Source organism: Natator depressus, chromosome 25, assembly GCF_965152275.1.
Source record: "Natator depressus isolate rNatDep1 chromosome 25, rNatDep2.hap1, whole genome shotgun sequence".
Lineage (NCBI taxonomy): Eukaryota > Metazoa > Chordata > Testudines > Cheloniidae > Natator > Natator depressus.
In genome coordinates, this window is record NC_134258.1 from 3,919,311 (window position 1) to 4,200,945 (window position 281,635).

Below are 281,635 nucleotides of genomic sequence, written 5' to 3' on the forward strand. Positions count from 1 at the left end.
CCAGTTCTCCCTGCTTGTTTCCCAGGCTTCGTGCATTTGTATATAGGCACTTGAGGTAACCTGCTGATCTCCCCTCTTTCTCAGTATGAGGCAGGAGCCCTCCCCTCTCACGTGCTCCTGCTCGTGCCTCCTCCCGGAATCCCACTTCCCTCAGGGCTTTGGTCTCCTTCCCCCGGTGAACCTAGTTTAAAGCCCTCCTCACTAGATTAGCCAGCCTGCTTGCGAAGATGCTCTTCCCTCTCTTCGTTAGGTGGAGCCCATCTCTGCCTAGCACTCCTTCTTGGAACACCATCCCGTGGTCAAAGAATCCAAAGCCTTCTCTCAGACACCACCTGCGTAGCCATTCGTTGACTTCCACGATTCGACGGTCTCTACCCAGGCCTTTTCCTTCCACGGGGAGGATGGACGAGAACACCACTTGCGCCTCAAACTCCTTTATCCTTCTTCCCAGAGCCACGTAGTCCACAGTGATCCGCTCAAGGTCATTCTTGGCAGTATCATTGGTGCCCATGTGAAGAAGCAGGAAGTGGTAGCGATCCGAGGCCTTGATGAGTCTTGGCAGTCTCTCCGTCACATCATGAATCTTAGCTCCTGGCAAGCAGACTTCTTGGTTTTCCCGGTCGGGGCGGCAGATAGATGACTCAGTTCCCCTGAGGAGAGAGTCCCTGACCACCACCACCCTCCTCCTCCTCTTGGGAGCGGTGGTCGTGGAACTCCTAACCCTAGGACAGTGCATCTTATGCCTTCCAATCGGCGGAGTCTCCTTCTGCTCCCTTCCCTCAGACGTAACATCTAGTCCACTCTCCGCATTAGTACCTGTGGAGAGAACATGAAAATGGTTACTTACCTGTATCTGTGTTGCTGGTACATGGACGTTCCCCCTTCTTCTGGAGGTCACATGCTGCCAAATTTCTTCACCATCCTTCTGTCCCCAATGTGCAGCCTGCTCTGAATCTTCAGAACCTTGTGCCCGTAGAAGCCTATCCTGACATCCATCCAGGAAATCTTCAGTTTCTTTTATGCAACACAGGGTCGATACCTGTTGCTCCAGACCTTGAACCTTCTCTTCCAGTATGGAGACCAGCTTGCACTTTGTACAGACAAAGTCGCATCTGTCCTGTGGAAGAAAGACAAACATAGCACATCCAGTGCATGTCACAAAAGCTGAACACCCCCCATTCATATTACCTTCCTTCTACAAGCTTCCTCAGGAGCTGTAATAATTACTCAGAGAATCTGGCAAGATGTAAGCCTCAGTGGGCTCTCCCCCAGGCAAACTCCTTTTGTTCACTTCTCAGCTGGTGTGCAACTGACTGGCTTTTTATGCAGTCAGGCCCACTTAAGGCTCACCTGGAACAAAGCACACCCAGTTCCCGCCCTTTTCAAACAACCAATCAAGCACACAGCACACAGTCACACTGTCCTCACAACAAACACTCAGATACTCGCCAACACAGTCAGTTTAAACTCAGGCTGTTTATCCAAAAGTCCTTTCTTTGTCTGTTGGTCTCTGGAGAATCCAGTTTGGATCAGTCCATGCAGCCTCTCCAGGTGGTGGCACCTCTCTGGAGGTGTTACAACCTGAGTGAATTTGTCGAATCAACCCCCCGCCACACTCACTGTTCTTAGTTCCTGGAAGGTTGTGGTCACCCTTCCCCATGAAATTGCGTACTGTCTCTGGCCATCCATGGTACATATACTCAGTACAGTGAGATCTCCCCAAGGATATTTCAGGCAACTGCCACGGCTGTCAGGATTACTTGCATGCTTAAAATTAAGCACATGCATAAATCTTTGCAGGAGTGCTGCCTAAGGCTGAGACCGTAGTGTTGTCAGCCGTCCATTCCATTGATCCTGTGTTCAGGCCAGGATTTAGGTAAATCCTGTCTAATGCCCTTAAGCAGCAGCGGCTGTATGAGCCCATTTGGAAGCTAGAGAGTCAGCGAGAACCACAGGGTCTGTCTGCGTCTAGCTGCTCCATAGCCAACCCCTGGTGTTCCTTACAACTGAGCCCTGTCGCGTCTGTGCTGGGAGAGGCCTTGCCAAGTCCATCTCTCCAGCCCTTGGATTTTTAAATACGAATCGCCTCCATGTTAAAATGGGAGCAGTCAGGGAGCTCAAGCCTCCGTTCGGGTTTTGTAAATACAGAGTTACCAACCAGCATCAGGCGAAACACTTGTATGTATATGGGGAAAAAACCAGCCTTTGCAAGCCAAAGATTGCCGCAGAGGGTTAGTGTCTGAAAACCAGAAAGGGAAACCGACCAGGGACACAGGCAAGGAAAGTCCTTGCTGGGGTTTGAATAGGAGACTTTGACCCGCGTCCCTTGACTTCCTGGGGTCCTAGCAGCCGTGCTGGGGCCCGGTTCCCCCGGGCGGCGGCTGGATGGCTGGGAACCAGCAGATGGAGCTCCGCGTGCAAGACACCTTCCCCTGCCCGCGCCTTTGTGCTCCCGGGCCCTGCGGGGACCCCAGGCGCTGCTCCGCCAGTTCACTTCCTGCGGGGGCCGGGCTCCGGATTTGAAAATGCGGGAGTCGCGGCTGCTGCTGCACCTGGTGGTGCACGGCGCGGCCGGCCCCCCGCGGGAGATGGCCGGCCGCGGGGACGAGCCGCAGAGGGCAGCCTGGCTTCGGCAGTACTACACGCAGAGGCAGAAGAGACTGATGACGGTAAACGCCCTGGCAGGGGGACGGGGACGGGGTGTCCGGGCCCGGAGCGCGCCGCGGGCAGGGCCCCAGGAGCCGCAGGGCAGCAAAGGGAACCCAGGTGTGGAGCACCTGGCCTGGGTGGCGGGGGTCGCGCTGAGTTACGGACTGATCGCGCTGACGGGCACTAGTGGAGACCCAGGGGTGGCAGGAGAACAGGCCGGGGGATGTACAAGGATTGGGGGTTGGAAGTGGGCGGCAGAGTACAAAGATATGAGAAAGGAAATGGGGGTGCAGAGGGGGCACAAGGAGAAGGGAGGAAAATCGGGGGGCTGGGGTAATAATTTAAGACTTTTAACCCCCACCCCCCATCTAGAAAACTTGGGCTGGGGGGACGAACCGCTGGAGACAAAATCAAGCCCCTTTATTGTTCCATTCTGCTAATTCTCCGTTAATTCCCATTCATAAACTCGGCCAGGACCATGGGGCTGCATAAAGACTTTCTACCACTTTCTGTCTCCTCACAGCTTCAGGGCTTTGTTCCTCTTATACTAATGACCAAACCAGATCTCAGTTGGAATGGCCAGGTCTAATGCCGGTCGCCGTCAATGAGCAAACCAGCCCCACTACAATACCAGTCACCAACGATTGTTTTGTTTTACAATCCAATTTAACAATAATGATTCAACCTGAGTGTCAAAACAAAAATAAAATGTAAAAAATGTGGGGAAAAGTTGAAATTGGAACATTGCAATTGACCCGAAATGGGGCCCCCGAAAGTTCGTTTTCTGGGACACTTTGACTTTTCAACCCCATTCGGAATGAAATGTTTTCCAATTTTCTGCAGAAGAGAAATTCTAAGCATCACCCAGCTGTAGCGATGACATTCTGCCAGCCTAGAACTCCCTCCGTGCTCTCAGTTGGCTGCAGTGTTGTGTTTCACAGCCTGGCCTCGCCTGTGTGTATTATTGCTGTGTGCTGGCAAACAGAGTCTGTGGTGCATCCCAAAGGTGGCTGGGCTAAGGGAGGGGCGGGCTAAGGGAGTTACACAGAAAGAGAGAGAGGCATAGTATGTGTAATATCTCGTAGGCTTTTGACACTCAGTGGGTGAAAGCTGGTATAGGGCTGTAATAATATCTCACTCTTATCTAGCACTTCTTGGCCATAGATCTCAAAGCGCTTTACAAAGGAGGTCAGTATCATTGTCTTCATTTTACAGGTGGGGAAACTGAGGCACCTATAGGCAAAATGACTTGCTCAAAGTTACCCAGCAGGTCAGTGGTAGACCCAGGAATAGAACTTAGGTGTCCTGAGTCCTAGACCAGTGCACTACCCACTAGGCCAGACACTCATTCCATTCAGTATTAGCTTGGCATTCATGTAGACAGCCTGATACAGGGGGCTGGGCTGTGTGCCAGGGATGACTGAGCTCCAAAGCCAACTCAGTGACTAACTGGGTGGCCTTGGGCAAGTCACTTAATACCCTTTTGTGTCCGTTTTCCCCCTGTGTCCAGTGGGGATGGTGCTGACCCAATACCCAGGGATGCTGAGACAATTAATTGATTGTGCAGCACATTGGGTGGTTGTAGATGCAGTGCTGTAACAGTGCTGAGCATTGTGACATTGCAGTATACGTGTCTGGAAGGAAATGCTGCCTCATGCCTGGAACTGTCAAATTTCAGCTGCTGATTGCCCGCCGGAGGAGATCAAGCTGTTACTTCCACCCCCGCGCATGGCCCAGCTTCCGGAATGCTGACTGGTGGGAACGGGTGGTCCTGAAAGACTTCCAGCCACGGGACTGGCTGGAGAAATTCCGAATGTCCAAGGAGACCTTCTTCTATGTCTGCAACCAGCTGCGACCCAAGCTGTCCCACCCGAGTACCCTGCCTCTGGAGCAGCGGGTAGCTGTGGCCGTTTGGCACCTGGCCACCAACGTAGAGTACCAGATAATCAGCCCCCTCTTTGGGGTGGGTCCCTCCACAGTGCAGAACTGTGTCAAGGAGGTCAGCTATGCCATTGTGCTGCTGCTGAAGCCGCTCTACCTCCGGCTGCCCGGTGAGCAGGAGCTGGAGAACATGGTGCGGATCTTCAGTGCCCGCTGGGGATTCCCACACTGCATCGGTGCCTTGGACAGCCTCCATGTCCCCATCCACGCCCCTGCGCACCTCGGTGCCGACTACTGCAACAGCCAGGGCTGGCATTCTGTCCTCACACAGGTGACGGTGGATGGGCTGGGTCAGTTCTGGGACATCTGCGCCGGCTTCCCTGGCAGCATGGAGAACAACACAGTTCTGGAAAACTCCAGCTTGTGGGTGTTAGCCAGGGAGGGCCGCCTCTTCCCAACCCCCCCGAAACATTTCATGGGGAGGGCACAAAAATACGTCCTGTTGGGAGACGCCTCTTACCCGCTGCGGGATTGGATCCTCAAGCCTTACCCAGAAGACAGCACCCTCACACCACAGCAGCTCCAGTTCAACTATCGCCTGAAGCGAGCTCACAGCGTGATCGAGAATGCCTTCCTACGCCTCAAGGCCCGGTGGCAGTTCCTCCTGAAATGCGACGACTGCAGCCTGGACCTACTGCCCACGGTCATACTCGCCTGTTGCACCCTGCACAACGTGTGCGAGGCCCATGACAGCCCCTTCAATGATGAATGGCTGGAGGTGATAGAACCCGCTGAGTTCTCAAAGCCCTGCCAGCCTGCGCCCATGTCCATGGACGACAGCAATGCCGAGGAAGTGCGAGAGCTGATGTGCAAATACTTTGAAAGCTACGGAGAAGGCTGATTGCTACAAAGCAATGCCGCATGCTTTCCAGCTCTCAAACTTTCAGTAACTCTAGTACACCTAACATTGCCCCAGCAATCAAAGGCCACTGAATGGGTTCTGTGCGCTGTCACATACTGCAAAGCCTTTTCTGTGGAATAAAGGCGGCTTGGGGGATTGGTAAGGAGCCAGCCCTTCCCAGCTCAGCCACCAGTTCCAGTCCAGAGGAGGTCGGCTGTGTTGTGCGAAAGCAGTCTTTACCTTGGTGCTGTCGGGCAATGGGATGGATTTCATGCCTTTGTAATCTGCCAGGGTTTAGATGATCTTGTGACATGGTTTGTGAGATGTAAATAAAACAGGGGGTCTAGGTTTGGACAAAAAGAGGGGTGCATATTTTTTTACTTTCTTTAAGAATAGATCGGGCTCAGTAGCTCAGGGTGGTTGGAAAAGGGACACGAAGCCTGTCACGCCTTGGTCACTGGTATGAAGCCAGTTTAGGCTGCAGGTTGGCAGTCCATGACAGTTACCAGCTGATGAGTTCTCAGTGGCCTGTGGGAAAAGATGGGTGGATCTCAGTTCAGGAGACAGGTGACCTTCACCCAGTGCTACTATTACTGTTGGCACAGTGTCCCCTGCATGGGCAGCCTCAGCAGCAAGTGCCTAGATGCTGTGGTCATGGGTGCTCTAGAAACACATCAGCAGAAAGGCCAAAGGATGGAATAGGTACTATTGTCTGAATCACAATAGCATCTGGATGCCCCAGCTGAGGACAGGGCCCCATTGTGCTGGGTCCTGACCCAGAGATGCCAGTCCCTGCCCTGATGAGCTCACTGTCTGAACAGGCAAGATGCACCCAAGGTGGGAGGGGAAGTGAGTTGCCTGAGGCCAGCAGCAGAGCTGGGATTAGAATCCAGAAGTCAAGGATTCCCAGGCTAGCACCCTACCCACTAGACGGCACTACCTCCACGTCCCTCAGGTGGCTGAATTACCTTGCCAGCCTGAGGCTGAAGTTCCTGGCTAATGCTGAGGAACGTCGGCGGAGCACGTGGTGTCTCAGTGCTCGGTGGGTCACCAGACTGGCCCCCTTCAGGAGCACAGGAGCTGAGACAGTGGCAGTTGAGAAAAGCCCTAAGGTCATTTTAAGAAGTATGTGGTTTTCCACAGAGGTATCTGCCTGGCATGGTGGAACCTCTTCAGAGATGCTGCCTCCAGGTGAAATCACGTGATGAAGGAAAAAACAGCAAACTCAACATCGTGGGCCAGATTCAACTGGGGCTTCTGTGAGTGACTCCCATTCGCATCAGGGCTAAGTTTAGCCGCACACATCTGCTTCTGCTGACACCCGTCTCCCGTTTTGCCAGTCACGCTGCCTAGCATCATCATTCCTGGGGACACACTGATAAAATCAGTCATTTCCATACTCCCACGCTTCTGCCTGCTGTCCAGAACTCACTTGTTTTCTGGAAATCTAGTGTTTTACTCCAACAATCTGAAAACAAGAATTTGGGACTTTAGCAATATCTGAGGCCTCTCCGTGTGTCTGAAGGGCTGTGGATGTAGCAGGGGCATTAACCTGAGTATCCAGACAAATTCCAATATAGGTAACTACATTCTGCCTATCTATGGCCCTGAGCCTGCAAAGAGTTACACATATGCTTAACCCTACCTGCATGGACAGACCCACTGAGTCCAAGCCTTAAGCCTCTAGGATTGGAGTCTTTGATTTTTAAGACATGGCTGGATATTTATCTGCTCATAGACTTTAAAGTCAGAAAGAACCATCATGATCATCTAGTCTGACTCCTGCACATTGCAGGCCACAGAACCTCACCCACCCACTCCTGAAATAGACCCCTAACCTCTGGCAGAGTTACTGAAGTGCACGCTATTGGGGATGTGGTTAGCAAAGTCTGGCCATTGCATTATGTAGGGTGGAAGAATCCAGGAGTCTGACTGGTTCTTTATGAACCACATGGGTGGGAACTTACTGCCTTTGAGTCAAAGAAGCCTTGACTGGATGCCTCTCTGAAAGAGATGCTTTAGCTTAATACACGTTATTGGGTTCAATGTAGGGGTAACGGAGAATTCCATGGCCTGTGACATACAGGGGGTCAGATGAGCTAATGATCCCTTTGGACCTTTAACTCTATGAATATCTGGACTGTACAGTTCGGCGAAAACTCCAGCACTCCCTCCGCACTTTACTTCCTTCCCCAGACTCCTGGCTCTCGCACAGCAGCGATGGTTCAGCAGCTTCCACCCCCCACCTAAACCTGCCAGCCCTGCGTCAGCAGGTGAGAGGACTTCTCTTGGAGCTGGGTGAATGGCTCCCTAAAGTCTCCCCAAGGCCCTGCCTGTCCCATGAGAGCTTTAGATACACTGTGTGACAGGTTCCCCCCGGGGTGCCACCTGGAACTGGGGTACCACTGAGCCCCCTGACCCACCAGCCTGGGCTCCCTCTCACCAGCCTGGGCTCTCTCTCATTCTGCTGTGACAAGCTGCAAAGCCCTCCAGCCTGCACTTTCACCAGCATTCACACAGGTAGGGACACACCCAGCTGCAGTTACATGCAGGCTCTCTAACCACCAGCTTCCCAGCTTGGGACCCCAGAGCAGTACCATCCTGCCCTGGTCAAATCTGGCCAGTATATGGGTTTAATACCCAGTCTGCCTATCCCTCAATGTGAAGAGAACAATGCACACTTGTGGTAACCAACCAGAGATTTTCCCCAAGCACTCCAGTCAAAGCTCAAAACAAAAACAAGTTTCACTACAAAAGATAGATTTTAAGTGATTATAGGGGATAGCAAACAGAGCAAAGCAGATTACCTAGCAGATAAACAAAAAATGCAAACTAAGCTTAATATATTAGATTGGACATGAATTAGTTAGTAGATTCTCACACTAAGAGATGATACAAGCAGGTTGCTGATTCTTAAGGGGCCAGCTGCACTTACTTTACAGCTTGGAATCCCCAGGTGTTTCATACACAAGCTAGAAATCCCTTTAGCCTGAGTCTAGCACTTCCCCCAGATCAGTCTTTGTTCGTCAGGTGTTTCCAAGAGTCTTCTTGTGTGGGGAGTGAAGAACCCCAGATGATGTCAGTCCCTGCCTTATATAGCTTTTGCATATGGCAGGAACCCTTTGTTCCAAAGCTTGGTTCCCAGACCGGTCTGTGGAAAAATACTGACATCCCGAGATGGAGTCCAGCATCATGTGGCCTGGTCACATGTCCTTGTAGAGTCATAGCAGCCATCACTCACAGGCTGTCTGTATCATTCTCAAGAAGACTCACCAGGTGGGAGATAAGCTTGTGAAGGGTAACAAGAAGGGTTTCTACAGGTATGTTAGCAACAAGAAGGTCAGGGAATGTGTGGGACCCTTACTGAATGGGGGAAGCAACCTAGTGACAGATGATGTGGAAAAAGCTGAAGTACTCAATGCTTTTTTTGCCTCAGTCTAAAGAGACAAGGTGTGACGAAGCGGGACTGTTCTTAATGTTTCCTCTGAATAGTGTGGGGGTGCCTCAGTTTCCTCTAGGCACTTCTTAAGTATCTAAGTGGTGGCATAAGGGTGTATGATCATTGCAGAGCCCTAGAGGGCAGGTGTGTGCAGGGGTCTGGACACAGAGAATGGCCGACACCCTCTTTCCTGGCAACTGATGGCCTGGGCCTTCCCCCCTGCAAGGTGAGAGCTAAAGGGTTGGAGAACAAAGGAATCAGGTGACCTCCTGGCCCAGGAAAGGGACAAAGCCCAGAGGAGGAGGGGCTGGAGAGAGTTTCAGTTTGGGGCTGGCTGGGGACATGGAGTGAAGTGCAGACGTGGTTGTCTGGCTCACTGCCCTCCAAAATGGACCCAGCTGAGGGGTCCTGTTCTCTGCACCTACAAACTCTGTGTTAGACCATGTTCCTGTCGTCTAATAAACCTTCTGTTTTACTGGCTGGCTGAGGGTCACGTCTGACTGCGAAGTTGGGGGGCAGGACCCTCTGGCTTCCCCCGGAGCCCGCCTGGGCGGACTCGCTGTGGGAAGCGCACGGAGGGGCAGACGATGCTGAATGCGCCGAGGTCAGACCCAGGAAGGTGGAATTTGAGTGAGCTGTGTGTCTTGAAGACAGTCTGCTCACAGAAAGGAGACTTCCCCAGAGTCCTGACTGGCTTTGTAGGGAGCAGTTCCAGAGCATCACCCGGGGACTCCGTGACACAAGGTCAGCTCCAAGACTGCTGCACTGGGCAACACAGTATGGGGAGGAGGTGAGCAGCCCTTAGTGATGAAAGAACAGGTCAAGGGCTATTTAGAAAAGCTGGACATGCATAAGTCCATGTGGCCAGATGCAATGCATCCAGGGATGCTGGGGGACTTGGCTGATGTGATTGCAGAGCCATTGGCCATTATCTCTGAAAACTCATGGCAATCAGGGGAGATCCCAGACGATTGAAAAAAGGCAAATATAGCGCCCATTTTTTAAAAAGGGATCCATTTTGAAGCACTTGGAGGAGGGGAAGGTGATCAGGAACAGTCAACGTGGATTCACCAAGGGCAAGTCATGCCTGACCAACCTGATTGCCTTCTATGATGAGATAACTGGCTCTGTGGATATGGGGAAAGCGGTGGACATGATATACCTTGACTTTAGCAAAGCTTTTGATACGGTCTCCCACAGTATTCTTGCCAGCAAGTTAAAGAATTAGGGATTGGATGAATGGACTATTAGGTGGACAGAAACCTGGCTAGATCGTTGGGCTCAATGGATAGCGATCAACGGCTCGATGTCTAGTTGGCAGCCGGTATCAAGCGGAGTGCCCCAAGGGTCAGTCCTGGGGCCAATTTTGTTCAACATCTTCATTAATGATCTGGATGATGGGATGGATTGCACCATCAGCAAGTCCGCGGATGACACTAAACTGGGGGGAAAGGTAGATATGCTGGAGCGTAGGGATAGAGTCCAGAGTGACCTAGACAAATTGGAGGATTGGGCCAAAGGAAATCTGATTAGGTTCAACAAAGACAAGTGCAGAGTCCTGCATTTAGGCTGGAAGAATCCCATGCACCGCTACAGGCTGGGGACCGACTGGCTAAGAGGCAGTTCTCCAGAAAAGGACCTGGGGATTACAGTGGACGAGAAGCTGGATACGAGTCAGCAGTGTGCCCTTCTTGCCAAGAAGGCTAGTTGCATATTGGGCTGCATTAGTAGAAGCATTGCCAGCAGATTGAGGGAAGTGATTATTCCCCTTATTAGGCACTGGTGAGGCCACATCTGGAGTATTGCGTCCAGTTTTGATCCCCCACTACAGAAAGGATGTGGACAAATTGGAGAGAGTCCAGCGGAGGGCAACGGAAATGATTAGGGGGCTGGGGCACATGACTTACGAGGAAAGGCTGAGGGAACTGGGCTTATTTAGTCTGCAGAAGAGGAAGGGGGGATTTGATAGCTCAGTGGTTTGAGCATTGGCCTGCTAAACCCAGGGTTGTGAGTTCAATCCTTGAGGGGGCCATTTAGGGATCTGGGGCAAAAATTGGGGATTGGTCCTGCTTTGAGCAGGGGGTTGGACTAGATGACCTCCTGAGGTCCCTTCCAACCCTGATATTCTATGATAGCAGCCTTCAACAACCGGAAGGGAGGTTCCAAAGAGGATGGAGCTCAGCTGTTCTCAGTGGTGGCAGATGACAGAACAAGGAGCAATGGTCTCAAGTCACAGTGGGGGAGGTCTAGGTTGGATGTTAGGAAACACTGTTTCACTAGGAGGGTGGTGAAGCACTGGAATGCGTCACCTAGGGAGGTGGTGGAATCTCCTTCCTTAGAGGTTTTTAAGGTCAGGCTTGGCAAAGCCCTGGCTGGGATGATTTAGTTGGGGGTTGGTCCTGCTTTGAGCAGCGGGTTGGACTAGATGACCTCCTGAGGTCTCTTTCAACCCTAATCTTCTATGACTCTCTTAAGGCCTATTGTTTTCCCTAATGGCTCATTGCCCTGAAGAGGCCCTTCCCAACGAGCTATTCTGACTGAAAGCGTCTTGTCTAGTGGGCGTTACCCAGGTGCGACTACATTTGAAATACAGATACACGGTCAATATTCATAACTTCAGATACAAAAATGATCCATGCACACAAATAGGATACTCATATTCAGCAAACCATCACTTTTCCACTGACACCTCCCATGACTTGTACAAAATGCATCATCATTAAATGCATCATAAGAATATCACTGCGAAGAGCATGGGGTGCAGGGTCCTACTGTGCAGCAGCAGTTGCAAGGAGCAACTTCTGGGGCGGCGGTGGGGGAAGGGTAGCAGCCCACCAGCGCACAACACAATGGGTCTGCGGTGTGAGTTTAGCCAAGGACATTAGACAAACCTGTTAATTTTGCAAATGGTGCCAGGAGATCTCCAATGTCCAAACAGAGCAGAGAGGACCTAATTTTTTAAGGTTTCTGAAAGACACAGACACATACAGTAAATTGTGTAGAAAGAGATGGGACTGCCTCGGGAGGGATAACAGGCTTAGTCAAAGCAACGGGGATTTGAAGCTATGCTTGCAGGTAGGTTAGGTACTGTATTTCCACCTTAAGGCTGAGACTATCAAAGCATGCCTTTTACATATCACACCCACATCAGAGCATGCCACATGGATTGCAATACATTTCTGTAGTACACAGAGCTGGAGTCTGACCTCCGTTATGCTGGTGGGAATCAGGACTAATTCCACTGAAGTCAACTGTATCAATGTAAAATCAGGGTCACCAAGACCAGAATCAGGGCCTTAATGCCCAGTTGGATTGTTTCCCCACATTTTAAGCAGCTGAAGAATTCATCATATCAATAGGCCTCTGGCCCTGATCCAGCAAATACGTACGCACACATTTAAGTGGGTGAGTAGGTCAGTTGACTTCAATGGAACAATTTGTGCTTAAAGTTAAGTTTGTGCATAACAATTTGGGGTCTAGAGAGGCTCCTTTCTTCACTTCCCGTCTTAACCTGTTGTGTGGCGTTGCTGTACCAGGTGGGTGAAATGCAGTGGCAGATGATGTATGTAGCTTTGGGATCCTCCAGGAGGAAACTCCACTCTGAAACCTTTAATAAGATTGTTATTCTTTTGTTACCTTGCCTTTGTTTCACAAATGCCATTGAGTTAAACATTATAATGAAAATACATTTCTTTTCCTGTATTAATAACAACAGCTCAGAGTATTAAATCTGAAAATTAAACACTACTTTGCACTGCTTGCTGTTTATTTCCTTTTCTCTTGGCTTGGGCAATGAAAACAGATTAGTCAGTTTCACTTGGGTCTGTGGTCAGTTTTCGCTTTCAGGTTCTCAAGCAGTAAGTAGTATGAGGCTGCCTTTGGGAACCTCTAGAGCCGTGGTTTATATCCTGTGGTCCGCGGACCCCTGGGACCCACAGACTATGTCTAAGCCATCTGTCTTGGATGGTTTAGAGACAACAAATCCTGCATTTTGGCAGGGGGTTAGACTAGATGATCCTTGCGGTACCCTCTAATGCTATGATTCTGTGATACTAAGATTTCCAAAGGTTTTCGCATCCCCATTCAAACATTTTTAGGGGGCCACAAATGAAATGAGGTTGAAAACCACTAGTCTAGAGGGAAGCAGAGGAAGCTGATGACTGGGTCTAAGGAAACTGATTCTATTCCCACTTCTGCCACAGACTTGCTCTGTGATCTTGTGCAAGTCAAAGCTCACTGTCCCCAAAGTGGATACTAATTTTTAAGGCCTCACTTTCTGGGGGCCTGACTGAGGGGCACCTTAAGGCCTGCCTTTCAGAGGTGCTGAGTTCCCACTGACTTCAGCTGAAGTTTTAAGCACTCAGCTTCTCTGAAAATTAGGCCAGAGGTGTGGGCTCCAGGAGGGGCAAGGGGTTAAGGGTGCGGAGGCCCAGCGGCACTTATTGTGGCTCTGATGGACTCCATGTGCTGTCCTTGCACCCGCAGGCTCTGCCCCTGCAGCTCCCATTGGGTGTAGTTCCCGGCCAATGGGAACTGCGGGGCTGCCACTCAGGGCGGGGGCTGCAGGGACCTGGCAGCCACTTCTGGGAGCTGCAGGGAGTCCACCTTAGCCCCGGGCCCCTGCTGATCGGTCGCCAGTGTTGACAGGAGCCACGATGGTCCCTGTTCGACTGGGTGTTCCGGTCGAAAACCGGATGCCTGGCAACTCTAGCTGGGGGCAGGTCTGGGGCCAGGAATGGAACCACGGCTAGGGGCCAAGTCTGGGGGTAGAGCTGCTGGCAGTGTGCACAGGGGGTATGCTACGTGGAGTCTAACTTTGGCCTTGATCCAGTAGAGCTCAGATCAGGGACTGATTGTGCTGAGTGCTGTACAGACAGAGTAACAGAGAAGTCCTGCCTCACCGAGCTCGCAGGCTAATTCTTACTGGTTATTTGTTTGTAATAAAACTGTTTCTATTGGGATTACAGATGACAAATCAGGACATATTTCTACTGACCATAGGTTTGGCCAACAGTTTACAGACGTGCCGAGGGCACAAAAATCGCCCGGACAAGCTCAGAGCTACCAGCTCCTGCAATATCACTGTGAGGGTCGGAATATTTTAAGTTTCTCATGATCCCGATTTCCTCCATCAAACTCCATGAATTATGCATTTAGTCGAAATGGCCCGTTCCCTGTACTTTCAGTAGGCCCAAAGCCACAGCCTGCACTCAGTTAAGGTGGCTGCCATTTCCCTGTGGCAATTGCAGGGAACTTCCATCATTTCCAATGGGACAGAAGCCAGGCTGCCCTTAGAGAAAATGGCCATCCTCTGCCCTCCATGGTTAGGGAACTGGGCAGGAAAATGTAGAGAGGAAAGGGGGGCAGGGGTGACAGGTGACTGCTGTGGGCAGCAGGGAATGTCAGGGTCTGGGAATATGGGGGGCAGCCAGGAATGTCAGGGTGCGGGGGGATATGGGGGCAGCAGGGAATGTCAGGGTGCGGGGGATATGGGGGGGCAGCCGGGAATGTCAGGGTGCGGGGGGATATGGGGGTCAGCAGGGAATGTCAGGGTGTGGGGAGATATGGGGGTCAGCAGGGAATGTCAGGGTCTGGGAATATGGGGGGCAGCCAGGAATGTCAGGGTGCGGGGGGATATGGGGGCAGCAGGGAATGTCAGGGTGTGGGGGATATGGGGGGGCAGCCGGGAATGTCAGGGTGCGGGGGATATGGGGGTCAGCAGGGAATGTCAGGGTGTGGGGAGATATGGGGGTCAGCAGGGAATGTCAGGGTCTGGGAATATGGGGGGCAGCCAGGAATGTCAGGGTGCGGGGGGATATGGGGGCAGCAGGGAATGTCAGGGTGTGGGGGATATGGGGGGGCAGCCGGGAATGTCAGGGTGCGGGGGATATGGGGGTCAGCAGGGAATGTCAGGGTGTGGGGAGATATGGGGGTCAGCAGGGAATGTCAGGGTCTGGGAATATGGGGGGCAGCCAGGAATGTCAGGGTGCGGGGGGATATGGGGGCAGCAGGGAATGTCAGGGTGCGGGGGATATGGGGGGGCAGAGAGGGAGGCTGAAGGAGACGGGTGCAGGAGCAGGGCTAAGGGGGGGGTTGGGAAGGGATGGAGTGACAGCTCCCCCCATAATAAGAGCGACCCCTCTGCAGCTCGCAGGGGGACCCACGTTGTTTTCCGTGTACGTTTAAAGCAGAATTTCCGCCTTCGGCGTTGCCAGCTCCAGTGACTTGCCCGGGATATTGGGGGCCCCTCGGAAACCCCCAGCTCCTGGAGTCCTGGGATCGGCACCCCCCAGCCCGCGGGTGGCAGCCCAGGGCCAGTCACTGCGCGTGGGGATCCCAGCTGCTCGCTTGACCAAAGCTGGGGGGCTGGGGCTAGGACCCCCCGGTCCCGGCCAGGCTCACGGTCCGGACAGGCTGGAGCCTGCCCCGCACACAGGCCACGTGCTGCCGCCCGGCTCCTCCACTGCAGCCGGGGGGGGGGGGTGCGGGCCCGGCTGCCGCCCCCGGCTCGCGGCGGGGAGATGAGCCGCCCCCTGCAAAGCGCCGCCCGTGGCGCTGCTGGGGAAGAGGCGGCTCCCCCCCCCCACGGGTCGGCAGTGGTACGATCCGGCCGGGAGGAGGCGGCTCCCCCCGCACGGGTCGGCAGTGGTACGATCCGCCCGGGAATAGGCGGCTCCCCCCCGCACGGGTCGGCAGTGGTACGATCCGGCCGGGAAAGTGGCTCCCCCCCGCACGGGTCGGCAGTGGTACGATCCGCCCGGGAATAGGCGGCTCCCCCCGCACGGGTCGGCAGTGGTACGATCCGGCCGGGAAGGTGGCTCCCCCCCGCACGGGTCGGCAGTGGTACGATCCGCCCGGGAATAGGCGGCTCCCCCCGCACGGGTCGGCAGTGGTCCGATCCACCGAGCGGGTGAGTGCGGGGTCGGGCCCGGCGTGCACCGGCTGCGCCCCCAGCCCCCGCGCCGGCTGCCCCGGGAGCCCGGCGGTGCATTTCGCTCTGGGGGGCAGGGCCGTGGGGCCGTCGGGACCGGTGAGCGGCAGGGTCAGGGCCAGGCTGAGCGTCCCCCAGCGCCTACCCCGCAGCCCGGTCTCCGCGCGGCCCGAGCGGCCAGGGTGCGTGAGCTGGTCCCTGGCCCTGCTGGGGCCGCCGCGGGGGGGCACACCCGGTTCCTCCCTGGACCCAGCACGTGGCCGCACCCCAGCGTCCCGTCCCCCGGCGGGCGATGCTGGGTGGGAGCTCCCCGGCTCCTCAGGGGGCAGTAAGGGGCTGGGCTACAGCGGTAAGCCCTGGGGCACTGCACCTCCTTCCTGCAGCCCCCCTTTGCCCCTCCTGGGGCGGGAGGAGGGGCGAGAAGCCAAGGGCTGTTTGCTGACTAGGGACTAGTGAGCACGGGGGGCCTTTCATCTGGCTCCTGCTGCTCGCTGAATCCCAGAGCGGGGCAGGGATCGCTCAGTGGGGTGAGCGTTGGCCTGCTAAACCCAGGGTTGTGAGCTCAACGCTTGAGGGGGCCATCTAGGGATCGGGGGCAAAAATTGGGGATCGGCCCTGCTTTGAGCAGGGGGTTGGACTCAGTGACCTGCTGAGGTCCCTTCCAGCCCTGAGATTCTCTGATTCACTGTGACAGCAGTCAGGGGATTGAGCCAGTGACCCCTGGAGTAAAGGCATCAGCTCCCTAGCTCAGTTCTTTCTTCTGGGGAGGGCACTAATAAGGCGGACGCCAGGCTGAGCGGTTGTAAAGCGCTTTGAGATGCTTGGCTGAAAGGTGCCGTAGGGGGGCAAGACGTCCTTCACAGATACAGAGAGCATCTTTCCTCTCCAGGGGCTTCCCACGCGTAGCAGAGCCTGCCAGCGGGCCCTCTCAGCTTTGTCCAGGCCAGCACTAATGGCTATATGCACGCTTCCATTTTCAGTCTTGTTTAACACACTCACTAGCAGGATTGTAAAGTCTCATGTAGACATTCAAGGCCCGGTTATCTAAAGGGCTCCACCTGCTGGGGGCCTAACTGGGAGCTGAACATCGGGCTCCAGAGATGGACAGGGAGCACTAGAATATCTGGCCCTGAGTTCTTTGGAAATTCTGGCCCCCTGTCGCCGGCAGAGACCAGGTTTTTAAAAATGCATCGTTGGTAGGGAAGACAAGGCCCAACAGTCCGTATAATCCTTAGCCCTTGTGGTCGTGGCTGGAGCAGTGCTGGGTACTGTGTGCTGCTCTGCCTGAGTATGAAAAAAATCTCTCCCACCCGAACTGGGTATCATGGAATCATAGAATCTCAGGGTTGGAAGGGGCTGCAGGAGGTCATCTAGTCCAACCCCCTGCTCAAAGCAGGACCCATCCCCAATTTTTGCCCCCGATCCCTAAACAGCCCCCTCAAGGATTGAACTCACATCCCTGGGTTTAGCAGGCCAATGCTCACACCACTGAGCTATCCCTCCCCCATAATAATAAGTTCTCCTTCTGATTTTCCTGCATGCCTCCCCATGAACCAAACCGTGAATCTCCCATGCGGAGCTGAAGACCCCAGCTACCTCGCATTTATACGTGCTGCAGGTTTACACCTGTGCTTTCTACCTTTGCTCCCAGACTGGCACCTGCTGTCAGGTGTCTCCAAATGCCCTAGGTCTACTCTTGAATTTGAGGTTGGGCTTGAACACATGTTAACTAGCGGGATTGTAAATGGCAGAGCGGATGCTACCGAGAGGCCCCCGGGCACAAACTAGGGTTAAACATGACTAGCACAGAGCGGTTGTGTCCTGTCCACACCAGAGTTTTCAATTCTGTTAGTGAATGCGTTAAAACGTGACTGTGGAGTTTGATCTACCCCAGAGTATTGGAGACCTGACCCCTCTTTCTCATGCCCAGGTTCTTGCAGTGCCTGGTTTGTGGGAGCTGCTGGCTGTAGAGTAAGAGAAACTGCCTCTAGCTGGAGACCCCCGAGACTCTCCACCCAGGCACCATGGTGACCGAGGAGGAAGTGGAGGCCATCGGCCGGACACTGGTGGACACAATGCAGCCCCTGAAGGCTCGTTTCCGAGCCCTCTTCACCCTGCGCAATGTGGGCAGCCGTGCCGCCATTGACTGGATCAGCCGGGCTTTCGGGGATGAGTCTGCCCTTCTGAAACACGAGCTGGCGTACTGCCTGGGGCAGATGCAGGATGAGCATGCCATCCCCTGCCTGGTCCGGGTACTGCAGGACACCAGCCAGGAGCCCATGGTGCGCCATGAAGCAGGTACGAGAGCTCAGGGTGTGAGTGGGACTCTTTCCTGGTTCCATTGGCAAGGGCCTCTGTGCCAGTCCAGTCCGAAACGGGGGCTGACGTAGCCAGGCAGGGCAGGGATGGATGGAATTGTGGCTGTGAGTCACAGCGTGTTCCTGGTGGGGCAGGAACATGTGCCAACCCTTTTCTGGTGTGTCTTATTTCCAGCTCTGGGCTGGCTGGCACCTTAGGGGGCAGAGCCAATGCTCCACTCCACATTGCTGGCTCCCCCCAGTGGCTGGCGATGTGAGGAGCAAGGCGGCACCCAACTCCCCTGCACAGCCCCCCCCGATGGAGCTCAGGGCTGCTGGAGCAGACCCCACATGGTGATGCATGCACCGTGAATCCAAGCTCCAGGGGTCAATGCTAAACTCACTGGGGTGTAACGTTGCGGACATCTCCTCAACGCCAGGCCGAAGCTGCTTCCTGTCCCTGCAAAATGCCAACTCGTCTCTGCACCGGTGCCACGTGCTGCGTTTCCCTCCCCCTTTTCGTAGCTCGGCAGTCGCTCTTTAGAAGCGCCGCAGCCAGGCTTATGGCAGGGCTGTCCCCCCGTCCCCCCCGCCCCGCCTGCAACCCCGGGGAGGGGCAAGGCCTCGGTAACCGGGGCAGCAGCAGCAGTGCGATAACTTGTCTCTGCGAGCGCCGCAGAACCCCGGCCACCCACTGGCTGGCTTCGTCTCCTCCTCCGCTCTGTGTTCCAGGGGAAGCTTTGGGAGCGATTGGGAACCCCCAGGTTCTGGATGTTCTGAGATGTTATTCAGAAGACCCAGTGATCGAGGTAAAGCTTTCTCTGCATTCACCTGCCAAGGGCAGCCATCAGGACTGATCATACCGCCCAGCAGCCTGGGCCAGTGGGCAGAGCTCCACACTGGGACTGCAGAGATCTGGGCTCTATTCCCAGCCCTGCCACTCACCTGCTGAGCGACCCTGGGTAAATCCCTTCCCTGCTCCGTGCCTCAGTTTCCCCTCCCACGTTGGTCTGTTGAGACAGAGCTCTTCAGAGCAGAGACTCTCTTCCTGTTTGTCTGGTCAGCGCCTGGCCTAGCGGGAGCCTGATCTGCTGTAACGCTGGCACTGATGCAGGGGTCCCCAGGTGGCAATGAGTAGGGCAGTTGTTGGGGGTTGTTATGCTGATGGGTGCACATGCCTCTTGTCTGTGTATTTTTTCTCATGCAGATAACAGCCCTAGTCCTGCTGGCAGTGCTGCTTTCCCCCATCCTCCCCCCTGCCTGGGAGGGGCCCTGTCTTGGGGAGTCAGTCTGTGTAGCCCCATTTGATACTTGGCACGTCTGCTGCCATTGGGATTCCTGCTGACCAGGAACTGAACTGGCCCCAGTAAGGGGGTTATTTATACCCCAGAAGGCCCAGTCACCCTACACAGAAGCAGTTCCTGCCTTTATAAACCTCACTGGACAGCCGGACCCCGTGGAAGTGGAACGTCAGAGCTGCATGTCTGACCATTGGCCGCTCCCTCACTCCTTTTGGGTGAGGCTTGACAGAGCTGGGGACGAGCCCTGTTGTGCCAATGGGGAAACTGAGTCGCAGAGGAGGATGTGACTTGTTGGTGGTGTCTCAGTGTGTCGGTAGCAGAGCTGGGACTGGAGCCAGGAGCTGGGACTGCCAGTCCCATGCTCTGACCAGTAGACGCTACTGCCTGGCTGGTGGGACTGCTCTCCACAGGGGATCCCAGTGAAGGTGTCTCTGTCCCGTTCTGCTGCAGGTAGCCGAGACCTGCCAGCTGGCAGTCAAGAGGCTCGAATGGCTGCAGAAGAACAAGGAAGCACCCGGTGCCGGCCCCTACCTGTCTGTGGACCCGGCTCCCCCTGATGAGGAGAAGGACGTCGCCAAGCTCCGGGAGACCCTGCTGGATGAGTCGCGCCCGCTGTTCGATCGGTACCGCGCCATGTTCGCCCTGAGGAACGTGGGGGGCGAGGCCGCGGCGCTGGCGCTGGCTGACGGTGAGAGAGCCCCGGATTGCCAATGCTGTGGCTTCTCCTCGTCCTCTCCCCTGGTCCATACTGAGTCCAGAGATCCCCAGTCGGGGGCCCCACTGCTGTGCTGTCCCCGGGACCCATCCCCACATGAGCAGCTGGGCTCCCCAGCTGGGTTATATCCCTGCTATTCCCGGCACCCTCCACCAAGGGTCACCCTAGGGAGGGCCTCACCTTCCCCGGACACAGGGCATGGGCTCAGCAGCAACCTCCCCCCCCGAGCCTGGGCCAGGGATGGGAAGAGCAGACGTGGCCCCCTGTTTCTCCCCCATGTTTTGTAATCCACTTACCCCTGGGACTTGGCTCCACTGGAGCCTTTGTCCTATTCCGTGCCTGCTGGGTGGGTGAGCCCACAGCATAAGTCGTCCACTCCCCGAGGAACCCCTCGGGAGCCGTGTCCGAGTCCAGGATCCTCCATGGCAACGGACTGCGGCCAAGACTGGCCCTGTGCCGCTGGAATCCAGAGATGCAGCGTGGGGGTGGGGGTGCAGACGACGGAGCCCCCACCCTAGTGCCCTTGGCAGGGCCAACTCCCTGCCCCCTCGCCAGGAATCGCCAGCAAACTGTGGCATCTCGGCTCCCTGAAAGGGGGCCAGTCGCTCGTGCTCCTCCCCTTCTGATGGGCATGAGAATTCCCTGGGGCAGGCCAGAGCAGGGGCTCCCAGTGTCTGTGGGGGGACCCCCTGCCCTTCCCGTGTTGGGGTGCTCCTTACTGAGAACCACTGCTCTAGGGGGCGTGCCTCTTCTCCTCCCCTCCCCAAGCTGAGTGCGGAGCCCCCCTGAACCTGCCCCTGTCCCGGGGGGGGTGGGGGGGTTCTCTGAGCTGGCTGGTGCAATTGGAGACATTCAGAGCATTTCCAGCTGCACTCTGGGCATCCTGCTGCCCCCGCTGCTGCCACCAGAGGGGGCCGGTCACCCCCGTCCGGCTGCGGGTGAGCAAGCAAAGGCCGGATTCAGTGCTGTGGGTGGTTCTGCAGATCCAGCCCCTTGGGAGGGACCCACCCGCAGAGCCTGAGAACCCCAGGCCTGACCCAGTTAGGGATGAGCAGAGCTGTGTGGACCCTTCTGGAGCGAAATCCAGCCCCACTGCAAAGTCCGTCAGGGCTCACTGCCTGGGGTCACTTTCCCTGCCCCCCTAGGGTCCTCTGCCTTCCCGCTGGATGGGTGCTGCTGAGCTCAGAGGGCCCAGGCCTGTCTGGCAGACCGCTACGGAGCAAGGCAAGCGCATCCCCTCAGCCCTGCCTGGAGGGACCCTTATGGGGCCGTTGAGTCTCCATGGCCGACACAGCATCTGGTGGGAGGGTGCAGGCGGACCCTGGCTGACCCCCACTCATTCCCCCAGGCTGGATTTGAACTCGCCGAGGGGCCAGGCTGCACCCGCCACTATTAGCCCCCGAGCGGCTGAACCGCCAGCAAGTCGCTCCCAGCCACCCCAAGAGCAGTCGCAGCGGGAGGGTCCCCCCCTTCAGATCTGTGCGGAGGGTTGGGCCAACATCCCAGAGTGCTTTCGGTCACCACCTCCAACCCGTCTCTCCCCAGGCCTGGTGTGCAGCAGCGCCCTCTTCCGCCACGAGATTGGCTTCGTCCTGGGCCAGATGCAGCATGAGGCCTGCGTGCCCCAGCTGACGGCGGCACTGGAGAGCGTGGCGGAGAACCCCATGGTGCGGCACGAGTGTGCAGAGGCGCTGGGCTCCATCGCCAAGGCGTCCTGCCTGGAGACGCTGCGGGCGTTCGCCCAGGATGGGGAGCGGGTGGTGAGGGAGAGCTGTGAGGTGGCCCTGGACATGTACGACTACGCCAACGGCCCTGAATTCCAGTATGCCGACGGGCTGAGCAAGCTGCAGGCCTCGGGCTGAGCCGGGAGCCTGCCTCGGCCTCTGCGGGGAGCTGGGTGGCTGCCAGAGGCAGCCCCAGGGTAGGGGAGCCAGGGCCTGATTCACCCCTGCCCTGCACGACTGCTTGCACCAGGGCAGAGTGGGTGGGAAGCCAGATCCGCATAGTCCTGTGCGCTCTGTGTCCTGGGGAGGTAGCAGCATGGGCCGGCAGCAAGCCTCTAGCGCAGCTTGTTTCTTTGTGTCCCTGGGATGGGTCAGGATCTGTGCTGGGGTCCCAGGGCAGAGGTTTCCAACAGCAGCTCTCTGGGGGGGAGCCTGCCCGGGATCTAGGGTCTGGGCGTGTCGGGTGGGGCCAGAAGGGAGAGCAGGGCTCGTCTCTCAAGTCACGGGGGGTGGGTGGGTACAAGGGACTGTCACTTAGCTGCACAGACTGGGCCTGGGGCGGGACTCTCCGCCAGGGCTGGTTCTGCACAGACTGGGCCTGGGGCGGGACTCTCCGCCAGGGCTGGTTCTGCACAGACTGGGCCTGGGGCGGGACTCTCCGCCAGGGCTGGGCTCGTGCTCCAGCTCCACTGCTGCTGGGGGCCTCGTGTGCTGGGCTCTTGGCAGGCGTTTCAGGAGGCGACGCGCTGCTCGCCGCAGCTGCAGCCTTGCCAGACGCCAGCCAGAGCCTCTGCCCGTTCGGCCCCAGCACCGTGCCCCCGGGCGCGGCTCAGACAGAGCCGGAGAGCACCTGGGTTTTCAACCTGCCCCCGGGTCTTTGCAGGCCCAGCTTTGTACTCACAGTGACGTGCTGTGCGGGGGGTGGCTGCCGTGCGGTGAGGCTGGGCACCTGCTCTGGAAATCTGGCCTTCGATTTCCCTCCTGCCTGGGCAATGGCGGCAGAGAGGGAAGCTGCATTGCCCCAGAGCTCCCCTCCAGTGCCAGCCAGGGAGCAGACCTGCCAGGGCAACACAAACCCCGGCCATGGCTGCTTTCTCTGAGCCCTGGCCTGTGGCCAGAGGAGTTGGGGGCCTCTGGTGGCACTGCTATGGGGTCTCCCCCGAGCGGGTCACAGCTAGCCTGTAGCACTGTGGGCATGTAGGAGGGTGGGGATGTAGGGGCTGGAGGTGGGAGCTTTGCAGCAATGTGCCAGCGAGTTCCCAAGGTGATCTGATGGGGAGCCCTCTAGAACTGCCGTCCCCCAGCGTGTGCAGAGCGCAATGCCGAAGGCAGAGCTGGTCTAGTCTCTGCGGGGATGGGGCCGTCTTGCAGCAGATGGAGCCTGTAGGGGCTTGATGGATACAACCATTCACTTGTACTGGGGCTTGGAAAGGCTTGCGGGGAATAAATGGAATGGGGGAAAGTCTGGCATCGACCTGCCTCTTTTCAGCACTGGACCAAGGGTGCCTCTCTTCCTCCACTGGGCCTTTGCCCCCCTGCCAGCAGCCGTGCAGCCGGGCTTTCCGCTGTCTCACCTGCTGGGCCTTAGTCTCCTGCCGCTGGGCCTTAGTCTCCTGCCACCGGCCCTGCGGCCAGCGTTCCTGCTGTCTCACCCACTGGGCCTTTGCCCCCTGCAACCAGCCGTGCTGCCAGGGTTCAGATTGTCTCACCTGCTGGGCCTTAGCCCCTGGCCAGGAGCCATGTGTGACGATGTGACGCAGCAGGGAGGGGGGAGTGTTGACCTGGGAATGTGCCCTGGGGACGGGAGACCTGAGAGCCTGTCACCTGAGCCAGGAGGGGGAGGGGGAGGTGACACCTCTGCCCAGGAATGTGGACGGAGGCTGCAGCAGGGAACCTGCTCGGTGGGTTTAGTTTCAGTTTGGGGCTGGGTGGAGGAACACAGGGAACCCCAGGGCTGGGGTCTAAGCTCCCTGCTCCCCCAGAAGGACTTCACTGAGGGGTCCTGGGGGTACCCACAAGCTCTGTTTTGGACTGTGTTCCTGTTGTCCAATAAACCTTCTGTTTTACTGGCTGGCTGAGAGTCTCAGTGAATCCCAGGAAGAGGGGTGCAGGGCCTGGACTCCCCCACACTCCGTGACACCATGCGGCCAAGGTTCACTAAGCTGTTCCACCCCTGGGCACAAAGGGCCATGTGGCTCTTGGAAAGAAGGTGTGAACGCTGCCCTGGCACAGAAGGGCTCACCCTGAGGGCGGGAGCCGTGCCAGTCAGCACCGAGCTCGTATAACGATAGCACCTAGCAGCCCCAGCTGAGATCCAGGCTCTGCTGTGCTGGGCACTGATCAGCATCAGCAAGGGTCCCTGCCTTGATTTACCAGGGGGGTGGTTTATAAGGCACAAGTAGAGTGAACAGCACCAAGGGGGCAAAGGGATGTTACTGCCATGGGAGCTGGGGGGAGGGACGCAAGGAGGGAGAGTGTTGGAGCAAACCGCTGGTCGGCACAGGGCAGAGAACCGCTGGAATGAAGTGGCTGGGCACTGACTGCCAAGGTGTAAGTGGGGTGGGTGCTGGGGGAGCCCCTGGGCCCTAACCCCCCTGGGCCCTAACCCCCCTGGGCCCTGCACTTGAACACCATAGCTTGGACTCATGCAGCCGAGCCTGGTTCCCCGGTGCCTTGTGACGTCACTGGCCCCAGGGCACAGCCGGGTGGGTCACTGCCCATTGGCATGGTGCAGTTTTCACGCTGTCATCCCAGCCTGCAGGCAGCGGAGAATGGGGCTGGGCGTGGTTTGGCCATGAGTTTGCTCCAGTGGGGTGGGTTGGACACATTGCCTGGGCCCTTCGACTGCCTGTCTCTGGCGTCTGAGCTCCCCTGCCAAACACCAGCACTCACGGATTCCCAGGGCCCAGCCGGTCTGAGCTGGGCGGCACGGGCCAGAGACCTGCCCCCAAATCCCTCCTAGCGCAGAGCTTGTAGAAAAATAGCCCGTCCTGATTTAAAATGTTTGGTGACAGAATCCAGCCTGCCCCTTGGGAAATCGTCCCCATGGTTAATTACATGCACCTTTAACGTCCACCCATCTTTCTAGTGTCTGTGTCTGGCTTCGGCTTCCAGACACAGGACTGTGTCAGCCCCTCTCCGCTAGACGGAAGAGCCCAGGATTAAATACCTGTTCCGCGCGTAGATACTTGGAGTGGGAGCAAGACCCCCTTTAACCCTCCCTGGGTTAAGCTAAATGGGTTGTGCTCTGAGTCTCTTGGTACATGGCAGGTTTTCTAACCATCATCCTCATGGCTCCTCTCTGACCCTCTCCAATGATCAGCACCCTTGGACTGGGGGCACCAGGCCAGGACAGCAACTCCACAGGGCTCTCTGCTTTCAGGGCCGAGGGGCACTGGGCTGTGATGCCAGGTCACTCGTGGATGCTTGGAGCGATCCCCGGCGTGAGCCTGGTGGTTTGTGTGGCAGCAGGGCCTGGTGGCTGGGGTGGCTTCGGCCTTTCCCCTCCTTCTTTCCCGGCTGCTCCCAGGCCAGCAGCTGCGTCTGGCTTGTTCACAGATGCTTTTTCCTCAGCAAAAGCCCTGTGTGAGTCACTCTCCCTCAATCCTCTTATTTCCTAAACCCTCTAATGCGGCTGCTGCACTTCGCTGGGGTGGGAGTGGGGCAAAGACCCGCAGCCTGCCCAGCTCCTGGGAGGGGAAGCGCGTGTCCTGCCAGGGGCCAATGCACTGGGTGGGCGGGGGGGGGGCTGGGAGAGCCATGCCAATGGCATCGGATGGGCAAGAGACTGGCAAAGGAAAGTGCTGTGGCCAGGGGGGTTGCTGGGTATGGGGGGGGGCATGTATTGGGGCTGTGCTGGGTGGAGCCGGTGTCTGGTAGGGCCGGGGGTCCTGGGGTGGTCGGGAGCCGGCTGAAGGGGACAGTTCTCTGTAGTGTTGTTCCGCAGGGGGATGGGGCCGAAGCCCTTCAACTGTTTCTGCGACCCAGACTGTGCAGCTGAGCATTCTGGCTTTGGGGGGCGAGGGGAGATTCTGAGCCTCTCTCACCCTGGGGGCTGGGTCCCTGCCTGGCTGGGGAAGGCCTGGGGACTTGAACCTGGGTCACCCACATCTGGGAAACCAAGAAGTCTCCACGGATGGTTTGGGCTTCGACACAGAGCACATGCTGGCAACGTCACTTCGCTGGCAATGTTCGGCGCAGCCCTTGAGCTGGGCCAGTAGCTGACCCGCCAGCAGGGGCCGCGTGCCCCCCGGGGAGCGTTAGTGCCAGAGGCTGCTACGACTCTCGGATGGTTTAGCTCTTAGAGCTCTCGGTATCAACTGCCCTGGGAACAGCCCCAGGCCCTTTGACTGAGTTGCTCTCGTTGGGGGGGGGGGTCGCAGTTGGGTCCCTGTCAACAGCAGGACACCAGCTGGATCCAGGGCCCCAAACCCAAGGAGTCAGATTCACTGGTATCATTTGCTTGGCAGGTGGGCTGGCCCCGGAGCTGCCTCCCCAACCACCTCAAAGGAGCCCCCTGTGCCCCCCACCCCCAGCCCAATGCCAGGAACAGACATTCCCTGTGCAGGGACATCCCTTGCTGGTCTCACACCATCTGTCAAGAGATTCCAGCCTGGGAGGGATTAGCTCCGCCTGGGGGGAGCCGTCCCTCCCCAGAGCTGTGGGCACTTGGCTTTGACCCGCTAGCCCAGGGCCAGTCTGCTGACCCCAGCCGCTAAGCGCTCATCACCGGCTGTGTGAGCTCCCATAGGGTAGCAGCAGGGGCCGACGTGCCTGGCACTTGGGAGCCCTGCGGCATCTCGGCCACTCCTGGGGGTAAGATTTCCAGAGGTTTTGAGCCTGGCACAGCCAGATGCAGACGAAGTGGTTGGGGACGTGGCTCAATCCTGCCCAGCTGCTCTCAGTGCATCCAACGCAAAGCCTGGCCAGAAGCCCCGGGTCCAGCCTCCTCCTCCTCCCCCGGACGGGTGCTGGGAGCCACTGCGGGGAGCTCATCCCCTTATCCTAGGAGTGGCCTGTGGGCTGCAGGCTGGTGGGACACGCGTGGCACCCAGGAGGGAAGGGTCGGTGCAATCCTGACAGCGCCCCCGACTTCCTCCCTCTTATGGCCACACTCAACTTAGCCCAGGCCGTCCAGTCCCTCCAGACCCCATTGGGGGTAGAGAAAGGCCTGAGAGGGCCCTGGGCTCTCCCTGCCCGGGCGCAACTTGCAGATCCCATCTGAGAGGGGAGTTCGCACCTTCCAGCTTTGTTCTTCCTCCATGCATGGGGCTTGCTGAGCAGAAGTTGGGGTGCCGGGGACAGATGGGACCCCCTCCTTCCACAATACTGGGGCCCCCGAATCTGAGTCACCACTGACCTAGCAGGGGTCGCGCCTGCTGCATTCCAGCTGCACCCCGGGGCTCTTCGGCTGCCTGCCCCACCGCAAGAGCTGTGAGTCCCGCCAGGCCCAGTGACGGGGCCGGGGAGTCTGGCACAGGCTGTTCACGGACGCTCGTCTCCACCTGGCAAGATCTCACGGGTGGCAGTGCCTGGGAACCGAGTGTGAAGCCGCTGCCTGGCTTTGCCTCTGGAACTGGGCCCAGGGGCCAGCCAGCAGGAGCTGGGGTGGCAGCGTCGGGCAGTGTGGGACGTCGAGGAGGGCTGCATAGACTCAGAGGGCAGGCAGGGGCTGGCATGGCCTTTTCAGGCAGCAGCGGGAGCCTGGCTCCTGGCAGGGGCGTGGCTGATGGCACGCTGGGGATGCGGCACTTGCTGCAGGACACCCCGGAGCGGGAGGAGGCCCTGTACACAGACTACAAGCCCCCAGCCCTGGATGCCGTCCACCTGTCCTGCTACGTTCTGTACCTGCTGATGGCAGCGCTGATTGTGGGGCTCGTCGCCTATGCCATCGTGGGCCACTTGATCAAGGACCTGGTGCACGACTTCGCTGGTGAGTGTCCCCGGGATGTGCCGGGCAGAGCCCATGGGGCGGGTGGGTGTGAGCAGTCAGTGGACAGGGGTGTGGGCCTAGGGCATGGATCGGGTGGCTCAGAGATGGGGAATGAGACATGGATGTCTCAGCTTGAGATCAGCTGCTCCAGCCACCCTGCATCAGCGCTGGCGGAATGCTGCTGTCATCTCGTGGCTGCCAGGCAGCCTCCACCCAGGGAATTGGGGACCTTGGAGGACGAGGTTGGCATTCACTGATCCCTTTGCTTGTAGCCTCAGTGCCAATGCCAGGCTAGCTGTGGGTGAGGCGTGGGTGCCAGGGGTAGCTGATCTCAACCCACCATGGTTGGCTCCCAGTCCGTCTCCCCTTGGCTGATGCCCCAGCTCTGAACGTACAGCACCCAGCGCCAATGCGGTGCAGCCCCCTCTGGGGTGGGACAGAGCATCTGTTAGTGTTGCAGAGCAATGAGGAATGACAGTGTGTGGTGGGGCACAGCGAGGCTGCCCGGGCTGGCTGAAGAAAGGCGGGGTCCGTCTGGGCTGTTGGGAGAATTTGAGCAGGACACTGCAGTCACCAGACCCGCTGCTAGGAAAAGCCCCAGGGATCCTTCATGAGAACAAGTGTCAGTGACCCCTCAGCCTCCGCTGCCCGGGACCCAGGGCAGGGCACTGCCCTGCGGCATGGAGGCACCTACTGATCTGCCAAGGCTATTGCCTGCCTGTGTCTGCAGCGCTCAGCCGGGCGGCCCTGCCCGCCTGCCCTGGGCCCAGCCACCCGCCTGCCCTGGGCCCAGCCACCTAGGGCCCGGGCTATTTCCAGGTTGGGCCCTTGGGCTGCCCCGGGCGTTATTTCAGGGCGGGAGAGGGCGATACCCCTTCTCATCTCTGTGTCTCTGTGTTTAGACTGGGCCTTTGGGCTGAAGCCAGAGGAGCAGCTGGAGGCCAGCGGGGGGGCCGCTGTGGGGAAGGCGATGGGGGTGCAGGAGAGGCGAGAGGAGGAGACCGCCATGGCGGGGCAGGGCTGCCAAGCTCCCTGCACCCTGCCCGGGATGGAAGCCCCCCTGGCACCACCCCCCATCGCCGGAAGAAGTTCTTCTAAGGCGCAGCTTGGCGCAGGCACTGGGGGCAGCTCAGCCAGTGGGACCGGCAGAGCAGGCATCGGGGCTGGCCAAGTGGGTGATGGGGACAGTGGGGGCAGAAGGGCCAGCGGAGTGGGTGCTGTGGGCAGTGGGTCTGCTGGAGTGGGTGCTGGGGCTGGCAGAGCAGGCACTGCAGGCAGGGCCCATGGTACACGCCCCCTTAGCCAGAGGGGAATGTGAGCTGGAAAAGGCAGATCCAGCTCCAGACTCCAATCCCCCCACCCTGGGCTGGTGCTCTCTGGGGTGGGACCCCTAGAAGGGAAGGGCCGTGTGCCCCACTAGGACCCTGCCCCCTTCCAGAGCTGAGACCTGGCTCCCAGATCCGGCCCCTCTCTCCTTCCGCATGCCCCTTTGAGGAGGGCAGGTGCCCCGAGGGGCCCTGGCCCACCCGTTGTCTCCCTTGTGCTGACAGTCCTCACACGGCTCCTCTGGGTCTGCTCGCTCTGTGCTGATCTCAGTAATGTTGCCAGGGCAGCGAGGCCTAGTGGGCAGTGCCAGGCCCCTAGGGCTTTCACTGTCCCCATGAAGGCAGGGTTTTGCCTACAGATGGCACTGGGAGCTAAGGCACCCAAGTCTGATCCTGGCTGGGCCGTTGACTTGTCCTGCACCCTGGGGGACAGTGGGATGGAGGGGAGCTGCGGGGACGCGCGACTGGGGGTATTGGGGTCTCTAAAGCTCTTAGCATCCATCTAGCCTCCTCAGAGGGGTAGAGGGGCTTCCACTGTCCACTAGGGGGCAGCGGCTCCATGGGGCTGGCAGGGCAACTTGCCCCCTCAGCTCCAGCTGCCAGCGTGGGCCTGTGGGGCTGGGCAGATGCAGACTCCCTGGCAGAGGGGCCTGGTCAGGCCAGGGCCCAGCCTGCCAGGGCCCAAAGCCAGGATCAAGACTGGCAGGCAGAGAAGGAGGCACTCGACCCGTGCTTCACTGCGCCCACTGCTCATGCTGGGCTGTCAGTGCCACGGCAGAAGGGTTCACTGCTTTCGACAAGCGGCTCCCGTCTCAGGCTGGACAACTTGTGACACCAAATCCATACGGGTGAGCTCTCTCTCGAAAGCTGGCGCCCTAGTGCTGCTCATACTCCCAGCCGGGGAATTTACGCCCATATGGGTTAAGGTTAAAAGCAGCGCCCAGCAGTGATAGAGGGTACAGCGATGCAGAAGCAGCTACCCTCCCCAGTTAGCCAGTGCTGTAATGCATGCCTCAATTCTCCCCCATTGCGCCATCCCAGAACAGTCACTGGAAACCCATCCCAAACAGCCACAAACAATCGGAACTGCTGGGGGTAAACTGGGACCAGTGTAACAGCCAGGGGGTCGCCCTGCCTGGGACCAGGAGGACACAGTGTGGGGAGAGGCTGAGGAGATGGCGTGTTCGGCGGAAGGTTCGTGGACGGTTGGATCCTGATTCCTGTGACACCGGCTCTGCAGTGGCAGGAGCTTGGGGGGGCACCCACTGTGTTAGGTAGGACAGGGAGCAGGTCACAAGTGCAGGCCCTGCTTTGTGTGTTCACCATTTGTGTCCAACATGCTCTCTGGCTTCTAGGGGTCCCTCTGCTCTTTCCTAGATACACCTCCTTTGGTTTCATGACAAGGAGCGGCGGGGTTACAGGGACCTCGAAAACTGGGCAAACTGCTCCCTTTGTAGGCAGAGGGTCTGGACACCCATGAGTAGCCAGTGTCAGGGGGATCACAGGGGAACGCTCCAGAAGGGCTTGGGGATGCATGTGCAAGGAAAGGAGAGGGCAAGTGGCCGAAAGGCTGGTAGTGTTAGCTCCCACCCGCTTACCCCAGGCAAGACTCCTTCCTGGTGGGGCTAGCAAGGTGTCTCCCAAGCCCAGGCACCCCTGAGAACTGTGAGACACTCCCCATAGCTCTCGGGAGGGCAGGCCAGGGCTAGTTAGCCAATGGACTCAGGGCTGCCTGGCCAGAGTCAGCTGCTCTCTGGGGCGGGCTCCCCCTGCAATCAGGGCAGCCCAGCGGATGCTGTGCATTTCCCAGCAAAAGGGAAAAGAAACAAATACAAACGGGGGGGTTTGGAAATCTTCGTGGATTTTCCCAATGTTTAGACCAAACGAAAGCCAAACGTTCCCAGCCCCCAGCCCCCTCCTCCACAGTCCCCGCCTTTCTCTCCCTTCCGTTAGTTTTATGGTTTTCATTTTAAAAAATCAGCAAATGTAAGTGACATGTTACCCAATTCTCAGTGATCGCGTTGGGTTCGGGGGAACAAAATCCGCCTTTGGGGGAGAACATTTTGGTCAATAAAGCTCTGCACAAAGACCCTTGGACCCCTAGGCCTCAAAACAACAAGGCTCCATCTGGGGCACTTAAGGGTGGTGGTGGTGAGGGGGGGTTGGGACTCTTCATTGTCCTCCCTGGGGTTAGCCAGGCCAGCCTGAGGAGGGCAACCCTTCCACTCCCCTGCCCACCCCACGGCCGGAGCGCTGTGTATGGGGGTTATGCTGCCCAGTTCTGCCCTGGCTGCCTGGATGACGATGTAGACAGCTGGGCAAGGAGGCCAGGTTTGCAAGAGAGCTGAGCACAGCTGGAGCCAGATGCAGGTTTGGGTTCGGTTCTCAGACAGGGCTGTGGGAGTCCGCCCCGAATCGGCCCCTGTCACGGAGTCCCCGGGCGATGCTCAGGAACTGCTCCCTACGAAGCCGGGCAGGACTCTGGTGAAGTCTCCTCTCTGAGAGCAGCCTGTCTCCAGGGCAAGAAGCTCACACGGCTTATCATAGAATCATAGAATATCAGGGTTGGAAGGGACCCCAGGAGGTCATCTAGTCCAACCCCCTGCTCAAAGCAGGACCAATCCCCAACTAAATCATCCCAGCCAGGGCTTTGTCAACCCTGATCTTAAAAATATCTAAGGAAGGAGATTCCACCACCTCCCTGGGTAACGCATTCCAGTGCTTCACCACCCTCCTAGTGAAAAAGTTTTTCCTAATATCCAACCTAAACCTCCCCCACTGCAACTTGAGACCATTATTCCTTGTTCTGTCATCAGCTACCACTGAGAACAGTCTAGATCCATCCTCTTTGGAACCCCCTTTCAGGTAGTTGAAAGCAGCTATCAAATCCCCCCTCATTTTTCTCTTCCGTAGACTAAACAATCCCAGTTCCCTCAGCCTCTCCTCATAAGTCATGTGTTCCAGTCCCCTAATCATTTTTGTTGCCCTTCGCTGGACTCTTTCCAATTTTTCCACATCCTTCTTGTAGTGTGGGGCCCAAAACTGGACACAGTACTCCAGATGAGGCCTCACCAATGTCGAATAGAGGGGAATGATCACGTCCCTCGATCTGCTGGCAATGCCCCTACATATACATCCCAAAATGCCATTGGCCTTCTTGGCAACAAGGGCACACTGCTGACTCATATCCAGCTTCTCATCCACTGTAACCCCTAGGTCCTTTTCTGCAGAACTGCTGCCCAGCCACTCGATCCCTAGTCTGTAGCGGTGCATGGGATTCTTCCGTCCTAAGTGCAGGACTCTGCACTTGTCCTTGTTGAACCTCATCAGATTTCTTTTGGCCCAATCTTCTCATTTGTCTAGGGCCCTCTGTAGCCTATCCCTACCCGCCAGTGTATCTACCTCTCCTCCCAGTTTAGTGTCATCTGCAAACTTGCTGAGGGTGCAATCCACACCATCCTCCAGATCATTTATGAAGATATTGAACAAAACCGGCCCCAGGACCGACCCTTGGGGCACTCCACTTGATACCGGCTGCCAACTAGACATGGAGCCATTGATCACTACCCGTTGAGCCCGACAATCTAGCCAACTTTCTATCCACCTTATAGTCCATTCATCCAGCCCATACTTCTTTAACTTGCTGGCAAGAATACTGTGGGAGATGGTGTCAAAAGCTTTGCTAAAGTCAAGGAACAACACGTCCACTGCTTTCCCCTCATCCACAGAGCCAGTTATCTCGTCATAGAAGGCAATTAGATTAGTCAGGCATGACTTGCCCATGGTGAATCCATGCTGACTGTTCCTGATCACTTTCCTCTCCTCTAAGTGCTTCAGAATTGATTCCTCGAGGATCTGCTCCATGATTTTTCCAGGGACTGAGGTGAGGCTGACTGGCCTGTAGTTCCCAGGATCCTCTTTCTTCCCTTTTTTAAAGATGGGCACCACATTAGCCTTTTTCCAGTCGTCCGGGACTTCCCCCATCACCATGAGTTTTCAAAGATAATGGCCAATGGCTCTGCAATCACATCCGCCAACTTCTTTAGCACTCTCGGATGCAGCGCATCCAGCCCCATGGACTTGTGCTCGTCCAGCTTTTCTAAATAGTCCCGAACCACTTCTTTCTCCACAGAGGGCTGGTCACCTCCTCCCCATGCTGTGCTGCCCAGTGCAGTAGTCTGGGAGCTGACCTTGTTCGTGAAGACAGAGGCAAAAAAAGCATTGAGTACATTAGCATTTTCCACATCCTCTGTCACTAGGTTGCCTCCCTCATTCAGTAAGGGGCCCACACTTTCCTTGACTTTCTTCTTGTTGCTAACATACCTGAAGAAACCCTTCTGGTTCCTTTTAACATCTCTTGCTAGCTGCAACTCCAGGTTTGATTTGGCCTTCCTGATCTCAATCCTGCATGCCCGAGCAATATTTTTATACTCTTCCCTGGTCATTTGTCCAATCTTCCACTTCCTGTAAGCTTCTTTTTTGTGTTCAAGATCAGCAAGGATTTCACTGTGAAGCCAAGCTGGTCGCCTGCCATATTTACTATTCTTTCTACACATCGGGATGGTTTGTCCCTGTAACCTCAATAAGGATTCTTTAAAATACAGCCAGCTCTCCTGGACTCCTTTCCCCCTCATGTTATTCTCCCAGGGGATCCTGCCCATCAGTTCCCTGAGGGAGTCAAAGTCTGCTTTTCTGAAGTCCAGGGTCCGTATTCTGCTGCTCTCCTTTCTTCCCTGTGTCAGGATCCTGAACTCGACCATCTCATGGTCACTGCCTCCCAGGTTCCCATCCACTTTAGCTTCCCCTACTAATTCTTCCTGGTTTGTGAGCAGCAGGTCAAGAAGAGCTCTGCCCCTAGTTGGTTCCTCCAGCACTTGCACCAGGAAATTGTCTCTTACCCTTTCCAAAAACTTGGATTTTCTGTGCACCGCTGTATTGCTCTCCCAGCGGATATCAGGGTGATTGAAGTCTCCCATGAGAACCAGGGCCTGCGATCTAGTAACTTCCGTGAGTTGCCGGAAGAAAGCCCCGTCCACCTCATCCCCCTGGTCGGGTGGTCTCTAGCAGACTCCCACCACTACATCACTCTTATTACTCACACTTCTAAACTTAATCCAGAGACTCTCAGGTTTTTCTGCAGTTTCATACCAGAGCTCTGAGCAGTCATACTGCTCCCTTACATACAGTGCTACTCCCCCTTTTCTGCCCTTCCTGAACAGCTTATATCCATCCATGACAGTACTCCAGTCATGTGAGTTATCCCACCAAGTCTCTGTTATTCCAATCACATCATAATTCCTTGACTGGGTCTGACCTTGGAGCATTCAGCATCCTCTGCCCCTCCGTGCACTTCCCACAGCGAGTCCGCCCAGGCGGGCTCCTGGGGAAGCCAGAGGGTCCTGCCCCCCAACTTCGCAGTCAGACGTGACGCTCAGCCAGCCAGTAAAACAGAAGGTTTATTAGACGACAGGAACATGGTCTAACACAGAGCTTGTAGGTGCAGAGAACAGGACCCCTCAGCTGGGTCCATTTTGGGGGCCAGTGAGCCAGACAACCACGTCTGCACTTCACTCCATGTCCCCAGCCAGCCCCAAACTGAAACTCCCTCCAGCCCCTCCTCCTCTGGGCTTTGTCCCTTTCTGGACCAGGAGGTCACCTGATTCCTTTGTTCTCCAACCCTTTAGCTCTCACCTTGCAGGGGGGAAGGGCCCAGGCCATCAGTTGCCAGGAAAGAGGGTGTCGGCCATTCTCTGTGTCCAGACCCCTGACCTGTCCTCGAGGGCGCTGCAACAATCATACACCCTTATCCCACCACCTAGATACTAAAGAACTGCAGAGGGGAAACTGAAAAGGAGTACTTGTGGCACCTTAGAGACTAACCAATTTATTTGAGTATAAGCTTTCGTGAGCTACAGCTCACTTCATCGGATGAAACTGAGGCACCCCCACAATATTCAGAGAAAACATTAAGAACAGTCCCGCTTCGTCACAGGGCCTCAGAGAAGGGGCAGAGCAGGAGTGTTCGGTTTTGGGTTTTGTGTGATTAGGAAGTTGGCAACCTTACTGTCTGCACCAGCCTGTTGCAGGGGAAAGACCCTTCCAGGAATAACCAAAGGGGAGATACTCCACAAGGGCTCCAGGTTGGGCTTTGCCCCAGAAGCAGGAGCCAGGTGCATGGGGCTTGCTCTGGGGGAGGGGGTGTTGCTTGGCCGGAAGATGCTGCTTCCCGGCCAGCCAGTGGCCAAATGCCCATTGGCCTCAGTGGGACCAGGAGTTTGCCCTTTGCTCCTGGTGGTGTGGGATGCAAGTCCCAGCACTTCCCCCTGCCCCCCTGTGATGAGATGCCCTGGCCCCAGTGCCAGCATGGGCCAGAGGCCAACTCCTCCCAAAGGGGCGGGGTGCTCGGAAGACGCCCAGCGTTTATTTCTGACTGTACTTTGGCACCGTTGGCATGGCTACCTCGGGGCACTCGGCGGCCACATCAAAGTCCAAACTGCAGCGGGCTGGCTGGCTGTCTGCCCCCACGCCACCCCCCTCCCCAAGGGACACAGCTTCCTGCCGCAGGGATGGGTCTGAGCTCCCCAGGGCTGGCTGCCACCTCCCATTGCCCTTGGCCCACAGTTGAAGACTCAGCCCCCAAACCAAGGGGCCCACGGGCTGGGAGAACATATGGGGAGAGGGGGGACAGACCAAGGGGGCAGCACGTGCCATCCCTTGGCTGCAGACTTGGTGCCCCAGAGGGGGCATCACCGTGGGCCTGGGTGCGAAGGGGGAAACCCTCCATAGCTGGCGTGTGTGTGTGTCTATGGCTTTGTTTTGATTGGACTTCCTCTGCTGATTGGCTGTTTGCTCAGCTTCACCCCACTCCTGCTCCTCTGTCCCTCTCCTCCCCTGCCCCCCGAGCTGATCCCCTCTGCGGCACTATCCCACCCCTGGATCATGCCGCTGCTGGGTTCGACCATTGCCCCCGATGGGTCTGTTTGCTCTGTTCCCAGGGGGCCACACCATGATCAGCGTGATGAACGCTGAGTGGGGTTTGCATGCACAAGTGAGGGGCGCTAACCGGGCATCGCTAAGGGAAGCTGGCACTCAGTCTCTGGCCAGCGTGAGTCACCCCAGGGCACCCAGATAACACCATTAATGTTTAGCACAATCGATGCGTCACATGAACCCAGGGTGGTGAAAGGCCCCCGCTCCCTGGAGAGCTGAGCTGTCCCCCCCAGGGCCCCATCAGCAGTCAACTCTTTGCGGCTCCCCTGGTGGGGGGAGGGGTAGAGCACCTGAGGGTGGCTGCTACCTCGCCAGCCCCCTGGGTATTGAACCGGAGACCTCGGGGGCGAAGAGCATGAGCGGCTGCAGCTTGAGCTACAGAGCCAGGGCCTGTCCCTGCCACCTGCCCCTGGGGCTCAGGAGCAGAGCTGGCCGCTTGGCTCCCCCTGACCAGCGGGGTGCACAGGGCTGGGAGGAGGGGACTGTGTGAGCAGCTAGAGAGAGCGGCTTTGCCTCCCTCGGGGGTCTGCCCTCGTTCTGGCCGAGCCGTGGACAGCCCCCATTCGCCCCTCAGGGCAGCTCAGATGGGGGTCTCCAGTATCCTGGGCAGTGCCCCCCACTGGCTAGGACAAACGCTGCCCAGTTGGTTGGCCTGGAGAGTGTTTTCCGGCCGGAACTGACCGTGTCACATGCATGGCACATTTCGGGTTGGCTGAGCTGGCGTTAGGCAGCAAATAAACAATTTGCCTGAAAAATTTCAGCCAGCTCTCTGTGCGGCGCCGGGCCTGGAACCTGGGATTTTCTCCGCTTCCTCCTCTGTCTCGGCTGCCTGCAAAGGGTTAAAGGAATCTGGTTGCCATGGTACCTTTAAAACACAAGTTGGCATTTGCCCTCTTGAGCACAATAAACCCACTGGCTGGCGTCCCTGAGCCATCAGACGGGCTGTTCCCCACACTGGCTGTGGGCTCTGTCTGCTGGGAGAGCCGCTAGCCTCGCGCAATCCCCGTGCCGCCCCTGGGTTGGGACAGCACCTGGTGCCCGGGAACAGGCAGCCACCGTGTGAGCCGGGCATCATGTCTCCTCTGCACGCTGTTCTGTTCTCCCTGCTCTTCATCGCCTCCTCGCAGGCCCAGGACGGTAGGGATGCCCCCTCCCAGCTGAGACCGAGTGGGGGGTGGGAGAGCATGCGGTGGGCAGCCTGGCAGGAGGGGAGCAGGAAATGGGTCTGAACAGGGCCCGTCCCTGCCTCTCTGGGCCCCGGGCACGGGCTCCGTGGCCTCATCTCTGTGCTGGGGGGTGGGGGGCTTTGGGAAGTCTGCAGGGCTGGGACTGCTGGAGCAAGCAGGGCTGTGGGGTCCTGGAGATACCCTGGGAGGGTCAGTCCCCGCTGATCACTACTGCGGCCCATGAGTAGAGCTGGAGGCTGAAGCCCCTGAGGCAATCACTGAAGCAATCCAGGGACCCCCCTTGGGCACCAGCTTCCCCCGATCCAGCTGCAGCTCCCTCTCCAGGCCCTCTCCAGAACGAGTCTTTCCCTTTGGCTTGGCAGGCGCAGTGCAGGGCACCACTGCGGGCTCCAGGACGCTGCAGCCCTGGCTGGTGGGGCTGACAGCCGTCGTGGTCTTCCTCTTCATCGTTGTCATGCTGATGATCATCAACAGAGTCTGGTGCTACAAGAAGCGCAGGTGGGCTCCCTGTCTGACAGGGCATAGGCCACAAGACCCTCCCCTCAGCCCAATCCTGCGTGGTGCAGAGCGCCTGCCGCTCTCCTGGGCCCTCTGGCCCCCTCACCTGCTCTCCACTGTCACTGACTGGGATGGTCTGAGACCACAAAGAGCTGTGACCGGCAGGCAGTGCTGGTTAGACTAGTGTAGGTTGCGGGGGCAGGGGCTGGGAGTCAGGACTCCTGGGTTCTCCTGCCAGCTCTGGGAGGGGAGTGGGATCTAGTGGTTGGAGCAGGGTGGGCAGGCAGTCAGGGCTCCTCGGTTCCATTCCGAGCTGTGCTAGTGACATGCCTGGGGCAAATGACTTTACTTGCTGTGGGCAAGTGCCTGTCCCGCTCTGTGCCTCCGTTTCCCCATCTATATAAAGAGCATAACAGAGCTTCTTGCCCCGCAGGAGGCTGGGTGAATGGGTGCTGTAGGCAATGTCCACACAGCACCGGGACGCTCTATGCGATCGCTAATCATATTTGTAAAACATTTTTGAGATCCTTGAACAAAATGTGTTGTCACAGGGCACAATGCATCAGCTCCCTGTCATCTTGGGAGTGGAGCCCGCTGCCTGGTGAAGGTCACCCTCCCCTCTGGTGTCTCCAGGGCTGGAATCAGCAGTTTGGTGCTTATCTGTGGCTCGTTCCACATATCAGGACACACCTGGGCTCTGCATTCTGCTCATACTGCTGCCTCAGGGAGCACGGGGCACAGAGTGTGTACAAAGTACCAAGTCCCTGCTGCGCCAGGCTATTGCAGGCAAAATGGGCAGTGCCACCTGTAGCGAAGGTGGCCTAATGTTTTCCATTATCAGCCCCTGTTTTCAGCTGCTCATAACGTTGACAAATTTTACCAGTTTGGGCTGAAATTTTCCAGCTGGGTCTCAGTGTCGGGCTTGATACAGTCCAGCCTTTCTGAGAACAAGATTGCGGAAATTAGGTGGTTTTGCCAGGGTCCTTCCTGCCCGTTCCTTTGAAGAACTCAAGCGCCTCCATGCTCTGGCACAGGAACATAAACACCTGGCAAGGGTACGATCCTTGGTTCAGGGAGGTGCCTTTTGCTGTGCCCATGAAAACTCATCCGGCTTTGGCCAAGTTTTTGCCATTTGCACATGCGCAGGAGAGCTTGCAGGAAGCTCGCTGCTGAAGTCTCTAACCATTCCAGCTGCACTGAACGTGCTCCAGGCTCACAGAGCCTGAGCTCTGGACAAGCGGCAGCAGGAAGGCGGGCTGGGAGGGAGCCAGCAGGACACTGGATTCTAGTCCTGTCTCTCCCCCAAACTCAGTTAATAATTCTGTGCCCGTCACAGCACCTGTCAGAGGCAGGCAAGTACCAGGCCCCGTCCTGTTTTGCGGAGGGGGAACATCAGGCAGAGCCGTCTCTAGTCGAGTGGGCGCCAGTGTCATCCACACAGCGACTGGCCTTTCCGAGAACCAGCCTGAATGGAAGTGCTTGGCTGTGGTGTCTGCACACACTAGACCAGGGGTCTCAACCTTTGTGGGCTCACGACCCCTCTGTAAATGGCTCTGACTTGTTGTGACCCAGTAAATAGCCCGGGGATGGAGGCCCCGGGTGGTTTCAGTTGGATCTTGCCCCGCCCCAGCACTCACCCCACAGTGCTGTGCTGTAGGGCTGCCTGGGCTTGGCTCTCAGCTCTGGGGGTTGCAAGATTTTGCCCCATGCCCCTGACTGGTGTGAGTGGAGCTGTGCCCCGGCTCACGGGGTGGCAGTGCCACTCACTCAGATTTGGCCTGCCCAGGCTCCCGGCGTCATGACAGCTGGGCCAAACCTGAGTGACCCTGGAACCCCGGAGTTGCAGTGCCTGGAGCAGGGGGTGAGCCCAGCCAGCCCTGTGGGACCGGAGCCACAGGAGCTGCCAGGCCACCCTCTGAAACATTCTGGCGCCCCAATTTCGGGTCCCAATCCATGGGCTGAGAACCCCTGATCTAGATGATATTCCTTTGGAGAGCCAGGAGCAGCATCCACCATTCCAGCCTCCCTTCATTCCTCTTCTGGCTTGCAAATAGTTGTGTGAGCCACTAGCAGGTACCCTCACATGACTGGTCCAGATGGAGGATAGCAACCTACTACCTCAGCTAGCTTCCCTACTCCTTAAGTTTAAGTAGCAGAGGATCTGTGCTGTGGATCTAAAGGTCCTGGGTGGCAGCCCTGTTTGTGGCTCTCTGGGGGACGGTTGTTATGATCATGCATGATGCAGTTTCTGCTTTTATTTAACTTCATCCCCCTGGAGCATTCACACCGGGGGTACGGCTGGTCAGAAATGAGAATTTCAGGTAGCAGAAAATGGCAAAGTGCCGGATTTGTTCTCATTCCATGTCAGAATGAGAACGAGACCTTTCCAAATTTGTCACCCCAAACCACCCAAGAGAGTGGCCCAACCCAGAATAACCCACTGCTGCGGGCACTTCCCTGGGATGTGAGAATCCCAACTGTAGGTCCCTGTTCTGCCTAATTTGGAGCAGGGACTTGACCCTGGCTCTTCTCCATCACAGATAAGCACCCCCGCCCCACTAAGCTAGCCTTCACATTGGGGTGAGGGTTGCTCCCTAGCCAGAAATTCCAGCCTGGACCCAAGACACTTTCCCGATGAAAGTTTTGTCAAAACGGAAACGTTTCTGTGAAACATTTTGGTTTTGATGAGTTGGCCGTTTCTAACACCCCCCCAGCCCGCCCTCACCACCATTTTGTTGAAAAATACCAAGCCAGCTCTAATGACAATACAGCCTTTCCCAACCGGATGATGCGCTGTTTGCCCTCCAGGACCCCCTGCCTCATTCAGCGTCCCCGACGGACAGTGAAGGAGGCAGAGGCCTGAAAGAGGAGAATGGCTCTTTTCGTGTGTGTAAGACACTGGACAGAGACCCCCGAGAGCTGGCTCCTGTGTGCCGTTAGCAAGGGGGCTGAATTAAGGTGGCCTGGCCTGGCCGATTGTTGCGCTGGCATGTCTTAATTCAAGCACAGCTGACGGGAAAACAGAAATACCTTCCTGGGAAAATGTTTTCCTGGGAAAATATTTTTCAGCTGGCTTGGATGGCTCTTGTCAATTTCACTTGTGAAACTGGCCCCTCCCCTGGGCTGGAGAGGCAGCAATTGGGGGCACTCATCCCTGGCCAACCCACAGCTGTGGGAGCTGGCGAGGCAGAGAGCTCTGAGGGGACGGCTGAGCACCTGGGCTGTTTGCCCTTGGGGGCTTCTGACAGTTTCTCTGGCAGAGAGTGAAAGCGGACAAGAGCCACTGGTGGGCAGCCAGGCACGGAAACATCCATTTTCCCGCTGGGAAATCAAAAAAGTTCAGCAAAACGGACAGTTGCTTGTGGACCCTGGCTCAGACAAAAAGGGTTCCACCAGCTGCACTTCTGAGCGCTCGACTGGGCATGGGGACGGGCGCATTCTTTATCCAGAGCTGGACGGGGGCCCCGCTGCATTGGGGACAGCGGCTACGCGGTACCAAGGCTCGCTGAAGTCAGGGGGAAGCCTCCTGTTGGCGCTGGCTGGGGCTCCTCAGGCCCCCGCCTCCCCCGCCGCATGGCACCCTCTGACTCCCTGTCCCCCTTGCTCTTTTCACAGGAATGAGGAGGAGCCGCTGGAAGAGCCTGCCCAATCCAGGTAGAGCGTCCGCCTCCCTGGCTGCAGCCCCGGCGCAGCGACGTTTTGGGGTTTCTGTGGGGTTTATGCCCCCCCATTTTCACTGGCTACAACGACTCTGGTGGCAGGGCAGGGCTGAGCAGCGCCCGCTCTCCTGGTGCTCACTTCAGCCAGTGAGGGGAGGAGGCAGCGTGGGCTGGTGGCCAAGTGAGCAGCATGGGTGGCCGATGTTCCTGGCTCTGACGCATGGCCTGGGGCGAGTCCCTGGCCTTCCCTGTGCGCGGATCGGATCGGCCTCCTGCGCTTGGAGATGGAGGGGAAGGCAGGGCAGGACCCGTCACAGTTGGACTTTGTATCAGTGTAAGAGCTCCTGGTGCAGGCCTCATGTGGTAATTCCCAGCCCTGACAGCTAACCCTGACCTCACCGCTCTGGGGAGGTGCAGCTGGGCCTGGGGGGAAGGGTGGCCTAGTGGTCAGGTGCCGGCCTGGCAATCAGATTATAATTCCCGGCTCTGCTACACCCTCCCTCGGGCCAGACCTCTCTGGGCCTCAGTCCCCATCTGTACAAGGGGGTAACGACCCTGCCCTGCCCCACAGGGGCTGTGAGGGCGAATATGTTGGCGACTGTGGGGTGCCCTGGGCCAATGGGATGGGGCCAGATAAGGGCCCTGGTTGGATCCCTCCCAATTGGGGACCCCCATGAATACCCTGCCCTGCCAGCAGCCTTGTTGTGCCTATTGGCCCTATGAAATGGGCTCTGCCCATGGCTTGGACACGCATCTCCCGGCAACGGGAGTGTCTGTAACATCTAGAGGTCCCAAGTGAGCTCAGATCCCCTGTATGCCAGGGACACCCACACAGAGCCAGTCCTGCCCAGGGCACTCACAGGCATGACAAAGGCGATGAAGGCAGGGAAGGGAATTGGCAGCAGAGCTGGGAGTAGAGGCCAAGCAGCCAGCAGGGCCCCAGCCACTAAGCAAGCTTGGCTCCCGACAGCAACGCCTGTGTGTGTGTGTTTGTGTGCATACTCATGTGTATGCCTGTGTGTGCGTGTGCTCGTGTGTGTGTGTGCTCGTGTATGTGTGTGTGGGTACCTGCAGGTGCTCGTGGGTGCGCAGTGGGCTGGGTAGATATAAAAAGTGAGGGCCGCTCACAGTGCCTGTCTCAGATCCTCAGTGGGAACCGTGACAAGCAGGTGCCTTCTCTGAGGGGAGATCTCCACACAGGTGGATTTTGCAGCTGGTGGGAACTGGGATTGCTCAGCTGTGTGTCATGCACCCTATACTGCTAATGGCTAGTGAGGATCCTCCTGCTGCTCAGGGGTGGAGCTTTATGGAGCAGGAGGCTCTGGGTTCCATCCCCGCTGTGGCCAGCAGTGTAGTGGCAAATGGGAGGCACTAGGTAGCCACTGGCTTGCTGGGATGGGAACAGGCAGACGGAGCCCATTGGACAGCGACCAGCTGGCTCCCTGGCTCTGCGGCGGTCACCCCCTCCCATGATTGACGATTCCCCTCCCGGAGGCACTTCAATACCCCACTGTTCAGGGTGCCCGCTGCACAGCCAGTGACTGGCCCGGCTCTGCCAAGCGCCGTGTCCATGGGGGATTCTAACGAACGTGTTAAAGCCCCAGTGTGGGCTGGGCAAGCTGTGCTTTGAACACGTGGGAGCGGGGCCCGGGGAGCCAGCGAGTGGCCATTACCCCGAGGGATCCGAACACAGTTTCAGCATCACCCATCGTCCCAGGGACCTGCCCATTCACCCCCCTCCCAAGCCCTGCCCTGGGACCCCACATTTCCTCGCTGTCTCTCCTGTTCAGCAGGACGGTCTCAACCCCCTACGACAACCTGGTGCTGGAGAAGGACAACGAGGAGGAGCTGAAGGGGATGAAGGAGAATAAAACGACCGCCCTGTGAGGAGCCGGCGAGCCTGGTGGGATGGGAGACCACGGTACCCCGCTGGCTGCCCAGCACACAAATCAACTCGCTGCTTCCCTGCGTCTCTGCCCAGCTCCGCCCGGCCCCTCCCTGTCCCAGCACGGGCGAGCAGCCGGCCTGACCCACCCAGCAGCCTCCTCTGGGCCATGCAGGCTGCCCATGCGGCTGCTCTCTCCTGCATGCTGTCATGCAGGGCCCAGGGGTGCAGCGGGCACAGACCCCACATCACAACCATGTGCAGGACAGGCCCCCTCTCCCCTTCCCTGGTCGTTCAGCTGTGGGGGTGCACGGTGCCTTTGTGGAGCAGGGAGCCAGAGCCAGTCCCTGGAGGGGATTCTCCCCCAAAGCCCCCTGCCAGGCCCCACCTGTTCACAGGCTGCAGAGTTCCCCCGTCCCTCCCGATGCTGCAGAACTGGGCTCCAGAATCTGTACTTGCATTTGCACGAATAACAACGATAATAAAGGGTTTTGGCCTGTGTGGTTATGAAGAAAAGCCTAAGAGCAGGATGTAGTGAGTTAAGTGTAACCGACACAGAGACGTCCGCCTGAGTGTGCCGAGAGCCTGAGCCCATTGCTCCATAGGCCGCACTTAGGGCGACCAGATAGCAAGTGTGGGAAATTGGGACATTTTTTTCTCATGGGGGAGGGTACAGTTGCGTATATAAGACAAAGGCCTTAATGGCGGGACGTCTGGTCACCCTAGATGCACTAGCCCATGCAGCTCAAGGGGGTTGTGTCAAAGCTGATCATGGAAACACAGCATAAAATAAAGTGAATTTCTAAGCTGAATGAAGAGCCGGGGGCTGGAGTGTTGGTCAGAGCCAGGAAATACCCTCCCCACAGGCTCTTCCACCTGCTGGGCCCCATGCTACACACTGCAAGGTGCATGGTCCTGCCCATTCAACCAGCCAGTCAAGCCCGGACAGCGTCCTACCAGCTCAGCCATCAGAAAGTGACTCCCACTCATGAGTGGGTCAGCTCGGCCCTGCCTGCTTGAGGAAGGGGGGTCCTCAGGAGGGGCTGGGTCCATGCATGTGGCCCATGCAGACCTCGCAGGCAGTGTTTTCCCCAGGAATTAAAATTGGGGGGTGGTGTTCAAATTTACAGGGAGGGGGGTCAGGGCCGATGAGGGGTGAGACCGTGAGGGTGAAGGGGGGCTGTAAGGCACCATAGTGAAAATGGAAAAATGTTTCATGACCATTTTATTAGATTTTAAAATCATCACACAAATTAAAGTCGGCTACTCAAGCCTTCTATGAAGCACGACGTCTACAGCCTTCTTGGTTTCTTGTTATAATTTTGCACAACTCTGTTAATGAACTTCTTGAATGCCATGCGGTCATCTCGGGTGGCTCCTCGCATGTCCGGTACTTCCACGCCTTCAGCTGATATGTTCATGAGTTCATTCACGGGATCAGGCAGGAGGCCACTTCTTTCAGAACACAAAATTCTATTCAACGAGGAAAAAATATGCTCAGCTGTAGCAGTTGTGACTGGGAGCAGCGGGAGAGGAATTCCTGCTTCTTTCAGCCCAGGAAACAGAGCACGAAGATGGGGTCGAGCCACCAGTGATGATAAAAAAGAAACTGAAGTCAAATCTCTTCCTCCAGCTTGGGGTGCTGCAGAGACCACAGGGGCTGGGCAGCAGCCGCTGTGACTCCTGGTCAGGTTCTGCCCGGGTGCCAGGATCCGAGCTGGAGGCTGCAGGGGCTGGACTTTGCCCGCTGCGGCGCTGGGCAGCCTGCTGGGGACATTGGCAGAGACTCTGTGAGCGGAGAAGCTGCATCTCAGGAGTACGGACCCCCTGCCAGACGGAGCCCCTTCCTGCCCCATCCCCAGGGCAATCGGCCCCATCCACGCGCCCTGCCAGACGGAGCCCCTTCCTGCCCCAGCCCCAGGGCAAACGGCCCCATCCACGCGCCCTGCCAGACGGAGCCCCTTCCTGCCCCATCCCCAGGGCAATCGGCCCCATCCACGCGCCCTGCCAGACGGAGCCCCTTCCTGCCCCATCCCCAGGGCAATCGGCCCCATCCACGCGCCCTGCCAGACGGAGCCCCTTCCTGCCCCAGCCCCAGGGCAAACGGCCCCATCCACGCGCCCTGCCAGACGGAGCCCCTTCCTGCCCCATCCCCAGGGCAATCGGCCCCATCCACGCGCCCTGCCAGACGGAGCCCCTTCCTGCCCCATCCCCAGGGCAATCGGCCCCATCCACGCGCCCTGCCAGACGGAGCCCCTTCCTGCCCCGGCCCCAGGGCAAACGGCCCCATCCACGTGCCCTGCCAGACGGAGCCCCTTCCTGCCCCGGCCCGAGGGCAATTGGCCCCATCCAGGTGCCCTGCCAGACGGAGTCCCTTCCTGCCCCGGCCCCAGGGCAATCGGCCCCATCCACGCGCCCTGCCAGACGAAGCCACTTCCTCTCCTGGCCCCAGGGCAATCGGCCCCATCCACGTGCCCTGCCAGACGGAGCCCCTTCCTGCCCCGGCCCCAGGGCAATCGGCCCCATCCACGCGCCCTGCCAGACGGAGCCCCTTCCTGCCCCAGCCCCAGGGCAAACGGCCCCATCCACGCGCCCTGCCAGACGGAGCCCCTTCCTCTCCTGGCCCCAGGGCAATCGGCCCCATCTACGTGCCCTGCCAGACGGAGCCCCTTCCTGCCCCGGCCCTTCAGGATCTGGGTCGGGATTGCGGGCACCAGCCATGCTAGGAAGTGCTGGTTGCACTCTGCCCACACCTCTGTCTCAGGGACTCTTGGGCTTTCCCGGGCAATGTTCCTCGGCCCAGTTGCTGGGACAGTCGAGGGAGGCTGCATGGGCCCTCGCAACTTCCCCTCCATTTCGGTGCTATCTCCGCCCATGTGCCCGCCCCTTTAAACCCAGGGGCAGAACCTTCCCCAGGCTCCCCGATCGCCCAGCCCCATGCGCACCGAGCGCCTCGACAGCTCACCTACCCCAGCTGCTGCATGCGACCTCTGCCCTGGGTGTGTTTTCGCAGCTAGCGGGGGTGGGGGCCCCTCCTCTGCTGCCTGTGGGGGCTCCTAGGTCGGCTGGCGGGCTGGCGGGGAGGCAGGACCAGCTCTGCATGCTGGGGGCAGTTGGCTTCAGGAGCCATTTTCCTGCCCCCCCCCGGCGTGACTTTATTCTCCTGCACTGCTCGAATCCCCTGGGCCAGGCTGGTCCCTGGGGGGGCCGCTGCCTTGACTGCCTAGTAGTCACCAGGGGGCAGCAGAGCCCCTGCCCCCCATGAGCTAGCAGGTTATTAGCACTGGGTATCATGGCAGCGCCCTCAGGGGGCCCCGAGATCCAGGCCCCACTACCCAGGTGCTGCTCAGACTCCGTGTGAGTGACAGGCCCCGACCTGAAGAGACCAGATGGACACAGGGTGGGAGGGGAAACTGAGTCACTGGGTGGGGAGGGGACTTGGCCAAGGCCACCCAGAAGGACAGTGGCAGGGCTGGGGCTAGCCCCCAGGTGTCCTGAGCCCCTGTGCAGTGGCCCCAGGCAGTGCGGGGCTGATGCTGGGTGAGGGATGCTGGGCTGGGGGCTGGGGGGGGGCTTTCTGGAGTGTGACTGTTCTGTCGAGCTGAGCCCATGGGCTTGTCCTGCATATCAACCCACTGTGCTGCCAGGGGGATGACTGTGGGGGCTGGGCCGGTCCCACCCTGGGCCTTGGCCTTGGGCAGCCACAGGGCTCTGTGGGGCTGGAGCTCACCAGCTGGGCACTGCCGCTCTCTGAGCGTTAGGGCTGGGGAGTTGGGCGCTGGGGTTGGTGGCTCTGGGACTGCTGGGACATGGGGGCACTGGGGAGAATGGGGGGCACTGGGAGCACGTGGGGGATTGGCAGCTGCTGAGTCCTGTCCACCCAGACCATGTGCTCAGGGCCAGAGGGGGGTTGGGTTCCCTTGCCTGGCAGTGGGGGCTCTGGCCCCTCGAGGAAGAGACTCTGCAGGTACAGGGCAAAGGAACTGATGCGGCGGGTGGGGCAGGAGGAGAGTGGTTCCCTGCAGCTGGAAGGCACCAGTGTCACCCCCGCAGATGGGGCAGAGCCCTTGTGGTGGGGCCAGCGGCTGGAGGGGGGTTGGGTCTCAGCGAGGAGGATCCCATTGGGATTGAGGGGGTCAATGTCCTAGGAGCTGGGGGGTCCCAATGGATGAGAATCCTCAGCCCCCCCCCCGCTCCCTCCGCCCTAACGAATCTCTGGGCGCAGAATCCCCATCGCTCCCTGGCCTGGCCGTTAGCTGGGGGGTCGGGGGGGGGAGAGGGGGCACAGCCTGAGCCAGGAGTGCGGGAGAGTCACTAGGTTATTGCACACACTACTGTGCACACTCACCCATGCATTCCTGTGCACACTCACCCCCCATATGCACTCACTGCAGTGCACACTCATCCCCTCGAACTCCTCACATTCGGGTTGCTAACATTGTATCTCAACAATAAGGGGCTATTTTCTTCGCGCCCTGCCCCACCCCGCCGCTCGCTAGTGTTAGCAGCGTTACCGTGGTGCTGTACGGTGGAAGACGACCACTTCCAGCTTTGCTGTCACCGCGGTTACACAATCTCAACAAGTCAGAGAATCCGAGAATCTCAGGGTTGGAAGGGACCTCAGGAGGTATCTAGTCCAACCCCTGCTCAAAGCAGGACCAATTCCCAACTAAATCATCCCAGCCAGGGCTTTGTCAAGCCGGGCCTTAAAAACCGCTAAGGAAGGAGATTCCACCACCTCCCGTCATGTACGGTGTCGATAGACAAGTTATGAACGGCGACGTCTGACAGTTTATGTGCCTGAATCAGCTTTAGATGTGAAGTTATGACTCTTGGCCACAGCTTCGTACCGCACACGTGTGTTGTGTTCCTGGCTGATACCCCCAGCTGGAGCTCCATCAGGGCTAGCCGGCTCTGTGTTGGGGGCCCAGTGGGCCACGCCACTCTCCCAGCGGGCCATTGAAGAGACTCCTCCTGCCCGGTTGGGCCTTTCCTGTGGATGTTTCAGTCAGCGAGGAGCCAAGGGCCACCCCCTGTGATTCAGCAAACCGTGCAGGACATGTGACCTAAGGAGCCATCTTTTCCCACTAAATTTCCATGCTCATGTGACCCTGGACTCCATGTTGGGCCAGTCAGTTTCCATGCACCTGGGTTGGGCCAGACATTGCAAGCGGTGACTGAGGACCTGCCAATCTTTTGGAAGTTACCAGAGAGACCTTACAAGCCAGGCATCTTGTCCATTGCTGCACAACCCTGCTGTAAGGACTTTGCAATCGGTTGTCTGCGTGTGAGCTATTAACCATTTATAACGCGTCTCATCTTAATAAAGCTTCAGTTAGTTCACTAAGGCTTGGCTGACAGTGTGATATTTGGATAAGATCTGAGATACATGTTGACCCAGGGGTAAGTCTCTGTCCATTTGCAATTAGTAGAACCTCACATATGGTTAGGGCCCTACCAAACTCATGGCTGTGAAAAACTTGTCCCGCACCATGAAATCTGGCTATTGTGTGTGTGTATGGGGGTGGGTGGGGGGACCACGGTATTGACACCCGTACTTCTGCACTGCTGCTGGTGGCTGCTCTGCCTTCAGAGCTGGGTGTCTGGCCAGCAGCTGCTGCTCTCCAGCCACCCAGCTGTGAAGGGAGCGCAGGAGTAAAGGTGGCACTATCACGACACCCCCCCCCCCCGCACAATAGCCTTGAGACCCCCTTTTGGGTTGGGACCCCCCAATTTGAGACACACGGACGTATGGGCTTTACGTATTTATATTTTTAATGCATATTCATGATTTGTGACAACATCGTGACATTTCAGATTTAAATATCAGACACTGTGAAATTCAAGATTTTTAAAATGTTGTGACTGTGAAACTTACCAGAATGGCCCATGAATTAGGCAGGGCCCATCACATGGTGAATTGGGTTTTCAGTGATCTCTCACTGTCATAAATATAAAGGGAAGGGCAAACACCTTTAAATCCCTCCTGGCCAGAGGAAAAACCCTTTCGCCTGTAAAGGGTTAAGAAGCTAGGATAACCTTGCTGGCTCCTGACCACAATGACCAATGAGGGGACGAGATACTTTCAAAGATGGAGGGGGGGAGAAACAAAGGTTCTCTCGGTCTGTGTGTTGCTTTTGTCGGGACCAGAGCAGGAATGCAGGTCAGAACTCCTGTAAAGGGCTAATAAGCAATCTAGTTAGATATGCGTTAGATTCTGTTTTGTTTAAATGGCTGATAAAATAAGCTGTGGTGAATGGAATGTATATTCCTGTTTTTGTGTCTTTTTGTAACTTAAGGTTTTGCCTAGAGGGATTCTCTGCTTTGAATCTGATTACCCTGTAAGGTATTTACCATCCTGATTTTACAGAGGTGATTCTGTTACCTTTTCTTCAATTAAAATTCTTCTTTTAAGAACTTGATTGCTTTTTCATTGCCCTTAAGATCCAAGGGTTTGGGTCTGTGTTCACCTATGCAAATTGGTGAGGATTTTTATCAAGCCTTCCCCAGGAAAGGGGGTGTAGGGTTTGGGAGGATTTTGGGGGGAAAGACGTTTCCAAGAGGGCTCTTTCCCTGTTAGACGCTTGGTGGTGGCAGCAATAAAGTCCAGGGGCAAAAGGTAAAATAGTTTGTACCTTGGGGAAGTTTTAACCTAAGCTGGTAAAAATAAGCTTAGGGGGTCTTTCATGCAGGTCTCCACATCTGTACCCTAGCGTTCAGAGTGGGGAAGGAATCTTGACACTCACTTTATTAGACATGTTTGGAGGGGAGCCAAGGGCTGGAAGGCCCGAGGAGGATGGTGTTTGGCTGCTGGTTAACCAGTGTGGTGCTACAAAAGCTCTTCTGTTACTGGCTTGGTGAAGCTAATTACAGCAGCGAGCACCAGCGCTGAGGATTGGCTGCCCTAGTGCTTTCCGTCTGCCCTGAGTGTGGCGTTCTCAGCCTGGCCCAGACCAGGCACCCGGGCACAATGATTAATAATAGCACTGAGCCGGTCTCACCTACATTTGCCAGGGGTGTTTCTCGCGGCTTTTTGCAGAGCTCAGCAACTCCCGAGCTTGTTGCACAGAGATAAAGAAACATGGGATGGCCACACACACACGCACACACACAGAGACACATATGTTTTGGGTGGCTGGAAGCCAAGAGCCTCCCGTGAGCCCAGGACTCCAGGGTTTGGAGCTTTGAGCCGAAGGCTGAGTACCACAGGCCTGGTGATCAACTTGTGATAAACTCTGTGTGAGTGGGGGCAGGAATAGCCGGGGGGGGGGCCGCAATGGGAGGGGAATGATTGGTCAGGACTAAGCATCACTAAGATTGCTGTTGTGGTGGTGACCCAAGGTTTATCAGCAGGGGAAGCTGCAGGGCAGGCGCTGTGTGTGTGTGTGTTGCGGGGAGGGGGGGCGCTGCAGGGCAGGCGCTGTGTGTGTTTGTGTTGCGGGGAGGGGGGGCGCTGCAGGGCAGGTGCTCTGTGTGTGTGTTGCAGGGAGGGGGGGCGCTGCAGGGCAGGTGCTCTGTGTGTGTGTGTGTGTTGCGGGGAGGGGGGGCGCTGCAGGGCAGGTACTCTGTGTGTGTGTGTGTGTTGCGGGGAGGGGGGGCGCTGCAGGGCAGGTGCTCTGTGTGTGTGTGTGTGTTGCGGGGAGGGGGGGCGCTGCCGGGCAGGTGCTGTGTGTGTGTGTGTTGCGGGGAGGGGGGGCGCTGCAGGGCAGGCGCTGTGTGTGTGTGTGTGTGTGTGTTGCGGGAGGGGCGCTGCAGGGCAGGTGCTGTGTGTGTGTGTTGCAGGGAGGGGGGGCGCTGCAGGGCAGGCGCTGTGTGTGTGTGTGTGTGTGTGTTGCGGGAGGGGTGCTGCAGGGCAGGTGCTGTGTGTGTGTGTGTGTGTGTGTATCGGAGGTGTGATTGCACTGAGGGGAGCCAGACCGGTGTTAGCCTGGCTATAAACGAGCCGTGTAGATGCAGCGGCACGGACCTGGCATGGGCTAGCACTGCGAGTTCCTCGCCAGGCCTGGCAGACTGTACGGCGGCACCGGGGTCCAAACTGCTATTTTTAGCTGTACCAGCTGGATTAGTGCTGCCGCGGGCAGGTCTGCCCGAGATGTCTCGCCTCTGCCAGCCGTGGGGCCGTGCCATGGGAGATGTCCCGGACGGGGGTAACAGGGGCTGCGGGTCGGGACTGAGGAGCATTGGCAGAGCTGCATGGTGGAAAGGGCTGGGTTTGGCGGTGGGTGTGTGCGAGGGCAGGTTTATGCTGCAGCTGCCCGTGCTGTGCTGTGCCCGGCTGGCCCCAGCCCCTCACACGTGTTCCAGCCCCACAGCGCAGAGACCGGAGCCCCCAGGGCCTCCCAGCCCCTTGCGCCATTCGCCCCATGCTGGGGGCCTGCTCAGCCAGTGCCCCGCTCCCCGCCCTCGGAGCCTGAGCGAGGGAGGCCGGGGCTGGGAGAACTGAGGTCCCCTGTTCATTGTTAGCCCAAAGGACGAGACGCGGGTGACAGGGCCTGGATTGTCACACGGCTCCAGGCTGTGCAAGAAACAGGAGATGCTGTGGGAAGGGACCGGGGCTAAGGGGCTACCCCACTGGGCCTGGGCATGGCTCCAGGGCTGCACCAGAGGAGCAAAACTGGGGTGTCTGAAATCAGGCCTGATTGGGGGCCAAACCCCAAGGAGAGGCTGGTTAATTCCACCCCTTGCTGGGCTGGGGCGGGGGGACTTACCATCGTGGCTGCGGTGGAAGGTTTGTGGCTGTGACACCAGATGCTGATTCTCCAGCGGGGCCCTGGCCCGTGTTCGCTGCCCCAGCGCCGATGCTGGCGGGAGACACACGTGATCCTGCTCTGCCTTCCTTTCCCTCCTGTGCCCACCTTCCTCCTCTCCCTTGGTGCTCGCTCGCTCGGCTTTGCCCCGCTCCTGAGGCCGGCCGTACCGCAGGGCACAGCCCAGCGAGGCCCACGCACAGAGAGGGACCTGGCCAGTCCTGACCACGGAGGTGAGCTGGGGTCCAGAGCAAGAGCTGCCGTGGCCGACCTGGCAGGCCAGAGCGTCCGTCTGTGCCTGACCAGCCGCCCTGGCGCCCAAGAACCGGCCGAAAGCCGCCTCCCCCAGCTTCGCTCCCCCTTGTCTTTGCTCCCTTCCAGCTGCTTTGCAGGCTGTGATGCTCCTTCAGAACGGCCCCATCCTCTGCAGCAAGACGGCTTGTGGACTGACCTTGTAACCTCCCCCTGAGCCAGTGTCAATGCTCGTGATCCCGTTTCGGGTCTCTGCTTTTTGTAGGTTTCAGGCAATACCCTGCTGGCCTTTGTGACTGTCTCTGCCTCGGTGCTGGGCTCTTGCTACCAACCCTGGGCTCCGCTGGCACCGGTTAATGCTGGACGGTGCCTGGGGTGTGGGAACACCTCCGACTCTTTGGGCCCCTTTATTGCAACTAATTAATATAGCAGGGCCGAGGCAGCAGGGTGCTGTGTCGCCAGGGGCCCGAACTGGCTGGATCAGAGCAGATGTGCCAGAGGTGCAGGGCTCACAGGGTCAGGCCAGGACACAACCCTGCCCGGACCACCATCTGCAGGGAGAGGCTGGGGAGTCTTGTGACGATGTGACGCAGCAGGGAGAGGGGAGTGTTGACCTGGGAATGTGCCCTGGGAACGGGAGACCTGAGAGCCGGTAACCTGAGCCAGGAGGGGGAGGGGGAGGTAACACCTCTGCCCGGGAATGTGGACGGAGGCTGCAGCAGGGAACCTGCTGGGTGGGTTTAGTTTCAGTTTGGGGCTGGGTGGAGGAACGCAGGGAACCCCAGGGCTGGGGTCTAAGCTCCCTGCTCCCCCAGAAGGACTTGACTGAGGGGTCCTGGGTGCACCCACAAGCTCTGTTTTGGACTGTGTTCCTGTTGCCCAATAAACCTGCTGTGTTACTGGCTGGCTGAGAGTCTCAGTGAATCCCAGGAAGAGGGGTGCAGGGCCTGGACTCCCCCACACTCCGTGACAGGTCTCATGCCACCATTGTGCCCCCGCCCACCCCGACCCCCATTGGCCTGGCCCCTGCAGTGCTGGCAGAACCCCCGGGCTGGCCCGTACCAGCCTGACACCAAAGTGGGGCATTGGGGAGGGTCTGGGTGGCAAGGTATCTCTGTCAGTGCCCGTAATCCCCGCTGAGCCCCCCGCTCCTGATCAGGCCGGGCCTCACTGTTGCATGTGAACCCTGCAGGGCTGTGGACATGGCATGGGGAGCCCCGGGCACCTCCCTGCTGTGGGATCGGCATGGGGGAGCCCCGGGCACCTGCCCACCGCAGGGTCTGCATGGGGATCTCCTGGGGGCTGTGACCTCCCAACCCATGTTTGAGCGGCAGGGTGAGAGAGAATCCCCTTTAAGAGGGACTAATCAAAGGGGTTGAGGTCTCTGGCCAGCAGGGGCCCCTTGTGCTGTGGGGTCTACGCAACCCAAATTCAGCCCTGGGGAGCAACCTGCTGTGCGTGGACCTGCCTGGCTCGCGCTGCAGGGGCTCGTCCCTGGTTATTTACTAATCTGGTTTAAAGCTAAACAATCCGATCTTGGCTCCATGCACTGAGACCTGGTCAGTTGATTTCCTGGCCCGTGTGGAGGCTTGGGGGTCGAGTGATGAGCTGTGGAGATGGGGTCCCCAGTGGGGTACTGGGGGCGGTTCCTACCCCCTGGTGTTGCAGGGGCAGCAGTGTCGCTGCCTGAGACCAGCCCAGGCAGAAGAAGGCCAAGTTACGGCGCAGTGAGAAGAGAAGGCAGGACACCTGGGCTGTGCTAATGCCCCATGTCAGGCCACATCCCCTGGAGCCTGGCTCCAGGAAGCAGTGACGCACTGGGCCCATGGCACTTAAACACAGGCCTCTGCGCATTTCCAAATTGGGACCTCGGTGCCTCAGTTTCCCCAACGGCAAATGGGAGTGATTATTTGACAAGAGACAAAAATGTGAAACCCTCCAGGACTGAGGATGCTCTGGCCAGGAGCGGGGCCATCTCAGGGTCCCCACCATACTGATGGAGAAACTGAGGCCCAGAGCGTGGTCACCGATCCTTCTCACGCTAGTCTGTAAAGTGCAGTTGCCCAATGGGATTATGCACAGGAACAAGGGATCGGGACCCCTGGGGTGTCTCTGCGTGTCCCTGGCTAAAGCCACCGCCCCGGTTTGTGCCTCAGTTTCTCCAGCTGCTACCCAAGGCTCATGACATCAACCCACATCACAGGGCTGGCAGGCTGTGGCCTGGCGGCTGCATTGAGACCCAGACACAGTGTAGAGTTGAAGCATAGCTTGTTTAATTTTTATACATTTTTTCTTATTTTTTTCCTTTCTTTCTGTTTTTTTAAACTTTTTTTTTTGTTTTGTTTTGTTTTTTTTTGCATAGGGGGGAAAAAACCCATAGTCGCTTTCAGTAAGGTGTATGTAGGCAGGAGCATCTGCTAAACAATAATGGCTGCGTACAATGTTATCATCAAATATTGTGAGGCACCAGGGAAGCAACCAAAGGAGCTATCCAGCCATGGGGGTGGGGCAGGAAACGGGGAGGGGGCTCTACATGCAGGTGGGGGAGCCGGGGGGCCAACGGAGGGGGTTTGATCAGAGAGCTTTGCCCACCAGGCACTGTCTAAGAAGCCGCCCATGCGATATGCGCCCCGCAGCTCGGCCTTCCCTGGTGCCATGGTACGTGTGTGTAACGTGGCGCCGCAAGCAAGAAGCAAGAAACAGAATAACTGTGGCTGCAATGTCCGCCCCAGAGCAACGGAAAGGAAGGAACAAAAGAGCTTCCGAATGAAATCCAAACCAAAGGGAAAAACCAACGTTCCACTCGGTCCCAGCGTATCTCCGGGAAATATCTTCTGCCCGGCGCTAGCCTCACCAGCCTCAGCCTGGAGAAAGCCCCACGGGGAAGGACGCGCTGCCTGCCCCCCCCCGCTCACCCTGCCATCAGGGGAGGGGGATGCTAGCCAGCTCTGGGGCCAGCCCGAGGCAGGGGCGGGATTGGCTGGGGATGGCGGCGTTCTGAGCCTGGCAACCCGTGGCAGGACTCAAAGGCCGGCCGAGCCGTGCCTTGGGGACCTGAGCCAAGGCCTAGCTGTGGCCATGGCTAGCTTCCCACTGGCTTCGGGAGGCTCTGGCTCAGATGCCGGGGGAAAGAAACCATGGACTGAGCCCAGAATGTCAGTCCCACCGGTGTGCGCCCGACCCTGGCCCCTGCCCTGCTACAATTTTCCCACAAAGGAAGCCCTCGATTTTTTTCCGGACAAAGTTCTTGAGGCTTTAAAGAAACAAAAAACTCTGCCCCCTCTGCTAATGATCTTGCTGGGTGGGCATGGCTAAATACTGACCCCGCCCACCCTCTTGCTCCATCCGGACAGCAGGGCAAAGGACGAAGCTGGACTTTCCCTCGGACAGAGGCAGTGCTGCGTAGGAAACATACAAGATGGTTGTATAAGCAACCCCCCCCTCCCTCCGGCTGCCCGCCCTCCAAAATCCTGGGCAGGGCGGGGCAAAAAAAAAAAAAAAAAAAAGGAAGCCAAGCCAGCAGCAAGCAAGAGGCACTGCTTCGTCAGAATTTTTGGTATTGGTGTATTTCAGATTCCTGCTGGCTGCCGCTTTTTTTTTTTTTTTGGTTGTTGTGTGTAAAACTATGGTTGTCGTCGTCGTTAGTAACCAGAACAGGCGGGGCTCTGGAGCCTGTAGAACCGCCAAAGTGAATCGGGCCAACCTGAAGGAACCCCAGTTCTGATGGAGTCGGGGGTTGACACGTGGGGGAAGGAGGAGGGGGAGGATCTGGTGATAACTTGGGTGTTCCCGACAGGAATTCCAGTTTTGTTAATCTAGAAAGGTCTGGATTTGCCCAGTGAAGGGGACTTTAGTAAGTTCTCCTCCTACCCTGGGAGCCACCTCAGGGCAGAAGGGCGAGGGGAGAGACTAGGCGCTACGTCCCTCGCTGGGGTCCTTCGGCACAGCTCCCGGGCGGCCTCGGTGGAGCCAGAGGGATTTCACGCCTGCGCTTGCACAGATTTAGGCATGTGCTTAGCTCAATGCATGCGGGGGAGCCCAGTCACTTCAGTGAGACCCCCCCCGGCCCCGATTCAGCACAGCGCTTCCCTCTCGCTGTCGTGCTGTGCGGAACACGGCCAGACTCTAGCTTGGGCTGCACTAGTTGGCTGGACAGGGACGTAAGACTCCTCTGCAGCAGGATTGGGGCCTTTTGTCTGCTGAGGATCTGCCCCCGCCAGCCCCCAATACTTCAGCTAAATATGGAAGGAAGTGGCAGCCAAGCAGCGTCTTTGCTCTGTTAAAACAGACCAAGCCCCAAGATCCGTGTGCAAGCGGAAGAGACAAAAAATGGCAATTTCCAACTCATATTACAACGAAACAAAAGATACCCTCGTTTGTGATGTAAGGTACCTTGACTGCCCAGGGGACCCCGGGGCTGTGACGAAGGATTGTCTGCTCTTAGGTTTTGCATGCACAGGTCCTATGCTCAGCCCCCAGCCTCCTTCCCGACACGAAACAAACGACATTAAAACCGGAACAGCTGGATTATCATCTTCTCCAGAGAGGAGCAGGTGGGGTAGCTGTAGATACATTTGACCTTGTGCCCAGGTCCCCAAGGCTCTGAGATCCAGCCCCTGTAGCACCATATATAGAGAGATATGTACATGGTTTTCTATTTGTAGGTCACGAGAACTTTTTGTGTTAGATTTTTAGACGTTGACAACAACAACAACAACAAAAAAATCAAGAACCCTCCAGAGAAACTGTAGTGCATGAATGAACTCAGCAAGCGCTGCGCCTTGCCTGGCTGTGCATGGAGGGCTCCAGCGGACGGGGGCTGTCTCTGCTTGGGGAGGGTTGAGTGCATGGCTCAGAGGCTGGAGGGAAGGAGACCTCCCCAGCCTAGGGTGTGTCTTGGGATTGTCTCTCAGTGGCAGTTGGGGATTGGGACTGTTCAGAACCCCGGGAAGAAGTCTGGACTGGGTCCATCACAGTCCCTGTCCGCCCTCCATGCCAGCGAAGGCTACACAGGCTGCTCCCCAAGCTGATTGTCTAGAGACTCTAGAAGAGCTAAAAGTTCCAGGAGTTTGTGTGGAGAAACAAGACCCTTAGCTTGACGCTGATGGGGTGTATTTCTCTCCAGCCACCACCCGTGCCCTTCCTCCCCCATGGGCCTGTCCTGCCAGTGCCTGGCAGCATCAGCCTGCCCCCCCCCCCCGCCCCAGATCCTTGCCTTGCCAAGATATTTCCAGAGACCGTTGTGAACGGCTATGTGTCTATTTCAATGACTGAACTATGTGATTGTATCGATACAGCAGAGAAGGAAAAAAAAAATGAAACAACCAAACCCAACATCCCGTGCTAAGTGTCTACCGCGCGCAGTGATCTCTGCTCCCCAGCTCAGGCTGCTGCCTTGTTTGGAGTTAAAAAGTCACAGAGAAAAAAAATAACAAACCCCAAACCAAACCAAACTAACCCTCAAAGGGTACAAAAGACAATGGAGGTGGAGACTGTGATGGAATTTGCATATTTCCGTCAGGCAGGGCCTGGGAGCACGTCTCAGACAAGGGGGTGGAGGCCAGGGGACCGAATTCTGCCCTCGCGTAAATGAGAACTAACCCCGCTGGGGTCAGTGGCATTAGCGAGTGCAGGATTGCCCTGCTGGTCTCTAGCAATGAGCCGCAGCCTCCGACACAAACAGCCCCCAGAACTGAACCAAAACTGGCTCTAACAAGGCCTGGACTTCAGAAGAATGGGGATCTGGGTCTGAACTCTTGTGCCTGGTCTCTGGGCTGTCTGATCACACAGACCTTGCAGGCTGCAGTCCATCCCGGTCCCACCTGCCTCGGTTGCCCCCTTGCTGGGCCCCTCTCCTGGCCCCTGGGGCTGGGGTAACTAAGAAACGGCAAAGAAAAGTGTGGTGAGTGGAACAGTGCAAATTTTCCCAGGGGAGGAGGAGGGGGCGATGTGAGCTTCCCTTTCATTGGTGGACGCGAAAGAGCCCAGTCAACTAGCCAACGCTTGCGCCCCCGTGCTGCTCAGCACCGTGTTGCTCAGCGCCCCCCTGGATTGGTCGGAACGTTTGGTAAGGTGCAATTTCTTCGTGGGGGATTTTTTGTGGCTGTCTTTGAAACAAGCCAGAAAAAATGAAATGCTACAGCTAGACAGTTCTGGGGTTTGGGTTGGTGGCCCTGGCCTGGCCCAAAGATCTCACCGGCCCAACAGCTTCCATCTGCAGAGATGCCAGAATCTGAAGGCTCGCAATGGAAAAATTGAAACCAATCTTTACCCGGCCGAGAGTGGAAGTTTTTTGGGTGGGACAGAAAACGTGAGCAGTGCTTTGCACTCCTGCCACAGAGAGAGGCTGCTGTCCGTACCTGGATTTCTCTGCCAGACTCTGTTTAGGGCTCAGCTGTATGAGCCACGCACAGGCCAAAGCCCAGCTCAGCTCAATGGGCATTGTGCCCGCATGAGCAATTGGGCGTGGTTGGAGGTTGACTCAGGCCCCATCCACCGAGAAAGCATCCAGCGCCCCCTGCCTCCACCCCTTCTTCCGTGGTATGAACACAAAGACAGTTGCTGTGTCAGGAGCTCTTGCACTGAAGGGGTTGGATTGTTGTGGGGTTACCGCCCAGCCCGGTTCCCGCAGAGTCGGTCACAGCGGGTGTGTGGCCTGCAAACTCGTTCACTTGTCGGTTAGGTTGCGGGTGATTTTTTTTTGTGGGGTTTTTTACCTGCTTTTCTTTTCTTTTTTGTCTTTTTTTGGGGGATTTTTTTTTTGTCTTTTAAAATAAACTACAGCTACCCGCGTTGCATTGTCCTTGCAGAAAACAATACTGCACATTGCATAAAAAGATCCCCCAAGGACTTTCCACAAATGCGTCCCTTGCTTCAAATCCCTCCCTCTCCGGCCCATGGCACGAAGAATGCAACAGTAAAAAAAAATACACAAGAGAGGAAACCAAACCCACGACGAGCTTTCTACAATTCTAGCCTTCCTCTGTCCCGGTCGCTCGCCCAGCCGCCCCCCACCGCAAAGCCATCATCTAGCACTCTTGACACAAACAACCTTCCTCCTCAAACAAAGCCACTTTTGCTTCCAGGTCCGTTGGCTCTGGCTGATTGTTCACGTCATGTGCGTGTGTGTGTGGAACTGTCAGCAGCGGGGGGCCTGCCAGCGCTGGGCGTGATGAGGGGCAGCAAAGCCTCCGTCTTTCCAAGGCATCTCTGGCTCGGAGGGGGCGACCACACCGCAGCAGCAAGTCTGGAATGACGGGTGGATGGTGGTAACTGCCTGCCGCGGGGTAGATCCTTCTGCTGGGATGAAATTCACCCCTCAGCAGAGGGCCGGCACACGATGACTCAAGTTCCCCAACGCCGATGTCCCACTTAAGGGCTGATGTGGCACTTAAGTGGGCCGTAGGCCTAGTGCAAGACTGTAGCCCAGGGTGTTTTTAAAGCAGCTAGTCTTGCAGACGGCTCTGTCCACTTGTCCCATCCTGGTGTAGGGCAGAGCCTGGCCCTAATCTCACTTGCACTGGTGTAAATCAGGCGTAACACAGTTGGAGCCACCTGAGCAGTCAGTGAGACCCTGGGGCAGCAGAAATGGGCCCAGAGCCATCACGTCCAGCTGGGAGGGGGCACTCCCAGCATCTCCCAGCATTGCCCACGCTTGCCGGTTTAATGGCCAGCCTTGTTTTCCTTCGCACCCCCAGCTCACAGAGGTGGAGGATTAGGGAGACTTGCGTTTCAAATCTAAAGGCCTGTTTTAGCTGTCCTGGCTGGGAGACCCGCTTGAAATCCTCTGGAGACTCCAGCACCGGTAGGAAAGCCAAAGAACCCATATTTTATCTCTAAATCTCATGATTTTCCAGCCAGTCTCATCATTTCTGGGAGGCTGGCTCCTGATGCTTGGCTGGCTGGCCCAGCAATGCTGCGTGTGTCGGGGGGGCGGGTGGGAGGGTTGCTGGTTTGTGACATGTGGAATGGTTGGAACGGCCCCATCAGCCCGGGGCACGGGAACTGTTTCTTGTAGGGTTTGTACCAAAAAAAGTTAGTCTAATTTTCTTCTTCCTGCCTCCCAAACCAGGCTGAGGTGCTACGGAGAACACACTGCTCACGGCAAGTGCCAGGGCCTGGGGGAGACCGGCCCGGAGAGGGCATGCGACACTGGGATCTCTCAACTGCCCCTTTGCTGGCTCATCCCCACGTGGCCTGGCCCTGAGCAGGCCCTGGCGAGTCTCCTACAGAGAACTCATGTTTATATATTTAAACACAGGTGACGTATGGGGGGCCGCACCCAGGGAGTGTGAATCCTGCCCTGGCTGGGGAGGGGATCTCTTTGATCTGGGTTCAGTGGGGTGAGAGAGGCATGTGGCGGCTCCATAGCTTGCGGGTGGCTCCAGAAGAACCCCGGGTCGTTGCGAGGGGGAGAGAGACTCTCCTGCTGATGGTGGCACTGTCCCAGCAGCATCTGGAGAGGCAACGGCCCTGGGGTTCCTCTGGAACAGCACGTCCGGCATTCACACACCTTTTCTCTCTGATCTGGATGCTCGCACCCCTTGCTCCCCCTTTCCCTTCACTGGAAACCCACCGCGCCCCTGCCAGCCCAGCACGTTGCAGACCCGCCATCTCCCTGAAAACGCCCCTCCGCTCCCAACACACTGTGAAGCATGCCTCCCTAGGTACTGGCCTGATCACATCCCCTCCAGCCAGCACCAATGACCCACCACCCCTGGGAGCCCGCGAGTCCAGCGTGGCTGCTGAGCTCTCTGGGTGCATGGCCGGAGGCTCAGCACAGAAGGAGCCAGTGGATTCTCCTCTCCAGGAGGTAAATCAATGTGATTTAAAAATAAAATCACCGGGAAGATAGAAACAATCCCCCAGCTGCCCTTGATTCTGAGGTCAGGGTGTGGGCCTGGCCCTGGCTTCACAGCTGATCTCTAGGATCCAGGCCCGTCTCAGAACCATCTGCCCTTCTCAAAGGAAACACGATGCTAATACCAATGATGAATCCTCCCCCCCGCCCCCCCCCCCGCCACACCAGAACGTACAGGTGTCCCGTCCCCCCCACCCAGCGCTTGCTGAGGAAGGAGGGAGATTCTGCTGCCGTGCTCATTAACTTTGGTCAATTAAAAAGGAAAAGGAAAAGGAAAAACCACACAAAATCCCACCTCCCCCACCCCATGCCACAAAACACCTCCCACTGCCCCGCCGGGGTTGGATCAGTCACTGAGAGTCTCAGCTAACGGAGCTATCAACACAGACAAAACAGGTATTGCATATTTTTTTCATACAAGATGCACTTTGTATGAACAGCTGGAAGACGTATAGGAGGGGAAGCTGGTAATAAACGGGAAAGCCTGGCAACTCAGTGCCCAATGCAAGCAAAAAGAAACCATGTGCATGGCTAATGTAGGGAGAGCTACTGCCTAATTTGGCCTGGACAAGTTGGGAGGCTGGGCGAGAGGGGGCAAAAGAAATTTCTACCTGGGGCTGATTGCCAAGACAATCTTCCTGCTGGGAGCACTAGAAACCAGGAGGTTATTCTTCACCCTCCGCTCAGCTCCCCTCTCGGACCTGCCTCAATCAGACAAAAGACTCCAGGCCAGGGCTTTGTTTGTTTCACACTCCCCTTGCAAATTTCGTTGGTTTCTGATTCTGAAACCCAGGAAGGTTCCCTGGTTATTTATTTCTGTGTCCTGTCTGCCAGTATGGAGGGGTCGGGGTATAACGCCTGATTACAAAACAAACGTATGGTCTGGGGGCAGACTCATCATCTCAGTATGCTGGTGTGAAACTGGAGTAACTGCACTGAATGTGAACGGGGTCACAATGGTGTGAAACTGGAGTAACCCCATTGAAGCCAATGGGGTTACAAAGGCCGCAAGTTAGGCATAAGCAGGATCAGAAGGGGTGCGCCCCGGATTACGCCAGCATAGCTGAGCCTCGACCCCAGCCCTATGTGACGCCATCCGAACATTTCTGAGCCGCGCAGAGCCTTCCCCAGGACGTCAGAACCGACACACACTTAAAAAAGAAAATTAACAAACAACAGCCCCCAACTGAACCCTGAAGGGTTTGACAAAGGGCGAAAAGTCCCATCCCTCCCCCCTTAATTTTACTACGAGAACCAGTGCATGCAGCTATTCCTGTGCAGTGATACCAGTACAGTTAACACTTAGGCTTAGAAGGCAAGGCACATCATGTGGTATCAAATTTCGTGCAAATTAGGAAACATGGATTTTTAAACTTTTTTTCTTTTATACATGATTTTTCGTAGGGGGGGGGAAGGTAGAGCCAGTTATACAGTCTGCCATGCACATTATCAGCCAGTAGCTGATTGGTTGAGCTAGGTCACATGAGTTCCTGTTAAAGCACCATGCAGTTTATTTCTATTTTATTTTTTTTTTTTGTATTTTTAAATTTTTCCCCCCTCTCCATCAATTGCTTTTGTTTTGGACTTCCTGTGTCAGCCCCTCCCACAGGGGCACCAGAAATGAGGTCCCTCTGTCCCCCTGCCAGATAAGGTCCCACCTTGGAGCTGGACATGGTATGCAAGGTTTGGCCAGCCCCTGGGCCCGATTGTGAAAACGGCTCCTTGGAACCAGCCAGTCTAGCCCCCAAAACCCAGCGCTGAGAGCAGGGTGCCGAAGCCACAGCCCTCACTGGAAAATGCAGGTGTTGGGATCGCATCAGGCCTGATCCAGCCTCGCCTCGCTTTGGCTTTGGATGGTCCGTCGGGCCGCGCAGGCCCTGGGAGCTGTGTGAATTGCCACAGGTCCACGCGCCGCCCCGAGCTCTGGGGAAGGAGAACGTGTACCCGGGGTGGGAGAAAAGGAGCGCCCCTCTTCCTTTTCGTGTCTGACTGACTCGCTGTCTGATTGAAAGTCACTTCCAAAGGCCCGAGCTCCTGTCGGGGAGGAGAAACCAGCATCTCTGTGTCGGGCATGCCAGAGAAGGGGGCAGAGGGGAAGCGGCTGGGGGGCACAAGGAAGGGGAAGAAATAGAGGGAGAACACCCCCCAAAACTGTACAAAGCCACGGGGGGCAAAGAGTTTGATTCAAAGGAAAGCACCTCCGATTCTCACTGGAGCCAGTGCCTAGACGCGACTGGGGCTAGAGAGAGAGAGAGAGAGAGGATAGATAGATAGATAGATAGATTAGATGATAAAGGGGTTGGATGGGGATAGATAGATAGATTAGATAGATGGGGGTGGATGGGGATAGATAGATGGATAGATAGACTAGATAAAGGGGGTGGATAGACAGATTAGATAAAGGGGGTGGGTAGATAGATAGATAGATGGTGGGTGGATAGGGACAGATAGATAGATTAGATTAGATAGATAACGGGGGTGAATGGGGATAGATAGAGAGGAATCGAGGGGCTCTGGGCTGAGCAGGAAGCCATTGCGGTGGGCAGGGGGGGTAGAAATGATTGTCACAGGTGATCAGCATTTGCTGCAGCCTCGAATACCCAGTCAGTCCCTGCAGGCAACGGAGCGGGGTCTATTTGTGCACCCCTGGAACGGACCCAGGAAGCAGCCTCCAGGGCAGTGGGGGAGGCTGAACCAGACCTGGAATCCTTTGCCCCCCATAATTAACCTGGGTATCTCCTGGGGAGAGCGGGGACAGGAGGGGAGCCTGGCCTGGGGTGCACAGGACTGTAGGGCCGAGATGGATTTTCCTGCCGCTCTGGAGAGGACTCCGTGTAGGCCCAGCGGAGAAGCAGTGCAGGAATGACTTGCAGGTGCCTGGCGTTTCCCTGCTGCGAAGAGCGCTCCAGTTTCCTGGCTCCTTTTTGCCCAGCAGCCCATTTTCAGCCTTCCTCTCCAATCATCGCTCCTCTGCCATCCTCTTCCTCCTTTCCTGCTGGTTCTCTCCTCCATTAGGAAGTGTGCACGGCCCTCGGGCTGGGAATGCCCGGCCCCATAGCGCCCCTTCTCCCCTCGCCTGGCGCAGCAGAGCCTGGAGCCGGGGAGCAGGGCAGGGGCTGGCCAGGGGGCAAACTGCCGCTCTTGCTGTGCCCGAGGAGGCTGTCGTCTGGGGCCAGCTCTAGACGGGGTCCCGTGCTGGTGGAGGTGGGTGTGAGGGGGGACAGGCTGACTCACTGATGTTCAGGCATAGGGGCAGGTGGGGCCTGGTCCCATTGACAGTCACTGGGAGTTGGGCACCTCACTCCCCTTTGGGATTCTCCCCGTGTTTGATGATGCCCTGTGGCTGGGGAACAGCGGCGCTGGGCTCCCGAGGGCACCGCCTGGCGCTGGGCTATGCCAACAGGTGCTGGCGGTTGGGTGGTCCTCTCTCTGCGTGGATTCCTGCCGCTTTGCTCCGTGGCCGTTGGGCTCCCCACTCCCCAGAGACACCTGCCCTGCCGCTATCCCTCGCCCCACCCCTGGTGTATCTATGGGCAGGAAGTGGGAGGACGGCCCCTCGTTTCTCCACCACAGGCAATTGCCTGCGTAAAGCGGAGCAGACAGCGGGCAGGGGCACCCAGGGGCCCAGCCGTGCTGGAGGCGGGAGGGGCAGCGCACTCCCGCTGCTGATCTAAGGCACTAACCGGCGGTGCTGCCTGCAGAGGGCCAAGGCGGGGTCTCCTCTCTCCGGGCCCCACTGCAGACCCACGGCTCGCTCCATGCTCAGACAGGAACTGGTGAGGAAGCAGGTTGGACCTTTCGAGCACTCTCCTAAGGGGCTGCCTGGGTGGGCATGAAATGGGCCAGGGAGGGAGGACGGTGCTGGCTTGGTGAATTCACACGGCTCTCTGCTGTGAACGAACAGAGGATCCGAGAGTGTGCGGGGGCCTCTGTCCCGTAGCACCAGTGCCCCACCAGGCACGGCTGTTCCAGGGAGCAGAGGTCCCCCTCTCCCTGGTCACACTTTCGACTGCCAAAGGGCGCAGCCAATGGCCCCATTTCTCTTGCTGCCACGTGTGGGCACGCGTGAAAGATTTCGTTCGGAAGAGGCAGCCCTCCAACAACTGCCTGGCAACGGCGTCTCACCCCCTCAGGATCCTGGATCGGTGGGCGGAGTCCGGCCCTGGTGTCTCCCTCGCCGAGCCCAGCCCATGCTCCGGCTCGTGTCGTTTAATTTAGCTTCTCAGCGAACCGGGTGATTTCCCCATGTAAATCTGGCGCGCGCGCCACTCTCGGGCCCAGCCAGGGATCACAGTGAACGGGGCCGTTTGTCTTCATGCTTCTCGGCAGGCAGACGAGCTCTGTGTAACTCGAGAGCATCTCTCTCGCCAACACATGCGGGTCCAGTGCCCACCTCCACGGCGCGTCTCGCTAATATCCCGAGCCCTGCCCGGCTCCCACAGCCCTGCGGACAGGTGAAAGCTCAGCCCCGGCCCTGGCTCTCTGAGCTCGCCGACGCCCAGGGGACGGCAGTAGAAAATTCAGGCACTTGAACCAGTCAGGAACTGCGTTGTATGGCGGGGGCTGGGGAGCGACTGGCCGGGGAGAAGGAAATGGGGAGGTGTCTGAGCTGGGCAGAGCCCAGTGGTGTCACGGCCCCCACCCGTCTGAATTTAGGGCACCTTGCCTACCCAAGCCATGGATCCAAGGCCTACTCCGGCCCCACAAACGGGGTGGTGGGGGGGAGGGTGTGTCCCATCTGTGGTGCAGCCTCTCAGGAAGCAAATCCTCTCTCTTTAAAAAAAAAATCTCCCAACAAGCCAGTGCCGGGAGCTCCACTCTCCTGCTGCTGCTGCTCTTTTTTTTATCATTCCCTCTTAAAAGTGCATTTCCTACAAAATGTGCAACACAATTGCAACCATCTCGCCACTAGTCTACATGGTACCTGTCCACAGGTGTGCATAGCTCTTTGTACACAGGTGCGCGGGGGAAGTCTCGCTCCGCCCTCCCCTCCCCTCGGCCCACCTGTCCCATCCTAACTTTCCAGAGCCAAGCGAGAAGAAGACTCAGTCCACACAAATCCTAGGCCCTGCCCTGGTAGCAGAGTCCAGCCCCGCCTCGCCCCCCACACAAAGAGAGTTGCGGGGTTTTCAAACAGGCCCCACATTTGCCAGGAGCTACACGGCGTAAGCTCCAGTATGGAAAGTTTACCAGTGTGGCACGCTACGTTGGCGCAGCCCTGCGCTATGGGCATGACACCCACGTAAGGGTGGAATAGTCCCACCCACGGACTGCGACGGAGCCACGCCACGCCACACCCAGCAGGACACTGGCGTCGTGTCTTTCACTGCAGAGAGACAGGGATTTGCTCCCAGCTGGCTCCGGTTGGCAGGGCTCGGCAGCAGGGGAAGGCACCTGGGGAATAGCAGACGCCATCGAGAGAATTATTCCCAGAGGAGAGATTTGGAGTTTTGGACTCAGCTGTTTCAGCCGATCTGTAATTCAGAAATTTCCACCCCCTTCATTTCCAAACGGAGCTCCAGGGCTAATTCCCAGAGCCCGTTAGTGCCAATCTGAACAGCAGCGTTATCTCTGCGCCTTGCGCATTCCAGCCAGCCGGATGGTGAGTCTCAGACCCATCTCCTCCTGCAGTGCTGGCTCGTGCCAAGGCTCCAAGCTGTGGCAACGTCCCCCCTTGAAGCCAGTGCCCTGCTCCCCAGTTGGCCTGCTTGTTCCTCGCCTGGAAACACGGGCTCTGCGTACAGAGGAGCCCAGATGCACAGCCCGGGGCTCAGCTCAGGGGACAGCCGAGTTCTGTCCCTCCCCTTCTGCAGCTGGTAGTGCCCAAAGGCAATCCGAGAAAGAGAAGGATTAAAGGGGCTCCAGCCCGTGTACCCCCGCCACTCCCGCTTCCCCACAATGCCGCTCCTCTAGTGCACCGGAAAGCAGTGCCAAGATCCCAGGAGGGCTCCGTTCCCCACCCTAACGAAGAGCATTTAATGGCATAGAGCATTTAAGAAAAAACAAAGAAAAGGCGAACGCGTTGTCCGAACTCTGGGCCAGCAGCTGGCTGGAGGCGTCTTGTCTGGGGTGGAACAGGGAGCAACAGCACGAAGGAGCGCTCGCCTGCCCCACCCAGCACCTCTGGTTCAGAAACAACCGAATGCCTTGTCTCTTTGCCTTCCCACCCAGCCCCAGCACCCTCCTGGAAAGTAAACAGTTCGCTGAGAAGGGTGGGCTGGGGTGGGGTGGGGGAGCCTGGGAAATTTGTTCTTTTCTACTCACGAGAGGCGAGAATGAAGGAGTAAACTGGAAAGACAATTTTGCATATACAACCCTTTGGAGAACTGCAGGCGAGACTCCGGCGCTGCTGCTGCTGGAAGAGACCTGTGTCATGAGCTGTGTCCGTTCTCTTCCCAGGAGGTCAGCCGGCAGGGCAAATAGTGTTTCTGGCAAACGGGACTCCGCATCGTCGTGTGCGTGGATCGCTGTTTTGTCTGTAGGGTTTTTGCTTGTTTTTACTTTTTAAAAAAGTTTGAACCTTTTCCTTCCTTCCTTCCTTGTAACGTCTTGGGTGTGGGTCTCTTTTTCTTTTCGTCGTCGTCATCGTCGGTAATTCGCTCTCTCCATCTTCACCGAAAGGCTGGGCCTGGGGCTGTTACTTGTTTTCCTCTCGGGACGCCCAAAGCAGAGGAGAAGGGAGGCGACGGGATGGGGCAGCTGTGATTATCCCAGGTACCAGGACTGAGCAGGAAAGAAAGGGGGGGAAAAGAACAGATGCTGTGGTTACTGATTTGCATACAAGCCCCTCCCCCCCCCCAAAGGCTGATGGCAGCTCGTAAGCCTCGGCCTCAGCTTGCATTGTATTAGAAGCAAAGGGACCCGACCCCGAGGTGCGCCGGTTTGCACTGCGCCCCGGGTTGTTGTTCTGCAGGTGTTAATCGTATCCGGACCACATGTGCCGCCTTGGAGCACGCCAGCACTGCGGGGCCCGTTAGTGCCCCTTGCCTGCCATCTCTGAGCTGGTGCAGTGGGGAGGGCACTGCCCTGGGACTGAGGGACATGCAGCTACTCCTGGGTCACCTCAGGCAAATCAGTTATGCACTGTGCCTTGGTTTCCCCTCTGCATTACTGGGGCATACTGCTGCTTTGAGCTATGGAGTGCCCTGAGCTCCTGTGCCCGTCGGTGCTCCCTGCGAGAGCCTCCTTGCTGCAGTCACATTTCCAAAAGGGGGGGCGCGTGTGGCAAAATGTGGGTGTGAGGTCTGGGCTCTGCCAGGCAGGGAGGGAGGGAACGCCACAGCCTGGCCCCAGTCAGACACCGATGGTGTCTGCTGAGCTCAGCCGTGGCCTGTGGAGACGACCCCAGGCAGCTCGATCGCGCTGTTCTGCGGGTCCGCGCGTTCAGCCAGCTCCCGACATGTCAGAGCTCTGCCCGCCTGCTTTTCTCCTCCCTTCCCTCCTGGTCTCACGCCCTGCGGCCTCCGCTCCACCCGGTCAGCTCCGGGCGGCGACAGAGCCTGCCCCGCAGGACGTACAGGCTTTCTGAACAAGCACTGAGCGCACCGCAACGCTCCCGAGAGGGGTGTCAGCATTAGCTCCATGCTAGAGGTGGGGAAACTGAGGTGCAAACCCCAGAGGACAACACTGCAGATGATGAGCTTCTCTGAAGACAAGGGCCTAACTGACGCCAAGTGAGTTGCTGGCAGAATGGGGACTCGGGGGCAGGGTTCCTGACCCCTAGCCGATCACACCGACCCTGCCTCCCACCCACCAGAAAGCCACAGAATGGGAGACGCCCCCCACCCCAACCCATCCACCAATCAGCACCTGCTTTTATCGGGGGAAAGTGTGTTTCAGCTTGAGAACAGGTCTCAACCCACGTGGGAGACATTTGAGGCAATTCTGAAAACAGGGAGGAACAGGCCCCAGGGCTGGCAGGGACCCCCTGGGCCCCCGAGTCCAGTCCCGCCTAGCGAAGGCAGCTCCAGCTGATAATCCTGCTCCGACACACATCACACTCCGTCCTCAACCCAGCTAGGCTCCAGCAGCTCATCTGCCTCCCTGAGTTTACCTCCCTCCCCCCAGCCTAGGGTGACCAGATGTCCCAATTTTATAGGTTTCAGAGTAGCAGCCATGTTAGTCTGTATCCGCAAAAAGAACAGGAGGACTTGTGGCACCTTAGAGACTAACAAAGTTATTTCATAGACTCATAGGTCTGGAAGGGACCTCAAGAGGTCATCTAGTCCAACCCCCTGCTCAAAGCAGGACCCATCCCCAAGTTTTACCCCAAATCCCTAAATGGCCCCCTCAAGGATTGAACTCACAACCCTGGGGTTAGTAGGCCAATGCGCAAACCCCTGAGCTATCCCTCCTTGTAGTTCACAAAAGCTTATGCTCAAATAAATTTGTTAGTCTCTAAGGTGCCACAAGTCCAATTTTATAGGGACAGTCCTGATATTTGGGGCTTTTCCTTATGTAGGCGCCTATTACCCCCCACCCCCGTCCCGATTTCTCACCCTTGCTGTCTGGTCACCCTACAGGCCCAGCCTGTTCCAACCCAAGAAGAGCAGGTGGAAAAGTGACCTTTAGGCCTCTTTCTTTTGCAGCAATCACAGGGCAGCCACTCAGGACTGGGGGCCTCTTGGGATGGGGGTTCTCGTGGAGGGGAAAGGGCTGATTTTTTTTTAACAGGCTGTTTTCTGCTGTGGGAGGCTTAGGAAGCCTGGCCCAGTGGTTAGAGCATGTGCCTCAGACTCCGGAGACCTGAGTTCAGGTCCCTCCTGTACCACAGACTTGAGCTGTGGGTGGCGGCAGCTGGCTCCTTTGAGCTGAATGGGAGTTTTGCCCTTGACTCCAGTGGGGCCAGGGCTTCAGTGTCCGCTCTGTGCAATTGGGATAAGAGCGCTGCCCCGCCTCATGGGGCGCACGAGGCTAAAGACTGTGAGATGCCCAGAGGCTACAGTGTTGGGAGCCAGATAAGTACCTAAGACAGACTCCCTGGGGAGAAGCAGGAGGATGGGGCTGGCTCGGAGAGGAGGGGGATGGAGTTTTCTCAGCCGACAGGGGTTTAAGTTTTTAACACAGAGAGTTTTTCTTCCAGGGGTTTTTCGAGTGTTTGAGTCAAACGGGCATTGAGCAAACCTAGCACAGTTCAGCGCTCTCAGTGCAAGCTCTCCTCTCGCAGCTGATCTGGAGTCACGCCCTCCTCCCTCCTGCTAGCCCCCCACTCTCCAGAGAGCATCCCTGGGTGCAGAGGTGCTGACTACCTGATTTCCCCGGGGGTGCTTGACCCCCGCTCTGCCCCAGGCCCCATCCCCACTCCACCCCTTCCCCCAAGGCCCCACCCCTGCCCTGCCTCTTCCTGCCCTCACTCCTCCCCCTCCCCCCCAGCGCCTCCTGCCTGCTGCTGAACAGCGGATGAGCGGGGGGCAGGAGGTGCTGGGGTGGGGGGGAGCTCATCAGTGGGGCCCGCTTTCCACACCATAAAGGGGCAGCCCCGGGCCCAAGGCCCACCCGTGAGATCTCAGGGCAGGGTCTCTGCTACGGGCTATGTGCTCTGTGCGGCCTCTGGCCAGGAAGCCAACAGCCCCCTGCCACTGTTCTGTCTGCAGCTCCCACCCCCGTGGCAGCTGTGGGGTATGCCAGTGGGGGAGGAGAGGGACTGAAGGGATGTAAAAGTCTCTATTAGTACCACGGCTGCCTCTGATCCTCAGAGCAGGGGCCTGTAATTTGCCAGCTTCCTCTACAATCACAGAGCTTCCCTCCTCGCTAGCTGGCACTGGGTGGGCGCCCGTGGTGTGAGCTGCCCTCCAAAACCCAACCCCAGAGGCGTCCGCCTGCTGCAGAGATGCCAGGGCTCAGGTATGGTTTGAGTCCCATCCTAATTAGCCAAGCGGAGGGTGGTTTACAGGTCAGGGCTGACCCCTCCTGCCAGCCCCAGCCAGGGCGCTGCAGGGCAGCAGAGCCAAGCCCCTCTCACCAGGCCTGCATGCACAGCCAGGGTCCCTCCTCCCTTCCCAACAGCTCTTCTCTGTCGCTATTTACGCTCCTTGCTGCCTTTCCCCCGAAACGTTCAGTTCTTCAATCCCCCCCACCCAGGGCTAAATACAGCGAGGGAGGGGTAGAGAGGAGCCGCACCCCAAATTCAAAGCAATGGACAGCCCCTGGCATCGCCTGCCCCAGCCGCCGCGTGGCCATGTTCCGGTGGGTGGTTATGCACAGTGCACCTGCCTTTGCCTCAGTGTCCCCAGCTAGCCTGCAGCCCCCGGGCGCCAGCTGGCTCCTAGGATGGGCTTTCTTTCACTCTCCATGGCTGTTAGTTAGAGGCCCCAGGCAGGACCCCGTGCGCTAGGGGCTGGACACACAGATAACAAACAGGTGGGGAATGAGAGCATGGAAGTGCCTGGCCTAGTGTCACCCAGCAGGGCCGTGGCAGAGCCGGGACCAGAAACTCGGTTGCCTGAGTGCCCATGCCGTGCTCTGCCCACTAGACAAGACTTTCTCCCTGCTGAGAGCCCCTGCCCCGCTTGCCTGCCTGTCTGTTGTGGGGAACCGAAGCCCTGCGAGCTGGGTACGCAGCATGTGGTCAGCTGGTGTAAAGGGAATTTCAGCAGAGGTTCTGCAGATTTACACCAGCTGAGGATCTGGCCCCAAGCGGACCGACGACCTCAGTGTTGGGGCTCAGGCTGCCGGCGACTGCAGTGCGCTTCCCCCTCGCTGTGTGTCAGGGTGCAGGGGAGTGGGCCAAACCCCTCCTGGGTGCCAGACCCCCCCCGACGGGGCGAGACAGGGACGCCAGCGTGGGGAGGCCCCACCACCACCTCCAGTAGGGGGCAACAATCCTGGGTCCAGGAAAGGGGCAGCCCCACGTGCAGTCTGTTCCCTTGCAGGGACTGCTTTGGCTTACGGGGGCTTCCCGGGCTGCCTGCCGTGCCTTGCTCCCCCTCTGCCGAGAGTCCCGTCCCCATTGGGGTGTGTGACGTCAGAGTTGTTTCTCTCAGGGTCCATTGCAATGGGAGATTGCCGGGGCCATGGGGTGAATGAGGGGACCCAGATGTGACTGTGGCGAGGCTGGACAAAGGCGCGTTCCCTGCCTGACGCCGAGGAGCTGGCTGAGATAAGTGACACCAGCAGGTCTTGGATTGAGTGACCAGCCCTCGGATCAGTTCTTTGGCTCTTTTTTGCACCCACCCCACCCTCTTTAAACTGCGGACCCAGAACTGGATGCGGTGTCCAGGATCGACTCACCAATGCCAGACACAGAGGTGAAATCACACTAGCCCTGTTTGCCACCGCCTCACGCTGGGGTGCTGGTCCACTCTGACCCCAAACTCCTTTGGGGTTGCTGCTTTCCAGAGCAATTTCTGTGCGCTCGGCTGCTATTGTACAGGGGTGACTTTTCCCCAAGGGGCTGGGAGGGGGCAGCGTGGGCTGCTGGTGCCTCCCTCATGCCGCCCTGGCATTCTCTATCTGGCCCCACATGTATGGCCCCTAGACGCTGCCAAGGTTGTGCATTGTGGGGCAGAACTGGCTCCATAATCTAGAGCCACACCCCAGCACCGGCTAGGTACTGCCACAAAGTCCTCGAGCTCCTACCCCCGTACAGGGCCCCCAGAGCCAGGACTCCCTGAGCCCTCTTTAATCACACCAGTCACCGGCTCCTTCCCTGTGCCGGACGTCCCGCCGACACAGTGCAGCCAGGGCGTCGGGGGGGCTGGCCGGGGCCGAGGCCTCAGGTCGGGGACTGCTCAGCCCTTGCTCCGCGGCCGGGCTGGAGGGGCTGGAGCAGGCCAGCCGAGAGGCCTCCGGCACTGAGAGAATTGCTGCTGCCCTCGACTGGCCTCCTCTGTGTTGCTCCCTAAGTCCCCCAAATTCAAGTTCATCCCACGATTACCTCATGTCTGGTTTCTGTTGGCAACCAGACGGCTCCGGGCGTGACCCTCCTGCTACAGGCAGTGGGCTCTGGCTCTCCCCGCCTGGATTGCCTGGCCTCTTCCTTCCACCTCTCCCTGGCCAGTCGCTCGTTCTCTTTAACCCTTCAGCTGTACAACGCCTAGTGGTTAGAGTAGGGGGACCAGCATTCCTAGGGCCCAAAGCTGCGGCTTTTCCATACCAGTCTGTGCCGCTGACTCCTGCAGAACCGGGCCCCGGGTTCTGTTCCTCACTGAGCCCCCATGTGACCTTCAGCACATCACTTCCCTGCTCTGTGCCTCAATTTCCCTTCCCAACCCATGTCTTTTAGCCTTGCCAGTTCTTCAGGTCAGGGACAGCCTCTCACTACAGCGCCTGGTGCAACAGGGTCCTGAGCTGCCCTGGTGCTGCTATGATACAAAACAGTGCAAACATGAGCAGTGAGTGTCACTGCCCCCCCATGCCTCAGCTCCTCCATCCCTAAACCAGGAATAATAATAAAACTCAGGTGCCTCTCGGGGAGTTGAATTCCTTCATGTTATAATAGTACACAGAAATCCTTGGATGAAGGATCTATCTATCTGTCTATCTAGTGAGGGAGCATGAGAAGCAAACACACCCAAATAAACATTCTCCTAACTTAGGCCAATAATGCCCCCCACCTAAAAAAACCCGGACCAAAATCACACACACAAAGAACAAACAAACACCCTCCCACCCCCCGGGGAAGAGTCAAAATAATGCAGGCAGACGGCCAGCAGCTGGGTGGGGGGTATCCAGTTTATTGCCCTGAATGCAGCACATACGAGCAGGTGGTGTATATGAACATTTGGTGCATGCAGTTCCTGGCCCTCGGAGACTGAGTATGGGCTCTGGAGACCAGAGTGACTGAACTGGAGGAGCTAAGGGAGACAGCCAGGGACACAGACCAGGCTTTCCGGGACACAGCAGAGCGGGCCCAGCCCCAGTCTGGCAGCTTCTGTGCTACTGGGAAGGGTGAAAGTCTCGGGGAAGGAGAACAGATGGAAACTGAGTCCTGTAGTTGGGACCCTCTTTCCAGAAGACATCGTGGTATCCTCTCGCACGGAGGACACCCCTCCAGGGGAGGGGACCCTGTTGTTAGGAAGAGACAGGAGACAGTAATGGGGGGTTGGTTATTAGAAGTATAGAGAGTTGGGTTGTGGTGACCGGGAGAACCACGCGGTGAATTGCCTGCTGGGTGCGAATGTTGTGGATCTCTCGAGCCATCTAGACAGACGTCTGGGCAGTGCTGGGGAGGAGCCAGTGGTCATGGTACATGTAGGTACCAGTGACATAGGGAAAGGCAGGAGGGAGGTCCTGGAGGCCAAATTTAGGCTGCTAGGTCAGAGAGTCGAGTCAAGAGCCTCCCTGGGAGCATTCTCTGAAATAGCACAGGGCCAGTAAGACAGACAGAACTCCAGGGCCCCAACGCGGGGATGAGACGATGGTGCTGGGAGGAGGGTTTAGGTTTGTTAGGACCTGGGGAAACATGTGGGGAAAGAGGAGCCTGTACAGGAAGGATGGGCTCCTCCGAAGCCAAAACAGAACCAGATTGCTGGCATGGAAAATTCAAAAGTTCATTGAGGAGGGAGAAAGCTGAGAGATGCGGAGGAGCAACGGTTCAGAGACATCCCTTAGGGGAGGATTTATTAAAGGGGATTCTCTATATCCTAGCAGAGAGGAGGGGATAGAGATTGGTAAAGTGCACGTAGGAACTGCAGAGAAACAGTCAAATGAAAAAGAGTCCCATTCAATTACATCACATGAAGGAAGCCAACTAAATAGCGACAAATGTTATAAGTGCTTATACACAGATGCTAGAAGTCTAAATATTAAAATGGCTGAACTTGAGCACCTGGTATTAAATGAGGCTACTGATTTAGGAGGCATCACAGAAAATTGGTGGAACGATGCTAATCGGGACACTATAATACCTGGGGACGAAATATACAGGAATGACCGAGTAGCTGTGTTGGTGGGCGAGTGGCACTGTATGTGAAAGAAAGCACAGAGTCAAATATAGTGAAAATCTTAAATGAATCAGATGGTACCAGAGAATCTCTGTGGATAGAAATTCCATGTGTGAATAATAAAAGTAGAGCAGTAGGAATGTATTACCGACCCCCTGACGAGGAGGGTGAGTGTGACTGTGACAGGCTCAGGGAGATTAGAGAGGCTACAGAAACAGAAAGCCCAGTAATAATGGGGGATTTCAACTATCCCCATATTGACTGGGTACATGTCACCACAGGACAGGGTGCAGAGATAAATTTCTAGACACCATTAATGACCGCTTCTTGGAGCAGCTAGTCCCGGAACCCACCTGGGGAGAGGCAGTTCTTGATTTAGTCCCGGGTGGCACACAGGATCTGCTCCAAGAGGTGAACAGAACTGAACTGCTCAGTGATAGCGACCATAAGGTAACATCCTTGGGGCGGGGGAAAGAAATACCAAATACCCAGGAGCATTTAACTGCAGAAAGGGGAGCTACACAAAAATGAGGAAGCTAGTTAAACAGAAATGAAAAGGAACAGTCACAAGAATGAAATGCCTGCAAGCTGCATGGAAAGTATTTAAAAACACCATAATAGAGATATGCTATGCATCCGATGAAGTGAGCTGTAGCTCACGAAAGCTCATGCTCAAATAAACTGGTTAGTCTCTAAGGTGCCACAAGTACTCCTTTTCTTTTTTCTTTTTAAACTAAATGTAGGCCCCAGATAACAGAAAACAGTAAGAGGGCCCCCAAAAATGCCACCATGGCTGAACAACAGAGTAAAAGAGGTGGTTAGAGACAAAAAGACATCTTTTAAAAATTGGAAATCCAGTCCTACTGAGGGAAATAGAAAGGCCCATTAGAAAGGGATCAGTTCTGGTTTCTGCCACAGTTGTCAGGTTTATGGAAATCCCTAAAACTAGGAGACTTTTATTCACAGAAGCAATTTTGTGCTTGTGTATTTAATATCACAGCAGGATCCCACCCCCTGCCACCGATCAGTTCAGCTCCATTTGGTCAAGGCTTCCCATATTTAACATTGGGTTCAGTCAAATGCACCATATGATTCCTCCCTACAGTCCCCTGGCACTCAGATAACAGCTGGAAATCCTAGCCCTGGGCTAGAGTGTGATACAAAAGTGATGCATCAAGAGCTAACAAGCTCAGCAGCAGACTGATATGCAATGAATACGTCAGAGGATCCAGCGGAGTGCAGGATGTGCCCCCTGGGGATGGATAAAAGTTCCTAGCAGCTCCCTGGTGGGGGAGGGTATTTTGTCTTTATGAAGGAGGAGCCAGCGAGGGAACCCCGAGGAAAGAGCTGAGCTGGTCTGGACCAGGCAGCTTCCCCTGCAAGCCCACCTCAAACCCCCCTGCCCGGGTGTGCACGTGTGACACCAGCAGGTTGATCGTGCTGGTCACGCAGGGAGAAGCACCATCAGCGGGTGACCCGACCCCGGGCTGGAGAGAGAATTAGCGTCAGGCTGGTCTGATAATCTGGTGCGTTATTAGTTTTGGGGATGATGGTTCCCACGACCTGGATTGCAACCCTCCAATGCAGGACTGCCTCGACCTGCACCCACGCAGATCGAGGCTCACAGACACTGAGAAGAGCTGGGTCAACACCGCTGTGCCTGCAGTGGGGCAGGACTGGAGAGAGGTGAGGGCAATGGGGTGAAGGTGGCTTGAAGGCCCTTTGGGCCACCCTAGCCTGGTTCTCCAGTGCCCTGCACCTTGGGTCACCTGGGCAAAGCCAGTGCCAAGTGTTGCCATCTCCACTTGGGGGCATCTTATGCCCACTTGGCACTGGTGCAAATGAGGACACAAGGTCCAGGGCACTGGAGAAGCAGATCCCCCCCAGCCCCATGCTGTGGGGGAGAGAAGATGGATGCACCAGTGGTTAGAGTGATGGTCTAGGACTTGGGAACCTGGGTTAAATTCCCTGCTCTGCAACAAACTTCCTGTGTGACCTTGGGCATGTCGCCTGGCCTCTCTGTGCCTCAGTTTCCCCATCTGTACAGTGGGGATAACAGCCTTGCCCTGCCGCCCAGATGGTTGGTGGGTTAATTCATCAAGGGGTGGGAAGTGCTCAGATACTACAGCAGGAGGGGCTCAGGAAGAGCCGTGGCTGTGCAGCTGTCTGGGTCCAGCCTGGCCCTGGGTATGTTAGAGCAGCCCCAGGGTTGGGGGGCAGCTTGCCCTGCTGCTGTACCTGCGCTGTGGATGACACAAGTGATGCTTGCCGGGGGCAGCACCCAGTGTAGCATGTGCCCAGGCAGTGCAGAACCGGCACTGATTGCTCCTCACGTGATTTGCCCACGTTCGTCCCTTGCCCCCAGTAAGCCGGGGCTCTGGCTGCCTGAGGTTTGGGTTTCTGCTCTGAGCAGGCCCAGTGGGAGCCCTCTCGAGTTCTACTTCTTCCCCCGCTGGGCTTTGGCAGGGCACGGCCGGGACAGGCCAGTTCGCCATATGGTCCAATGAAAACCCGTCAGCTTGCTCCAGGCAGCGGAAACAGGAACCAGACGGTGTATCCTGTGCGGTCGGAGCTCCTGCCCCCAAGCTCCAGGATGCCTGACCTGCAGCTGTCTGAGCCTTGGCCTATATTCGCTTCGGCTTGGTTGTGTCCCCAGCATTTCAACTTCCACAGAGGCTTTGAATCATGATCCCATCTCCTCTGCAAGGGCCTCAGACCCCCAGGATGGGGCAGCAGCGTATGGCTCCCCAGGCTCCTCTGGAATCTCCATGGATGAGCATGTACCGTTTCCCAGGGTCTGCAGCTGGGCTGGGCCATCCCACCGGCTCTCAGACCCCTGTGGCCGAGCAAGCATCTGGACTAGGCTCCGAATCTGAGCGTACCCAGAGCGGGGTGGGGCAGTGCTGGGGCTGACATTCCAGCGTGGACCGCTCGGGAGGACAGCCTAGGCAGTGCCTGGATGAGAGACCTTTACAGCAAATCCATAGTGCTGCAGGGAGTGGGGGGCTCAGTAGGGGGCGTTCCCCCTCCTGGCCAGTGCTGACCCCAGTGCGGCGCTCGGCAGGTGGAGGGGTCAATAGAAGGCACATCCCTCTGGATGAGGTGAGGTGTAAACCCAGATCCTGATCCTTTGAGCTCATCAGCGATCCCATGCTGGTCTAGATTTTGTTTGCAAGCGCTGGGCCAAATGCCTTTGTGGGGCGACTACAGCCTCCCCCGGATGGCCCTGGGCAACCGCACATGGACCCTAGACTCTTCTTCGCCATCTGCCCTCCACCTTGGGGCAGTATTGCCGGGCAAGATTTCCCAGCTGCTGTGCTTCTCCCCAGAGATGGCTGCCCTGTAACAGTGGGTGACGTGATCTGTAGCCCCGCACAGGCAGATGGCCGGAGGGTTCTCTTCCTTTGGAGTGTGGCAGGGTGCAGTCCCAGCTCCTGCTGTCCCACTGCTGCATGTGGCCAGCCCAGGTGCGGTAACAGTCTGGAACGGAAACCTGGCCGGTTGGCTTGGGTGGGTGGGGCAGCTGGCAGATTCCCAGCCTCTGGGAGCAGAGCTGGGGGCTGGAGCTGCAGGCGCTGTCTGTGCTCAGGGGATGAGCCAGGTCCAGCGCTCCCTGCTCCCCGGCCCCTGCTTTGGGGGTCTCGGCCCTACCGCTGGGCCTAGTCGGGGGGAAGGGAGCTGGGGTGCGGTCTCCTCACTGCCAGGAGACCGCACAAGGCACATGGCGGGAGGAGCCCCCTGATGCGGGAGGTTGGGGCTGCCCCTGCTGTGCCCCTTTGTGCTGCCTGCAGTGACAGGGCTCAGTTTCCTCATTGCCCCCTGTGCCGGGCTCAGCTCGGCCCACCAGTGTCACAGAGGCCCTGGCTCCCCCGTGCTCTGCTCAGACGTTACAGAAGGTCCCTAGCTTTGCCCCTTCCAGTCAGAGACAGGCAGCACGAGCGAGAGGCAGGCCCCACAGACCGAGCTAGGCAGTGCGGTCTCGTGGGTAGAGTGCTGGCCTGGGACTCAGGGAACCTGGGTGCAATTCCTGACTGCCACTGCTCAGGCAAGTCCCGTTAGACTGGAGGGGGGGGTCTCGCCCCATGTGAACAGTGCCTAGCACACCGGCGTGGTGGCTTGGGGGTGCACCCCTAACTATGCTGCCCAGGCTGGCTGGGATGTGGTCTGAGGCCTCGGCCCCAGTCCCAGATGTTTCCCTGGGGCAGCCCGAGGGAAGCCCTCTTGCTTGAGTCGTTTGGAGAAACCGAGCAGCCAAGATGGGAAACCATTTGCCGGAGTGCAGGGCAAGCCTGGACGAGAACCCAGCAGAGTCCCTCGGATCGGACCTGGGAACCAAACCGCTCTCTCGTTCCTAGTTTCTCTCCTTCCAGGTGACCCCAGGAAAACGGCCCCAGCCTCTTGCCGGGGGTACCAGCGCACCAGACAAGCCGGGCCACGCACAGCGCCCTTTGTTCAGCCTGCGGCACCGTCTCACCCCTCCTGGGGTCCTGCTGCACCATCCCTGCTGCTCCAGGGGCCAGAGGGGGCTGGGCCGAGCCCCTCTTTGAAGACCTGGCTGCCTGCTGGGGAAGAGGGACCTCTCCGAGCCTCCATCCTGCTGGAAAGCACCATGAATTATTTGCAGCTGGCTCCCTGGGGCTCCAGCAGCCCAGCTCCGAGCCTGGTCTGACTCATTTCTATGAATGCTCCATGCTGTGCCAGCACCGTGTCTGCTGGCTGCACAGGGCCAGGGAATGGAAAATTACCGAGGAAACCATGTCCTGTTGGATGGGGTGGGGGATCCTGGCAGCCTCGCTAGAACATGCAGTGAGCGCCTTCGCAGGGGGACGGACCCCAGCAGACAGGGCCTGCTGCTGGGGCCGGGAGGACAGGCCCAGCTGAGAGCAGGGATCTGTGGGCAGGAGATCAGCCTCCTGGAATACTGCAAAGGGCCTTGTTCAGAAAGTGGGGTGATGTCTCCTCTGGGGTGAAGAAGGATTTGCAAAGAATCCACTCCTGGCAGGGCAGGCAGGCAGCGCCACTGATTGCCCGATGCTTCCCATTATCAGACTCTGTTTTCTGACGAACTTTAACCATCTGGGATGAAATTGCCCATGTCAGGTCTCTGCTCGGGGTTGGATTTTTTAGCAAAATTCCAACCAAAACGGTCCACCCGTTCCTCTGAATGAGGCTGGGGAAAATCCATTGTTGTGCCCGTGTAAACAATTCTTCCAGCTGTTTAGCTGAGCAGCTCTGGTGCCCCGGTGCTGTGTAGCAGGGACTAGAAATTTGGCGGTGTGTGTGTGTGTGTCTGCCTGCAGGGAGCTGCCTTCTTCCATCCCCATGAAAATCTGCCCAAATTCAGAAATCTCAGCTTGCACATGCTCAGTAGAGAAACATAGAATCATAGAACATCAGGGTTGGTAGGGACCTCAGGAGGCATCTAGTCCAACCCCCTGCTCAAAGCAGGACCAATCCCAGCCAGGGCTTTGTCAAGCCTGACCTTAAAAACTTCTAAGGAAGGAGATTCCACCACCTCCCTAGGGAACCCATTTCAGTGCTTCACCACCCTCCTAGTGAAAAAGTTTTTCCTAATATCCAACCTAAACCCCCCCCACTGCAACTTGAGACCATTACTCCTTGTTCTGTCATCAGCTACCACTGAGAACAGTCTAGATCCATCCTCTTTGGAACCCCCTTTCAGGTAGTTGAAAGCAGCTATCAAATCCCGCCTCATTCTTCTCTTCGGTAGACTAAAGAATCCCAGTTCCCTCAGCCTCTCCTCATAAGTCATGTGCTCCAGCCCCTAATCATTTTTGTTGTCCTCCGCTGGACTCTCTCCAATTTTTCCACATCTTTCTTATAGTGTGGGGCCCAAAACTGGACACAGTACTCCAGATGAGGCCTCACCAATGTCGAATAGAGGGGAACGATCACGTCCCTCAATCTGCTGGCAATGCCCCTACTTATACATCCCAAAATGCCATTGGCCTTCTTGGCAACAAGGGCACACTGTTGACTCATATCCACCTTCTCGTCCACTGTAACCCCTAGGTCCTTTTCTGCAGAACTGCTGCCTAGCCACTCGGTCCCTAGTCTGTAGCGGTGCATGGGATTCTTCCGTCCTAAGTGCAGGACTCTGCACTTGTCCTTGTTGAACCTCATCAAATTTCTTTTGGCCGAATCCTCCAATTTGTCTAGGTCACTCTGGACTCTATCCCTACCCTCCAGCATATCTACCTCTCCTCCCAGTTTAGTGTCATCCGCGGACTTGCTGAGGGTGCAATCCACACCATCCTCCAGATCATTAATGAAGATATTGAACAAAACCAGCCCCAGGACCGACCCTTGGGGCACTCTGCTTGATATCGGCTGCCAGCTAGACATGGAGCCATTGATCACTACCCGTTGAGCCCAACAAACTAGCCAGCTTTCTATTCACCTTATAGTCCATTCATCCCGCCCATTTTTCTTTAACTTGCTGGCAAGAATACTGTGGGAGACGGTGTCAAAAACTTTGCTAAAGACAAGGAATAACATGCCCACTGCTTTCCCCTCATCCACAGAGCCAGTTATCTCATCATAGAAGGCAATTAGATTAGTCAGGCATGACTTGCCCTTGGTGAATCCATGCTGACTGTTCCTGATCACTTTCCTCTCCTCTAAGTGCTTCAGGATTGATTCCTTGAGGACCTGCTCCATGATTTTTCCAGGGACTTGTCAAAGTTGTCATAGTCTGGCAGCTAAATGCACCGAAGATTCCACCCACACTGAGCATATTCCAGCCCCTCGCAGCTCCTCTGTGCTGAGGGGGCTGTGCAGGTGCCATCCCCACAGAGCCACTGAGCACGCTCCACCCTGGGGCTGCAAGGGACAAATGGGACTTGCCCTGCAATTGCTCCTTCTGGGTCCTGGAGCCAAGGGCCTGTCTGTCCCGTGCTCTCAGTGCCCCCCTGGCAGCGTAGACACAGCTTGGTGGGAATGCAGTGGGGTGAGGAGCCAGGCCTTGGGGTGGGGAGGTGGGAGATGGGACAAGAACAGGGGAGCTGGGCGATCTCATTGTTCCTGGTTTTCCTGTGGGCTGGGAAGCAGTATGAAGCCCTATGTGTAGACACACTCATACTGGTTTAACTCTTACTTACACTGGTTTAGCTTAAGCCTGTAATTTGCCAGCACAAACTGAACTGGTTTAGGCCAGTGTTAAACTGTTTTAAATAATAACATAAGAACGGCCATAATGGGTCAGACCAAAGGTCCATCTAGCCCAGTATCCTGTCTTCCAACAATGGCCAATGCCAGGCACCCCAGAGGGAATGAACAGAACAGGGAATCATCAAGTGATCCATCCCCTGTCGCCCGTTCCCAGTTCCTGGCAAACAGAGGCTAGGGACACCATTCCTGCCCATCCTGGCTAATAGCCATTGATGGACCTGTCTTCCATGAACTTATCTAGTTCACCTAATGTGTCTAGATTAAGGGTTTGTGCCGGTGTAACGGGATCCATTTACATCGGTGTAACTGTCCTTGTATAGACAGGATCTAAAATTCCCTTCTTCCCCCGGCGCTGGGATTTCAGTGTCCTGGGGTGCCCAGGAATCCCTGGGGGGGAATAAACAGGCTACGCCAGGCTTCACAAACAGACAATGTCCAGGCTAGAATTAGGAAAACCAGGACACAACCTGCGTGCAGCAGCCAGGAGGCCGCGTCCCCGAGGTCACTCATGTGCTGTCTCGGTGGGAGCGTGTGGGCACTGAGATCTGACCGCAGTTCTGCACTTCCCCGGCAGGTGGCAGCACAAGGCCCCCCTACACTGTGTCTTTGCAGGGCAGGGGGCCTCGGTGCTGAGTGCAATCCCAATGGCCAGTCCAGGCCTGGACCCCCTGCCACTGCCATTGGGGGCCATCCGGTGACACCTGATTGCTGGGAACTGAACTGACTCCCCGGGTTTCTGCAGCCGCCCCAACCTCGGGGAAATGTCTGAGAAACTGAGGCAGAGAGAGGGGCTGGGGCAGTGGGCATGAAAAGGAGGGAGACAAGGCACGCTTGTTCCCCGAGACGGAGCAGAGACAGTGGCCAGGGCAGAGAGAGGCTGCTGCTGGTGGCTGGAGCTCCGGATATGCGCCTGCTCTGTAGATCTGCTTTCCCTCTGAGGTTTAACTGCATCTGGCTGGGCCCAGGTGCGGAGCGGGCAGGACGAAGGGGAAAGCCAGGGAGCTGTGGCTGGAGCCAAGGACAACGCAGGTGTTTGGGTGACGCTGGGAACGTCAATCATCCATTACTGCTGCGCTCTGGAGTGGTGGGGCAGGCGGGGCTCCGTGGGGAGAGAGACACCCCAAGGATCACCAGCACAGCTCCCCCCAGCACAGCATCCTGCAGCTCCACAGCTGGGCACAGGGGCAGCGCTGACTTGGAAGGCAGAGTGCCCCACAGTACCCCCCTGGCACTGCACTGGGGCTCTGAGGGGACAGCACCTCCTACCCAGTCACCCCCCTTCTCTCTGCACCCCTAGTGTCGCAGCACTAAACACAGAGGGCAAAGGGGCCCTGCTGAGTCGCCCACCCGGCTGCCCACAGCACAGAACCCCCTAGTGTCACCCCGAGGCATCGGGCATGACCCTGAGGGAAGAGCACAGCACCCCACCATTGCTGAAGGGGTGGTTCAGCCGGAAGAATCCCACCTCCCCGCCCCGTGAATGGCGACCCTGCTGCCTGCGGCACCCTGGATTGTTCCTGGCCTCCCACCACTTGCGAGCCCGGCGTGACGCTGTGGAGCCAGCCGGGCAGCAGATCCCAGGCATCATGTCCTGCAACCGCGCTTGTAGGTACTGGTGTCTCCCAGCTGTACCTCTGCTACACGGCACGGCGATGCGGGAAACAGAACTCGGCTCTGCCGGCGCCGAGAGCACAGGCCCTGCCCCTTGAGCCAACTCCCCCACTAGCCCTACAGAGGCTATGACACGCAGTGGAGCACTTCCGAAGCCAGTCAGCAGAGGTCGCACTCACACACATTGCAGTAACAGCGTGATCAGCAGAGAGCGACCATGGGGATGGGGTGCGACTTTTGCTAAAAACCACGTGGTATTCGGGGCTTTGGGTTTAGCCCGCAGCTGTCAAATGATTAAAAAAATTAATCACGATTCATCGCAGGTTTAATCGCACTGTTAAACATGAATAGATACCAATTTATTTAAATATTGTTGGATGTTTTCTACATTTTCAAATATATCGATTTCACTTACTACACAGAATACCAAGTGCCCAGCACTCACTTTCTATTATGATTTTTGTTTGCAAATATTTGCCCTGTAAAAAAGATTTTAAAAATGGTATTTTTCAATTCACCTCACACAAGTACTGTAGTGCAATCTCTTTGTTGTGAAAGTGCATTACAGGGTGGGGAATTAGAGGTAGGACCCTGTAAATGTAAACAAATGTGTTCGTCTGAGCGATTGGCTGAACAAGATGTAGGACTGAGTGGACTTGTAGGCTCTGAAGTTTTACATTGTTTTTTTTTTTTTTGAGTTATGCAACAAAAACAAATCTACATTTGTAAGCTCCACTTTCAGGATAAAGAGATTGCACTCCAGTAACCTGTATGAGATGAATTGAAAAATTCTATTTCTTTTCTTTATCTTTATCACAGTGCAAATATCTGTCATCAAAAATAATAATATAAAGTGAGCACTGTACACTTTGTATTCTGGGCTGTAATTGAAATCAGTATATTTGAAAATGTAGAAAAACACCCACAAACATTTATAATCAGTTTCAATTGGTATTCTATTATTGGTTAACAGTGCGATTCATTGCGATTAATTTTTTTAATCGAGTTAATCATTTGAGTTCACGGTGATTAATTGACAGCCCTAGTTTAGCCCCTGCTTTGCTGGGTCAGCAGCTGCTCGGTGTTCTCTGGAAGTGCCCTGGCCCCTTGGCAGAGCGACCCGAGCTGCAGTTTACATTAGCCGATGCTGTGCAGAGCGCAGGGCGCAGGCAGCCAGCAGCAGCGCACCTGGTCTCTCTGCACATACCTTTGTTCCCTGGGGGTTCAAACCACAATGAATGAGCTCAGTGTTCACCTGAGTTCCTCCCAGCCTCCAACCTCCCCTGGAGACACCAGACAAACAGCCCAGTGTTTACAGTCCTTGCATTCATTCTGCCAACACGTGGACAAATGGAGAAGGGAAAAGCGGAGGGGGGTGAATTCTCGGCAGCACAGGGCTCGCCGCCACCTCGCTGCCAACTGTCCGCCACACAAATGGCGCCAGAACAATCGGCACTAATTGGCAGCCTGGTTGGTATTCCACAGGGACCGAGTGAGGCCTGGCCGTGCCTTCTGGCCCCTTGTGGTGCTCTGGGCTCTCCCCAGGGTGCCCAGGCTGTGGCTGAACACAGAGCGGCAGGGGCTGCCAAGCCAGCACCACTGGGAGAGCTGAGGCTGTCTGACTCGTGCCAGAGGTGACTGTTCTGCTGGGTCACAGCTGGGCTTCCCGAGAGGCACCCAGCTAATGTGTTCGTCATTAGAATTGTCCTGCTTAGCATGCGATCGCCTAACCAGCCCCGATGCAGGGCCTTTCCTCTGGCGGGGCTCACCCCTGGCTCCTCAGACACAGACCCACCAACACCCATCACGGAGGGAAGAGATACGCTAAACTCATTCCACCGGTTGCTGAAATGCGGCCCCCTCTGGGGTGGAACACGACGTTTAACAGCAGCCGCTCAGAACGGGACACGACAAGGAATCCTGTGCCCTGTGGAAATCCCAGGAGCAGGTCCCGGGGTAGGGCCCTGGCCAGGACCCTGATCTCAGACCCTTAGGAACTCCCTCCCCCCATCTGTAATAATCTCCCAGTGCCAGCTGTGGTGTGTCTCCTAGTCTCCCTGTCACCTTGGCCTCTCCCTGTCAGCACTGTAAGCTCCAGGGCAGGGATGGCCTCTGTTCTGTGGGCGTACAGTGCCTAGCGCAAGGGGCTCTGGGACAGGGAGCGCAAGGGGCTCTGGGACAGGGGCCGCCAGGGGCCGCCCTACTCTGCACAACAAACTGCATTGCCAGCCTAAAGCCACGCGGTCCCTGGGCTGCACGGCCGAGGAGCTGGGCCTTAGAGGGAAGGGCGCCACCTAGTGACACAGTACTGCACCTGGGAACGCTGTGCCCTGCAAACACCAGCTAATGAATTATGGATTAAATAATAAGCGATGCTAATTAAAAGCAGCTGAAAATCCACACTCCAGCTCCCAGCTCCAGCTGTGACAGGCCTTGGGGGCTGTGTGTGAGCCCGCAGCATGGCCAGGGTCCAGCCGCTCCCAGCAGCAGGGTCGGGCCCAGAGTCAGGGCTGGGGGCAAGGCATTTCATTTCTGAAGGGGCGGGGGGTGTGTGTGTGTGGAATTTTAAGCCCCTGTTTCTTTAAGAGCAAAGAGCTGCCCCTTCCGGACCGAGCTCACGTGGGGGCTCTGAGGGGAGGGTAACGGCTCCTCGCTGCACCACCAGCCGCGCTCCGCCTAGCATCTCTGCCAGGTGCCAACGTCGCCAGCGGAATCCCAGTGGCTTACGGCCATCACGCGACGGAGCCAGCCAATCAGATGCCAAGCGGCGGCGGTGCCAATCTGGCCAGGGTGGGGTGGGGGGGGCAGGCTCAACAGCCACTCAGCGCCAGCTGCCAAGTTGTTTTTTTAGTGGCCTGTTTTTTACGAGGCTCTGGCGTGCTGGTCGGGTGCCAAGGTGGGAGCTGGGCTCCAGGCAGCTGCAGTGCCCAAGGCGGCTGGGAAAGCGAGGGAGGCCGGGGCAGAGCCAAGACACGGACAGCAGAGTCCAGCATGGGCTCCGGAGTGAACTCAGAACCAGGCCAGGCCGGGCGACCAACCTCCCTCCCTCCCTCCGATGCCCAGTTCAAACCCAACGAGAGTCTTTCGATTGGCTTCGCATTGGGCCCTTTCTCCCCAGCTCGGGCAGCAGCAGGGGCCCAGACTGACCCACGCAACCTTGGACCCCCCTTCTGAGACCCCTCAGCGGCGGTGTGAGGGGAGCAACCGGGCTCTCCAGACCCGCTGCACAGCAGCCACTCCAGACCATCCCCTGGCTGGGCTTGAACTAGCGACTTAGTGGTCAAAGTCTGTGATTGCCCCCGCAGTGAGCCAGCCTCAAAAACAGTGCTAATCCGTCAGCCCACTCCGTGCCCGGCCTTCCTCCGCCCTGCAAGCAGTTGGGTGGGATTTGTCTCTAAGGCAGTGTCTTGTTGCCCGGCATTCGCAGTGACTGGCAGGAGCGGGACCCTGCTTCTCTCCCCCAGGCTCCAGTCCCTGCTTTAGCAATTGACCATGTGGAACTAGGCAGGGCAAGCACCTGGCACACGAGGGCTCGGGCCCCCCTCACACATCTCCAGTGGTACCAGTAGTCACGGGCTGGGCCCGCACACACACGAGGCTGATGCAGGGCTCGTCCCCAAGACAGCCCAGCAGGGGTCGCTCGGCCAGCGGCCCAGGCTGGCTCCTGGGTGTCTCCGTGTAACCGGTTTGGCGGCTCCGCCTTGCTCCCTGTTCCCTGTGCACTAGCAATCCCGGGATGCATTGCCACGCTGGTGCCACTCTGCACCCGTGTCCCTGGGCACTTCGCCCCCTTCTGAGGCACGATGGGCCAGCGGCCTGGATTCTCCCAGAATGCACTGAGACGAAGCCGCCGAGGCAGCGTGGGGGACGCTCAGGCACGGGGAGACGCACGGCTGCGCGGGCACCACCCCAGTGCGCTGCTGTACCTGGGTCTGACACAGGCATCGTGGCCTGTGACAAACCTCGGCTGGGCTTACGCTGGAACACAGGCCGCCCACTGCCCAGGGAGAGCCCAATTCCCAGGCACACACAGGCCCCTTTGGGCTGCCTCTGGCTTTGAGGGCCCTTAAAGTAGGTACCAATGGCCCCCTGAGCTTCCTCCCCGGCTGGCACGGAACTGGAGGAAGGGCAAGGCACCCATCCTGCTGCGGGCGTCCGGCGGAGGGGGCCTGGCCGGGGTGCACCGCGTTGCGGCTCTTCTCTGCTGCCCACATGGCCTCGCGTGTGGAAAGAGCCGAGGCTTAAAGCCACATTAGCCGGCCCCTTCTGCCGGGCCTGCCCTGAGTGACTGAATCCGGCCCTGAGCCCTGGCCATGCTGGGCTGTCACCCCCTCCGCTCTGCCCGGGGGGCATTCTGCTCTCGCTTTGCCCTGGGGAGCTGGGCCCGGCACTGGTGAGCCCTAGGGCTGCGACGGACGGCAGGGGAGGCTGCGCGATGCCGGCTCGGCAGGACGCCGCCCGCTCTCTCTAGACAGGCTGCCTGGCCGTGCTCCTCCCCCAGGGCCTTGCTGCTCACAGGCCGGCCTGATCCCACCTGGGACCACAGGGAACCAGATCACCGGAGAAAGCAAGACAGTTGCCAGCGAGGCTGAGCCACCAGGATGCTGCCATCTGGCCTGGCCACGGGGCTGGCTGTTTCCCAGCCAAGTCCTGGTTGTGGCTGGAAGGCAGGGTCCCTGCCCAGCATGGCCTGCTAGTGCTTCCCTGCCATGGCACAGAGGCCCTGTTGTGGGAGGCCAGCGCTCCCTCCCTGCGGGGCCGTGGCACACGGAGGCCCCCAGTGCACGCAGCTCTTACCTGTGCCTGGTACATACTCCCCGGATCCCTTGGTCCTAATCCCACGAAGGAGCGATTCGCAGGGGGCGTGCCGGGTGCAGAGTAGGCTGGGGACAGAAACGAGAGCTCATTAGCCTGCCAAATGGCAAGTGCCTCTGATGCGCTGATCAGTCACCGCGGCCCAGCACCAGCGGCCGCGCGCCCCTGGGAAGGGAGGCGAAGGGACACGGCCGAGGCCACCCCAGGACACAGCTGGGATCAGAACCCCGGCTTCCCTGGCACAGGCCTGGGCTCCATCTGCTAGGCTTGGCCTGGGAGCCCCATCCATGAGGTCGCTCTGTGTAGCTGCCCCAAAGGGTTACGCTTCCTCTGTGTTGATACTGATGGCGGGCTGGGGGGCAGGGCCTGGGGAATGGACTGCATCCATGTCCCGTGGGTGCTTCTCAAATACACTTGCTCTGAATGGTTAGTGATGGCGAAAGGGCAGGGTTGAGACCCCCCGAGTCTAGAATCCTGTTTACACACAGCCTGGGCAGCAGCAGGGTGATACCAGCAGTACAGGGACTAAGACACATGGTTCTAGTCCCAACCCCCAGAGAGCAGGATCACACACACAGCACTCAGCGCTTCCCATGCCAGGATCTGAGAGCTTCCCAAAACCCCATGCCCCAAGGCACAGCGTGATCTGCAGCCCTTCGCCAATGGTGTGGAAACCCAGAGGTGAAGCAGCTTGCCCAAGGCCACACAGCAAATCAGTGGCAGAGCTAGGACTGGTCCCCAGAAGGCCTGGCTCCCAAGCCCCTGCTCTACCCACTAGGTAACGTGTCCTCCACTAACCCCCCTGCATTTTAATCACAGCCCTCAGATGAGGGGGCGGAGCTTGTTGCAGCACAGTATGCTGGGAACTGTAGTTCTCAGAGCCTCGGGGAAGGCCGCGACTCTGCTTGGAGCTGTGCATGGAACTGCGCTGACATGGCCCAGCTGCCAACCCGGCCAAGCCAGGGGTGGCCCAGCCCCATCGGGAGGGTTAATACAAGCTGGGCTAGGAGGTGCCTCCCGGTGCTACTGGGACTGGCCATGGGTGGGGCGAAAGGGAGCAGGCGTCAGATGCGTTGAGAGCAGCTACCCTAGGCACCTGGAGAGAGTCCCCGGGGTGTGTCCCGAAGCCTCCACGCAGACCTGTTGGGTCTGTGCTCCACGCTGTCAGGGGGTGGCTCCCTGGCCCCCTCCAGTGGCTGGGCTGTGTAGAGAGCTTTAGGAGCCCGTAGTGCTACCGATCCAGAGGTCTGGGGCTCAACGGGGGGCGTGGGTATGTGTCCCCCATGGCTGAGCTCTGCCATCTCTCCATCCCAGGGGGCACCACGGACACACTGCGCAGGCTGCGGATGGATTGGCGAGCCACCAGCTCTCCCATTGCTCCCCAGCCCCCGGGGATGCTGGGACCTTTCCCCTTGGCTTGTGGGGGCTCCAGGTCCTGCGGCTCTGGACGGTTATTTCCCAGACTGGAGGGAGTGGATGAAAAATTCATCATTCATCAATGCCGACGAAATATTCAAGGCAGCCCCTCCCGGCGCCAGCTCGTTCCAAACGTGCCTCGTCCGCTCTAGCTGGAAGGCGGCTCCCTCCTGCCTCCACCAAGTTGCCCCATCCATAACTGACGAGTCTTTCCTCGTTCGCTCCCATCAGCGAGCTCTGGGTTTCCAGTCGGCGATTATGGTTTGCTGGCGGGGGAACTGTTTACTCACAGCCAGCCTTTCAAGCTAGGGGCCCGGGGGATGCGCAGGGCAATCAGGCTCCATGCAGCACTGGGTGCCGCTTCCTTCTCACTGGGATGTGGCTGGCAGCTGGGCTTCCAGGGGGCACGTGGCCTGGGTGTGTGTGTGTGGCAGAGCATGCTCTGGGGGGGCACGGCTGAGGAGCCAGGATTGAGCCAATGCACTGGGCGGCGCTAGGCGATGACACGTGATGGCAACGTGAGCTGAGACCATCTTGCAGGATCAAGTTGGTGCCCTGGGAGCTAGGCCTCTGCCATGGGGCACACTCTGACATGCTGATGCTGTGCCCCGATGCCCCACTGTGCCAAGCCCATGGGATGGCCCAGCTCCACCATTTGGAAGGGGTAGACAGCTCCAGCTGGGGAATGAGGTGAAGAGCGGCAAGGCCCATGGCTTGGGATATTTAAAACAGGCGGGACGGAGCGGGGCAGGAAGGGATGGACTGGATGTGACATCAGGTTGGGGGGTAGGGATCCTGTCTGAGACCCCAGCCTGCCCTGAACTCCAGGGCAAAACACTGCCCCTCCGAGCTGCCCATGCTGGGTGAATGCCGGGTGACAGGGACCAGCTGCTGCTCCAAACAGCCTGCCCCAAGAATGCTCCAGCTCTGATGCTCACAGGCTGTAGGGGGCTGGGCCCCAATTTTATGGGGCTCTGGTTGGACCCATAGACATGTTCAGTGCACGAAGTGCCTTACAAATCCTCATGGGCTGGAAGCTGATGGGTGAATTAGCCACTGACTGCCATCGCTAACGAGGGCATGGCCTCTGGCTCGTTAGACTCATCATGGACTCTCTTTCTTTGAAGTTTCCAGTGCATTTGCAGCTTTCCACCGTGTGATTCTGCAGTGATTGGGAGAATGCCCCTGCAGTTCAGGGCACCATGCATGCCAATGGATGCATGGATTTAATCCTCCAACCATCAGTCCTACGTCGTCCTTCCCTAATGCCTTCCATCTGAGGAGCTCAATGCACCATGACCATTAGCCAGTGGAACCCCCAGCCAGCCCATGGGACAGGCATTAGCTCCACCCCCACAGCTATTTGCCAGATGGGGAAACTGAGGCACAGAGCGATGAAGTGACTTGCCCAAGGATTGCCAGGAAGCGTGGGGCTGAGCCAGGAACAGAACCCAGGAGTCCGGCCGCCCTGCCCATCCTGGGTTGGAAATCCCTAGAACGTTTGGTGTGAAACAGACCTGGCCACATGCACCATGGAGAGGCCAGGGAAGGAGGCGGGTTTGCCAGGCAGAGCGGAGAAGCAGCACACGGTGAACGTTCCCAGCAGCGCCAGCTCAGACCTGCCTCCCCAGGCACGTGAAAGTGGCCAGCAGCAGAGACCCATGTCCTGGGAAGCGCAAGGCCAGCTTCCTGCTGGAGCACCGGGCCCTCCCTTGGGCTGTGAAGCAGGCCTTGGGTACAAGAGAGGGAAGCTCAGTGTCCGTGGCCCATTCAATGCCCTGAGAATGCCCTGAGGGGCCAAGCAGGGGATGCGACTTGAAGACCTGCCCACTAAGAAGCCAACTGAGACCCAGCAAACTCATTCCATGCAGGCTGTCAGACACTGACTGATTTTGCTCTTTAATGGGTAGGGGGTCCCTGGCTCCCAAACAACTCCACGCCCAGTCCCCTGAGCCCCTTGCTCCGGGCAGGAGGCCACAGACAACACCCATTGCTCCCCAGCGTGACTGCCGGGCGTGATGGGATGGATGCGGAGCTGGAGGGCGGGAGGCAAGAGGAGGCATGGCGGGGGCGGGACTCAGTGGATGGCACCGGGGCCAGGCTGGCCCCTCGCGATGCCGGGCAATGCCGCGGGCTGCTTACTGGGTGATGTCGGTGAGGTTGTCCCGCCCTCGGAAGTTGTCGTGGTGGATTTGGTGTCAGGAGAGAGAGCCAACCGGGGGATGCCAGGGGGAGGTGGCGGCGCCAGCATCTGGGTGGAAATGTAGTGACTGGGCACTTTCACTTGACCACTGCCATTTAACTGGGGACACAACACAGACAAAAACAAACAACAAGCCATTAGGAAGCAAGAGCCGCACAGGCCCGCGCCCGGCCCGCGCAGCCGGCCCTCCCGGGCGCGTCGCCGGAGGTGCCATTGGGACGGTGGCGGGGGTCCGCGGCAGCAGCAGGGCGGAGATGGGGAGATGCAAACCCCCCTGCCCTTAGCAGTGGGCACCCTAGGGGTCTGGTCCAGACAGAGGCCTCAGGGACAGGGGCGAGGGAGGGGCTTCAGAAACCAGCTGGGGCAGCTGATGAGAAAGAGCAGATGCAAAGCCAGGACCCTGCTTGGAGGCAGCCTGGGGAACCCCAGGCTCTGGTACCAGCCCTGCACAGGCTTGCGCCCGCCTCCCACTGTGCCCGCTCTCAGTGCACGAGGAGAGGCCCTGGCCGGCGAGGGGGGAGCCGGGGATCCTCTGACAGTGAGCGAGTCCCATGAGATGCACCCGCCCCGGCTTTGGGGGCAGCTACCTGAGTTTGGGGGTCCCAGATCAGCCACTGCGCAGTCGGCCAGCTGGGCTTGTGACATGAATGGCAGGGACAGGTGGCCAGGATAGAGGGGCATTGGTGCAGCTCTGCCAGCAACACAGGAAAGGGGTTGCAGGGGGCTGGGGGTTGGGATTGAGGGGCATCAGCAGAGTTGTGGGTGGAGGGCAGCACTGGAATAGCAGGGGGCTGCGGGTCGGGACTGAGGGGCATGGGCAGAGCCTGGGGGTCCCAGTTTAGACTCCCTAACATTGACCAAATTGCCCTCTGAATCCGGAGGGGGAAGCGGAAGCGAGTGAATTCTGAGGCCAAGGCTCGCCAGGCGGCACCCCTCCGTGTCAGCCCCATGGCAGGTAGCCCTTTGAACCAGCCCCCTGTGGGGAGGGACGCCCAGCTGAGATGGCCCAGAGCCAGCTGGGAAGCAATCGCTGCTACATCAAAACCCTGGGGCTGGGGGGCCTGGGCCAGGATGCAGGGGCCCAGCTGAAGGCTTCAAAGGCTGTGGAGCTGCCTCCTTCCCTGCCACCCGCTCTGCGGCTTTCAGAGGCTCCTGTGTGGTCTCCTAGACCTACCCGGTGGGGGCTCTGCCTCTCCAGCCGGACCTGAGCATGGGGGACACGTCCCCGCAGCTGCTGCACCAGCGCCCAGCCACCAGCGGGAGAAGCTGCCACGCAGGACTCTGGGGCGAGGGCAGGATTCTGCCTGTGCCCCTCACTCTGGCCGCTGGCCTCCTGGACCGGAGACTGCCTGTGCAGGGGCTGTGAAATCCCAGCTCCCAGAGCAGGCTAGTCAGCTGGAGGGCTGCAGAGGACAGAGTCTGCCTGTAGCCCCCTTTCCCTGGGGGGGGGTGTGAATTTAACGCGCAGCCAGCCAGGGACTGGGGAGGGGGGATCCTCCAGGAAAACCCAACGGAGTGATGTGCTGGGATGAGGAGCAGAGCCTGAACTGTGCCCAGCAGAATGGCTCTCCTGGGTGAAGGGCCAGCTGCTGGCAGGGAGGAAGGGGCAGCCAGGAGTCAGTGCTGGGAGCGAGGAGAACCCACGGGCAAGTCTGGAGAGAGGCAGGGGCATGTATGTGGGAGAGAGGATACAGGACCTACTACTACTGACAGCTTGGCAAGCGCTCCCTCGGCATGGGAGAGGCAGGACGGGGTTCTAGTCCTGGCTAGGGGGGTCCAGGCTGTCTCAGCAGCAGGTGGATGAGTCCTGAGCTGCTCCTGCGCTGCTGGAACTGTCCAGGGTGCTGCAGGGGGGCCGGAGGGGGCCAGAGCAGAAGCTAAGGAGGAGGTTTCATAGCAGAAGGCGACACAGAGAGAAGACAGTCCCCCCGCCCCCGCCCCCGGGGACCAGGCAGCACTAACAGGGCCTGGGGCAAGGGAAACAGCACATCCCCATGCACCATGGGTGCCTGGCACGGAATGAGTTGGGGGGGGGTCGAAAGATACCTGGCAGCACAAGTAAAGTGTTTGTGAGGGGTTGTCATCCGCACACGTGCTGCGGGACAGGCAGTTCATGGGTCTGTGGGGCAGGAAACCCCTCTACTCTCGCAATGGACTTGGGCCTTAGCTTTTGAAAATCGTTTGTTATACTTCAAAGGACGCTCTAAAGAGAGAAATCGTCGGTCCCCCCCTCCATCCTTCCCCCGGTGCTGTGTCCTAGCGCCTGCCAGCATTACAGACTGAGCTAATTTCCTTTCTGCCCCAGCCTGGCTGCATTGGCTCAGTTTCACTTTCTGTTTATTGTCAGTTTCACTTCCTAGTTCTCAGTCCTGGCAGGGTGTGGTGGCACGGGGCTTTCCCATGCACCAGGGGCCGGCCCCAGTCCAGCAACACCCCTTCCCTGGCCTGCTTTGCAGTCAAATGAAAGAGGAAAAGATACTAATTGGTATTTAAAAATAATAATCAAACCATGTTCTCGGGGGTTTGTCCTGGGCCAGAGAATGAAACCCCCTGCTCCCAGCGAACGCCTCAGGGACAGGAAAACGACCCAGGGGAGTGGAAAAGCACTGGTCCTACCTGCAAATGGGCTGCACCCAGGATGGGATGTTCTCCCGGGGCAAAGTGTCAGCGTTTCTCTGCTGTGGAGGGGCCAGCCACAGGCCTGCACCCCAGCCAAGCCCACAGGCTGTCTGTGAGCAGTGCACAGGTGTGTGTGTGCGGGGGGGGGGGGAGGAATTTCACCCTGATGGAGCCCAGAGAAACCCCGTCTATCTCATCTAGCTCCTACGGTGCTGCTCGGTGCAGTCTCCGAGCTCGGGGTGCCTCAGGCTGGTGACAGCACGGAGAGCTGGGGCAAGCAGTCCCCAGCTCACAGGTCTCTGATGGTGCGGGACGTGCCGGGCCAGTCTGGCAGGAGCCAGGTTGCATCGGCCCTGTGGGACTCTCCCCCACACAGGCCCCAGGGTGGGGGAGCGGTGGGGGGCTGCCTAGGCAGCTCCTTACCGGTCCAGGCTGCTGATTGGACGGGTCGCAGGCCAGTGAGACGAGATCTTTCAGAGGGTCCTGCGGGTTGAGATGAGGCGGGTACCGTATGGCCGTGTGGGGGAAGTAGGTGGAGGCCGCCTGGGGGAGGATCGAGGTGGTGGGGAAATGCAGAGTAGATGAAGGGTGTGGGCTTCGAGCGATACCTAGAGCCGGGGAGAGACAAAGAGAGGACCGGGGTGGCCTTCATTCAGAGCCCCGGGCCAGGCAGCGCCCTAGCACCCCCTCCTGCCCCGCAGGCACTCCACTCTGGTTCCGGTGCCCCCTTAATGGTGGGGTGGGTGGCAGCCCCACACAGCCCAGCTGCCTTATACCTCCGACTTTGTATTGCACCGTGCTCGGGGCGTCGCAGTGGGGCAGTGGGACCTGGGAGCCAGGGATTCCCAAGCCCTCATCCTGCCTCTGACCCCGAGGCCCCTCTATGGCCTTGGGCAAGTCACTGAACCTCGCACCGTGCCTCAGTTTTCCCCATCTGCGGACGGGGACCCCGATCCTTACCTGCCTCTGGGGCCGGGGGGAAGGTGCGTGGAGGAATCTGCTGACGCTGGTGAAGCATTTGGCAGACGAACGGTGCTAACCATTGCCATTCGCAAACCAGTCCCGCTCTGAGAAACCACCCTGTTTAAACCCCCTGTCCCTCCCCACCCCCAATCACACAGGGCCCAGCCCACAAGCCCAAGGGATGCTGGGCTGAAAACCAAGCTGGGTTCTTTCTGCCCCCAACCCCGGTCACGCAGACCCTGCAGACTGTAGCTGGCGGCTCTCCCTTGCAAATTCTTCAGAGCCGGCCCTTTGCCTGCAAGGTGCCTGGCAGGCTGAGGGCGCAGCAGAAATGATACCAGTCACGCATGCATTAGTGCAGCCCCGGCCTGAGCCCCCCACCCAACCCCCCTTCCCGGGCAGTGAATGACAAAGGAACCGCCCTGCCCTGCTGCCCCCGGAGACCCAGACTCACCGCTGTGCACGGCAATGACCGGACGGTGATGCTGGGTGAAGCTCAGCCTTGGAGAGGAGTCCTGGGGCGATGGGCTGTTGAAGGGCGATTTGTCGATCTCCGTCTTTTTCACAGGGGAGATGCCTAGTGAGCGGTGGGAAAAGCAGAAACGGCGCCGTTAAGGGTCAGCCCCCCGCTGTTCAGGCGCACGATGGTGCCCAGGGGCAGCATTTAAAAGGCCCATAAATGAAATCCACATCGGAGCCCATCAGAAGCACCATTCAGTGTCAGACGTCAGGGCAGAATCTGATCCCCAGGGTCAGGAAGGGTTCCCCCTCCCACCAGGCACACCACTCCCCTGGAGCGCTAGGCTCAGAGGCTGGAGGCCAGAGGAGATGGCCAAAGAATGGATTCACTCTGGCCCTGGCCCAAGGCGCTGACAGCCCAGTGAAATCACCACTGTGACTGGGGAGAGTGAGAGGGGGGCTCCCTCCAGCGACTGAGCCTAGAACCCGGGGGAGCAAACATCAGAATGGCCACACTGGGTCAGACCAAAGGTCCATCCAGCCCAGTATCCTGTCTTCCGACAGTGGCCAGTGCCAGGTGCCCGAGAGGGAAGGAACAGAACAGGGAATCATCCAGTTATCCATCCCGTTCCCTATTCCCAGACCCTGGGGCAGGGGCTACCCTTGGTGTCCCTAGGCGAGGGTTTGCATGCAGTGCAGCTCGGCGCCTATGGGGCGCTGTGGGAGTAAGGAAGGGCTCTGGCGTGCCTGGTGTTAACCAGGAAAGGGGGCTGGGTTGGGCTGGGCGTCACTGGCCAAGACGCAGCGGAAAGAACTCCAGGGGCATGGCTGGCTTATTGCTGCGCAGAGTCAGCAGGGGGCGCAGCACCCAGGGACGCTCCTGAGGCCCTGTCACAGCCACTAATTTGCTCTCGTTAATTAGGTAGCGACAGAGGGATGGGCAGGAGCTTATGAAGTGGGTTACGTTCCCTGGCTCGACTGCTTGGCTCGCAGGGGGTCGAAGTGACAAGCTGACTGCCAAGCGCGCGCGTGTGTGTGTGTGCAAATGGTTATGTGTGCGAATGTGTGTGCGAGTGCACAGGTGTGCATTTGTACACATGGGTGTGCAGCAGGGTCGGTATGTGTATGTGCATGGGTATTCATATGTATGTGAGTGGACACACTGGTATGCAGCGGTGTGCGCGCATGGATATGTGTGTGTGTTTACACATGGGTGTGTGCATGTGTCTGCACATGGTAGGCACGTGTGTGAGTGGGTGTGTGTATACACAAGGGTAGGCGTGTTTGCAAGCGTGTGTGCATGTGCGTGTGTACACGTTGGCATACATGTGCTGGCAGGAGTATGCATCCCCAGGTGTGCAGGTGTCTCTCTCCTCCCCATTGGGCAGCCTCACCCCACTGCACATGGCTCCAGTTCCGTGTTTCCGACCCACTTCTCCCGCCCTCAGGGCGAATGGCCCAGCAGGCCCTGACCTGGGAAGCTGGGGGGAGGGGCACATAGCAGGCGAGCTCTGCGCAAGGCCACCCACCCAAACCTCGTCCTGGCCCCTACAGGACCGAAACCCATCACCTGCCGCCCAAGCCGCGTCTCCTGCACCCTGCTGAGCAGAGCCCTTGGGGTTGGCATGTTCCTCCCCTCCTGTCCCGTCCCGTCCCTGCCAGCCACGCAGGGCCCAGGCTACCGGGGGAACCGCCCGCTCTGCAGGGCACACTGTGCACAGCACCAGCGCTCTGCCCACAGGAAGGCTGGGGCCGTAGTTACGCAGCCAGGAATAGAGCAAATACAGGCCCAGGCCAGGCAGCAGCAGGGAAATACCCAAGGCAGGGGGATCCAGGCCCAGGGTGGTGAGGGGAGGGCCGTACAGGCCCAGGGCAGGCGGGGGCGGGCCGTACAGGCCCAGGGCAGGCAGGGGCCGGGCCGTACAGGCCCAGGGCAGGCGGGAGCAGGGCCGTACAGGCCCAGGGCAGGTGACAGCAGGGCCAGACAGGCCCAGGGCAGGGCTGTACAGGCCCAGGACATGCTGGAGCAGGGCTGTACAGCCTCGGGGCAGTGGGGGTAGGGTTGCCAGGTGTCCGGGTTTCGACTGGAACACCCAGTTGAAAAGGGACCCTGGCGGCTCCGGTCAGCACTACTGACCGGGCAGCTAAAAGTCTGGTTGGCGATGCAGTGGGGCTAAGGCAGGCTCCCTCCCTGTCCTGGCTCCACATGACTCCCGGCAGTGGCCGGCATGTCCGTCTCGTGGGTCTAAGGGTTGCCACGGGGGCTCTGCATGCTGCCCCTGCCCTGAGCACCAGCTCCGCAGCTCATATTGGCCAGAAACAGCGGCCAATGGGAGCTGTGGGGTGGCACCTGCGGGTAGGGGCAGCGCACAGAGTCTCTGTGGCCCCTCCGCCTAGGAGCTGGACATGGGAGTCAGGCCATACAGGCCCAGGGCAGGCAGGGTCAGGGCCAGACAGGCCCAGGGCAGGTGGGCACAGGGCCGTACAGATGGGGGTTGGGCCCAGGGCAGGCGGGGGCAGGGCTGTACAGGCCCAGGACACGCTGGAGCAGGGCTGTACAGGCCCAGGGCAGGTGGGGACCGGGCCACATAGGCCTAGGCTGGATAAATTGAGGTGGCTCTGATGGCTGTGGTGTTCTACGCTGGTGACTGAGTTGAGAAGGCAGCCTTGTGGCGACAGGCCATTTGGCACCCATTCAATCCTGAGCCATGTAAGCACCTCCCTCATTCGCTGTGCGACGTGCGCACTATGCCCCCAGCGTGGCCGACCACCCTGCTGGGCCTTTGCTTTCCCCACTGGGGGATCTGTCAGGACAGAGGTGCCTGTGTCGAGGAGAATGGGAACCAGCCAAGCCCAGCTTTGTCAGCCCTGTCGAAGCAAACGGGACGGAGACGCTCTTTTTCCCTCTGCCACTGGGCGTCACCCAAAGTAAAGGAAACCCTCTGGATCTAGATCTGCTCTGCTCAGCTTGTGGTGCTGAGTCACTGGCATTCCTGGAGGCAGGAGACCCCCGCCCCAGCCCTGCCCCGTTATGGGCCCCAGCCGGGATAGTTGGCTGTTGATTTATGAGGAAAGATTAGGAGAGCTAAAAATATGTTGAGCTTTGCAGAGTGCTGAGCTGGGGGATTCGAGCCCTGAGCACAAGGAGCCAAAAGGCATAAACACCATGGGGGGGGGAAGGGTTGCTGAGCAGGGGAAATGTCCCTGCGATGAGATCGTCTCCCCAAGGCCAGTGTAGGCCCCCCACCCCCACAGACCTGTGAGGACAGGTGTATGGGGGACAGGAGGAGGAGTGGCTGGAGTGCTGTGTGGGCTGGCTATTCGGGGCTGCACAGTGGTCCATGCAGGGCCAGTATGGCTGCAGTAAGGCAGAGCAGCCCCAGGGCTATTCTAACACACCGGGGCAGTCCCGCCCCCATCCCAGCCCAGAATTTGGGAGGTTCAAAGGTGGTGTAAAGCCCCCTTTGCCTGCTATCTCCCGAGCTGATTCGGGCGTGGCACTGCCCAGTCTGACCTTGCACTTGCACTAGGAGGCATGCAATGACACAGCTGCCGTCGCGAACCCCCAGGAGTTGCTCTCCAGCACCTTGTCTGCATAGCTTGCTGGCTTACAGTTATTCCGGAGAAGGGCTGGAACCGAACCCCCAGGGGGAGGGGCTCCCAACCCAGCCTCTGATCCACACCAACTTGCAAAGAGCTCTCCTTGTCTGCACCACTGGCCTCTTGGCTCTAATCGCCAGGGGCCAGCCCCCATTGCCAGCACAGAAATGGGGGTCAGGATCTTTGTTGCTTCGATCTGGGAATGCAGGGCAGGAATCTCCTCCCAGCAGCGCCTATCGCTGGCCTCCAGCACGGGCTGGATCTGCTGTGAGAACAGGCCCAACATATCCTGCCTCCCATCGGGCTGCGCGTGCTGTGAGAACAGTGCCCACGCAGCGTAGGGGGCCTAGCTAAGGTAGGTGACAAGGGGAAGCCCTGGGTGAAGGGCTTTGACCCATGTGGAAGGCTTGGGCTCAGCAGGAGCTTTAGCCAGAAATTCGGGTCAGTTTTTAAAACAGGCCCGGACGCCTGGGTTCTCCAGGGCTGGGCACCACAGTCACGCTGGCTCATCCTCGCTTTCAGAGGGCCAAACACTGCAGTTTTATCCTCCCGCTGAGCGAAGGCTGGCAGACTCGGTCCTAGAGGTGATAGGGCCCAGGTCTCCAGGCTGGTGGTCTCTGCCCCCAGCTTGCCTCACTGCCTTTCACCCAGGAGCCAGCTGCACTTGTCGAAATGGAACAGCTGCCCCCCTCACCAGTGTTCAGCAGCTCTCCCTAGTGTCCTCCAGCGTGCACTGCACCTGCTCCACCCTGCTCTATTCTGACCCCTGGCTGCCCACAGGACTGACTGTCTTCCCCCGTGCTCCCTGGTGCCCAGGCCTCTCCGGGCACAGGACATGGACAGCTGCGCCCCAGGGGATTTGGGGAGAGGAGTTGGAGGAACTGGCTCCCCCCACGCCTGCAAGTGATTCCAGCTGGCAGGCCCAGAGGCGGTGTGCGGCTGGCTGGGGATGGCTCCCCTTGCTGCTGGGGAAGGATGGTGTCTCCGGCTGGAGTGCCTGATTCTCTGCTCTCCCCTGGGCTGTACAGGGCAGCCCCCATCCTGGGCAGCTGCTTCCTCTGACCCAGCCCCGCCACTTGCCCACTGCAATCCCTCTCCATGCCCCTTGGCCCCGTCTCCCACTGCTCCACCCTTCCCCTTCCGCCCCTCCCCAATTCACCCCAGGCCCTCCTCTCTGCTGTGCCCTGCATTCAACCCGGCCTTTGCTTCCCCTCCAGGCCACAGCTTCCCCTGCAGCCCCCTCAGCCCATGGGCATTGGCAGAACTCTCCCACCAGGGCAGAGCCCTGTGGCTGCGCACGACACTGGGCATCCCCTAGAGAGGGCATGTGGCTCGTCTGCCCTTCCCCATCCTAGTACCCGGGGCTCCCCCCGGCCTGAAGTGGGGAACTCCGAGAGGGAGTTAATCCTGCTGCAACAGTGCCATGGAGGATTTATCTCCAGCCATTCGGCCCAGCCGGCCTTAATGGGTTTAGCCCGTTCTCAGACGTTCATTTAGGAGGATTTCACAGAACATCCAGTTCAGGATTGAAATAAACCCCCCTGCGAGGCACCGGCTAAGCACATCCCTTCTCAGATGGCTTACACCCTCCCCTCCCCGGCCAGGCTTGGGGGGCACAGCGAGAGAGGGACTCATGCACTCGCACCCAGAGCTGAGGTTCTCCCTGAACTCCAACAGCTGGCGGAGCTAGTGAGTCGAGGGGAAAAAAAAGAAAGCTGCAGCCCAGGAGGGCCAAGGGTTGGAGCAGGGCGTTTGGGAACCAGGACTCCTGGGTTCTGTTCCTGGCTCTGGGTGAGCACTCCTCCTTGCCACCATGCCTACAATGTCTTGACAGTGACTGGCTACTCTGGCCGCCCGGCAGTCTGTAGACAGCTAGGTAAGGCAGAGCAACCCCAGGGCTATTCCACCATACCTGGGGCAACCCGGCTCCCAGTGCAGTCCAGACCCAGACAGCGCACACAGCACGATCTGTCTGTGACGTAGAAAGCTTCTCTTTGTTCCGTGTTTCTTCAACACCTAGCAGGCCAGGGACCTGGGCTGGGAGGAGGCTGCTAGGGGCTACTCCCTCTAGCAAATATCGAAGGGGCCAGCAAAACCCAGGAGCCTGAACAGTGGAAGATTGCATAACCTGTCCTCAGGATCTTTAAAGCAATGCTCACATTCATCATCATCAATAGAGCCAGCTGGAAAAGGGCATTTCCCAGGAAAAACTCGGACAGCGAAAATGCAGGGTGGGGGCGCAGGGTTTACATAATAACCTGCCTTGTTTTTTGTTTTTCATTAAAAAAAAACTCCCCCAAATTTCTAAAGAAAAGGGGGTTTTGTGTGGAAAATTTTCATTTTGGAAAAAAAAAAGGCCCTTTTACATCCAAAACCAGCTTTGACCAAAATGCTCAGCCGGTTCTGGGATTTTCCAATCCTGGGGTAAAGCGCTTTGCAGCTGCTAACTCAGGACACCACCAAGACACCTCCCCACTTGGGGTCAGCGCCATTCTCCCCAAGGTGGGGAAACCGAGGCACAGAGAACAGACAGGCCAGCCCAAAGTGCTGAGTCAGTGCTGGGACTAGAACCCAGGAGTCCTGTGTCCCCAGCACCGATACCTTGCCCTTGGTTCTGATCTCAGGCTGGTGTAAATCAGGAGGAAATCCAGGGAGGAAAATGGACTAGATTCTGCTCTGGGACAGATTCTGCACTGGGCCTCTCGGTGTGCTCTGCTGCCCAGAACTGCTGGAGCTCAGAGTTCTCTGCCCCCCCGCTGGAGAAGGAGGGGCTGTGTACTCTGTCCTAGGTGCCCCCCAGCTGGGCCAGGTCCCTCACAATTAGATTCTGGCTCGATGGTGCAAAGCCCAGAACAGGTGTCCAGCTTGCGATATGGCACTTCCAGCAGGGCTCAGGGGACACCTGCAGTCCAGACAGCCTCCCGGTCGGACGACAGGGTCCGCGCCCCGCAGGGCAGACAAAGGATCAGGCTGTGATTCTGTTCTGGCCCTGGACCCCAGCACGGCACAGGTTCTGGAAGGGGGCTCAGGATCTGGGAGTCTGAAACACCCACCCCCAGCGCACCTTTGCATACACACAAACACACAGGTGCACACGCACACAGTGTAGGGGGAGGACCAGGGGCCAGGCCCAAGGACTGGGGGTGGGGAATAGTTTGGGGTTCTCAGGCTGAGAGGCAGGAAAGCTAAAGAGCCCCTTTAAAAACGTCCCTAACCATGTGAAGCTGGGGGGTGAATCCCAGGGGGCCATTAGCTGCCAGTGCCCGCTGCCCCCCCAACCCAGCAGATCCCCGGGGAACCTCCCCACGCCTGCTTCCTGGGTGGCCGGCTACATTTAAAGGGGAGGGGACAGAAATCGCAAGATTATAAAAATAAATACATACAAGAAAATGTACAACCCCCTCCCCCCCGGTGGTCCTTGCAGGGACAACTGGCGCCGCATGGGACCCCAGGAACCAGCCATCTGAAAAAGGGTCTGTATTGCTTTAATTAGCTCAGCCAACCCCCACCCCCTTCTCTTAATGAACGGCTAATTGGGGCTGTCTAGACAGGAAGACAAAACATCAAACAAGGAAGAAATCCCTCCTCAGTAATATGGGGCACCTGTGGAGAGGGGGAGTGGTGGGGGCAGGGCCCCAGCCTGGCAGTGTACAGAGGGGCACAGGGCAGCAGGGGCAGGGACACAGCGAGTGCAGGGGCCGGGCGGGGAGCCAGGTGGCCTCCTGAGCGGGGAAGTCAGTTCACGGGAAGAGCTGCTGGCCCTCCCCTGGAAGATTCATTGACACAGACCCTCTGTGGGGATCCCAGCCCCAACTCCAGAGACCCTGTGCTGCGGGAGACCCTGTGGACCCATGGAAATTTCCAGCACAGTCATCAGAGACACCTAGAGAAATCTGCGTGCACCTACTGAGGGCTCCTACAGCGCTGCCAAGGACCCAGCCAGGAGCTCCGGTAGTGAGCCCAGCATGCCTGGCAGAGTGAGACTGCGGCTGATGGTCTCTGGCAGAGGGAGGATGGCACGCTGGCTCACCCCCTGGCCATGCCCCCACATACAGCACCTGTGAAGCCAGTGATCAGCAGCAGGGATGCCCCAGGATGCAGGGGACGGCTCCTTTCCCTGCTCTGCCTCGGCGGGGGAGGGATAGCTCAGTGGTTTGAGCATTGGCCTGCTAAACCCAGGGTTGTGAGTTCAATCCTTGAGGGGACCATTTAGGGGTCTGGGGCAAAAATTGGGGATTGGTCCTGCTTTGAGCAGGGGGTTGGACTAGATGACCTCCTGAGGTCCCTTCCAACCCTGATGTTCTATGATAATCTAGGTCTCTCATTGCCTGGGGGATCCTCTGAGCCAGGAACCGGCTCCTAAGCCAAAGTGACAAACCCGGAAAGGAGAAACCGGGTTCACCGCCCCACCTGGTGCCAGAGCCAGGAGAACATGCAAGGGAAGGGCCCCGGGTGGGATACCTACCCCCTTCCATGTCTTCTGTCCAATTGCGGCTGCTGCTCGTGGGCGAGCTGGGCGAGGTGTAGTACTCACCCCCCGGACTCGTGTCTATGTCATCCTCCATGGAGCCAGACTTGTGTCGTTTACTCCTGGGGAAGGGGAGGGAGGAGAATTGATCAACCCATGGAGAGTCGTTCGATGCGCCAGGGTCTTTCGCTGCCATAGGCTCCTGCTGAGAGCCAAGGGGTGGCAGGCAGGGCTCGGGGGCTCTGTCCCTCGCTGTGTTGTGCAGTCTAATGATTAGCACCAAGGATTAGGAGTCCAGATGTCTGGGTTCTGTACCCAGCTCTGGGAGGGAAGTGTAGTCTAGTGGTTAGAGTAAGGGACTCTGCCACTGAATGGCTATTTGACCTCAGGCGAGTCGCCAGCCCAGTCTTATGGCCCTATTCCCTGAGTGAGTGGCCCACCTGACACAGGACAGGGCTGCAGGAATATGACTTTATCACCTCGCAGGGCAGCTGGGAGCACTCATTACTCAGGGGTATGCTCCACTCTGGGGCAGAGTGCCCCCTGGGGTGCACATGGCAGAAGAGGAGGCTACCGACTTCATGCACATGGACATTCTTGGGCCAAGCCCATATGGACGTGGCACATTGTGGCTGCTGCCAGGGAGGAGCTGGTGGCAGGGAGCCCTGGGGTCAGTGACAAGAAGAAATGAAGCTGCTGGGCCCAATACTCCTCTCAGTTACACCCATGCGACCCCAGTGGGCTCCAAGAGGAAGGGGTGGTCTGGGAGCCAGACTGGGGGCTTGTGTTCATGCACATGGCTGCAGCATCAGGAGAGCTGCTCTCCTCGGCCTTGCTAATCCACCTCCCGAAGCGGGGTCCTTGTGTCAAGGGAAGAAGCCCTCCCGTGCACATCTGCAGGGGGCTAAGGGGTGGAACTGCGTCGCTCGGGGGGTGGATTTTTCACACCCCTGCGCAACGCAGTGATACTGACACGGGCCTGTAGCATCAGCCTTGCCTGTGAAGCAAGCCAGGCCAGAAACAAGCCCCAGAGCGGCCAGCAACACCCGGAGTGCCAATTAACTCTAAGCATGTGCCCGAGGGCGTGGCTGACCCACGCCGGCCCCGATCAAAGACGAGAGAAAGGAAGGGGCTCCCTGAGGCTTCATCCACTCTGCCAACCACTGAGGTGAGGCCGGCAGGATCCCCCTCCCCTCGCCTAGCTCATCTGGTGGGAAATCCACAGGGCCTGGTCTCTGCCAGCTCGTTCCCTGGCAGGGGAAATGGACTCTGTGGGCCAAATTCTGCTCTCCAGTAACCTGGCAGCGCCCATGAGAGCCAAATTCTGCCCAGAGACCTGAGCGGGCTGCTTCTCTCTCAGCTCCCTGGCTCCTGTTCTCTCGTATTAGTTTACAGGCTGAAAGCACAGGGTGCACACCCGCAGCCACCGAATAATGTCATCCTCCCCGTTTGCCTCTGGGGGGAACGCAGCAGCTGTTTCATAGCCACACAACAGTCTAGGACCGGAAGTGGCAGAGACCATGTTCAGAGGGACGGGGATTACAGGGAGGCACAAGGTCCCGTCCGAAGGAGGTAGGGAGCCGCACACGGCTGCTAATACTTCTCCTCATTCCTAAGCTTCCACTGGCCTCAGTCGCTATGCAACAGCCCCCAGGAGCACAGTCCCCGAGCAGCAAGGGGGCCAGGCCTGCCTCAGGGGTGAAAGCCCCCATCACTGCGCCTCAAGCGGTCTCCCATCCAACTCCTGCATAGCCTTGGCCCTGCTTAGATGGAAGCACTGGCAGGCCCAGGCCGCCGGGGTGCTACAGCTGCCAAGCTCAGGGCTGCTCTAAGTTGGCCTTAGAAGCCACCAAGCCAACCCCGTTGGTTAACCATGTCACTGTTGGATTTCTTCCCAGCAGGGCTGTGACTGCAGCAGGTCGCTGGCGCACTGCAGCAATGATGGGGTTAAGTAACACATATCCCCCTCCCCACCAGAGGAGGTTGGCAGGCTAGAGGCTGGGAGCCCGGGCAGCAGGAGTTCCCCAAGGACACAGTGTGCCAGGCAGGGAGAGGACTAGGAGTGAGGAGGAGAGGAGCCCGCACTGGACTCTGGCTACGGCCCAGCAAAGGGAAAAACCTGCCCTGGATTTCTGTTCTGTGGACCAAACTACCCCGGAGCTGGGGCCGCGCAGGAGGAGGTTTACACTGCTGCCCGGAGTGTGTGTGCAGGAGTCCACGGATGTGCACGCGACTCCATGCGTGCCTGGGTGGCTCTGTCGGTGTGTGTGACTGGAGCGCCATGCGTGTCCCCGTGTGTGTGTACATGTCTGTACATCCGGGTCTCTGCGTGCATGGCAGAGTGCGTGTGCCCAGGAAGGTGCTTGCACGCATGTGACTAGGCGTGCCGGCAGGCCCCGCATCTGGCTGAAGCAGGACTGAACCTGCCTTGCCCTTCCCACACCGTGCTGCACAGAGAAGGCCTAGAAAAGGCCCAGCCCAGCCCTCGCCTGGCGCTGCTGCCCCCAGAGCCCGTGCTGAGGCTGATACGTACCCGCTGGAGGAGGTGCTGGGGAGCGTCCTTCTCATGCCAGTGCTCGAGGGGTTCAGATCGTAGGCCAGATGACCCTGCAACTCACCCAGAGAGAAATTTGGCCCCGTGCCTGTCACCACTGGTGCTGTGGATCACAACATAGAGAGACCCGCGTCAGGGGGGCTAATCAAATACCCAGCCTGGGGCAGGCACGTCCCTCTTGGTCAGAGCTCCCCTGGGTCTGCTGCTCTGCGGGAAAGCTGCATTTGCTACCCACTCCTGGGGGGAAATTCACCCTGGCCATTATGCCAACTAGGACTGGTGCTCCCCACAGGGCTCAGGAACACAGCCATTGGCATGAGGCTGCCAGGCTGTGCCCAGACCTGCTCACCAAGCCCTGAGCCGAACTCCACGCAGTCTGCTCCCCTGGAGGGGCTGCGGGGGTGGAAGGGGAAGTGACTGGCTCTGCCTCACCCTGCAATGGCGTGTTTGTCAGCGCTAGGGAAAATTCTGGGGCCCCGCCGGCTTTCCTGCCTGCCGCCGTGCACATGCGCCCCCAGCTGCCGGCCTGGTACTCACTTCGGGAGACCTGGATGAGCTCCGTGACGCTGAATACCCCTGACGTGACAAAGCTCTCCTGGAAGTCTGTTGTATCTGCCACAGGGAGAGAGAGAGAGATGAGAGGAGCAGAGAGACACGGCTCCGGGCACCCATCACTGGCACCAGAGTTGCCGCCGTTCCCTCCCTGCGGCTCTAACTGGGGTGGGCTTCTGCCCCAGCCCTCCACCCACAACCCATCGTTTCAAGGACCTGCCTCTTTGCACAGCCACCGGGGGCCATTGTTGCCCTGCAGTGCGTCATGACGCCCCGCCGTAGTGACCGAGCAGCCCGGTGCCCAGGTCTCCGCAGATGGGGGGAGCTGGCTGGCTTGCTGGTCCCAGCCTTGCTCCTGGGAGCTGAGGCAGAGGCCTGCAGAAGGTCCAGGGCTCCTCTTCGCTAGGTCAGAGTCAAGGTCCTCAGGCTAGCTGAGCTGCCAGGTGCATTCCTGGCCCAGAGCAGCCTGGCCTGAGGTATTGCTGGCTCACTGAGTTAATTGCCCATCAATTAGCAGAGCCATGGGGCTGGGCTGGCTCCAGGTTTGGAGTGGGCCAGGGAGCCTTGTCACAATCCAGCCCAGGGGCCTAGATGCTGGAAGCCATCACTCTGCAGGTACCTAGGGGAGAGGAGCTCCTGGGTAGAGATGGCACCTCAGCTGCTGGCCGCATCTCTGCAGAGAGGCCAGGTTGGGCAGGGCCGGAGATTCCCCCCTCCCTCCTGCAGCCTGTGCTGCGCATCACTTCCCGGGGCTGCCAGCTCGCTAGAGCCCTGGCAAGGAAGAGATGCTGTAGCCGCCCCAAGATGCAGGATCCCGGGGACCTCCCATGGTCTGCTTGGGCCAATGGCTGGAGCAGACATTCCAGCAGCCTGGCTTCTCCCATGTTGCATGCATTAAAGCCGCGATCTGCACCCTCGCCCAGTAGCTGCCAGCCCATGGGCCCCTGCCAAGTTCCCAAGTCAGCCCAGATCCTCTTGCCCAACGGGCACCAGAGCAGCATCGGCATGGCCCAGCCTGGCTCCTCCCCACCCTTTTCGCTCCTTGTCAACAACCCTGCCCTCTGAGTGCTGCCCGCTCCTGCCTGGGGCTCGGAGAGAGCGAGGGATCCCCAGCCCAGATCCCCAGGCGCTGGCTGTGAAATCTAATTTCCTATCTGTGTGACTCATGCTGGCTCCCACGTATTGCACCTGTGTGTCAGATATCCAGTAACTGACGTACATGTCATACTGACCTGACCCGCTTTCATGTCACACTCACATAGCTTAAAACCCCAACCCGTGGTGTGAAAGCAGCTCTAATTCTCTCCATGGGCTGGGTCATAAGTGCTCAGGGCGGCTGTAACTGACTTGAAATTCTTAGCCAGAATGTTGCTTTAATCAGAGATACAACAGAGGCAGCTCAGGACTTGCCAGATTAGATCAGGGGCCCATCTAGCCTGGTATCCTGCCTCTAACAGCTGCTTCTGAGAAACGGGCAAGAATCCCGCAGTGATGGGGTATCTGCCCCAGGCATAGGCCCCTCCTGACCCCCATGGCTAGAAGTCAGCTCCTGCCCTGAAGCAGGAGGGTTCATTCTCCTTTCAAGCTCTTCTGCTTTTAAAACATTTACTCTGGATATTCTTGTTATCCATAGTAATGACCCAGTGGCATGGGCACAAGACAGCAGGTAGTCCTGGCCTGGGTATGACTCAAGACCCTTCACTTATTCCTAGATTAGTCATCCAGGACCATTGTGGTCATCTCTTCTGAGCTCCTGCACTAGTCCCTGAACTAATTCCTGGGGAACGAGCACAGAGCTGGGAGAACCCCGCCGCCCACTTGATTTAAAGATTTCCAGGGCTGAGAAGCCCCCCACGGCCCCAGGCAAATTGTTCCAATGGTTAATTTGCCTCACTAAACAGTGCATCTTGTTTGTCATCTATGTTTGTCTAGCTTCAACTCCCAGCCACTGGCTTTCATTGGACCTTGCTCTGCTGGATTGAGGAGCCCTCGATTCTCAAATTCCTGCTCCCCATGCAGGTACTTACCATGTCACCCCTCACCCTTCTCTTTGCTAACCAGCCGGAGCGCCGAGAGTCTATCACTACAAGGCAGGTTTTCCAATCCTTTAGTCATTCTCAGGGCTCTTCTCTGAACCCTCCCCGATGATCAACATCTTCCTGAATTGTGGGCACCAGAACTGGACAAAGTCCCAGCAGCGGTCGTACCAGAGCCAAATCCAGAGATAAAAGAACCTCCCTATTCCTACATGAGATTCCCCTGTTTCTACGTCCAAGGATCACAGTAACCCAGAGCGAGCTCAACTGATTATCCACCATGACCCTGAAGTCCTGTTCAGAGGCACTGCTTCCCCAGGAGTACCCCAAAGAACTGTAGGGTTACAAGGGACCACAAGGGCCATCTAGTCTAACCCCTGCCCAGAGGCAGGATTTGCTGTGTCTACACCATGCAAGCCAGGTGGTTATCCAGCCTCCTCTCGAAACCTCCAGTGAAGGAGCTTCCACAACGTCCCGAGGCAGGCCACTGTCCTACTGTTCTTACTGAGACAGACTCTAAATCTGCTCTGCCGTCGTTTGAACCCACTGCCTCTTCTCCTGCCCTGTGTGGCAAGAGAGAACGTTTCTCCATCTGCTTCATCGCCTCCTGTAGCGGTGGCACGTGCTCTGAGCTCCTCCATGTGTGACTTTGCAGGGTGGCTGGCTGTGCCCAGCTCACCAGGTGAACAGCCTGTTCTCTCTCCATGCCCTGTCAGCTTTGTTCTTCACCAACCTTTTTGTCATCTGCAAATTTTATCAGTGATGATCTGATGTTCTTTTCAAGGTCGTTGATAAAAATGTTTAATACTGATCCCAGAACTGATCCCACAGGATTCTGCTAGAAGCACATTGACGATGCGTCCCCATTCACTTACGTTTTGAGACCCATCAGTGAGCCAGTTTTTAGTCCATGTTATGGGCACCGTGTTGATCTTGTATTGCTCTCGGTTTTTAATCAAAATATCCTAGAGTACCAAGCCAAAATGCCTTACACTATTACCTGTACCAACCAAACTTGTAATCTCTTCAAAGAAATCTATCAAGTTAGGGTGACAAGATTTGTGCCTCAGTTTCCCTATCTGTAAAGTGGGGACAGTGACACTGGCCTGTATTTGTATTTGGGGACTGACAAGTCCTGTCTCAAGGCTGGTGTATGCAGTTCTGAGCATGGGAATCATCAGGGCGGGCTCGGTAGAACAGCAGCTAACTGGCACAAAGGCGGGATGGTCTTGGGCTGAGGCTGTTGGTCTGGGTCTCAGAAGAGCACACAGTTCAGAGGTCTGACCCCTGTCCTTCTGCAGATCCCCTGCGTGACCAGGGGCAAGTCCCTTTGGCTCTCTGGGTCTCAGCTTCCTGTCTTTAAAATGGAGATTAAAACTCCTTCTTTTGTCTGAATAGACTTTAAACTCTTCTGGGCAAGGGCGGATTTGACTGTATGTTTGTGCAGCGCACGGCACAATGGCCTAGGGCTGGCACGGAGCGTGCCAGCGGGGGTGGCCTCCAGGTGCCACTTCTCAGTAATAACTGATGGCTAAATAGTCCTGGATACTTCCGTCCCCCAGTTGGCAGTCAAGCTTCTGCCCGCATGCCCTGGGGCTGGCACACTGGCAGAGCTGAACGCAGGGGCCTCTGGCACGTGATGGGTGACTCTGAAAACCAAACCCAGCCACAGGAGTGACTCAGTGGAAAGCAGCTGCAGGTGGGAGATCCTGGCGCTCACAGTGAGACAGCAAAGTCAGTGAATGGGGGCAAACTGCGAACTTGCCAGCTTGAGATGCAGCCCCCGTTCTGGGCACCCGATCCTACCACGGGCACCACCCCGCCCGTCTCCAGTCATCCTGCACCTGGAATCCCAGGGCATGCGCCCACTGTTCTGCAGACCTCTGCCACAGGTCCACGCAAACACTCCGTTGGCCTCTCTGCAACGAGTCCGAGGATGGCTGTTATGCTGGGGAGCTGGGCTGAGGCCTGCCAAACTCATTCCACGATCCACAGACCAGCTGATAAAAACTCCGGCTCCTGGCCAGCCCAGGTCTGCGGTCTCCCCGTCGCTCAGCCCGGTCCCCTTACAGGGAAACTATTCAGCATCTGCCTGGAGCGTATGTCACCCCAGGCACTGAGGAGCCAAGCCCCTCCTGCAGCTTGGGTTTGCCGAGTCAGCACTTCTGCTGCAGGGGGCGAGAGTGCGGGGCGGTGCACCAGCAGTGACGGGCTCAGTTTGGGTCTCAGCGTCACCGGCGGCTGAGAAGCTGCTGGCAGAAGCCGGAGGTGAAGGAGAAAGCCCTGGCTCAGCGGTTTCCTCTCCGTGGCATTTTCCCATCTAGCAAAATCCAATCGCTTCCTTTCTGTTCCATCTCGGCGCCTCACCTTTCACCCCAGCACTTCCGGGCGCTGCTCTGGGGATGCCCTGGGCCAGCGGCAGCCAGGGATTCAGTTGGCGCAGGCTGGCTGGGAGCCCTCTCTCCCTGCTCTTCTGCCTCCGTCTTGCTGGCTCAGTCACACAGACGCAGCCGACCAAAATGTGCTTTTGTCAGTGACGTGGGCAGCTGCTTTCTCTAAAACCATGCAGCCTAGTGGGGAGGCCCAGGCCTCAGGACACCTGGGTTCTCTTTCTGCCTCTAGCACTGGCCTGCTTCTGGGCCTCTGGGTCCCCCTCCCACCCTTGGGGTGCCAGGCTGTCTCTCTTGGTGTCTGGGCAGCTCCTGGCAGTGGTGCCCTGATCTTTCTTGGGGGCCTCTAGGTGTCACTTAATACAAATAACAAGTAATATTTGTTGCAGGGGCCCAGTACATCCGTGGTGCGAACTCCGGGGTGTCGCTGTGGACACCCCTCCCTTGACATTACTAACAGATGAATCTCTCGGTGCTACCTTATCTGCAGAACCCAATTATCCCCCCCCCGCCCCATCCTCTGGAAAGCGGCCTTCCTAGAGCGAAGGGTTAATGTTCCTGCCTGGGTGGGGAAAGTTCTGCCCTCCATTAACATCCAGCTCTTCTATTTGTGCTCGTCTGACCCTCTCTCCAGCGCTACCCACCGCACCCAGCCCAGCCCCATCTCCCTGAGTTAATGGCCTGTGTTTGCAAATCCTTGCGCGAGTCTGAGCTCCGAGCTCACTTCATGCAAAGGAATGTTTATTCTGACTCTGTGCCTGGGAGCTTGTGAATACGGGCGCCTAAGCGGGGTGCCTTAGTCCAGAGCCTCAGCCTGGCCTTCAGGCACAGAACCACTGGCTTGGGGTGCCCGCTGGAAAGGCCTGGATGCCCTCAGCATCTTCTTCATCGACTGCTGGCAAGAGGGAACCATGAGCTCTTGAAAAGGCCCCAGCAGTTCCCAGGGGGAAGCACACACGTGACCCCTTGGGAGCACCTGGGCTTCGCCCTGCCAGCTCCTGGTCCTGCTGTGGGCTGTCTGATCTCGTTGGAAGAGCAGGCACAACACTGGCCCCTGAAGGAGCAGGTGTCTGTGCTGCTGGCCGCTGTGATGCAAAACTCGGCTAAAACCTTCCCACTTCCATGGGGCTTGACTGGACTGGGGCTCCCCAGCGCCCCCAGTGGCAGGAGTGAGAACTCGCCTATGGGACTGCATTGGCCCAGGGTGCGCTGGTGCCCCCTGCGGCAGGAGTGAGGTCTGTTCAGCTGTTCCCCGGGTGAGGAGCGCTGTGGCAAAGAGCCTGGGACAGCTGTGTGACTGCTCTCTGTGCCCCTCAGGACCCCCCACGCCCGCTCTGGGAGAAGTGGCCTGGGCGGTAATTTGACAAGAGAGCCTGGCATAGCATGCACAAGCGCTGTACAAGCTTCCCATGCCCAGCTCTGCCAATGCCCCATGCCCCTGGTTTGCAGCCCCTCCACTGTTCTGGTGCTGGGTCCCCCCACAGCTCTGCAATGGCCCTAAATTCCCATCACCCCCCGATGCTCCAGTCCAGGGCTCCCCCAACAGCTCTGCTGCTGCCCCTCAGTCCCACCCCACAGCCCCTCCCCTGTCCCAGCCCCGGGCCTCTTCTGAGCAGAAAACTGCCTCCCTCAAAGCACCCCAGAATGATGGGGCAGCCCCCACTAATCCTGAGATGTAACAGCTAACTAACTGGGGGCTCTTGTCCTTTGCCTTCAGGCTGCAGAGGTGTCAGGTCTTCCAGCTTTTCTCCACAGCCACAAGGGTGAGAAATGTCCCTGGGGTATTTTTTAAACCAAAGCTGAGATTCTCCCATAAGCACCTGACCCCAGGTGCTGGGGCTTTAAGAAACGTCTCCTCCCTCTCCTCTGTTCTCAGGCCTCGCTGTGCAGAGATTTTCCACCAGGGGACACTAGGCTGTGAGAGCCCCAAAGTCATCACTCTTGTGGCCAGCGAGAGGCCTGGCCCCTGGGTTTGCAGAGGGTGAATGGGGAGGGTGTCAACTGCCTCAGTACCCGCATGGCTTCTTTCCCTGCCCCGCAGGGGTTCTGAGAGCGAGCTTTAAATAGGGTCTACATGTGAGATCTACCCTCCCACAAGCTGGCAAGAGAGGGGTGAGGGGACCCCCCGCCCAGTGCTGACTTACCCAATGTGATCGGTTTGCTGTCCTCCTGGTCCGAGCCGATCCCTGTCCTCGGACTGCTGCTTTGCTCCGAATCTGAAAGGAAAAGCCAGGCATGAGGCTCTGCAACCCAGCACCCCCTCGCCAGCCCCGTTCCCCCCATCCTGACTCCACACCAGGCCCCTAGGCCCCGCTCTGAGCAGCGCCCCCTGCTGGCAGCGACCAGCCCACTGCCCCAGCCCGCTCTCAGGATGTCAGGGGCAAGTCTGCCTTGGCCACAAGATGCCCGTGTCCCACGCGGGGCTGCCCCACGCGGAAAGAAGATGCAGTGCTGAGGCTGCTGGGCGCACAGACCCTGCGCTTCTGCCCTGCTCCCAGCCTGAGGCAGTCACAGGGGGCTGCCCCAACTCCTGGCCTGGACCAAGCAGCCACAGAAGGAGCTGGGGGCTGCATTAAAGCGGGGAGCGTTCGGTCGAGCCTGCCCTAGATGGCCCAACAGCCCCCATCTCCCCCCCCATTAATTCCACCAGCACGCCATCCTCCCAGTGCACAGTGCAGCCCCTAAGGGTGGTGGAGTGAGGCGGGTGCTCACTGGCTCCAGCGGAGTCACCCACGCTGGTTCTCACCTGCCCCAGGCAGATGGTAACAGCCCCCATGAGCTGCGACTCGCAGGAGTAGGAGCTGGGAGCGGCTGGGCTCCGGACCAGCCCTTGTCAGTGGTTGGACCGCTGCATTCCCCACAGCGCCCCCTGTTGGCTGGAAACTGACTCGAGTATTTCCTCACAGTATCCCTAGAGGATCCCTTTGATAGTGAAAGAAAAACCTCCTCCTGCTAATAGAAGGTGTAGGGAGTCATTGCAGCCACCACTGGGCTGGAGCACAGCAATAATTGAATACTGGACAGCAACGCTGCACATGGCTCACTCATGCCACGCTGGAATGCAGCCACCTCTGGGGTGGAACACGGCAACCATGTAACAGTGCACAGGAACGCTGTGCAAGAGGTTAGGACAGGAAGTGGAGCAGAATGCTGCATCCAAATCAAACTGCGGGAGGAGTGAGGGGGAATTGTAAAGGTTGAGGGAGTGAAGAAAGAAAGAAAGAAAGAAAGAAAGAAAGAAAGACCTCTCCCTCCTCCCCTCTAGTGACCATGACCAGGCAGGCCTCTGGTTCCCCTGGCAACAGACAAACACTAATGGCTGCTTTATGTAATATCATTTGTGCTGTAATGGCCCCTGCGTGGTCTGCGCTCACTAACCAGAGGTCACTTTGCTGTTCCCATACAATGATTAATGGGCTGCCGTGCCCCACGGAGCCTCCTGCCCTCACCGCTGCCTGCCCGCCGCCAGTAATGGAGGAAGCGCCCAACCTCAGAACCGATGGCGCCATGAAACAGCCCTGGGTTCCTCTGCTGTGGCTGCAGCCCCCTCTCCAGGCAGCCCTGCACACTGGTACAAAGCACCGCCCGGCCTGCCCACTGCACCTGGCTCTGGAACAGCTGCTCCCTGCCACCCGGGCCCTGGCCAGCCTTCCCCAGGGCAATGCCACATCCTGGCATGCTCGGGGCAGTAGGTGCCATGGGGGGCTCAGAGCAAGCTAGCCAGGGGCAAGCTAGCCAGAGCTGTGGGAGGGCCAGGGGTGATCACCTGCCCCAGGGGTTGTGGCAGAGTCTCAGTGGGTTCAGGGAGCCATCCTGGAGCTCCCAGACCTTGTTCAAGGCAACGGGATTTCCTTGCTATGGTGTCATGGGGCTGTGACATCGGTCATGGAGTGCCACCACGGGCGAGCCTGGCACCAGGGTGGGTCCCATCTGGGGGATCTGAGACAGGACTGGCCAGGCCTGAGCAGGCGGCATGGAGACTAGGTACACTGGTGGCAAAAGTGGGCCCCGGGAGGGGAAGGTAATGGAGACACAGCCTCAGGCTGTGTGCTGGCTGCCTCCTCAAACCAAGCAGGGTTGACCTGAGCCAGCAGAGAGATGGGAGACCTCCAGGCCAACCCAGGGTGATCTGATATGTCCCATCGCAGTTCCTGGGGCACCCGTTAGCCACCATACCCTTCAGAGCTGGCAGGGTGCTGGACGCCCCCACCCCCAAGCCAGGCTACAGGTATAGGGTGCACAGCCAGGCTAGACAGCAGCAGTATTGGCTTCCTACCCAGCAATTCCCCTGCCCTCAAGAGTCCCCCTTTGCACATTTAGCCCCTGCGTTTTCAGCTCAGCCTCTGCCCTCCCCCAGGCATGGGGCTGATCCTTGTCTCCACACTCTCACCCGATGGCTGGGCGTTCCCCACACCAGCCCAGTGGCCCCATGCTGACACCCCTCCAAGTCAGGTGCTTGGCGTTGCTGAATGCTCCCCTCCCTGCTCAAACTCGGGGCTTCCAGCCACGTGCCCTCTGCCCCTCTGCGGGCGCTTGCCCATCTCTCTGTCCTGCTGCCTGGCTGAGCAGTGCTGCCTTGGCAAGTGCCCAGCGCAGCTCTCTGCCGGGGGCAGTCCAGAGTGAGGGTCTGTAGCCAGGGCGTTGTTCGGGGCCAGACCGCCGTAACGTGCTGAGCACCTGGCGTGCGCCAGACACCACAATCCGGCCCCACAACGGGCCAACTCACAGGGCGGGACTTGTTAAAGGTTAAGGTGTGATGATGAACTTCTCCGCCCCCAGGGGCCAGGCCTTGGAAGGGGAACCCCCTTCCTGGGGGCCCTGTGACTCCCAGACCTTTTCACGATTCCTTCTGTCGTTGTTTCCCTCCCACCTCTACCCTTGATATGGAACTCAGTGCGATACTCAGCACTACACCCATTGCTGTGCTCATTGCATATACCCCATGCTACACCAAATGCTATATCCATTGCTCTATTCAATGCATATACCCATTTCATATATCGCGCACTGCCCCAGACTCTATACCCAGTGTGTGTACCCAGCATTACAACCATCACTATACCCAACATTGTACCCATCACATATAGCCAGTGTTACACCTGTCCCATCCACCCAGTGCTACATTCATCACATATGCACAGGGCATATACCCATCACATATACCCAGCATTAGACCCATTGCACATATGCATTGCATGTACCAGCATTGTGTCCCTCACATAGACCTGTCACATATGCCCAACATTTCTGCACCAGACCCCCAACAGGAGCAGCATCAGTGGGTTTTGGTCATCTGCCACTCTGCCAGTCCCTGCAGCTTTCACAGCCAGTTCATGTTGCTGCTTGAACCTTCACCACGTCTCCCATGATTGTGAGGAGGGATGGGCCTCACCGCGGGCGTTTTAGAATCATGGAATCATAGAATCATAGAATATCAGGGTTGGAAGGGACCTCAGGAGGTCATCTAGTCCAACCCCCTGCTCAAAGCAGGACGAATCCCCAACTAAATCATCCCAGCCAGGGCTTTGTCAAGCCTGACCTTAAAAACTTCTAAGGAAGGAGATTCCACCACCTTCCTAGGTAACCCATTCCAGTGCTTCACCACCCTCCTAGTGAAAAAGTTTTTCCTAATATCCAACCTAAACCTCCCCCACTGCAACTTGAGACCATTACTCCTTGTTCTGTCATCTGGTACCACTGAGAATAGTCTAGATCCATCCTCTTTGGAACCCCCTTTCAAGCAGCTATCAAATCTCCCCTCATTCTTCTCTTCCACAGACTAAACAATCCCAGTTCTCTCAGCCTCTCCTCATAAGTCATGTGTTCCAGTCCCCTAATCATTTTTGTTGCCCTCCGCTGGACTCTTTCCAATTTTTCCACATCCTTCTTGTAGTGTGGGGCCCAAAACTGGACACCGTACTCCAGATGAGGCCTCACCAATGTCGAATAGAGGGGAATGATCACGTCCCTCCATCTGCTGGCAATGCCCCTACTTATACAGCCCAAAATGCCATTGGCCTTCTTGGCAACAAGGGCACACTGTTGACTCATATCCAGCTCCTCGTCCACTGTAACCCCAGGTCCTTTTCTGCAGAACTGCTGCCTAGCCACTCGGTCCCTAGTCTGTAGCGGCGCATTGGATTCTTCCATCCTAAGTGCAGGACTCTGCACTTGTCCTTGTTGAGCCTCATCAGATTTCTTTTGGACCAATCTGCTCATTTGTCTAGATCCCTCTGTAGCCTATCCCTACCCTCCAGCGTATCTACCTCTCCTCCCAGTTTAGTGTCATCTGCAAACTTGCTGAGGGTGCAATCCACACCATCCTCCAGATCATTTATGAAGATACTGAAAAAAACCGGCCTGAGGACCGACCCTTGGGGTACTCCACTTGATACCGGCTGCCAACTAGACATGGAGCCATTGATCACTACCCGTTGAGCCTGACAATCTAGCCAGCTTTCTATCCACCTTATAGTTTTTATTTTGCCTTCCTCCTTATGTCATGGGCATCAGACTTTTGCAACCCACATGCCCATCTCCTGGCTGCTCCTGCGCGCCGGGTCTCCGCTCCTGGTGACCTTTCAATGATGCCTGGATAGCTTATGTACTTCATTAGCGACAAGAAACAAGGTATGCAGGAAACCCAGCACTGTTGCTGCTGAAATGTAGCCTGGCTGTCTTCTCTTTCTCACACAATGTAGGTGCTTCGTGTGTGTGTGTGCATGTGTCCATCCTACCCAACGTGTGGCCACTTGCAACTTCCAGCAGAACTGTAACTCCTTGTACTAGGAGACCTGAAGCCAAGGGGCTGAGCCACCATGTGCCTCATTAACAAACCTGGGCTAGTCAACATTACAAGCCACTTAGGTCGGTGGAAGGGACTCGGTCCTGTAGACACACACATCATTAGATCAACTTAACGTGGCTTATGTCAACCTAAGTCTGTAGTGTAGACCAGCCCTAAGCACGTCTGTGAATTCCTCCTGCTGCTTCCTGTGGAGGCAGACCCCTCCACTTCCTGTCCCAAATTGCTGAGCAGTGTCTCTGCAAGGCTGGGAAGCAGATCTCATCAACACTCCCCACGCTGCTGTTCCAGCCCCGGGGGCACTACCACCCCCTTTGCCTGAGTGCCCCACCTCAGTGGGAGTTTTGACTGAGTAAGGACTGCAGGATTTGGCCTGCGCGGTGCCGTTTGGATGGAGGAGGGGCCAGATCCTGGCTTCAGTGACACTGGGGTAAATGCAGAGTAACTCTACTGATTTCCCTGCTCCCGTGGCAGCCCCTCCCAAAGGAGAGGCGGTTAAAAAAAAGGGAAGACTAGAACGATGGCAATGCGCGTTACAAGAGCGATGGTGCAAAGGAAGTGCCTGCTGCAGCCGACAGTCTCCCCGCCCCTCGCCACCTCATCAGCCACACAGGCAGGCTGGGCAGCCTGCATCCCGCACTCCCGGCCCCTGCTCCATCTTATCTAAAAATAAGCAGACTCCTCTGCAGGCTCGCAGACGCTGAGCTCAGCACTATTGGTTTCTAGAGCATCCTGGATTAGATTTCAAGGCCATTTCCCTCCCGCCCTCCCCGCAGTCGGACATGGAGGACCGTGCTGCGCGGGCGCCCCCCTGGAGTGCTGCAGAGCTCACCACAAACAAAGCCCAGGGGCGGGGTCTGGCACAGCCGGGGCAGGGGAACTGTACGTGCCATCCTGGCAGGACCTGGGCTTGGATTCGGGGAGGGGGCCATTTAGGGATCTGGGGCAAAAATTGGGGATTGGTCCCGCTTTGAGCAGGGGGTTGGACTAGATGACCTCCTGAGGTCCCTTCCAACCCTGATATTCTATGATGTTACAAATCTATCCCAAGGGCTGGAGGAGCAGCCACAGCCAGGCAGGGCCCTGGACTTTCATGCAAAAGTGCAGCCTGTGGGGACTACATCACCCAGCATGCACCACGGGACCCAAGGGAAGGCCCCACTGATGGCACTGCTTGGGCCTTGCCATGGGTGCCTTTCTCTGGGCTCTGGGATAGTCCAGGGGCTAGAGCCCCAACCTGTGTCTTAGGAGACTAGGGCTCAAGCCCCTGCTCTGCCACTGATTTCCTGTGTGACCATGTCTCTCTGTGCCTCAGTTGCCCCCCTGTACATGGGGCTAGCAGTGCTGCCCTGCCCCTGCCTGCATGGCAGCCCTGACGCTCAGTACGCTAAAGACGGGGTGGGGCTCAGATAACCTGGTAACGGGGGATGGATAAATACCCACAATAGGTAGCCATTTCCAAGCATGGCAGGACGGAACAGCCCCATTGCAGTCTCTGGTCTTCACACCAGTCTCCCTGTAGGCTGGAGATGGAGGCTAAGCCCAGGTTTCCCTGCCAAGTCTGGGGCCGGTTGCTGGTTTCAAAGCCCTTTGGGTTTGTAATGCCATGGTGCTGTGGGGGTAGTAGAGCCCGGATGTGAATTCTGCAGCCTGCTCCTTCACAGAGCCGGCTCCGGCGCACTGAGTCAGCACAGCGCACGGAGCGTGGATGGAGCCGCTCTGCTAGGAAGTGTGGCTGAGCCGTGACAGCGAGGAACCAGACCTGGGAGCTGGGGCAGAGCTGGTGGTGCGCCTGCAGGACCCGCAGAGCTCTGGAAGAGCCAGCCGTGCCCTGCTGTGCCCACTGCAATAGCGACAGACCTGGCCAGCCCCATGCATCCCAAGGGCAGCGTCTGGGCTGCCGGTGGGGATGGCGAAGACAGGCAGAGCCCAACGCGAGTCTGCAGTGAGGAGCCCTGTCCCACTGCCACCCACCAATGGCAAACCACCCCACGCTCCAAAAAAACCATCAAACGCAGGCAAATATAGGATAGCTCAGTGGTTTGAGCATTGGCCTGCTAAACCCAGGTTGTGAGTTCAATCCTTGAGGGGGCCATTGAGGGATCGGGGGCAAAAATTGGGGATTGGTCCTGCTTTGAGCAAGGGGTTGGACTAGATGACCTCCTGAGGTCCCTTCCAACCCTGTTATTCTATGATTCTATGATTCAAACCAGTCCCTTGGTGTGAGCGCTGGCTCAGAGACCCATCAAAGCTGAGGGATTCCCACTGATCTCAGCTGGGGGTTGTGACTGAGACAAGCAGATCAGGCTGTAAATATGAACCCTGCGCCATGTCATATTGCCAGGATCGCTCTGCCGATAAGAGAAACACCCTGAGTTGCATTGCCTGGGGTGGGGGCACGGATGCCAAGTGTAGGGGCTGACTGGACCCTGGCGCACGCTCAGTCCGCTGGCCACAGGCGGGGAGAGTGGGATATAGCAGTGGTAGGGATGGACACACAGACATAGGGATGGACACACAGACAGAAGATAGATCATTAAAAGGCAGCTGATCCTCAATCCCCAGTTCACAGCAGTGACCCCACGCCAGCGTAACGAGATCCCTACACCCGAGCGCCCAGGGATGCACAACCGAACTTGGGGCTCGCAGCCTTCTCTGTAGTCTGAGGGCCTGACTCTCAGTCACAGCTAGGTCCCCGGTCCACTCCGGTTACGGACAGGGGCCTCCCAAGGTGAGGTAAACGTAGAGTGGTGTGAAGGGGCCCTGTGAGAGTGAGAATCAGGCCCAGGGAGGGTGACTGAGATGGATTTTGGTTTAGTTTCCTGCTCCCACTAAATGATGGGGTAGGACAGCGGGGCCAGGGCGTGCTGCTCCCCAAGGGCGAGCTGTGTGGAAACTGGGCTGAGGTTTGTCCTAGTCCTCAGTGATTGTTCCAGAGCTGGGGGTTTTCTCCTCCTTTGTGCAGAGTGCAAAGATTGAAAACCATTATTGGAGGTATTCAGCCGAATCCCCTGGAGCTGTAGCTCCAGCGCCCCGAATGTGCCGGCTCTGGCTCCTAGCTAGAGGCAGACAGACTCACGGGGAGAGCATCAGAAACAAGCCCATCTTCTGGGTTCAGCCAGGACTGACAGCCCATGGATTACACCACTCAGTATGCAGAGCTCCCCGCTAACATCCTGGGATCTCTCTGGGATCCCTTCCACTTCCTCCGGGCAGGGCAGGCCGGCTCTGCTGTCAGCTGTTTGGAGTCAGGGTCCCCAGGCTGAGACACAAGTGCAGCTCTCCTCACAAGATCTTGCCTGGGGCACTGCTGATCCCAGGGGTCTTGCAGAGACCTGGGTGGGCTGGAAAATTGATGCTAGGGCCTGATCCTGCTGGGTCAATGGGAGCAGAGGACGCTCAGCACCTCGCAGGCACCGGATCCTAATCTGGGTGATTCTGGAGGAGCAGCCCTGCAGGGGGCTGTCCTTAGCACCCAGAGCAACGGGGACCAAGGTACAAAGTCAAGATCTGAATCCAAAGCTCCTGGGGATTTGGACCCAAGGTTTCACTCCAGCCCGTTCTAGGTCTAGGAGGCAGCCAGGACACTGGGGTTTGGCTCAGCCCCCTGCTCAGCGCTCCATCAGCGGATCAGCTCCAAGCCCCGGGGGCCCAGTACCACCCGGCTGTGTGGAGACACACTGGCTCATTTCCTCTGCTCCAGGCAGAACCCAAGTGGCCTCTGCTGTTCCCGGCTTCCCCTCTTCGAGGCTTGGCAGAGGTGGCCCAGTCCCAGTAACGCTCCTGGCGGCTGTTTCTCCACCCAAGAATGGAGGGACCCCCTTGGCCAGCATCCCTCAGGGTCGCCCTAGACCCAGGCCACATTAATTACAGCTATGGGCCAATCCACTGTACGCTGGCCACGCGGCTAACTAGCCACAGGCTGGTTATATTTACACACATCCAAGCTATGCCCACCGCTCCCATCCGGGAGACCCACTGGGTCTGGATACAGGCAGGAAAAGAAGCCTTTGCCAAGGGCACAGCAGAACCACAGAATCATATCTATCTGGGGCTGGATGGGATCTCAGTCTGCCGGAGAGGGGCATGGTCTAGTGCTGGAGCAGAAGATGGGAAGCCAGGACTCCTGGGTTCTTCTGTTACTCCCAGTGCTGGAGTATGGTCTAGTAGTTAGAGCAGGGGACCAGGAGCTGAAACGCCAGAGGGCAGCTGGTTTAAACTGCCCCAGCTCCAGAAGGCTATGCTCCCTGGTTTCCAGTCCCAGCCCTGGGCTGAGTTTGGCCTAGCGCTTGGCACAGGCTCTTGGATTCCACTTCTGGGTCTGTTGCTGTGGCTCTGCACCAGCCACTTCCTGTGTGAGTGCCTCAGTTTCCCGCAGGGCAGTGAGGCTGCTAATACTCCGCTGGTTCCTGGGCGGAGGGCAGGGTTGGGATCCCCACTGAAATGAACGCCTGTGATGTGTTTCGAGATGCCTGATAAAATGCGTGCTCAGCAAAGAGCCCAGTGGTGTGTCGTTATTCCCGGCAGCGCACAGTCCGTGAGTAACCGAGGAGTTCAGGCGGCTGGAGCCATTAACATAACGATAACAAAGAACTGGGGGGATAGAGTGTGGGGCCCAGCTGATCCTCTGATCCGGGCTTGCTCTGCCCCACAGTGCCACCCACAGGGATTTTGCACCACACAGTATCCTCTATGACCTGCTGAGGATCTTCCCGAGGAGCCGAGGCAGATTAACGCACAGGCCCACGGAGCTTATGCCTAGGGGCCCACAGAGCCTGTGCCCAATTTGTGGGGCCCTGCAGGACCACCAGAACCTGTGTAGAAGTGGGGGGGCCACTGGCACTGGAACTGTGGCCCTACCCCATCCCCTGGTCAGTGGTAGGAGCCGCTGGCCCAGAGAGCCTGGGCTGCTGTGGGGATCCCCAGACCCTCTGCTTGCCCTGGGCAGGGGCCAAGGTGACCGAGAACAGCCCCCGGCCCGTGTCCACACCCCCCAGGGTGCACCGCTACCAGTGAGACCCAGGAGTGGGGGCTCTGGTCCAGCCTCCCGCCCCCTCCCCTGGGCCTGCAGACACGCTCCGCTCCGTGAGGAGAGGAGTCCCTGCCCCGGCTGGGAGGCAGCAGGGAGCCCCGGGAAGGTTACTGGCCGCTGCTCCATGCCTGCCCGAGGCTACTGTAGCCATGTTAAAAAGTTGGGGGTGGGGCATGGCCCCTCAGGGTCTGTTGCCCCTGGGCCCCCAGGGGATGGCGGGGGCTCAAATGTTCTTTGTGCCCAGTGCTTCAATAAATCTTAATCCGCCTCTGCCAGGAGTCTGGACCATGCTTTCCATCAGCCTCTGTCACTTGGCTCTGGGAGCTGGTGAGATGCCAGGCTGGCTTCAAAGCAGCTCCAGACCTTCCCCCCACACACACCTTTTTCTTTCCTCCCTCTCTCTCTCTCTCTCTCTCGCTCTCTCTCTCTCTCTTGCTCTTTCTCCATCCTTCTCCTCCTCCCACCTGTTTGGCCTTCGGCATTTTCCTTTCACAGCTTTGGCTGATGCCGGGAAAAGGCTAAGGCAATCCAAACAACACAGTCAAAACACAGCAGCCCAGCCAAGCCGCTTGACGGCTCTTTGCTCCCTGATTTCCCTTTCACGCGCTTTCCCGAGACCTCGCACGGAAGCGCGGCTCCCGGAGCACGGCCTGCTATTTTTGGCCTTGGGCGGCACGGAAGTGGGTGCCTGGGAATGCGTTTTTCTCACCCAAAAGACAGGCTAAGGGCGTCACTGTTGCTGAGACCCATGGCACAGGCTGTTGGTGGGTGGGGTGAAAAAGAGAAGGAGAAACGGGCCATGGGGAAGGCTTTCACAGCCGTGCATCCTGCTTGACGTAACCACCGAGGGCAGCCATTTTGTTCCGCTCCCCTCCCCACTTTTCCACGTTACTCCCCCATGCTGGCCCGACGGCCATTTTGTGCTCCCATTAGAACCACAGTGCATGGAGCAGTGGAAACCCCCGGGCATCGCTCACGCAGGGCCCTCTCATGCTCCTGCCCAGAAAGAGAGAAAGGGTGTCCATTGTGCAAGGCTGGGCTCGCGCTTTTCTCCCCCACTCCTGCTCCCCCCTCGCCCAGATTTTTCGTCCCTCCCCAAATACCAGAACAAAGTGTGCAAATGAGATTGCTCCATGATGGGGGCAGGGTATCATGGGCTGAAAAAGGGGGGAAAGTAAGAAGGGAGAGAAAACCTGAATGAGAGAAAGAAGCCGGGGAAAGAAAACCCCCGTGCTTGTGGGTCTAATGCTTGGCTTTGCTTTCTCGCCACATGGCGTCTTAGCTCAAGCCTGCAGCCTCCCATTTAGCTGGCAGCCATTTCAGAGCATGAGGGAAGAGAAACACAACACAGACACACTTGTGCACGCGCACTTCACCCCCCCCCCCCTCCAAGTTTCCTCTTGGCAGCCATTTTAGGTTGCGTGAATTCCTCCGACAGTCCAGGGAAAAGAGCCAGGGCAGCCGAGCGCTGACGGGGGAGTGAGGACGGGTGCCAGGGCCCCGGGAGGGGAGAGCCGCTGGGTGGTGGGGGAATTTTCTGCACTCTTTTCCCTTTCCTTTTTCTGCAGAAATACGTCACTCTCCCGGGCAGGCAGGGAGGCGACTCGGGCCAGCAAAGAAAGAGGAAAGGAAAGAAAGGGTTGCCCTGCTATCCTTTGCTGGAGTTGAGAGCGAGCAAGCGAGCGGGAGGCTTGCACTGTTAACCCTCACACATACACACACACACACACACACACATCTGCACGGACATGTGTGTGCGCACACGAGTGGACATACACACACACACATGCTCTCTTGGGCAGAACACACCCTCCGCCTTCCTCCCCCATTTCAACCCAAACTCTTGCAGCATCTCTGGAAGTCGTTAGCAATGGAGGCCTGCCAAAGCATGACGCCCAAGGATTGGGTGTCATCAAGTGGTTAGCGCTAAGGGACGTGGGGAACGGGGATTCTAGCTCCAGCTCTGGGAAGGGAGCTCTTGTGGTTGGAACAAGGCAGCAGGACTGGGAGTCAGGATGCCGGGGTGCTGTACTCAGCTGTGCCACGGTATAACCAAGGGGAGTCACTGCCCTACTCTGTCCCTCAGTTTCCCCATCTGTAAAATGGGGATAATACCCACATCACAGGTGTAAGTTACCCTGGGGAGACAGAGGGAGGGTGAGTTGGTGAAAAGGGCTTTGAGATCCTCAGCTGGAAAGGGTTAGGGGAGAGCGAAGCAGCCGGGCAGGCCTAGCACCAAGGCTCAAATTCAGCCAGAGCTGTCTGGAGCAGAGCTCCAGTAAATATTTTCAAACACAAGGGGCAAAAGCCCTGAGCCCCGGTGCCTCCCGTGGGACCGAAGCCCCAGTGCCCCCAGGAAATCCTCGGGGAGAATTTAAGCCCTGCCTATGCGCTGTCTGCACTTTGCTGACCTTGCCCAAGTGCCCCCCCTCAAAGTCAGTGGGAGCCGGGACTGAGCATCTGAGCTTAGAGCGAAGGCAAACAGCTGCCCAGCAGCATCCCTCCGCACGGCCCTCCTGCGGGGAGCATTAGATCCAGCTGATGGGATTTGAGGGGCTTACCCAGCTGGGGATGTGCGGTTCAACTCCCACTGACCTGCAGCTCCTCTGACAACCCCGCCTGCGGCCTCTCTGCTGGCTGGGGCAGGGCCCTTTCCTAGCTCCGGGGCGAGGCTGTGCCACGCCCCAGGAGATCAATAGAGACCTCGGTAGGGATAAAGGCGCAGCCCCTCCCAGCACCCTATGTGGCTCCAGTGTCTGCTCGAAGGGGGCGACCCTGTGGCCTAGTGGATTAGGCGTTGGCTGGGGAGCCAGAAGCCGGGCCTTCTGCCTGGCAGCAGGAGCTTGGATGAGTCACTTCCCCACTGAAAAACAGTGGGTGAGGAGAAGAGCTTGGGCTGGGGAGCCTAAGGGGTTTAGGTGCCTACATCTCCTTGAATTCCAGGGGCAGCTGAGCCTTTAATACCTGTGTGTGTTCCAGTGGGACTTCACAGCTAGGTAACAGGCTGGATTCACTCGCTTGGGCTCTCGCCTGGTCCCAGCTCCCTGGTCGGTGCGCGCCTCGCAGGCTGTGATGCACAGCACAGCGGGGCGGCAGGGCAGGTCTCCCCATTGCACAGCTGGGAACGGAGGTCCAGAGAGCCAGAGGTTTAGTGGCACTAAAGTGTTGCTCATCTCAATGCCCAAGTCTCCTTGAAAGTCCCGGGAGCGCAGGCTCTGAAGTCAGCTAGTCACTGTGATGCTGAGCAGCCCAGCCCCTCCATACCTTTCACAACGTGGGCCACTGGGCCCTGCCCCGGGTCCCATCCTGTGCTGGAGCAGGGCCTTCAACCTGGCTATGGACCCCCCATTACAGCCAGCCAGATCAGGCCATGCAAATCAGCAGCAGTCCCAGCCTGCGGTGAACAGCCAGAGCCTACTGGTGCCCGCCCCAGGGTTTGCACAGTGCTATCGCCACACACAGCGTAACTAAGGCCACACAAGTGGCTGAGGTGGGAACAGACCGTGCCCCCCCAGCCCTCCAGAAGCATTTCCAAAAAAAGTGCCAATCTCTGATCCATACCATCTGAGCTGCCTCACATGTTCCAGCTGAGGAGCCATCCTGGGGCAGGATTCTCATGCAAACATCCCGGGATCTGAAACTGCTCACGGTTCAGCATGGGGAAGCTTTCCCCACTGAGCCCTCCCCCACCCTGGCGCTGCCACCCACAGGCCGCGGCTCAGCCCTGCGGAGGCCTGGAAGTGCTCAGGTGCTAGGAAGAGCCAGTTCCGAACACAGTGAAACTTGTCATAGCTTGTGGGCTTTGCTGGCAATGGCAAAACACAACCAGACCCACGTCAGGAACCAGATTTCCACTGAACTAGTGCTACGGGGATTGCATGACCTGTAAACAGGAGCAGATCAGAATAGCTCTTCCAGGTGCTCCAGACCTACCCGCGGCCCAGCTGTTTCAAAGAATTTGGCCACCCTTTAAGCACCTGCCTACAGGCAGCTCCTCAGTGGCTGTGAATTGCAATAGCTGTGCTGAATGAACAGCAAACATGCTCCCATCTCGCTCATTAATACGTAGCAGGCCAGACTGCACCCTAATGCAATGTGAGTGCTAACAGCCAGAGCTGTACCAGTGCACACTACCAACCATCTGAGCCTCATGCTCCAGGGCTTACGCCAGCCTCTAGCTCTCAGAAAGCAGGATGAGCTCTAATGTGTGGGGCAGATTATCCCACGTCTGCCTCTGCAGCATCCGATATTGTCCACAGTCAGAGACAGGACACCGGGCAAGATGGACCCGAGGACCGAGCCCACCTGGCAACGCCTGTGTTTCTGTGCGAAGCCTCACAGAAAGAATCACTTTCTTCAGACACTGAACAAGGAACTTTATTAGAATTTAGAAGGATTATCCCTAAGGCTACTCTGTTCCTCTTCTGCCTCAGATCTGCCCCAGCCCAGCTTCCAGCTCCAGGTGTAAAGACACCCACCACATATCCTTCTGAAATCAAAGGCTGGTTTGCACAGATGGTAGCTGGGTTTGAATTTGCCATCTCTTCCCCAGAGAGGGCAGCTTTCCTATGGAGATGGCCCTTTCTGTTAGCCAGGATAGTGAGCGCATAAACCCATTTCAGGAAGGTCACTGTCTTTGTCCCCACTGTCCACAATGGGGCAGATTCTGATTTCAGTTACACCAGCATAGATCCCAAAATGACTCCACTGATTTCATGGGTTTGTTCCAGATTTACAACAGAGTAACTGAAATCAGAATCAGGCCCTAGATATGTCGGTATCAAAAATCTCGACTGTGGTTTCCCACCATTTGAATTCACCGGCTAGTCCACACTCAGCTGACGAAGCTGATAGATTTGACATGACAGATGTTCCATGAACTCATTAAGTCCCCTTTAATCTTCAACTGTCTGTAGCCTTGCTGCAGGGACGTGGCTTTCCCAGCCCCCCTCTCCTGGGTTCTGGGCCAGATGTATTTTAAATCTTTCTCTGAGTTTCTCTTTGTTTTTGTGCCAGGCTAACGCAATTCCCCTAGAAGAGGGGCCAGCCCAGAACCTTTGGCCCAGACAGGTTCACGAGGTTCGAAACACGTGGGTCAGATGACCTCAGGGCAGCTGGGGGTGACAGAGAGGCCCTGGCTGAGGCCGGCAGCCAGCGGGGAACCAGAACCTCGCTGGAAGTTGGGGGCATCATGAGCGATGGATCCATTTGCAAAACGTGGCTCCAAAGCCCTGCAGTTTCTTGGCAGTTGGGGCCAAGATTGTAGCTTGCCCCGTTATGCAGGGAGGGAGCCTTTGCAGAGGCCCTCCTCCACCCCAAGGTGGGGCATATCTGTTCTGGGGCTTGGTCCAGGCTCTGCTGTTTGTGATTGTTGCTGTTACTGAGCGTCGGTCGGTCTGACAGAGAGACCTGGGGCCAGACTCCAGATACCTCATGCTGGGTCTGTCCACTGACACCAGTGGGGTTACTCTGATGTACCCCAGTGTGGGGAGAGCTATCCTGGGGGAGGAGAGAGCCCTCTGGAGATCTGTGCAGTTCTGCCTGCGGGAGATCTGGTGCCACTGAGCCACCGATCTACAGACAGCACGGGGGAGATCCCGTGTTAATGACTCCCCAGTTGGGCTCCCCACACCCGGGGGAGCCGCGTTGGCAGGCCTGGACCCGGCCTTGCTGTCTGTCAGCCTCAGGAACCTATCATGTGGCTCAGGCCAGGAAAATGAGCAAAGGGTTCAAGGAAGTGTCTGCTAAGCAGCTTCCTTCCCAGCGTCCTCCTCCCTGCCCACCCCTGCCTCTCACGCTTGCTGCTGCCTGCGCCCTGGCCTGGCAGACACCGCCTGGCCTGCTGCCACCAGCAGGTGTTCCCCCGTGTGCTAGCTGGCAACGCTTTGCTCCCTTTCCCCAGCCTGGTGCCATGCTGGCTCAGAGCGAACGGCCACCTCTGCCCCACTCCAGCCCAGTCCAAGCCCTCCCTCCTTGCTAAGGCACAAGCCCCTGCCCCAGCACACACCATCCTGAGATTGGCATACACAAGAATTAGGAGTCCCACATGTTCACATGACTCCAGAAGCTGAGGCTTTGCTAAAAACACCACCTAGCAACACTGGGGTGGTGGTGGTGGGCCTGGAGACAGCACGCCCAGCTCATGCCAAATCAGGAATCAGCCTAGACCTAGGAGGGCCCAGGGGGGTGATACAGGACATTGAAATGGGTGACAGGGGGAGTGACGACTCTGATGGGGCCCACAAGAAATACAGCCGAGCAAGAGAGGGCTGGGCTGGGTGGGGAAGCAGGGCAGGAGGGGCCTGGCTGGGCTGGGTGGGAGAGCAGGGAACTGGGTCGGGTTGGGGAATTATTTCTTACTCATACTGGCCATTAATGATTAACTTCGTTTACGGCAGGTCCGGGATGGGTGTGGGGAAGCCAAGAGCCAGGCTGCCACAGGGCTGCGGAAGAGGCTGGGGAGAGCTGGGGCTGGGAAATGGGAGGTCCTGAGCTCGTGAGCCAGGCTGCCACCAACGGCTGGAAGCTGATGCTAGACAAATGCGCCCTGGCCCACGGCTCTCTGGGGCTTTAGGGCAAGCTCTGTGGGGCAGGGCTGCTGTCTGGCAGGGGTCTGTACAGCACCTGGCTCAAGGCAGCACTGACCTGGTGAGGCTGCTGGGGTGCTGGAATAGACACCGGAGGAGTAATAATCAAGATGAACATTTTTAACAGCTGCCTGGTGTGGGCTGCTGCTAAAAGGAGTTCGCCCTTCCTGGTGGCCAGGATGGCTGTGAAATCCCCCAGGAGGGGCAGGAACCACGCCCATCCCCTGCCTTGCTCCAGGTGCCGAGGGCAGGGGCTGCAAGAGCGGGAAGAGGTCCAGGATTGGGGCTCAAGGGGAGCAAAGAGATGGACAAACAGCTGGGCAAGAAGCTGCCCTCAGACTCCAGCTGATTTACAGGCCGCCAGGCCAGGCAGGAGCAGGAAAGAGTGAGCGTGGACCTTGGCTAAGGGGCCTGGTGTGCCGTGGAGGGTTCAGCCTGTCACACCTCCCCAGTTCCCTCCGTGGAGCCAGCACAGGCCTCCCCAGGCAGAAGGGACCCAGGTTACTCTCACAGCACCTCCCAGGTCAATGTGGGGAGGCGCCCCGAGTCCCAAGGAGATGCTGCCAAGCCACCTCTGCACCCTTAGCTTTCCTGTGCCTCAGTTTCCCCATCCTGCCAGGATAAATACAGGACAGACTGCGAAGCAGTTTGACATCTAGTGTTACTGGTGCAGGACCAACATCACTCCTCAGCTCAGGTACCACGGTGATGGGCACAGAATAAGAACCTACATGGCCGGACTGGAGTGAATCCAATCTAGCTCCTGGCCCCCATGCCCCGCTGCTATGGCTCCCTCCACACTGCCCATGCAAACGCTGCCTCCCCCGCCCCTTCCGCCTCCGAGTCCTCGCTGCCTCTGTGCGAGTGACACATCTATCGATCGCCCACCCCGCTCTTGCGCCGCTCCCCTCAGTAATTTATGCCTTATGCTGACGTGCGCGATTTAACTCTGGGAAGTGCTTTGGGCTGCAGCTTGGCCGGGGAAGCTGCTTGTACAAAGTTGGGCGCAAGCGCCCATCCACAGGAGAGTCCCCCCTCCCTGACCCCAGCTGCTCTTCAGCTGGGACTGCAGCAAAGTGCCTCCCAGCGTGAGCGGCCCCAAGGGGCTGAGCAGCGGATCCGACATGCCGAGGATATGCTGAGGGCCCCGTGTCACGGCGTCCAGCCCCGCCTGGTTGATTTTGGTGGCAGGAGCTCAATATGGCAAAGAAAGAGGCGGACAGCTGCACCCGGGATTGTCAGCTCATTTCATGAATAGTTTTCCAAAGGATGGACCGGAAATCCCTGGAGATCGACTGCCATTAACCATTGCAGTGCCAGGCTCTGGGCATGGGGCTCTGGACATGAGGCGCTGGGGTAATAGACAGAGCGACCCTCTGTAAGCGTCCATGCTCTGTCTCCTGTATGCAGATACAAGCCTGCTGCTTTCCATCAGGCCCTTGGGGGGCGAAGGGTAATTTCAGGGCCCCGACTCTCCCACCCCAGTGGGAGTTAGCTGTCTCCTTCGGGGGACGGCTGGGGTCCAAATTCCAGATGTGCAGAGAACTGGGGAGGCTGCGAGCTGGCTGCTGTTAGAGGATCCTGGGCGACTTGCCTCGTTTCCTGAAGAAAGGGATGAGCCAGCCAGTTCTGATCCAAAGCCCCCTGACCCTCAGCCCCAAATCAACCCCCAAACCTTCCTGGGGTTTGGATGCACCCTCCCCACCCCATGGGCATTACAGTCACGCTTTGCAGCAATCAGAGGTTTGTCCCCCACCTGCCCTGGCTGGGATCACATGCCAAAGCCATGAAATATCAGGAGTAAAGAAGCCTGACCTGATTTCACACCTATTGGGGGGCAGAGAAACACCCACATTTCTGGCTGTTTCTCCAGCCTGAGCCCATATCAGAAAATTAAATAGACACAAACATCTGCCCTGTCTGTCTGTCTGTCTGTCCCCAGACACACCCGTCTCTGTCTCTCCTGACCTAGGGTCCCTGCTAAAGAAGCCCCCCAGAAGGATCTAGAGTTTTCTAACAGAGGAGAAATTTTTCCAGCTCAACCTCCCCCCCACCTTTGCAACTGGGCCCCAGCTCCGCGAAGCCAGAGTGTCATTAGGCCTCTCACTCTGCCAACAACCTGCCCGTCCCCTGCCCTGCCAGTGCCCACAGGACACTGCCCCCATTCCCAACCCCGCTCATGGCTGCAGCCCCAGCTCTCATTGCTGCAAAAGGCCTTGGAAAGTTTGAACAGTCACTGGCACTGCTTGAAGGAAGAGCCCAGCGCTTTGCACTGCTAGGGGGAAGCTCACAGGGGAGAAGTCCCAGCTGGCACAGAGAGGGCACTTCTGGGGGGAAGCTCACAAGGGAGGGGTCCCAGCTGGCAAGGGGAGGGCACTGCTGGGGGGAAGTTCGCAGGGGAGGATCCTGGCACTGCAGCTTTCAGTGCTGGCGCTGCTGGCAAAAGCTGATCAGTGCTAGAGCTTCCACAGCGCCCCAGAAGCTCACATGCTGGAGCCCCCAATCAGCATTTGCACGGCACTGCTGAGAGGAAGATGACAACGTCAGTGCCCCAGCTGGCTCTGGCCCCAGGGCGAGGGGCCTTGCAGGAGCCATTTTCTTGTCACTGGGGCAGAATTCTCTGTCCTGACAGAGTCAAGCTATAAGGCAGAGCCCCACCCCAGCCCTATGCCCGGGGGAACGGCCCCAGCCCTGCACACACCCCAGTGCAACCTCCCTGGCCTGTGCTAACTGGGAGTCGCCCCACGCCTTGACGTGGCCAGGGTCACCCTGCCCTGCCCTGGTGCCAGGCTGTGAGTCAGGCCAGCCGGGAGAGCTGCTGCTGCTTTGCCTTGAAGGGCTCTGAGCTGGCAGCCGCTCGGGCTGCCCTCAGCTGAGCCCCAGCCAGCATGGCAAGATGGCAGCAGCTCTGCAATGTGGGAACAGCTCCCCACTGGGCCCCGTGTGCTGCGGGCAGAGGGGCGGCTGGTTCCTGCCAACCCTGGGCCACGTCCAGGGGCTGCCAGCTGTGTTGAGAGGGAGGGGGGAAGTGGGGAGGGGAGGCACTGCTGGGGCGAGCGAAAGGGGAGGGAGAGGAAAGGGAGAGGGGGCGAGCCGTGGGGAGTGGGGCAGGGAAGGAGGAAGTGAGAGGAGGGGAAGGAGGGAGAGGGAAGCTGGGTGTGAAGGGGGCCACAGACAGACGGACAGGGACCCCCTCCACTTCCGGGCAGCCACAGGAGGCTCTGTGGGGAGCCCGGCAGGGAGAGTGGCCCCTTCCCCGGGCCTGTGGAGCTGAGTGGGGGGTGCCAGCTGCCCTGCGGGCCCACGGCCTGAGCCAGGGTCCAGCTCCGGCCTTTGGCCCAGCTCTTGTCTCTGTAACGGGCCAAACCACACTGCCGCTGTCTCAGACCCGTCTCTGCCGTACCCCACTTCAGGCCCTGTTCCAAACCAGCCCAGCTGTGCCCGGTGCTGGAGCATGGCACCTGCAGGCTGGGGAGAGCCCTTTTGGGGGAGCCTGGTCTCTCACAAGGTTACCAGCCCAAGGCGGTGGGGTAAGCCCCCCTGGCGGCACCTCTAGGGGTCTGACTCAAACCAAGCTGCCCAGGTCCGCCAGTCTCTGGGGAGGCTCCCACTGGGATAGAGCCTGAGCTGAGGCCTGTGCCTGCTCCCTGTGGCTGAGGAGGGCTGGGCGTGGGCACTGCCTCCACCCGGGCAGCCTGGGGGGGCTCATGGTTTAGGGGGGTAGCACCTGGCTGCATTCTCGGTTCCCACCCCCTACCCCCAGGCTTCAGCCTTGTCCCGGGGTCCCCTCCCGCCCCAAGCCAGGGGCTCAAGCGTCTGAGAAGACAGCCCCAGGGCAGGAAGCCACCGAGTGCTGCAAGTCCCCAGCAAGGAGGGGTGATGCCAGGAGCGCTGGGTACCAAGGCCTCAGCTCGCACCACCCAAGAGCCTCATCCCCACCCCGGCCCTCCACGGCTACCCCCAGGGCAAGGGGAGGGACAGGACTCCCCCTGTCCCAGTGTATCCCACCCTTGTCACGGGAAAGGGGCACCGAGGGCACCCTGGCAGCAGTTCTGCCCCGGTGGCGGTGCGTGCCATATCGCAGAGTCGGAGAGGTCACTGGGCAGTGCTGGGCTGTTCCCGGGCTGCGTGTTCCCGCTCCTTGGCTTGGGGCCAGGAGAACCAGCCCTGGGGCAGCCGCACCGCTCTGGCAGGCCCCTCCGACAGGCCATGCTCGTGGGCCGGAGAAGACTGGCTCTTCCTGCCCAGGGACCGTCCTCTCATTCCACACTTAACGCTGTGCCCTGCAATCCTCTCCTGCCGCCTGCTCCGGGCGGAGGTGCCCGCGGCGGTGCCAGCGCTGCCCCCCCGGGGTTGTTCAGGGATGTTGGTCTGTGTCATGGTTATCCTGTGACATGGGCACATGTTCAGTTGGGGGGCAGGGTGGGGGTTGGAGGGCCGCAAGGGGGCTGGGAGAGAGAAAGAACGAAAGATGAACTGAAAGAGAAATTGAGAAGAAAGGAGTGTGAGCCGGAGAAAGGGAGAAAGAGACAGAGCGAAGCAGTGGGGCTGGGGAGGGAGGAGGAGGAAACACAGCAAGGTAGGGGAGGGAGGGAGCGAAGCTGGCAGGGGAGGTGCTCGGACCCACGGAGGGGGAGCAGCAGAAAGTGGTACCGGGCAGGAATGGGCCAGCAGTCTCAGCGTGTTTCCGAGTGTCCCTAAGAATTTCCAGGGGTCTCTCTGCCCTGCGGGGAGCGTGTGATAGTCCAGGCAGTGAGCGGTGCCAAGAACTGGCGGGCAGGGGAGGGAGGGAGTGTCACGTGCCGGGGCTGGAGAGACATCTGCCAGCCTGTTAAAAGCCCCTGCCTGCAGAGCTGAGAACACCACTTGGCTCCCCCATGGGGCCTGGTTCCTGGGCGCCCGTCACCTGCTGCCATCTGCCTGGGACTGGCACTGCCAACTGCTTCATCCTGTCTTCTAGATGCCGTGAGCACCACACTGGCAGCTGCTGTCGGCCTGACCCGGGCGGATGGCGGTGCCAAGGCTGGAGGGGAGCTGAGGGGGCTCCCAGGCTCCACATGGCAGCTGCCCATTGGTGGCGGATGGCAAGGGGGTCTGAGCTGCGGCTGCTGCCCACCTTGGAGAACAGTGGGGCCTTGGGGAGCCGGGGAGGGGAGTGAAGGGAGCCGGGTGTCTGCAGGCATGGAGGGCAGAGGAAGCAACAGCCCATGGCCAGGCACTGGTTAATCTACACCCCCTTTGCCTCACGTGAACAGCAATAACTGATGCTCCCGCCCCACAGAGATCTCAAAGCACCCTGCACGTACACAGATCAAGTCACCCAGGGCTGAAATGCAGCCACCTCTGGGGTGGAACGCTGTAGCAGCTGAACAGCACACCGCAATACTACAGTTTCGGACAGGAAGTAAAGAGCACTGTATCCCACTGACACTGCCGGGGTGACGCTGGACCAGCAGAACGCATGTGGCCGGGATGTTTTGGGCTAAGTCTGCTCTTAGGGAAAAGGCTGTGGGATATTTAATGGCCAAAAGCAGCGGCTTGGAGCTCCCTGTGACCCAGATGGGCACCAGCACCACCCTGTGTTAACCTCTGTGGTCTCCCAAGAGCCAGCCGCACTTGACCCTGCTGACCCTGACCAGGACGCCATCCTTGCACCAGCGGCCTCAACCTGAGTCACTTCACACACCCCCGGCGCTGGCATCACGCAGGTGCAGGAGGAGGCCTGCAGTGCATCAGGATGCTAAGGGCTGGTGTGCCCCCCAAGTCCTGCCCCGCTTGTTTATCCCGCAGCCTCCTGGCATATCGATCCCGGCTCGACAATGGCTCCCAGCCTGGGCCAGAAACCCACAACAACCCCCTTGCTCGTGTCGCCATTCAGTGGGGCGAGACCCTGGGGGTGCCGGGAGTAACACGTTGCCCCTTGTGCACCCGAACAACCTGGGGCTGGATTCGGGCTGCTGCCCAGCCCTGGACCAACCTGTGTTAAATTTAACTTCCCAGCTCTGTGACTAAGCTCGCTGGCTGCAACAGAATCCTGCAGTGAACTAGCTGGCCTGCTACCACCTGCCCTGCCAGCCCTGCCATGGCCCAGGCTGGAAAGACAGAATGAGGAACCCGCCCTCCTCCTGTCAGCCCTGATGCAAGCCCAGTGCATGGCAGATTGGCTGGGAGACAGGGACCTGTGTGCAGCTAATTGCAGTACTGCATCAGGGGCTTGTTTACCAGCTGTTTATCCCATCCAGATGCAGAGAGTGGCTTAATCAAGGTTAATTGCTTGGGAGAATCCCACGCATCTTGCCGTGTGGAGACATGCACTCAGCCTCCATCCTGCCCCCCGGCTCTGCAGAGAGCCAGCTGAGCTGCGCCGTCCTCCTGGCATCCTTGCGGTGCCACCAGCTGTCCCCGCTGGCACAGGAACTGCCTGCTGCCCCTCAGATCATTGCCTCTCCGTCGGACATCACGGCTCATTTGACTAGCAGCAGTAACCTGGTGCTGGGTGGACGGAGAGTCCCTGGCTGGCTGCAGCCCAGTGCTCCCAGCCCAGCACATGCTACCAAGACACCTCCCCAGTGGCCAGAGCAGGAGGCTTGACAGCAGAAAGTCACTCGCTTTGGGTTTGAAGCCACGTTAGTGAAGGTGGGTGATTACCAGCCCTGGAGAGCAGCTCTCTGCTCTATTGTCCCTCCAAGGTGCCCCTCTGCAGCTGTGGGTCTAGCCCACAGTCTCAGGGCTGTGAGCCTCACTCCCACCTGTGGCTGAGCTCAGGAGGGACCTGGGGGGTATTTAAGGTGCTGATGGGGACTCAGGAAACCTGCTGTCACTGTGACCTCCTGCCCTGGCTTCTTGCTGCTCCCAGCGGGGAAATAACTCCACTTGGTCCATTTAGACTGCAGGGTCTTGGGGGCAGGGACTGGCTCTCCCTGTGTTTTTGCCACACCCAGCACTGGCTGTAATACACATACTAAGAACTCCCATGCAGGGATTGAAGGGAGGTCCCCAAGCCCTGTTTGGTCCTTGGCCTCTCGCGTGGGACTCCCGAGAGGAGGGGCGAGTGCAGAGCCCACTACGGTGCCACTTACCCACCGGGAGCTTTGCAAAGCCTTTGGCTTCTAGACCCCAGCTACTCGTATAGACACCGGGCTGTCACCTCCCCAGCTCACCCAACAGCTTGGCTCATGACCCAGCTGCTGGTCACCCCACGTCTGGGCCCCCATGCCCTTGGGCCTGGGTTTGTCCCAGTGCATTCTGGGAAAGTATGGGCAACTCCCCCTGAGTGCTCCAGCTGGGCCAGGCTGTGCCAAGAGTGTGGCACTCAAGGGCGTTCTGGGATGTCCATCAGCCGCACCGGCGCTATCTGCCTGGCTGGACCTGGCACAGGAAGGCAGTGATGTGCCAGCAGGCCCTGGCAGGTTGGTTGCCATAGGAACTTGCCATGTGGGCACAAAGCAGGCTTAGAACCACCTATGCCACTAGCTGGCTGCAGCCCCGTTCCAGCGACACGGCTGGATGCCCCGATGGCTGCAGCCAGCCTGGACTCCCATGAGAATCAGGCCAGTGGGGCAGACAGACCTTCTCAGGGAAAAGAGAGATGGACAGTGCCTCCCACCCCCACACTCACCCGCTCAGCTCACCCGAGTCTGTGCCTGCGATCCTCTCCCAGGGGCTCTCCCAACTCACCCAGGTTGCATTGCCACCCTGATCCATCCCACCGCTGCTGCCCAGTGCAGTCAGAACTGGCGAGGCCGTGAATTACACCTCTGGGGTTTCACACAGCGCTTAGGCGTTAGCAAAGTAAATTAGCCAAAGTCATCGGAACAGCAATACAGGGAGCCACTGGATAGATAGAAAGATAGAGGGTGTGACGAAGTGGGACTGTTCTTAATGGTTCCTCCGAATATTGTGGGGGTGCCTCAATTTCCCTTATGCAGTTCTTAAGTATCTAGGTGGTGGGGTAAGGGTGTATGATCACTGCAGAGCCCTAGAGGGCAGGTGTGTGCAGGGGTCTGGACACAGAGAATGGCCGACACCCTGTTTCCTGGCAACTGATGGCCTGGACCCTTCCCCCCTGCAAGGTGAGAGCTAAAGGGTTGGAGAACAAAGGAATCAGGTGACCTCCTGGCCTGGGAAAGGAACAAAGCCCAGAGGAGGAGGGGCTGGAGGGAGTTTCAGTTTGGAGGCTGGCTAGGACATGGAGTGAAGTGCAGACGTGGTTGTCTGGCTCACTGCCCTCCAAAATGGACCCAGCTGAGGGGTCCTGTTCTCTGCACCTGCAAGCTCTGTTTTAGACCATGTTCCTGTCGTCTAATAAACCTCTGTTTTACTGGCTGGCTGAGAGTCCCGTCTGACTGCGGAGTTGGGGTGCAGGACCCTCTGGCTTCCCCAGGAGCCCCGCCTGAGCGGTCTCGCTGTGGGAAGCACACGGAGGGGCAGAGGATGCTGAATGCTCTGAGGTCAGACCCAGGAAGGTGGAAGCCGTGTGAGCTGTTTGCCCTGCGGACAGGCTGCTCACCGGAAGGCGACTGCCCCAGAGTCCTGACTGGCTTCATAGGGAGCAGTTCCAGAGCATCGCCCGGGCACTCCGTGACAACTGGTGGCAGCGGTGGGATCTACTGCACCCCGTGGATGGCGCTTCCTGCAGTAAGTGACTGGGGAGCAGTAAAACAAAGGGGGATTGATGGGGACTAGGCGTGCTGAAGATTCAGAGAGAGACGGTTTCAGGGGGCGGTTAACCCCTAGGATTGTGTGACCAGAGAAAAGGACTTTTGCAGTAACAGGGTCCCCCGGGGGACTGCAGCGAGCGGTCCCAGGGGCGGAGGAGTCTGCAGCTCGACCCTGGCAAAGAGGTGGTGACCTCGAGAAGGGCTGGCACACTAGGGGTTCTCCCTGGAAACCGTGGGGAGCTGCGAGCACACAGGCCTGTGAGTCCACAACAACTTGGGAAGAGTGGAGTGATGGTCTGTCACCGTCTTCTTAAGAAGGACATTGTAACCCTGTGCAAAAAGAGAGGGTTGAGCATTGGAAAGTTCACCAAAGCACAGTTAATCGTGCAGCTGGAGGAGGATGACCGCTCTAAGGGACAGATTCCTGACCCCAAATGGGGCTATAGCAGGATCTGGGAGCAGCTGGAGTGGTAGCCAGGCATCGCCAAGACTCCTGTCCCCGACCAGACGAGGGTCTTCACGATCGGGTTCCCCATCCGGGGATCGGAGATGGACGGGATTGGAGCTGAGTCCGAGAGAGCAAGAGGACTGTGAGAGACAGCGAGAGCCCGAGAAAGAGCTGCAGAAGCAGCAGCAGCATGAACTGGCGGTGGGGGAGCGGAGAGGCCTAGGGAACCTCCCCGGGGTGAGTGGGGATAGACCCCGGGGGGCCAGTTCCGCAGGGAACCTCGAGACTAAATTGCTGCCCCTGGTTAAGGAGGGGGGGGATGTGGATGCCCACCTCACTGCCTTTGAGCAGGCTGGAGATTTGAACCAGGGGGACCCTGCGGAAAAGCCCCGGTGTCTAGCTCCCTTGCTGGGTCCCAAGGCCATAGACTCTGTCGGCCAGATGGGTGGGGAGGTGGACAGGCTCCCACTCCTGACCCCAACCTATATGTCTGTGTGGAGTTTCCTGGGGCCAGGCCCCTCGGACCCCCAGTGGGAGCGGAAGGTGATGGTCAATGGGGAGACATTCCTGGGGTGGCGAGATCCTGGGACAGAGAGAACTGTTGTCAGGCCCTGGGTGGTGCAGCCTCAGAGGTTGAGGGGCTGTGTGAGCTGGGTGAGGGTCCCAGGGACGAAGCCCCTCGCCCTGCCTATGGCCCAGATCCCTGTGCAGACCCAGGAGGGGTGGGGCTGGCTGGTCTTTGGGGTGCTCCAGGACACCAGCTGCGAGACCCTGTTGTGGGGCAACTGTGTCTCTTTGGGACAGGATCCAGGCCCTGCTCCTGTAACGGCCAAGGGTTTGAATTTGAATCCAGGGAACCAATCGGTGGAGAGGGAAACGGTCAGTGAAAATGCAGATGACCTGGCTCGCAGCAGGGAGGAGCCGCTAGGCTCAGGCTACCTGCCTGCCTGTAAGCAGACCCCTGGGGCTGGGTGGGACAGAGAGATGCTCCCTGCGCCCTTGCACTCCGGAGAGGGGGCTCACGCTGGCTCTGATGCAGTGAGGAAAGCAGCGAGCTCGCTGCCTACCCCCACTGGCACAGCAAGGGCAGCGCTGAGCACAGGGGGAGCTGAGACCCCAGCTGAGTGGGGGGAGACACAGGCAGGGGAGGGGATCTGTGGGGAGTGGCAAGGTGCTTGGTAAGGAAAGTTTGGATGAGCCTAGGCAGCCTTGTGATCTGATGGCTTTGTCCAGTCAGCAGGGTGGGAAGGCGAGGAGAGTGGAAGATGAGTGTCCCTGGACCTTACCTGTTAGCTGGGTGGAGAATTGGGACAGTGAAGGAAACGTGCCTGTGCCTGTCAGAGGTATTGACTTGCCTGTGGAGGGAGCTACCCTGATCTCCAAGCAGGTGTCTGTGACCAGCCTTGTGTGCTGGGACAAGGGGAATGAGATCCCAAGCTGTGTGTCTGGTAAAGGAGAAAGTGTGTCCGGCTCTTCTTGGTCTGTGGAGCAGACAGAAGGGGCCTTGCAGCCTGTGATGGTTGAGCGTTGTGCAGTTGTCTCAGAGCTGGTTCTGGATTCAGCTAAAGCCCAGGAAGGGAATGGTCCTAAGTTTGTGTCTGCTCAGGAGAATGGCCCTGTAACTAGGTCGCATCCAGTTAGTGTCTATGTAAAATCCCAGAGACCAGACAATTCTGGTGCTTGTATTTTGCCTGTTGCTCGTGTGTGGTTGGGAAAGGGTGTCGCAACTCTGTCTAATCAGGGTGAGATCCTAGCCAGGGCACAAGGAGAGCGTGAAGGTGATGTGATTGTGTTACCTATGGAGGGTGTGGAAACCTGTAGGAAGAAGGAAAAGATTCCTGAACTTGTGTGTGGCAAAGGGAAGGAGAAGGCTTCTGACCATTTATCTAGGAAGTCTGTCAGTTTGCCTGAAAGGGGATTGTGTAGGAATCCACCGGACGGGCCATAGGTAATTCTGGATGTAAGGGAGACCCAGAAAGAGTCTGTTGTTGCTCAGGAACGTGTTCCTCTAGAGCAAGCCCTAGGTAAAGAGGGTAAGAGCAGAATTTCTGGGAGGGGTGAATTGTTGCATAGAAAAGCCCTAGGGAAAGGAATCCTCATGGAGTCTTTGCAAGCAGTTTACTGCAACTGAAGGGTGTGAAAGTGATTTAATCAAGAAAGTTTCAGTTCCTAACAGCCAGAAATTTTCTGTTGTGAATGGATCCACTGACTGTCCTGTTGAAAGACCCAGTGTGGATAGCTTTGAGAAGGTCTCAGATGGAGTGAAAGCTGTTAAGAAACTTAAACAGTCCTATAACCAAGTGGCTGTGTTTGGCCAGCTTGTTGGGGAGAAGACCCAATCCAAGTTTGACCCCCTGGGGTTTTGGGGTGGCCAAAGGGCGGGCCGAAGAAACCTTCCCACATGCGGCCTGCGAGTGCTATCGACCACCCCCGACCTAAGGGAGGGCGTGAAACTGGAAGGGCCTGGTGTAACTCCTACCAAGGAATGGCAGAGACGCTGGGGCATCCATGGGAACGTTGGTGGCTTCGAACTTCCCCAGGTCACCGCCTAAAGTGACCCCGCTCAGTTCGATCTCGAAGGGGGGAGAGATGTGACAAAGTGGGACTGTTCTTAATGGTTCCTCCGAATATTGTGGGGGTGCCTCAATTTCCCTTATGCAGTTCTTAAGTATCTAGGTGGTGGGGTAAGGGTGTATGATCACTGCAGAGCCCTAGAGGGCAGGTGTGTGCAGGGGTCTGGACACAGAGAATGGCCGACACCCTGTTTCCTGGCAACTGATGGCCTGGACCCTTCCCCCCTGCAAGGTGAGAGCTAAAGGGTTGGAGAACAAAGGAATCAGGTGACCTCCTGGCCTGGGAAAGGAACAAAGCCCAGAGGAGGAGGGGCTGGAGGGAGTTTCAGTTTGGAGGCTGGCTAGGACATGGAGTGAAGTGCAGACGTGGTTGTCTGGCTCACTGCCCTCCAAAATGGACCCAGCTGAGGGGTCCTGTTCTCTGCACCTGCAAGCTCTGTTTTAGACCATGTTCCTGTCGTCTAATAAACCTCTGTTTTACTGGCTGGCTGAGAGTCCCGTCTGACTGCGGAGTTGGGGTGCAGGACCCTCTGGCTTCCCCAGGAGCCCCGCCTGAGCGGTCTCACTGTGGGAAGCACACGGAGGGGCAGAGGATGCTGAATGCTCCGAGGTCAGACCCAGGAAGGTGGAAGCCGTGTGAGCTGTTTGCCCTGCGGACAGGCTGCTCACCGGAAGGCGACTGCCCCAGAGTCCTGACTGGCTTCATAGGGAGCAGTTCCAGAGCATCGCCCGGGCACTCCGTGACAGAGGGTGTGTGTGGGGATGGACAGATAGACAGATAGATAGATAGATAGATAGATTAGATAGATAGAGGGGGTGGATGGGGATAGATAGATTTAATGAGATGCTCATGAATCCTTTCTGCCTCACATATCACCAGTAATAAACATTTTGCAGCCACAGTTGAACTGGAATACCCTGGGCACTTTAGCAGCAATGTCTGGGGCCGACCGGAATCCATCTGGCTGCCCCCTCACAGGGTAGCAGGAGCGATGGGGCCCTGGTAGCGTCCGAGGCATGGCTCCCAGACACGCAGGGAGCGGGCCAGTGGGCGCCGAGCAGGACTGGGTTTGCCATCTCTGACCATTCCAACGCTCTGTAACCCTCACCAGCCATTACTCTTCACGAGGCCCCGTGGCTCTGAACACTGCTCTGGCAGGGTGACTGGCTCCAGACCCGCGGTTGGAACGCCAAGTGGCACATCTGCCTTTCTCGAGCGTCGCAATGTGCTTTGACAAACATGAAAGTCTTCAGCCTCCCAGCACTGATAGGCCTCGGCCCCCCCACAGGTGACAGAGAGGGAAACTGAGGCATGGAGAGTGGTCTGCCCAAGACCATGCACTGAGCTAGGCAGAACCAGGAAGGGAATCCCCGAGTGCCGACCCAAGCCTCCACCAGCTAGATCATGTCCTCTCTGTGGTGCCTAAGGAGAAGCTGGGGAAAGCTGGGTGGCACCAGAGACAGCAGGCTTTCCCCGCTTGTGAGCTGTGGCTGATGGCTCTGGAAGAGCCGATGTATTGATTCATGGCTGGCGGGCCAAATGGGGGGTGGTGATAGGAATGACAAAGCAATCCCTGGGGCGAAGATGGGCCTGAAGGAGCTGGGAGGTTCGCAGGGGATCTGACCCCCAGCCCGAGCAGTGCCAGCGGGCCCTGGTTCAGGTCGCTCTGCAGCAGGTTGGTCTGGTATTAGCAGGATGGAGGTTTGCTCTCAGCCGGCCTCCCACGCTTAGGTTCACACCTGCTGGATGACGTCACGGCCTGTAACCTTGATCTTAGCCCTACACCAGAACTCAGGTGGTTCCTTGAACTAGATCCTGTCTCAGAACCAAACCCCAAACCCATTTGCCCGGGACGGAGATGGAACAAGCCCAGGCTCTTTGATCTCCCTCCCCACAGACTTTGGTGGCTTGGATACTGCGGACCCTGGGTCAGAACAGGCTTTGGCACAACTCACTTCCTTTGGCCAGGATAGAGACAGAACAAAATCTGGAGTCTCAAAGCCGACCCACCCGGGCCTGGGTAGTTCGGCTCAAATGCAACCTGGATCGGAACCAGCCCTGGGTGGTCACCAAGCTGGCAACATCCAAATCTAGAGTGAGGAGGTTTTGCAAGGATAGAACCAGAACAAGCCGTCTTGTTCTAACCCTGCCAGTCTGGCTACAAGCCGGGGGTCTGGCCCTGGTTATCTCTGGTGAGGGGTCACCTGGGAGTGCTCCAGGCCCTGGCTAGGAAACCCCGGCTCCCTGCAGCAAAGGGGACCACTGGGCTGTCAGGGGCTGCACTGCCATTCTGAAGTATCCCCAGGGCTTTGCTCACAAGATGCGGAGGAGCCGCTGTGAAGGCGTGAGTCCCTCTGGCTCGGCCAGTGCCCCAGTGCCAGACTCTGCCTACGTCTGCCCCTGACCGGGGCTGGGACTTGGGTGGGGGTGTGGAGGAGGGGGAGGAGAGGAACGCATCAGCATCTGCTGGCCCAGCTGCCCCCTCTCCTTGCGGGAGCACTGAGCGAGCGTGGGCAGCCTGCCAGCATGGCAACTGCAAACCCATTAGCGGGCACGGTGCCTGCCAACGAGTGCAAAGCGGCATGGCTGCATGGGGGGAGGAGGGCAGGTGCAAGCCAGACAAACCCCCGCTCATCTTTAATTCATCAGCCCTCGCAATGCTGCCAAAAGAGGCTTCCCCCCACCCCCGCCCTGCATGGGCATGCCTGGCATGTCCCGGGTGCACCACAGCCAGGGTGTGTTCGTGAAGCCAGCTGGATTCACCATGGCCCTCGCTTTGGGGGAAGGCCAACTCCTGTCCCTGCGCCCCCACAGCTTGGTGTGTGTGCACCCCTTCCTGGGAGGCTGGATCCCCCCCCACCCCCTGTCATTCATGTACCCCATTGCCAGGGCCAGTGCACCCGTTGCTGACCTCTCCTGTCCCACGGGGGGCAGGGTGGGGGGATGCTTATGTAGGGGGCAGGAGATCAGGGTTTCCTTTGAATTAACTGATCAGCCCCCTCACTGCCCTCAGGCCACATCGGCACCTCCTGACAGTCGGGGGTCAGCCCCACGGCTGGAGCAAGGGGTCTTGCTTCTGTCCCTGCTTAGCAGCCCCAAGAGCCTCCATTGCGGACTGGGAGTGCAGTACAGGGTCACACCGCACAGGGGTTGGGGCCCAAAGGGACCGGGCTGCATTGAACTGGGCACCAGCCCCCTTCTGAGCTACCAGTGGGTCACCCTTGTCCTGGCTGTTCAGTGAATCTGCCCCCACCAGCAGTACTCACCCCACCCTGTGCCATGGGTCTGCCCCCACCTACCCCCCCATACAGCTGATCCCACCACATCTATCCCCCTCTGCCCATGGTCCAGCATTTGCCCCGCATCCCATCTAATCACCCCATCCAGTTGCCACAAGCCTCCCCTTGTTCCAAATCCCCACCCCCCATGTCCCTGCTCTCTCGGACCCCCCAGGACCTCCCCACAGAGCTACCCTCCCCACCCCCAGCCACATGGCCTGCCCAGCTGGCTATAAATAAGTCGGTGGAGTAGGGGCCGGGCAGCGCGCTGGGGCTGAGTCCAGCAGAGGCCGCAGGTTCATTTTTCATAGTGCTGGGCTGGGACCCAAACAAGCCAGCTGCCCGCCCACTGCAGCACCGACCCCCCAGCGTTATTACAGCCTATTACCCCAACCCGGCCTGCTGGGGGCAGGAACGCCAAAAAGGAGAGAAAGAAGGGAGGGGCAAGGGGAGGAGATGGGGCCGAGGGAGGAAAGGCCATGGAAGGGACAGGGTGAGTGGAAAAGCGAGGGAACGAAAGATGCCAGCGGAAGGAGGGAAGGAAGAAAGCCAGCAAAGCTTTGGGGTCCTCCCGTCACACAGGCCCCTGTCACTCAGCGCTCCCTCAATGGCAGCACAACGGGTTATCAGACGTGCCCCGTTCCCCGAATCAGAACCACGGGGGCCTAATGCTGGGCACCCTGGCTGAGAACTGCTAGGGGCGGGGGAGGGATTATGCTACTTTTTCTGTAGGTCCTACACAAAAACAAAGTCACTTGCACTCTGAGCGGGGTTTCAGGCAGCTCCAGCATTTGGCATTTATATCCCCGGGAGCCTTTGAAATGACTGAAAAGGCTAGAACACACCCAGCCCCGGTGAACACACACGTGTGCGCATGCACACACACGCACACAGAGCTCTGACCATACCCCAGTGCAGTCCCACCCACAGCACCTGCGATCCCAGCCCTGGGATCCCTCCACCCACAGCTCTGCCGATGTCTCCCAAACCTGTCCCGCACTTCCGAAGTCCATCCTCAGCTCCCCACCCCCAGCTCTGCTGATGCTGATATCTTCAGTCCTACTCACAGCCCCCCACCCCCACGGCCGAGTGACGCTATGGATCTCACTGGAGACACGCGCATGCCGGGGGGCGTCAGACGTGCTGTTGCACTAGGGCTGAGCAGAGCAGCTCGCATGGACCAGCTGGAGCTAAGCACCGAGCTTGCAAACGTGCTCCCCCCCTGCCCCCCGTAGTTTGCCAAGGCCCTTCTGTCCTGGCCTCCAACCCCCCTCGCTGTTCCAGCCCTTGGCCTCCTCTGGGCAGAGACAAGCCAGGCCACACTGTTTTCCACCCACAGCTCTGCCCAGGAAGGCCCCCTGGCTATCCCAGCCCTGGGCTGCTCTCCTGGGCAGAGCCCAACCCAAGCAGGGCTGCCCGGCTGAGCCCGGTGCGCGTCTCCCGTGGGACAGCACGGCTGGCTGTGACGCGCAGTGCACCGAACCCCGCTCCCCGGAGACGAAGGGAGCAGCCCCGGACACGCACACACAACGGCCTCTCCGGCCGCCGCTCTGCCTGGAGCGCGCCCAGCCGGGATGGCTCAGGGCTTTCGGAAGCAGGAGGCTACTACTTGGCCTAGGACCCGGCATGAGCACGAAGCCAGCTGCCTCCCCGCCTCCTCCACGCTGCAGGCTCCCACACAACGCATCGCACGCAGGGAAGCCCTGACCTCGCCACGGCCCCTGGCACACGGAGCCAGGAAGCCAAGCGCCCAGCCCAGCCAGAGGGGAGGAAAAGGGAAACTGGGAAGTGCTGAGGGCTTAGTGGGGACTCCCTGGCTGGGGCATCCCTGGCTCCTCAGGCCCAGGGCCCAGAGAGGTCACCTTGGCACGGTGTTTGCTGTGGGGACGCAGCAGAGACGGGCGTGTCTGCTGGCTCTCTCTCTCTCTCTCTCTCTCTCTATCCCCATCCACCCCATCTATCTATATCTATCTATCTATCTATCCCCACACACTCCCGCTATCTAGTCTATCTATCTATCCCCATACACTCCATCATCTAATCTAATCTATCTATCTATCTATGGGATTTCTATAGTGTCCATCACTGAAGTATCTCATTGCTTATAATGGGCCAAACCAAACTCTAGATCCAAACACTTCCAAGCTGGAGGCAAGGTCGGACCCAGCCCAGCACTGCATAGCTTGGCCCCATCCCTACAGCAGCCCGGATCAGAACTCCAGGTCCAGCCAACTCTCCATCTTCAGGTATCCCTGGGTTCACATCCAATTTCCCAGCCCGGGGTTCCTCTTGGGCTGTTGGTGAGGGCGTATGAGCCAATGCTCTGTGCCACATGGGGAGGAGCAGTGGAGGGGACCCGCACGAGGTGCTGGCAGAGCACCGTGCTATTGCTGACTGAGGGGACATGGGGCATGCGTGGGGCTCGGCACGGCTCTGCTGTACCAAACTCTCGGTGTGACAGCGCCTGCCTGGTACGCCGAACGCAGCAACACCGCCGTGATGCGCCAGATGCTGCACAGGAGAGAGCTGCCAAGCACAGAGCTGGATCCAGCCTCAGTGGCTGGAAGAAGCGTTTGCACCTGGGAGGTTATGTTGGCTCAGCAGGCTAGAAAGAGGGGCCAGCAGCTAAAACATTCCCCACGTTCTGGGGGTCAAACCCAGCCAGTAGCCAGTGATACCCGCGGGATGCGTGTGCAGGGACAGCCACACAGAGCAGTGCAACGAGGCAGGTGGGTGTCAGTTAGCCAGGCGAGCCGGGGGTCTCAGCGCTGTAGGGGTGGTAAGGGGCTGCCAAGAGCTGCGGGGAGCCAGCGGGACCCCAGCTCCTTTGCCCTAAAGGCTGGGGAGAACTCTTGTCCTGGGGTTGGAGGCGGGGGAGAGATGAAGTGCGGGGGAGTCGAGTCACCTGAGAACAGTGCCCAGTGCACGGTACGACCCGCTTTGGCAATGCCTCTGCTCCTGTGGCAGGATGGGCCAATGTGGCTTGATGCAGCCATTCTGTCACTGGATCTCCCTGCGGGCAGCCTGCACTCAGCCCTAGTGTGCCCGGAGACAGCACGGCAAAGGGACTGGCCCGATGGCCTAGGGCCGCTGTGACCAGGGCTCCTCGGCCACCGATTTGCTGTGAGACCCTGGGCAAGCTGCTTCTTGCATCTGTTTCCCTCCTTGCCCTTTGTCTAGCCATTTCTGAACCAGGCACTGTGTGTTCCCTGGAGCTCCTGGCCAGGAGGGACCCCCATCTATCGCAGGAGATTCTTTCTCCCCAGCTTCCCAGTACTGAGCCCAAAGATTTTAGTTAAACCAAAACACTGCAGTCCCCTGGGAACTAAATTGTTGCAATCCACAGGCAGAGACCAGGAGGGGCACCAATGCCCAAGGGCAAGCCCTGCAATGGCAGGGGAGTTGTTAGGTGAGATATGCCCAGATGAGCCCAGCAGGCAAACCATGCCCTATGCTGCAGAAGGAAGCCACCCCACCTCCCCACCGGTTCCTGCCCGTCGGATCTGGGGGGAAATTCCTTCCCAAGCCCCAGTCCGGCCCTGAGCACGTGTGAGCGAGATCCACCAGCCAGGCCCTAGATGTACAGCCCCTAGCGCGATGGTGCCGCCGAGTGCCAGTATCACACTAAGAACAACACACCACTCCATGCTAGAAGCCCCACAAAGTCACTACATCCTTGTATGCACTTCTGAACAGGTGCTGCTGAGGTATGAATGAGACACCGCACTGTAGTGTGGACACACTGGACAGGGGCTGCGGCTAGCCGCACGGGTGACATCTTGGTCACATTGACGTCAACAGCAAAATTGGGGTCAGGATTTCACTCCTGAGCCGTCCAGACAGGCAAAGACATCTCCTACAATCCTCATGTCTCTATATGCAACGGGCTTTTAATCAGAGACTCCTAGACTTCAAGGCCAGAAGGGACCATCATGATCATCTAGTCCGACCTCCTGCACATTGCAAGCCACAGAACCTCACCTGCCCACTCCTGTAACAGACCCTAACCTCTGGCTGAGTCACTGACGTCCTCAAATCTTCAAGTTACAAAGAATCCACCACTGACACTAGTTTAAACCTGCACATGCCCCGTGCCCCAAGCTCATGCGATTTGCATTTCTCACTCCAGGACCAGCTCTAAGAAAGGGGGGAAAAAGGGCCCCCCTCCCCCTCCCCCGTCCTACGCCAATAGATCTTTAAAAATCTGATGCAACTAATGGGAGGCCACAAACCCTAAATGCCTTAATGGCATGAGGACGGCACTGCATCACTACTGGGCAGCTTTACAATGGCCAGGGTGCCTTAGCCACGCTGTTCCAGACCTGAGTGCGGCGGGCTGCTTTTCAGTGTAATCTTAGCTCTGCACTTCCTCGGTTTGTAATCCTGGGGTTGGGGTTAATTACAGCCGGCCTCCGGCGGTTCCTTTACCCTGATGTATTTTGAACTTAACTCCATCTAACAGCGACTTGTCTGGGAATGTGTGCGTGTGTGTGTGAATATATGTGCATGTGTGTAAATGTTATGTGTGTATGTGCACATGTGTGTGTGTAAATACATGTGTGTGCGCATGCTTGTGTATCTCTATGTGCTAATATGGCTGGTCAACACTTGCATCCGATGAAGTGAGCTGTAGCTCACGAAAGCTTATGCTCAGATAAATTGGTTAGTCTCTAAGGTGCCACTAGTTCTCCTTTTCTTTATGTGCTAATATGTATCTCTATGTGTGTAAGTGGGTGTGTGAATATCTGTGTATGTGTCTGTATCTGTGTGTGACTAAATATGGGCATCGGCATGTGCTCCTGTGCATAGGTGTGAGTGTGCGTCGGTGTGTGTGTGTGTGTGTGTGAATGCGTATTTCTGCAAAAGGCATATTCAAAATATTGTGAATCTCGTCAATTTCCTTGTGATAAATATTTGCGGCTGCACCGTGCACTGGGGGCATATGGGGAGATGTTTTCTTTCCAGATGGGAGGACGGCACAGACATTTGGCACGGTGGCCCTCTCAGAGACATAAGGCATGCTCAGGACAAGAGGCTTGGCACATGGTACCCAGCAGATTGGTGCCATCTGCCTCGCTTTTCTCCAAGCTCACTTCAGGGCTGGGGACTGCAGATAACCAGCTGCCAAGCTGGGGAGGAATTCAAAGGTGTTCCCTCCCCTTTGTCCTTCCCTTCTCATTTGGGGAGACGCCGGGGAGGGATCTCTTTGTGAGGAGCCGGAGGGAGATGGGAAAGTGGGCATCACACACAAAACACAGCCTCTCTCATCATCAGTGAGAAAACTTGCAGCACGCATAGCAAGCAAGGCAGCCTGTCCCAGTGGTTAGAGCACAGGAGTGCCACGCAACCTTTGCCAGGCCACTCCCCTCTCTGCGTCCCTTCGGCCATTTAGACTTTATGGCCCAGAGCCTCAAATTCAGTGGCCAGTAGGAGCTGAAACACCTTTGGGGACCTGGGCCTAAGCCCGCTGGGGCAGCGACCGGCCTCCTCCCTTGGTGCGTGCGCAGCACCTAGCAACAGTGAGAAAAAGGCACTTTTCCTCCCTCTTCATTGCCCTGCATCTTCCCAGCAGGACTCAGCCAGAGAGCAAGCCTGGGAAATCCCCTCCCCAACAGGGAGAGGCCAGAAAGCCACCTACAATGGGAACACCATGGCCTCCTTCGCCAGCCCAGTGGCTGCTGCATCGCACCCGTCCGTGCCCCGAAAGGCCCCATTCAGCAAGGCTCTTCTGCGGGTGCGTCGCCGGCAGCATGTGCTCTCCGCTGAGGTCTGCGTGTCAGGTGGAGCCTGCGTCTAAGGAAGGGGCTGAAGTGGGAGAGAATTGAGCCCACGCTGACAGCTAAGAAAGTGCCCCACTGCTTTGCTGAATCGGGGCCCACGGCAGGGTTCAGGAAATGGGAGCCGGCCTGCAGAGTTCAAGCCTTGCCCTGGGAAGAGTCCATTCCCCAGGGCCCAGAAATCCAGCCCGGGTTTGGCTCCTCGGCGGGGTTGGATCCATTTCACTGGTGGACTAAACTCCACTCCGGGTTTTCTCCTCCCATCCCCGGGGGAGCACAAGAACCTGCGGCTGGTTCTACCCTCTGCAGGAGCGGGAGGCAGAGTCCGCTCCAGGTGAGCTGCAGAATCCAGTTCCAGACCTTCTCCCAGGGGAGTTCGCCGCTGTCAATCAGTCCTCCGGGATGCCCGTTCTCGGGGCAGGATCACAGAATCATAGAATCATAGAATATCAGGGTTGGAAGGGACCTCAGGAGGTCATCTAGTCCAACCCCCTGCTCAAAGCAGGACCAATCCCCAATTAAATCATCCCAGCCAGGGCTTTGTCAAGCCTGACCTTAAAAACTTCTAAGGAAGGAGATTCTACCACCTCCCTAGGTAACACATTCCAGTGTTTCACCACCCTCTTGGTGAAAAAGTTTTTCCTAATATCCAGCCTAAATCTCCCCCACTGCAACTTGAGACCATTACTCCTTGTCCTCTTCTACCACTGAGAATAGTCTAGAACCATCCTCTCTGGATCCACCTCTGGATCCACCTCTCAGGTAGTTGAAAGCAGCTATCAAATCCCCCCTCATTCTTCTCTTCTGCAGACTAAACAATCCCAGTTCCCTCAGCCTCTCCTCATAAGTCATGTGTTCCAGACCCCTAATCATTTTTGTTGCCCTTCGCTGGACTCTCTCCAATTTATCCACGTCCTTCTTGTAGTGTGGGGCCGAAAACTGGACACAGTACTCCAGATGAGGCCTCACCAATGTCGAATAGAGGGGAACGATCACGTCCCTCGATCTGCTCGCTATGCCCCTACTTATACATCCCAAAATGCCATTGGCCTTCTTGGCAACAAGGGCACACTGCTGACTCATATCCAGCTTCTCGTCCACTGTTACCCCTAGGTCCTTTTCCGCAGAACTGCTGCCTAGCCATTCGGTCCCTAGTCTGTAGCTGTGCATTGGGTTCTTCCGTCCTAAGTGCAGGACCCTGCACTTATCCTTATTGAACCTCATCAGGTTTCTTTTGGCCCAATCCTCCAATTTGTCTAGGTCCCTCTGTATCCTATCTCTGCCCTCCAACGTATCTACCACTCCTCCTAGTTTAGTATCATCCGCAAATTTGCTGAGAGTGCAATCCACACCATCCTCCAGATCATTTATGAAGATATTGAACAAAACCGGCCCCAGGACCGACCCCTGGGGCACTCCACTTGACACCGGCTGCCAACTAGACATGGAGCCATCGATCACTACCCGTTGAGCCCGACAATCTAGCCAACTTTCTACCCACCTTATAGTGCATTCATCCAGCCCATACTTCTTTAACTTGCTGACAAGAATACTGTGGGAGACCGTGTCAAAAGCTTTGCTAAAGTCAAGAAACAATACATCCACTGCTTTCCCTTCATCCACAGAATCAGTAATCTCATCATAGAAGGCGATTAGATTAGTCAGGCATGACCTTCCCTTGGTGAATCCATGCTGACTGTTCCTGATCACTTTCCTCTCGTGTAAGTGCTTCAGGATTGATTCCTTGAGGACCTGCTCCATGATTTTTCCGGGGACTGAGGTGAGGCTGACCGGCCTGTAGTTCCCAGGATCCTCCTTCTTCCCTTTTTTAAAGATTGGCACTACATTAGCCTCTTTCCAGTCATCCGGGACTTCCCCCGTTCGCCACGAGTTTTCAAAGATAATGGCCAATGGCTCTGCAATCACATCCGCCAATTCCTTTAGTACTCTCGGATGCAACTCGTCCGGCCCCATGGACTTGTGCACGTCCAGCTTTTCTAAATAGTCCCTAACCACCTCTTTCTCCACAGAGGGCTGGCCATCTACTCCCCATGTTGCGATGCCCAGCGCAGCAGTCTGGGAGCTGTCCTTGTTAGTGAAGACAGAGGCAAAAAAAGCATTGAGCACATTAGCTTTTTCCACATCCTCTGTCACTAGGTTGCCTCCCTCATTCAGTAAGGGGCCCACACTTTCCTTGGCTTTCTTCTTGTTGCCAACATACCTGAAGAAACCCTTCTTGTTACTCTTGACATCTCTTGCTAGCTGCAGCTCCAGGTGTGATTTGGCCCTCCTGATTTCATTCCTACATGCCCGAGCAATATTTTTATACTCTTCCCTGGTCATATGTCCAAGCTTCCACTTCTTGTGAGCTTCTTTTTTATGTTTAAGATCCCCTAGGATTTCACCATTAAGCCAAGCTGGTTGCCTGCCATATTTACTATTCTTTCGACTCATCGGGATGGTTTGTCCCTGTAACCTCAACAGGGATTCCTTGAAATACAGCCAGCTCTCCTGGACTCCTTTCCCCTTCATGTTAGTCCCCCAGGGGATCCTACCCATCCGTTCCCTGAGGGAGTCGAAGTCTGCTTTCCTGAAGTCCAGGGTCCGTATCCTGCTGCTTACCTTTCTTCCCTGTGTCAGGATCCTGAACTCGACCATCTCATGGTCACTGCCTCCCAGATTCCCATCCACTTTTGCTTCCCCCACTAATTCTTCCCTGTTTGTGAGCAGCAGGTCAAGAAAAGCTCCCCCCCTAGTTGGCTCGTCTAGCACTTGCACCAGTAAATTGTCCCCTACGCTTTCCAAAAACTTCCTGGATTGTCTATGCACCGCTGTATTGCTCTCCCAGCAAATATCAGGAAAATTAAAGTCACCCATGAGAACCAGGGCGTGCGATCTAGTAGCTTCTGCGAGTTGCCGGAAGAAAGCCTCATCCACCTCATCCCCCTGGTCCGGTGGTCTATAGCAGACTCCCACCACTACATCACTCTTATTACTCACACTTCTAAACTTAATCCAGAGACACTCAGGTTTTTCTGCAGTTTCGTACCGGAGCTCTGAGCAGTCATACTGCTCCCTTACATACAGGGCTACTCCCCCACCTTTTCTGCCCTGCCTGTCCTTCCTGAACAGTTTATAACCATCCATGACAGTACTCCAGTCATGTGAGTTATCCCACCAAGTCTCTGTTATTCCAATCACGTCATAATTCCCTGACATCACCAGGACCTCCAGTTCTCCCTGCTTGTTTCCAAGGCTTTGTGCATTCGTATATAAGCACTTGAGAGAACCTGCTGATCGCCCCTCGTTCTCAGTATGAGGCAGGAGCCCTCCCATCACAGACGTTCCTGCCTGTACTTCCTCCCGGTATCCCGTTTTCCCACTTACCTCAGGGCTTTGGTCTCCTTCCCCCGGTGAACCTAGTTTAAAGCCCTCCTTACTAGGTTAGCCAGCCTGCTCGCAAAGATGCTCTTCCCTCTCTTCGTAAGATGGAGCCCGTCTCTGCCCAGCACTCCTCCTTCATGGAACACCATCCCATGGTCAAAGAATCCAAAGCCTTCTCTCCGACACCACCTGCGTAGCCATTCGTTGACTTCCACGATTCAACAGTCCCTGCCCTGGCCTTTTCCTTCCACGGGGAGGATGGACGAGAACACCACTTGCGCCTCAAACTCCTTTATCCTTCTTCCCAGAGCCACGTAGTCCGCAGTGATCTGCTCAAGGTCATTCTTGGCAGTATCATTGGTGCCCACGTGGAGAAGCAGGAAGGGGTAGCGATCCGAGGGCTTGATGAGTCTCGGCAGTCTCTCCGTCACATCGTGAATCTTAGCCCCTGGCAAGCAGCAGACTTCTCGGTTTTCCCGGTCAGGGCGGCAGATAGATGACTCAGTCCCCCGGAGGAGAGAGTCCCCGACCACCACCACCCGCCTCCTTCTCTTGGGAGTGGTGGTCGTGGAACCCCCAACCTCAGGACATCGCATCTCATGCCTTCCAACCAGCGGAGTCTCCTTCTGCTTTCTCCCCCCAGACGTATCGTCTGGTCCACTCTCCAGGATGCTCTGGTCTGGTGGGGTAGCCGGGCCTGGCTGGGTGCAGGCGGGTGCATTGAGGCGCTCTCCACCCGAGTGCGAGGCCTGGCTCGGACTAGCTGACACCTTAGCTACGCCCGGGCAGAGGGTGGCCCGGGCTGGGCCCAGCGACAGCAGTAGAAGGGCCTGACCCCTGAGTGTGCCCGTTCCCGACGCTCTCCCCTCGCTCCCCGGCTCTAGGTCGGCCCAAACGCCTTGGTATCCCGGCCGGTTCCAGCCACCGACACCCCATGCTGCTGTTCTGGCCCCCCGGGCTGCCCAGCTCCCTGCAGCCAGAGCCGGCACCCAGCAGCCGGCAGCTTTAATCCCCCCTGCCCTGCAGGAGACATTGGTGAGGCTGGAAGGGCTGGGGCCGCATGGGGGCATGGGTGGGGGAGGGGCTTGCCTGGGCTCCCCTGTTCACACCCAGCGTCCTCCAGGGTCCAGCAGCCCCGTTGCTGCAGGACACCACTGGCACCCACGGGTGGCTGCGCGGAGGCTGGTGCCGCTCTGGGGGGCGAAGATGCCCCGGCTGCCGTGCTTAGATAGCCCCGCCCTGTGTGACGCCCAAAACTCCCAGCACCAGGCCCCGGATGCATTGGGGCAGTGCCCAGGAGGGGCGAGGTGCTGTCCAGGCATCCGTGCCCTGCCCAAGGCCGGGGGGCTCCGGGCCGCATGGCCCATTAGCGGGGGGTTTCTGTGCCTGTAGCGACAGGAATCGGGCTGGGCAGAGCCAACGGGGCGGGGAGAGGTAGGGAAGGAGAGCGGGCGACAGAACAGGACGGGTGCGTGTGGCCGCCAGGGAATAGCCAGGCTCAGGCACGTGGGTGGGACGACACGGGGTCTGCCACCCACGGGACCCCTTGGACACGGTGATATCAGGGTTTGTACGAACCCTGGTCTTGAACTTAACTCCCAGCACTGCAACAGAGCAGTGGGAGCCTGGATGCAGGGCTGTCCCCATGTGAAATCAAGTCAGCTCCTGCAGCTGGTGTGTCAGCCAGGATGCAGGGCAGGGCACTGCTGAGAGGAAGCTCACAGCATTGGGGTTATCTACCACCACAGAGCAGGACACTCTCTGACTGCCCCGCATCCGCCCTGCTGGCACTGGGGCAGCCCAAGGAGCAGGGGCCCCTTTTCTCTCTCTCGCTGACTGGTTCCAGGTGGATCATTGAGGCAGGACCCCACCTCGGGTGCTCCTGGCTCGGGCTCTCCCTGTCCCAACCCAGCCTGGCCGGCTCTGGGGGCAACTGCCTCCTTCCTCCCGTGCCTCACCCTGATCCCGCCCCCGCACACTGCAGCCTGGCCCCCCTCTGCCGGCTCCCCCCACCCTGGGAGGGCCCCCCCCGCAAAGGCTGGCGTCAGCAACACGCGGCTCTGCAGGAACCTGCCCGGGATGCTCCGGAGGCCCCAGCACAATTGATCCAGGCGATTGACTCCTGGTGCGCTGCCAAGCCGCTGCCCTTCATCCATGACCGCCCTGGCCCCGGAGCGCTGCCCCCCCCCGCTGAGACCACTGGGCTCAGCCCCCCCACCAGCCCCCAGCCCCGGAGCACTGCCCCCCCCCCGGCTGCAGACCACTGGGCCCAGCCCCCCACCAGCCCCCAGCCCCGGAGCGCTGCCCCCTGCTGCAGACCACTGGGCCCAGCCCCCCACCAGCCCCCAGCCCCGGAGCGCTGCCCCCCCCCGCTGCAGACCACTGGGCCCAGCCCCCCACCAGCCCCCAGCCCCGGAGCGCTGCCCCCTGCTGCAGACCACTGGGCCCAGCCCCCCACCAGCCCCCAGCCCCGGAGCGCTGCCCCCCCCCGCTGCAGACCACTGGGCCCAGCCCCCCACCAGCCCCCAGCCCCGGAGCGCTGCCCCCTGCTGCAGACCACTGGGCCCAGCCCCCCACCAGCCCCCAGCCCCGGAGCGCTGCCCCCTGCTGCAGACCACTGGGCTCAGCCCCCCACCAGGCCCCAGCCCCGGAGCGCTGCCCCCCCCCCGGCTGCAGACCACTGGGCCCAGCCCCCCCACCAGCCCCCAGCCCCGGAGCGCTGCCCCCTGCTGCAGACCACTGGGCCCAGCCCCCCACCAGCCCCCAGCCCCAGAGCGCTGCCCCCCCCCGCTGCAGACCACTGGGCTCAGCCCCCCACCAGCCCCCAGCCCCGGAGCGCTGCCCCCCCCCGCTGCGACCACTGGGCTCAGCCCCCCACCAGCCCCCAGCCCCAGAGCGCTGTCCCCCTGCTGCAGACCACTGGGCCCAGCCCCCCACCAGCCCCCAGACCCGGAGCGCTGCCCCCCCCCGCTGCAGACCACTGGGCCCAACCCCCACCCCACAGCCCCAAAGCGCTGCCCCCCCCCCGCTGCGACCACTGGGCTCAGCCCCCCCACCAGCACCCAGCCCCGGAGCGCTGCCCCCCTGCTGCAGACAACTGGGCCCAGCCCCCCCACACCAGCCTCCAGCCCCAGAGCACTGTCCTCCTCCCCCCCGCTGCAGACCACTGGGCCCAGCCCGGAACACTGTCCCCCACCCCACTGCAGACCACTGGGCCCAGCCCCCCCCACACCAGCCCCAGAGCACTGCCCTCTCACTGCAGACCACTGGGCCCAGCCCCCCCACACCAGCCCCCAGCCCCAGAGCACTGTCCCTCCCCCCCCCCCCCGCTGCAGACCACTGGGCCCAGCCCTAGGCCAACCAGACCCTCTTGGTCACTTTGGGGTCTCATTGGGGGAAGGGGCACATCACAGGGGTGGCTCAGATGGGGGAGGAGGAGGCAGAGGAAAGCTGGAGAAGGGTCCCAGTGGGGAGCTCCAAGCCAGAGCCAAGAGGTGCATGGGGGGCTGGGAGCCGGGGATTTGGTTCATCTTGTTCGAGAGCCGCTGCAAGGGCCACGTGCAAACCCCGGGTCTGGCCCAGAGTCTGGGGGCTCAGCTCTGGGAGGGGGGGCATGACTGCTGCCTCCCCAACACTGCTAAGGAAACTGAGGCAGTGGCAGGGGAAGGGACTTGGCCAAGGCCACGCAGCAGAGGCAGGGAACAGAAGCTGGGGACAGCTGGGAGCCAGCAGTGCTCAGGGAAGGGCTTTGGGGTGCAGGGACACCTCGCTGGGGGAGCCCTGAGCTGGGGGCCTGGGGCTTTGTGCCCAGGAAACGAGGGGGAGTCTGCAGGTTGTACCTGGACCCTGGGGCCGCTGTAGCTGTGCCCAGCCTGGCTGGCGTCCGGCCTGCCCCGGCCTGGTCCCCCCGTGGCCCAGCCAGCCCTTTGAAGCTCTGGCCAAGGCTCTTGCCCCTCTCCTTCGCCTTGAGCAAACAGCTGCCTGCGTGTGCCAGGGAGGGGTGGGTGGTGCCAGGATTCGGCATCCGGAGCTGCTGGGTGGCCACCCCGCACAATAAGGGCCTGTCTTCACCTGCCAGAATATGCCCCCACCCCACCCCTCAGCAACAGGGAACAAAAATGGACCCACCCCCCCACCTCGGGGGTGTAAAGCAAAGGGTGGAGGTGGCACCTCAGGCTCTGTTCCCAGCTCCTCATGCAGGGGCAGGGGCAGGACTGCTTAGAGCAGGGAGCCAGGATGCCTGGGTTCTCTCCCCGGCTCTGGGAGGGCAGTGGTGTCTAGTGGCTAGGGCAGGGAGCCACGGGGCACAGGACCAAAGGGTCCCTCTATGGCTCTGCCATCGACTCTCTGTATCCTCAGACAAGTCACCTCATGAATGCTGTGAAACCTGGATCCAAACTTTCCTGAGGCACCGGGGCGCCTGGAGATGGGGCTTGCATTGTGTCTATCTGTGCCTCAGTTTCCCCATCTGTAAAATGGGGACAATCCTGCCCGCAGGGGGCTTCCTCAAGGACTGGTCACTGCTTCCAGACCCTCAGAGGCCAGGCGCTCGGAGCACCAAGTGTTATGGCCGTGGCCAGGAGGCGATGAGGCCAGGGTGGGGGCTCAGGGGCAACAAAGTGTGATGGACACACAGGGATCCCTGGCGGGAGCGGGAGGAGCCACAGGAGCTGTGTGGGGAACACAGTGGCGGGGGGTAGGTCTGAGGTGGGGCACTGGGACCTTCCCACAGCCTTGGGGCCATGCTGGGCACCACAGGGCATGGAGGGGGGGCAAGGGGGGACTGATCCCCAATTCAGCCTTCTCACAGGTTCCTAAAGGTGGGGTGATCCCCCCCTAGACTCTGGGAAAGGACGGATCCAGATCAGCCCCCTCCCGAAATGCTGAGCCACTGCCAGGGGAGGTGCTGGGGGAGAGATGGGGCTGGATGGGGTGGGCTATGGGGCTGGGGAGGAGCTGGCAGAAGGCAGCGGGGGGCTGAGGGAGAGATGGGGAACAGGGGACTGGGGGGGTGGCAGGAGCTGGGCGGGAGGGCGAAGTATCCTGGGGTGGGTGGAAGGGGCGGAGAGGGCCCAGTCCATTATCAGCACCGAGGGAGGGGAGGGGGCGCAGGCTGCTCCCAGCTGATAACGGGGAGACCAGGGAGGTGACAGGTTAACCCTTTAGCTGCCACAGGAGCTGGGGTGGGGGCAAATTGTCCAGCTCCTGCATGGCTTAGCCACGGGCCCAAATCTCCCCCAAGGAGAGGGACCGGGGGGGCCGGGGCCTGGACTCCCATCCTCTTCCCATCGGTCCCTCTCCGGGGGTGCCACATTCCGAGGGTCTGCCTGGGGACAGTGATGGGGTCAGCCTGGGTCACCTGGACTGGGGGGGTGGGTGGGAGCGAAGCGGGGTGCGAGGAAGCGCGAGTGAAGCAGAGATAGGCTGGAGGCCAGGGGCCTGAGCGAGAGACCTTGGGGGCGAGTCTGTCTGCCATGCTGGGGTCGGGGGGCGTGTGAGGGGCTGGCTATGGGGCGGAGGGGAGGGGTGTGTGAGGGGCTGGCTATGGGGCAGAGGGGAGGGCATGTGAAGGGCTGGCTATGGGGCGGAGGGGAGGGGGGGCATGTGAGGGGCTGACTATGGGGCGGAGGGGAGGGGGGCATGTGAGGGACTGGCTATGGGGCAGAGAGGAGGGGGGTGTGAGGGGCTGGCTATGGGGCATAGAGGAAGGGCACATGTGAAGGGCTGGCTATGGGGCAGAGGGAAGGATTGGGCAGGCTGCCAGGAACACGGACAGACTGAGGGAGAATTGATGCGATTTTGCCTCCCGGGGGAGTGGGCTTTAAATCTGGCCAAGGTCAGGAACCGACAGGAGATCAGGGGTCTCCCGCCTCCCTCGCCCCAGACATCCATTCTCTTCCCCTCAGCCCAGCGTTCGCACGGCTCAGAGTCCCCGCCCGAGACAGACCCGGCACTGAACTAATCCATGTGCTGGGTCGGGAGTGAGGGGCCCCGGCAGAGCCGGTGGGGGGACCCCAGGGCTGGGCTGGCAGGGGCTGCGGGTCGGGAGTGAGGGGCCCCGGCAGAGCCGGTGGGGGGACCCCAGAGCTGGGCTGGCAGGGGCTGCGAGTCGGGAGTGAGGGGCACCAGCAGAGCTGGAGGGGCAGAGCTGGGTTAGCAGGGGATCAGGGATCTCTGGCAGGGCGGGGCTGGAAGTTTGCCTAGTAGCGGCTCTCAGCAGCCTGGCTTTACTGCCTGGTTTTGCTCCAAGGAGGAGGCCGCTGGAAGTGTTAGCTGGGCCCTGACAGGGCGCGAGGACGCCTGCGAGCTCCTTGCCCCCAATCCCCCTGGCTCCAGCCTCCATTTCAACCAACTCCACAGAAACGGAGCAGCTGAGAGCTGGCGGCGCCAGCAGGCGGGGGGCTGGGGCAGGCAAGGGGGGCATGACAGCTGGGCCGTCCCACTGCACAGACATGGGGACACCAGGTGAATGGGCCGGGGAGGAGTTCAGAGCCCGCCCTGGCTGGGCTGAGCTGTGGAACTCATCGCTGCAGGAGGCTCATCCAGGCATGTTGTGTTACAGGTAATTCAAAGAGCGCTAGAAATGCGAGCGAAGGTAATATGCCCCCGGCCCCGGCCAATGCTCCCTGACCCCCAGCTACTCCAACCCTGGGCTCCCCCCACAGCTGTGCCCATATCTCAGGGTTCACAGCATCAGCTAGAAGGATCTCTCCCTTCAGCCCATGCAAAATACAGGCCAGCTGGTCAGCTGCAGCATAGGTTGTGATGGTTTTGAATCATCTTTTACTGAGGCAGCATAGCCTAGTGGCTACAGCCCTGAACTGGGACTCAGGAGACCTGGGTTCTATCCTTGGCATAGCCTGCTGGGTGACCTGGGGCAAGTCACTTCCCCTCCCTGTGCCTCAGTTTCCCCCTCTGTGCAATGGGGATAAAGACTGTGACCTGTTTGCAAAGCGCTTTAAGATCTACGGAGGAGAAGACCCAGAGGCAGGGGCTGCTGCTGCAGGCAGGGAGCTGGGCTCAGGATGTGGCTCCAGGGGTGGAGGTGGCAGGCTGGACTGGACAGGGCAGTGGCCTGGGGAGCAGGAGTCTAGGTGAGCTGGGAGAGTGACCCGAGGTAGGACACCGGACTGGTGGAACAGTTTGATACAGCAACAAAAGGCCCAGCAGCCTGCCCTACCCCAGCTCCAAGGAGGTCTTAACTCCCGGGGACTCCGAGGGTCAGTTTTGTTCCCCATGCTGGAGCCCCAGGAAGACACAGGGGGACAATCCTGCTCTGGGCTTACGGAGGGGGCGGACCACAGCAGAGAACCCCTGGTGCCCCCAGAACAGGGTCTCTCTCTCTCTCGCTGCAGGGGCCGCTGCCTAGGAACACATATTTTCGGGGGGCTGTATCTTAGGAAGCCCCTGGTCAAATGGCCCCAAATCTGCATCGTTGACCCCAGCCAGCGCCCCAGGAGGCTCGCGGAGCCGTAAAGAGAACGCTGGCCTCAGCCTTAGCCACGGCGCAGCCGCGCTCCACCCTGGTCACTCCTGGGCCTTACACATGACAGAACCAAGGGGCAGCTGGAACTGCAGAGCCCACCCAGAGCCCAGCGGGTTCGGCTGTACAGCTAATTAGCCTCTGGAGCCCAGCCCCCACACCAGGCAATCCCACGCGGGAGTCAGGATCCCTGAGTTCTAGCGGACCGAGCAGGAGACAGAGAGCCAGGACTCCTGGGTTCTCTGTCTGGGGAAGTGCACTCTCGCAATTCCAGCATGGGACTAGGAGTCAGGACTCCTGAGTTCTCCTGCTGGCTCCATCACTTGCCTCACTGGGTGGCCTTGGACGAGGCTCTTCACAGGTCCATGCCTCACTTTCCCCACCTGTCCCATGGGGGCGATGACGCGCCTCCACCTCTGAGCAGGTCCTGAGGCTCCGCTCACTAAACTCCTGGTGACGCAGTGCTCTGAGATCCAGGGGGAACCACGCCTGACAAGGGCCCAGAGATCAGCTGCTGCCCCAGTTTGCTTAGACCTGCTCCCTGGCAGGGGTTATATCCCTGCCCTTGTCAGATCTAACCAGCTGATAAATAATTTCCATACCCAGCACCCAGAAGCCCCTTTATCCTGATACCGGGGCTGCTGGCTCAGTGAGGCCAGAGGAACCTGGCTCCCCAGGGAGACAAGGGGGGATCGGCCCCGATCCTGCATCCACAGACGCATACACTTAACTTTACACAGGTGAGCAGTCCAGGGGCTAGGCCTGCCAACCAGGGGGCTGGGCTGGGCTGGGCCCCAAAACCCCTGGTTCTATTCCTGGCTCTGTCACCGACCTGCTGTGTGTCCATTGGCAAATCACTTCCTGTCTCAGCTTCCTCTCCCACTGGTCTAGCATAACAGCTCGTCTACACCTGAAAACCAATTCGGATTAAGGTAGGGTGTGAATTTACAGCAATAACTAATCCGGGATAAGAACGTCTGCATGGGAACTGTTCCATAGGGGCTAGGCCGGTTCATTTCCCCCTGCAGGATCAGGGCCAGAAAGCCCAATTTCAGATCTCAGCTGCAGGGTGTAAATCTAGAGTGACTCCATGTAAGACAGCAGAGTGACTCTGGATTCACACCAGGCAGTAAGATCCAAACCTGGCCCTGGGGTTTCCCTCCCAGCCATCACACCCGCAGTTGTTTCCCGTTGCTCGCAGGACACCTCGGCCCCGCCCGCACCCCCTTGGTCAGGGGCCCGGCCCCGGCGCCCCCCGGCCGGTCACACACGGGCCGGCTCCATTCCGCCTTAAACGGGGACGCGGCGCCACCTTAAGCGCCGGCGGGGCCAGAGACCGGCCGGAGCCTCCTCGGCTGAGCGCGGCCAGCGGGCGGGTCCGGCCACCTGCGTCTCCTGCGGGGGGTCTCCCCATCACCCAGCACGGGGGGTCCCCGCCCTCCCCCCACTCGCCTGCCTGCGTCTCCTCGAGGGGGGGGTCCCCGCCCTCCCCCAGCACAGGGGGGTCCCCGCCCTCCCCCCACTCGCCTGCCTGCCTCTCCTCGGGGGGGGGCGGGGTCTCCCCATCACCCAGCACGGGGGGGTCCCCGCCCTCCCCCCACTCGCCTGCCTGCCTCTCCTCGGGGGGGGGCGGGGTCTCCCCATCACCCAGCACGGGGGGGTCCCCGCCCTCCCCCCACTCGCCTGCCTGCCTCTCCTCGGGGGGGGGCGGGGTCTCCCCATCACCCAGCACGGGGGGTCCCCGCCCTCCCCCCACTCGCCTGCCTGCGTCTCCTCGAGGGGGGGGGGTCCCCGCCCTCCCCCAGCACAGGGGGGTCCCCGCCCTCCCCCCACTCGCCTGCCTGCCTCTCCTCGGGGGGGGGCGGGGTCTCCCCATCACCCAGCACGGGGGGGTCCCCGCCCTCCCCCCACTCGCCTGCCTGCCTCTCCTCGGGGGGGGGCGGGGTCTCCCCATCACCCAGCACGGGGGGGGGGGTCCCCGCCCTCTCCCTACTCGCCTGCCTGTGTCTCCTCGGGGGGCGGGGGGCGGGGTCTCCCCATCACCCAGCACAGGGGGCCCCCCGCCCTCCCCCCGCTCGCCCACCTGCGAGCATCTCCTCTGGTGGGGGCCGGGGTCTCCCCAGACGGGGCCCCCCACCCTGGCTGGGCCTCTGGGCGCTACCGCAGCACCCATGGGGAAGCAGAGCCGCCCCGCCCCGCGGGCTGCTCAGATCCTGCCCGGCTGCCAGCGCCCAACCTGCCCCGGGGGCCACCGCCCTTGGCCAAGCCCCAGCCCCAGAGCCAAGCCAAGCTGCTGGAGCAGCTCTGTCTGCAGGAGGCTGGGGCGCTGGCAGGCTCAGCTCCAGCCTGGCTGGGGTGACTTCGGATTGACGTCGGGGTCATGGAGGGCAGATCCGAGGCAAGATCCTCCCCAGCCCCTCAAGGTCCCTGCAAACACAGCTCCCCCACTCTGACTTTGTGACACATTCTGGTCTGGCCCCTTCCCCTCCCGCTGCCAGCTCCTCTGGGCTGCAGGAGCCCGCGGAGGTGCTGAGCAGAATGCTGATGCCCATCTCTCCCCGGGCCTGGGCTGGCTTTTGCCAGCCACCTGCCCCACCACAGCCTGCCAGGTCACAGGGGCCAACCCCAATGCCCCTGCCCCGGGGCACACTTCAGAGCTGAGCCTTCCCCGGCCTGCCCTGCGGCTTCTCCATGGGGGCGGTAGGAGGGTGCAGTCAAAGGTTTCCTCTTTCTGCTCCTGAGAGGGGCTCTTTGGAGCTCCCTGGGGTGCCCCCTGCACTGCAGCAGGGTTTGTCCTGGGGAGGCAGAGACGCATGGGAGGGAGGGAGGGAGCTTTGCATCCCACATTTGTTGTAGCACTGTTCCATCCCTCCCAGCTGCTCTCTCTGCATTCCCCACAGGCTCCCCAAGCGCCCTCCACCTCCCCCGCCCCCGGAGAACAGCACCCCCCCTTGCATGTCACGTCCCCGCCTGGCAGAGAGAAGCAGCCAGACTCGGCATCATGGCAGCAGAAATACCAGTCACAGCGTTCCCTGGCGGCGCCCTCCAGAGGCAGGGTGTGAAATTCCATTGCTGCCCCAGCAAGGCCCAGGGTGTGAATATGACGGCGCATGATAACTTCACAGCGTGCTCTGGGCTGCTGCAGACCCCTTCCCGGAGAGACCCAGCGAGGAGCCGGAGAGAACCACAGGGCCTGTCTGTGTGCAGCAGCCTCCTCAGAGAATCCACCTTAGATTCATCTCAGCCCAGCATGGGCTCCCACCAGCCCTGGGGAGCTCCCACCCCGGTGCGAACTGGTTGAGAAAAGCAGAGTCCAGTCCACACAGACACCAGGGCCGCAGAGCCCGGCAGCCCCCAGTATTCAGGTATGTGACGCCAAGCTCCCAAGACGGCACTCCCACCCCTCGCCATCCCCGCGACCTGCCATCCCCAGCCGGCTGGCTTGGCTGCAGGACCACCAGTCTGGTGGGGGAGGGGAAGCACATAACAAATCAAACCACCCCGGGGGGCAGAAATGTCTTCTCCGATTTCCCCAGCATATGTGTTTGCTCCTCGCGTGACTTATAGCGTTGTCAGGTCCCCTTTGATGGAACGACAGCCACTGAAATGCCCACTCAGGTCAGTATCTGCCCTTGGGCCTGGGCCAGGAAGGTGGGTGTGGGGGATGGAGGCAGGAGCTCTCCCGTCTGCCATTGGCAGGCGAGGCGCGATTCAGGGTGCGAGGCCTGCCTGAGCCCAGCAGAGATCTCGGGTGGCCCGAGGCGATCCCTGCAGCAAAGTCCTCTCCTACCTGGCTTGTTCCGGATTAGCTCCCTGGGGCATGGATACCAGGAGCTCTGGCCTGGCCCCTCTAATCCCGGAGCCAGGCACAGCGAGAGCCTGTGGCATCCACCTGGAATGAAAGCAGCCTGGCCTGGGAACGGAAGGGCCAGGGTCTCTGCCTCAGGCAGAAACCAGTATCTACCCATACATTGCAAGGAGCAATCCCAGGCCAAGTCACTGAAGCTCTCAGAGTGCAGCCGGGTTCTGATTCCTGAGTTCTGCCTGGACCCTGCCTCACTAGTTCTGCTGCACCCACATTCCCACTGCAGTGTGGCCCCATTTCCTGGGCTCTGGTCCCATGCTCCGACCCCAGGGCCACCCAGACTCTTCCTCCCATCTGTCCAGGCTTGTGCTGGGTTCTGAGTGGGACCCCAGACAGGTCAGATGCTCCCAGGGCTGGGGCTAGATCTCTTTCTGCATCACGTGTGGATTAAAGTCTTGGAACCAAACGGTGGCCTTGACTGCAGCAAACCTCCCCAGATCCAGCCGCAGAGCAGTCAGAGGGCAAACGCTATTTCCCTTCCGCCGATACAGTCCCTTGTTCCATCCCCGTCCGTGCCGGCCAGGGCGGGTTACGCTCTGGGCTCAGCACCTGGCCCCAGAGCGTGTGCTGACAGCGGGGAGAGGGACCCCAGAGGTTCCACCCATGCTGAAGGGAGAACGCACAAGCATTGCGCGCAGTCCAGAGGAGGAATCAGAGACAGCCAGCCAGCGAGACTGGGGCCCAGCAAATCACACCCAGTGCCTGAGCTTCTGACCTTAGTGAGCCGCAGCCGGTCCCTTGTGGCCCCAAACCTCCCGCGTCGGACTGGGTTTGTCAGAGTCCCGCGTACCAGCGAGGGACAGCGACCCACCGGGGATACGCAGAACAGACCTGAACTCCTGCTTCACACGCCAGCTAACCCTTCTCTGACACACAAGCGACTAAGGCTGTAGCCTAGGAAATGTGGGCTCTATACCCGGCTCTGACACGGACCTGCTGTGAGACCTCGGGCAAGTCACGTCCCTGTGCTGTGCCTCAGTTTCCCCTCCCGTGTTTTGTCCTCGCTCTCTGCCTGTACAGCACCAAGCGCAATGGGGCCTGGGGGTGCTACCATTGCAGAAATAACAACATCATCCTCCCCACCCCAGCACAGCCACAGGCCACTGCTGCGTGGCCAGGGACCAGGGAGAAACCCCGCCCGTCCCTGGCTTTCTCCCTGGTCCCTGGCCACGCAGCAGTGGCCTGTGGCTCCGCTTCTCCCCCAGACTCATTCCGGGGGATTTACCACCACAGCCCCCTGGCTGAGCTCGGGGGGATCCTAGCCCCGGTGGAGTCAATGGAGATTATTACACCCTATGTTTTTAGGCCAGAATTTTCTCAGCACTCTGCACCTCTGCAAATCAGGGCAGCTGGAAACCCAAAGGCCCAGAATCAGCAGCCAGCACTGAAATCATGGCATGGACTGTGGTGTGGAGCCTCCGACCCCAGAGCACCCTGCAGCGTCTCTGGGGCAGAATGAAGGTCGATATTCCTGCAGGGCTTCCCAGGGGGGCATCACCTCCTGGCTCTTACCAATGCCTCTGTGCATGGAGCCGGCCTTGCCAGCTGCCACGTGCCCTGGACAGCAAACTCTCTCCTCACCCCTAGCTCTGTCTCCGCTCTCACTGCCCGGGCAGTGCTGCGCTGACTTTCCCCGGCATTGCACCTGCTGTCTCCACATTCCCAGCCGTGCCCGTATTCCTGCCCACGGTCCCAGCCACGCAGTCCCTCCAGCTGCCCCCGCGCTGCCAGCAGAGCTGGCTGGCTCAGCACCTGCCCTTCTGGGCACTCATTGCAGCTGAATGCAGCCCAGCCAAGGCCGGGATCCCTGCCCCCGGGCAGCTCCCCTCCCGAGACGCACTGGGTAGAGCCTGTCCCTGCACTGCCCAGGCCGCCTACCCCACCCTTCAATGCACCCTGCAGCCACATGGCCCCTCGGGAGAACAAGCCCCGCAGAAGGGAGCTGCCCTTGCTGTTGGCTGGGGAGCACCCGGAGATGGCGCGACAGTGGGTGGGTGCCTAGATCCTGTAGGGAGGCACGTGCCTCATTCCGAAGGACCCCAAGACTGCACACAACCGCCCTGCCCACGCCCCACCACTGACATGCAGCCACCTCTGGCAACTCACCAAGAATAAAACCACCCAACAGCCAGGATCCATTCCAGACGGGCAGGAGATGGCACACTCAGGCTGGCATTTACACAAACAGGGGATCAGGGCCAAGGCTACGATTTGGGAGACCCCAGGGAAAGGAGCAGCATTTGGTGGGAGTGGGGAGGGGCTGAGGATCCTGCAGCTGGCAGGGAATTGGGTGGCTGGGGCACCAGTCCCCGAGGCAGAGAATTTAGGACAAGTTGGGGCAAATTTAGGGCAAGGTTCATCTGTGCAGGTCAAAGTCCTGAAAGCAGGGAAGAGCCGGGCCTGGATTCCTGCTCGTTGGGAATGGACCCTGGGCACAGCCCCATCCCCTCCCGCACTGTCAGGCGGCAGTGCAATGCAAACCCGGCCCCGTGGGAGCTGCAGGTGGCACCTACCTCTCTCGCGGACGAAGTAGGCCAGGTACAGGTCGAGCTCCTTGACAGAGACGCTGATGTGGTGGGGCTGGACGCACAGGATGGGGTTGGTGCACTGGGCTGCCTTGACCAGCCGCTCCCCGTCCGTGCTCTCCAGCGGGATGCCCTTGAAGAGGATCACCATGACCAGGTCCAAGCGCCACACCTTGTCGGCCTGGCGCAGGCAGTCGATGCGCCGCATCTTGCCCTTCTGGTCGGGGTTGGAGAGGACGCAGCAGGAGGGCTTCTTGCCCGTGATGGAGAGCACAAAGTCCTCCCGGAACTCGGGCCGGATGTCCTTGCGTAGCTTGGCCAGCAGCCGGGACGCCCACTTCTGCTTGACCTCGGGCTTCTCGTTCAGCAGCTCGTCCTTCACAGCCCTCTCCTCATCCTTTGTCATCCTCTTCTCGTGCTTCTTGAAATACTTGCGCTTGCGGGCCTGCAGGTTGAACCAGGTGTAGGCAAAGGCCCGGACGTGGGGGAGCAGCGCCTCGATGAACGGATGGAACTCATCCTGCAGGAGCAAGCAGACAGACCTGGCCATCAGGACAGACGCACAGACAGGCAGGACCAAGTCCCTGGGCGCCGTGCACAGGGGGATTCTGCAGGGCCCATGGTTCTGTGGGAACACAGCGGAGTATTGGGGGGAGGTGCTGGGCATCAGGACTCCTGGGTTCTCTTCCCAGCTGTGGAAAAGGAGGGGAATCTGGCGGTTAGAGCTTGGGGACTGAGAGACAGGACTCCTGGGTTCTCTGACAGAACTGGGAATAGAACCCAAGAGTCCTGACTCCCAGCTTCCTACTATTCTAATCACTGGTCTCCATGGGGGACCTGGGACTCAGGGCTGCTGGATACAAGGGGAGTGGTGTCTAGTAGTTAGAGCGGGGCAGGCTGGGAGCCAGGACTCCTGGGAGGAGAGTGGTGTCTAGTGGCTAGAGTCGGGGGGTCTGGACTCCTGAGCTCTCTTCCCAGTGTGTGTGTCCTAGCAGGGCCAGGCTAGTCCCTGGGGGGCTGTGAAAAGGTAGGGGGTGGGGAGCAGAACTGGCACACCGGGGATCCCAGCCGGGGAATTTTGCTGCAGCCGTTCGATAAAGCGAATTATTGCATGATCATCGTCCTCCCTGTTTAATGGACACAAATGGGCGACCCCTGGCCAGGCCCGGCCTGCAGCGAGGGCATTGCCAGGGGGTTGGGGCATGTCCCCTGGGGTGGCGGGGTCGCCTGCTAGGAGCTCAGACCCTTTGCTGCCCCGCCTGGAGGTCCTCAGCCCCCCTTTGGGCCTGCTCCCGCCATGGGGCTGGGGGATCCCTCTGTCTTCTTTGGAGTCACTCCTGAGCTTACACTGGACTTAGGCCTGGGGAGTTTGGGGTGAGGAGAGTCTGGATCCCCCACACACACCACGGCCAGCAGAGTAGGAACCTGCGTTGGCAGGCGCTGTGGAGTGCGGGGCTGGGGCTGGATCATAAGCAGCCGGCGACTGTCGAGGCTCCAATTCCAGGTGTAATGGAGCTAATAGAGTGGGGAGGGTGCTGTAGCCACAGTAGTGAACCCCCGCCCCTTCCCTCTCGCCCCAATGGCCCAGCAATCCAGGCTCAGAATTCCCCAAGGCAGTGCCAGCTGCACGCCATCCTCCCATGAAACCTGTGCCCGGGGCCAGGCGAGGAAGAGCCGGCAGACTGTATTCTTGAGCCCCAATTGAATCAGATTCTGAGATCGGAGGCACCCAGGCTGGGTCTCTGTGCCCACCTCTTTGCCTGGGCATGAGTGCGAGCTTATGTGCCTGCATGCCAGGGAACATGTGCCAGCCCATGCACAGAGCCAAAGGGGTCTGGGCCCAGCATTCCCTTTCCCAGACCGCCACAGCAGGACCCCGCCTGACGCTGACCAGCGGCCGTGGGGCCAGCAGAACCATCGTGCCAAACGCAGCCCCATCCAGGGAACGCCCCAGATTCACCCCACTTCTGGCCCAGCCCCTGCTCCAGAGAGTGAGTCACGCTCTGACGGTCTTTTTCCACTTGGCTAGTGTTTCCCAGAGAGTCTGTCCAAGAAAGAAGCCAAGAAAAGCGCCTCCCCTCCGTACCCAATTTCCCCATTTCGTGGCTTGGGGGAAAGCTCATGTGGAAATGCCGGAAGGTGGTTACTAGGTGCTAGGACTCTTCCGCCGGTGCTGGGCAAAGGACCACCTGCCATTAAAAAACACCAAAGCCAGGTTCCCAGCCGCCTTTGCGTGTGTGCGAAGGAAGGAAAAATCCCCCCGATTTAGGCTGGAGATGAAACCCAAGAGGCAGCGGGTTCTTCGTGCCAGACCTCCCTGATATTTTGGGCGCACTCCCTGCTTTGAATATGGCTCAGATTAAGGATAATTGGGATTGCATCAGGAAAAAGCCCTGTGCGCCAAGCCCGCTCTGCTATGGCAGCAGTTCGGAAATGTTTTCCTTGAGTCGCTCTGCAGAGCAGAATCTCCGCTCAGCACGATCGCATGGCAGGAGGCTGCTAACCACAACCGGAGCTGCTCCTTCTCACTCGCTCGGGGGCCAGATCCTTCCCTCGCCGACCCAGCGTAAAGTGGGGGGGCTCGACTACAAGCAGCGGAGCTACGGTGGCATAAGAGAAGGCAAGGATCCGTCCCCGCGGCTCTTAAGAAAACACAAGAACTGTGAGAAGCAGCAGTTTTGCCCAAGAATTTGGAAAGCCGTTGAAAAATTATTTTTCTTTGGACTGTGGTTCTGCTCTGAAAAATGAGTGTTTGAAAAAAAACCCAGCCCTTTCCTCCCGTCACCCTCTGCCTTCGGGGGGTGTCCTGGGCCAGGGCTGCTGACCTGGGTGACTAACGCAGCTTTCCCAGCTTTGGATTCCCGCACAGCTACCCCAGCAAAGGGAGAGAGGGCCGGAGTCCGCTCCTCCTGGGGTGTCATCCACAGACCCTGCTGCCCACGGTCATGGCCACGAGAAACGGGGGTGTCCCAAGCAGGGGTGCTGGCTAGAAACCGTGTATTCAATGTTCGTTATAATTACCTGCCAGCAAATCGAGGGAAGTGATTATTCCCCTCTATTCAGCACTGGTGAGGCCACATCTGGAGTATTGTGTCCAGTTTTGGGCCCCCACTACAGAAGGGATGTGGACAAATTGGAGAGAGTCCAGTGGAGGGCAACGAAAATGATTAGGGGGCCGGGGCACATGACTTATGAGGAGAGGCTGAGGGAACTGGGATTGTTTAGTCTGCAGAAGAGAAGAATGAGGGGGGATTTGATAGCTGCTTTCAACTACCTGAAGGGGGGTTCCAAAGAGGATGGCTCTAGACTATTCTCAGTGGTAGCAGATGACAGAACGAGGAGCAATGGTCTGAAGTTGCAGTGGGGGAGGTCTAGGTTGGATATTAGGAAACACTCTTTCATTAGGAGGGTGGTGAAGCACTGGAATGGGTTACCTAGGGAGGTGGTGGAATCTCCCTCCTTAGAGGTTTTCAAGGTCAGGCTTGACAAAGCCCTGGCTGGGATGATTTAGTTGGGGGTTGGTCCTGCTTTGAGCAGGGGGTTGGGCTAGATGACCTCCTGAGGTCCCTTCCAACCCTGATATTCTATGATTCTCAGGTGGGGCGGCAGCCCCCCAGCGCCCCTCATTCCAGCCCCAGTCGTTCAATTGGAAGGCCACAGGGAGTCACCCAGGGCAGGAAGTGACCTGCAGGCCCTTCTGACCAGCAATGACTGGTTGGGGGGAAGCCCAGCTGGGCTTTCAGATCCCCGGCTGACCGTGCCAGGGGCGGGCAATAAAAAAAACAAATAAAAATTGAACCGGGAGCCAGGGCAGCAAGACCAAAAAAGTATCTTTTTAGCTGCAAGCCAAGTGCCTCGGTTCTGGAGCCACTGAAACAACGAACACAGAGCCACTCGGCCCGTCTCCTCCCAGGGTCGTGATGGGAGGAGGGACGGCGCAGGCCCAGGGGCAGGACCTAGGGTCCCGTCAGCACCGCAAGCCCAGGCTGCATCCCGCTCTGCACAGAGCTGGGGGCTGGGGGCTCGCTGACTGGGGACACCCCGGCGTGTGCGGCTGGTGAGAGGGGGAATCTGGGAAGCCAGTGGGGATAGTCCAGGGCTGCATGCGGATGGCCCGGTGCTGGGACAGAGCCTGTCTGAGCTGGGGTAGATCCCGCAGTCTCCAGGCCAAGCAACCTGCCCTAACCCCACAGCGTGATCAGGGACCAGGGACCCCCCAACCCTGGCTCACCCTGGCACTGGCCCCTCTGTGCCCAGGCCCAGAGGGCCCATCCCCCACACCCCTGCTGCAGATTCAGTTTCACTTTCAACCCCCCTGCCCCCGTCAAACCCCAGCAGCTCAGGGCGTCCCAGGACAGCGGCGCCTAGTGGCAGTGACCTGATGCCCCAACCATGCCCCATCGCCAGAGCTAGCTGGTGAGTGGCCAGACTGGCTGCCAGCTCAGGACGGTACCATCCATGCTGGCCCTCTGCCAGGGGCCCATCCAACCTGGGGCAGGCAGGAGGGTGGGGGCCTGAGGCCAAGCCCTGAGGGTGCTAGGGAAGCTGGGCCCAAGACTCTGGAGAGCTGCCCCCGTCGGGACGTCCCTGGTACCCCGCGGGAGTGTAGCTGCAAGAGGAGGGAGGCTCGGATCCCCGCTGGCCCCCAGCACCGCCAGGCTGCCGGCTTGATTGGCAGCAGCCGCTAAGCCCCGGCCGCCAGGCATGCAGCTTCCATCAGGGAAGAAGGTCAAGGCAAAGCATCAAACCACTGCCGTGCCCCCAGCCCGCCCGGGCCAATCCCGTCTCCAGCCAGTGGGCCGCATCCCAGAGCAGGCTCCTGGCGGGGCATCCCAGCACCAGATTGCTCCCCAGCCAGCCAAGTGGCTCCCCACGGAGCGTCCCTCAGGGAACGCCCCCTCCCGATGGTACAGCACCCCGGGCGCACCCCGCACCAGGGCACTCGCGGCTCTGAGGCAGGGAAGGAAAACGAACCAGGAACCCAATGGACAGGGGAGTGGAGGGGACTCGTGCTGCCAAGGGGAGCGCTGACTGGTACCTGCAGGACCCCTCTCCAAGCAAGGGCACCTCCTTACACACCCACTGTGGGCACCTCTCTTTACACACCCACCATGGGCACCTCTCCCAGCACAGACACTGCTTCTTACACACCCACCAAGGGTACTTCTTCTTACACACCCAGCATGGGCACCCCTCCTTACACACCCTCCATGATCACCTCTCCTTACACATCCACCATCAGCCCTTCTCTAAGCACGAGCACCTCTCCTCACACATCCACCATGGGCACCTCTCCTCACACATCCACCCCATGGGCAACTCTCCCAGCACAGACACTGCTTCTTACACACCCACCATGGGTACTTCTTCTTACATACCCAGCATGAGCACCTCTCCTTACACACCCAACACGGGCTCCGCTCCTTACATACCCACTGTGGGCACCTCTCCTTACACACTCAGAGGCATTCCTGCTCACACACAGGGCACCTCTGTTTGCAGCTGCGTTTCTCTACGCCAGGCTCGGAGGACGGAGCTTGTCCCGCTGACTGTCCAGCCTGGCAAAGGCTTGATTACTCCTAGGCCTCTTGGCCTAGTGGTGGTGGGGACGGGGTGTGTCTTGTGAAGACCGGGAGGGAGGCTGGAGGCCATGGGCTTGCCCTGCTCCTGCGGGATGGACACTGGGGGGTGCTGGGGAGCGGGTCTGAGCTCACCACATCCTCCCTGTGCTGCCCTGCTCTCTCCATAACCGTGTCCCCCCGGCAAGGCTGTGACCCCCCCATCCCAGGGCACTCCAAAATACAACTCCCTGGGGCTTTGGCAAGGGACTTTAGTTCTGGCGAGGCAGCCCTGGACCTGGTGCCCGGGGCTCACTGGCACAGCACTGCCAGCACTCCCCACAACCGGGACTTGGTCTGCAGGGGTCCCGGGAGCTCAGACTCCACGGCCCGTTTGATCCTTCAGGGCCCCGAGAAGGGGCCAGCTAGGGAAGTGGGCTTTGTGGGACCCCGCCATAGGAGGGAGCTGGACTGAGGCCCAGTGGTCTCGTTTCACATGCAGGCCACCACACCGCGCCCCCTGGGGACAGCAGCCGGGTACCGCGACCCAGCCCTGCCCCAGAGGCCCCATAGCTGGTTCCCAACCCCCTTGGGCAGCCAGTGCCCCTCTGCAGCATCAGGTCCGGGCGCTAACATAGGCACTGTGCTGCCCATCAGCTGACCCTGGGCCAAGCCAGGTGGGCGAGGGAGCTGTCCCATTGCCCCAGAGCGCAGGGGCACCCAGCCTCGCCCCAGACATGGCCTGGCCAGCTGGCAGCCGGGAGGGCTGGGAGGAGGTGGAGACAGCAACCCTCTCTGGCCTGGCAGCAGGGGCAGCCGAGGGTGAAGAGGGAGAGCTGCCTAGGCCATGCCCCGCGCTCTGGGCTGCCCCTCGCCTGCTCTCCAGCGCCCACTCTTGAGGGCTGAAGGAGTAGCAGAGATGGGCTCCGGAGGGGACCACCCCCCACTTTGCTCTGCAGATGGCAGGTCGCTGTGATGACCGTCTTGGGGCGGGGAACAGGTGGGGGAGGGAGGGGACACCCTGGGGAAAAGCAATGGGAGAGTATGGTGCACATTACAGGGAGGAACCGTTGGGCAATGCAGGCAGGGGCAGCCCAGAGAGCGGGCTTTCCATGCCCCTCAACCCTGCCCTGTAACCCCCGTTAATCCAGTCCTTAGAACCCCCCTGCCCTGGGCTCCCCCCACAGCTCTGCTGGTGCCCCTCACTCCCGACCCGCAGCCCCCTGCTGTTCAAGCCTTCCCCCCACCCCCCGCCGGTGCCCCTCACTCCCGACCTGCAGCCCCCTGCTATCCCAGCTCTGGGCTCCCCCCTGCCCCAGCTCTGTCAATATATCTTGACCCTGAAGATCTGATACAAGCCCCAGGCCTGGCCCCTCCTGCTCCAACACACAAAGATTTTCTTTTTTCACTGTGAACAAACTCCTTCCGGGGATCCCGCCAAGTCCCAGCAAAATCCCAAACAGGGCATCAGCGCTGCAGAGGTGACAGCTCCATCCTGCTCCAGCGCCCTGAGTGCTATTTCTCATACAGCAGCGCTCAGGGGCCCAATCAGGATCGGGGCCCCATCCACAAAACCCATGGGAATGCTGGAAGAAACTGCCCCTGCCTAGAGGAGTTTCCTTCGAACTCCCCCATCGCCGCAGTTCTGGGGCCCAGTATACACTGGCCCTTGTTCCATCAGGGCGCCCTATTGCTTACAGGAAGGGTCCCAGCTCCAGCTTCTGCTGCATTCTCTGTTCATGGGGCTGCTGCTGACCCCCCCTCCCCCCAATCCTGTTCCATTGGTGACTGGTCCAGGGAAGAAGCCCCGTGGCCCCAAAAGGCTGATTTCTGCGCTGGGATTAAGCAGGGATCTGGGATGAACCGAAAGCTGGGGCAGCGCCTGAAATCCGATCAGCCACTCCGACAACTTTCCCTCCCCTCCCGGATTATCTCCGCTGCACAAAGATGTCACATATAGTTAATCTGCCTTAGTGGCCAGGCCGGACAAGGGACCAATTCATGTGCCGTAAATACAGATGTTCCGGGGGGAAGCGCAAACTACTGGGCAGGCGCCGTGATTGGGCTAAGATGGCCTTATCCTGTGGGGCTGGGCTGTGTGACGACCCAGGGGGTGGTTAAAATTCCCAAGCAAACCCAGGCTCCTCGGGAGAGGAAGGGGTACGGACAGCTTGGTTTGGTACAGTAGTTAGGGAGATAAAAAGTGGAGTTAAGATATTATTGTTATTATTTGTATCCCTGTCGTGTTTAGCAGCCCCAGTCCTGGCCCAGGCCCGCATTGCGCTAGGTGCTGTACATTATCTATTAGGTGTATTATGGTAGTGCCTAGAGCCCCAGCCATGGCCCAGGCCTGCACTGCGCTAGGCATCGTACAAAGATTGAATAGAAAGACAGTCCCTGCCCCAAAGAGTTCACATATGGGCAAGAGAGACGGACAGACAGGGATGGTTTGGGCCATGCATTGTGGGGCTCCTCAGACGCAGTGCAGAAGAGAACAGAGAGAAAGGCGGGCATTGGTAGGGGAGACAGGAGCCCTGGATCTATTCCTGGCTCTGCTACTGACCTGCTGGATGAGCCTGGGCACAACCCTTCCCCCCTCAGTGCCACAGTTTCCCCTCCTATCTTTGTCTGTCCTCTCTAGCTGGACCGTGAGCTCTCTGGGGCAGGGCTGTCTCTCACTGTGTCTGTGCTGCGCCCAGCACAGCAGGGCCCCATCTTGTCAAGGCCTCTAGGTCTGAGTGTAACAGACAGCCCAGTCCAGCCATGCTGCTCTGTGCCAGCAAACACCAAACTCAGCCCCAAGAGCCTGCTCTGCCGAGCTTGCCCCCTCTCCCAGCAGAAGGACAGCTCTGAGCCCAGCCAGCTCCACCAATGATTGCCTTGTCTCTCTTTAGACCTGAACAATCACAGCATGAGCTTCAGGCGAGAACACACCAATGCCTGGCCCCCACGGCCCATCCCCCCACCTCCCAGCCAGGACTTCACAGCTGGGACCTACTGCTAGCTGGATCCTCCTCAAGAGCCGAAAGAGAACTCAGCACCTCCTGCTCAAAAAACACAGCTCCCCGAGCCATGCCACTTGAGCTAAAGGATGATCTCGGGCACCAGACACCAGTATAGGGCATATGGCACACGCTGAGCACTGCTGGCTCCGTCCAGTAGGGGGCAGCGATGCACAAACACACCCACCCTAGCCAGTGCATTACAGCGCCAAACAATTGGGGACCGGAGAATAGGTCGGGCCACCCTGTGCCTCGAACCCAAACTGGCCCCTTCCTGAGGTTCAGCAAAAGTTTGGTTCACTTTGCCTGTGTTGGTTTTCATTTGCGCTGCTGAGTTTCTGCTGGGCTTGGAGGCAGCCGTGCTGAAATACCACAGAAAGGCTGTTCTCGTGGCATTTCCGGCCAGGAATCTGGCAGGAGATCCTGTCCTTGGGCCATGTCCAACCCCGTTTTATAGAGCCCTCGAGATCTGGGGAAACAGACCAGCTTGCAGGGTGCTGCTTTTGTAGAAACGGGGCCCAATCCTGCTCCTGCTGCTGTTTGACTTCAGTGGGAACAGAATTCGCCTTTGTTTTTTAACTCTTTTGTGGCCTTTTCCAGCCAGAGATTTCAGAGCCCTGCCCAGACAGACCAAAGCCACCACATTCCTGCTAGGGAGGGAAGCGTCTTCCATGAGTTACAGATGGGGAAACCGAGGCAAAGGGACTTACATAAGGACACACAGTGAGTCAGTTGCGAAGCCTGGATTAGAACTCGGGTGCTCCTGGCACCTTGCCCTGTGCTGGGCCCACTAGCCTGCGTTGCCCAAAGCAGTTCTCTTCATGGTTCGAGGTTCAACCGTCACCACGTTACCTCACTCAAGAGATTCCCCTCCCCACCCTCTCCCCAGCACCCGCGGAGTAACGGCCTGCTGGCACGGTGGGAGCAAAGGAGGCGAGCCGCTAACCTGCTTCCTCTCCCATCACCTAGGGGAGAGAAAGAACCTGGAACTCTAGAATGCAGGATCTCAACTCTGTTCTGGGTGAGAGCCCGCGAGGTTCGGGATGGGAGGGCACGGGGCTGGCGTTCAGGACGGGGAGGGCACAGGGCTGGCGTTCGGGATGGGAGGGCACGGGGCTGGCGTTCGGGACGGGGAAGGCACAGGGCTGGCGTTCAGGACGGGGAGGGCACGGGGCTGGCGTTCAGGATGGGGAGGGCACGGGGCTGGCGTTCGGGACGGGGAAGGCACGGGGCTGGCGTTCGGGACAGGGAAGGCACAGGGCTGGCGTTCGGGACAGGGAGGGCATGGGGCTGGCGTTTGGGATGGGGAGAGCACGGGGCTGGCGTTCGGGATGGGGAGGGCATGGGGCTGGCGTTTGGGATGGGGAGGGCACGGGGCTGGCATTCGGGCAGCTACGGTGCTGCCAACCCTACATGTTCAAAAATCATGGTTCAAAAACTCACAAGCTTGGCTTAGAAAATCGCAATTCGGTTCAATAACCGACAGTGGGTTCTCTTTATTCATAGCTTCCCAGGCCAGAAGGCACCCCTATGAGCAGCCAGCCTGCCCTCCTGGATAACACAGGCTGGAAAATCTGCCTTGAAATCACTCTGGTTTGAACTAGAGCAGATCTGTTAGCAAGGCACTGAATCCTGACCATAAGATTGCCAGTGATGGAGAGAATCCACTTTTCATTGACTTGTTTTCTGAGCCCTTTGTGGGTCTCATTTTCCAGCTTTTCTCCCCAACCCCAAGGGCCAGATATTTATTTCTTTCAGTCCAGAAACACTGAGATTCTCACCTGAATCCCATGACTCCTGGAGCTGGGGATGGCAAATCTGGGGAGAGCATCCCTCTGGAGTGGGCCCTGGACCCCTGCCCTCGCTCATGCCCCAGCCACTGGCCCTGGTGCTGGGTTGTTTTGTCTCTGGATGAGGGAAGGAGATGCACCCTTGCTGCAGGAGTCCTGTAGGGTGTGGGGAGACCCCAGGCTACCTGATGGCAGTCCAGCCCCAGCAATGGCTTATTTTGCTAATGGCTGCTGAGCCCCTTCGGCAGCCAGGCAACCACCTCAAAACTGCTGCAGTTTCCATGCTCCCCACCCCAGTCACAGATCACTGGGGCCCAGGGAGAAGCAGGCAAAATTGCCTCCCATCCCCAGCTTGCCAGCCTAGAGTCCACTTCCAGAGGGCAGCACCCGGGGGCCTGATCAGCACCTAGATCTGAGGGCCCCCAAGGTGAGGAGGGGCTGAAATCCACTTGTGAGCTCTGTTCTCTTAGGAGAGGACAGCCCTGAGGTCTCTCACCCTTAGCACCCCTATAGGTCTGACCCCATTATGCCAACTTCAGGCCAGATTAGCACGCTGGGTGCTGCCAAGCTTGTCTCAAAACCGAGCCCTTCACTGGGGACTGAGCTCGCGCTGATCCTGGGCACAGAGCGCTTGAAAACCTGGCCCACAATGTCCACAGCCTTAGATCAGCAGAAAGAGGCTAGGTCCATCCATGGCTATTAGCCAAGCTGGCCAGGAGCACACCACCACACTCCGGGTGTCCCTGAACCTCTGACTGCCAGGTGCGGGGACTGGATGGCAGGGGATGGATCACCGGCTAATTGCCCTGGTCTGTTCACTCCCTCCGAAGCACCTGGCACTGGCCCCTGTTGGAAGGCAGGATACTGGGCTGGATGGACCATGATCTGACCCGTGCTTATGTCTCCCTCAACCACCGGTGCTCTCTGCCAGCCGCCCCATTCCCTGCGTGACTCAGAACTTTCCCGCAGCCTTGGCCGTGGGAATCTCCTGGCACCGTCTGACCCAGGCTCCAGCCTCAGAGAGGTGGGCGCTGGAGTCAGCTGTCGGGTCCCAGGAGGGCCAGCGCTGAAGAGAAGCGGACAATAATCTGGCCAGTGTTAAATCACTGATTTAGTAGCCAAGGGCTTTCTCCAGAACAGCAACGTTCAGCTCTGGATTTCCAGAGTTCAGAGCTGGAGGTTAGTTCAGGCCTGTTATACAGCAGGGTGACAGCAGCAGGCCGTGCAGCCTGCTGGTTAGAGCACAGGGCTGGGAGCCCGGAGGAAATTCTCAGCTCAGACACTGACTTAGTGTGAGACTTGGGGTGAGCCTGTAGGACGCTGCTGATTCTCTTCCCCCCCGCCGCTGTTTGAAAGCACGTGGAGATCTCAGGATATCATCATTCGCACAATCTGCTTCCCACCCTGGTTCAGATCCCAGTCGCATGAGCCAACCCTCTGACACATGATGACCAGAAATGGCTTCTGCTGATACGCAATCCTGAGAAAGGTTCAATCCTGATACGAAGCCAGGCACAAACCATTGTAAAGTCCATCCTCAGAGGATGTTACAGCACCTGGAACAAAGCACTGAGCCCCTGAAATCCACATGCGCTTGCCAGGCTCTGCCACTGCGACGTATTTGAATCCATTTTACGATAATTGATTATGGGGGAGGAAATCGATTGCTGCTCATCATTTACTAATTATTAATCAAAGGTTACTTGTAATTCTTGCCACTTATCCAGCCCCTTTCAGCCACAGATCTCAAAGCACCTTGCAAATATTAATCAGCTTTTTTCAGCATCCTTAGGAGGCAGCGGAGTTGTATTATAAACAGGGAAACTGAGGCACTGAGAAGTTAAGCGAGCCAGGCCAAGACTGCATAGCAAGTCGGTGGCAGACTCAGGAATAGAACCCAGGTGTCCTGGCCTCTGCGCACTAGGCCACGCTACAGGGATAAAGAGCTTTCCAAATACGAGAGGAAGGCAGAATGGGTTGGGTTAGGAGGAACTGGTGCCAATGTGAAATGAAGAAGGATGCACCGCAGAACAGAACAGGCATTGCCCCTTCCTCCGCCTGTCAATTCCCGTTGGCTGGGCCCGAGGGACCGTCCGTGACAGCTGCCCAAGGGCTGCTGGGAGCTGTGGTCCATCCGGCCCTGCACACACCGGCACCCAGCCTGGCCTTTGGCTCCCACCTCCCCAAGGGGCTGGGAAGCTGCTCACAGGGACGGGGATGCGGACAAGGCCCCCGCATGGCTTTGTGACAAAGGCACCAGCCAGGGACCCCACGGGGCGTGGGGGGGGTCCAATTCCCAGTGCGGCCAAAGGCTCCCAGTGGGACCAGGGCGAGTCACGGACTGTCTCTCGGTTCCCCCTCCGCAAGGAGAGTCAGTTAGAACTGAGAGCGCTGGCTGGGCGGGGTAGGGCACAGAGGAAGGATGGTGTGATGGTTGGGATACTAGGCTAGGACTGGGGAGACCTGGGTTCAAGTCCCTGATCTGCTATAGGGCCCTTTGGGCAAGTCACTTGGCTTCTCTGGCCCTCAGTTTCTCACCTGTACTGTGGGGATCCCAGCCCTGCCATGGGGGGAGTGAAGATTAAATACAGATGCTGAGGTGGGAGAGATAAGTACCTAAGATACATTGAGTCCGTGGGGTTGTACTGTGCTGAGCCGATGGGACCGCTAGGGGCGACTCCGGTAACCACACAAACCAGCGTCTGGCCATGGCTGCTGCAGCTGGGCCCGTGTGGGGAGGAGGAGGGAGCCCGGTGCTTTGGGTCACACCACAGAGTCCCTGGGTTTGGACCTGTGGTCCTTGAATGCAGCAGCCTCCTGCTCTGTGAGCTTTGCCCTGATCACAGGGCTGGTCACGGAGAGGGACCTTTCACCTGCCCAGAGGCTCTGCTGGGATCTATGGGGTTGGGGGGCCTTGGCCCCTCCCCTGCACCCTACAGGCCTGAGCCCTGCCCAGGAGAGCAGCAGGTGCTAGCCCGGCTCCTCAGCCTCAGGACAAATAGGAGCAATTAGCCCTTCCCCCGGCTCCCTCTTGCTGGCAGCCTCAGCAGAGAGGACAAGGGACAAAGGGGCCTCCAAGTCTGAGCGTCCCCCTAGGACACCGGGAGGCAAAACGGGGCCATGGGCTGCAGGGCTGCAGGGTCAGCTCCTGGCACTAGTGCAATCTGAGCGGGCAGAGCAGGGCATCAGACTCCACCCGGGCCGGGCAGTCAGCCTGGCACGGACGCTGCCCAGCCTGCACCTCCCCTGTGGGGAGAGGCTCCCGGGCGGAGAAGCCAGCAGCTTTCTCAGGCTTGTTCTGGGCTGTGATCTCCGCTGGCTGGATTGCGCACAGGACCCCAGCTCAGCAGCTGTCACTGAATGCTGCGTCCCTGACAGCTTAGAAATCAACCAGATGAACAGGGCAAAATGCACCTCCCGGCCTCCCCCCGTCCGGGCTCAAGGGGCGACCGAGGGCACCGGAACAGCAGTCACCCGCTCTAGCTGAGCAGGGATCACTCAACTGCAGCTGCCTCTGGGGTGCAACATGTAGTATCAGCTGCCGCATAACTGCTCAGGTCAGTGCAGCGAAACCTCTGGTGAGCAGAAGGCAAGCGGAAGGCGGTAGCCCAGGGGCTCTCAAACTTTTGTAGTGGTGACCCCTTTCACGCAGCAAGCCTCGGAAGGCAACCCCCCCTTATAAATTAAAAACACTTTTAAAAATATTTAACAGCATTATAAATGCTGGAGGTGAAGCGGGGTTGGGGTGGCGGCTGACAGCTCGCGACCCCCAGGGAATAACCTCGTGACCCCCTGAGGGGTCACAACCCCCAGTTTGAGAACCCCTGGGCTAGCACCAGCCGCAATGGCCTGGGGTTGGGGTTTCATCCACTACAGTAAAGGGGTCTCAAAATGCAGGGGTCTATGTGAGGTAGTGGGAAGTGGGCCTGGCTGCCATGGCTACGGGGTGCCAACGGGTACCAGCTACAGCGCAGACGGGGCCACGGCTGCCATGGCGACGGGGTGCCACGGCTGAATTAGCTACAGTTTACCTGCAGCTTTGCACATATCCCTGGGTCTTATCCCCGCTGTCATGCAGGGCCCGATCCTGAGAGGTCTCTGGCAGCTCCTGGTGCCCAGAGCCTCTAAGACTCAGGCCCCTACTCAGTGCATGTGAGGGCAGATGATTCATCAGTGCTACTAATTTGGACTGTGGTCGTACTCAGCAGCCCCAGCCACAGCCCAGCCCCCACCGCGATAAGCGCTGTACAGACGAAGATCAAACACAGCCCCACCCCGACCCTGCCCAGCCCCCACCGCGCTAGCTGCTGTACAGATGCAGAGCAGACACAGTCCCCGCCCCGACCCCACCATGCTAGGCGCTGTACAGCCGCAGAGCAAACACAGTCCCTGCCTTGACCCCGCCCAGCCCCCACCACGCTAGGGGCTGTATAGACACAGAGCAAACACAGTCCCTGCCTTGACCCTGCCCAGCCCCCACCGCGCTAGGCGCTGTACAGCCGCAGAGCAAACACAGTCCCTGCCTTGACCCCGCCCAGCCCCCACCACGCTAGGGGCTGTATAGACACAGAGCAAACACAGTCCCTGCCCTGACCCTGCCCAGCCCCCACCGCGCTAGGAGCTGTACAGCCGCAGAGCAAACACTGTCCCTGCCCCGACCCCGCCCAGCCCCCACCACGCCAGGTGCAATGAAAAGACAGTGCCTGCTCCAAGCACTTTGCCATCTGATCTCAATGTATGAAAGGCAGGTCTCTGGACTCCTCCCTAGTGCTTGGGAGTGTGCTAGGCTGTCACATCAGAGCCACATCGCCAGAGCCTCTGCAAGTGATCCTCTGAGACTTGCTGCCCCAGGCAGCTTCCTGGAGAGGCTGCTCCCAGCTGGGCTCCATGCAAGGCTGGTGCGGGTGGGGGGGGGGCAAAGGCAGCCGATCCCTTGATCCTGGCACGTCCCTTCTGCGGCTGTGGTGGGCTGCACTGGGAAGCCCAGGGGCTGTGCAAGATGAGCAAGGAGCAACCTGGGCCTCCCGCTTGTCCTGACAGACCCTCTCCTGAGCACACTGCCCCCATGGGCTCTGGCCGGAGGGCACAGGGGCGGCCTCGCATTGACTTCAACGGGCCTCAGCTCTGCGAGCGGGCAAACCCGGCCAACTTGAGTGGGCGGGCGGCTGAGACAGGATGAGCGGCCAGAAGCCTGAGGGCTGGTGCTGGCTTGCCCACCTGTGCAGGGCACATGACGGACAGAGGCTAAGAGAACGGAAGAACAGGACCGTGAAGAGCCCCAAAGCCCCCAGCTGCAGGGTGACTCCGGGGCAGCAGCCCCCAGGGCCTGACACACGGATTCCAAAGGAACAAGTGATTTTCGCCAGCTCAGGGTGCTGGTAACAGCTCCCGGGGCGCAGGTCCCCTGCATGGCTCTGTCCACGGCGCAGCCATGCTGAAGTGGCTCCGGTTTTCAGCACCATCTGTACCTGTGACCATGGGCTGGGTTCTGCCTGCTCCATGTTTGGTGCCAGAGCTCTGGGAAGGCAGCGTCCCGTCCTCCCAAGGGCGTCCCATCTGCTCGGGACCTGGAAGGCAGTGAGGAGTGGGCCGAGTACCCCAGCCGGGAGCGGGAAACGACCCTTCCTCGCTTGGGCTCCTGGGCTGGAGCATGACAGTGAAACCAAATATCCCTGCAGTGCAGCCCAAGGTCCCGGGCTCCCTGGGAATCACAGGAAACAGTTGGGGAGCAGCCATGCACTGCTGCAGTTGTTTGCCAAAGTCTCCCTTTGCCCCCGAGCACCTCGCTCTGCCTTAGCCTCTTTCCGCTCCGCTGGCTCAGGGAAGCGTATTGAGCCTCTGGAAGGCAACCAACGTCATTGGACCCCAAAGGCAGTGGCCACAAAGAAGGGACAGGTGAGGAAAGACAGTCTAGGGAGCTAGCCAGAGACTTAGTTACAATTTCCTGCTCTGCAGCCAACTCCCTGTGTGACCCTGGGCAAGTCATTTAGTGGCATCATGCCTCAGTTTCCCCATCGGTGAAAAGCGCATGACTTCAGAGAAGTGCTGTGAGGATACAGATGAAAGATCTCAAGGCATTCAGGTAATGGGACGCCAGGTAAATACCCAGAGGCGGAGGCAGGAGAGGGCTCTTCTCTGAGTCCAGATCAGATAGAATCAGACATGAGATTGTATCACAAGGCCTAGCTCATTTGACTGCAAAACCAAGAGACAATCTCGCTGCAGCCAGAGCCATCTTTGCACCGGATGCGCTGGCCTGCTGAACATGGAGGATTCACAGCTGGGAGTTTTTTTGTGTACCAGACCTTTAAATTTCCAGGCGCTCCCCCTTGCATGAGGAGCACAGCAGCCATCTTGTTCTCCGGGCTGCTGCAGCATGTTACAGAGGAGATGCACGCTGCGCTCTCACTCCTGCTCTCAGTCACTCAGTATTGGGGAAGGGTTTTTCTTTTGTTCTTGCTTGTTGTCGTTTGCGCTTCATCTGAGATGGAAGTCATTCGGGGTGAGGGCAAAGGGCTGCTCTTAGGGTTTGGAAAAACAGAACCACCCCAGACGCTTCAGACAGGAATTCACAGTGCTGCCTTGGGGGGTTGAACCTCGGTTCTCCAGCTGTGGCTTCTGGACCAGGTCCCTGTTCTTTTCTAGCACACTGCTCCTTGCTGCACCAGCTACAGAAACCTGGAGATTCATCATGACTCTCATTTAGTTGCTTCAGAGCCTTTTGTCTGGCATTTCTTTGGTGTCAGGCCAACCTGGGCATCTGCAGGGGACACCAAGGGTGGAAGGAGAGCACATAACGGATCAAAATGTTTAATCCTTAAACGCTGCCTTCTACACACAGTGCTCACAGCACTGCTGTCTCTGCTTTATAGATGGGGAAACTGAGGCATGGTGACGCCACGAAACTGGCCCAAGGCTGTTCAAGCAAGTCTGCAGGAGAGGTAGGACTAGAAGCCAGGTGTCCTGATTCCCCAGCCCACAGCCTCTCTCCCCAGCACCGTGCTGTCTGCCTGGTGCCAGAGGCCAGAGCCAAACTGCACAGACTGCAGAGGGGAGAGCGGGGCAGGGGGCTGCAGCCAGTGAGAAGGGGAGATGCAGTGCCTGGAAATGCCATGAGCCAGCCACCTTGGGGCAGCCCCGGCATGGGAAGTGAGAAAGTCCAAGGACCCCCGAGTTACGGCCTAGTGGCTTTTCAAGCTGAGATCTCCCTGGAGGCTTAGACCAAGGTCAAATGTTTTGTGACACTTCACAAAGTTTTGCCAAAGGCCCAGATGTTCCTAGATCGTCCAGTGACGCCCCCTGCTTCATCTCTGCTGGAGGCTCTCAGTCTGGTCCGCTTTGCTCTGAGATCGGCGTCCTGGCCTTGCTGCCCGTATCTTCACAGGCACCGGGATGGGACACAGGAGCGGGAAGGCATGAGGGAGCCAGGCATGGAACCAGGCAGCTGCTCCCCCCAGAGCCCTCTGCACCAAAGGGTTTAAGTCTGAGGCTCAGTTGAACAAAGTAAAGCAAGTTCTCCCTGGGACGGGGCGGGGAAGGGGGCATGGGCATCACGTGCAGCCCCAGGGCTGACTGGGTTGGTTGGACTCAAAGCAGCTCCCTGCATGGAAATCCTAGAGTAGAGAGGAGAGCTTCGCCATCCCCATACAGCTGCTATCTGGTTTCCTCTCACTGTACATGTCTCTGCCTGCCCCACGCTGCAGGGAATGCACGAGGGGACAGCTTGGAGCTCACAGTGACCCTGCGACAAGGGCAAGGAGTGGGGTCTAGTGGTTAGAGCAGGTGACAACCACATGAGGACCCCGGGTTCTATTCACGGCTCTGCTAGGGGTGTGTTGTTTGGTGGTTAACATCATGGGGTCAGGGTCCCAGGACTCCTGAGTTCCTTTGTGATCCCGAGCCAGGAGGCAGCCGAGCTGCCTTTGGGACCAGCAGCCACCTACCTGCAGGGCAGCTGAGTCAGGAGCCGCCAGGCAGCAGAGAGCTGTGGACAGAGCCCCGTGCTGGGCACAGGTCTGTGTGGGACTTACGGGGGAGCAGCAGCAGCTGGGCATGGAGCCAGGGTGGAGGGACCCCAATGAGAGACGGTAACTGAGCCTGGAAACCTGCAAGCACCTACTTGCTGGAATAGAGACTGACCTGGAGTGGGGCCCCCAGGCCCAAGAGCTGACTAGCCCCGGCTCTTGACTGCCCTGCCCCAGGAACCACCAGGAACCGCTGTCGCTCACTGTGACTGTAACTGGTTACGCCTCTGTACCCAGGGTCTCTGCAATCGTCCCCGGTCTGCCAGCCCTAGGAACACACCCTGCGTGGATCCTGGGACGCCCCAGGGCTAGTGCCAGCAGGCTTAGCTGTGACGCACCTACAGCACTTGCTCCCAGGTTGCTGCTCAGCTGGCATGCTGCACTGGGCAGTGCCAGTAATTACACTGTCCCCAGCTCTGGGAGGGGACTGTGGCCTGTGCATAGTGGGGTCAGGGTCTCAGGACTCCTGGGTTCTGTTCCCTTCTCACTCACTGTGAGACCGTGGGCACATCGACGAACCTCCCTGCCTCAGTTTCCCCATCTGTAGAACAAGAATAATAAGAGGCCCTGTCACAGAGGGCTGGTCCCTGGACACCTGGCACACCCCAGGGCATCTGCCACTGGTCCTGGCCCTCTCCAGCTGGGTGCTGGGGTCTCAGGGCACATGACTGGGAGCAAACACAGGACCTAACCAGATACCAGCTGCAAGGCCTGGGCAGCTGCAGGAGAGGTTCAGGGTTCAACTTGCACCTGGCATGTGCAGCTGGCAGAACCCAGGAGGGGGCACAGCCCCCTGCACCCTGGGAGGAGACACAGAGAGTCAGGCGGGGGCGATGGGCCACAGAGCCAGAGGGGGCTGTGACACCCAGCTGGGGGGAGGGGAGGCTGTTTAGGGTAGTGGCCATTGAAGTGCTGGTGATCAAGGGGGTGAAAGGATTAAGCCTCAAGGGCATAAGAGATGGACTATTTGGGGCCTCCTCGAGCTGCATCTGTAACCCAGTCCCTAAGGGGGGTGTTATCTGCACCCCGTGTGTGTGCATTCAGCGGAGAGCCAAGAGAAGGAAACTGAGGCAGCAGACACATGAGCCAGAGATCCCTATTATGCCCCCTGCAGGGGTGAGATGAGGTTCATTAGCTAATGACTGGAAAGTGATTAGAGATCCTAGGCTACAGCCTGAACCGCAGCCTGGGATCCAACCCCCCGAACTCAGAGCAGCCTGGGGACCATGAGCATGGGGGTGAAAACCACTGAGGCCAACACCCATCTACACTAGACCTAGCGCCGGTGGGGTGCCATGCTCACTGCCGGTGCAGATGCAGGCTGCCAGACCAAGCACTAGGAGTGTTAGAAATGGGACAGATAGAGAGTGAGGCCACAGGTGAATCGGTCAGTCAGGTCGGACAGAACGTCGCATTGTCCACAGCAGCTCAGACCCGAGGTCCGTCTCAGCAGCCTCCTGTCTCAGCACCAGCTGCTCCACAGGAAGGTGTGAGAATGCTCTAGTAGGCAGGTGTCGGCTAACCCGTCCCCTCCTGGTCTCTACTAGCCAGCGATTGTTTTAAGCCCTGAAGTCAGAGATTTATCTCCTCCGGCGTTTCTGTACCATTCATTGTTATAACCCTGGACAGTCTTGTTAGCCTTAGAAATGTCCAGTCCCTCTTGGAATCATGCTAAGTTCTTGTCCTCAAAGACTTCATGCAGCAGGGAGTTCCACAGTATTTCCTGGCCTTTTATCATGACAGACCGCCACAGGGCCGGCGCAGCTGCCAGCAGGGGGTGCTGGATGACAGAAGAGCTGCTACATCACGACTAGCCATGAGGACGCGCACATAGAATCAGAGAATGTCAGGGTTGGAAGGGACCTCAGGAGGTCATCTAGTCCAACCCCCTGCTCAAAGCAGGACCAATCCCCACCTAAATCATCCCAGCCTGGGCTTTGTCAAGCCTGACCTTAAAAACTTCTAAGGAAGGAGATTCCACCACCTCCCTAGGTAACTCATTCCAGTGTTTTACCACCCTCCTAGTGAAAAAGTTTTTCCTAATATCCAACCTAAACCTCCCCCACTGCAACTTGAGACCATTACTCCTCATTCTGTCATCTGCCACCACTGAGAACAGTCTAGAGCCATCCTCTTTGGAACCCCCTTTCAGGTAGCAGGGAGGGAGAGCTCAGTGGTGTGAGCATTGGCCTCCTAAATCCAGGGTTGTGAATTCAATCCTTGAGGGGGCCATTTCGGGATCTGGGGCAAAAATTGGGGATTGGTCCTGCTTTGAGCGGGGGGCTGGACTAGATGACCTCCTGCGGCCCCTTCCAACCCTGAGATTCTCTGACTCATCAACAGCTTGGGCACTGGAGCCCAGGCTCTGGGCCCCCCCTGCAGTTTTATAACCCCAGGAGCCTGCGTCTGCTGATACGGGCCAGCCACAGGTGTTTTACTGCAGTGCAGACGCACCCTGAGAACCCAGCTCCCCATCCCCACCCCCCAGGCCGTGGGGTCGGGATCCAGAGCTGGCTATAAAACAACTGTGCTCCCCCCACGCGCACAGCCACCCCCTTCCTATCGTGTGGTTTCTGCACTGGAAATCCAGGGCAGGCAGAAGGAGCTAGTCACTGGTTAAAAATAACCAAGGCCTTTTGCAGGGGAGTCGGTAACGTGGCAAGAGGATTGGCTGGCTCAAGCCGACAGCCTTCCTGTCCCTAGATCGGGAGGTGAAAAGTTCACGGCCCCGGGAGGGAGGAGAGCGGCAGAATCTGATGCTGAGTCCCTGGGACAAAGAATATCCACGGCAGATCAGCACGTCCTGGTGACGCAGCCGCCCGTGCTCCAGCGGCCTGGTGAGGAGCCGAGAGGGCTCCTGTACAGGCTGCTTGGCTCCCAGCTGACCCGAGGAAGTGCAGCCTCCGGGGAGGAGCACAGGCTGGGGAATTAGGAGTCCAGAGCTTTGTTCCCAGCTCTGCTGGGTGACCCTGGGCTAATTGCTACACCTATCTGTGCCTCAGTTTCCCCATCTGAAAGCTGGGGAGGTATGTGAAGGCTGGTTAATCAGCATGGCAGGGCATCCTCAGGCAATAGGGCTCTAGCGAGGAAGGGGTGACTTGCCCCCAGGGAGGTTTCAGTCACACGTCCTCGCTCAATTCTTTGTCAAGATTCCTTCCACTTCAAGCCATACTCAGCCCATGTTTAGCACTTTCCACTCAAAGCCCTTTACAAGGAAGTATCAGATGGGGAACGGAGGCACAGGAGGGGCGTGGCGTGTTACACAGCACTTAGAGCTCTTGCACAGTCTGTCTAGACTTTACTTTTCTTCTTTCTTCTTTTGTTTCTTTGTATCCTTCTTATTCAAACTAAAAGTGCATGCTTACTTCCTTGCATATCCTGATGACAGGGGCAGGGTCTAAGCCAAGAAAGAACAAAAGTAAAGTCTCTGTGAGAGAGAGAGCACAGCATGTGTGCACGCATCTGTTCCTTACCACACTGTATCCACTCAGCCTCACAAAATGGCAGCCGTCCTCTGCCACGAGCCATTTCCCAGACACTTAACCGTGCAGGTCGCAGACAGCAAAACCACTACGTAGCTACAGACCTTACACCATGCCGGTGGCACCACATGGCACAGCATTACCACCTGGGAATGTGAATTGAAGTGGCACTGGCTATCTGCTTTCCAAGCCCTCCAGGCTGGAGGAGCCTATGTGGATGTGCTGGAGCACTGATAACTCTCACTATGTTATCGTGACTCTCACAGCAGGCTGTGTTTTCATAAAGCCCCAGCTCCTGGAAGCCTGTGATTCTCAACTTTCCAGCCCTTGTGATTGGAGAGAAAAGCTGGAAAGCGGGACCTGAGTGTGATCTAAAGGCTCAAAATCCAAATAAAAAGAGCCCCAAATGGATTCTTTTTCAAAATATCTCACCATTTTTAAGCCACTCTCCTGATCTGAAGGCTGGTCTCGGGGGTCTTAACTGCCCCGGGTGGCAATACGACCTTTCTGAAGAGTTTTGGAGACCCCAAAAGCTTGGGTGGGGGCTGAGGTTTTGGATCAGACAGAGGAGAATCATGGGGAACTTTGCACCCCTAATAACAACACCTGGAAGGCTTGTTCACACGAGAGAGATTTACCTGGAGAGAACTGGAGGGAGCGAACGTGTTTACAAAGGTTGGCATGGATGCTCATCCACATACAAACAGGAGTGGGCTAGGGCCTAGCCACTCCTTTTAGCCTGTCTGCAGAGGGCCTTAGACAGTACTCTCCAGTCCACAATCTTAAAGCCATTCGCCACGCTGAGCAGGGAGCACATCAAGGGCCCTGTTTCACAGCAGGATTAGGTGAGTTGCCCAAGGACACAAAATGAGTCAGTGGCAGAGCCAGAAGCAGCCCCTGGTTCTCAGAAGCCTACAGGGCAAACTTGGGCCCAGAATCTGTTGCCCTTCTGAACTTGTCCAGCTCGGAAGTTTAAAGACCCAGGCCAGTGGGGGGCGGGAACCCTGCAAGGATCAAATAAGTTTTCATGCAATCGCGTCTCTGCTAGGCTGGACTGCTCTGCCTTCCCCCAGGCCGGACTGCAGGGACACAGTGCAGTACCCCCGCCGGGGGCTACCGAAGCAACAGAATTACGCATTGGCTATAAACGGCTCAGAGGCAGAGACCTGAACTACAAACGGGGCCAGATCGGAACCCTGGAGCAAGCCATCTCAATCTTGGATGAGTTTGGGTCCGGAGCCATGCTGGGCACCAGGCCAAACCAAACCCCTGGACCTGAATGATGAAGGAAGATTAGATTCAGAGCCCAGCTCCCCCTCTCTGCTCCCGAAGGCCCAGTCAGCCCAGATCCATCATCAGAGCTTGGGGAACCCGAAGATCCCTACCAGCAGGTATCAAAGCTAGGTTCCCCCAGCAGATGTAACAGAACCCTCGGGCAGCCCATCGCTCCAGCTGCCCTCTAACAAACCGGTGGAGCCCTTGGGGACCAGAGGAAACTGACCGGGAGGAGCCACCAATTCACTCCGGTGTGTGCTGATTGGGGCAGGCTCCACCCCTGAGCCATCCAGGGCATGGGGCAGCACTAGCCACCCTCACAGCCCCACCAATTTCAGCTCAGCAAGGGCAGGCTGCACTTCACAAACACTTCCCTCAGCCAGCGCTACTATGCCTGGTGGGGAAACTGAGGCACAGAGCAGCAACTCACAGAGTAAATCTGTTCCTGCTCTCAACGCCCTACTTTAACCTCTCGCCACCCTGCTGTCACTGAAATGGGTGTTAGATCACCGGGCACTGCACAGACCCACAGCGAGGGGAAGGCCCTGCTCTGAACAACTTACGGCCTCACCAGGCAGACAGCCATAGTGAGAGGGGGGAAGTGACCTGCCTATGGTCACACAACACATCGGTGGCAGAGTCAGGGACAGAGCTCAGCTCTCCGGAGTCTCAGGTCAGCACGCTAGCCACTGAGCCACTGCCTCATTAGAAAGAGCAACCCTCTGAAAATACTCAGCAGGTTCCTACTGGCAGCTGGACTTTCGCAGAGAACCAGGGATCTCTTGGTTCATCCCCCTGAGCTACTCTTTCTCTAGCCGAGGCCCGCAAAGGCCAGTAGCACCAGTAGAGGCCATAGGCAACTAGGGGATTCTAATGGACCCCACTGGGATTTCTACCAAGGTCCATTTGATTGGATCAGCTGCCTGGATTTCCCAGGGCGCTGGCGGCAGGGTGTGAGATTGCGGGGAAATTAACATTACAGCAACATGGAAAAAACTCAAGGCCGTGTTGAAACATCCCAGGCCCCCCCATTCCACCTCACCCTGCCCGTGATCACTGGCTGGCCTGGGAGAGCGGGGGGATGGGCAAAGCAGTTGAATCCTGCACGGCTGAGGGTTTGCGCACAGTCAGCGGGAACACTTTCCCAGGGTTATGAGCCGGGATGTCCATTAGGGTGGAAAATTCCGTGGCGCTGCAAAGAGAGAGTTGACGTGGGACTCCCTTGAAAGGTGCAGTCCATCCAACCCCGCAGTGCTGCCGGCGGCCGCGGCCTGGCTGGCAGGGAAAGCAGAGGAGGAGGAGGAGAGGGTGGAAGAGCGTGAAAGGCACAGAGGGTACGCTAGGGGCCTGATCCTGCAAGCGAGGGCTGCAGGATTAGAGCCTGGTCTCAGACACGCAGCCAGACAGATGCACTCGTTTATATGCAGCCCACATTTCACTACTGAACAAGACAAACTACCGCAAAAGCAGCCTCCCAGCACCGTTCTCTTTAAGGGGAGGGAAGCTACCAAGCTAAGGGACACCAGGCACCGAAGGGACCGGACCAAATGGACGAGGCACAAATGGAAAGAAACACTGGGGGCTGCGACCCCGGAGGATACCCAGAGCAGAACCAGGCAGAACTCGCCTTTTACAGGGACACAGATGGTCCAAAGATCCATCAAGGTTAACTTCAGGGACCCCTTCGGGCCAACACAGGCCCAGTGTCAGGGTAGTCACGGGTCTGCATCCAAACGAAGTGAAACTCAACGTCTCAACATTTCCCCGGGGAGTCTCTGGGCTTATCCCCACAGCCTGGGGCGGGATCTGTAGGAGCCCAGGGCCCCAGGCGGTGCCAGTGCAGATCAGACCCGGCGCAGCTAGCCCAGAACCCTGGCTCTGATAGTGATTGCAACCAGAAGCTTCAGAGGGAGTGGTAAGAGCTCCCCAGTAAGCAGATAGGGGATAATTAGCCCCTGCCCTCTTGGGATACCCCCTATTCCTAGATGCTACAGGAGGTATAGCTATAAGCCATCCAAAGAGGACGCAGCCCCTGGGTCAAGCTCAGCCCCAGGGCTCCCTGATGAAACAGATCGTAGCATTCTACAGCAATGCCCTCGTGTGCGCTGCAGTAGCCCAGCACAAGGGGCATTCGCAGCAACCACGGCTCTGGATATTTATCCGGAGTGCTAGAGCCATGAGCCCTTGGCCCAGGACCGGCTCTGGCTGTACTCAGGTCAGGACTCCTGGGGCGGGCGCTGGGAAAGGAAGCCGCGCAGTCGGGATGTAGCCACTCTCCTTCGCTTGTGCGCTAGCAAAGTCTGGAGATGCAAACAGAGCGGAGCCCTGGTGTGCCGGCTGGTGGACAGACACGTCCTGAGCGGGCCGCCCCAAAGAGCTTTCAGACAAGGCAGACACAGGGTGGGAGGGGAAAGACAGGCCGGGGGCGGGGGGGGGGGGGGGGGAGGGCGTGACCTGCCCAAGGGCCATGGCGAAAGCCGTGAGTCAGAATGGTCAGAAGTGGTCACCAGTTAGGGGAGTGGACAGGCCGCTGGCAGCTCAGGCACTCATCGCTAGAGGCCACTTTTCAAAAGGAGCCTTGCCCCATCCAGGTTATCAGCTGGTGGATGGGTTCCATCTACACTACTCTGAGCTGTGTTGGAACCAGCCCCAGTGATAGCACCAGCATCGAGGGATGCTTTGGTCCAGCCAATAAACCTGAAATCCCCAGGCCGCTAGCTGCTCTTTGGGCTGTTTATGCACCTGTGACGGGGCAGGGGGGTCCCGGCTGCACCAGGCCCCTCTGGCAGGAAGGGGGAATCAGGTGGCTGCAGAAGAGCTCAGCCCAGGACAGAAGGGCGACTGTAGAAAGCCTGGAGATAACAGGTCCATGACATGGGAAGTGTCGCACTGGGGTGTTATCAGCAGGTCCCATGCTGCATGGCCCTTATCAAAACTCTCTCTAGGTCACTGATAAGATAGGGACTTGTACCTACCGGCGCACACCCCCTGCAACGTCAGCCCAGCCTGGCACAAGGCAGGGAGGTGGGAGGATGGCAGGCCTGAGACAGCCCTAGCCATCAGCTGAGAGTGTGTGAGTGAATGTGAGTGCGTGTGAGCGAGTGTGTGGGAGTGAGAGAGTGAGAGTGAGCAAATGAGTGTGTGTGTGTGTGAGAGCGAGCGAGTGAGCGAGCAAGTGAGAATGTGTGAGCAAGACTGAGCGAGTGTGAATGAGTGAGTGTGTGTGTGTTAACGAGTGAGAGTAAGCAAGTCTGTGTGTCTGTGTGTTAGCGAGTAAGTGAGGGAGTGTAAGTGAGTGGGGGGGGCGGGGCGGGGGGTTAGAAAATGGTATGTTCTTGGTTGAATATGGGGGATGGGAGAGGTGGGGAACCCCCTTTCCCCAAACTGAATGGCTTTTGGCTGGGCAGCCAGCACGATCTAGTGAGTGGGGCCCCGAGGGGGGCTCTGTTCCCCGGTCTGCTGGGGTGACAATGGGCAAGTCCTTTCCTCTCCCACCTCCTCCCTGCCTGCGCGTGCCAAATGCTAGCTCTCTGGGGCATGTCCCTGCTTTGGTGCAAACAGGAGGATTTGGGGGTGGAGTGGGCAGTGCCGCAGCGGCTGATGTGTCCATGGGCAGGGAGCGGCTGGCTCGGCAGGTGGGGAATGGGCTACAGAGCCTCTCGCCGCCAGGTCACTGGTCAGCAGCGACAGGACATGCTGCGTGCTGACCTCCACCGGCCGCGTTGGTGACCGCAGTCTGGCTTCCACTTCGAGCCCAGCCATCGCATCCAGTGGGCTCGGTGCAGAGACCTGAGCAAGACATGCTCACGCTGGGGGTCCCGTCCGGGGCAGAGCAGGGGGCAGAGGGGGCATTCTGCTCTGAATGGGCTTCATTTCCAACCCCAGGCCTCAGGGGTCAGCACCTTTCCCCAGCACTGCCCAAAGGGTTTGCTATGTTTTGATTACCCTACAAACCTAAAGAGCGTTCCAGGGCCAGGTCCTGCCTTCCACACTGACCTGGGGCGAAGGAAAGGGACACGCTCTGCTCTGGGGAGGAATTCCCTCAGCACAAGGAACAGTGACCCCAGGCCACCCCCCGCCAGCACAGAGAGCAGCCTGCCCAAGGCCCAGCAAAGCTCTGCAGAGCTCCTGCTCTTCTCATCTTCGAAACTGGCACACAGAGGCAGCTAGGGTTGAGCGTGAATTAGCTCCAAGGCTGCTCTAACTTCCAGCAGGAGCCAGATTAAAGGGGGAGAGGCTTAAAGCCCCGGTGTCCTCACCAGCCCTGGCACTGGGCAGAGCCTGGCTCAGGGGAGAACGGAGGTGTGGAGGGGGCGGGGGGCTAGAGGACGTGGCCCAGCTCTGTACGGCTTTACTGCTACAATCAGAGGAGAAATTCAAACACATCCCTGCTTCCTCTGGCGTTACCGCAGGATGCGCTGCAGTCTCTGCTAATGCATCTGGACTCATTTACAGGGAGGAGAAAATGTTTCCAGGTTTCCCACACAGTCCCATTAAGATCCCATTTTAGAACCCTCATCAACAAGGCCTCTTAAAAAACACAGCGGCATTCAGTTCCAGAAAGTCCTTAAAGGGCCCGCGGCCACTTAAGCAACATTTTCAAAAGTGCCTAAAAGCACTTAGGAGCCACTGACTTTCTGTGAGACTCGGGGCCAGATTTTCCAAGGGGTTCATGCACCAGGTGAGTTTATAAAAGTTGTTAAGTGAGTTAGGCGCCTAATTGCCATTGAAAATCAAGGTTAGGGGCCTAACCTGCTTAGGGGGTTTTATGAATCCAACTAGGCATGATCAGTGTCTTTGGGCACCTAAACCCCTTTGGCAATCTGGCCTTTATGTGCCTAAATCGCTTTTGAAAATGATAGTTCAGCTCCGAAGTCACATTGGGAGCTTTTGGAAATTTGACCCGAAGTGACTCCCAGAGCCTAGGGAGAAGCAGGTCACTAGACTCTTCACCCAGGCAGGACTCCCATGCATTCATATTTTCCTGGGCCGTTGACTCGGCTAAGCATGAAGAGCCGGATACAGTACATGGAGCCAGGCGCAGAGCTGGTCACTCCAGTGGGAGCAAGCCCAACATCTGCCAGGCAGGGTTTGCCGGATTGCCTCCCAGGAACTAAATGTGGAATTCAACTGTGGGCAAAGGGCCCAGTGTGGGGTTTATATACCCTTTAAATTCCACAAGGCCTAGGTCCTGCTTAAGCCCTGCGAGTCCTATGCACTGGGTCCTCCAGAATTTGGACCACCACAGATCCTTCTGACAAGCAACAGCTCCACAGCCAAGGTTTCCCTGGGAACACTGCAGCCAAGAAGAAGAGAAACTGACTCGCAACTAGCTAGAAACAAAAGTGAAACTGACACCATCTTCAGCTGGCGCGGCACCCGGCTGGGGCGGGATGGAACTGAACCAGAGCGGCCTGCCCTGAGCAATGATAGCCCTTCGCTGCAGTCACCCGTAGGCAGATATGTATGTCAAACGGGCGATTCCCGAGCACCTCCGCCCCAACTCCCTTGCCAGCCTCACAACCAGGCACAGACTCTACAGCTGGCACCAGCAACTCTCCCCAGGGCAATGGCACAGTGAGTGCCCCTTCTTACTGGTTGGCATAATGCACGGCTTAGAAGGCACCCAGTGGGGCCTGGCTAATTCTCCTCTGACTTAAATCGGGGCCAGATTTGGAGCGCTGCGTGAGATGACCATCGTGTTGGGCCAGAACTGGGGGGCTCCCGAGCTAAGGGCAGCATAAGCTAGAGAGCCAGGCTCAATAGCTAGGGGCTAACAAGGGTGCATCTGCACAGCGAGCATGGAGTCCCAGAGCTCAGGCCGACAGATGCCCCCTCCCCAGGCTTCAGGCCCAAGCTGCAATGTCCACACAGCTATTTGTAACTGGGCACCCTCCCCTCCACCATAAACACACACAGGCCATTAGCACTGGCTAGTACCATGTGCGGGGTCAGGCCCACAGGAACCAACTAGTCCAGTGCTGGTCGGCTGGAGCAGGGCTCAGGATCTGTCCCAGAAGGACTGGTTCCAAGATGGTGGGGTCAGAACTAGGCCTTCCCCCTCTACATCCATCTCCAGATGCAACCTGTGTGAGCCTCATTGGGCCTGTTCTGCAGACAGCTCGAATGTCGTCTTAGCCACGGCGCATTTCCAGTGCTGGCAGCTGTCGCTACCAATGACCCGCACCAGAGCCTAAGCCGGCGATCAGCTTCCTTGACTAGGCGCGGCAGTCGTTAGAGGCGAGGCCAGGCGAACGGATTAAACCGCCTCGCACCCGGGGCTTGTATTCCCTTTACCAGCGTGCTCCACAAACTGGCTTCTATTTCAAAGGGTTTCCAGCGGCACCTTTGAAAGGCCAGTCAAAGGGGACCTGGCAAGAAGAGCGCCAGCACTAGATGAGGACAGACGGACACACTGTGGACGAAAAGCAGCCAGGCAGGGCAGCAGGCAACCAGGACTCTAGGCTGCAGGACAGGACACTGTAAGCAATCAACGGCTGCATGCTTGTCACCCTGTGCTTTATACTGCGGTGGCCGCAGTCCCAGAGCTCAGCTCCTCCTGCTCCAAAATGCGTGATCCGCTCCCTACCCCCACAGCTAAAGAAGTCAGGCACCCAGGGACTATGCCCCAGAGCTAAGCAGTGCTGATTCTCTCCAGTAGGGGGCAGAACTGCACACCCTGCACCAGCCAGTTCCTCGTGTGGCATTCAGGAGTGAACCGGGGGGTGAAACCGCCCTCCTTGCCAAAGTGCTGCGGGAAAGCCTGCGCAAAGATGGACGCTGGGGGTGGGAGGGGCCCCACAGGCTAAGCCCAGTCATTTATCTAGGTGCAAAGCAACACAAAGGCCTCAGCACTGAGGCCCAAGGTACAGACCTCATCGTCCCACAACTGGCCAGCGGTGAGGCAGAGTGGTGTACTGGGTAGGGTACCCAGCGGGGACTCAGGAGTCGTGGATGTTAATCCCGGCTCTGCCACTGTCCTGCCGTGCAATGCTCTGCAAGTCATGTCCTCTCGCATCCTTCGCCTTTTCTGGGCAGAGGGGAAGCTCTTTGGGGCAGGGACTGTCTCTCGCTGTTTGCACGTCCAGCTCAGAGCACAACAGGGTCTGCACTCAGGGCTGCTGCAGTAAGAAGCCAGAGGAAAAAGAGATGGCAAGGAGGAGAAAATGCACGCCCAGTCTGGGAAGTGGCTGATCCCTGAGAGCTAGGAAAGGCAGAGTGGAGAGCAGGGGAATTTCCCTTGCTTTCCCTACAATCTCTTCTCCGGGTGCAATTAAAGAGATTTGTTTAATAAACTCTCTGGAGAGGGGAGCGGGAAGGTGGGGTGGGCCTGGAGCCAGCGGCTGTGCTCAGACATGCTTGGTTCAGTGACTCCCGGCCCCTTTGATCATCACACAGGGCAAGGCACAGCTCTCTCTAGCTTCCCGGATGCGACTGGAGGGTGGGGATTTGCCATCTGTCTGGGGCAATGATATCAGCAAAGACTCGCATCCCTGGGATTGTCAGAACACCCCAGCCTGTGGTGCGCAGCTCCCTCTCCTGGGCTGCCCCGGGGCTCTATTCCGGCCCTGGGAAGAACAAACCAACCTCTGGCCCACCAGCCAGGACTGAGCCTCACTACTCCTCGCAGGCAGGGGCCAAGCAAAGCAATTCTGGCCTGAGAACCCCTTGGGCCTAGACCAAGCCACACCTGGGCAGAGCAGAGACCCCCGAAGGCTGGCGGCTATGAGAATTTGGGACAGGCGGCCTACAGCCAACCCCCTCCATTCATCACCAAGCCATCTCGCACACTCACACGGCCCTTCCTGTGCACGGCCAGTTGGCTCGTCCCCTCCCTTGCACTAACTTGCACGCACACTCATTGCTACCGGCATATTCCCACGCTCCTCTGCCTCCCCCCCTCGGACAAACACACACAGCTCCTCGTGTGCACACGCACCCAGTCTTGCGCACCCCAGCATGCCGTCTTGCACACATGTACATGCTCGTGCAGGCCCCCCGGCACACCAACACATACACTTTCTCCAACACCCATCTCGCATGCACGGCCACTTCCATCAAAAAACCCTTTACTCTGCACTTTTCAGCAGCGCTGCTTCATTTGTATGCACCCCATGGCGCGCTCGAGCCGAGGCGGACAGGTTACTAAAGGAGATTTTACAGCCCTGCTCAGAGAGGTTCACGTTACAGTTCTCTCCACAGTCTCACTTTCCTTAATCCCGGGGGGGGGGGGCGGAATTTGTGGGGGGGGGGCGGAGAATGGCATGAAGGTCCCAACTCCGGCCAAGCAATGCTGGTGATAAACCTCATCCGTCCCCTGATTTATCTGGAGTTTCAGCCCAGTGCTTTGCAGCAAACGCCATGATTGGAGGCTACAGAGGAAAAGCTGGCAAGCCACCAAAGTCGCCCTCCCAGGCCGCAGGGGCACGGCTGCTGCAAAGATGGAAGAGGTGTGGGGCAGCAGGGAGGGGTAGGGTGACCAGACAGCAAGTGTGAAAAATCAGGACGGGGGGGTGGTGGTAATAGGAGCCTATATAAGAAAAAGACCCAAAAATTGGGACTGTCCCTATTGAATCGGGACATCTGGTCACCCTAGGAGGGGCCCCCCCTCCAAAATTAGCCACAGACTCTGTACCACAATATCAGCAGCCTCTCAGTGGCCAGGCATGCCTGGTTTGCACCTTTAAGAGAACAGGATGGAAGCGGGCAGGGTCCCCGGCTGAGCTGGCCAGGAAATGGTTTTCGGGCGTCTGTCAAAAATGGATTCTCCCTCCCCCCTTTTCAGCCACTAAAGGGGGGAATTGCCTCCAAACCATTTTTGGGTGCCCAGTATTTAAGACTAACACGGCTGCTACTCTGAAACCTGTCAGTATTTTTGGGTTTCAGTCGTGGAATAAAAAAATGTTTTGCTTGTTTGACTTTCTTTTAAACCCCCCCCCTCCCCCCAATACGATCAAGTTCAGATACCTCGCATTTGCACTTGGACAAAAAAGCCACTTTTTGCCCCCAAGCCCCTTTTTGAATGAAACCTTTGGACCGACTAGCCCCAAGCCAGGCACTTAACATCTGTTCCCAAATCCCCCAAATTTCAGCAGCTTCCTGAGGTTTAAAAAGCTTTGTAAGTGGCCCTGGTGGACGCAGGCTGAGCCGGTGTTTCCCTCTGGGCTCCAGACAATGCTACCTATGCCTGGCCTCACTGCGTGGGGTCTCGAGAAGTGATGGAAGGGGCTGCTGACCCCCCCTCTTTCCCCCCCCGAGCATAGAGCGGATATTTTGGCCTTCGCACTAATTGCAGATGGACACTGGCAGGAGACGGGGAAGCCATGGGTTAATGCACTTTTAGAGCAATAGCTGATCAATAAATCAATCCTTGGTGCAGTATTTTCCATGCCACAAATATGGGCCCAATCTGTGTCACACGGGGGGAGCAGGGATCGCCTTGAAATTCCTTCCTAGGACTTTGGAACAACTAAGGAAGACTCTGGTTTCCTGACAGGCCACCCCGTCCTTTGTGCTGGTTCCGGCTGGCCCAGGATGCAGGGAGTTGATTTGGTGCGAGGAGAGTGCAGTGCGAGGATGGAGGAAGGGGGCTGCATGGCTCTCACTCATCCTCGCACTGACACCCTCCTGGCCCGCATCCTGGGCCAGCCGGAACCGGGCTCAGCACAAAGGTGGCCCGTCAGGAAACCAGGGTCTTCCTTAGGTGTTCCAAAGTCCTACGAAGGAATTTCGAGGTGACCCCTGCTCCCCGGTGTAACATGCACTGGCCCATCTCAGCATGAGGGGTGCACGCAGACACCAGCACTGCCCGGCTCCCGGGTTGGCAGCTGCCAGAATCCCCATCCCTCTCTCTGTGTTTCACGGTGTCCAAAGCCATCAAACCAAACAGATGCACAGAGTCCCCCCCACCCCCAAGCTCCCCGCCCCGGGGCCCAGAAAAGAAAACAAAGCCAACGGGACCTTCCCTGCACGACCCCTCCTGGCAGAGGCCTGGGGACAATGATCAGCCAGGCAGGGAGACTGGAGGTCAGCACAACAAGGGAAGGGAACTCCAGAGTTGAGGGTGGCTTCCTGCCCTCCACCCGCAAACACGCAGCTCTAGGGAGCATCCCGGGCGACGAGGTTATCAGGGCACGGCAGGGGGCAGGCGCTGATCTCAGCTGCGTTGGCATAAATCCGGAGTCTCTCTACAGGGGTGATTTCTGCTAGTGCCTAGATCCAGCCTGCTGCCCCACCAACCAGCCTTACAGGGCTTGTAGAGATCAAAGCCAACGCCTTAACTGGTGCTGGGAGGCTTGGGTGCCACCAACAGCCTGGTCCAGAGAGGCACTGAGCACCTCCGGCTCCATCCAAGCCACAAGCTAGCGGCTGCGTCTCTGAGTGGATCCCAGCAGGCTGCTGAGACAGAGGAGAGCATCTGATCTGGTGGTTCCTTCTGGCCTTAAACACTGGGATTCCCCAACCTAGGAACCCCCCCAAGCATGAGAAAATCTCAGGCCAAGAGAGAGGCACAAAGGTGGAGAATTCAGAGCAGCAGAGTGGGCTCAGAAAGTCTCATACAATAACCCCCCAGCCCCGCTCCTGCATTAGTTCCCTCGGTGTAACTAGCGCCCAGTACCTCCTGGTGGCGATTCTACCCAGACAAGCTGCAGGCCCCTTTTGCACCCAGGCCGGGAGTGTTGGGGCTGGTGATGGGGCGAGTGATGGATCTGCCGACAGACACATGCTCGTAGCTGGGAGCTGGTGGCCCTGGCTGTGGGAGTCGGGCTGACGGCAGAAGACCCGAGAGTCTGGCTCAGCCCATGTGCGAATAAAGCGAGAGCAGGATCAGCAGGGGAACTGTCCCCACAAGAGTTTCGCTGCTCACCCTAACACGCGTGGCCATGCAGCCATGCTCGTGGGTAATTACCCACACTCCGGCTTGGCTTAAACTCCAGCATCGCCCAGGAAGAGGTGCAGCGGGGGGGGGGGGGGGGATTACGCTGGGCTTGGAAGTATTTCCTTTGCCCTTCCCGGCCCCCAACTGACCCCTGCTGCTTTCGGCTCCTGTCCCCGTGTGACTTTGCAGCCACCATCGCAGGGGGTTCGGAGGCTCGCTCGCCAGTGCCCGGGTTGCACTGGAGGAGAGGAGGAGACGCTGCAAACCAGAGGAAGGAAAATGGAGTGTCCTCAGAGATTTGGGCCAAACAAGGACTGTTTGCGTTGTATGGGGGGAGGGAGAACCAATAGGCTGTGTGATAGTGAAGGGGGGGTGGGGTGGGGGGGGCAGGGTCCGGAAAACCCAGCTCCTGACGTGTCAGGGATGGTTGAAATGCTGCCCCCCCATGCCCCTCTGGAAGGATGATGCAGCGAAAGGCAGAGCTGCTGCAGCCTCCCGCCGCTCAGATTTGGTGTGGGAAGAGGGAGAACCCAGTGCCAGGCTGAGCCATCCGGACGGCTGGCTGCCATGCGGGGCGGCCACACCCTATCGCACAGACAGAATCACGGTGCTTCTGGGTAATGGGGAGGGAAATGAACAGGGACAAATTAATCCATTGGCCGTGAGTGAGACGGAAAGATTCCCAGCCCACGTGACGCGGGAGAGAGCTGAGAGCACCAGAATAAACTGAAGTGATTTACTCTGGCGCTACAAAGAGAATAAGCTACCCACAACTCCAAGGGAGTCGGCTGTATCCCTGGTGACAACACAAACCCAGAAAGGAAAGTCCCAGTGGTTTGTTTGCCAGGCCAGATCTGCCAGCTGAAAAATTACAGGCTTATAATACGCATGGGGTGGGCGTGTGCTTTCAAAACCTGTTGGGGTCAAAAATAGAGGGCCTGATTCTGATGGTCTCCTTATAATTAAAGAGAGAACCTGAGCCACAAAGTTCAGTCCCAGGTCAAAATTCGCCCACAGTTTGGAGAGGGAGTTTTGTTTTGGCCTGTTGTTCTGACTGGGTGAAGGTCCCCACTAGGCAGCATTCCGGGGTAAGGACTGTGAGCTGCTGAGGTCCCAACTGAGACCTCAGAACGGGGCTTGAGCCCTGCATAGCCCTGGCACTGACTCTGCACCTGGCTGCCTTTCACCCCCATGGTCTGTACAGAAACCGCGCCAACATATGAGATGCACCAATTAGATGTGATCGGCAGGGCCAGCCGCGACATTCAGAACTGGGGCCAAAAGTCACCCAAAGTTTTGAATAAAGTCACATTAGCTCAAGTCATCGTGGTCTTGGGGTTAGGGCACTAGACTGAGGAGGCAGGAGAAGGGGGTGCTGTGATGGATTCAGCCACTGACCTGTTTTGTGAACTTAGGTAAGTTTCTATGCCTCAGTTTCCCTTTGTGGGCCTTGTCTGTTTAGACTGTGAGCGCTTAGGAGTAGGGACGTTCTCACTACGTGTGTGTAAAGGGCATAGTGTTTGGGGTCACTTCAGTGCTAGAATACAATGAATAATAACATACCCATCTTCAATTCCCTTTTACAGAACCAGATTGGCAATGTTCAGGGGGTTACTTATTGGGCACAAACTAATCCCCAGCTGCCAGGGTTTGCAATGAAATAAAACCACTGGGCTGTTCTAGCTGCATCACAGCCCACCAGAACGGAGATCAAGGCACCAGGAACAGGAGAGGAGGTGGACTTGAACTCTCTCCCTGGAGAAGAATTAGGCTGGTGTCTGTAAATAGCACAGGGACTCACCTCCTTTTGTAAAGGGATCGCTAAAGAGAGCCTAGCAAGGCCCCCTACACACTGTGCTTGCCTTTACTGGATAAGTATCAGGCATGTCAGCTCTGATTGTCCCTGGAGGTAGGACGGCCACTTGTCCGGTTTTACACCAGACGGTCTCTCTTTTGGGCTGCTTTGTCCCCTCTCCGGTACCGGGCCATAACCAGACGTGGTTCTGTCTGGTATTGGACAGGGGACGCCCTTTGGAAGAGGGCGCTGCTTCAGCTCACCAGCGTGACCTCACACGCACCGTGCACACTAGGGCATGCTGCTGTGGGCGGGTCAGGCAGGCAGGGGTGGGAAGCGCCGAAATGTCCGGTATCACGGGAACATGGAGGCCTTGTTAGGGATCTCCGAGGATGTGTATTGTACCCTCTCCGCCCGGGGTGCTCAGTCTTTAGCAAAGGCTCTCTCCAGCACTGCAGTTCACTGGGTTTGGATCAAACCAAACCAAAGCCAAAGACTCCATCTCACTGCAGAGCATCCGGAGTGCTCAGCGCCTGGGCCCGAGCCTGGGCTTCGCCTTGCCTGGGGGCGAGCAGCCCCGCTGAAAGCCCTACCCAAGCGGCTGCACCCTCACTGGCACAGCCAGATACATCCGATGAAGTGGGCTGTAGCCCACGAAAGCTTATGCTCTAATAAATTTGTTAGTCTCTAAGGTGCCACAAGTCCTCCTGTTCTTCTCACTGGCACTGTGCTTCCCCCGCGTGTTGCTAGGACGTATCCTGCGAGCACGTCCCAGGGGCTCCTAGCTGCAGTGAGTGGAGCTGCTCGGTGATTCCTTCCCAGCTATGGTGGGAGAACCGTTTGTCCTACTGGGCACAGCGGGGGACTGTGGGCAGGCGCTGGAGGACTAGCAGCACAGAGCGGTCTGGCCACAGTCATGTTGCAAAGCGGGTTCCCAGCCTGAGTCAGGACAGGGCCTGAACTCTGACCCACCCTCCAGCTGGGAGGCTCAGCCCAAGGCTCAAACACCCCCCCCACCTCCAATGGGGTGAGAGGGTTCGTTTGCAGACAGGAGTGGGGTAGGGGCAACACCAGGTTCAGAGCCTGGGTTAACTCGGCATTAAACCGCCTGCCTTTGGCCTGCTCTGCACACGGCACTTGTCCCGGTAGAGCCACGCCGGTACTATTCCATCGGCACAAGCCCTGGTGTGGGGGCGGGTGGATGGTGTAAAGGTGTCTTAGCCCAGCAGAGCTCATTGCCCTTCCTACCCGGGTCTAGCTCTACTGGTATGAGCACTTTTATACCAATATAACTGTGTCCACACTGGGGGGGAGGGGATCCGGATTTAATATTCACCTGTATAGTTACAGCCGTGCACCTACAAATCTCTCCCTCTCTCAACAACCCGACTTTCATTCATGCTCCAGGCACCACAGACTATTCCACATAGACGGGACCTGAGTTTCTCATGGAAAAGAAACAAGGAGAACATAAAACAACGTTCAGGCCCTCTTTAGCCATCACAAAGACACAAAAGAACAGATGCACATGGCCAGTTTCTCTTTCACCTCTACGTTTCCAAGCATTTTGAATCAGCATAAGGGTGACTCCAGAACCCAGCTATAACCTCACAACAGTCGTAATCCAGATCCTGCTTCTACTGCTTGGGACCAACACTAACCGAACTGCCAGAGCCCCTGGGAAGAGTAAAAGCGATCAACACCAGGAAGTGATTTCACTGAGGCCACTTGAACTACAGCTCCCAGAATGCTCCTGTAACCAACATGTCCTAAAATAAAGCCACAGACCATGTTTATCAGGTCCCCGCGCCCTTAAAGAGACACTGTCAGGAAATTCAGGCCCAACGCTGAGATTTTGTTTATTAAAATCTCCGATTAACAGAAATTCTCTCTTGATTTCCCCCCAAATGTCATTGGAAGCAGTTTTTTTTATTTTAATGTGATCTCCCTACCCGCTTTTTGCAGCTTAGCAACCCAAACATTGCAGTGCGGTGCCAGCACATGAGAATCCTAGACTGACTAGCAAGGAGTCTGTTTTCATTGCCAGGCTGAGCAAAATGCTGCAAATAAACCAACCGCAGAAAGGAAGAAAAGAAAATTAGATGCCTAACATTAATTATTTAAGGGTATTTTGGTAACCCAGATGAGGGTTAATAATTTAATGTTTTGAGCCCAGGTTGGCTCTTAGTTATACGGTGTGAGCCCATCAAAACTGACACAGTTTGTAAATCAGAATCACATCTGGCCATTGGTTTTAAACAAACAGTGTCCAAAAGGGGTAACTAAACAACCTGCGATGTATCCCAGAGGGCCCCGTTCTGACCCGACTCCCCGGAAGTCAATAGAATTTCCCTGGGGGAGCTGAGAGAGGAAGCTAGCTCAGATGCACAGACACACACATATACATCCATACACTGACAAAAGCAAGACCCTGCCAGCTTCATCTTACTAATCCGACCCATCCCTGCACCCCACGTCTCCCCAGCTCCGGATCTGAGCTCCCTGCAGGCTCTGGGTTCATATCCGGGTTCATAAATTGCACTAAAAAGGGGATCTATTTTTACCGACCCAGCTTTTAAAATTAGAGCAGGCAGAAGGAGCCAAATCCTCTGCTAAGCCACTGCAGAGCATACGGGCACGGCTGAGAGACATGGCCGAGCCCCCGGACGGCTGTGTCCTGCGCGGTGGAGGGTGGGCACAGACAGTGGGAGAATGTGACATAGGCGAGAGAGAGAATCACGAAGGTTACATTTTAAGAAGGGGCCCATTGTTTTTCCCAAACAATGCGCAGCAAATGGGAGAATCGAAAGTATGTTGCAACTACCCCACCCCCCCCACAACCCACGAGTTCCTAGCTAGTTACCCCTCATGTTTCAGCACATGATCTGAGATCACTGCTGGAGTTCACTGCTCGAGCGGCTGTCTCATCTCCTCTGACCTCCCCTTGCAAAGAGGCACCAGGGCTCCCCTTTTTGAGCACCTGAGGCCCAGCCCCGCAGGGCCCTGGAGCCCAGCCAGCCAGCAGGCTCAGACCTGGGCTCGGAGCCACCAGCCCTGCCAAGTCATTTTCCAGCACAATTCAACTGAGGTTCATTTGAAGCGAGTTTTTCAAGGCACTCCCTCTTAGGAAGGACTATTTTCTTCACTGATACCCACACCCGGGGGACCTGGTTCTCCTCCGCCTGACGCCAGGGTAAATCAGGTATCACTGGCCTGAAGGTATGAATGGGCCCAGAGGGAGTAAACCGGCAGAGCCCCAGTGGGAGTGGAGCTGGGCATCCGACCCCCTTCACAGAGGCCCCCACATGGGCTGTGGAATGAGGACAAAATAGCACAACCGCCAAGCACATCTCCCGTCCCTCCCCCACCCAGATAAAGACCTAGCCAAGGGGGAGGAATTTCAAGTGCCAGGGGCTCAGCAGGTGGGGGCTTATCAAGTGAGACTTCAAGATCATGTGGTTCCAGGGCCAAGGTCTGTATCAGAGACCTGTAGCAATTACACATGGGAAAGCCCGATTTCACCTTTCCACACGTCCACACACACCTTGCCCAAAGCCGCACTGCCCCCCACACAGGTGCTGTGTTTCCTTTTGACCATCTACTTCCTCCCTCAGCTCCTACCCCTTGGGTGACGCTGGGCAACACCCCTCTCCTCTGGGAGTTTTAAATACCCATACAGGGCTCTCCTGGTCAGCGTTTGCACACAGTTAGTTCCCTGGATCTTCCCCAGAAGCGGAGCTGGGTGGACCCAGAACCCAGGATCCAGGCACCTCCAGACTTACACCTGAATGCAGATTCTGGCCCTGAACTTCACTCAGCCCTTGTGGACCCTTCACGGTTTGCACTGCTCGTCTCTGAAACCCTGCAAGCGCCTCCTCAGCTCTGCAGCACCAAACGTCGGACCAAGACCTGAGACGAGCATCCAGGAGACGTGACCAAACCCATCAGCAGAAGAGGAAAGCGCAGCTGATATGGGATTCCCTGATGCTGGGGTAAGCCCAGAGAAAAAGCCTGTCCCAGGCCAAGAACTGGGAATAACAACGAGGGAGCGAACACCAGAGGCCCAATTCTCCTGCCCTGTGTGTGGTCATTTACTCCAGCGTGGCACGTGTTTCACACTCACCAGGCACTGGTCGCTGACTGCACAAGGGCCAGAGGTGGGAGCTGAAGCTGCTGTGGGCTCGACGCAGGAACCCCTGGTGGATTCTCTGGCCTGTGCTGTGAAGGAGTCAAACTAGATGATCACAGTGGTCCCCTCTGGCCTTGAACTATAGGAATCTTCCCCAGGAGCATTTTTCTTTTTGGGGGGGCAGGGGGAACCGTGATTTAGTGCTTCTGACGGATTTCAAAGGGGAAATATTTGCTCCTCAGAAGTAGCTTTAGGAACTCAAGATAAGAGTTCATAGAATCATAGAGCTGGAAGGGACCTCGAGAGGTCATCCAGTCCCCTGAACTCATGGCAGGACTAAGTATTATCCAGAGTTACCCCTGGCTGGGGCAGTCCTACCTTGTCTGCAAACCAGGGGGTGGATGGACTCAACCAGAAATAAGAAATAATAATTAATTGGCAGGTCACATGCTTTCTTGCTTCTGTAGGCCGAGCTTATTGCACACACTAGGGGCTCCTGGCATTAATAGTAATTAATTGCACTCATAATAAATTGCTCATCTAAAGCACCTTCCAGCTGAGGATCTCAAAGCACTTTGCAGTTATGAATTTAGCCTCAGAGCTCCCCCCCCACACCCTCCGTGGAGGTAGATGACTATCACTGTCCCCATTTTACAGATGGATAAACCAAGGCACAGAGGGGGGAGAAGTGTTTTGCCCGAGGTCACACCCCAGGAGCCAGTGGCAGAGCCAAGAGCGCAGTGCGCTAACCGCTAGCTCACGCTGCTGTCCCTTCCCTCCCTGCGAGGGGATAGCAGTGAATCTGGGTTTCGGTGGAGGGAAGCCCCTAGTCAGGGAGAGACAGCTGGACAGTGTGCAATCGCGTCATCGTGCTTCTGGATCGGAATCAAGCCCAGCATTGCAGAGCCCTGGCCAGCGCTGCACTCGGTGGAGGTGCCTTGCCAGGGCTATTTTAGTGCTGCTGGGTTGATCTCGGAGGCTCTGAGACTCTTTAAACAGCAACACCAGCCTGGGACAAGCTCTGGCAGGGAAGGAATGATCCTAGAGCTGTTGCTCGTCCGTCCGTCCGTCCCTCCCCCCACCCCCCCCCGGACTCTGCTGGCCCACGAGCAAGGGCAGAGGGCACTGTCTGCGGGGAGCCCTGCAAAGCCAAACCTGGGGCGGGTCCACAATGCCGGGAGGGCAGGGGGCAGGTGGGGGTTTGGCCAATTCTGGCAGCTCCCCGAGCCAAGCAAGGCTCTCTGCTGGACATGAGTGGGAGCTTCTACTCCTGGCTTGTCTCAGTCCCGTGCCAAAGCAGGAGAGACCCACTCGATGGGCACAATTGTTATCCTTGGTGCACTGGGCTAGATTCACAGTGGTGACTGACAGGCAGCAGGCCCACTACCAGCCCCCCAAGACATCTGGTCCCCAGCAAGTGCTAACCTAGGAGGAGCTGTATAGGGAGCGAGGCATGTGCATGGGGATAGGAAGGAAGGAGAGAAGGAAAGAGCTGGGTTAAAGATCTTTAAGGTTACAAAGTCAGAACTGAGGAAACACCACAGTTAATGTCACTCATGCAGCCTTAATTCTGCAGCCTCTCGCATGTGTGTTTAACGACATGATCACACATCGTCTTGGCTCTATAGCCGTCTTTGAATCTAGGCCCTTCTGTTTCCAGCCACAGGCCTGTCCCACGGCAGCTCTAGAGAGGGACAGGACACACATTTTGCCAGCAGGCTACACAGTTAGTGTCTGTGGTGGGGTATCAGGCTTCCTGGGTTCCCTTCCTGGAGCGGTGAGCATAGCATGGGCTAGTGGTTAGAGCAATGATTGCAGTCAGCAAAGTCAAGCACACAGATTTGGCACCTTCCCTCCCAAAGACAGCATGGCTGAGTCGCTGAGATGCAGGTTTGGCATCTGAGACCCTTGGGTTCTATTTCCAGACGTGGCCTTGTGCAAACTCAGTTACCTTATTTGCAAAATGTGGGGAGAACGACCGTCGCCTGGCTCCTGGGGCAGGAACCTGAGGCCTGTCTCAGGCACACGGGTTGTGAACTGCCCAGAAATACTAACACCAGTAAAACAGGTGAGACCAAAACCCAGGGGCGTCTCTCCCCCTTTCTCCATGAGACACAGGCAGGTGTAACACGGCTGCAACATGCATGACACCTGGCAAGTCTGGCTCAGGGGGTTAAGTCAGGGGAGGTTAGCCTGATCCTGGGCACTGCCTCCTGGGTGGTCAGCGAAGCCTCCTGTCCCCATTGCTTGTCCATCTCCCCTTGGGTGCAGATCTGTGGACCCTTACCCACACCCAGTGGAGGGGGCAGCATGTGACCCTGATGTGGGGGTTGCAGGAAGGGGAAGCAAGAATCAGGTTAAAGCCATAGGTAAGTCCAGCCCCAGAGGGACTGACTGGCAGACTGAATGAGAGGCGAGTGGGGTGTCTTGCTATTCTCCTGCCCCACTGACATCACACTCCTTCTGGGGGGCAGCTGGGGAGCTGAGGGGCTGGGACCCCAGAGCAGACCGAGCCTTTGGTCCCTGCCCTTTCTCCTCCCCTCTTTTGAGTGTAGCCCCCAGTCCTAGAATAGACCCTTGCAATCACTAAGGAGCAGAGGGAGGAGAGATTCATTTAGCTGGAGCAGGGAAAGGGTTACTCAGATGCAAAGGGAAGGCTGGCTGCTCAATAATTAAATAAATATCAAGAATCAATATGGACAGAGCAAGCGATCCAGCCTCCCCCTCCAACATGGCCCTGCCTCTGCCGAGTTTTGGTGGAATATGCAAAGAAACTTTAAAGTGAATATTTTAGCCACAAAAAGAAACTATGCAAACAGAGCCCACAACAGTAACACACAACACAACCAGGGAATATTCTCTCCTGTCAAATAACACACACAACACCAACTGTGAGCAGAACCTAAAAGAACACCCGCATACCATCTTGCAGCCTGTGTTTTACAAACTAGCACACACACAACACAGGGCCAACGTGCTGTGATCTAAAGTGATACTCGTAGTCAATATGTTATAACCCAATGTAACACAAACCCACACAATAGTCCCAGGGATCCCCTAAAACAGCACACAGAGTGGGAATATTTTATGAACCAGAGTAACACAACGCACAACACAGGTAGTGATCCTTGCCACCCCCTTTAAAATAACAGGCACATAAAATACACAACACCCAGAGACTATTTATTTTATCCCCTAAAGTAACACAACCACCCACAATGAATAGGTTATCATTTAAAGCAACACATACATAATCAATATTTTAATAACACAAACACAATATACAGTAAGAAAATATGATCCCTCAAAATATCACACACAACACAGGCCGTGAATATTTGTGACCACCTCTACAATACACACTAGCCACAGTGCAACAGATTATCCCCTAAAATACACACACACACACACACACACACACAGAGAGAGACAAAAAAGAGCCCATGTGATTCCAACTTCTTACAAAGTTAGATCATTTCGAAGAAAAACTGCCCCCCTCATGCCAGAAAGGCGCTTCCCCTCAAGCCCAGCCCTGGGGACATGTGCCGTTCTGTGCAGAGGAAAGTTTCACGTGTATTACTGGGGGGGCGGGGGGGGGGGGCTGAAAGCAATTAGTTCTATACCGATGATTTCCCCTCTAAATGCCCAGGAAGGCAGGAATGCCCCGAGGCGAGCCGGCTGCGAGCTGCCAGTCGCTCTTTTTAATTACACACGAAATGCCCCCCCCCATTTCCCCCTCTCTTCCTAAATGCCCCCCCAACCTTGCAGTCTCCCTGCACCCATCCACCTCCCTCCGCATTACAAAAAAACCCCCACACCCGCAACCCTGCGAACAACACAGCCCCAGTGAAAGTGAAGCGGGGCGGGGGGGGGAGAATCACTAGACAGAAAAAACAACCACCACCCTAATGAAAACAACCGGCAAGAACCGAGCTTCATCCCTTCTGCAGCGAGCCCAGCTCCTACACACACGCCAGAAATCCCGCCCTTTTTTCTTTAACTGTAAAACTATTTTGCACTAATGGTGGCAGAGAAATTACTCCACCGAAAAGCCCCCGATCTCAGCAGAGGAAGCAAATCTCCCTCCGTCCGCATCCCAGTTACTAATAAAAGACAGCCAGCAGGGGAGCAGGGGCTTGAAGGGCAGCAGCCAGAGGGGATTTGGGGCGGGGGGGGAGAGAAACGGGGGGGCTGTTACCTGAGTTAAGCACAGAGGAGACGAATACATCCCGAGCTGATCTGGGAAACTGACTAATTGCAGAAGAGAGACCCAAGGCGCAAAAGTTACTGAGTCATTTCGAAGGCTGAAGCAGGTTCCCCCCCTCTCCTTCTCCGGAATCTCTCTCTTCTCTGGAGACGGATCGCAGGCGGGGGGGGGAGTGTTGGGGGGGGGACCCAAAATAAAGAGAGCGCGAAAGATCCAACTTTAACAGGAAAAAAAATCAACCCGAAATTTAAGAGAAAAAATAATCATCCTCACGGGGGGGAGGGGGGTAGATCTCCAGCCCCCCCCACAAGATCCCCCCCCCCAAAACAAAAGTGATGGGGACGGAGCGGGAGCGGTCGAGGAAGTTACAGAGAAATTCGCTCCATTTGAGACACGGGCACAAGAGAGAGGAAAGAAAGAATGAGAAAACGAAAAAAAAAAGGGAGCGAGGAATGAAGTGACGTTATGAAAAAGCCCATCCCAAAATATTACATCCCATTTAAAGATGCAGGATCCCCCTTTCGGCCGAGCTCGCTGCGCCGCTGCAGGGCAGGGCTGCCCTGGGGGTTGGTTGTGCACGGAGCTGGGGGGCGGGGGGGGCAGCGCAGCGAGATGTAGGGGGGCCGCCTCGGTTCCGGGGGGCGGGGGCACACGGCGGCGGGGAGGTGCCAGGGCTGGCGGAGCGTTTGGACGGAGCCGGTAGGATCAAAGCGGCCGGTTCACATTCGTCTGCTGGGCAAGCGCCAAAGGAGGCGCTGAGGATTCAAGCCCCCGTGGCGGGAGGCTCTGGGGAACTCACTGCGCGATGGGGTAGGGGCCTGGGTCTGTTACACACACACCGCCCGCTTCCCCCTCAAGTTTCACCCCTTGCTGCCAACGCATTGTCCGCGCTACAGCGGGGAGATAGAGACCTGCACGCGCGAACGGCCCCCAGGCCGACACACACACACACACAGGAAGCCCCCCCCGGGGTTACTGCTCCGGATGGGGGGGGGGTTAGTGCCCCTGGGAAAAGAGCTGGCGGAAGGGCATCGTCCGAGTTTTTGTGCCCCCCCCCCCGATATTATGTCGGGGGGAATCTTCTGTTGACATCTGGACTCAGGGCATGTAGACAAAACAACAACAACCGCCCAGGAGCGACTACCAGCCCCTGCACCTCACTCGCCTTCTTCCCAGCCCGCAGCCGCTGCCGGGGGAAATCGACAAGGCCAGAAGCGACCCCGACCACGCAAGCGGCCGCCCGAGCCCACCACGGGCGCCCTTGGCAAAGAAGCTGCTTTGGGAGCAAAATCCGGATCTTTTGCCTCGGTCCCCAGCGCAACAGGCCGAAGCGGCCCGTGGAAACGTTATTAACAAATCAGTAGCAAACCGTGACTCTACTAGCGCTGTTACTAGCCCCCCCAGGACCCCGACTTTCTGCCCGGCCCCCCTCGGTCCCACACTGCGAGCCTGGCATTCGCACATCAAACCCCGCTCACTCTGCAAGCTGGGCGCTTTAGTTTATTTACTTCGTTTTCTCTTTTTGCTGCAGTCAGACGAGTTAACTTCTCCTCGGGTCGTTCGGTTTTCGAGGGGGCCATTGTAACGTTAAGCGACAGGTGAACATTAGAGGACACCTCTGTCAGGTTCATAGATTCCTTTAGTCCAGCAGCAGCTCAGAGTTTGCAACGCCGGGGGGGGGGGGAGTTGATCAGTTCAAAATTAGTAACATCATTTCGCCTCCTTCCTCAAAACAAACAGCACAAAAAGAAAACACCAAACCCAGCACAGCAGCAAACTCCAAACCACAAATTCTCGCTGCACAAAGCGGCGAAAACAACCAAACATTTCTCGAGGCTTTAATAAAACTAATTAGAGAGAGAGAGAGAGAGGACACGTATCGAAAAAAACAAAGGGAATCCCTGCTTCATAATTCTGAAAGTGAGACCTGAGCCCTTCTCTGCCATGGCTAAATGTCAGACTCTCGAGGTTTGCGATTTTTTATTGACTATCCCTCTACTTCTTTTTCAATTGCGTTGGTCTTAGCCGTGACCTTAAACAAAAAAAGAACACGGGAAAAGTCCTCTCTGGGTAGGAAATTTTACAGGATTTGGAGGCGAATATTAAAACGAAGGGTTTTGCCTAAAGAACTCGTTTGGATTCGAATTGTGTGCATGTGTCTATTCTGTGTGTGGTATTAAACACTGATGGCTTTATAGCTACAGCGGTCTCTCGATATAAGACCAAATGTAGCAGCATCTACGTATAATTATAGGACAAAATATATTCACATGGCTTTCCACCTTATTTTGCTAGTAGCTTATCCACCTAATTAATCCATAGCATCTATAGGGCCAATTATAAACCCTTATTTTTACCCTTACACTTTTGCTTTTCCAAATTCCACAGTGCTTTGCTCTGCAAAACAAATCCAGAAATCACCCCCCCCCCCCAAGTATTTTCTGCAGAAGGAAGCATTCCGCGCGTTTGATTTTCTGCGTCTTGCAACGTATTGCAGGCGGGAAGGGTTCGGCAGAGATTCCCAAATGCACTCGATCCTGCGAAGTTTGTAAGCAGGAGAGTCCCGAAGCTGCTAAGCGCTGCGGGGAGAGAGGAGGCGGGCGAGGGTTCCCTCACTTCTCCCTCGGCAGCGCAGTTTGGAAGGGATTCAAGGCCTAGAGCTGATAGGAGCGATCGAAGAGGAGGCCTAGGGTAAGATGTTCTGTGTTAAACACCTACCCACTGCGGCAGGCAGCCCGCTCTGCATACGCCATCCCGATGGCTTTCCCCTCTGTGCGTGGACAAACCACCTTCTCTTTTGCTTCTAAGGTCAAAGGGATTTTCGTTTTGGGCCAAGTTTTTGGAAGCATCGTTAGAAGAAACCTGTGTTTATTCCAGGCCATTCCCTTTTATCGCGGGCGCAGAGCCGCTCTGAGATTTTCTCCCCCTGCCCCCGTCAAAAGGTTGCATTAAAAAAGAAAACTTTGGTGTCGGAGTGGAACAAATCTGTCTTTATAACATTTTTCGAAAGCCCCTATTTGGGGAGTGTTTATTTCTCAGCAACGATCAGAGCACAACAGAAAGGCCCCGAAAGCAGATTTGCTCGGAGAACAGGGTGTTGGGTTTTTTTAAACACAAATCTCTATACTGAAGAAATAAAACAGCCCCCAAACCTGGAGGCTATTTTTGGAAAGAGAACTGAGATTCGCTTTTAGTTTCTTTGGTGCTGTGGCGGCAGGTGAAGGCTGCAACGTGTCTCCGCTTCGAAACACCACGTTTGGGAGCCCTGATCACCAAGGGGGGCTGGATCCCCGGGGGCACGGGGCCTGTCTCCCTCCCCCCAGCAGCCAGCGAACCCTGAACTTTGCTGGCGCTGCCAGGCCCGGGCTACCAGCGGGTTAGAGGAGCTGCTACTCCCGCAGCTGGCATGCAGGCTGGGGGCGGGGGAGAGACGGGTGTGCATTGCACGGGGCGGGGGGGGGGCGCTCCGTTCCCCCGCGGGCCCTGCCGGGCCGAGCCGGGCCAGCTCAGGCAGGTGGGCATGAAAACACAGCGGGGGGAAGGGCAGCAGCGCCGGCTGCGCAGCCGGGGCTTGATCGCGCCTCTGCTGGGCGTCACTGCCAAGTTCAAGTCGGTGCGGCTTGCAGTCCTCTCCGCCCCTTTCGGAGCGGCCATTTTCCGCTACATCCAGCTCGGCGCCCGCTGAGCAGCCCTGGGCTGCGGAGAGCACCCCCCCACACACACCCCGCCGTGCCCTGCCTCCAGCCACCCCCCCCCCAGCCTCTTCCCCAGCACCTCGGGGGAGGGGGCGGGGAGGAGTGGCAAAGAAACTTCCCCAGCAATAACCATCTCCCTTCCCCCTGCCTCCCCCCCCCGCCCGACGGCACAGCACGACACTGCCTCGCAGGCAGCTCCTGGTCACTTCTGCATCCATTCCAGCTGCGTCCCCAGCCTGCACCATCGCTGGGCAGCCCCCCCCGCCCCCATTCCGCGCCCCCCCAAACACAGACCCATGCAGGACGCATCTCACCCCCTCTGCCCTCCCAGCCCTCCACGCATCCGTTGTGCCATTTGGGGGTAACCCAGCCCCCCCCCAAACATACCCCCCACCCGCAAACTTTTGCTGTTTGATCCATCCACCAAAGAGGGGAGGGGGGAAAGTATAAGAGAAAAGGAAACTGACGGGGAACCTACCATAGCCAAGTGAAATTAACGAGGCTCCAGACCAAGTTGCCGCAAAAGGAAAAGGGGGGGGTGCGAATTGTGTTTTCCACCCACAAAAAAGAGGGGGGGGAGGGAAAAAAATCACAAGTGTCCTCAGAGTTGGCTCATCTCTCCGGCTCCTTCTTGCTCCGGGTGCCCATGTCAGTGCCCCCACCGTGGCTGGTGTGTATTGTTATTGTGTGTGTGTGTGTTTGGGCTGGGCTGGGGGGGGAGCGCACACCCCGGCATCAGATCGACTCCAGCCTCTCGCTCCTCGGCGCGGCGCGGCGGGCGGGCCGCTCGAGGCGGCGCCGGGCGCTGCGCGACCCCAGGGAAGGGCAGCGGCGACGGGACGGGCGGGGCGCCGCCGCCGCCGCTCTCCAGGCTCTCCCGGGGCTCGGGCGGCGCGGCCGGCGCGGTCTCCGCTCCGCGCTGCGCCGGGGGCGGCGGGTGCTACTGGGAGGCCATCGCCCGCTCCGCCTCGGCACCTAGGCGCACACACGCGCCCATCGCTCCCTCCCCCCCGGCACCGGCTCCGGCCAGGCACCGCTCCGGATTGCAGCCGTCCCCCCTTCCCCATCGCACCCCTCCCCTCTCCTCCCCCCGCCGCGCTGCAGCCTCCTCCCCTGCCTCCTCCCCCCTCGCCAGGACGCCGGGCCGAGCCGCACGGGGGGGATCCCTCGCCTGGTGGGGGGCGGGGGCTTCTTGTCCGCCCCCCAGCGCCAGGGGGGCGAGCCGAGGCGTCCGCTGAGCCGGCGCGGGATGCCCGCGAGGGTAGGGGGGCGGCGGCGGAGCAGGGGCCGTGCCCGCATCCGAGCAGGAGCCCGCAGGCTAGACCGGGGGGGGGGGTGAGTGTGCGTGTGTGAGCCGCCGTGTCACAGCCCCGTGCATCCCCTGCCGGACGCACACACACACCTGAGCGTGCCCAGCGGGAGAGACACACTGGCTCTGGGCTTGCACGGCCACTGCAGGGTGGGTGGCAAGGGGCAGTTACGTGGGGGGGGGGCTGGACTCCCCTCACCCCCCCATCCCCCCCGGCTGCAGAGGTGACACTCAGCCCAGCTGGAGAGTTCTGCATAACGGAGTGACCCCCCCTCCATCAGAGCTCCCAGGACACCCCTCCCCCTTTCCTCAGCCCTCCCCATCACTCCTTCTCTTAAAGCTGCACACCCATTTTAAAAACGGAGAGGCCGCTGCACTAGATCCGAGTTCCCTAGCAGAGCAGACACCCCCCCCCCCCCCCAAAGTTACAGCGCTGGTGTGTGTCTGAAAATACAGCGTCAAACATTAACCGCCGCCTCCATTAACTCCAGCAGAGCCCTGGCAGGCACCAGCGGGCAAATGGTTGAATTTGAAACGTGCCTTCGAACTTTTGAGTGGCTGGGAGGGTGAAGAATGAAAGCAGCGAGCCAGGCTAGGGAGTGGAGAAATGACTGCATGGGGCACCCACCTCCTGGGCTGTCCAGGGCCTGCCTTCACCTGGGCCGGTGGGTACTCAGCACCTCTGCAAAACAGGCCCCATGGGAAGTGGTGTGACTGCAAAGAGACGGGAGTGTGGGCCGCATTCTTGATTCCCACCTGCCTCTGCCGAATTCAGAGTGGGGCTATAGAAAGAAGAAAGGGAGGGAAAAACACTGACCCTTTAGTTAAAATCATATGCCAGCTGTTCTGCAGCCTGTTATCCCACTTTTAGCTTTGACTGCTGAATTACGATGTTTTTAAAATGAATGATCCTTTGAATGTTCCTGCACACTAATAATATTTAACTCAAAGCAAAGTTCCTTTTGGGTGATAGTTTCCCATTAGGGGCTAACTGGGTTCACAGTACTCTAAGGTGATCAGTGACTTATGTTCAACCCTATGGTACAACTTTAACAGCAGATTTACTGGGATGGCCAAGGGACTGGAGGCTTGTGAAGTGACACACTGAATATGGTAAAAAAGTTACACGGCCTCCTAAGAAGGGACAGTCTGGAGTTTCTTTGTCTGTTGCCATATCAATATTAGATGTCATTAAAACACATTTAAAAACCTATTTTGCACCAACATTCATTATTTATGTATCTCTACGGGTAATATACAAAGGTCTAGCGTGCGTGAAATATTTGAAATATGGAATTTTGCATGGACCTGTATTTTTAACCCGTCTTTCCATTGCAGCACCACAACCAGCAAAAGCTTGTTACCTCTTTTAACTTGCTCTGGTTTTTTTATATAAAGGCACCGAACTGGGATTTTTTTTCAGCGTGTGTGGAGGTTGAATGTACTGTGAATGTGTATATTTTTATATATGATGCCTACAGAGTACTTCACAAACAGCACCATAATCTAGTGTTATTTTCCTGGTCAAAGAATTCTAAAATGGTAAAACAGAGTAAATACAGTGCTTGTATTTTTTTTTTATAAAATTACTGAAAGCTGCAGAGGCACTGGGTTTTCATTTTTGAGTTTGCTTCCTCCTCCCCCCCCCCCCATATAAGATAGCTCAGAGAGCACTGATCGTTCTTAATAGGAATAGCATCGATTTTAACAGGGATTTTGTATAATCTGGAGATTTATGCATGTACACACACATCCTCCCCATAACCCATGAAAACACATACTACACGTAATAAGATATTGTACATTATGCAGAATAATCTGTGCATTGATATCATCTATATTTTATTACTGTTCAGTTTGTTTGTGGTCTATTTAAGCACAGAATTTGCCTTATGTAAATGAAGATCTAATTTTGCTTTTATTTTCTATCCAAAACCATTTATATTTACAAGATGAATTTATTTTTTTAAATCACCATCTGCTCCCTAACAAAAACTCACTTCCCTGTTTTGACGATAAACAGCCTCCTGGCCGAAATAAGTAATTAATTTGCACTGTACCAACTAAATAAGTCTTGTGGAAGTTAAACCTGAAAGTGACGGTTGCTTTGCTGAGGAGACTGTAGTTTTTATTTTATGCATTTAGCACCAGGAGAAACTAAGAAAAAAATAAACATCAAAAAGAATTTGCCAATGTCTTAATGGTTCTGATTCAGCAGTTTAGTGGCTGTGTTGGGCACAGTGTTAGAAGTTTGAATTTCTTCCCAAACTGTTTTTATATTATCCTTTTGTATCACTGTAGCCCAACCCAAGATTGTGCTGAGCGCTTTCATTATCTTTTTATGTTCGGGGGAAAATTGGTATTCGCACTTATGCACCGCACAGAACTGGTTTAATAAAGAGTGGTTATTCTCAGGCCAAATCTGAGACAAAGGGAAAGTACTCAGCAGTTCTGAAACTTCCCAAGGTGAGAGGCACTGTATCTATCAGCAGAAGTATGCCGTGAAATACACATGCAGGGTGTTTTTAATAACAGTTGGCTTTTCTAAGCACATCAGCAGAAGGGGTCACGAAAAAGACGTGTCACTTGTGATCACTGGCAGGCTGGGATCTTCAAGACCTGTAAATGTGGGGACCAACCTGCTCTAGTATGGGTCCAAGGGACGGAAGGGAAATATGACAGATGATCTGCAAAGGGGGCAAAATGGGTTTGTGCCTTTTTTTTTTTCTTTTTTTTCTTTTCTTCTTTGGCGCATGAAGCTCTGCCAGATTTTTGTGTATGTGTCTCTGTGTGTATAATCAGGAACGCCAAAGCTTATCTCCCCCCCACCTTCTTCCTATTGCTAAAGAATGTTTGGATGATTCAAAAGTGGGTGCTTTTTCACCCCTAAATTGGAAGGTTGGGAGTACTGGATCTTCAAAGGGACCTTATCTCACAAGTATGAGAGTTAAACTAGTGTTAACAAAACCCAGAGGATTTTAGACAGGCCAAATTGAAATCCGCCTCCCCCAATTAGTCAGATTTCCCAAACCACAGTGATGGGTCCAGTGTTAGATCCGGAATAAAAAGGGAGAAAAAACTGAAAATATGTCTGTGCAACTCCTCCCCCTATTTTTGACCCACTCTAATACATAAATATATTAATTATTATTATTATTGTAGCACCTAGAGGCCCCTACCAAGGCCAGGGAGCCACAGTGCTGGGTACATATTAGTAACGGTCCCTGCCTCAAGGATCTTACTATCTAAGGCCCTGGTCCTGCAAAAACTTATGTTTGTGCTTAATTGTATCTGCTGTGAGTAGTCCCATGGAAATGTCAAATTAAGCATGAGTAAATCTTTGCAGAATCAGGGCTAGAATCCAGGTCTTTGTTCAAATTTAGTCTTCTGTTAGCTCAGCCCCTATGCCTGCTCAAGGTAGCTGTGCCCTTAATTACTAATGTATAATCCCAGCACGAAAAGAGAACATATTTCTCAAAAATCCCTTTTTAGGCCTTTTCTAAGGAAGCAGAAACAGGAATAAACCCAATTCAATTTTTTTTTTTTTTGCAGGTCACCATAATGCTCAATATAAAATAAACATTTTGGGTTGCAGTTTCCTCTCACTGAGGGTGTGTTTACACCGGCTTAACTCCATAGGCTTCAGTTGAGCTGTTCCTGAGGGACACCAAGAGCAGAATCAGGCCTTTCCTTTAAGTGTGAGAGTTTATGTGGCAGCTGTCAAATCAGAATTGGCTTTCCTTCTCCAGAGCACCTCTGAGCTACCTCCCCAAATGGGATCTACCTGGAAATACTCCATGGGTGAAATTCGCCTCTGCGAAAGGCCTATGAACTACTTAAGGCCCACTTAAGTGATATCTAGGACTTGTGCTGCACAAGGATGAATTTCACCCAACAGCATTTAAAATTAGAGGGATGAAACATTAGCTCTGAAGATTCTCCAAAATGGGGGAAGCCCAGGTCCTTGTCTAAATTTCATGCCTTGCCCCTTTAAGAGACCAAAGCAAGCCCCCGGAACTGAACATCCCCTGAATTTTGAGGCATGTCAGATCTGGGTTTAAAACGTTGTGTCTGGGATACCATCCCTGTCAAAAGCTTTATTTAAAAAAAAGGGACATCTCCCAATTTATTTATGGGGATTAGAACTTCTTAGTGTCAACATTCAGAATGTTGGGCTCAGCAAAATGCATGCAGTTACCTTTCAAGTAACACCCTGCCGTACGAGATCCCCTCATCATGGTGGGGAAGTATAACACAGTCACCATTAGCTTTTTACTAGCTGGGTTCGTGTCTCTCTTGCATTGTCCTCTGCTAAGGGAAAATTTTACTCTTGGTTGCAGTGTATAGCTATCACACGAGTCACAGATTTATATCCAAAAGGATAATCGGGGGAAACTGGATCCCTGAAACTGGATTCAGAGTAACAGCCGTGTTAGTCTGTATTCGTAAGAAGAAATTATTGTCATTATGCAAGGCACTGCATTTAGCCGCATGGAGTGGAAATCTATCAACTGCATGAAACTGGATTGTAGCAGAGAAGTTTTGTACATTTCACATCCAGATTAATCTGCATTATTTTTATGCAGCTTGATTAAATATAAGGAGCAATATTCTTCCTTTGATTGCCTTGTGGAAAATCCATTAACATATATGGCTTTTTGGACCAGATCCTGAACCGATATAAATAATGAAGTCAAAAGAGCTAAGATCAGTTACATTGACCGAATGAACATCCAGCCATTTAGGTCTAAGCTACACAGTTATTTTCTTTTTGTGTTACATTTTCTTGTATCCAGATGTGTTTCTCTTTGATTTAAAAAATTGAAAAGTTCAATATTGAGATGAAAAAGAGTGAAAAAAAAACAGCAACATTTTTAAATGGATTCCCCCCCTTGCATTTACAAATTACCGGTACTTTTTTTTAACCACCTTTATATCTATTCTAAAATCTCCCAGTATTTGGGAATTCTGATAAAAATCAGATAAGAGATTCTTGTAAATTCTTCTGTGAACATTTGGAGATTTTTTTTTTTTTGCAGGATATTTTAGCCACCTCTCTTATCTACTGCTCTCCCAGATAACGAGGGAAATCAGCCCATTAAAGATCATAAAATAGTGAGCAAAAATTGCTTGTGATAATTCCTTCAGATTGAGTGATTTTGCTGTGTAACCAGGTTTGCCTTCCATGAACATTTGAGAGCTTCAATTTACTAGTGCAAACCTGACAAAAAGGGAATTTTAAACTCAATTACTTTAATCAAGAGGGAGTTTTACATTTTACATTCAACTGTAAAATTTGCAATTGGGCTGTAGGCCCTAGTCCTACATGGGCTTAACTTTAAGCACTCATTGATTTAGAACTAAGCCTATGGATGGGTGTTTACAGGGTTGGAACCTTAATTATAATTATATTATATTATATTATATTATATTATATTATATTATATTTATTATAGTGTCTGTTCAATGGTCATGGTTCAATGGATTTAGGATCAGGTCCTTAGTTATATTCAGTTCTGTTTATGTACCATAATTAGGGCTGTCGATTAATTGCAGTTAACTCATGTGATTAACTCAAAAGATTAATTGCAATTTAAAAAATCATGATTAATCACAGTTTTAATCACACTGTTGAACAGTAGAATACCAACTGAAATTTATTAAATATTTTGGATATTTTTCTACATTTTAAAATATATTGATTTCAATTACAACACAGAATACAAAGTGTACAGTGCTCACTTTATATTATTTTTGATTACAAATATTTGCACTGTAAAAATTATTAACAAAAGAAATAGTATTTTTCAATTCACCTCATACAGGTACTGTAATACAATTCTTTATCCTGAAAGTGCAATTTACAAATGTAGATTTTTATTTGTTACATAACTGCACTCAAAAACAAAACAATGTAAAACTTTAGAGCCTACAAGTCCATTCAGTCCTACTTCTTGTTCAGTCACTCAGACAAACAAATTTGTTTACATTTGCAGGAGATAATGCTGTCCGCTTCTTATTTACAATGTCACCTGAAAGTGAGAACAGGCATTGCATGGCACTTCTGTAGCCAGCACTGCAAGGTATTTACATGCCAGATATGCTAAATATTCATATGCCCCTTAATGCTTCGGCCACCAATCCAGAGGACATGCTTCCAAGCTGATGACGCTCGTTAAAAAAATAATGCGTTAATTACTTAGTGACTGAACTCCTTGGGGGAGAATTGTATGTCTCCTACTCTGTTTTACTCATATTCTGCCATATATTTCGTGTTATAGCAGTCGCGGATGATGACCCAGCATGTTGTTCGTTTTAAGAACACTTTCACTGCAGATCTCACAAAACACAAAGAAGGTACCAAAGTGAGATTTCTAAAGATAGCTACAGCACTCGATCCAAGATTCAAGAATCCAAAGTGTCTTCCAAAATCTGAGAGGGACGAGGTGTGGAGCATGCTTTCAAAAGTCTTAAAAGGGCAACACTCCGATGCGGAAACTACAGAACCCGAACCATCAAAAAAGAAAATCAACCTTCTGCAGGTGGCATCTGACTCAGATGATGAAAATGAACATGCGTTGGTCTGCACTGCTTTGGACGTTATCAAGCAGAACCTGTCATTGGCATGGATGCATGTCCTCTGGAATGGTGGTTGAAGTATGAAGGGACATATGAATCTTTAGTACATCTGGCACGCAAATATCTTGCGATGTCAGCTATAACAGTACCATGTGAACGCCTGTTCTCACTTTCAGGTGACATTGTAAACAAGAAGAGGGCACCATTATCTCCTGCAAATGAAAACAAACTTGTTTGAACGATTGGCTGAACAAGAAGTAGGATGGAGTGGACTTGTAGGCTCTAACATTTTACATTGTTTTGTTTTTGAATGCAGTTTTTTGTCCATAATTCTACATTTGTAAGTTCAACTTTCATGATAAAGAGATTGCACTATAGTACTGGTATTCGGTGAATTGAAACATACTATTTCTTTTGTTTTTTACAGTGCAAATATTTGTAATAAAAATAAATATAAAGTGAGCAGTGTACACTTTGTATTCTGTGTTGTAATTTAACTCAATATACTTGAAAATGTAGAAAATATCCAAAAATATTTAAATAAATGGTATTCTATTATTAACAGTGCGATTAATCGCGATTAATTTTTTTAATCGCTTGACAGCCCTAACAATAATTGTACATTTGTATTAAAGCGGGTGCGGGTATTTTTCAAATGTTGAAATTTCAGCAAAACATTTTAAAAAAAACCCCACACCTTTCAACAAAATATTTACCAAAAATGTCCCTTCTTTTTTGACTAACTATAGAGCTGGCTAACGTTTTTCAAGATGGGCAAACTTTTTCAAAATTTCCAAATTTTACAATGTATTAAAAATTATTTTTTAAAGGAAAGCATTTTTGAAAATTTGCCCATGCAATTCTTCCCCATGTGTTGAACAGCACTTGTTTATTTATGTATTTATTTATTATGGTGCCTCAGACCAGGACCTCCTTGCGCTAGGTGCTGCACATAAACAGAACAGAAAGGCTGCCCCACCCCAAACACCTCACAATCCAAGTAATATCTAACTATTTATTTTATTTCCTTGTGAGACCTTAAGATGGCTACTCTGTACGTGTCACAGCTGCTCCCTTGCTGACTGGAAGTGTATGTCATAGGCTCCATACTGCTTAGAGGTAATAGTCGTCCTCCTTTAGATCAAGTGGCAGGAGGAGTCTGTGCTTTAGAAGCAAAAGGATCTCAGTTAAACCCTGTTGCCACCAAAAAACCCCAAGTAGCCACAATGTGTAGCCACATGACACTGATGACGTGTCTATATGCCACAGATTAGTTACAACATTTAAAGGGGCTGGGTCAGCTAATTTCAGGCCCCAAATTTGGATTTACAAAAAAAGAGGGGAAAGGTCCTAGTATGACTAGAAATATTAATGTTTCAGTTCAAACAGGTTTTGGCTGAAAGGGGCCAGGAATTTCCCCATTCCCCTGTAGAGCTGGAAGCCTTGGTCCGACCCCTGTGTTCTAGCTCACAGGGCTCAGAAAATGAAAGTAGTTGTGCAAGGACGTGGTCTCTTTTAAAAGTCAGTGTGATAGGAGCAAACATTTGCATGCAACAAGTCGCTGCAAATTGGAGTAATACTTCTAAAACTGCTCAGACACACTGATGATTAACCCTTAACTAGCTGTGTCACAGTTTAACTACACTGCCAGCATTCTGTGCATGCTTTCTTGCAGCTGCTGAAGGACAAAATGAGGCCATTGTTTCCCCTTAAAGCTAAGAAAGAGGGGGGAATAAGCTTGGAATTTTAATCAATTGCAAAAACAAACAAAAGGCAGTTAGGTAACCGACTACCTGAGCTTAACCACAAGCCTGATTCTAATCTCAGTTACGGTAGAGTGAATCGGGAATGCCTCTGCATTTGAAGTGGTGTAAATGAAGATCAGAATTTGCCCCTTGGAGTTTGAATTGATTGGGTAATCCATTACTCGGGGCCTCATTCTCCCCAGCAGTCAGTGGGTTTGGACAGGGTATAGATGTGGGGACCCAGTGAAACACTTGCTGGAGTCCATGAGGCAGATTTTGCTGTCAGTTTTGCAGGTGTAAATTTGGAGAAACTTCACTGACATGGAGTGTGTCAAGCTGCCAGGCACTGGCTCAAGAGCCTGAGTCCCAATCTCTGGGCAGAGTGTCAGGAACCAGGGCACAAGCCCCACATTGGTGGTCAGTTCTATACTTAGATTTCACCAACCAGTTATCGAGTGTAAACTCCTCGGGCGCTGTAACAGCCTTAATATGGAGTCAGAGACTGTCCCCTTGGGTACTCCAGTCTGTCCTGCCACCCAGGTGAGTCTGCCGGTGTGATAGCTAGTACCTTACACCAAGAATCACAGCAATATTCAGGTTACTCCCAGTCACTTACCCCAGGTCAATGGCACTTTATACCTCACACCAAAGACAAGTTGTAGCAAATCCTATAATAAACTATCTAGAGATTTATAATGCAGGAAAAGGAACCAAGAGAGTTATGTACAAGGTTAAAGCAAGTAAACATAGATACACACAAATGAGTCCCAATCCTAAATTTCAAAAAGCAATAGACGCGACTATGATAAGCAAGCTCTATGTGTCCTTTAGGGCTAACCCAGGCCAAGCACTGGGGGTCTTTTGCTTATACCTCATACTCCTGGCCCCCCAGAATCCAAGTAGCCTAAAGATCCAGTTCCCCTTTGTTAGTGGTTTTTAGTCCCTTTCCCCTTCTGCTCTGCAAACTCAACTGATGGGAGGAATTCACTTGCAAGACTCATCTTCATGAGGTGGTGGGGGACGAGGGGGAGTAAACAACAAAGTCCTTTGTCCTCTTTAATGTTCCACTCTATTTCATCTGGTGTTGCTGGGCCTTCCGTGTCAGGCAGGCCAGAACACCTCGTGCTGGAGAACAGCATTTCACACTAGTTAATGTCTCTCTCCTCTCTGGTGATTTACACAGTTACAGAGGCTCACAATACAACCGAACAAATGTTCCCTTACAATATGGGACATGGATGTTGTACGGGGGATTAATGCTGGCAGCAACTCACCATAAAGTCTAAACACTAAACACATTCTTATCACCCTAATACCTATTTTAACAATTCTAACACACAGGCGAGCCAGGCTGGATCCAGCTCTGTATTTGTCAGAATTCAGTGGAGACTCAGGCACCTTGGCACGAGCTGGCACCTGACTGCCAGCGTCACAGAGAGAGTTATGCCCGAGGTACACCAACAGAAGTAATAGAAGAAGCAAGTCTGACAGGAACTATGCCTGGATAAGGATGCAAGGCTTTGGGGCTATGCAAAGCCCATTTAAATCAATAGAAAGACTGCTTGCTCTGGGCTTCGGATCAGAGCCTGAAGACTGTACGCAAGAGAAGCAAACCCAGAACTCCCATACGGGGCATGGCTAGAGAGTAACGTTTGGACCTGATCCTGCAAACAGGTGAGTAACTTTGCTAGTGTGTTGTAGTTCCATTGAAGCCAATAGAGCAGCCCCCCTGCCACCCATAAGCTTTGGATCAGACACTTGGCCTGTTAGGAAAGTGTTTCTCCAACTGTTCATTTGCAAGAGAAAATTTGTGCTGGAATTTAAAATAAAATGTTTTAGGGGAAGTGTAAAAATTATATTAGTTTCCAAAAATTAGCCCCATATTCCTCTGATGTATGAAAACAAAACACCATATGAGAAAGTAGCACTGGTATAAATGTACTTCTGTGGGAAAACTTTAGCAACTTACATAATCAATTGCCAGCATATTTCTGTAGCTAAATCCAATTACTACAGACAAATTGGCATGAATATTTGTCTTGCAAACCTTTCAGTAAACACAAAGTGCTTTTCTTCTTCTTCTTATATTAGAATTAGAAAAAGTACAGGGAAGGGCAACAAAAATGATTGGGGTATGGAACAGCTTCCATATGAGGAGAGATTAATAAGATCGGGACTGTTCAGTTTAGAAAAGAGACAACAAAGGGAGGATATGATAGAGCAGTGGTTCTCAAAGCCGGTCCGCCGCTCGTGCAGGGAAAGCCCTGGCGGGCCAGGCCAGTTTGTTTACCTGCTGCGTCCGCAGGTTCGGCCGATCGCGGCTCCCACTGGCCGTGATTCGCCGCTCCAGGCCAATGGGGTTGCGGGAAGTGGCGTGGGCCAAGGGACATGCTGGACGCCATTCCCGCAGCCTCCATTGGCCTGGAGCGGCGAATCACGTCCAGTGGGAGCCGCGATCGGCCGAACCTGCAGACGCAGCAGGTAAACAAACCGGCCCGGCCCACCAGGGGCTTTCCCTAAACAAGCAGCGGACCGGCTTTGGGAACCACTGTGATAGAGGACTATAAAAACATCCCTGGTGTGGAGAAAGAGAATACAGACATGTTATTTGCCTCTTCACATAACACAAGAACCAGGGGTTACCCAATGAAATGAATAGGCAGCAGGTTTAAAACAAACAAAAGGAAGCACTTCACACAAGGAACAGTCAACCTGTGGAACTCATTGCTAGGGGGATGTTGTGAAGGCCAAAAGTATAACTGGGTTAAAAAAAGAATGAGATAAGTTGATGGATGATAGGTCCATTAGTGGCTATTAGCCAAGATGATCTGGGATGTGACCCCATGTTCTGGATGTCCCTAAACCTCCAACTGCCAGAAGCTTGGACTGGATGACAAGCAATTCAGAGCCTCAACACCTCTAGGCTTGTCAGTTCATAGCCCAGGCAACTCTAGGCCTGGCAGTTCAGAGCCCTGGGACATCTAGATCTGGCAGTTCAGAGCTCCGGCACACCTGGGCTTGTCAATTCAGAGCCCCGGCACCTCTAGGCCTGGCAGTTCAGAGCCCTGGCACATCTGGGCTTGTCAATTCAGAGCCCCGGCCCTCTGGGCTTGGCAGTTCAGAGCCCCAGCACCTCTAGGCAGGGCCGTATTAACCTTTTGTGGGCCCGGTGCCAAACATATTTGTGGGCCCCCACGGAGGCAATGGACCATGGCACGGGGAGGTCAGTCCCAGGAGCGAGGGGCCGGGCGAGGGCAATGGGGCATGGCAGGGGCAGCCCTGCTTCGCCCAGCGCGAGGGCACTATTTACAAACCGGCAGTTGCCAGACGCACAGTGGCCCGCCCGGCCCTGTGCTGCCAACATGCCCCTTCCCCTCGGGGGCGAGCCCATGCCGCGCCACACAGCCCCACCCAACACCCCCCCGACTCTGCATGGCCAGAGTCCCCCCGGAGCCACTATGCCCAGCGCCCCCCCAGATCCCCCCACACAAATGCACAGTGCCCTGAACAACACCACCACTGCCCACGGCCCCACCACAACTGCCCAGCACCCCCCACAGAACCCCCACTCCCTAGTGCCCCAACACACACATCTTCCCCGCCCCTCGCAGCCCAGCACCCGCCCAGACCCCCAAGAGACCCACTCCCCACGCCCTGCCTCCCATCCGCCCTCACCGGCCCTGCTGGGAGGTGACTGTCTGCTGGGCTGAGCCGGCAGCGCAGCCAGGGCCGGTCCCAGGGCCGGGAATCGCTCCGGCCCCTCGGGAGTGGTGCGATCAGCCAGGCCAGGGCCGGTCCCAGCCGGGCCCCCTCAGGACCCACTTGCCCGGAGGGGCCCAGCCAAGCCCCCCCACCCCCCTCCGCTGTTCACCCTCACACCCGGCTGAGACTGGCCAGGCTTCTGCACCAGCCCCAAGTGGCTCAGCTCCGGGGAGACGGGTGGGGCCCCACTGGGAAGCAGAGACTGCCCAGAGCCAGAGGTGCACTGGGGTATGGCCATGGGGCAGAGGAGCCGGGGGGTGGGGCCAGAGGGTGTAGAGGAGCCGTGGGGTGGGGCCAGGGGGCAGAGAGGAGCAGGGGGGTGGGGCCAGAGGGCAGAGAGGAGCAGGGGGGTGGGGCCAGGGGGTGTAGAGGAACCGTGGGGTATGGCCATGGGGCAGAGGAGCCGGGGGGTGGCGCCAGGGGGCAGAGAGGAGCAGGGGGGTGGGGCAGGGGGTGGAGAGGAGCAGGGGGGTGGGGCCAGGGGGCAGAGAGGAGCAGGGGGATGGGGCCAGGGGACAGAGGAGCTGGGGGGTGGGGCCAGGGGGCAGAGAGGAGCAGGGGGTGGGGGCAGGGGGCGGAGAGGAGCAGGGGGTGGGGCAGGGGGTGTAGAGGAGCAGGGGGGTGGGGCCAGGGAGTGTAGAGGAGCAGGGGGGTGGGCCAGGGGGCAGAGAGGAGCAGCAGGGTGGGGCCGGGGGTGTAGAGAAGCCCTCAACCAGCCAGCAGACAGGCCGAGAGGAGCAAGTGGTGGGCGGGGGGAGCCAGCAGGGTCTCGGGGCGCAGGGCAAGCGGAGCAGGCCGGGGCCCCTTCTCAGCATGGGCCCGGCTCCATGGAGCCTCTGGTGCCATTGTAAACCTGGCACTGCCTCTAGGCCTGGCAGTCCAGAGCCCCGGCACCTCTGGGCCCGGCAGTTCAGAGCCCTGGCACCTCTGGGCTTGCTGCATCAGTTATGAAAGTAAAAATATTGCTTGAGCCCTGGCACCTAATTGCTTGAGCCCCAGCACCTCTTTCATTACAAAGTAAGCACTGACGACAGGGGATGGCTCCCTTGACAATGTCCCTGTTCTGGTCATTCCCTCTGAAGCACCTGGCATTGGCCACGGTCGGAAGACAGGAGACTGGGCTAGATGGACCCTTGGTCTGACTCACCATGGCCACTTTTATGTTCTTTCCCCAATACAATTTTACAAGAGAGGAAACTTACTCACAAGCTCAATGTAAGTAATAAAGACTTTGGAAACAGGACATAATTAAAAATGATACAATTCCAGATGGTGCTTATTTGGTTTTGAGAATGCATTACACTTTTTCCTTGCCTCTTCATTAAAGTGTTGTTTTTTAAATTTGGCTTTCCTTTTTCTGATTCTGCTTTTTTGTTTCCTCCTCCAGAATCTGCTTTGAATTAATGAAATTCAAATCCAACAATCTGGGGATGAATATTATATAATTTCCCATGTTATTTTATTCATTTATGTGCTTATTTTGATTGGGAGGGCTAGGCTGCATTAGGGTATCAGGGAAAAAAATAGCCATGTAGGGAAGCCTGTGGCAGCGGACTAGGTGATCTGGGGTCATTTCACAGGACTTTTCAACTCCCAGTGTGACCTAGAGCAAGGAATGGGGGCTAGACTTCTCCCAGTGCTCAGCTCCTATTTAGGGAGCTAAATGAAGAGCAAGATGTTGAGCATTGGGAGCTGCTCAGTGGAGAGCACTTTTGAAAACCTGGCTGTCTTTGCAAAAGATGCTCTCCAGTTCAGCCAGCAGTGACTGGGCAGGAGTCTCTGGGTGATGTTCTCTGGCTGGCCTGTGTCACACAGGAGATGAGGCTGGATTATCCAGGTCCCTTTGGGCCTTGACATCCACAAATCTCTCTCTGGTTCAGTTTCTGGATGTGTACAATAGGGAGGGAACACAGGGATGGGCTCTTCAGTCTTTCTGAAGTGCCCAGATATTGGGAGGGCCACTTTCAAGGCCCTTCTCAGTCAATCCCCACCCTCCTTCTCCTGTCTCCATCACTCTCGAGCCGTCAGTGCCCACCTCCAATCGGGCAATGATATAGCCTCCACTGCCCATTTGTTACGTTTTCAAACAAGCACCTTTGTGGTTTCTCCCCTGCTGCCCTGTGTGCTTGGGAGGTGCTCTCCATGAACGTCTGCAAAGCCACCCCATTGGCCTCCTTCCAACCTCTCCTCTAAGCGCTCCTTTGCTGCGCTGCCTTCAAAAACGTGACAACCACTGCGCGTCACCCACATTATCTCCTGGTGCCCCCCTGTCTGACTGCGTCCAGCCGTGGCCTCTTGTCTTGTACGGAGGACATGTTCACACTGCAGTCGGAGGGGTAACTGCTGTATGTGTAGGCACCCCTGGGCTCACTTTGAACTAGCTACATCAAAGGTAGCTCAAATAACAAGAACAGGAAAGCTACAGCAGGACAGGCAGCTGCATGGGCTAGCCCCACCAGCCCAGGATGGTCACTCAGGTGTGTCTACATATGCTGCAGTCACACTTCCTGATTGTAGTGTAGACGTACCCTAATTAGTCCAGTGGTTCTCAACCTATTAATTTTTTATTAACCTATTAATTAATGTTTTATCTGGTCTGCAGGTTGAGAATCACAGCACCCCCCCCCCACAGCTATGCCTAGAGTCCCCACCCTGGGGACCTCACCACAGAGTGGGACCAGGAGTGGAGTCCTGGTGGCGGGGCCGGGTAGGAGGGACTCTGGACCCCGCTGTGCGGGGCCAGGAGGCAGCCCTGACCCCAGACGTTGCTGTGCAGGCCAGGCGGCAGTCCCAACCCCGACTCCAGACCCTGTAGTGTAGGGGCCGGGCAGCAGCTCTGACCCAACCCTGCTGCCAGCCCTGACCCCAACCCCTGCCATGTGGGGATGGGGGATTGGTCCTGCTTGGTTGGGGATTGGTCCTGCTTTGAGCAGGGGGTTGGACTAGATGACCTCCTGAGGTCCCTTCCAACCCTGAGATTCTATGATTCGGTGCTGGTTTGTGGGGCTGAGCTGCAGCCTTGGCCCTGGAAGCCGCCACCCTTTCGCACGCCGCTGTGCCGCAGCAGTGTGCTAACCGGGCCGCATGCCGCCTGCGGGCTGCGGGTTGAGAATGCTGCCGGAGACTCTCCGCTTCTCGGGCCAGGGGCATCTTTTCGTTCTGTGTTTGTGCCGCACCTCGCAAGATGCGGTTCTGGCCCGTCACCAGGGCGCCTCGGTGCTCTGGAAATACAAATACTAACGCTTCACCATGCTCACCTGGCTCTTTGGCGGGATTCTCTCTCCTTGGCACCCTCAGACACAGCCAGGAGCGGGCTTTGGGGCCGGGTTTCTGTCTCCCACTTGGGCAAAGCCACAGGAAGTCCGCTGATTGGCGTAGGCACACTCTGGATTTACACCCACATAGCAGCACAGGGCTAGGCCCAGGGTGTTTTGTCCTCAGGGTTAAGCCACCTGTATTTATGTCCGTCTCGGGAATTACATGCTCTTTGCTGCTGTCTGCTCTTCCTCCCACCTCGCTAGTTTTTTGCTGCACCATTTCCCCATTTTCCAGAACCAAGCTGAGGGCCTGGTCAAGAGCTCATTGCAATCCACTGGACTCTTTCCACTGAGGAAAGGCCGTTGGATTATGGTCTCAGGGCCCAGCTGCTTTAACCAGGAATTGGATCAGCCCCAAGGGCCAGGCAGGTCAAAGTATTTTGGCTCCTAAACCTGCAGAGAGGCATCGAGTGTGATTTTTAAAAGTGCCAAACTCCCCTGGATTTCAGGGGCACCCGTCTGCCTCTTAGGCACTTAAATACCTTGGCAGATCTGGCCTAAGCCAAGACCACACTAAATCTTCAAGGTAGCGCTTTCAGTTTCATCTCCCTCATGTACTTGCACTGGTCTTATTACCATAGTATTCAAATACGTTGCTGTCTTTAAAGGAATCAGCCCTCCAGAGGCAAGGCAGGACCCCACTGTACAGATGGGCAAATGAGGTACAGGCAGACTAAGGGACTTGCCCAAGGTCATACAGAAAGTCTGTGGCAGAGCAGGGCATTGACCCAGGCTTCCGGAGACCAAAGCTAGTGTCTCAGCTTCTGCACCCTGCTTTTTCTCTTATGCAAAGGAGCTTGCACTGCTGCGGTCCACGCACATGGTGCGTGTGCCCCTTGAGTTCCACAAAGGCAGTGTACCTCCGATGGCCGCAGAGGGATGGATGGGTCTCTGCTCAGTGAACGTCACCCAAGGCAATAGGAGTCAGTACGTTTTCTCTGGACTATGGGGACCTGGAGCAGAAGTGCACTTTAAATGCCACTTCAACGATAGATCCGGGACATACGCTCATCTGTGATTGCCCCTTACACGCTTACAACCTATGTGTGTGTGCAAAATGTGGGATTGTTCACCCAAATGGTCACAGGGAGCTGTTTGCTCATGCGTTTACCACAGCTGTGGGGACATCTTGGTAATTCCACGCCATGCTTCTTTAAAGATTGGGTTAGGAACAGGAGCTCACAGTCAGGCACTTAGGGGCTAATAATAATGACTGCGACAAGCCGGGGGTTCACCAGTCGGAATCGACAGAGGAGCAGAGAGACTTGGGCATGTGGGTCAATCACAGGATGACGATGAGCCATCAGAGTGAGGTGAAAAGGGCAAATGAGATCCAAGGATGTGTTAGGTGGGGCATTTCCAGTAGAGATGGAGAAGTATTGACCCCATGGTACAAGGCACTGGTAAAGCTCATGTGGACTCCTCCTGGGTGCAATTCTGGTCACCCATGCTCAGGAATGATTAATTTAGACTGGAGCAGATGCGGAGAAGAGCCCTACAGATGATCAGGGGAATGGGGGGCCTGTCTTATGAGGGGAGACTGGCAGATCCTAGCTTGGTTAGTTTAGCACTAGAAGGCTGAGGCGGGCCAGGACAGCTCTCTATAGATGCCTTAGGAGGGTAAATACCAGGGAGGGTGAAGAGGTATTTAAGCTCAAGGACAATGCTGACCATGAACAAGCTCTGGCTGGAAACGAGAAGCAGGTTTCTAGCCATCTGAGGGGGAGGCTCTGGAACAGCCTCCCAGTAGGAGTTGTGGGGGCAAACGATTGACTTTGTTTTCAGCGAGAGCTGGGTCCATTGCTGAGTGCAGTGGCCTGATGGGTTTGTTTGTGATGGTAGGTAGAGGGCAGGGCTCAGCAGCCTGGGGGTCACTTCCCATTTATGTCCTATGTTCCCACAGCTCACGCTTCAGGGTTTCAGCCAGTCACTGGCAGGGGTCAGGAAGGGATTCCCCTCCCCCAAAAAATGTTTTCAGGGACAGCCGCACCTGGGAGAGGTCACTGGCCGAGGAGGGCCAGGGCTGTGAGGTGGCCGGGGGCAATCTCTCACTCAGCGCAGGGCGTGCTGGCTGGTCCTTGCTCACATGCTCAGAGTCTATCTGATCACTGTACGTGGGAAGGAATTTCCCCGCAACTCAGACTGGCAGTGACCGTGGCGGGGCGGTTGCCTCTCTCTGCAGCATGTGAGTGTGGGGCACATGGCAGGAGTCTCTGGGTATCTCTCACGTAATAATTTCCATGCCATTGCTGGGGCCTTGGGCACTGACGTGTCTCAGTCCCTCCTGTTTTCTGCCTGTGCCACCTAATAGCCTGGTTTCCTGAGGGCTGCAGTACTGTGCTCTCATGCTGGTTGTGGGGTCAGCGTGCGAGGGCCGGGAGCGGTGCTGTACAGGAGGGCAGACTGAATTACCTTCTGGGCCCTTCTGGCCTTGGACTCTGGGACTCTAAGACACAGCTGAATTGTGGGGCGCTCAGAGGCATCGTTTTATTGTATCACAGTGGCACACAGAGGCCTCTGGTAAGAACATAAGAACGGCCACACTGGGTCAGACCAAAGGTCCATCTAGCCCAGTCTCCTGTCTTCCAGCAGTGGCCAGTGCCAGGTGCCCCAGAGGGAATGAACAGAACAGGGAATCACCAAGTGATCCATCCCCTGTTGCCCATTCCCAGCTTCTGGCAAACAGAAGTGAGGGACACCATCCCGGCCCATCCTGGCTAGTCAGCATTGATGGATCCATCCTCCATGAACTTATCTAGTTCTTTCTTGAACCCTGTTATAGTCTTGGCCTTCACAACATCCTCTGGCAAGGAGTTCCACAGGTGGACTGAGTGTTGTGTGAAGAAATACTTCCTTTTGTTTGCTTTAAACCTGCTGCCTAGTCATTTCATTTGGTGACCCCTAGTTCTTGTGTTATGAGAAGGAGTAAATAACACTTCGTTATTTACTTTCTCCACACCCGTCATGATTTCATAGACCTCGATCATATCCCCCCTTAGTCGCCTCTTTTCCAAGATGAACAGGCTGAGATTTTTAATCTCTCTTGATCTGGATGCTCTGCCATATGCCTACTCATTTTTGTTGCCCTTTTCTGAACCTTTCCAATTCCAATGTACCTTTTTTGAGATGAGGGGACCAGATCTGCACACAGTATTCAAGGTGTGGGCATATCATGGATTTATGTAGAGCATTATGATATTTTATGTCATAGGCTCAGAGCCCCATTGTGCTTGGTGCTATATAAACGCATAGTGCGAGATAGTGCCTTTCCCAAAGAGTTTGCAGTCTAAACAGACCAACGAAGCATTATGGTCCACATTGTACAGATGGGGAATTGGGGTCAGGACAGATGAAGTGACTTACCCAGCCTTCCAAAGAATGTCTGGAGAAGAATTAGGAGTTTAATCCAGACGTTCTGCGTCCCAGTGCCTAACCACAAGCCCATCCTTCCTTTTGGCGGTGCTAGGTGTTGTACACAATCAAATAATAATATTACCTAGCATGTCCCATCAGGAGCTCACAAAGCAGTACACAAAGGAGATCAGTACCCATTATCCCTATTTTACAGATGGGGAAACTGAGGCACAGAGAGAGGAAAATGGCTTGCTCAAGCTGACCCAGCAAGAAATAGAACCCGCATCTTACCCAGATGGGTTGCATGAGTAGGAGCATTGCCAGCAAATTGAGGTTTGCCATTTTGAGGTCCATTTTGGGCCCCCTCTACAGAAGGGATGTGGACAAATTGGAGAGAGTCCAGCAGAGGGCAACAAAAAGGATTAGGGGGCTGGGGCACATGACTGATGAGGAGAGGCGGCGGGAACTGGGGTTATTTAGTCTGCAGAAGAGAAGAGTGAGGGGGGATTTGATAGCGGCCTTCAACTACCTGAAAGGGGGTTCCAAAGAGAATGGAACTTGGCTGTTCTCAGTGGTGGCAGATGACAGAACAAGGAGCACTGGAATGGGTTACCCATGGAGGCGGTGGAATCTCTATCCTTAGAGGTTTTTAAGGCCCAGCTTGACAAAGCCCTGGCTGGGATAATTTACTTGGGGGTGGTCCTGCTTTGAGCAGGGGGTTGGACTAGATAATGTCCTGAGGGCTCTTCCAACCCTGATCTTCTGTGATTCTATGATCTCCTGAGGCCCAGGCCTGTGCTCTGTCCACTAGGCCACACTGCCTCTCAGGTCCTCCCCCAAAGAACATTAAATGAGGGTGAGAGGTGACAGACGGTGGTAGAACACAGCATGGCCAACATGAAATGTTCAAAACTCACAGGTCAGGCCCACCCCAGATAACGAGATCGGCGTAACAATCATGATTATTATTTTTTTAAATATATTTTTTAGTACTTTTAATTTACCTTTTGGTTTTTGAGACTTGGGTCATACTTTCCAACTTTTACATGGGCTTGAAACTAGCTTTGAAAGGAAAACTGAGATTGTCCCATGATCCCCTGACTCCGGGAGCTGGGGCTTTAAGAATAACACCAAATATTGCAAGACTCCTGATAAAATGGCAAGAGTTTGGTAAGTGCTGGGAACACAATGGGAAGAAGAAGTGTCCAGTGATTACAGTCTAGATGTTGCTGCTCTTGTCCAGGATCATAAAGACAGAAATTTATTCCAGTAGACACAAGGGCTCACTCAGCTTTGGGGAGATACAGCCACAGACTACTTTTGATTCCTCTGGCTAATTGGGGATTGAATGAGAGCCGGGTGCGTTATGCCCTCAGTCACAGTCTGTCTAACCCCAATGACATAAATCCTGGCCCCACCCCAAGCGCCAGCTCTGCAGCTCCCATTGGCTGGGAACCGAGGGCAATGGGTGCTGAGTGGAGGCATTTGCAGACGGGGCAGTGTGCAGAACCACCTGGCCACGCCTCCACGTAGGAGCAGGAGGGGGGACACGCTAGTTGCCCCAGCCCCAGCCCTGATCCTCCTCCCACCTTCCAAATGCCTCGATCCCAGCCCAAAGCCCCCTCCTGCACTCTGAAACTCTCATCCCCAGCCCCACCCCAGAGCCTGCACCCCCAGCTGGAGCCCTCACCGCCTCCCACATCCCAGCCCCCTGAGCCAGCCCGGTGAAAATGAGCGAGTGAGTGTGGGGAGTGTGAGCGACCCAGGGTCGGGGAGGATGAAGTGAGCGGGCACATGGCCTCGGTGAAGAGCTGGTGCATGGATGGGGCCTCAGAGGAGGGGCGGGGAAGAAGGCAGGGCAGGGGTGTTCAGTTTTGTGCTAGTAGAAAGTTGGCAACCCTAATTAGCAGAGATCAGTGCAGTGAGGCCTAGTGGGGAGAACACTGGCCTGTGGCACACTCAGCAGATCTGCGTTTTCTTCCTGGCTCTTCCACGGGCCAGTGGAATGGCCTTAGGCAACTCACTTGGCTGCTCTGTGCCTCAGTTTCCCCACCTCTAAAATGGGGTGATGATACTCTTTAAGATCTACTGATGAAAGGCACCATGAGAGAGCCAGGGATTATTGTGACTCTGGTACTGGCGTTAGCACCAGGCAGAGGGCTTCAGTCTCTTTCATGACACTTTCCCTTCCTCCTTTATAAACTCGCTATAAAGAGCCGGCGTGGAGGTCAAAATCAGTACCCCCTTCCATCCCGAAGCACTCACACACTTCCCCCACCCCTGACATGCGATCAGGTCTGAGGTGAGGCAGCGGGAGCCACCATTCTGCACCAGCCACGCTGGGCAGAACAGCACCTTGCCGCTGAGCCGAGGGGGGCTAGGAGTGAAGTGCGATGAACTGCAGTGGTGGGCTGTGTTCTTTTGGGGGAGGAGAGGGTTCCAATTAGAAATGAAGTCCAGAACATATGACATTTAACCCCTCCTGGTATTATTTATATACATGCAATTTATCAGAAGCTTTGATTATGGTCCCAAAAGGCCAATTAAATCAGGATGCATCTCCTTGAAAAGGGTGTTGTGTTTACCCAAACGGCACGTTGTGCATCACCACAGCCAGTTTGCGACTGTGTGTAAATACGTGTTTGGGAGCCATGTGATCTGCAGAGCAAACATCCTTCTGAGCGCTCGTTGAGCGTTCCTACCCAGAGCCAGCCTGCAGTCCTGGCCAGGTTTCCACCGCCTCTCCCTCCAGAGAACTCACAGCCAGAGCACAACTCGCTTGGGAGGACATTTTTCCAAAGCAGCTCAAGATTCTGGGCACCCAACTTGAAGCGTCAAGCCCCCTCCCCACTCCCTTTAAAATTCAGGCCTCTTCATGGGGTCTTGAACTGAGTCCCCAGAATCAACGGTCATTTTGGAAATCTTGGCCTTGAGCTTTATTGACTCTGGAGTCGGGATCCGGACACTACCCTGGTTCTGAAACTCTTGGGTCTGGATCCAGACTCTGCAGCTGTTTGAAAACAAACCGGAATGAAACTATCCCTGGGTTTTTACCTTCAACACATTGGGTGCTCCCCTCTTCTTGCACACGCTATCCATGTGTCCAGCACGTACATCTGTGATCTAGCCACACTCGTGTGGTCCTCAGTGTATCGGAGTGGCTCAGAACCCCACTGGGCAGCAGGGAAATCCCACTCTCATTTCACAGCTGGGAGAGCATGGGAGGACCTGAGGCTGCATCTTGGAAATCAATGGGACTGATCTCAGTGGGAGCAGGGTCAAGCCCCAACAGACAGATTTTCATGTTGGGTGCTGATCCCGTTTGGAAGTGGGGCCCTATGTGTCACAGTGGGGATGGCGGGAAGTTCTGGCACTGTGTGGCTGACGCTGGGTCACACAGGGAATTTGCAGCACAGCAACTGAATGTAACTCTCCTAGGATCCAGTCAGTGCTGTGAGCACAGAGCAGGGCTTGCCAGCTCTTGAGGGAAAAGCACGCTGGGAAGGAAAGAGAGGATGTTTATCCCCATCTTATAGGCAGGGAAACTGAGGCATAGAGAAGTGACGTGACCTGATAAAGGTGACACAGCAGGTCAGTGGCAGAGTCAGGGACAAAAGGCAGCAATCCTAAGCCACCAGACCTTGCCGCTTCCCAGCGAGGCAATAAACAGGCTAACGAGCTAGAAAGGGAGAGAAAGTAGACAAGGAATATTGTACCTGGTACAAAAGAGAAAACTCTCCCAGTTTTGATGTATTGGTATTAATAATAACGAAGTAGTACTTATGGACTCCAGCAGAGCTCAGGGCTCCCTTGTGCAGGGTGCTGTACATCCACATGGTGAGAGACCGCCCTGCCCCACTGAGCTTACTGAGGAAATAGACCGGGCAGGCAGGGCAGGCAACACAGGACATTTGCAGGTAGAAATATCAGTGAAATCTCTGCCCACAGATGATTTGTATGTCCCTGAACACTGGGGACATGCGAGTCTCCAGCAGTTTGGGACTTTGGTTCAGCTGGAGGCTGCTTTTAGCCCTAGCCGAACTGCTCTGGGCTGTAGAATTAGGCTGGCGTTCTCAGGAGAGGTAGCTCTGGTGAATTCTGCAGATAGGTCAGGCCAGAGCTACCACGAGAACAGCCTCATGTGCAGCTATGCCAACCTCCTCTCTGTGGCTGGAAGCGCCAACAGCTGAAAAATAACCGGGGAAAGCACAGGACTGGGACCCCGGAGCTCTGGGATCAGTTCCTAGCTGTGCCACAGACTCAGCGTGACCTTGGGCGAGTCAGTTCGGGGGAGACTTTCAAAAGCACCCAAGGGATTTTAAAACACGTCCTGTTAATTTACAGCAAGATTTATGCACTTAAATCCCTTGGGTGCTTTTGAAAAGCTCCCTCTTAGCTCTGTGTGCCTCAGTTCCCCATCAGCCTTGTGTCTCTCTTGTTGATTTAGATTGCAAGCTCTTCAGGGCAGGGACTGTCTGTGTAGACATACAGCCCCTAGCGAAATGGCCAGATACTGGTCAGGGTCTCTTGGCGCTACTGTAATAACAATAATAATAATTTGATCCCCACTTCTTGGAACCTCCAGGAAACCGAAGGTCCCAGTCACATTTCAGGCAGAAAGTTCAGGGCCCATCTGAATGTTATTTGAAGTGCTAGTGGGCCCAGCCCTGATTCTCTGATCAGCCCCTTGGCATCACAACTGGCAGGGTGGGGCCCAGCAGCCTCTCTGACCACGGCTAGGGTTGTGTGTTCGACACCAAATCCAGCCCTTTAATGACAAAAACATTTCCTCATGCATGCGCTCTGCCATATGTCTGCCAAAACCTCCAGGTTTTGGGTTGGTTTTTTTATTGCTTTCTAAAAAGAACTCCAAAGACACATGACACATTTATGATCTCTTGGCGCATAAATCTCTCAGGCTGTTGTTTCCCGTAAAAAGGGCACAAATGTATAGGAATTTATCGCACTGAAATCCAATGCATTCTGAGCAGCCACAAGTCAGCGTTCAAGCACTGTGGCTCTCCACCTAATGTACCATCCCGGTGAAAGGAAGTGACGGATCTCCCATTCCCCCAAACCTCTCACAAACCCTCTTCCCAACCAAGAATCAGCCCAGCCCCTTGAAGCAACACCAGTAGCTAGTTTTTCCAGAGGAAGAGTGGACCTCCAGGATCCAGATCTAGGGTGACTCCAGCCATTGGTGTTGACGCAAATGTGCTGTGTCCAACTCCAGCTGTGTTCCCGTGGCAGGAAGGTTATCTCCATCCAGCCCTCATCTCTTCCCTTTGTCCACCAAAGATCACAAATAAGCTGGCTGGCCATTTTCTGACAGGATGGTTTTCCACCCAACGAGGCTGATTTGACAAAACTGAAACATTTCGTGGGAATGTAGCCACTTAATCAGAATTTTAGACTAGAAATGATCAAAATGCTGCCTTGCAATTTGTACATTATAATATAATATAATATAATTAACATTTTGATAAGGTTGAAACAAAGTATTTCAGAAAATTTTGTTTCATGAAAAATTCTGACATTTCCTCCTGATTTGGGCTGAATCCAAATTTCAGACTCTTTGAATTTCCGGCAGGATGGACATTCGTTATTTGAGCAGCTCTGATCTCAGAGAGCTGGAGGGTAAGCTGCCAAGCACCCTCCAGCCTGCCATGACTGCAGGCACTTAGCACCCTGCAAAGGCAGGACATTAAGAGCAAAAGGATCAAGTCACTCCTGGTTCATTCTCCCACATCCTTGTGTGCAAGCAGACGACTCACTGATTGCTAGCGTGTTCAGGCTCCTCCAGCTACTCCGCTCGTTAGAGAAAATCAAGCTCACCAATGTGCTGCTGTATCGGCTCCCCTTGCTCCAGTGTTCCCATTACTGCCCCACCCCCCAGTCAGGTGCTACCCCCTTCTCCTCCCCAAACCCTGACACTTCTTCCCCTCCACGTTCCTGAAATCCGCCTGGTGAGCAAAGTGCTCATCTGCAGCCCCCTCTCCTGCGACTCCTCCTCGCTGGCCTCCAGCCTTTTCCCCTCCAGCCCAGATCAACTCTCTGGCTGGGTGCTGAGGTCCTGGAGCCCCCTGGTCATCCCAGCAGTCGTTTCACTGGCTCTCCGCCATTAGCACTGGTATCCAGTGTCCCATAGCACCCAGGTCACCACTGCACCGGGTGCTGGATACACCCATTGTGAGACCGTCTCTGCCCCTAGCAGTGTAGCGTCTAAACAGACCCAGCACTGCCAACCTCAAGAGAGCAAAAAATAATGAGTCAGACCCAAAAATCATGAGATTTTTTTAAAAAAAAGCTACCTTGTGCGTTTTTTGGTCTCTTGCCTGTTGGACACCCTGGGCCCATCCTCCGTCTCACCCATGCTCCCAGATGTATTGTGTGTGGAGGGGGGGTTGTCCCCTGCTGAAGGAGCTTTTGCCCCTGCAGCTGCCCTCCAGGAGCTCTCATCCCCGTTTGCCCCTTCCCAGTGCGTAGTGGGGGGAGCTGGTACCGTCCTGTCTCTGTTGCTCACAGGCGAAGGGGACAGAGCTGTCCTGTGACAACGGCATTGGGGTGGTGTGGGGAGGGGAAGGCAGAGGGAGGAAGAAGGTTCTGGCTGCAGCAGCTCTGGTTATTCTGCTCCAGGAGAAAAGCAAATGGGGTGGACAGCCAATGCCCAAATTCACTAGAGGGCTGGAAAGTCTTGGCTCATTGTCAGCCTGGGCTCTGGCCCTGGCCAATCCCGTTGGCAGGAGAACACGGCGAGAGCTGGCAACACTGCTGTAGATAGGGCAGGCAAAGTAAAGATTCGCACTCATTTTACAGAGGGGAAACTGAGGCACAGGGTGGTGAAGTGACTTGCCCAAGAGCCTGCAGCAAGCCTGTGGCAGAGCCGAGCACTGAGCCACAAACACCTGAACCTGAGTCTGGCATCTCACCCACAAGCCCATGCAGCCTGTCCACCCAATTCAAATGTCTTCTCCCAGCCTTCCAGGCTCTATGCTGGGCAGCCCTTTCCTGCATCTCTGACCTTGTCTCCTGGTCACTCCCCCATCCTTGCTCCTGCCACTCTGCCTGCCCCGCCAACCTCGACGCACCCTCAGTGTCAGGCTCTGGGTTCTAGGCAGCCAGGCCCGGTGGTTGGAGCCAGGGTCAAGAACAGGTACCATGGGTTGAAGCCAGCTGACAGGTCAAGCCCAAGCCCAAGCCCAAGCCCAAGCCCAGGGCAGTGCTGAACCTGGGGTCCGGGGACAGGCCGGGGGTCAGAGTCCATGGACAAGCCGAATCAGGGTCAGAATTGGAGACCAGAGGCAGGGCGAAAGTTGAGCAAGGGCCAATAGCATCAGTAACACCACAAGGCAGCAGAAGGATTCCTGGCCAGGTAGGGCTGGTGCACACACTGACTTGCATCTTAAGCAGCCAGGAAGAAACACCTGAGTCTGTCGTTCAGCTGACCCAGGCTCTGCCCAAGAATAGGCTGCAGTCACATGAGGACTGACTCCCTGGAGGCTCTGCTGGAACGGGATCAATGCAACTGCACAAACAGTCCTGATCCAGCCGTGAATCTATCTCACCCTCAATCTCCTCCACAGACCCGGATCCCACAGCATCACCCACTCTGGGGACAGTTCATGTGTTGGTCAAAAATTGTCCAGCACAACCACTTTTGGACTGAAAATTGGATTTTCGACAAATCAAATCTTTTGTGAAACCTGTCTGCTTGCCACGGAACATTTTGATTTTTCACTGGAAAAACAAACAACTGAAAACTGAAATATTTCAATTCTGAAATGCCACCGTGTTGCCTCATGGGAGTTGTAGTTTGGGTCCCTCATGGCCTCATTCTCCGACATGGGCTGGACTCCCCAGCTGCACTACATCTCCCATTAAGGCACCAAGTCCTTGTGACTGCCCTGACGCACTGCCTTACCTCATCAAGAAGGGACACCGTGGTGTATCATGGGAGATGTAGTCCAACCAGGAAGCCCAACCTATAGAGGAAAGTGGGAGCATGAAACACCTGAACTACAACTCCCATGAGGCACTGCATTGGTCTTTCCAAATCTTAATAGTTGAGATTTTGATTTTAACTGAAAATTCAAAATTTTCCATGAGAAACAAAATTCTGACCAGATCTAATTTTTTTTAAAAGTCCCAGCTGCTGGAATTAAGTGATCCCATGAGAAACTCAGCTAAAAAAAAGATTTCTAGCTCCTAGAGTTGCCAACCCTCCATGATTATCCTGGAGTCTCCAGGAATTAAGGATTATTCTTTAATTAAAGATTATGTCATGTGATGAAACCTGCGGGAATACCATCCAACCAAAACTGGCAACCCTACGAGCTCCTGTGGTGAAGAGAACAGTTGGAAAATGTGATTTTTAAAATCCCAGGGGCGTTAAGATGGTTTCATTAGTTTTCAGTGCACAGCTCAATATTTTTGAGCACTCGCGGTCGACAATACTGGAAACAGCCTCTCCCCACCCTGGCCCCCTTCTTTGCCACATTCTGATCACTCCTCCATACTCACTTCCTCCCAGATGTGCCCCTGACTCAGGGAGTAGCTGGGGTGGTTGCCACACTTCTCCATCCCTACAGTGCCCAGCACAATGGGACCTTGGTCTCGGCCAGAGCTGCGAGGTGCTAACGAGATACAAGTACGGCTGCCACTACTGAAGAAGGAATGCAGGTTAAGATAGATTTAGCACCGTTTGTGAGCTACCCGCACGGCTCCGGAAGGCTGGGAGAGGAAACTAGAAGCCAGACGTGACTGTCTGAGCCAGTCTCACGGCCAATTCCCTTCATCTGGGAGTCACGGGTTTCAAGGCCAGCTGGGACCACCAGTGTGAGCCTCTAATGTGGCTTCCTGACGCTGCTTGATGTGGTCTGTAAAATGTGTGTGTGTGTGTGTGTGTGTGTGTGTGTAGGGTGTCTATCAGAAACAACATATCCACCTGAACCTGTTCCCCAACCCCCATCCATTCTGCCCCCCAGCCCCATCTCTGCTCCTGCTGTAGCTCCTGAGGCTCTTCACCTCCTCTCCTAGGTGGGGGTGGGGGGAGGCTGCAGCAGGGTCTCCTCCCCCTTCCCAGGCTGGGTGCTACAGGGGGCAAAGGGAGGAGCAGAGGAACCGTCCTGTCCCCATTGCTCATGGGGGAGGAGACAGAGCTGCCCTGAGCTGCACATCTCTTTGCTTCCTCCTCCCTCTCCCCTTCTCTGAGAACAGTGTCAGCTCCTGATGGGGGGGGGGGTGCTTCCTGTGGATCTCCCCCACATACCCCCATCCATTTCATTTGCTGTGTCTAGGGCCCCTTATGAGCAGGCCCAGCTCAAGCACTGCGTCCTGCATAGCAAAGGCCAGAGGATTCCATCCCGTCATTCCTGCAGCCAGCCCATACCCTGTGGTTGAGCTACAGCGCGTCTTTGGAAACAGAGTAATTATTCTAGAATAAAATCACTTTTATTTCGAAATAGAGTGTCTACATGGAGCATTATACTAGCATAGCTAATTAGCCTGCTTTAGCTATGCCAGTCCGTTCCCCCATGTAGATAAGCCCTTAGTACCAACTGAAATATCCCAGTATTCTTTCTTTCTTTCTTTCTTTCTTTCTTTCTTTCTTTCTTTCTTTCTTTCTTTCTTTCAAGCCCTGCTTTGACGATGTAATTTGATCACTCTCTTCCTAGCCTTATTAAAAGATCTTCTGAAGACACAAACATAAATTTAAAAATTAAGAAGACAATGAAAGACAAAATGGGGTGAGAGGAGACAGAGAGAGCCCTCAACACTCCATTCTAAAACAGCCTGGCTTTGTTTTGCAAGCCGACCAGGGCAATGGAAAATGAGAGGAATTCCTCACCCCAAATGGATCTTGCTTTACTGCCAGCTGGCACGGGGCATTTGGTATCAGCTGGCATGAGGAGATAAAAGGAGAGCAGTGAATCATCTTACCAAGCCCCTCACGTTTCTGCAGCTTGCAGGAGATTAACACAAGGAGTGTGGCTTTTGTTCCACTGCTGTGTTTTGTCGGTCACCTCCCTGCTGTAATCATTAAAGAAGCTACCATTAGTAACACCTAGCATGTGGCCCCACGGTGCCGGGTGCTGTACAAACACACAGGAGGAGACACCCTGGGCCACAGAGTTTACAGTTTCACTGGACAAAGGGATTATAATTATCCTAATTTCCTAGATGGGTCACGGCCCCGAGAGACTAAGGGACTTGCCTGAGATCAAACAGGGAGTCTTTGGAGGAGCTGGGAATCTACTGTAGCTCAATGCACCAGCACACCTGACACAAATCCTCCAAGCAAGGAAATGAAGTTAAGCCACCTGGCTGTACCTTCCCTCTGTCCCACAACACACACCTTACCACTACCACAGCCAGGGGCTGCACACCACACCCTTAACTCAGCTCCCTGCCAAAGCCAACTGGCCATCGCCCCCCTTGACTTACCCTTCTGCGCCCAGCTCTTTATCAAGCTTCCCTCTCCCAACACAGCCAACTAGAACACCAAGCAGCCACAACCATTAGCGCCGGGGAAAGAATCTTGTCAAGGGGGTATGTGCAGATGGGTAAAGACAAGGGGCAGAGATAAGGCTGCTAGGCATGAGCTGTGGGATATGTTAGCTGGGATGGTGGTAGGCACATGGAGGAGTAGAAGGGATGTACTGTTAGGTGTCTTAACTAGTGTGTGTGTGTGTGTGTGTGTGTGTGTGTGAGAGAGAGAGAGAGACAACGGCAACGTTACTGCTTCACAACAATATTCATGTGTGTGTATTAATTAATAACAGTATTTAGTGCTGGGTGAGCCATCAGCAAAATGATTGGCCAGCATACCAGCAACTTCTCAAGGGATTTTCACCTGCACTTGATCCCAGGTGGCCATGTGTCCTTTTGACCTGAACAGCTAACCAAAGTTTGGGGCCCTATGGGGTTCCAGTTGCAAGCAGAAATTGGTGGTAGCCAGGTATTTATTTGATGCCATCTTCTTTATTTACAAGGAATGGACAAAGTCCTGAGTCTCTGAACAGAGAAGAACCCAGCGCAAAAAGAATGGCTTCTTAGCCCTTTAGCCAACATCTGACCCACAATCTTTCTCTCTAGCTTTTTCCAGGGCCACACTGTCTTACAGGTTCCTGGCTGGTTGGCTTTTCTTGCCTCTCTTCCTCCTCCCACAGTCTGTTCCTTTCCTTTCTACTTTCTTTCTGTGCATTCTCTCACATGCCCATGCTCACCTGGACACAAAACCCAAATGAACCCTCTGCCCCCATGGTGCTGGTTTCTGGGCAGACTCCATTAGGCTTTGTGTTAGGTGTGGCCCCTTTACTGTCTCTTACGGGTGGTCTACACTAGAAAATGAGATCGACCCAGCTATAAGAACATAAGAATGGCCCTACTGGGTCAGAGCAAAGGTCCATCCAGCCCAGTATCCTGTCTACCGACAGTGGCTAATGCCAGGTGCCCCAGAGGGAGTGAGCCTAACAGGTAATGATCTAGTGATCGTTCTCCTGCCATCCATCTCCACCCTCTGACAAACAGAGGCTAGGGACACCATTCCTTACCCAGCCTGGCTAATAGCCATTAATGGACTTAACCTCCATGAATTTATCCAGTTCTCTTTTAAACCCTGTTATAGTCCTAGCCTTCACAATCTCCTCAGGCAAGGAGTTCCACAGGTTGACTGTGCGCTGAGTGAAGAAGAACTTCCTTTTATTTGTTTTAAACCTGCTACCCATTAATTTCATTTGGTGGCCCCTAGTTCTTATATTATGGGAACAAGTAAATAACTTTTCCTTATTCACTTTCTCCACACCACTCATGATTTTACAGACCTCTATCACATCCCCCCTTAGTGTCCTCTTTTCCAAGCTGAAAAGTCCTAGCTTCTTTAATCTCTCCTTATATGGGACCAGTTCCAAATCCTGAATCATTTTAGTTGCCTTTTTCTGAACCTTTTCTAATGCCAGTATATCTTTTTTGAGATGAGGGGACCACTGTACTGTACGCAGTATTCAAGATGTGGGCATACCATGGATTTATATAAGGGCAATAAGATATTCTCCGTCTTATTCTCTATCCCTTTTTTAATGATTCCTAACATCCCATCTGTTTTTTTGACTGCTGCTGCACACTGCGTGGACGTCTTCAGAGAACTATCCAGGATGACTCCAAGATTCTCCTGATTAGTTATAGCTAAATTAGCCCCCATCATATTGTATGTATAGTTGGGGTTATTTTTTCCAATGTGCATTACTTGGCATTTATCAGAGGGGTAGCCATGTTAGTCTCGATCTGTAAAAGCAGCAAAGAGTCCTGTGGCACCTTATAGACTAACAGACGTATTGGAGCATAAGCTTTCGTGGGTGAATACCCACTTCTTCAGATACATGCATCTGACGAAGTGGGCATTCACCCACGAAAGCTTATGCTCCAAAACGTCTGTTAGTCTATAAGGTGCCAGAGGACTCTTTGCCACTTTTATTTTACATTTATCCACCTTAAATTTCATTTGCCATTTTGTTGCCCAATCACTTAGTTTTGTGAGATCTTTTTGAAGTTCTTCACAGTCTGCTTTGGTCTTGACTATCTTGAGCAGTTTAGTATCATCCGCAAACTTTGCCACCTCACTGTTTACCCCTTTCTCCAGATCATTTATGAATAAGTTGAATAGGATTGGTCTTAGGACTGACCCTTGGGGAACACCACTACTTACCGCTCTCCATTCTGAAAATTTACCATTTATTCCTACCCTTTGTTCCCTGTCTTTTAACCAGTTCTCAATCCATGAAAGGATCTTCCCTCTTATCCCATGACAACTTAACTTACATAAGAGCCTCTGGTGAGGGACCTTGTCAAAGGGTTTCTGGAAATCTAAGTACAAATCTAAGTAAGCTATGTGTTCAGGGGTGTGAAAAATCCACATGCCTGAGTGATGCAGTTAAACCAGCCTAAGTCCTGGTGTGGACAGCGCTAGGTCAATGGAAGAACTGGGTGTCGTGACGCTACATGCTGCAAAGACTGTGAGGTGCTCAGGTGCTTTGGGAGTGGGGACCAGACAAGTACCTCAGCTGGGCTGGTCACAGATTGCACGTTGACTACGGGAAGGAAAAGCAGCAGCCAATAGTCCCTGCCCAGTACAAGTCCACGGAATATTTAATCTTTTTATTACTGACCTCAGCACAAAAAGTGGGAGTGTGCTAATAAAGTTTGCAGATGATACAAAGCTGGGAGGGATTGCAAATTTAGGCCATGTCTACACTACGAAATTAGGTCGAATTTCTAGAATTCGGTGTTGTAGAAAGCGTTTTTATACAGTCGATTGTGTGCGTCCCCACACAAATGCTCTAAGTGCATTTAGTCAGCGCAGTGCGTCCACAGTACCGAGGCAACCGTCGACTTCCGGAGCGTTGCACTGTGGGTAGCTATCCCACAGTTATCCTTGGGGACCCAGCCTACCCCTTAATGCCCTGGCTCATGAAGCCGTACACAGGCACCCTGGACAGTAGTAATGAGCTGTTTAACTATAGGCTGAGCAAGTGCAGAATGGTGGTAGAGTGTGCATTTGGACGTTTAAAGGGTCGCTGGTGCAGTTTACTGACTCGGTCAGACCTCAGCGAAACCAATATTCCCATTGTTATTGTTGCTTGCTTTGTGCTCCACAATCTCTGTGAGAGTAAGGGGGAGACATTTATGGTGGGGTAGGAGGTGGATGCAAATCGCTTGGCAGCTGAATACACACAGCCAGACACCAGGGCGGTTAGAAGAGCACAGCAGGAAGTGCTGCGCATCAGAGAAGCTTTGAAAACCAGTTTCATGACTGGCCAGGGTACTGTGTGACACTTCTGATAGTTTCTCCTTGATGAAAACCCGCCCCCTTGGTTGCCTCTAAATTCCCTGTAAGCCACCCGCCCTCCCCCCTTTGATCACAGCTTGCTTGCAAAAGAAATAAAGTCACTATAATTTAAAAAACATGTATTCTTTATTAATTGATAATAAAAATAGGGAGATAACTCACAAGGTAGCCCAGGTGGGGTGTGGGAGGAGGGTAGGAGGGAAGGAAAAGGCCACTTTAAAACTTCTTGAATGCCAGCCTTCTGTTGCTTGGGCTGTCCACTGGGGTGGAGTGGTTGGGTGATTCCCCCCCCCCCCCCTGCCTTCTTGGGCATCTGGGTGAGGAGGCTATGGAACTTGGGGAGGAGGGAGGGCGGTTAAACAGGGGCTGCAAGGCAGTCTGTGATCCTGCTGCCGTTCATGAACCTCCACCAGACGCAGGACCATGTCACTTTGATCCCGCAGTAGCCCCAGGCTTGCCTCATGCCTCCTCTGATCTTTCTGCCGCCATCTCTCCTCACATTCATCGGCCACTGTCCTGTACTCTGCTATTGTGTCCCTCCACACATTCTGCTGAGCTCTGTCAGTGCCGGACGACTGCATGAGCTCAGAGAACATGTCATCGCGCTTGCGTTTTTTTCACCGCCCTATCTGAGATAGCCTTTGGGACGGAGGAGGGAGGCTTGAAACATTTGCAACTGCTGGAGGAAAAAAAGGGAGTGAAGTATTTTAAAAGATACATTTTACAGAACAATGGCTATACTCTTTCACGGTGAACAACGCTATTCACATTACATAGCACATGTGATTTTGGTACAAGGTTGCATTTTGCATCTTATATTGAGTGCCTGTAGCTTCGGTGTTAGAGATCACACACGCAGGGCCGGGCAACAGAATTCGGCTTGCAGGAGGCCATGGTAAGCCATAGTCTTTCGGCTTCTGCAACCTTCATAACAGCAGTGCCCTCCTCTCCCATACCAAGCAAAGCCCGTTGAGTTGGCCATTTAGTGCCGCAGTTTTCCTGTTAACGTGCAGCAGCAGAAACCAAACTAACCCCCCCACCCCATCCAATTCTCTGGGATGATTGCTTTACCCCTCCTCCCCCCATGTGGCTGGTATCAGGGAGGATCCCTGCTAGCCAAACACGAACAGCTCAGCGCCAATGGCCCCCCCTCCCACCGCGTGGCTAACTGTGGGGAGGATTTCTTTTCAGGCACAGGCAAACAGCCAAGTAGGAAGGGCCATCTGTGAATGTCCCCTTAATTAAATTCCCCTATTTCAACCAGGTTACCATGAATGATATCACTCTCCTGAGAATAATACAGAGAGATAAAGAACGGATGTTGCTTGAATGCCAGCAAACACCGGGACCATACGCTGCCAGGCTTTGTCATGCAATGATACCAGATTACTTGCCACTAGCATGGCATGGTAAAGTGTCCTACCATGGAGGACGGAATACGGCTGCTCTCCCCAGAAACCTTCTGCAAAGGCTTTTAGAGTACCTCCAAGAGAGCTTCATGGAGATGTCCCTGGAGGATTTCCACTCCATCCTCAGACACATTAACAGACTTTTCCAGTAGCTGTACTGGCCACGAATGCATCCCAAGTCCTCAGGGCTACTTAATCATTAAAAAACGCTTGCTTTTATAACGTGTGTTATATTTAAAAAGGTACACTCACCAGAGGTCCCTTCTCCGGCTTGGTTGGGTTGGGAGCGTATTTCAGTCAGAGCGAGAAAAAGATCCTGGCTGTCGGGGAGAACGGTGTGTTGTGTGCTCTCCTCAAGCTTGTCCTCCTCCTCATCATCTTCCCCATCCGCAAAATCCTCAGCCATGGTGGAGAATATCCCATCCTCGGAGACCACAGACAGGGGTGGGATAGTGGTGGCGGCCCCCCCCAGAATTGCATGCAGCTCAGCATAGAAGCGGCATGTCTGGGGCTCTGTCCCGGAGCGTCTGTTTGATTCTTTGGTTTTCTGGTACGCTTGTCTGAGCTCCTTAAGTTTCACGTGGCACTGTGTTGCGTCCCTGCTGTAGCCTCTGTCCCTCACGGCCTCGGAGATTTTTTGAAATGTTTTGGCATTTCGTCTTTTGGAGCGTAGTTCTAATTGCACGGATTCCTCTCCCCAGACAGCGATCAGATCCCGTCCCTCCCGTTCGGTCCATGCTGGAGCTCTTTGTCGATTCTGGGACTGGGACTGCATGGTCACCTGTGCTGATGAGCTCGCCTGGCCAAACAGGAAATGAGATTCAAAAGTTCCCAGGGCTTTTCCTGTACACCTGGCCATTGCATCCAAGTTCAGAGTGCTGTTCAGAGCGGTCACAATGGTGCACTGTGGGATAGCTCCCGGAGGCCAATACCTTCGAATTGCATCCACGCTAACCTTAATTCGAAATGGCAATGTCGATTTCAGTGCTAATCCCCTTGTTGGGGAGGAGTACAGAAATCGGTTTTAAGAGCTCCTTATGTCGAAAACAATGGCTTCGTTGTGTGGACGGGTGCAGGGTTAATTCGATGTAACACTGATAAATCCGACATAAACTCGTAGTGTAGACCAGGCCTTAGAGAAGGACCGGGATATCATTCAGGAGGATCTGGATGACTTGTAAACTGGAGTAATAGTAATAGGATGAAATTTAATAGTGAGAAGTGTAAGATCATGCATTTAGGGATTAATAACAAGAATTTTAGTTATAAGCTGGGGATGCATCAATTAGAAGTAACAGAGGAGGAGAAGGACCTTGGAGTATTGGTTGATCACAGGATGACTATGAGCAGCCAATGTGATATGGCCGTGAAAAAAGCTAATGCAGTCTTGGGATGCATCAGGAGAGGTATTTCCGGTAGGGATAAGGAGGGTTTAGTACCGTTATACAAGTCACTGGTGAGACCTCACCTGGAATACTGTGTGCAGTTCTGGTCTCCCATGTTTAAGAAGGATGAATTCAAACTGGAACAGGTACAGAGAAGGGCTACTAGGATGATCCGGGGAATGGAAAACCTGTCTTATGAAAGAAGACTCAAGGAGCTTGGCTTATTTAGCCTAACCAAAAGAAGGCTGAGGGGAGATATGATTGCTCTGTATAAGTATATCAGAAAGATAAATACTAGAGAGGGAGAGGAATTATTTAAGCTCAGTACCAATTATTTAAGCTCAAGAACAAATGGATATAAACTGGCCATCAGGAAGTTTAGACTTGAAATTAGACAAAGGTTTCTAACCATATGAGGAGTGACATTCTGTAACTTCCAAGGGGCGCAGTGGGGGCTAAAGACCTATCTGGCTTCAAGATTAAACTCGATGAGTTTATGGAGGAGATGGTAAAATGGGATAACATGATTTTGGCATTTAATTGATCTTTAACTATTCATGGTAAATAGGCCCAATGGCCTGTGATGGGATGTTAGATGGGGTGGGATCTGAGTTATTACAGAGAATTCTTTCCTGGGTGTCTGGCTGGTGAATCTTGCCCATATGCTCAGGGTTCAGCTGATCGCCATATTTGGGGTCGGGAAGGAATTTTCCTCCAGGACAGATTGGAAGAGGCCCTGGGGGTTTTTCGCCTTCCTCTGCAGCGTGGGGCGCGGGTCACTTTCTGGAGGATTCTCTGCACCTTGAAGTCTTTAAACCATGATTGAGGACTTCAATAGTTCAGACATAGGTGAGAGGTTTATTGCAGGAGTGGGTGGGTGAGATTCTGTGGCCTGCGTTGTGCAGGAGGTCGGACTAGACGATCATAATGGTCCCTTCTGACCTTAATATCTATGAGTCTAGAATAGTCACCTGAGCCTGAGCAGCACGTGTACAGCTGAAAAACTTGCCCCACATTTCGAGACAATTTACAAGCAGCAGTTCCTGGCCAGCTAAGATGCCTGTTACAAACTGTTCACCTGGCTCCCTTGTCTATGTCTACACTGCAGCCGAGAGCCAGCCCTCAGGCCGGGGGAGGCTCAGACTCAGGGGCCCGGTGGGGCCAAGCCTCTGCCCATGCCACCCTGACATTTCTAGTGGTCTAGATCAAGCCCTGCTCTTGTTCCGGGGCTGGTAGGCCTGTGCCCAGCTGCAGTGTAGCCGTACCTTGGTGACTAGGCATGGTGGCTGAGGCAATATGTAACCTGAGAACGGTTTCTGCATGGTTCCTTTTCTACACGTATTCAACATTTCTTTCAATTTCAACCTGCTCTTCAGCTGGAAACATTCCACACACATTTCACTGAATTTCTTCAGGATTTAAAAAAAAATTATCAACATTTCAAACTCCAAACCATTTCCTCCAGCTGTCGCGATAGGTCAACCCTGAGGCCTTGTGGTGTATTTCTGGACAATTGCCGGCGATGGGCCAACGTGCTACAGACCAGAAACTCAACAGCACGGATTCTACTTCAGTTCTTGTGGTGTCATTTGCACCCGTGGGTGGACAGGCCTTCAAATCAGGATTCTGCCCTCCCTCGCATGCCGGTAGCTGTTTATACCTGCATTGCACAGGTGCTAGGCAAGGGGGAATCAGGCTCAGTTATATAAATCTCATGTGCGCCTGAGAATGTTCTTCGGTGCTGAATGCACAGACCCCTGCCATGTGAGCTACAGGAGATCATCTCTAGGTAACAGCAGCAGTAGGTCTCTAGCCTCTCTGGGGAGCAGCCACTAGGGGCCAGTATTGTATTCACACAAATCCAGTAGGTTGTAACAGCCTGATCTTCAGCGCCTGAGGGCTTGTCGACACTTGACAGGCTACAGCCGCTGTAGCGTTTCAGGGTTCTCCGGGGACTGTAGTTAATTCACTTCCCCAAGAACCGGTAGCACTGTCTACATCAGGAGTCAGGTCGGCTTCACTATGTCACTCAGGGATGTAGATTTTTCACACCCTTCAGCGATGTAGCTGGGTCAACTTAATTTTTGAGTGTAGACCTGGCTGTATTCTCAAGCTGGAGCACAAAGAGAAGGTAACATGAAATCCTCTAGGATCCTAGGCCTGGACTACACTGAAAAGGAAAAATCCACACCCCTGAGTGGCGTGTTAAGACAGCCCAATCCCCAGTGTAGACAGCACTAGGCTGATGGAAGAATTCTTCCATCTCGGGGAGGCAGATCACCTCCACAGATGGGAGACCTCCTCCTGTTGGCATAGGTAGTGTCTGCTCTGAAGTGTTTCAAGTGTAGACAAGCCTGTAGTAATCCGCACATCTGGTGCACTTCAGCCCTCTGTCATTGTTCCAGCATAACGCCCATGGGAAAAGGACAGCCAGAGCTCATGTTGTCAGTAACACTGTGTCACTGTACCACTGACACCCGGCCATGGGTCATGGATCTCATCAGCTCGGTGCATTCATTTTTAAGTCCTTAAACAGACGTCAGAGGAACACTCAGCCAAACTCCGCAGACTGAAGACCTACACCCATTAATTCATAGCTTCATAGACTTTAAGGCCTGAATGTGCCACTCTGGTCAACTAATCTGACCTTCAGTGTAACACAGGCCAGAGAATTTCACTCAGTTACTCCTGCATTGAGCCTGATAACTTGTATTTGACTAAAGCAGATCTTCCAGAAAGGCCTTAGTGTCAGAGACCAGGCTGCTTAATTACATTTTCGAAAGGGATGTGAAGAAAACACGAGACAATCCAAAATATTTGGTCCCCAAGGTGCATTTTGCAATAATGATAATTAAAGACAGGTTTTTTTCCCCCTTCAAAATGCCCTAGAAAAATCCAGCCACTCCGCAGATCACACTAAGTGTTTCCAATTAAACCTCTAACTGCAAGGTCACAGCTTGTCGAGAACTTCCTCGCACTCGCTATTTAAAGATATTTGATTCCAAATCGTGGAATGATCAGTAAATGCAGTAAGCATGTTGCAGCTATGCGCGGTGGGGGTGAGCGGCGGTTCTGAGCACAGCATTTGAAGCGGTTACATGCACTCGATAACAATTGATTAGCCGTCTATTAGGACATCTATTCAGCTTTCATAAGCTATTTTTGAGAGGAGCATTAAGAGGACGTGCGCCCGACAAATTTGTCACCCCGTGCAAAACTGAACAGTCTGGTTCCACCTTCTTCCCAGTATCGCTGCTGCTCACCACAGGACAGACCTTGCCAGACATGATGAGCACATGGCGGGGGCATGCAGACAGCTGCCTGCTGACAGAACCCTTGTTTCTCTTCCTTACTCCTAGCTGCTAAACAGCATTCAAAGAAGCGAAAGCGGCAGGGAACTCTTTCCCAACGAAGCACTTGCTGGAGTTGCCAAAGGGGGGCACTGTGTAGCGGTGAAAGGGAGGAGAGGTGCCCCCAAGAGGAGGCATGTGGCCCATTTTGCTAATATGTGTCCCACCCTATGAAAATGATGGCCAGCCCCAAACATTATCTGGAGCGCTCAGATTGGGCAGCATCTCCCCTGCTAAGGCGTTGCCCACTCTTGTCCAGTGAATGCCGGAGAGGCCCCTGGCACGTTCTCATTAGCATTCTCGTTAAGAAGAAAGAAACGATGTCGTGCTCTGAAGGGCTTCCAAGGGGCTGCAGATGCCATCGAGGTGGGGAAAATCCCCTGGCCAGAGAGGGGCTGGGGCGGAGGAGGGGAAACGGATCAGCAAACTCCCTCCTCCCCCAGAGATTGTTGCAAAGTGGACAAATATGGAGTTTCCACCCCGGGCTTCACAGCCCCTGAATCTCTCATCTAAGGGCACCTGCCCCAAACACTAATGCAGCTGGGCCAGTCCCTGAGCTGGAACGCCTTTCAGTGGAGCTGAGGATCTGCCCCATTCGAGAGGGGCAGAGTGGCGCAAGAACGCGGGCAGCAGTGCTGGGAATCGAGGGCTGCAATCCTTAGCCAGGCTCAGAGCACTCTGGCAGGGTGGGAACTTTCCCCCTGTCTCTTCCCCAGAGCTCCCCCCACCTGTCTTTCGTTATTGCCCCAGGCTCTCTCCCCTCCGCCCACTCAGTGGACCTGACTCAAAAGGCAGGCGAGCTGGTGCAGCAGGAGGCAAAATAGCAGCACCCAGATTTAGCCAACCCTTGCCCAGAGACAGTCAAGCAGGGACACTCCATGTGCCCCACCAGGGATTGTGGTCAGGTGGCTAATGTGCAGGGCTCCTAGGCATAAGCTGTGGGTTATGGTCCTGCCTCTGGGGTGGGGAGTTGCCTCCTTGTTGCAATCTGTCCTCCTTCCAGCCGTGGCCTTTGAAAGACCCCCTGTCCCAGGGCTGGCCGGCTCCTGCTGGGTCCGGGGGCTATTTTTAGCTGTGGACCAGGATTTGGGTGATAAGAAGCAGGCGCCACGCAAGCTGATTTGATTGCTAAGCTGCTAAGCCAGGAGACAGGAGCTGGGATGGCCAATGCCAGCCCAGCCCTAGAGAGAATTACCAGGGGTAGGAAGGCAAGAGCAGGAGAGCCAGCGTGCTCAGCCAGCAAGGCTGGGATGGGGAGACCCGGGATTTGTGCCAGTCAAGTTTTGGAACGTACTAAGGGGGAGACGCAAGGTGGTCTTTGAAGGGTTTATCTCCCCACTCTACCCTCTGTAAAGCATTTGGGGAGACACAGTTGGTATCAGAGGCAGCCTGTCTGGGTGTGGGGAGGGACAGTGCATGTGGGGCTGGGTGTGCGGCGGGGCAGCATTCAAGAGTCCTCTTGCATGCATGGAGTAGATGGGCTGCATGCACTTCCGCAGACTAGGTGACAGGGTGCATGCAGATGGTGTGGAGAGACAACCAGGTTCAGCTGGCAGAGCACCTCCAGGTTTCCCCCAGATGGGAGAAGTAGGGTGACCAGGCGTCCAGGTTTTGACCGGAACACCCGGTCGAAAAGGGACCCAGGCAGCTCCGGTCAGCACCGCCGACCGGACCATAAAAAGTCCGGTTGGCAGTGCTGCAGGGCTAAGGCAGGCTATTCCCTACCTGTCCTGGCTCCACACTGCGCCCCGAAAGCAGCCAACAGATCTGGCGCGAGCGCTGGCTCTGCCCTCCCATTGGCCAGGAACCACGGCCAATGGGAGCTGTGGGGACTGTCCGCGAGAGCAGCACGTAGAGCTTCCTGCTGCACCTCCGCCTAGGAGCCGGACCTGCTGGCCACTTCTGGGGTGCGGTGCGGAATCAGGGGAGTCAGGACAGGCAGGAAGCCTGCCTTAGCTCCCCTTCTGCACTGCTGACCAGGAGCCACTGGAGCTAAGCCCATGCTCCAACCCTGAGCCCCAACCCTCTGCCCCAACCTGAGCCCCCTCAATCCTGCACCCCAAACGCCTCATCCCTGGCCCAGCCCACAGCCCCCTCCCACACCCTGAACCCCTCTGCCCCACCCCCCAGCCTGGAGCCCCCTCCTGCACCCCAAACCCCTCATCTCTGGCCCCACCCCAGAGCCCCCACCCCCAGATGGAGTCCTCACCCCCTCCAGCACCCCAATCCCCTGCCCCAGCCTAGTGAAAGTGAGTGAGAATGGGGGCGAGCGAGCCACTGAGGGAGGGAGAATGTAGTGAGTGGGGAAGGGGAGGGGCCTCAGGGAAGGGGCGGGGCTAGGGTGCTCGGTTTTGTGTGACTAGAAAGTGGGCAACCCTAGGGAGAAGAAGCTCTTACTTCATGGCACCTCGCGGACTCCAGTTAAAATGTGTCTAAAGTGAGATGTATGTAAATGCACACGGAGAAGCAAGCCAGTGCCCTGACCCAGCCTCGCCTTCCCCTGGCAGCTGGGACCATATGCTATAAAAATCTCTGGGCAGTTTTCTTTCCTTTGCATTTGATCCGTATAACACTTTCATTCTGGTGCTAGCACGCCTGTGCCGGAACGGGGTGTTCTTTTGGGAAGGAACCCCCCCCCCCCACGCCAGCCAGTCAGGATCCCTCCCCAACCTTCTGAGCAGCACGAGACAGGGGGCTGCAGGCCCTTTAAATCGCCCGGGCGGGCATGCGGAAGCCCCGACTGTGCCGGAAGAGTGAGCCCAGCAGCGCAGCTGGCAGCTCGCTGGGCACCAGCCAACAACCAGCTAGGCACCAACCTTTCGAGGCGGCCCATGGACTGTTCTGCCCTGGCCGGGCACAGCCGTCCCTAGGATACGGTGAATTGGGCCACAGCGATTGGCCAGCACGGTCAGTCCCAGAAGGGACAGGTTGGTCCTGGAAGTGACGGATTCGTCACTCCCGCCCCAGGCCCCGCACCCCCCTAACGTCGGCCCATACCCTGGCGCCCGGAATTGCTGTCGGCAGGCCTGGGGGGGCTGCTTTGAAACTTTGGAGAAATGCTGGAGGCTAATTGGCTAGCCGAGAGGTCCCGTGTGTTGGGCGTTGGCAGCAGGTGGGGAAAGTGAGGCGACAGCACGCAATGGAGCGGAGACCCTCCCCAGAAGAGTCTGTAATGATTTCCCAGGCTCCAGGGCTGGGGAGGGGAAGCAGCTCTGGGGGAAGCTCTTACAAACAGGGTGTAGGGGTTTAGGTGAGAACAAGAGCCCGAGTATAGGCACCCGTTTCAGTTCCCAGGGTGTCCCATGTCAAACCCGTTTCATTTTGTGGAGGGTTCTTGACCCCTGAGTTTCAGCATCAGCCAGTCCCAAGAACCCAGCTGCAGTGGAGACGTTCTGCCTGCATTCGGGTCAGAGCTGGGCCCAAATTCCAAGTCCAGAGCTGGCTTTCTCCCGAAGCTCGAGGATGCTCAGAGCTGGAGTTCTGGTGCTGGCCCGTCTAGACGCATGACTTTGGTTTCTGGCGTTTCTTGAGCCAAAACCATATGAAATCCCAGTGAGGTTCCCACTCCCACCTGTAAATCAGCCCCCCGTCACTCCAGACCTGACCTCCTGCTCTCCAGGGAGGTTTTCAAAAGTGGCCCAGGTTTGGGCTTTGCAACCAGGCTTTCACACCCCTCTGAGGTTTTGCTCCTGATTTCAGCAGCTCCTGCCGAGGAAAATCAAGGAGAAAAAGAGTGTGTTTTCCTCCCTGAAATGGCAGGCTCTAAACCAGGGGCTGGTAGCACAGACTTTCTACCACACTCCAAAATCAAAACTGAATGCCCCCAAACCTAATATTAGTTTGTAATTGAATCAGCCTCATTAGGTGAAAGGAAATCACTCCCTGTCGGAGCTCATCAGCAATCAAAGTCTCCACTGGATCAGTGTTCTCCTTACCCTCTCATGACAGGGAAAGGCTGGCTGACGGGCACATTTTAGGTGGCACAAATCCCCAATCTACAGGCTCCAGGTGCCCAGTCGCCCCTGCCTCTGCAAGGGGCAGTGTTGTCTAGTGCAGCAGTTCTCAAACTGGAGTCCACGGACCCCTGGGGGTCCATGAGGGTACTCCAGGGGGTCTGCAAGTCATGTCCGGCTCTAGGGGGGTCTGCGAGTCATGTCTGGGGCTGCCAGCCCTGGGGATCAACTCCACCCCCTCCCTCCCTCAGCAGGTGTTCAGCAGCGTGCAGGAGGTGCTGGGAGGGAGTGGGAGGAGCAGGAACGAGACGTGCTTGGAGGAGGGGGTGGAAAGAGGCAGGGAAGAGGAGGGGCAGGGGTGGAGTGGGGGCAGGAAGAGGTGGGGTGGGGCTTTGGGGGAAGGGGAGGGAGTGAGGGACTGGCCTGGGGGCATGGCCTGAAAATTAGAAGCTAGCGCAGGGGTCAGCGAAAAATTTTAAATCAGAATGGGGGTCCTCAGGTTGCTAAAGTTTGAGAACCGCTGGTCTAGTGGATGGAGCAGTGGCCTGGGACTCCGGCAAACTGGAGTCTGTTCCTGGCTTTGCCATTGACCTCCTGTGTGACCTCTGGTTCCCTGTCCACCCATAGTCTATTTAGATTGTAAACTCTGTGGGGCAGGGACCATTTCGCCATGTCTCCATGCAGCGCCCAGCACAATGGGGCCCAGATCCCAGCTGGGCCCGAGGGGGGTGCTGCAGTACCACACAGAATAACATCCGTGCAGGTCGTTGAGTGGTGAGCACGCAAGGTTTGTGGGGGTCTATGGGGGCCCATATCCCCCTCCCTCTCATCCCTTCTTATATGACCGGGGTTGAGACGTCACTGCCTGCTTGGTACCAAGACGCCACGTCTGCTGCTATAGTTGTGATGAGCCAGACGGAGAAACGATGGGGCCCAAGCGGCTGCCATGGCCGGAAAGTGGGGCGAGGGGCTGGGAAAGGCCCCGGCTGGATGCCGAAGGGGCAGGTCCGCGCAGGAGGGTCGCCGTGCAGCAGAGAGCTCCGTTCCCTGCACAGCCAATGCTAACGCAAGGGAGAAACTGGGGGTCGCTGACACCAGCCCCGGCATATTCCTGGTGCAACCTCTGAGCCATTCTGCTGCGTCAGCGCTCGGCTGCTCTGCTTTGGGACCCTGGGCACAGGAGTGGGAGACAGCTCTGCCTAGAGGGGCAGGGAGCGGGTGCGGTAGAAGCTACTCCTGGTGCCCTCTGCCCTGACCCACAGCCACCCCCACGCTATCTTAGTCCTGGGCTCCTCCACCCACAGCTCGGCTGATGCCCCTCAGTCCTGACCTGCAGCCCCCTGCTTTTCCAATTGTGTCCCCCCTCAGTTCTACCAATGCCCCTCAGTCCAGACATGCATCCCCTCTGCTATTGCTGTCCTGGGCTCCCCCACATTGCTCTGCTGATGCGTCTCAATCCTGACCCAATGCTCCCCTGCTTCTGCAGGTCTGGGCACCCTTCAGTGCTGCCAGTGTCCCCCAGCCCCAACTGGCAGGAGCCCAGCTTTTCCAGCCCTGGGCTCCCCTCCTGCCACAGCCCTGTGGATGCCTCTCCGTCCCACCCCGCAGCCCCTGCTGTTCCGTCGCGGGGCCTCCCCTGAGCAGAGGCTGCCAAATTTTGGCAAATTCACCCCGACTGGTTTGGGGAAGGACCATATGGGGGAAAACTCATTGACCCTTATGACCTTAACCAGGTTTGATCCCAGCCTGTTGAGAAGCAGCTGGATTGTGCCCATGAGCATCTCATTGCTCATTCAGTCCTGTCTCTCTTAATCCCATTTGGAGGAGATTAGGGGATAATCTGAGGACATTAGCAAGACCCTGGACCTTAGACTGGAGAACGGAGGTGATGAGCTGAGTCACACATCCTGTCCAAATCGCTCCTTTCAGTCCCTCTTTTCCCGTCTGCCACACACAGCCTCCACCTCATTGTGTCAGAGCCTGCGCACTCCCTGTGGCACTCAACTGCCCCCAAAATGCCACTTGGCCTGGGGCCATTGCTGCAGATTGCTTTGGCGTCTTGCACCATGGCTGCACAAGGCCCAGCTCCGTCCCTCCTGCACACGCTTGCCACGGGGCCTTTTCACAAACCCACACTCGTTCGGCACAAAGCTGGCACTGGGCTTTGCATTGTAAACCGAGGTTAGAGAGGACAGAGTGCGAAAGGGCCTGCCTGCCCCGCACCCTTCTGCAGCTTCTAAGAAGACAATGCAGGCGTCAAGTCTGTTCCTTCAGTGAAATGATTTGCTGTGTCACAAACGGCTGATTTATCTCCCTGACTAGCTCTTGTGGTCGTCTGGCCGCCATGCACAGAGCACCCCACAGCTGCAAAGAGAGGTGGGCGCAGAGCAAGAGACAAATGGGAACAGCTCCTTTGCCCCGACAATATCTATCTATCTACCTATCCCCATCCACCCCCTCTATCTATCTAATCTATCTATCTATCTATCTATCTATCTATCACATTCAAACTCTCTCCCTTTATAAAGTTGTTCATTCTAAGAATCTCAAAGCATTTTACAAACAGGACTTCCTTAAACTTCTTTACAATCCCCATCCCCGCCGCCAACAAGGGAGGTTTGTGTTAGAAGAATTCAACAGAGGGGGAAACCGAGGCACAGAGCGGTGCAGTGACTTGCCCAAGGTCAGAGAGTGAGTCAGCGGCAGAGCCAGGAACAGCGCATAGAATTCTTGACTCTGGTCTGATGCTCTAACTCGTGCTAGGCAACACTGCTTTAGAGACAACGAGGGTGATGGGAGAGAGACAAGCTCCCAGTGCGTTATGGACCCAGCGCGCTCTGCCCCAGGCAAAGCTCCTTGTCTGCAGAAGAGGAGGTTGGTGGGTATTTTGCTCCTGATCCACCGCAGGTGGTATGGGAGATGGCTCCCCAGGGTTGGGTTTCAAAGGGCGGCGCGTGGCACAGTCCCCTCGGGTACAAACCGAGCCAGGGAAAGAAGTTGGACAGATCAGCACCCAGCAGGAGATACACAAAAAGCTTCGAGGACAAAGCACAGATGCTCTGGCAGGAATTAAGGACTTTGTGCCTCTGGCAAAAACAGGCACTTTGGCAGCACAAAAGGAGCTACCCAATTCCGAGTGCAAGCTGCCATCTGCCCTGCTACCTGCCAGCCCCAGGCGGGCCGGCTTGGCGTGGCAAGGAGGGAACGAAACCAGTCAGCCTCATGAGCAGGGTGTCTAATGCCATGGCAGGGCATCTGTGCCAGGCAGTGTTAGAAGGGGTCAGAGATCCCAGTGGGACTTGGTGCAAAGGCCCATAAATCACAGCTCTTTCACCCGACATGCCCTGCTAAACCATTCCAGCACCACACCACTTGCCGCCATCTCGAGCCAGCGGGCACAGAAAGAGGTGGGATTAGGAGATTACTAATGGAAGGGACAATTGGTTACTCCGAGGAATAGGCATGGCCAAACTTAGGGAGCAACAGGCGGGTAAGGCGAAGTATTGGATGGTTGAGACAGACCTGGGCAGGACATCTGGGTTCTCTTGCCAGCTCCCCACCGGCTCTCTGGGTGAGTCACGGCAGTATCTGAAACATGGGTAGATTTTTGGCATCTCAGGGAAGGGCAAGTACAAAACTGAAAAATGCGTCTAAGGTACCTACCTGGCTCCCATTGCCATAGGCCCTGTGCACCTCGCTATATTTATCCTACAAACCAGGAAGGCAGAGCTGGGATCCCCCTTCTGTAGATGGGGAACTGAGGCACAGAGCCTCAAATGTATTTTGGTCCTGAGCTCCCTGTGATCTTGAAAACATTCGCAGACCTGGGCTGACGGGACTTGTTCAAAGTCAGTCCAGGGCAGAAGAAGGAACAGAGCTTCCAATTCTCAGCCTAGCACCCGGCACACTGGGCCACCCTCCACACAGAGCCCCAGACTCCAGGGCCAGAAGGGTCTATAGTGTCTGTAGCACACAGGCCAGAGACCTGCCCCCAAATCACTCCTAGGGCAGATCTTTTGGAGAAACATCCAATCTGGATTTTTAAATGGTCAGTGATGGAGAATTCACCACAGAAGTGTGTCTTTGGGAAGCTGATGGGTCAGAAACGTAGTTGCAGGGAATATGATTGCTCTTGGCTTCTGAGCTAGCCTGGACCACTTTTCAAAAGTGTAAGGACAGCCCAGGATCTGATGAGACAACTCCCCCCACGCAGCTCCATTCTCCAGAGGGAATGAATGAGGAACCAAGAATTTAAATCGGTTGCCAAAGGCCCCATAGGAAATTTTTGGTGGGAGCCTGATTGACCTCTGGTGGGAGCCAGTCACCTGGCTAAGCCACTGGACCCCAGTGCTATAACCCTCCCCATTAGATTATATATATGACATTATTCTCAAGAAAAAGTAAAAATGTTTTTTACCAAAAATATCTGCTGTCAGTTGCTAAATACAGTAACATTTCCCATTGAACCGTGTCCTTTCCAATGTAAATGCTGACGTCAGGAAAACAAAAATGATTCCGAATCTACCCTCACAACAATCTGTGGGTCGGAGTTAAGGTTATCATGCAGCGAAGAATATCCATCGCTGAAGACAACACATTTGTTTGCTATATTAGCAGCGTCCGATTTACAAACCGCCTTTCCTATGAGTCTCCATGCTTTGTTCATGCTTGGGTTTGGCAACGTGTAAAGTACATTTCAGTCTTCTAGAAACCTGGACTGGTTTCAGAAAAGTTTTCTTTATTTGTCTGTGGAATATAAAAGAAACTCACCAGGAAATGTCTGAGCCAGACCAGGGTTCTTCCAAGGGCAAGGTCCCGTTCCCCTCAGAGACACAGGACAAGAACTTGGCCAAGTCCCTTCTAACTCTGCTGGCTTGTGACCAGACTTGAGGATTTAAGGCCAGTATCAAGTTAGAGAGGTGGGGAGTGGGTGGGACGCATCGCTCTGAATGGAAAACCTTAGCAAGGGATGGGGCTGAGGGCACTGTCTCAGCATAGCTCTTTAGCAAAGAGGAATCAGCTTGTGTGGAGGGACAACCTGTCCTGCTCCATGGACCTGGCCAGGTGGGGAGATGATATGATTGCTGGATCTGATGCCATAGGAAGCAATGGCGAGTCCTTGCCCCAGCAGGCCGGCTGTCCAACGAGGGGCACATTAGAGAGATGGGTTAAATGTGGTAGATGTTTGGGGTCCCTCTGTGAAACCCCTGGAGTATCACAGTCCCATTTCTCATGGGCAGGGATCCACTTTATACAAACCACCCCTGCTGGGGACAGCCTCAGCACAGGGGCTAACGAGCAAAGGGCCCTGGAGGGGGCCCAGCCTACAGGTCAGTGTTGAGGGGCGGTGTTGGGGCCACTCCCACCGTGGGTCCATTCTGGAGAGGACTTCAGTCCACAGGGCTGGCAGCACGTCCTACTGGCACTAGGAGGAGGAGAAAGATAAAACATCCCGTGTGCCAGCTCCATCCACTTCATTCTTGTGCCGTGCAGAGATATAGGGCCAGATTCTCCTCCGCATCCCTGATTACCCAAGGGGAATCCCCCCCAGGATGGGAGAATTCTCCTGGTCTCCTTTAGGAAGGTTCTTACATCACCTGAGTATCTGAGCACTTTGTAGAAGGGTGATAAGCAACATGACTGTCCCAAGTGGGTCAGCTGCCCCCCATCAGTGAATAGTCCCTATATGGTTCCTATATGGCCCCCAGCACCAGAGTATCTGAGTGCCTTGCCACCTTGAATGTATTACCCCTTGTGAGGCAGGGCAGTGCTACTATCCCCACTGGGCAGATGGGGACCAGAAGCACAGGGGGGCTGATTTGTAAAGGTATTTAGGTGTCTAACTCTTATTGAAATCAATGAGAGGTGCCTAAATATCTGGCTCTAAGGGTATGTCTAAACTGCAGTGTAAACCCAGGGTTTGAAGCCAGGCTTTTGTCTACACACAAATCGTGCTAACCCAGGGCTCAGAGCCAGGGTTCCAGGACCCCACGGGGGTGGAGGGTCTGCACCTAAGTAAAGCCAGGACCCAGGGTTCAAGCCCTGTTGCTTTGCAGCTGTAGAAGCAGCCCCTCTGGACTCCAGCTCTGGGAGTCTGTCACATTCCCTGGGCCGACTTTCTTTATCCTCTGGACAGTCAAGTTTTCCCACACTGCGCCGTGAGCCAAGGGCTAAATTGGCCACATTTTGGGAGGGTGCTAAGATGTCTGGGATATGGGAGGTTGGAATCGGGCCTGCATAATGCCGAGTAGAGGCCGGAGCCCCAGGTGGGGACCTAGGGTTCAACAACTCCTAATCTGGGGTTGCAAATAAACAGGGGAGCTGGAACAATTTGTAGAGTGGGGGTGCTGAGAGCCACTGAACCAAACTGGAAACCCTGTGTATAATGGAAACCACTTCGAGCCAGGGGGTGGGGCAGTGCCCTGGCACCTCTAGTTCCAGCACCCCTGCAAATAAGTGTAGATGCTCAAGCCCGAGGTCAACAAACCCAGGGTCTGCTAACTTGAGTTCTACCACCCCTGGGCTTACACTGCGGTGTAGATTGACCCTCAGGGACTCACCCAAAGTCACACAGCGAGTTTGTGGCAAACCAAGGAGTTGAACTGAGTCCCAAAGTAGTGCTCTAACCAGTAGCCAATGCTTCCCTTCTGGAGGGGGGTATGATGTGACAGAAGGGGGAGTGACAAAGTACAGCTCTGCTCCACCAGCTCCCAGCTGGCCTGTGGTCTGTTAGGGAGCACTGCCGACTGGTGTAAGTTAGAGCAGCCCCCAGACAGCTTCAGCTCATGCTGGGGCTGGAGCTGCTGCAGCACGTGAATCAGGGAGCCAGGACCATGTCTCTGACAATCCTACGTCTGTCCCTTGTGCTGAGCAAATTTGGGCAGGAGAAAAGAACCGTCCCTGTCACACTGACACTGGTTGGTTTCCTCCTCCGGCCATGCCACTAAGCTCCCCAGATAACTTTGCTGCCCCGATGTGGTTAATGTCAAACGAACACATACAATGTGTTAAGAAACCACATTCAGGCGGGAGGAAAAAGGCAGGAGTTTATAAACAAACGCTGAAGGTGAATGGTAACCACAGGAAGTCAGTTATTAATCCAGGCAAGACATTTACCCCTTTGATTTCCTGTAATAGCGAGTTTATGTAATGGGGGGAAGGGTGGAGGCAGCTTGCCTTAGCAAGTCAGGGAGGGGGTTAGTTGGGGAGCTTGGGGGGGCGGCTGGGTAAGAGCTAGGGCGGGGGCTGAGATGAACTCACACTGAACCCTGCACTGAGTGTTTAAACTCGAGGCTGGAAGCTAGTCTGGAAGACACTTTAGCCAAGCACAAGTTATCGGGCTCAATCCAGGGGCAAGTGGGTGAAATTGATGGGCCCGGGCTGGACAGGTCGGATTGGATGGTCTCCTGGTGCCTGCTGGCTTTAACTCTATTGAGCTGTGAAAACTGGGGTTCCATCCCCACCCTACTTCCCGTTGACTCTCAGCCTCAAACCTGAACCCCGAACCCAGCCTTGGCCCGGCTGAGTCTCGCCAGAGCTGCCAAGGGGCATCCCGTGACAAGCGCTCTGGTCCCGGGGGGTTTCTCTCTCTCCCTCAGAAGCCAGCCGGTAGGGCGCTACCCTGGGCTCACAGACTCCCTGTATGACCTTGAGCAAGTCTCTGAGTTGCTCTGTGCCTCAGTTTGCCCTCGGTGGAACAGGGATAACATACCAACAGATGCTGCGGGGGGGGGGGGAGGGGTGATGCGGGTGACTGCACCCTCACTCAGCCTCACTCCAGCCCCTGTCCTGTCTCCCTTCCTTCTCTTACTCTTAGCTGATCCCCTCCTACCTTAATGCACCCAAAACATTCAGGGCACTCTTACGCCATTTGCTGCCTTCACCCTGATCACCCTGCTGGGATGTCCTCCCCCTACCCCAACCCGGGGTCGGGTCTATGTGGATGGTAAGCTCTTTGGGGCAGGGACTGTTGGTGCAGCACCTAGCGCCGGGGGCCATACCTACCCCTGACTGACCCATCCTCAGCCTGCATTGGCTCACCAAGGATTGTGCTCAAAGGCCCAGGCACGCTTAGACTAGGGGGCATGGCTTGATGACAGCAAGCAGGCTGCCCCATCTGTCACTCATGCCTCTAACATGCCCATTTTTTGATCATTCTTTGTTTCTTCCTCCCCGCAAAAGCCTGGTTTTCAGATTTTGTTCAGATTTGCCTGGTTCACAGGGTCAGAGCAGGAATCAGCTAAAACTGGGGTAACCCGTGGCACTCCCGCAGCCCCGGCCCTGAGAGAGGATCAAAGCGCCTTCTAAATATTCATCAGTAAAACCTCACCACAGCATTGCAAGGCCGATGGCCCTATTCCCACATTGTAAGATGGGGAAACTGAGGCACAGGGAGGCGAATCCACTTGTCCAGGACCAGGCAGAGACACAGCAGGTCAGGATCAGAGCCCAGCTCAGCCTTCCAGTTCTGCCCCTAGGCAAGCCCGCCCTTGTCCCTGAGATGCAACCATTGAGGCCGGTGTCCCCATCACCCTCTCATTTGCCTGCTGGTGTACACATGTAAGGAACTTTGTGTGCATGTGAGTATAAGCGTACACATGCGTGTGTGCGTGCACTATGCACTACAGGGTGCAGGGTTAGACGCAAGAGGAAATCCCGAATCACTCAGAGCACCAGAGGAATCAGCCGAGCTCTCGTCACGTCCAAGTTTCCTTTCTCCATTGTTGTTCTGGCTGCTCTTGACTCAGTGAACATCAGTCCTCCCTGTCTGATCAGAGCCACAGCTGGGTCTCGGCCGAGGCTGCACACAGGACGTGCACAGCTGCATGGGGCGGGTGTGTGGTCATTCCTCCTTGACCAGCCCTGAGCTTTTTCCCGCCAGAGGAAATGTTGCAATCAGGAGACGCTCTGACCCTCCACTACCAGGCTGGGGCTGGAGGGGGAATGATCTGGCCTGAACCTCGCTTTCAAGGTTGGTCTGGAAGCGCTTCTTGGAAAAGCCCTGAGAAGGGGGAGCGCTCCGGAGCGGAGAGGGGCTGAGCCCCACCTCCCAGCCACTCCCCTGGCTTCAATTGGCTGGACGGTAAATAAATAAAAGGGAATTAAATAAACAGAGGCAAGTTGGTTTATATAACCACTGGTACAGTTTGTACTGGAACGCTGCACGGATTAGAGAGCTGGCACCGGCTGCGGGTCATTAAACAGATGGGCTCAGCCCTCCCCCGGTAGAGCGAGGTCTCCTGGGCCATCTCTCCCATCGGCCCCGGCTGCTGCACCCATAAAAACAAGACAGCTATTTATCTAGCCGGGTACTTTTTAACAAGCAACCTTGGGGAGGTGGAGGGGGGTGCAGACTTCGCCCCAGTCATGCTCGGGTCCTGGCATGGGTGCCAGTCCGGGAGGGCCGGCCAGCACCCAGCAGCGATGAGGGAGGGAAGGGGGAAGGAGGCGGCTGAGTGGCCAAGAGATGGGTCCAAGCTGAAACCCTGGGTGCAAACAGCTCTAACCCCTGGGAGCTGGATCCACCTTCCCCTGGCAACCCCTGTCATGCCCCTGGGCAGTGAGAAGAGACAGCTAGGCTGGCCCAAGGGGAGTCTGCTGGGCACTAGCCTAGTGTCACCGCAAAGGTCTCTACATCCTGGCCTGTATTCTGCAGCCAAGGAAGGGGCTGGGAGTAACCTCCCACATCAGTCCCCATCTCAGCAATGAACAGAGCTGGACTCCTGGGTGCCAACTGCCCTGCAGGCCAGATCAGAACGTTGGGGCAGGAAAATGCTTGGGAGCCTTCCATGGCATGGGAAAGCCCCCCACCTTCCCCGGGGCCAGGCCTGAAGGGCACTTCCAGAGCCAGGCATGGGGGCAGCCGTGTCCCTCAGCAGAGCTGTGTCGACCCAGGAACGGGAACAGACGGGTGCACAGAGGAGCCAGGCAAAGCTGCTGCACCTGAGGCAGGCCCAGACAGGCCTGGAGGACAGACAGGGAGGCTAATGAGCGGGCACTGGGGTGCCGTGCCTGTGCAGAGCTGGCGGAGCGTTCGGTCTCAGGGGGCACCTGAGCTGGGTGCGTTGCAGGCAGGAGGCACGGGGGGGGGGAAGGCAGAAAAATAAAGGCAAAAATATTTTGCAGGCAGCCTTTTATTTTTAGCCACAGCTCTGAGGAAAACCCGCCTTGGAATTCCTTACTGGCGCTCGGAAAGCAGAGCCGGAGCTGGGCACGTGTGATGCTGCCAGCTGCCCGATTTGGGGGCGGGTGGGGCAGGGATGGGGAATGGCCCCCCTTTTGCCAGCTGGCAGCCGCGGGGGCAGTGAATCTGAGTTCTCGCTGAGGAGGGGGGCTTGGCAGAGAGGCGAAGGGCTTGGAGACCGGGCTCCCCCCTCAATCCTAGCTCAGAGCCAAGGCACAAGTCGGGCGCCTGCCCTGACGCAGAGGAAGGTGCTAAGGAGCTTTGGGCCGCAGCTGGTGCCTGCTCCGAACCAGGAGGGTGTCTGGGCATCTGCTGTGCTCTGTGGGCACCGTGAAGTGTGGTATCTAACTCTGCAGGTCAACCTGCCCAGATGCCAGGGATGAGGATCCCCGGGATTGTGCAGGCCACCTCTGCGCCCCATGCGCTGGCCATGGAGAGCTCTGGGGCGCTGGCCTGGCAGAGAGAGAGACCAGCACCTGCCAAAGCAGCAGGCTCATGCAAGTCACGGGTCTTTCAGGGGCCAGCTACAAGGAGTTCCCCGGGGTGGCTGGGGGCAGGAGGGGACACGGGTGCCAGGCGGGGCCTGCTCTCTGAACCAAGGCAGCATCGGGGAGGCCTGCGAGCCGGCGTATTTGTTCCTGTGTCTATTACTCAGCGCCTGCTATATGGGATAAAGGTCACGTCCCGGGGGCTCCGCTTTCGGCCGCGATCACTCGGAACATTTTCAAACTCAGCGTCCTCCAAGATCGGGCTTGGGCCTCCGAGAGCTTTCCCCGAGAGCCCCCTGCTGCCCCCTGCAGGCTGCCCGAGCCCCAGAGGACGGAGGGCCATGGACTGCGGCGGGTAAAGCTGGAACTGCCCAGAGCAAGTGGCACCCAAAGGGCTCTGGGAGGCCCTGGCGCTCAGGCTGTGCCCGGCCCTGGGCAATGGGGACCCATCGAGCCCTCTGAAAAGCTGGAGGTGACTCTCTGGGCAGAGCACGGGGCGGCTCAGGGTGGCTCTGGGCAGCTGGAGAGAAAGGCTGAGGTGGAGTTGGGGCAGCACGGGAGGAAGTGGGCTCATGCCAAGCAGTAAGGGGGTGGGGGGACCAGCATGCAAATGAGCTGCCCATGGATGAAACTGCTCCATAGCTAGGGCTTTACTCAAAGCAGAATCTTCTAGCCCCTGGCTGTCCCGGGGAGTGGCTGGCTGGCTGCTTATTCCAGCAGTTTGTTAACATCTTGGGTCACCCCTCAATGAACAAACATCAAAGCTGGTGCATTCCAAGGGTCCTCAGTCCCTAGTGCCCCTGGTCACATAAGCAGTGGTGGGAAAAGGTTAGCTCCAGCAGGCGCAGACATCCTGATCAGTGCGTGGCTCATGCAAGAGAATATTGGGTCAGCTGGATTCAGCATTTCGGTTAAAGGTATTGGGTCCTTTGTGGTTCTCCTCTGTACAGAGACCTCCTCTTTAGCATCCCAACTATGCATATAAAATCATAGAATCATAGAATATCAGGGTTGGAAGAGACCTCAGGAGGTATCTAGTCCAACCCCCTGCTCAAAGCAGGACCAACCCCAACTAAATCATCCCAGCCAGGGCTTTGTCAAGCCGGGCCTTAAAAAGCTCTAAGGATGGAGATTCCACCACCCCCTTACTGCTTGGCATGAGCCCACTTCCTCCCGTGCTGCCCCAACTCCCCTAGGTAACCCATTCCAGTGCTTCACCACCCTCCGAGTGAAATAGTTTCTTAATATCCAATCTAGACCTCCCCCTCTGCAACTTGAGACCATTGCTCCTTGTTCTGTCATCTGCCACCACTGAGAACAGCCGTGCTCCATCCTCTTTGGAACCCCCCTTCAGGTAGTTGAAAGCAGCTATCAAATCCCCCCTCACTCTTCTCTTCTGCAGACTAAATAAGCCCAGTTCCCTCAGCCTCTCCTCATCAGTCATGTGCTTCAGGCCCCTAATAATTTTTGTTGCCCTCTGCTGGACTCTCTCCAATTTGTCCACATCCTTTCTGTAGTGGGGGCCCAAAACTGGATGCAATACTCCAGGTGTGGCCTCACCAGTGCCAAATAGAGGGGAACGATCACTTCCCTCGATCTGCTGGCAATGCTCCTACTAATACAGCCCAATTTGCCGTTGGCCTTCTTGGCAACAAGGGCACACTGCTGACTCATATCCAGTTTCTCGTCCACTGTAACCCCTAGGTCCTTTTCTGCAGAACTGCTGACTAGCCAGTCGGTCCCTAGTCTGTAGCGGTGCATGGGATTCTTCCCTCCTAAGTGCAGAACTCTGCACTTGTCCTTGTTGAACCTCATCAGATTTCTTTTGGCCCAATCCTCCAATTTGTCTAGGTCACTCTGGACCCCATCCCTACCCTCCAGCGTATCTACCTTTCCCCACAGCTTAGTGTCATCTGCTAACTTGCTGATGGGGGTCTATCTTAGCTGTCACCACTCACAAAAGAGATCTTGGAGTCACTGTGGCTATTTCTCTGAAAGCATCCACTCAATGTGTAGTCAAAAAAGTGAACAGAATGTTGGGAATCCTTAGGAAAGGGATAGATAATAAGACAGACAATATCATACTGCCTCTATATATATCCACGATACGCCCACATCGTGCACACTGCGTGCAGATGTGGTCGTCCCATCTCAAAAAAGATACATTGGAATTGGAAAAGGTACAGGAAAGGGCAACAACAATGATATGGAAAATGGTATGGAACAGCTTCCGTATGAGGAGAGATTAATAAGACTGGGACTTTTCAGCTTGGAAAAGAGAAGACTAAGGGGGGAGGTGAGAGAGGTCTATAAAATCATGACTGGTGTGGAGAAAGTAAATAAGGAAGTGTTATTTTCTCCTCCTCATAACACAAGAACTAGGGGTCACCAAATGAAATTAACAGGCAGCAGGTTTAAAACAAACCAAAGGAAGTATTTCTTCACACAACGCACAGTCAACCTGTGGAACTCTTTGCCAGAGGATGTTGGGAGGGCCAAGACTATAACAGGGCTCAAAAAGGAATTAGATAAATTCATGGAGGACAGGTCCATCAATGATGATTAGTCAGGACGGGCAGGGATGGTGTCCCTAGCCTCTGTTTGCCAGAAGCTGGGAATGAGCAACAGGGGATGGATCACTTGATGATTCCCTGTTCTGTTCATTCCGGGTCTGTATCTCCCAGGCTGTACCTTCCAGGACTGATCAGGGGAGAGGGGGCCTCTGAGAGGAAGACATTACTGTGCACATACCTTGGGCAAAAGGTCACTTGTTTCATCTGACTTGGCCCACAGACAACTCTGTAGCCGTTTAACTGCACTATCCCTTCCATTAAACCGGCTCAGCTCTGGGCACACGCTGGGACTCCGCAGAAGCCTGTTGTCTGAGGCCTGATCGGAATTTTCCCACGCTCCCTATTGCCAGACAGGAGCTGTGAAATGAATTGGATCAAGGTGGAATTCTCCAGCCAAACCTCCACCGGCCCCGTGCTGCACAAGCCCTGGCTCCTGGCATGTGATTCACCTGTCTACAGGAGATGGGCACATTTCCACTGGGAAATCCCGCAGGTTAGCAGTGGGGACGCGGGGCATCAGAAGCACTGGGTGTCTTGCTAAAGGATCTGCTGTAACTCACCTGTAAGACATGAGCCGCCTGCAGGAATCACTGGGCAAAGTTCCCTGGCCTGTGTTATGCCAGGTGGTCAGACTAGATGATCAGGCAGGTCCCTTCTGACCTGGAAATATAACCCTCTCAGCACACCCCGCATGGTGCACTTGGATTCCCCACCCAATAGCCCTGTGGCTCCTCTGCCTGGCGGGGGATGGTATTTCACTGCAAGGCTTCATCTCTGACTAGCCCAGCTCCTCAAACCAGGGCCCTGGCTCCCAAAACTCAGCCCCACCTCAGCTGGGCCACAGATTTGTGTGTTCCTGTGCTGCCACCTAGAGCCTGCCCAGTGCAATGTGGCGTGCGGTGCCAGCCCACCCCAGAGCCCAGCCTGCAAACCCCACGGCGGGTGGAGAAGGGGAATCCTGGAGCCATGAAGAGAGTACTTAGAAGAGGAAACCCAGTCCAGCTGGGTCGCGGCAGGGATCGCTGATGGGGACAAGCAGGCCAGATTGCCAGCCTAAGACAAAGCTACAGGGGAGATTTTCCTGCATGCTGTTCATTTCTGGGTGCACCAAACAAGCCGGTATGTACACATTTATCTTGGGCGATGCCCTTTGCCCAGTGCCAGTCCCCCAGGCTGAGCTCCATGCTGCACTATCCCGTGCATGTCTCAGGAACCCAGTGCAAACGCTTCCAGCTAAGTGCTCTTAATAGCCCCTTGTTTGCCAAGTGGCTTTGCCTCTTTCCTGACTCTGAGAAAGTGCTTTTGTTTAAAACAAATGAAGAGGCTGCCTGGCCTTGTTCCCCCCCACGGGGGGGGGGCGGTCTCAGACATGCCTCCTGGCTCACTGGGTTTAGGTTTGGTACCAGCTCTGTGGGAACGCTTTTGTGGGAGCCCCTTGTTAAAAGCTTGGCAGCATGTCCCTGAGCAAATGCCACGATAGCATCTAGCTGCATACCCAGCTGGTTTCCTCAGTCACATTCCTGTAACCCGGGGCTTCTGGTTTCCATTCCTGGCTCTGCCCGGCTGATGCCTCTCTGGGTCTCAGTATCCCCAGCTGTGAAATGGGGAGAATGACACTGCTCACCCGTCCCATGGGAGTGGCTGAATGGGAAGCCCCTTGAAACCCTTGGATCAAAGGTGCTAGCCACGGGGCGAAGGATTCTCACTGATAAATCAGTTCGCACTGGGGGTGGTAGAAGCTCTGGGCCTGCTTTTCAGCAGTGCTGATACAACACAGTTAGCGCACGGGAGCTTGTCTCCCTCGACCCTGCCCTAGCAACGCCAGCACCCTCACAGCCGAGAGAGATGCTCAGGCAGTCAAACGCTGGGGATTTGGTGCTGAGTGTCCCAGGTTCAATCCTTGCTAATGACCCCATTCCTGTCTCTGTCTGTACTCAGCCATGGTTTGTCCATGGATGCTGCAGGGGCTGAGCACCTTTGAGAATTGGGCATCCTGTCTCCAGCCCTGACTCCCCTCCAGAAACGATCATGGATACTATAGTCTTAATATCTTATTACAAGGGGTCTACCAAATTCACGGCCGTGAAAAGCACGTTACGCATCGTGAAATCTGGTCTCCGGCCACCCAGCTCTGAAGGCAGAGTGGAGAGCGGTGGCGGCTGCTGGCTGGATGCCCAAATCTGAAGGCAACAGGGGTGGCTCTGAGGGAGGGGGCTATAGCCACCCAACATTTGCCTTACCCCTCCGTCCCCCACAGAGCCACCCCTCCCAACACAAAGGTCACACGTGGCTCAGATACTTCTCTGCTGCTGCTGGCGGTGGCACTGCCCTCAGAGCTGGGTGCCCAGCACCCGTCCCGTGTCCCTGCCCGCTGGGGCCCGCCGCCCAGGGAAGGTGGAGGGTCTGAGGCTCCTCACAGCAGCACGGACTGACCCGGGCTCCTGGGCCCCAGCCCCCCCCAGTTGCTGCTCACTGAGGGCTCTGTGGGGGCTGCAAGGAGCCGAGAAGCTGCTGCAGCCCCGAAGCCCCAAGCAAGAGGAAGAGGAGATGGGGAGAGTATCTCAGCCGCCCTGCCTGGCTCCAGCTTCGGGCCTCCAACCTTGCCACCAATACCTGACACTGCCAGAGCAGATTCCATCCCCAGATCTAAAAGCGCTTTACATTTGACATGGGGAAATCAAGGCACAGGGGAGGAAGGGATTTGTACAGCAAGGCAGGGGCAGAGGCAGGAATAGAACCAGGAGTCCTCCCCCGGCCTCCCCCGCTGAGCCAGCTGTTGTATGGTCACGAATTGGGAGACAGGCCTTGCCCCGCAGAGCTTGTGGTCTAAATTGGACGGCTCACCCCCAACTTAAAGATGGGAAACTGAGGCCCAGAGAAATGTGGTGATTTGCTCAAGATCAAACAGGCAGTCTGTAGCAGAGGAACAAATTGAAACCAGAGTCCCTGAGTTCTAGGCCGTGCCCACCAGGGCACACCGCCCAGGGCAGGTGGAGGGTGCAGGGCTCCCCACAATAGCCTGGACTGTCCCCCCTTTCTCCCTTGCACACCTTTCTCCCTCTTCTCCCGCCACGTCTTGCCCCTCCCCTCTCCAAGCAGTAACATGCAGCATTCTCTGGTGTCCTCCCTGCACTGCCGCCCATGACCCTCCCGCTCACCCTTTCTCCGGGGAGACAGCCTCTCAGTGGCCCACTCGGAGCACCACCTGTTACCAGTTCATCCGGGAGTGGGGTCATTAGCACAGCTAAGGGAACAAGCAGCCAAACACTAGTTTAATTTTCCGCTGGCTCACACAGCTCATTATTTGTCTGTGGTCTTTCCCTGCAGAAAGCATCTGGCCATTTCCTACGAAGGGGCTGGCGGGGGGGAGAGAGTGTGGCAGGGGAGGGAGAGATTCTGGGCTACTGACATTCTCTGGCTAAAAGGAGAGGCTGGCAAAGTGCCCCAGTGTCAGGTGGGTGAGGGGAAAGAAAGAGAAATCTTCAGGAAAGAATTTGGGAGCGCCAGAGCAGATTCCATCCCTAGATCTCAAAGCGGTTTACATTTGACATGGGGAAATCGAGGCAAGGGGGGAGGAAGGGATTTGTACAGCAAGTCAGGGGCAGAGCAAGACTCGAATCAGGAGTCCTTCCCTGCTGCTCCTGCCCTTTCCAGCCAGGCTACGTTCACAGTGTCTGTTGCATTCCTCTCTCAGGAGGGCCTAGTAAAAGAGGGGTGCGAGCGCAGACCCACACTCAGGCTAGTCCAGTGCCCTGCCTCTGTCATACGAGCACAGATCAATGATCTATCTACTCCGGCATCCTGCCTCCTTGGGTACCGGCATAGACCAATGGTCCATCTACACTGCTCTCCCCTCTCCTCCTTCACCGGGACTCACAGTCAGCTGGCGCACCCTGGGGCGGGTGCCAGCCCCTCTTTCCTGCCAGCACCATATTCTCCAGAATCTAAAGCTTTCATCTGAAAGCAAAACTCAGTCTCTAGGCTGCACCACAAGGAACAGTGGCTGGGAGAGGTGTGAACCGGCCCCTTCATCTGCCCACTGCTGACATTTAACTATTTCCCTGCTCATCAGAGCCTGTCAGAAAGGAGAGGGAGGGGCAGTTAGGAGGATCTGCCCAGTCTAGTGTGCGGCACCCTGAGGGAGGGGGCTTCCGAGACACCACTCCTTCCCCATTTCCCAGTCAAGGAGCCTCGCAGAGCTGGGTGTAACTGAGACCCCACCCGCACCCCCTCGAAGTGGGGCTAATGGAACGGATCCGAAAATGCAGGGGTGGGAGGGGTGTGGAAAATGTCAACTTTCCATCCAGCACCAGAATATTTTCCAGCCAAAGCCCCAAAGGTGGGGGGGTGGTTTTTCGATGAAAAGTCGGGATTACCCCCCAACAGGCTAATGCCTTCTGCCAAAATTGAGTCAAAAACCCAATTTTCTGTCCTATAATATTGACTGAAAAGTCATTGACCAGCCCCAGTCACCAGAAGCCCAGGCGAGCCCGGGACCTCTGGCCCGGCTCGTGGGGAGCTGAGCTTGGAGAGCCGGGGGGACGGCACACAGCCCTGAAGGGGTCAGAGCTTATTCCATGGGCACAGCTTGGAAGCCCAGAGCCACGTTTGTTCCCAGTCTGGCCCCGGCCCTGCAGACCCCCAGACTGTCCATCGTGGCATTCGGCCTCTGGCCATTTCTTGCAGGTTGCTTGTGTCCAGCGACTCCATGACCCTGCCCCTACCACGTGGGGTGAGACAAATGACCCAGCGACTTCCGCCCTCAGGAATCGCGGCCTGCAGCAGAGCCGCTCTCCCGGGAGTCTGACCAGCGCAGTGGCCTCTAGCTGGCTGCCTGTTGGCTACACTGCCCGACTGGTGGGAAGAGTCTCGGAAGCATTTACTGCACTAGCTCCGGTGCCTGCTGAATCCCAGCCCTGCTCCTGGCTGGCCCCAGCTTTGCCTCCCTCCAGGTAACCTGGCTCTGACCCTCGGCTCTGATTCCTGAATTTGGCTCTGACCCCAGTTCTGACCCTTAGCTCTGATTCTGGCCTGCTGCCTTCGGCTCTGGCACCTGCCCTCCGACTCCAGCTCTGACCCTGGGGTCATGTTCCTGGTTACTGATTCCTGCTCCAACCACTAGGCATGACTGCCCACGTACCGTCTCTGACACCCGTACCTTTTCTCCAGTGGTGGGCAGCAGCAGGTTCTGATGGGCATGATGTAAAAACCACCGCCGTGCTCCTAATTGTCCAAGACTCCTCTAGAGTGGGCGTGTGCACCATGTTCTTATTAGCTAACATTTATACAGCCGTAGCACCTATGATCACAACCGGGTTGGACCCATTGTGCTAGGCGCTGTACAAACATATCATGAAGGACGATGCCTGCTCCACAGACCTTATAATAACGCTGCCTTACGCCCCTCTTCCAGCTGCTGTACAGAAGACATTCCACTCGGGGACTCCACCACACAGCCACAGCAAAGAACTTGAAGGGCAATTTCACAAAAGCCCTGAATTACAGACTCCTTTTCTTAGTGAATCAGAGACAATCTCAACTGGGGGCATGAGCATGGGGAGAACATAGAGACTCCATGTTCCAACAGATCCCAGCGGCCTCTGTCTGCTTCTGGGCGATGACTATCGAGAGTTGGACAGGAAACATTTTTCCCATCCCAGGGAAATTTCTGAAATGTCAAGAAATTTCCCATCCCGAACCGAATAGCTGAAAACACTGTCAGTCTGGGCCAATCCAGCTGTTTTATTTCAATCACTGGGAAATCGATATTGACCTTTCTATCATTAAAAATTATTTAAACTGGAAATTAACTTACACCGAAAACCCCCAAATTGTTTCGTATTGAAAAATGGAAAATGTTGTTTTGAAACTGTCCTGCTTTGACAATTTTAAGACTTTTTTTTTTCAGATTTGCTTCCAAATGGGAAATTCATCAAACCCAACCCTTCCCTGCACAAAGCGTTGCTTTTGGCAAATCGGCAAAAACGTTTCATTGAAAACTTCCTGACCGGCTCTCCTAAGATGCTGCATAGGAGGGGCCATTGTGTGTGAGCAAAATCCCAGCCCATCTGCCTTTCTCCCATCTCCCCGCTGTATCTTAAAGCCTTTTGATCGTGGTTTAATTAGATGCCTGCGGAACTGGCTTCTTTAATGCAAAGTTGCTCAAAGGTTAAAAGTCCAAGCAGCCAGACAGCCTCTCATTTCCTCAGCCCTACTCACCACCCTCTGGGGTCCTGGTGGCTGGGGACAGACTCCGTGACAAGGAGGGGCACAGAGCTGTATTTTGAGTAATGAACAGCCCTCCAGGTGTAGGGCCTATGGAGGGAGTAGAGTCCAGGGCTCCTGTGCTACTGACCCTCCCCCAGGCCCCAAGGCTGGGCCTCCTGCTGAATGGACCTCTCAGAGTGGATCGGAAGAGAGAGATTCCTCCTGCCCTTGCTCACCCCGACCTTTTCTCTCTCTGAGCCCAGCCTTAGGCTCCGGGATGGGGCCCTGGCTGACAGCTCTGCTCCTCACCCCAAGCAGAACTCGCTCCCATCAGGGGAAAGCTCTTCTGGGTGGGAGACGCAGTGTTCTCAGGGGCCGGTTCCAGGATCATCCCAAACCTCCCCAGAGCCAGGCAGGCTCCTCCAGCCAGCCTTCTCCAACATAAACACACAGAGCAGCGTGGACATGCTAAAAATAATAATCCCTCCAAAGCAAACATTCCCGCCCCCTTCCCCCGCCGTGGGTCACCCCCTGGGGAGAGGATGTGAGAGAGGTGAGTCACATTTAGTGCACAAGGGGAGGATGCTCAGATCGTGCAGGGCGGAGGGCAGGATAAGAACCTGTAAAGCACAGAATAGAATGGCCCTGTCAAATTGACACCTAGGTGCAATTTAGAAACCACCTAAATGAAATCATGACTGAGGCTCAAATCCATCCCTCCAATCTCAGCACCCCTGGGGCTCTGGTGCAGTTTGCAGCTGCACTTGTGTGGCTCAGGTCCACCCCTCCAATAGGTGGCTGAAGCTGGTACCTCAGGGCCAGGCTAGCAGCCCAGGGTGACCCAGGGTTGCCTGAGTCCTGGGAATCGCCTTCAGGCTGGCACCAGCTACAAATGTCCTGCCGACACTGAGGAGGTCAAGGGAGAGTCGAATCCAGGAGAGGCTGGGATTTGGGGGCTGATGGTGGTCTCATTGACGGCTGGTGCTCTCCCTGGTCCGATTGGAGCATCCATCTCTCTTCTCACACTGGAAGCTCCTTGGGGCAGGGACTGTCCATCTCTATGTTATATGTGTTGGCTTGTGTGTTTATGTGTGTGTGTGTGTGTGTGTTCTTCCTGTGGACTTTCCCAGCTCTGCGCAGGTAGCTGGCTCAGCAGACCTCAATAGCACTACCCAGTGTGGTTACGTGCTGGAGGCTGGAATGATTTGAGGTCCGGAACACCTGCCTTACAGCGCGAGACCAAAGACGTTCAATGTAGTTCATTTATCCCAGTGGTTCTCAAACTTTTGTACCGGTGACCCCTTTCACACAGCAAGCCTCTCAGTGTGACCCCCCCCTTATAAATTAAAACCACTTTTTTATATATTTAACACCATTATAAATGCTGGACACAGTGGGGTTTGGGGTGGAGGCTGACAGCTCACAACTCCCCATGTAATAACCTCGCAACCCCCTGAGAGGTCCTAACCCCCAGTTTGAGAACCCCTGATTTATCCAAAAGATACCATCAGGTTAGGCCTGAATAGAGACTGGGAGTGGTTGGGTCATTACAAAACCTGAACTTAATTTCCCCCATACTAATTTCCCCCTACTGTTACTCACACCTTCTTGTCAACTGTCTGTAATGGGCCACTCTCTTACCACTTCAAAAGTTATTTTTCCTCCCTTCGTATCCTGCTGTTAATTGATTTATCTTGTTAGACTGACCTCACACTTGGTAAAGCAACCCCCTCCTTTCATGTCTTTATACCTGCACCTGTATTTTCACTCCATGCATCTGATGAAGTGGGTTCTAGCCCATGAAAGCTTATGCCCAAATACATGTATTTTAAAGAATCCTTATTGTGGTTACAGGGACAAACCATCCCGATGTGTAGAAAGAATAGTAAATACGGCAGGCGACCAGCTTGGCTTAACAGTGATATCCTTGCTGATCTTAAACACAAAAAAGAGGCTTACAAGAAGTGGAAGATTGGACAGATGACCAGGGA

The 281,635-nt window shown here is 56.6% G+C and overlaps 4 protein-coding genes and 1 pseudogene across 8 annotated transcripts; 3 read left to right on the top strand and 2 right to left on the bottom strand.

Moving 5' to 3' along the window:
* Positions 1–1,893: 1,893 nt before the first annotated feature.
* On the top strand, positions 1,894–12,582 carry LOC141977631 (uncharacterized). The gene is made up of 2 exons (XM_074939152.1): positions 1,894–2,669; positions 4,328–12,582. Exons 1-2 carry the CDS (start codon positions 2,526–2,528, stop codon positions 5,429–5,431), a joined length of 1,248 nt encoding a protein of 415 aa, XP_074795253.1. The 5' UTR covers positions 1,894–2,525; the 3' UTR covers positions 5,432–12,582.
* A 3,013-nt stretch (positions 12,583–15,595) lies between these two features.
* On the top strand, positions 15,596–22,323 carry DOHH (deoxyhypusine hydroxylase). The gene is made up of 5 exons (XM_074939153.1): positions 15,596–15,780; positions 17,732–18,099; positions 18,831–18,907; positions 19,850–20,087; positions 21,660–22,323. Exons 2-5 carry the CDS (start codon positions 17,826–17,828, stop codon positions 21,974–21,976), a joined length of 906 nt encoding a protein of 301 aa, XP_074795254.1. The 5' UTR covers positions 15,596–15,780; positions 17,732–17,825; the 3' UTR covers positions 21,977–22,323.
* A 14,668-nt stretch (positions 22,324–36,991) lies between these two features.
* On the top strand, positions 36,992–44,430 carry SMIM24 (small integral membrane protein 24). Of its 2 annotated transcripts, none has more exons than XM_074939767.1 (4): positions 36,992–37,222; positions 37,635–37,770; positions 41,386–41,424; positions 43,220–44,430. In XM_074939767.1, the coding sequence occupies exons 1-4, from the start codon at positions 37,159–37,161 to the stop codon at positions 43,314–43,316; spliced, it is 336 nt and encodes a 111-aa protein (XP_074795868.1). In that variant the 5' UTR covers positions 36,992–37,158; the 3' UTR covers positions 43,317–44,430. The 2 variants fall into 2 exon arrangements, with proteins under 2 accessions (XP_074795868.1, XP_074795869.1); XM_074939768.1 differs by having other exon boundaries at positions 43,223–44,430.
* Positions 44,431–61,445: 17,015 nt separating this feature from the next.
* NFIC (nuclear factor I C) lies at positions 61,446–216,901 on the bottom strand. 4 transcript variants are annotated; one of them, XM_074939478.1, is made up of 11 exons: positions 216,666–216,901; positions 168,340–168,871; positions 114,078–114,149; positions 107,493–107,567; positions 106,935–107,058; positions 104,399–104,523; positions 96,329–96,451; positions 95,335–95,519; positions 92,232–92,391; positions 88,656–88,741; positions 61,453–67,896 (listed from the first exon to the last, which is right to left on the bottom strand). In XM_074939478.1, the coding sequence occupies exons 1-11, from the start codon at positions 216,666–216,668 to the stop codon at positions 67,879–67,881; spliced, it is 1,503 nt and encodes a 500-aa protein (XP_074795579.1). In that variant the 5' UTR covers positions 216,669–216,901; the 3' UTR covers positions 61,453–67,878. The 4 variants fall into 4 exon arrangements, with proteins under 4 accessions (XP_074795580.1, XP_074795581.1, XP_074795579.1 ...); XM_074939477.1 differs by lacking the exon at positions 216,666–216,901 and adding an exon at positions 212,484–212,613; XM_074939479.1 differs by lacking the exons at positions 92,232–92,391; positions 216,666–216,901 and adding an exon at positions 212,484–212,613 and having other exon boundaries at positions 61,446–67,896.
* A 33,411-nt stretch (positions 216,902–250,312) lies between these two features.
* Positions 250,313–252,280, bottom strand: LOC141977965 (uncharacterized; annotated as a pseudogene).
* Positions 252,281–281,635: the final 29,355 nt, after the last annotated feature.

Coding starts and splice junctions, on each gene's coding strand:
- SMIM24 (XM_074939767.1), top strand. CDS start 37,159: ATGTCTCCTCTGCACGCTGTTCTGTTCTCCCTGCTCTTCATCGCCTCC. Junction 37,223..37,634: donor CTCCTCGCAGGCCCAGGACG/GTAGGGATGCCC, acceptor TTGGCTTGGCAG/GCGCAGTGCAGGGCACCACT. Junction 37,771..41,385: donor TGGTGCTACAAGAAGCGCAG/GTGGGCTCCCTG, acceptor CTCTTTTCACAG/GAATGAGGAGGAGCCGCTGG.
- NFIC (XM_074939477.1), bottom strand. CDS start 212,513: ATGTATTCGTCTCCTCTGTGCTTAACTCAG. Junction 96,452..104,398: donor GACAGAAGACATGGAAGGGG/GTAGGTATCCCA, acceptor ACCGCTCACTAG/GCATCTCCCCTGTGAAAAAG. Junction 88,742..92,231: donor AACCTCACCGACATCACCCA/GTAAGCAGCCCG, acceptor TTCTGTCCCCAG/CCTACTCTGCACCCGGCACG.
- DOHH (XM_074939153.1), top strand. CDS start 17,826: ATGGTGACCGAGGAGGAAGTGGAGGCCATCGGCCGGACACTGGTGGAC. Junction 18,100..18,830: donor CATGGTGCGCCATGAAGCAG/GTACGAGAGCTC, acceptor TCTGTGTTCCAG/GGGAAGCTTTGGGAGCGATT. Junction 20,088..21,659: donor GGCGCTGGCGCTGGCTGACG/GTGAGAGAGCCC, acceptor GTCTCTCCCCAG/GCCTGGTGTGCAGCAGCGCC.
- LOC141977631 (XM_074939152.1), top strand. CDS start 2,526: ATGCGGGAGTCGCGGCTGCTGCTGCACCTGGTGGTGCACGGCGCGGCC. Junction 2,670..4,327: donor GGCAGAAGAGACTGATGACG/GTAAACGCCCTG, acceptor GTCAAATTTCAG/CTGCTGATTGCCCGCCGGAG.